Source organism: Pelecanus crispus, chromosome 6 (assembly GCF_030463565.1).
Source record: "Pelecanus crispus isolate bPelCri1 chromosome 6, bPelCri1.pri, whole genome shotgun sequence".
NCBI lineage: Eukaryota > Metazoa > Chordata > Aves > Pelecaniformes > Pelecanidae > Pelecanus > Pelecanus crispus.
The window spans coordinates 43,075,415-43,321,053 of record NC_134648.1 but is presented as its reverse complement, the minus strand read 5'-3'; the positions used below and the strand labels follow the sequence as shown (position 1 = coordinate 43,321,053).

The window sequence follows — 245,639 nt, the reverse complement described above, 5'->3', positions numbered from 1 at the left end:
AGGAGCAGCCCACACTCAGCCATTAAGCAAAATTAATTTTGTTTGAAATCAATGTTCGTCAAAAATAAGTTACCCTGATTGGTTTTTGGATTTAACTGGGACATAAATTTACTTGCAGGTTGTAATCTTTCCTAATTACTAATTTAACACACTGCATCGTTAAGTAAACAGATTGAATATCCTTGTAAGCCTTACAGTAGATTATTGTTGCTCTCAAAAAATTCAACTCAATAAAGGTAATATTGATAGCTTTAATCCTAATAACTTCTTGAGCTGGCCAAGATTTAACAAATGCTGTTAAACACAGCTGTGCAATGCTTCTTCACTGAGGACTCCGTAGTGCTTTACACAGTGGGACTACTATGCATATGTAAGTATTTGCAGGCTTGGTGCCTTGCTGCTTGACAGGGTCTCAACTTTTCAGGATGTATACTTGTGTTCATTTTGTATTAGGCTGGCCAGGCAATTGAAGCTTACGTATCTTGTCCAGGATAGGACAGCAATTTTAATACACTGTGCCTCGATTCAGACATTGCTCTATCTGGATGTATGTTTCCTGATCTTTAAGTGATCAGTTATCTGTACATGTAACTCACTTAAATTTATGTATCTCTGCAATGAGATGGACATATTTGAAGTCAGCTTGTCTTGTGTCAAATAAAGTGCAACAAACTCATAATAAGGAGTATTTAATTAACATTTTTATCAAGGAAAATATTTTAATATAGAAAAATAACTCAAAATTGCAATGGCTATAAAGTATTTTCTACATATAGTGTATTGACTTCTTAATACCAGTATTACCTAAAGCAAACACTATCAAACTGAGGATAGTATTTCCTTCTTGAATCTAATTACTTTAAAAAAAAAAAAAATATATTTACAGAACTGAGAAACACACCGTGACTCAGGAAAAGTGTGATGTACTGTATTTTATTATAAGTTTTGTATATAAATATAATTGTAAATTGTACAGAATTAACCATTTGACCAAAGTTCTAACAATTCATTTTTCTAATTTACATAAATAAAGCTAATTTTCTTCACGTAAGATTTGTCTTAGTCATTTTACCCAATAGCAGAGGAGCTCTAAGGACTTCCGTAACAGAAAGAAAATGTTTGCATGCCGCCAGAAGGAGACTAATAAATGTTTGGACTGGGTGCACCAAGGTCTGTGACTTGAACATTGCAGGTCTTCCTCTGTTCTGTATAGCACAATGGGTAAATGAGTAGGATCAGGGAGATGGACTTTATCTGTGCAAATACCTGTTCTGTGCCAAATGCTGAAATGTGTGAACTACAGGAAGATGGTTGAGATGCCTTCCATCTTTCCCCGGAGAACCAGAAGTTCTTTCTTTCTTCATTGCAGTCAAATCTGTAGTTGTTGGCTGTGTTGAAAGGGAGTTACATTAAATTTGCCAGTTAATCTCATTAGTAATTGTTTATGTCATTATTTTTCCCTTCAAAGTTTATTGGGTCCATGTCCCCCCCGCCTTTTCTTTTTCCTAAGGCTGCTTCTGGAAAATCATAGAGATTCTTACAGGGCTTCAAACTTTTAAATTAAACTCGTGTCATGCTTACTATCAAAGTTGCCAAAAATATTGCCGAGAAAGTCAGCTGCTACAATAAGTATATGTGGCTACTTGTTTCATTTTCTGTAATGAGAATGTAATAAGCACAGCATTAACCTTTTTTTCACTATCATTTTTTAATGTTGATAATACCATCTGATGAAATCCTACTTTGCTCAAAAACTTTTAAGAAGCATGTGCAAGTTGCAAGAGCACCAAGCAAAGCTGTTAAAAGCCAAAAATTAAAGTTTAGAAGAGCTTAGTCCTAGATTTCTTGGAGGATGTCATTGTAGTAGCTCACATCTGGGTCACTGAGAAGTGCCGTAATTATGTGATTTGATGTTTCTTGGTCAAATCTTGTAGCCACATATGGAAAAGTACCATTTTCAACATATCTGTGTATTCTAAATGCAGAAACAAACACTAGATTCCATAAAGAGAACCATTGCTAATTCTTAATGTCTACTGTAGATTAGGACATATGCGTGAGCTTAATTTATCCAGATAATTCATTTATCCACATAGTAAAAATACCTGTGCCCTGAGTTGTGTTTTACTATGTACACTTAAAACAACAAGTTGGATCATGTGAATAAATCTACTCATTTAAGATTTTATAAATGGATCTCACAGATACTGTTTTAGTTATAAAAAGAATTTGGCTTTTAGATATCAGCTATCTTTGATGCAGTCTTGTTTATTTACAAGGAACTTGCATAAACTTCATTTTTCCTGAAGAAACGAGTAAGACCACAGAGCAGTTTTGGGTTTAATACCACTCTTCTTTTTTTAAGGCATTGCTTGGCATTCAAGCCAAACAAAAAGAGCCAAACATATGTTTAGCCATAAACCAAAGACTCACTTCTGCTGCTACTGCTCCCTGTGTCCCATGCCTCCTTGCTCTTTGTTTTTCTTGCCATTTCTCCTTGAGCACCAGTAAATTTTCTTCCAGTAAATTGTCTTTGCAATGAAGCATGTGGCCTGCATGCATGTTTACTTTGTATGTTTCCACTGTTTATTTAAAAAGTTGAATGTTTTTGTGTGACAAAAAGTCCTGTCTATGCCTAACCTTAAGTGTGTGTGTATATATAGATATAGATATAGAAAAAAATATGGGTACATCACAGAATGTAATATTTAAGTGCCATGCAAAAATTATTTGCAGGCAAATTTCTGTTGACTGCAACAAAACAGAATTAGTCAAAGTCATGCAGAAGCATCACACAGTTGGGATGTGGTTGTTTTTAATCGGATACAAGCCTGTAGCACTCCAGGTGAATAAACAGCATTTCTAATAGTCTTGCTTAGGCTGAGACTGATCTGGTACATTCCAAGGTGCAGCAGCCACCTTCATGCTGAGAGATGCATCAATGCATGTATGACCGCAAAATAAGATTAACAAATGCACAAGGAAGCATAGCAGGGTTTTATTAATAAAAGTTGATTAATAATTGGAATTTCTGAAGCGATTTTTTTTTTTCCAGAACTGCCACAGCAGTACTAATGTGAGTCATTGCAATTGCAGGAGGGGCGGAGTGATCTAGGATAGTTTTCTGCTATATCAGAAGTAATGGTAATACTACTTAGCAGGGATCAGGCAGCTAATTCAATGGAATTTCAATACAGTTTGAAGTTGAATGAAGTTGGACCTATCTGTGACAATAACTGAGGGGTCACCGTGACATTCTCCTCAAAAGCTTCATCCCTGATCTCGCTGCTAGGTATAAACGTCTTTGTTCTCAGCCTCCTGAAATATAACTCTATTTTCATCAGTAAACAGCAAGTCAGAAGCTTTTTCCTACAAGAGCATATGGTTTCCTAGCCAACGGTGGTTTAAATCAGTCAAGGCATCTACTAATAAACTGCTCATGTTTTCTTCCAGCTGAAAAATTTGGCCAATGCTACTTCAAGCAAGGCAAGAAAGCAAGGGGAAAAACCCTTAGAAAATTAACGCTTTTCGTTCAGTTCTTGAATAAAAGAACATACAGCAAGGTAGATTATTCTACTTCTCTGCATTGTGGTGTCAAAAACCCCAGGAAGAGTCACTCCCTTGTGTCTTGAAAGTGGTGCTACTTGGGCAGCACTCCGCAGCCCTGATCCTGTGGGCATTCCTAGACGCTGCTTTTTAGACATGAGAAACCTGTGTGGCTTGATTGCACATTGACAAGTGAAGTTCCTCATAAAATGAAGACATAATGAAATAGTTGTTGTGTTGCAACCTCTGATCCTTAAAAACAGCCAATAAAATAAAAGTTAAACTGTACTTTCATGCAGCCAGGTGTTAAAAGAAGCACTCAGATTTGTCCATAGTGCTCTCAGCTGAGCAACATTGGAGCTACAGCTGTAGATGACATTCCACACAGGATTCCAATTCAATTACCTGAAGTATGTAACACACAGTTCATTTTTACATACACTGCTCAAGCTATTTAATGACAGTGGGCTATAGCTTCAACGATATCAAAGTTAAAAAGCGTATTTGGCCAGATATGACATGCTGCCCCTAACATATTTTAGATAATGGGTACTGAAACTGATTATGAAGAATAAAATAAAACATGCATTTGATACATTATGTTGTTTGTGCAAGGGAACACTAAAGATGCCAGTGCTACACCACCAACCTCTCCAAAATGTGTGGTTCTTATTTTGGTTTTGATGTACAGTTGTAGATTTTTCTCCCCCCCCTAAAATGTTCTCTGGATTCTCTGGAGAATAAATGGTTTATTACATATAACAATGAAAGGGGAAGTGACATCTAAATATAGCAAAAGTAGGGCTGAAGATTTTGTTTGAGAAAGAGGTCAAAGCAAAAGCAGGCTTCCAAAACCTCCTGAAGTCATCTGTGGTAGATTAGCCCACATTCCCTCACTCTGCAGCCAAGTACCCATTTTGCTCGATGGTCCAATTCCCACTTCCACCGTCCCCGTCACCTGAAGGGCAGAATCGGGTTCTAGAAGGTAGAATGTGGCATCAAATCCCCTTCCTCTCTGCTTGCGCTCCAGCTGCTTAATGGCGGCACTCGCAGGAGAAGACAAATCGGGATGATGGGCACCAGCCACAGCAGAGCCTGCTCTCAAGTGTGCACATTAGTATATGCGCCGATTCATCCGATTATGGCACAGAAAAATGTGTTGTTTATATATGTAAAGAAGTTTGCGGGTGAGGAGAGTCTGTTTCTAAAAGTTGCTGGTAAGAAGCTAAATTTAGTAATGGCAAAGATTAATAAAATCATATTCTAAGCTACTGCCTTATGAATTGCAATTGTCTAGCCTAAAATTGGATTTTTTTTAAACCAATGTTAATGTTGATGTATTAAAATTTATGTGAATTATCTCACTGCCAATGAAATGCAATATAGAATTGCTGAGATTCTATGTTGCTACTAGTGGGAATTTTCTTTATTATAACCATCTCTGGGGAAGATTTTGATTTGATTTGATTTGATTTGATTTTTGTAAGCTTTTTTTTTCTGCCTAGCGCCTCAGTTCTCAGTATCCTTTTCTGCAAGAAAAGGAGAAGGTTTTGCATGAGACACATTTTCAGTGGAAGTACAGGCCTCAGGGATTCTGGAAACAATTTTGATTTATACCTAAAAATAGAAATATTATGCAATTCGAAAATACAACCTATCATTATGAAGGCAAATGCTCTTAACCTCATCTTCTCTCATGTAAGGTTCGTAGCAAACACCAAGAAAAAATTGTCACAGATGTACACATGTTTTACAGGAAACAGATACAAGGATAACTGGTTCAAGCTGTTGCCACCAAATTTACCTGAAATTCAGTTAGGGGAATAAAAGAGTTTGCCTATAGGAAAAAATCAGGTTTTCTTTATGATACTTCATCAACTATTTTTATTAAATGAGCAAGGATGGGATGAAGAGGGGTAACAGAAGAGACAATGAAAGTAAATCTTTTTTCACAAGGATGGGATGAAGAGGGGTAACAGAAGAGACAATGGAAGTAAATCTTTTTTCACAAGGATGGGATGAAGAGGGGTAACAGAAGAGACAATGGAAGTAAATCTTTTTTCACCTCCAATCTAAGGCACGATGCAATCTAGTGTTTTGCTGCCAGGGAGTCAGGTGACGCAGTAATGTGGTCAGGGGGAGGGTGAGAGGGTAGATGGCCTTTTTTTAGTCCATACTCCTCCTAGTTCCCTTTTGAGGCCAACGAATCTGGGAATAATTTACTTTTGTAAAATGAAAATTCTCAAGCTGGTTAGAGAGAAGTGCTCAAGACCGAGCGGTCTTGAGTAGGAGCCACAACCCATGTGTCATTCTAGGCGCCCTCTGAACCATACAGTAAATATAGATACATACGGACCCTCAGGGCTTAAAGACTTGCAGCCTTCTATCCTGATTTTCCCACATAGGCTTGGAGACATGGCAAAAAGGCCATAGCCCTACCCTGTAGGACAGGGAGGACAGACAGACGGTGGGCATGGTATGACTTACCTTCTTTGTCAAGCTTGGAGTGACAAGCATGGCTGCAACACCTCTGCACGTGACAGCCCACCTTTGCGTAGCTATGTGATGATTTTTTTCCATTATACAAAATTTGCCAAAAGACTTCCAGGGGCTCTGATAGATCAGTGAGAGGAGACGTAGCAGCTCACAAAGTGCCTGCTGCCTGTGGAAGCCGGCTGTTCTAGGCTGCGGTACATCTTGGACGGACCAACTTTACAGCTGGTCAGGATTCGAAACTCTATTCTTCACTGCCTTGTTCTGGCCATTAACTGAAGGAATGGCTTTCAGTGCTGTAATTTTCTCCTTCAGGAGGTAATGAATATATTACCTGTCAGGGATTCTCTCCTGACTCTCTAGGTTTTGAAGCTGTGCCTAGACGACACAGGATGCCCCCTAAACAACTGAACCTTTTTTCTTTTTTTGTATCCCTGTATTTCTAGTAAGTGCAAGAACTGAGGCAGATAAGCATTTAAAATCCAGTTCCTGTTCATGCTAATGTCCCAGGACTATGTGCAACTCCCTGTTAGAGATATTTCCTGGTTGTCTTCCTTACCTTCAGGTAGCCAGCACCCAGCCATGACTTGCTGAGTGACTTCTGCTGGGTACAAGTGCTAGAGGGCAATATGCTCCAGACAGTGAACCAGGAGAGACTGGTGTGAAGACGGGGCAGGCCGGAGGGAAAAGCAGCAGGAAAGGAGCAAATACAAAGGCTACAGAGGAAGCAACAACATTTCTCGAGGGATTATTTTTCAAATCAAACAAATGCTGAAGGATTAGGACAGGACAGAGAGAAAGGAAGGGGGAAGCAGAACAAGAGGCATGTGCGTAGGTAATAAGAGAAGGAAGAGAAAATAATAATTAAATCAATTACCTGGTTGACTCATTGCTTCAAAACGGCCTGTGCGAGATATCACAGCTTAATCGTTGACTGGAATCCTATAAAATACTTTACAAATGAAACTACTCTGATTTGTAAAGTTCACACAGTTTTATGATACATTAGCTTTGCTTGTTCTGTTTTCTATTGCCCGTTTGTATCATCAAGAAAAAAAGAGACTGCCAACCATCCATGTAAATCGAAGCAAAACACTTTGTACTAGCAGCACATGATGAGACAAGTTGATGACATTACTATAAGGAGTAATGCAACGTTACTTGCATGCAATACTGGGAATCTATACCTGTTAACAAAATACGCAAAGCAGCCGCAACCGGATCATATTCTATACGGTCTCTAAGTAAACCATGAAAACAGTCACCGCAATGACAGAAGTGTCATCAGACAGCTCTGTTTGTTCCACACGAAAAAAGAAAATGATTAAATAGTATGCAAAGTAGGAAGACAAGTTTGAAATGATGTAACTCATCAACTGCAACGGCAGATGCGCGCTCTAGTTTTCCATCGCCTTTTCAGTATTGGTTACAACACCCGTGCATACACGCTTTGTATGTTTTCACTAAAAGATTCTGAAATTACGTATAAGGAGTTACTTGAATTGCAAAATTTTCACCGCTGTTCTTAGATTAGGATTTTGATCTGAACTGGTGGGTAGTCTTTGGAAACGAAGACCATTCCTTGGAGGGCGTTCAGAGGCCAGAAAGAATGCAGAGAGAGTCGGGAAGTGTTGGCCACTGTTTAATGGCGGATGAGTTTTTCTAGGGCAGGAAGATAGGACCAGAGTGCGCTTACTGGTTCTGGTTTTTGTGATCCCGGGGAACTGCCAGCTGCCTGTAATTGCTGACAACAGCTCATTTCCTTCAGGGCAGGGAAGTGAGGGTAAATACCTTCAGCCTTTAATTATAGCTTGTTCTTACTCCCCAGTTCTGAAGAAATGGAAGCTGCTGATAACACAGCTTGCACAAAGAAGGGAACTGATTTTCAACAGCACAAACAAATGTGCTCCTTGCTCTTTGGGGAGAGAGGGGAAATGGAAACAAATCATGGAGGTACCAGAGAAAACATTCTCTGAAGACTGAATATTGCTATTTGTCCCCTCCATCCCAGTCCCGAGAGGGTCTAATTATTTGCCAAGTGCCAGCCTGATTGACATTTATAGCCATATATTGAGGCCACATGGACTACTGTCATGCAAATAAGATACTTGCTGTGCAGATTATCTGGTTAAGAAGTCCTAATAGTTGCTCAGTAGTAAATGCTCTCTAGAAATCAAAGCCTCTGAATTCATTCACAGCTACACCAATGCCGATGAATTGACCTTGATAATAGAGTTGTTCCACTGCAAAATAATGATTATGAAGTGATTGAGCTTTTAAACTTTTCCCACTTATAAATCCAAGATTATCCCATTTCTTAGCTGAACTACAATTCAGTCACCATTGACTCCTATTCTGCTAACTAGATCACCAGAAACGGGGAATAAATTCTCAGTAATTAATGTTGTAACAAGGAGGACAGTATTCTGAAAACAAAATCATCACTAGAAACCTCCAAAAATTTAATAACAATTTGACAATATTACTTGTCAATTTGAGAAAATTGACTACTTATCACTATATGGTGAAGTGTTTACATAAGCTAAGTGTAGGGAAGCTTTTTTTCCTGGGTTGTTTCTGGTCTAAAATCACACTACTCCACTTCCTGTTCAAAATAGATTAGAATCAAAAAGACAAATGGGATACTCTTGTGAAAGGGTGGTAATGAGATTAACTTCATCTTTTTAGATTTTCTCAAGTATTTGTCATATCTGATCAGTCACTGATATCTTTGGTTTTCAAGCTGAAGTTTGTGGAACTGGTTTAAGTATTGAAACAGACAAAAATGTGCTATCCATTAATTTTTTTCACGTAGGTCCATCACTTACTGCTCTCTTTAGGCATCTTCTGGTCTGATCTGAGCTTTGCCATGAGGCTGAGCATAAGGTTATCCTACAAAGAGCCTTCTGATTGAGTGGCTCTGAAAGCTGAAAGCGACAGCCTAAGCAACACTTAAGCATGATTTAAATAATATCCAAATATTTTGGTAGCCAAAGCTTGATTTAAAATACTGGAATTTCAAGGTACTTTGCATGTAAACCTTAGTCTGGAGTGAAAATGGGAGAAAAAAGATTGGACAGACTGCAAAGGAAAATTTTGAACTTACTGCAAATTGGATTTAGACATGGCATCATTTCTGGGAAGAAAATAAAAGTAGTAGAGGGGGCTAATTTTCAGAAATGTTATATCATTGGTATTTAAGTGGTTTCGGTTTTTTTGGAGAAGCGTTTGCAATGGCCTATCAGGTAGACACAGCCTGCATTGCTACCTCCACCCCCAGGCCTGAAGGTACTGTATGCACCCACCCGGCCATCATCCGGCCGGGAGAGGAGGGGAAGCAGAAGCTTGGGGGTTTGGCGGCAGAGGAAACCTTGTACTTCGGTGTGCCTGTGAGATGGAGCAGCTACTGTGCTACTCCTGGCTGCCTCCCATCAGTTCCGCTGGATCTTAATAAAAGAAGTTTACATGCAGGATGTGTCTGTCATTTGAAGGATGATGTGGGAGAGGTTTGTTTGAAGGATGGAAAACCCAATGAACTATTTTCTCCATGTCAGTTATAATTCTGGAGAACTATTTAAGGCACCGGCGGAGACCAAAATGTGTTTCCTTAAAAATCTTTTAAACTCCTGTGAAAACTCTGCACCAAAAAGAGAGCTGGTGTTAGGGGTATGGGGTATGTGCAAAGAGAATGGGAAGCTCTTTCACGGGAGTGGTGGGGTAGGTGTTGCTACAGTCCCAGAAATGCTCCACAGCTGACATGAAAGGGCCTGAGGAAAAAAGGCATTTTATCAGACAGGATTGGTCTTAAGAGTGACTGTGCCAAATAGCTCTACTAACCGAAGTTGCCTGAAAGGAAACCCAGCAGCATTGCTGTGAAGTGATACTGAAAGTATCATTTTTATTTACATAATTTCCACTAATAAAATTAATTCAAGTATTTAATTTCACTTGCCAGTCTTATCTATAATGATGTCTAAGGCCATCAGACAAGATACTCCCCAATGCCCTTCTCTAATGTAACTACACATTTCAAGATCAGTAGTCCAAGATATATTAATTTTGCATGATTTTATAGTCTGCTATTTTGTGTTTTTATAAATCACAACTCGTACTGACAGGACCACTTTTAATATTAATTATTAGGTTTGCTTTTAGTCCTCATCTGTGATTTGTGCTTACTCTAACAGCGTAAAGCATCAAGCATCACTGAGCTAAGCCAGGAAGTGTCAGCATGCACCAGCCTGTGCCGGCTTCTGCCAGTTGCAAAAAGCTGCTTAAATTTGCTACAGAACGGGGGGTGGGGAATGAAACAAACCTGGAGTTAACACAGAGTCAGCACCACCTTATATAGAATTCAGCCATATTAACAACGTACTAACCTAGGGTGCCATTTTTTTTCTTTTTTTAAGATACATGTGTAATGTATCTCATGGTAGAATTGTAACGAGCTACCTTTTCATTAAAAGCAACGAATGCAGATGTGTGGTAACGGCGATGGTGTTTTCCAATTTTCTTGTTTTGGAATGTCCCTACAAACAGTCAGCTATGATTTACAGATTAGCGTTGATAACTACACAAACTCTCTTTATATTCCAAGTTCTGCTGCACAACTAAAGCAGCCATGCAGGGTGTCTAAAACCATGGTGTCAGAGCAAATCATCCTACAATAGGTACGGGTTAATCCTGGGAGAGAGTGACAAGTCAGACGTTTAGCTTATAGGACAGACAAAGTTGTGTATCACTTTACAGCTAAGAACATTTTGATGCTTGTGTCTTCTAACGGTTTTAGGACACATCAGGGTATCAGTCCCAGGATCCCGTTTCCTACCATAATTGTTAATCAAGGTAAAGAAGAAAAGCAGATGGGGCTACAATCTCGAAGTCTTTCATTATCTTTAATATTTAAAACAGGATACCTTGTTGCTACAGCATAGTTCTCGCTAAAGTATACATGAGGTGCCTGACCCTGAATATAGAAGTCTCATCCTTCTTGCCTAACACCACGGGAGGAAGTCTCTGACTTTCAAATGTGCTTTTGGGCTAATTTCTGCCCACAGTTACATGCACAAACATCTCCTGATTTCATCCTGAATTTCATACATCAGTGGGGTACAATACTGTGATGGACAACAATTTATCTCTAAATATCTGTCTTAAGCCTGCTTCCTGAGATTACCTGCTTGAGATAACTTGCAAGTATATTTGCATATGACTTCTGTGGCCAGTAATCGGTTGTTTTTCTCAAAACATTGCTTATTACTTTCCCATTGAATTACTATCAATGATAAATGTTGGGCAATCTTACTAGGCAGAGGTACCAGCCCTGCCTGTGAGACGGGAATGGATTCTGGCTTTGATTCATTATCTAAGTTTCCCAATAGGGAAAGAAGCTCTGAGTTGGTGTGATGCTGGGAAGGCCAGCTCCCTTCTAGCTGTGCTCTGTTTATTTCCAGCACCAGGAGAGAATCTTCCCGTCTGGGTGGATCTTCCTTGTCTCGGTGGGTCACCCCTGGGCCAGGAGATGCTGGCTAGCCTGCAGCCATGACCCATATGGAGTGCAGATGCTGAACAGCTTCTGGTTTCCTCTTGGCTTTCTTCGCACAAGGAAAAGAGTTAGCTCGATATCATTGGGAGACCACTAACATGTAGAAGTGGGGGTACAGGACTTAAACTACTAGGCAGCTTATCAGTATGGACTATGTTACTCTCTGATCTGCTTTGTAGCCTTTGTCTGAATTTTCTGTTTACTGTAAACTCGGGGGTGGAGATGTCTTCTATCACACATGTACAGCAAGGCCTGAATCTCAGTTGGGGCCTTTCAATATTTCAATATCAAAAATTCCTACCAATGACACTGATTCTCCGCTGTGAAATACTTGGGAATCACTAGCCTAAGATTCAGCAGCCTCAGGCTATTCCTTCTCTCATCAGGGTCAGAGCAGGGACTGGGGCATAGACTAATTATTGTAGTCAAGGACCTGTAATTACATACAAACACAATTGTACATGAAATGTTACTGCAAAAATGACATAGATAAATATTTCTACCAACAATAACTGCTAACATCATCAGTGCAGCACACCACTTACTACGAGAACACATTGTAAGGAGGTAACATTTCTCCACCACCATAACTGTTTGACGCTCCCTCAAAATTAGCTTGCAAGAGGCAATCTCAATGCTGCTTCTCACTGAAATACAAGCAGAAAGTCTACAAATGCACTGTCAGCTCTTCGTACTCTTTAAATCTGCAACTTGCTGCTCCTTAAATGAACAGATGAGATCTGCTCCACTCGACCTGTTGAACTCAATTCTACAGAAGGGAACTGTATTCTGGATTCAAGAGTCATCGTATGACCGGGCCTCTAGTGGATTAATCTTTCGTTGGATATAGACTAGAAACAAAATGTCTAATTCAAGCGCTTCAGTGTCTGGGTCTCACCTTAAAATGTCAAGCCAGCTAAGAATCTTGTCCAAAACTTTGTATTTCTGGAGACTCAGTTTAGCTAAACTCTTATAATAGGTGCTAGTACTTGAGCCAAATTGCCTGCTGGCCCAAACTGGTGAGGCCTTATTGACTTCAGCAGAATGGCATTTCTTTACAGAGATAATTTGGCCTGCTGATTTTAAGGCTGGCACTGTATGAAAAAACTGGGTAGAGTACATTCTTGCTTTGATGCAGGCTCAGACACACAATAATTAGTAATTTTAATAAGTTACCTGTGTCCACTGAGATCAATGTTTACACAGAAATTTATATAGACAGCAAAAACCCAACAAGCTAATGTTTTATAATATAAAAATATAACCCTGTAACACAGAACGGATAGTAAAAGCATGTACAATGCACTTGCATAACAAAATAATGCTGGTGTCTTACCATATGTAACTAAGAGTCAATGCAAACAGGCCACCGATATTAAAAGCTTAGCCACAGCAACTGGGGCTGGAATTAGATCGTAACTCCTTTACAGCTAGCCTCACTTTTTAAGGTATTGACACCAAGTACACAAGAACTGAAATACAAAATCCTGTGCAGTAGTTAGAATAATTTGTGACCTGTTCATGGAAATCCCATTTTACCAGCATAAGTCAATGAGTGTCCAAAAGGTAAAATGCAGGATACAACAAGAAAAATGGGTATGAATCATTTATCCTGTGCTACTCACTCACTCATCATGTGGATCTCCCAATTCCTATGGACTTAAAAGACAGGTGATGAAACTTTTCAAAAATAGGTCAATAACCATGCATTATATGACTTAAGAAGCAAGTATACTTATCATTTTCCTTACGTGTGTGTTAGTTAACTGAAAGCTCTTAAACAAATAATTTTATATTTATACCAATTTTCTCCCATGGCCGCTTATTTTCCTACAAACATGCAGCTCTGCTGCAAAGCTCTCTACTATTAGATCAAAAAGATTTTCTTTAACTGGCCTGCACCACAGTTTGAAATGTAGCGAGCGAGAGTAATGTTTTGAGCCTTCAGCACTGTATAGACACTTTTTTTCTTCTGCCAGAGGTGCTGTTTAATCCAATACAGCCTAGTATAAGTACATTTGAGACACACGAGTTTCTCATTCAAAATCTGCTTCTTCTAAGATATTTTCTAAATAGGAATGTAATAATTTGTTTTTAATATCCTGGGAAGGGTTGTGTTTCTCATCCTTTTCCTTACGTTCAACGTAACAGAATGAATTTCAGGGCTCTGAGCTTTGGGGGTTATTTTTGCTCAGTTTTAAAATATTTCTGTTAAGGAAGTTCAAAAAAAGTAGAGTAGCAAAAGGAAAACCAAAGTTAAGAAAATAGGAGGAATCCCCCCAGCATTATTTACTGTATTCTCTAGCAATGGGCAAAGAATGAAAATCAGCCCTGTCAAAATTAGAAGTCTTTTGTCTCTCTTTGCAAAATCATTTTCCCATTTTCAGCCAGTTCTATTTAATACAGTTTGTAGCCTGGGAATAAGTCCAAAGGTTACAGTGAAGGACAAATCCCAATACATGCACAATGTGATCTTAAATTTATTAATAAAAACCAATCAAGAGAAAATCAGGTACACAGTTTACTACCTGTAAAATATTCCTTAAGGAATGCATATTCTTTCCTTGCAGGAATATAGACTTGAGGATCTGCAGAAACCTGGTTTCATCTCACTCCTACAATTCTAAATAAGACATTTCATCACTTCTGACAAGGATTTAAGTTGTTTGAATAGCACCTTTCCTACCAACCAAAAAATCCAAGGTTTGCAGAGTGCACAGATTATCTTCCTGAGCGAACAAACCATTAGTGAAGTACAGTACTTCCCCATTTTCCCTAAGGGCCACCAGCAGGCCAAGAAAGTTTTCCTGTTTCATTAGTAAAAGATACAATTTTTTGTTGTCTGTCTCCAGTGTCCTAGGAGAGGGCTAACACTGAACTTTGCCATGCTCCATCATAATGATTTTTCCCGGTTTGAATGAAGGATGTAGCTCTTTCCGGTTAGCAACTAATCCAGAAATTTAGGTTTCAGGAGCTTGAGACTGTTTCTTCTTTTTGCATGTCAAGATATTCAACAGTGGTGAATAGGGCATAATTTCATTACAAGAATAGTAAAAGACATCAGTAAGCTTTTAAGTCTGTAAAAATTACACTCTTTCCAATAAAACTCTAAGTAGCTGGGGGTTTTTAGTCCCAGAATATAGAAGAATCATTTGGTGATTAAGACACTTTCTTCTTATTGTAAGTCTTCTCATCAGCACAGATCACTGAAATTCATTTATACTACTTCATTGACATTTTGGGAGCCACATCAGATGCTTGGTAGGATTACATGTGTTTTACTCCCATAACAAGGGAGCAAAACTAGGAGGAACAAATCCCAAATCTTGATTAATCTTCTGATTCAGAAATTTATAACCTAGTCTGTGCCATTAAACCCAGTAAGAAATACTGTGATCTGAGTCACTGATCTTTCCTTGCACTTGTCTTCGATTGAGATTTATTGCTGTTGCCTGCGTTACTGGTGGACGGGGTACAGCTAGCAGCCTGAAACGGATAACCATTGCCTAATTTCTGCCTCACTTTCCCTTTGGCAGTTGCAGGTGGAAGGGATATGAGTGAGGGCAGGCTGTGATGATGGCTTACGTTCTATTTTATGTCCAAATAAGGGATATAGCCGAAGGTAAATTGAGGTAAAAGGAGTTAAGTGATATAAAGTTTACCCACTTCTCACTCCCCAGCCTGGAACACCAAAAAAAAAAAAACCAAAAAAAAACAAAAAAACAAAACAGATAGGTGAGTTTACTTGGGAAAAAGCACTATAATGTATATGATTTTGAACAATAATTTCAGAAAGAAGAAATGGTAATTTTGGCATATTTGCAGTTTTCTGAAAGCCATGCTCTTCCGTACACCTGCATGTTCATTCACTCAGCTCTGAGGATAAGAACCTTGCAGGAAGTTGACGCTCTCCTGAGGAGGAGTCTTACAAGCAGAGCAATGACTCAGCCCTGTAGCTCCGTAAACACCAGCCACCAGCATGGCACTCACACATTTATCACGTCAACGTTAGTCATGCGCTTACCACATCAACACGTGTAATTGCAACACTTGGACTCCCAAAGAGGCAACCTCTCACACAGTGCCTGCTACAGCAGCTTGCCTAAGACCGCCCATCGCAAACATGCCGCGCTGTGCAGCTGGCGCAGAATTCTTCGGCGATTACTGGGGCTGCAAAAACTGGCACGTACTTTTGGAAAGTCAAGACGCTGACGCTGCGTTTGGGCTCCCCAGGCTTGTGCAACAGTAAAGTGGCTAAGAAGAGACCAGGATAACATAGGAGGATTTAAATAAAAAATCATTCTACCAACAGCATTTGCTTTATTAAAAAAACCAAGTTTGCTAGAAGAAAATCTTTTTGACAATACGCTTAAGAAATAAAAAAAGTTTAAATAGCCAAATGCTGTAAAACTAAACCTTTCCTGATACAGCAAGGAAGTTTCTGCAATATCTGACCTCCTTCCTTTGAAATGTATAGTCAACATTTATTAACTTTTTCTTTAAAAGTATAACATTCACCAAGAAAATGAAACGTATGCAATTATTCATATTTTGTTTCTGGAGGAGTAGGAACTCTCAGTGTTTTCTACTACATTACTGTGTGGGTGGTAGGGAAAAAAGTGTTAAAGCAAAAGGATAAATAATCCGTAAATATCCTAACTGTTTTATTTGGCTGGGCACAGCACTGGCCTTTAACATAAACTACTCAATTAAATTTGTGGAGGTGTTCAAGGTCCATTTGTGTCACCCTCTGATCTATTTACTCTAGAGGAGTGATATTTTTGGAAACATCAACTTGGCGTGTGTACAGAGGTGGGCAGTACAGCTAACAAAAACATCAGTTATACTAGGTTCTAGCTTCCGTATCCATTAAAAATATACAGAGGAATCTGAGACTTCTTGTTTTGTTTGAATTGCAGGTGTATTTCAGTTTGATTTTTGGCCCGAGTTTTGTATTTTCGGTAACAAAAGCCCAATCATTCCTATCTAAAGCTTACAATCCTTACTACCACGTTGTGACATCAACAGTACTTATGCCAGATTTTTCTTTCTGCTACCAGCTAAAACCATATAGAAAACACCAGCCTGAATACAACATAAAAACAGTAATAAATGTTATTTTTCTTTGAGCTGTAAGTGAAAAAACATTTTTTTTCCCCATCCTGAGAAGATTTTGTAAAATTCTAGCCAAACATGACTTTGTTTCAAACAGAATCAAATCCTTTTGAGAACACCTGCAATGCCTTCTTATCGAGTAGCTGTCTCAAGTTGGGTGTCCTTTATAACGTCTCAGAATCTCTCTGCATCTGCAACCCTCCAACCCCAACCCTTGCTACCCTCCATGGCATACTTCTCTGTGGTTCACATGTCCCTGACATAATACTATGCCAGTAATTGTACTGACGTTTTCTCTTTTAAAGCCAAATTTTAATTTTCAGGTAAATACACAGCAAAAATGCTGGTAATCGGTCGGTATCACACTGTACAAAGGTCAATCTACGTTGACCCTATGTGACCTAATTTCCAAAAGCATCCTCAGTCACTTACACGTGTGGCCTGCTCAAGTGTAGACACGAAGAGGAATTCTGTTTTATAGCATCATTTAAGACTTAATATAGTAACATGCCTCAGCAACTCACAGTTCTATAAATGCTAAGACATTTCTGACACCAGCATTACTATCTTGTTTTTTTATAAAGGAGGAAAGAGAGACATGCAGTGATTAAGGGATTAGGCCAAGGTCATACATGAAGTGTGTGTCAGCTGGTATTAGAATTTAGGTCATTATCTAACTGAGTGAATAATATGTACATTGCACAAGTACAGGGAACTGTAGTTGTTTTTGCAAGTTTCACATAATGCTCAGCATTATTTTCTGCAAAGCAACCATAACAGTCAAGAGCCGTTACTCGTCACTTCAGTACACGGCATTACTTGCCTTCCCCATCCGGCTGCACTAATCCACATCAAGTCCTTCCTCCTCAATACGCTTAGGCCTAGCACTAACCAAATGATAGCCACAGGCTGGAAATTTGGGGGTCTGAACAAAACTTTGTTCATATGAAAACTCAAATGAAAGCAAGTAATTCTGTAGAAATGACTGATGTAATTCTTCTGTCTTTCTTATCTGCTAACTGCACTCTTACTTGCTAGTTTTTTCCTCCTTCTTAAATATTAGAGAGCAGTCACTTTTGAAGAGGGAGTCTTAAGTCTGTATCAGTGCTGTACACACAGGGCGTCTGAAACAGTAGCTTGAGGGGTTTCGCTTGCTGTATTTCATTGATGTATTTCAATGGAGTACTCGCTGACAACTGCCAAAAATAATTTGAGTGCCCAGTCAGTACATGAAGAGGAAAAAGTATTAATCAGACCATGAAGATATATATTGTAATAAGTATATAATCAATAAAGCAGAGATTATCTAGTTAGCAGATCATTTCTTCTTTTTCAGATTCATTCTGGGGACAAGAAATCTTGTAATGAGGAACAAAAATCACCAACAAACACTTAAATATTACAAATGTATCACAACGAAAAAAAAATCCTGATTCATGACTAAGGCTGTAATACATTACTTGATATACTTCCTTTAATATATAAAAAAAATCATAGGATGTATCAAATTGGGCAATTAATGCAACAGGGCATGGAAGTATTTATGTTTATCCATTTAGAAATAAAGATGTACACCACTGAAAGCTATTTCCAGTATTTTTAATAAATAGTATTTTAAACCCACGATTTGTATTCTTTGCATGTACGATATTTAAACTTTTGATTTTGTTCCTAAACTGATCTGTATTTTGATAACCTCATCTTCTCCATGGAGAGCCATGTATCTGTCCAAAGATACCTGAAGCAGAAAGCACAGCCTATGTGCAAAGAGTTAAATGTTTGTTTGATTTCAAAGTTTTTGGTCTGTACAATTGAAAATTAGTATTCGGTTTTGGTCTTCAGAAGAAATTAATAATGTTGCTTTAATTGAAGCCTCTCTTCACAATAAAAAGCTAAGGAAACTGTTCTAGCATCACGCAACAGGAGTGAGGTCACTTAGCAGATGCAGTTCTCCTAAGTTTGGCCTAATTCTGCTGCTGCTTCTGCACCAGCGAAAGTGAAAGGAGATCGAGCTTCTAAATTTAAAGACTGCAGACTCAGTCTTCCTACTGCCTCATGTCCTTAACTTTAAGCGTATAAGAAGTCTTGCTGACCTCTGAAGGACAAGCATAGGCAAAGGCTACACATGTAAATCTCGGCAGGGCTGGAACGAGTGGCAGTTAAGAGAGACATAATGCCGTAAGACGGCAAGGCTAAGCTGCCTTAGAAATCAGAAATAGAGACAAAGGAACTACTGTTCTTGTATTCTGAAAAAAACCACAGCAATAAAGGTTAACACTTTCTAGAGGTCTTATTACAGCACCAAACAATAAAAATTTCTGCATTCAGCAAGTTTTAACCGAGCATGACTGCTACTGCCTTTTTGTTCGGTGTGTAGTTTTAGCCTCCTAATTACAGGAAATGTCGATGAGGTAGGTAAGAGTGACACTCAAATGTACAATAATCTTATTTACTGTACTTATATTAATAGGCTTAAATTCCTTAGAGAAACACATGTCATCTTACACAGAAGGAAACTATTTTGAAGATCCTTCGCTTTTAGTCCTTGATTTTAAATTCATAGAGGTTTGCTATAAAGTCCTTCTAGCCCTTCGTTTTAACTTTATACCGGTTTGCTTCCTTTGTTTTTTTGATCATATGCAAGGTAACCGCGTTCTGTGGCACGTGTGGCAGGGGGGCTACTCTACAGCAAAAGGCGTCTCAAGCTACACAGTACAGCTGCAGTATCTCAAATTCACCACAGGATAAGTGCAAGTTAAAACCTCTGCTCCGGGAGACCCATTACTGCAAGGTTCAAATTTGTTCAGCGTCGCCCCTTTTAATGAAGGTGCCGGCGGTAGAGCAAAGCGCTTTCAAGAGTGGGCCCTGCGAGGTGTAAGCCCCCGCTCGGTAAACAGAACGACTACTATATTGAAGTAAATAAGGAGACTAGGGCATGAAATAAAATAACCTGTTATGATTTAAAAAAAAAAAAATCCCCACGCAGCCAGGGAAAGGCCACCCAGGCCCGGGCCGAGCCGGCCGACGCTCTGGGCAAGCCGCGGCTCCTCAGCGCCGAGGGCGGCGGGCACGCCGGGGGCCAGGACCGCACGCCCAAGGCCGGCGCCGGCCCGGGGAGGCCCTTGCGGGGCCGGGGCGGGGGAGCCGGGGCCGGGCGGGGGAGCCGGGGCCGAGGCTCCCCTCAGGCAGAGGGAGCTGAGCTGCGGCCGGGCACCGCGCGGCCGCCGCGGCGCCGGGGTGGGCGGCCCCGGCCCCTCCAGAGGCGGGTGCGGAAGCGCGGCCCCCTCTCGCCCCGGGAGGCCGCCAGGCCCGCCGCGCCCGGCCCCGCTCGCCCCGGGAAGCCGCCGCAAGGCGCAGGCCGGGGGGCGGCGGCGGCGGCGGCTCGGCACGGGGAGCAGCGGGAGCGGCGGAGGCGCCCGGCCGGCAGCGATCGCCCGCTTGTGCGCGGCGGGCCCGGCCGCGGGGGCGGGGGGCGGCTGGGCCGCTCTCGCAGCGCCCCCAGCGGCCGCTCGGCCGGCGCCGGCTCCGGCTCCGGCTCCTCCCCCCGCGGCCACGGCGCGGCTCCCTTCCCCCTCCTCCCACCCAATCCCGTGCCGGGCGGAGCGCCATGGATGCCGCTGGCTGCCGCCTGCTGCGGGGCTCGGGCTGCCGCCGCCGCCTCCTCGCCTCTCCCCCCGTCTCCCCGCGGCGCTGAGGAGGGGTCGGCTCCGGCGAAGAGGCTCCGGGAGGCCGAGGTGAGCGGCGGAGGCGGGGAGGGTGCGGGGCGGCTTCTGCCGGCGCTGGGGAGACGGTGCCTTTCCTGAGCCGCCAGGCCGGGTCACCCTGCGAGGCCTGCGGCTCGCCAGCAACTCGAGCGTCGCTGCCCGGGCCTGGCGGGTCGGTGTCGGCAGGCCCGGGGGGAGCGGGCCGGGGCTCTGGACGGGGGCGGCGGGCGCCGGAAAACCCGTGCGTGGGGGCTGAGGGGCAGAGCGGGGCGGCGCTGCCGGGAGCCCCTCAGGCCGCCGGCCGCCTGTGCGCGGGGGCGGCGGGGAGCGGGGAGGCGGTGCGGGGGCCGCGCTTCGCCGGGAGGCCGGCGGTGGGGAGGGGGCCCCGATCCCCGCGCGCTGGCCCGGGGCCCGCCAGATGCGCCGGGGCGCGTAGGCCCGGCGGTGGGGGATGAGTTTGGCTGCGGCCTGGCCCCTTTTCTGGCGCGGCTCTCCCGGGAGCCCCGGCCTCTCGCCCTGCTCTGTTTTCTGCTCGGCGGTTCGCTTCCGTCTGCTTAGAGCTCGTCTGGGGTGGAAGAACAGCAGGTGCCTGTGCGGAACTTACCCCGCTTTCACTGTCTTCCTTAATTTTCTTGTTTCTTTTGCCTTCACCCTTGCTTTCCCCCCTCTCCCCCCCTGCTCCAGCTGAAGTTAGTAATTTAGTCGCGTTAAGGACGCGTACTATGCTTGCAATACGAGCCCACTTGTACTGGCTGAAAGTAGTTTTATTTAGTCTTGGAACAGGAAATACAGTCTGTAAACAGCTCGGAGGATCAGAGACATTGTTTAAAGCACAGAACGTGAATTTAGTAACAGTTGAATTACTTAGAGCAAGACTGCAGCAATAACAAAAATATATAAGTGGCAGGCAGTAATTGAGTGATCTGTAACGTTATGGTCCTAAACTATGAAAAAATAATATCTGTCGTACTTTTGTCACATCTTTTGAGTTCAGAGCTATTGTGAACCAGTACTGCTGGTTCAGTGTATGTTTCTCCATATAATACCAATTTCTGATTCCCTTTTGTAGATGTGCCCTTGGTGGAGTTATTTTTTAACTCATTTAGCAGCAAGTAAACAAGTAGGCAGACTTTGTCCAGATCGAGATTCTCCTCCCCCCCCCCCCACCCCCCAAATTTGTGGGGACGCTCCTCAGAGTTTCATATTTGTATATGAGTTTGGTAAACTAATTTTTTTTTATAAGCTATATTTAAAAAACAGTCAGTTTTTTTCTTGTATGTTTAATTTGGAGAGATTGTAACTTTTGTTTTAGTTTTTGTATGAAAATAGTCATGTTTGCTGTGTTCTTAGGCATGGGAGGTGAATTTGATTATTTGTTAGTAAAACACAAAGTAAAAAGCAAGTGCATAGGTCAAAGATATCTCTTAACATTTTAAAAGGACTTTTTTGGTCTTCAGCTTGCATGTACAACTATGGCATTGGGCCAACAAATAATGTTGTTTTCCTTATATGTACATGAATTATTTTAATTATTCACTGCATTTTTTTAAAAGCTGTGCGTTAGATATGTTTTTTCTAAAAAAAACCCCAAAACCCAAACGCCTAACTCTTGGAAATGGAAGCGATTCTTAAATTGTCTTTTTTATCCTTTGACTTAAAAAGCTTATTTTCCTTATGTTCGAATGCTATTTTAAAAGATGAAGGATTAATGAAACTTTTGCAAAGATTCTGTAAGTCTTTAGTTGTACATCTCAATTTTTTTTGTTTTGTGGGTTTGTATTTAAAATGTGACATTTGATGTCTATATTTGAATACTTTAGTGAGGAGGTAATCCATCCTTTGGGAAGTTGGACGCTTTATTACCAAGTGATATTAAAGGGGATAGGCAAGACTGCAATATTTGTCTTTATATTAGCTTTGAGAATACACAAAAGGGTTAACCACCGTTTTTCTACTTAAGCTTTAATTTTGAGTTGTCCTGTAAATAAGAGTAGGCTCTAAGTCTTGCTTGATTGTCAGCTGGAACTAGAGATTTATTTCCAATGAACAGAACAAATTCCTTACTGCTTACTCACATACAAAGTTTGAAAAAAAAAAATTTCCAGTCAAATATGTGGAAGTGTTCTTAATGTCAGCCCAAAAATATGCTAGACACTTTAGAGAGGAGCAAATCCAAAGAGTTTAAAGACAAGATTGTGATGATAATTTTTTTTTTTTTCCTTTTTCTTTCCAGGTGAACACTGCAAAAGCCTGGGGCTGGCTGAAGAGAGACATTAATTGTGTTCAAGTTAGTGTGGCTTGAACAACTAAAGGATATTTTTGGTACTTTTTAATTTAAGTGGAGGCGGCTTTTTTTTTTGGTGGTGTTTCTGGGTTGTTTTTTTTTTTTAAAACCATGGCAGATGTGGACCCAGACACGTTGCTGGAATGGCTGCAGATGGGGCAGGGAGATGAAAGGGATATGCAGCTAATAGCACTGGAACAGCTATGCATGCTACTTCTGATGTCAGACAACGTGGATCGCTGTTTTGAAACGTAAGTAGTTTTGGCTTTTGTTTATGGAATATTATTTTCCTCTCTCAGTAGCTGTATGTAACATTTAACATTCCTAGAAACTTTCAGCCTCAAAAATGTTTTTACAGACTGAACTTGAGCATAGATCAATGAAACGAAGAGTTTCTGTTAGTGTTGTGTGAAGTACTGTTGTGCAATTAAAAACGTAGTGTTGCGCGAGTGATCTGCAGTGCCTGTTCTGACACATGATCTGATTGTTTAATTTAAAGAAATGTATTCAGAGTTGCAATGTGGAAGCATTGGCTGGGGTTTTTTTTGTTTTGGTTTGGTTTTAATGGTAGAGAAAAGCTTTTCTTTGCATTAAAACTATAATGAACACTGGATATATTTGAGCATCCATACTCTTGCAACACTTTTCTCAAGAGAGATAGTAGCTTTTTCTGAGCTCTCTAAATCCAAACAAAAATCACAAATATCAACCACTGTTCACGGGTATTTTGCCATTTCTTTGAAGAAAGTTGCTGTTCAGGCCACCCTCCTTCTCAACTGCATTAGTACACTTCATATAGCACAGTTCCTGATCTCACTCCTTTTTGTATTTCTCACAGCACAAAATGGTGATGTCACCACTTCTGTTACTTAGTAGTGTTGCTGTGCCGTGTTGTGCTACTTCCTGTGAGGGCCTGTGACTAGTGTGGAAAGGAGGTAGCAAAAGTGTAGCAAAATCACAACTTTTAAATCTGACATTGCTTACATTTTTTTGGTGTGGTGTTTTGTTTTTTTTTTAATTTGTTTGTTTGTTTCCCCAGTTCGTATTTTGACACTTTCGTATCTCTCCTCTTTTCCATCTTTTTTTCATTACTCCTGCAGTCCTCTCTTTTCCATCTCAGAGTATGGCTAGTGTCCTTCTGATACATCCTGCTTCTTAGGAGTGTGAGTTTAGAAGTGTTTAAGAAGGTAGCTCTCTGTGACAGTGTTTAGTTTTGTAGCCTGGAAGAAAACAGTTTTTTACGTCTTAAAAGCTGTTTCTCTTTCACGACTGCTTTTGTCACAGGAAGTGTAAAATTCATACATCTCTAAAATTTGGATCTGTAGTAGTTACGTAACAGCACAGTTTCATACACTGCTTTAGAATTTGAAATTGCCTGATCTTGGCCTTGACGAGCTTACAGGTAAAATTTTGGCTTGAAGGAGACTTACTGTAGGGAGATGCATTCGACTTCGCCATCTGTCCCTTGTAGTACTGATACTGGTGGAGCACTATCAGTAAAGCTGATTTACTGACTTCTTAAATTTGATAGTTAAGAATGAATTTTTCTGACAAATCTAGGTGAACTTCCTGCTTCAGTATATTCAGTATAGGACAGAAGTAGAAGTTTGGGCATAAGCATTTGTAAGGATATCTTCTGGGTATTTGAGGATCAGAAAGGAAATGTCAGCTTTTAAAATATACACCAGTTGTGGGTTTTATGCATTTTATTTAGAACAGACTTGCATCTCAATATAAATGAACTAAATAGTCCAAGTGCTTTTTTTTCCCCCCTTAAAGTATAGATAATGAATGCGCTGTTATTGCAGTGTTGTGGTTTTAAAATTAGTTTTTATGTCTGAAGGAAGAAACATTTAAAATACCATTTGGCACTTTAATGGTTGTTTTGAGCCTTGGTATAATTTAATTTTACGGGTCTTCTAAGTGTTGATCTCTTTTGCTGTTGAAAGTTTCCCTCAAAGACAAACAGAAGAGAATAAGGTGTAAATTGGGAAAAAGTTATCAAGGTTCCCTGCATGTTCAAGTGATTTTACAATAAAAGTTAAAACTTCTACTTTAATTGGTACTGTGAATACACTGAAGATACGGTTCCATGGTATTTGGTGAGCTGACATAGTAGCTCAGTAGTAGCTCATTACCTTCAAAAGGGAGAGCTGCTACTTCTTGTTTATCACTCACCATTTTCATTCCTCCCAGCCATATTCTTGCTTCATGCCAGCGCCAGGGCGTACTGGACTCCTCTAATTCACTAAAAGAGCAAGCTGCTCTTTAAACCCACAGAAGATGGGTTGTCTTCTGCTGTTACAGTGAATTACAGCAGATCAGAGAGGTGTCTGATGAGCACTGGAGGTGGAACTGCGTAACTGGAAATATGGGAGAAGCAGAGAAAGGTATATGCTCTTCAGTGGAGAACTTCTCAGTGGATTGTCTCAGGTGTCTGTGGTATCACAGTCTGCATTTCAAGGTGACTTTATTTATTTTGAAATGCTCTGTAAGAAATAGATGATGCCTTGAAAAGTATTTTTAAAATTTTTCCAAGTAACAGTTCAAGTAGCCGAAACAGTTGTCTGCTGAGAAAGTGTAAATAAATAACCCTTGGTAATATTTTAAAGTTGCTTTTCAGCTATGTCTTTAAAGGAATTATTGCTTGTCTAAGTAGGAGATTTACTATGTGACAGATGGGTTGCCAAACACATTTTCCAGGAACTAATTTTGAAAATGGTTTCAGTGTATGCCCGATTTATAACGTGGACATATTTTTCTGTTGGTAAGAAAACCAACCTCTAGACTTTACAACATTTTTTCTTCTCTTAAGTAAGAATAGCATTCCCAAATTTTTGTATGCTGTGCAGATGTTATTTCAAGATTTTGGAATTGTTTATTGCTATGAATTACATTGACTAAGAAAACTTCAAGAAAATTTTTCATCTGTGGAATTCAACAGCTGGAAGATGGAAGGTGGACTCTTAAACCAGTCATTTTCTTGGAGAATGGAATGTGATGTTTTTCAGGGATCAATTAGAGTGACTTTAAGTATTAGTCCACTTCTACATAAGAAATTATTTGCTTTTATGACATAAGCCAAGAAAAAGCTTATCATTTTGGTGAAGTGCATCTGGTGACTAAAAGCTGCATATGGTAAGGACTGGCAAAGCTATGAAACAAAGACATGTGAAAAATACTGACATGAATGCTATGCATTTTCCCTAAAAGCACAACACTGTTTCCAGACTGATTTCTTAAGATGTTAAGGGCAATACACAGTCTCGCTTACCAAAGAAAGAACACAAACTTGGCGGGGGGGGGGGGGAGTATTGAAATGATGGATTGAAAATCTGGTACTACTTTAGTGTAGTGAAGTAATGGGGTTTCTTTGCAAACATATTCTCAAGGAAATGGTGGATTTTAAAGCTAACAATTTGCTTCTGTACAAGAGTAATAGGTATTGAAACTAGTGTTTCAGACCAAATCAGAAAGTGGGCACAAATGTATGGTGGTGTATTTCCTAGTGTTCTGGCAAACTTCTAGCAGTATCACAACAGATTGCAGGGTGTGCAGCCAATAACAGGTGGTGGTGCCAAATAATTGATGTTTCTTTACTTCTCCCCAGATTTACGTATTATATCTGATTAAATTATTTTTAGTGTTACTCATATGTTAGCATTACAAAAATCAGTGGCATATTCATCTTCTGGTGATCATGAGTCAGAGACACTGTTAGTCACTTAGCATGAAGAATGGCTAACATTTTACTAGCAGCAAAAGCCAGTAGTTTGAACTACAAAAACTTAATGAGTGAATAGAAGTGGTTCTGTTAAGTAGTTGAATTGGAGTAAAATAGCTAAACTTGTGATTATAAGTGTTAGTCCCGAACTGTAGTTAAACTGTGTGCTATTAAGTCAACTTTAACAGGAGTTGTAAGTATGCATTTTATATAAGCATAACTGCAGTGGTATATTTTAGTGTTCAATTTATTACAGGTAATTTCAAAGACAATGTAGAGGCTGTGAGTTACTATCTCACGTTATTAATATAGCCCTTTTCCACACAGGTGTTTCAGTTTATTTTTTTTGCCCTGATTGTTTCACTTTATTTTTGGTGGAATAAAATAAGAACTCTTCAGATCTGGGCTTTGTGTTGCTATTTTCTTTCTCTATCTGCCAGCGTAAAAGTATTTAGCAAGAAAGTTTTTATTTAATTATTTTCCTTAATTACAAAGAAAACTTGTTGAACAAGGCAGTAGTATAAACAAATAAAGTAAAACCTGAGTAAAATCTTTTCTGCACTGAACAGATTAAATAATCCTTGTTAATGCTCAGAAAGAGAAAGCCTATCTTCCCCTTTGGCTGCGCCCTAAGTCACCTCTGTATATTTAGCATTAACAGATTTGGTCAGCAAAGAATTATCAAGAGTTATCAGCTTATTTGACAAACAAACCAAAAAATTATACAAAGGATCAGAATTCAGGGTTCTAACGTGTAAAATAGAAATCCTTTCAGTTTATTTTTTAGATCAAATATGTTTATTTTAATTTACATTAAACCTTGTTCTTTCCTAAGTATGTATTCACTAGAGAAAAGGTATATTTCTGCCTTGTATTTGCCAACATGTAATAACAAGTGTAAGAAGAAATTCTAGTGAACCAAAGACTGTGTTGATGTGAGCTAGTGAGGCTGTGGTAGAATAATGTGGAATGGTTTAGCTTTACCTCCACCTGATTGCTTAAAACTACAGGCTCCTGTGTTTATCAGGATTGTATAACTCCAGTAAATCAAAATTAGATATAGAGAGAAGAAGAGTTTTTCTTGTAGAGATAGGGATAGAAGTCTGGAGTGGTGGTTTTCAGGCCTATTTTTAAAGTTTGGGCTGGCTTTAAAAGCATCTTTGTAATTCAGACAGTGGTAAAGTGCCCTTTAACGCATCTAACAATCATGATAAAACTAATAGACTGAGGGGGCAGCTCGATCTGTATCAAGGCGGTTTCATGTTGTGTGTCCTACAGATTTGCTCTTTTTTTTTTTTTTTTTCCCCTCAAAATAAAGTCAGGCTGTTACTACAGTTTTGTGCTGGAGTGCAGCCATGAGGTAAATTAGGATAAGTATTGCTGTCAACAGTAGACTACGGTTTTCATTATTTTAAACCAATGAAAGCATATGTTCTTAGTGAATTATTGGTTTGGACTAATGCGGACATCTCAATACGTGAAATGTTAGAAGCTTTACAATGGCAAGACTTGTGTGATGCCTACTAACTTCTTTTGCCTTTTAATGAAGACGGAGGGCGTGGCAGCAGTGAAATGCCAGCACTGGAGTCATTCACCGTGTGGACTCTAATGCAGTGGGATCTTCAGCATCCTATAGAGTGCTTTTCTGAGGTGGAAGTAGGGGGGTGTGCTGTATTTTTCAGGGAGCTGTCTTGTTACGGCATGAAGTTTAGAACTATTTCTGATTTTTAAGGCTGTCTTTTCTTGTTGGGTGGTTGGGTTTTTGCAATGGTAAGAGTTTTAACATGCTAATGTCTTTCTGGTTGCTCTTTGTAAAATGGGAATTACGGCCTCGTTGTCACAGGTATTATGGTGATTAATTAGCCTTGTCTAGTCATTTTGAGAATCTTAATGGTTGCAAATGCCGGAAGGGAAGATTAGGTCATCTAAATTGACATCCTCTCTCCTGTCATAGGCCCCTGTATTTTACCTGGTTATTACCGAATTGAGCATCTTGTTTGACACAAGCATAATGTGTAGTTAATGCTTCCAATAGGGCATCCTACCTAATTTTACCCCTGTTTCACTATTCAATCTGCTGCCTAGTTGCCTTTGTTGTTGAAATTTGCTTGCCCTTTTCTATTTGAATTGGCCGGACTTCTGCGTTCTGTGGTGGCAGTCAGTGCACCTTTTCTGATTGAATTAAAAGCCAGTACTGTTGTTACTATGAATGTAGTTGCACACAAGTATCTTGTCAGCCCTGATCTTCCTCCCCCTCTCTAATTCTTCAATTTCCAAGTTTTTAGGAAATATTTTCCAGTTTTGGCTTCAACCATGCTTTTTATAGTAGTACATTTAACTTAACTGTTACCAGTTATACATTGCAAATTTAGTTAGATGTTTCCAAAACATTGTACAGGACGTGCAGTTTTAGTTATTTATCTTCAGAGTTGCTTTCCAGGATATGATTGCTCGCTGCTTAGGCATGGCTTGATGTATTACCTAGACTAAGATCTGTAACTTGGCATTTGTGTATGTTGAAACACATTTTGTTTAAATGAGCCCGTGCCTCTGAGTAGTCCAAACAATTCTGCATAACTCATCACACTGTCTTTGCCACTATTTACTAGTCTGTCGTTTTTTCCATTAAAGTATCAGTAGTATCATCAAGTACCCTTTGTTTTGTTCAGGGCTTTGTGTGTGAGACAAAATTGAAGTGATTCTTGCAAGTACCACACAAAAGATGGGTGCAGAATTTTAAGGTAGTGAGTTAATGACCTTTCGAAAGATTCCATCTCCTACTAGATTGGATCAGACCAATAAAATAGGTGTTACAGGAATTTCAAATAGCAGGCTTCCTTTCTTGAGTGACTGTACTAGTCAAATTATTTTAAATAATTAGCCTCTTAAGAAGGGGCTATAGACAAGGCATAGACAGCATAGATGGTCTGTGTATTGGTAGTGGGGAAATGGAAGCTTTCTTGTTTAAGTTGGTTCTCTTTTTGAGCACCTGGAAATCCAGCAGAAGCCAGTGGGGAGATGTGCATATTTAGGTACATTTACAAAATCATACCTTTTGTTTTATTTTTTTTGTTTATATATAGCAAATATAGTGTGTGCTCGAACCATTATCTGTTTGCACAATTGAGGTTGCTACTAGTGGAAACCATAGGCAGAAATATCTGTAGTTTCACGTTCTTTAATTTATTCAGCTATTGTGGACCAAGTTTCTGCAAAGTATTTACAAAGTGCTGGGGACAGGAGAACAAACATATGTGGAATTACTATCCTGAGGCATGGCATATCTTTTATAAGATATTGAAAAATGCAGAAGGTAACCCAACACATCCTTTGTAAATTCAAGAGCAAAGTTAACGATAATTTATTTAGAAATTACCTATTCTGCAGAAGCTGGTGTTTCTTGTGCATTTTTTCTTCTGTTTCATTTTACAGAACTGATATTTATTGAATGTGTAGTTGAGTACTTAGGTGATGTGTTCCCTCCTAACAGCGAACTCTCAGAAGAAGGTTTGGCTGTCTGTCCTTTATTTTGCTAAAAGGAAATTTTAAAGTGTTTCTAAATATCAAATTTGAATTCTAAATTAATTTCTTTTAATTTCTAATAATGCAGAGTTTCTGCTGGAATAGATACAGGATGGCATTGTTAATTCTCTAGCTTTATTTTATTGGACTGAGCTGTGATTGCAGTTACGAGTAGAGGTTCAGAGTTGTACAAGTTTAATATTTTATAATTGTGGTAAAAGTTCTTAAATTAGCAATTAATTTTTAGTTCCTTCTTCCTCGTACCTTTAAAATATAGCATGGTATCTCTAAAGTCTTGTACATAAGTAGACATTTTCTGGCCCTTATTTGTTCTGCAACAGCATTGTAAGAAAATAGCGTACAATATGTTTTGGAAATGGGTCCAGAAGAATACATATAGGCAATGCGGGTGTGCATTGTGGACGATCTTGATTGCTCTGCTGCTGGTTTTGGTTCATATGTGGAAACAAAACGGTATTTCAGCAAAAGAAACAATGAGGGAAAGTCTGGGGTCCAAGACTTCCTCCCATAGAAAAAACTACAGAAAGGAAAAACAATCATCAATCAAAAATAAGTTGGAATTACTGTTGCTTTAAGAAAAATCAGTTGTGCAGGATGTATGTTCTTTGAAACTTTAGAGTTGCGTGACACATTGTTGTAAATATTTAACTGGTATATTTTTTCCTCAAAACCACTTCCTAATGAGGTTTAAATTCAGTATTTTAATTTTTAGTTATTTAAAATTATTATCTATTAAATAATTATTCAATAATGTAGGCACTTGTGATTCCTTATTTTCCCACTCTTAACTGGTCTCAGCAGATGGTGCGCATTACAGATCCAGCACAAGTGCTGGCAGGCAGCTGAGCTTGGTTTTCTGCCACAAGTCACATGTCTTGGACCAGGCACCTGAAGCCGAAGGCTTTGTCACATGGCAGGGGCTCCGCATCAACTGAATCCAGTGGTTACTCTGGAGTTGAGTAACACACCCTAATGCTAGCAGTAGTTGTGTTAACCATTTTGGGGATGAAGTGGGGTTGTGTTTTTCCCCTATTTTGGGTTTTGTTTAAACACAACAGTAGTCTTTAAACTACCATTATTGTTGCTGTTTTAGCTGAGGCTTTTAAGGGCATTTAAAATATGCAATGTAATTACAGAAATGAGTTTACAGTGCCTATTTTTACTTCCTTGGTATCTTTTTACACTGGCCAGCTGTAAAATCAGCTGAGTCACTTCATTCGAGTTTAAGGGCTTAGCACTAGTAGGAGGTTACTGCTGTAGCTATTTAAGAATTTTGCATCCCTATGGATACTGCTGCTCCTAAAGGGGGAATGGGGGTGGGGTGGGGAAGGAAAGATTCAGAAGTATGTCAGCATATGGAGTTATGCTGATTATAATGCTGTAAATGCTGTAGTAATATTATTATATTGATAAATTTTCCTAGCCTTTCTTGACATCTTATCAATATGATTGTGATGTTTAGAAAATGTTTTTAGATCAATTAAATTTTCTGCAGAGGAAGAATGTATATTAAAGAATTTGTGTATCATGGTCTTACAATCTAATAAACCCCTTTTAACACTGAAAGCATGAATTATTTTAATAGAAATTATACAGAATCAGCACTTTTTAAATGTGGTTTAGTTCTTTTCTTGATGGCAGTACAGGGAACAGAGAATGCTACCCTAATCTTAATGGATTAGAATATAAAGGGTAAATATTGATACTAAGTAGTACTTATTTCAGACTTTTTAAAAACTGTTATTTACAAACCTGCCTTCCAGTAAGATCTTTGAAGCATGGTGGGAGGAAGACTCACAAGATAATAAGTAGCAGAAGTGCTTATCCTGGGAGTATAGGAATGAAGTTGGGTGGACATCCAGAACTGAGAGACTTAATTATCAAGAGCTGTAGTGTTGGTTGCAGAGTAACCACATTAACTCACTGAAGTCGGTCTTTCACTAAAGAGTAACACAGAGTAACCTCATTAATTCACTTAAGTTGGTCCCTAATCACTCTTCTTGAGAGAACTTTTTTAAAGTACTTTAGGAATTGCCCAATGTGATGTTAATAATAGCTTTTTAGAAATGAAAATCTAAAAATATTTTCCTTTAATTTTCATATTCATTAGAAGAAGTGCCTAAATAGAAATCTGAACTTTGGAGCTACCTCTTAGCTCTGATTAGCCATTATTTTTTAATTTGAAAGAATAAAACCTATTTAAAAATAGGTACTTTTTCTGTACTAAGACAAACTCGCCACTGTCTTTTTGTTTGTTCCACTGCAAACAGGTCATTGTGAACAGAGTGATTTTCCCACCCACCACTTTGAGGATACAGCAACTTTTTTTTTTTTGTCATAATTTCTTTTTTCGGAGATATATTACTTGTTTTAGTTAGTATATGGTCTAGATAAAAGCAACATGGTGAAACTGGTTTTGATATTGGGATGTTTCAAGTTTAGAAATTATGCACTTCGCTTTTTTTCCCTTGGTGGGAATTGAGGCCTGCAGTGATGAAAGGTTTATTTTTGTTCTTTTCTCTTGGAAATCAAAAGCATCATCTGTCAGGAGGTGGAAGTGCACTAAAAGCTGAACATCAGTTGCTGTCCTGTCATATCAGTTCATTCAGTGCTGTAGTTCTGCCCTCAGCCTCCCGGCTGTCCTGGGAAGTTTTGGCAGCCTTGTTTTTCCCAAGTAGCTGGTTTTCGAAAGGTGAGTCCAAGGTGCAGCCACTGTGGTACAGACACTCCTGAAATGCTTTGCTTCACTGCCTGTCAAAGTACATTTTAGTTCTAAGCATAGTCTTAGTTGGAACAGCATCAGGGTCTATATTACTGATGGGATCTAGTCTTCTACAGCAACTATTTGGGACAGTTTTGGGCAGGCCAAAATGGATTAAAGGGACCTGAGGAAGTCTTGGAAGGGATTTACCTTGGACTTGAGGCATAATAGTGACACGTACACAACATGGCTTCTCTGACTCACTCTTTGGCTCCTACTAGTGCTGACTGTATTTGCTTACCTGGTGCTTCATTAAAAAGAGAAGCTGGTCTTCAGAAAGTGCTCTTCTCAGGACCTGGTTACTAGAATTGCTTCCAGGTGAGCAGTGGATTTTTCTTCCCTGTGCTGCCTTTGCTTACACTTTAGTAGCAAGGTGCCTTTACTCAGGGTTGGATTGGGTGAAAACTCAAGGACTACTTTGAAAGCCCATTTGCACAATTTTGAGGCGTAGAGACCATCCCACTGAGTAAGGGCAAGACTTACCCTTTTTCTTAGGGATCAAGTGCCAGCACACAGAAATCCACAGTGATGCTGTGTGACAGAAGCAGGCGCGTACTTTGGACACCTGCTATATGGCTGTGACAGCGTCGCATCCCATATCCCATCGTGTGCTGGTGTTCCCAGCTACCCCTTCCGGTCCTTTCTCTGGCACTCCTCACACATGCATGTTCTTGTGTCTGAGGTGCGTAGAGCAGATCCTCATAGTTTCAACCACGAGAGACCCATGTAATAGCTTACTGCGGATTTGGGGATTAGAGGGTGATCTTGATAAAGCTGACCTGTGTACCTCTGTAACACAGTTATTCATAGAAACGTTACCTCGGTGTAATGATTGAAGTTCTTCAAAATGACAGCTGTACAATTTTATGCTGTAGTTATTCTAGCCACCTGTTTGAGAAGACTATGGCTGGAGCATTGGGGATGTGTTGGTACGCCCTTCTCTGCTATTGCAGGCTCAATCATTGATCTAGACTGTGTGTGAATGACAGAACTGGTACTTTCTGTTTCCTCACTAGCAGGAACTTTAGAGACTGCTACGGCTCAAGTGGATTCAGCAGGCAAAAAGAATATGAACATATCTGTACGGCATGTGCGTGCTTATGAACATAGTCTGTGTGCATCTTTTAAGAGTTCCTGTGTAACTGACCGTTCTTCGCCTGCTGGAATGCTAGTTTGTGGTTTTCCCCATGAAATAAATACAGTGATGCTTTACTACAGGGTATTGAAGTTTGTCTGCGGTTTTTGCTTTGTATTGAGGGTGTTTCATAAGTGTGTTAATCCCTCTGTTTAAAACTCTAGCAGTCCATGTGGTTTACCTAGTTGTGCAGTAAATTTGCTCTCCCTTTATTTAGCTTCTGCTCTTGATTCTACCAAATCCTCCAATGCCTGGACCAGTATTTTTGCAGTGGATGTGTCTTTAATTATTACAGAACTGAGGTCAAAGTTCTTTTGTGACCTTCAGTAGGAGTAGCTCTTCACGTGTAGGTTGTACATCTTCCTCTTGTTCTGAATGTTATTGCTCCGAGTGAAGCAAAGTAGAGCGTCATTCTCACCTGGTCATTTTGCATGCATGTTCAGAGTGGCAATTTAGGTAGCAATTGTGGGCATAACAACAGCAGTTCAATTCATTCTTTTGATAGCTTTTGGAGAAGCTGGAATAAAAAACCAGCTTCCCTAGAACCTCTCTATTAAAATAGCAGAAAATGCTGGTGATGGGTTAACTGACAGTAAAGTGGTAGTAATGTGCTTTAAAAAGCTGTGAGGAAGTGGAATAAGGAAGCCCAATGTAATGACGCAATATGCTAAACAGTAAATTCCAGTTGTCAAAACTGCTGAGATACCCGGATAAGATGTAATAATGTGGGATGATTAGTTTGCATTCTCTTGTCTGTATCTGTCCTATTGTACAATTATACTTTAGGTTTTCTAGGATGGAGTCTGTTATTTTGCCCTGTCAGTGCAGGGAGATCCTCATCTGTGACAAGAGCCCTCAGATACTGTAGTATGACAAATACTAACTAACGACTTGTATGTTGCAGGCAGTAGATTAGGAGAAGGTGCTGAACGCTATTAGGAACTTTTCTGGATAGGAGAAGATGATGCAGTGAGAAGTTCAGAGGTAGTCATGAGTGAGGCTCTGTCTTGATCTACTGGTCTAATGATCACAAGACTGCAATAAGTTAAGGTGGGAAGAAGGCAGTATTTCAAACTTGCAGGATATGTGTGTGTGTATGCATTCCTGCCTGCTTGCTTATGTGATATTAATGAAGGCCAGTCAGTTATATTTGTCCACAAGAAGCTCCTGCTACTGGATTGTTTCACTTAGTTCAGCACGGAAATTTACCATCTTACTCATCAAATATTGGAATACTGTTTAAATTCTAGGAAATCATTTACATATACTAATAATGTTTTTTGTCTTGTCTCGAACTCTTAACACCCACAGAGTGAAAGACTATCTGAAGAGGCTTGGGCACGGCTTCTTGAAGATGTAGTTGAGAAATGCATACAAATATAACTAGATAATTGTGTTTTCATAGAATTAAAAAAGGTCTGTAGCTGACCAGAAAAGCTGTTGTATATGAGTAGTGAAGAACCTTGTATACTTGGCTAGTATAGTAAACTTTTTTTTTTTTACTGCTGGTAATATCATTACAAGTTCAAAATGTTAAAGAATTGTGCTGCTTAGAACAAAGTATAGCAGTGTATTGGCCTGAAATAGTGCTACAGAGCAGTGGACAAGACAGCATAGAGGTTCTATCTAGGCAAATTGGTGTATGGTGGACTGCGTTGGCCAAATGTGTCTTTTGTGTCTGAGAATACAACCAATGACTTTATTTTCAAAGTCAATGTCAGTGTTGCTATCGTCCTTTGGGGCTTGAAAAAACAGGTTGGATCTCTTGCCAGCTGTGACCTCTCTGAAAAAGTAGTAGCTGTATATAATAGATTGTTAAAGCAATGTTCATAAAACAATAATAAAAATACTTTTTGACAGTGTCACTGGTGGAGGCTCAGGGCTGATAGAAGCCAGGTCTGTTTTGCTTTCCTCAGAAAAACTTCAGACTTCTGCATGCATTTTATTGCCTGGTATGACTTCAGGGATAACAACTTAATTTGTATTACTGTACTGTGTAGAACTTGAACCAAATTGAGTTGAGAGACACGTGAGGGGGAAGAAGGTGACATGACTGTACGTATTGTGTGCTAATATATAAGAAGAAACTCTCATTTGCTGTTTTGGAGACTAAGACAAAAATTCTGGTTCGATTTCTGCCCCACCCCCGCCATTTTCTTGATAACAGTGTCTGAGAAAGATGAAGGTTGCACTTCTATTACTTCTAAATTTGTATGAGCTGTAATAATGATCAAGCTTTATATTGTCTTTGTATGCATCATTATATGACTGATGTTTCTTCATAAACCATCTTGGTTTCCACCTTTTTTTACTATGCATTTTTCTGTTACATATTGGTTATATGATTTGTTAGATTAGTTTATAGTTGGTCCAGAGCACTGAATTAGAAGGCTAGACTTTTTTCATTCTTCAGTAACCAGGCAACTGTTCAAAACTGTTAAATGAGTTCTGCACTGAAATATGATGAATTAACTTTTTAAAGGAAAAAATAAAGATAATATCCATCACAAATGTTTAGTTTGCAGTCAATTCATGTGTACTGGAGTGGATAGTGCATAAAATTTCATGTCACAAAGCCAGTGTGTTTTGTTCTGTTTTACTTTCAAGCCTGTGATTTCATGTGTGTTGATTCTTGATTTGCTGCAGGAAAAAGGAAGGGAAAAAGGACTGATTCTTTAGCACTTAAAGCTTCAGCATTGCCTTTTTTTTCCTCCCTCCTTTTTTCTCTTCAGTCTTCATTATTGTCCTTAATAAATCTTTATAAAATGTTTCTGCTGCCTCTTCTGCTTGGTGTAGTCTAGCTCTCAACTTCCTGTTCACTAGCAATATCCAACAAAACTAAAAAAACCTAACAAAACCCTGAACTGTTAAAAGAAACAAGCATCAAGTACATAGAGCTCAGAGGTTGAAATGGCTTGAAAGAATTTCCTGTGAAAGCTCTTGTTAAAATTAGATCAGTTGCTATTTTCAGAAAGGATAAATAATTTTTTCAGAACAAGTGATGTTCTTATTGCTGCTTTTATAGGAATTCAAGGTGCGTTTCCATAATCTACAAAATTAATTGAAGTCTGGGTAGCTTTTCATTGAGACCCAAGTAATTCCCACAGGTTAAGTGTATGACAAACCTACAGTTTCTTCCTGAAACCTTATGATGCAAATTGGTTTCCTTATTGGAGGACTAGAAATCATTCCTCTAAGTCAGAAACCAATGTCCTGACAGCAAGTGGAGGTGGTTGTTTGCATCCTAATTGAAAAAGTGTGGTCTCTGACTAATGTAGCTAGAGGTTCTGGCAAAAAGTCATTTTAAGAAAACCTAAACCATGAAGTTTTTGCCAGTGAGCTGTGTTCTTGTAAGAGCAGCATTGCTGATACAGTGCACTGGCATTTGTCTGCTGGCAAAGAATTCAATATAAATTATAGACTCTTAGTAACTTTGTATCTTTGCTGTATCAGCTGGGTAATTGGCTCTCATGGACAGGTGTTTTAAGGACAGGAACGGATTTCTTCCAAATTTTTAAATTTCCATTTTCAAAAAATACATCCAAGTTCCATTTGTTCTGTGTCTTTTTATAAAATGTTAAATCATAGAAAAAATGTAAATGCTAGATTTGCTAAGTATTGCCTTTAACTCCCTGCAAAAAATCCAGAGGTTTTTTTCTACTGCTGTCTTTGGAAATATAAGAAAAATGGTTTACTACTACTTGCTAGTATTACAGTGAAGACAGTGGAGCTCCTTACCTTCCACTGGGTTATACATGTGTGGTTTTGGTTTGTTTGGGGTTTTTTTTAAGATTTGTGTTTATTGGTAATTTTTTTTTCTTGCAATATAATGTTTAAAGAACACTGTTCATACAAATGTTTTAGTGTTCTGTCTGGTGTTGCATAAAACGCAGTGTAAAAGATCCAACACCAAAACACTGGAACAAGTAGCGCTTTGTGTGTTAAATTTTATGTACTGAAATGCTTCTAGTTTCGTTGTATGGTAGTCATCTAATAATGAGTACAAATTTCAGACTTGTTTTTTTCTTCAGTGGATAATGTCAAGTTACTGTGTAAATTCTTCTTAAGAAAGATGTGGAGTTAAATAACAAATTTCTTAAGAACAACAGACAGTATAGGCTGGATAGGCTAATATAAGTATTAAATACGTGATTTAGCTTTATCGAAGCTTCAGTTATTAATTTATGTTATTAAGGTTCATTGGGTAATGTATTTATTTGTCAGGCAGTATCACTTAATTACTTCATAGAGCATGGCCAGATCTTCAAGGAAGCTCTTAGCATTTTGCTGTCCCAGGATTTGGTGCCTTTATATGAGTCACTGTGCATACCAGATGGGATACTGAATGACCTCTGGGTTAGTCTTCAGAATGATTCATCAACGATTACTTCACCTGTCTTCCAGACCAAAAAGCATGCTATTATTTTTGTTCTTTCTCTTTTGGATTTAGAAAAGTTTTAGGCCTTCTTTTGCAGACCAAAACCCTAGTTTGAAAAAAAGTTGCAATATTTGCCTCCTGTACATTTAGTCTGATCTCCCATGTCTAGCGATGAGATATCCAGTTATTTCAACTACTGTCACAGCATATATCCCCTTCACTTAATTCCACGCCACCACTTTGGAAGTATTCTACCACTGCAATGAACAATCATAATGTTATTTATTACTAAGTATGCTATTGGAAGGTAAATTGTCTTAGAGTATAGCTCCATGTCTTAGACCTTTTGATCCAAATCAGTCTTAACCACAGCAGCTGTAATAGTGGAAAGCATTATTATGACCATCTATTTTGGTTTGTGTCCTATTATGTCAGAGGGATAGAAGAAGGACTGTTGTAGCTTGCTTACTTTGTTTTGAAGATGTGGGGATGTTCTTGACTGTCCTTGCATATGGAAATGAGGGTAACAATAAAGAGGAGAGCCAGAGGCTACTGAGGCATGGATATGAAGAGAAAATGCAATAGAAGCAAGCTAAATGAATTAAATATGTTCTCAGTGTGGTTAGGGAAAAAGAATGAGGCGGCGGGGGGGGGAAGCTGAAATAGGATAAAAAGACAAGTGAGAATATTTATAACGTACGGAAGAAGGATCACTCGGAGAATTTATTTGTGTAGCAAACCCAAAATCATTAGTCTTTATATCAAACATAATATTTCATGGTTAAGTAGCTCTTTATCATCAGGAACCTGGAAGCTCTTTTAAGAAAAAATGCATTCTGTTTGGTGATGTGAGCTTAATTCCTAAAATAATTTCCCAAGAGGATAAATCTTTCCCTGTATGATTGTAAAATTTCAATAATTTCTTTTTTTTTCTGCTGGGTTCCTCCCCTAATACAGCATCTTTTCAGATTACTGGTATGAACTTTGGGGTGTGTATGAGATGCCTGCATCCTAGCGTTCTACGTGAATGCTCTGAACCAACTGTAAACTAATCGAGCAAATCATGTCAGCATGAAGAGCCTTAATCTGTTAATGCGAAAGTGTGTGAAATTACTTAATGTAGAGAAACTTGCACAACTTAGTAATGTGGTGTTTTGGGGTTTTTTTCTGCAGATGCCCTCCTCGAACCTTTTTACCAGCACTGTGCAAAATTTTTCTCGATGAAAGTGCTCCAGACAATGTATTAGAAGTAACAGCTCGTGCCATAACATATTATCTGGATGTATCGGCTGAATGCACCCGTAGGATTGTGGGAGTGGATGGAGCTATCAAGGCACTTTGTAATCGTTTAGTAGGTGTTGAACTTAACAACAGAACGAGCAGAGATTTGGCTGAACAGTGTGTGAAGGTATGTGTACTGAAGAACCTTCTGTTTTTAAGAAGGAGCTGGAAAATTTGCTTTCTGAAGAAATACCTCATATTCTAATCTTATTTATTTTATTAAAATGTGAAGCAAAACCACAGAGTATGATAAAAGTGTACATGCCAGCGATGCAGCTTATCTTTATTGTCAGTCTGGTGCTCTTCAATGCTGAGATTCCTTTAAAAAAGAGAAGTATAGGAAAAGAAACAAAAAATATTAGAAGAAAATTTTCCTGTTTATCTTACATGGCTAGAATGCTAAGGGCTAATTTTTATGCTGAAAAGGTGTCGTGGTTTAGCCCCAGCCAGCAACTAAGCACCACGGCTGCTCGCTCACTCCCCCTACCCCAATGGGATGGGGGAGAGAATCGGAGGAGTAAGAGTGAGAAACACTCCTGGGTTGAGATAAGAACAGTTTAATAGTTGAAATAAAGTAAAATAGTAATGATAATAATAACAGTATAATAATGATAATATCCAGAGCAAGTGTTGCACAATGCAATTGCTCACCACCCGCCGACCGATACCCAGACAGTTCCTGAGCAGCGATCGCTGCTCCCCGGCCAATGCCCCCCAAGCTTATATACTGAGCATGACATCATATGGTATGGAATAGCCCTTTGGTCAGTTTGGATCAACTATTCTGGCTGTGCCCCCTCCCAGTTTCTTGTGCACCTGGCAGAGCATGGGAAGCTGAAAAGTCCTTGACTAGCATGAGCAGTACTCAGCAACAACTAAAAACATCAGCGTGTTATCAACATTCTTCTCCTCCTAAATCCAAAACACAGCACTATGCCTGCTACTAGGAAGAAAATTAACTCTATCCCAGCCGAAACCAGGACAAAAGGGAATGAAGAATTGCTCCAGATATAGATAAATTACCTGCTGTAAAAAAATTATTTGGTCTCTTCAGTAGCACTAGACACAGCTCCTCTGCACCCTTGTGAAGTTTTCAGAAAGATTCACAAGATCATTAAAATCTCTTGTTTAAAGCATAACTCATGGGCATGTGATAGCATATAGTATGGCTTCTTGATTACCATGGCATCAGACTTTATCCATGTATTTTCTATTTACTAGTTCTAGTCTATTTGGAAGTACATCACTGAAGTACTGGAGTAACAGTACTCTTGGAAGGTTTAGAGCTCTCTGTTTTGTGTTATCCAAAGACTTAATTCTCCCAGGAAAAGATACTGTTATCTAGCTGTCTCTCGTGAACACCTGTTATGGCCATGTTATTGGGGGATATTTTTGTATTTGCTCCTGTATTTTTGAAGAAAACTGTAACTACTAGAGTACTGTACTAAAGTACAGAAGGCTTTGGCCTCTTCTGGATGTTGAGGAAGAGAGGGGTTCTGTTTTGTTTTCTTAACCTGTTCTGTAGATGGATATAAATGAGTAACTTGACTTTTTGTCTACTTCATTCTAATTAAATTTCATTTTTTCATAGGTGTTAGAATTAATCTGTACCCGTGAGTCAGGAGCTGTGTTTGAAGCTGGAGGATTGAATTGTGTTCTGACATTCATTCGTGACAGTGGACACCTTGTTCATAAAGATACTTTGCATTCAGCTATGGCTGTAGTATCCAGACTCTGTGGCAAAATGGAGCCTCAGGATTCTTCATTAGAGATCTGTGTGGAATCACTGTCTAGTTTATTAAAACATGAAGACCATCAGGTACTGTAATAGTTGGCTCAATACGCTGTGAATTTAACTTCCATTATGTTTAATAAATGAATGGCTAGGTATTTTTGTATAGCCTCCACAACTATATGTTTACACAGTAGTTGTTATAGTTGGATATTATGATAGTTTCCTTTACAGTTCTGATGACAAGAGGATAAAAATACCACTTAGCATTTGACTCCAAGCACTGTCGTGTGAGTATGACCTTATTTAACTTCTGAAAACTTTATTGAAAAATATCCTGTAACTTTTTTTAGTGTATTTTGACATACTTTCTAAAGTAATTGTATGTCTGCACCTCAGTCACTATTAAATTGAGCATAAATAAGAGACAAAAATCATTTTGGTTTGTTTTTCTTTTGCCAAGCTAAGAGAACCAATAAAAACATCCACTTAAAATACTACCTTTGAAGCCAGCTTAAATGGTACTACTGTAGATGCAGCACCACTTCTTTACTGCAGTTTTATTAACTTGAGATGAAGTAGTCCTTGTAAAATCTAGAAAATGAATCCTAGAGGACTGATCTTCCTAACAGTAGAATCCTTTTGTGTATGTCATACTAATGCTCTGTCATAGCTATTTAGCCAAATTCTTGCTGTACCCTGGCCAGGCCTCTTGTCCATGCCGTTCTCGGTCCCCATTTCACCCCCACCTCTGTCCTCATGACTTTATTTACCCCTACCTCCCCAGTCTGGTTTATTAAGCACATCATATTTGGGAGACTAAATCTTTTTGCCTGCGAGTTAAGGTTTTTTTTTTTTTAATATATTTTTAGATCTTTTTGAAAGACCCATTTGGCAGGGGACTGTCACACTAGCCATTTCAGAACAAGCTACTATGTTTTTTAGACATTACGTAACTTTATTAATGCAATGATGATCTCAGGCAAGCTAATTCTGAAATTTAGACCATAAGTCTGTAGTATTTTAACTGTTTCCCAATTTATAATGTGTTTGAAAGAAAGCAGTTGCTGGGGCTGTTGGAGATCTGACTGAGAGGTCAAATTAACTTAATCTTTTAGCAGTTAAGCTTTAAGATAAGTGTGCTTAAGATTGGAGTAACCCAGATGATGATAAGTAAATCTGTACCAGTATCCTTGAGGAATGTGTTTCGTGTGAAACAAACCTCAGGATTTACAGTGAATGTTGATGTGTAGTATGGATTTGCCCAGTAACTTCCTTTGTAAAGTTTTGGTGTCGTTGTCCCTGCCCCCATTGTTTTACATTATTGGATTTGGTCACTTTTTATGTGGGCTGCCGGTTAGCAACATCGCTTGAGGGAAGAGTTCAGACCAGATGAATGTGGCTCCACGAACAGCTTAAGTTGGGTTGTTTTTTTTTTTTTTAACCTTTCTACTAAACTTGCAGTTTGTGAGAAGAAATGTAAATACCTTCCACAATACTCTTTTGCTTTGTAAACTGATGCCACTAATACAGTGTGTTAAATAAGCTTAACCTTTCTTGTGTGTTTCTGACAGAGCTGTTCTGGTAAAAATCCGTAAAGTATATGCAGATTGCATAAAGATTCGCAGAATTGTTTGTTCATCGTGCTGTCAAAGAACTGGAGCAAAATGCCAGAGGACATGAGTAGTGACTATTACAAGTTAAAGAAAAAAATCCCTTGCAAAAGAGTACTGATAAATCAGAATGCTTGGCATGCAAGGACCATGCCAGAAGTTTAACATGGAGTTAACAAGGAGAAACTTTGTTTTTCAAGTCCTTGCAAACTTAATGGAGATTGAAGATTTTAACTTTATGAAGTCTGGCTAATAATCTTGTTCTGTGTGTTGATGACTAACTGTATTTAAGCCCTTGGTATATGACAGCTGACAACAATTTTGAAAGTGGCCTGTGCTAGAAGTTGATGACATTTTAGGGAGTAAGAACTGTAGTAATTTAGAGTTTGGTAAAGAGTAGGTATTCTTGGTTTTTTGTTTTGTGTGGGGTTGTTTTACTGTTTCTTGACACCAGTCTGGTTTGCTACTGTACATGTCCGAAGGCAAATGTGCCAGAAGCAGCTTATCTTGATATGCCTATGCAAACCTCCTGATCTGAAAGATAGAGACACTTTTAGTGTCTCTAAAATGATGAGAGAGATGTTAAAAGCAAAGCCTCCCTTTCTTTTCAACACTGACATGAAAGGAAGTTGGATCCTTTCTGGGGCAGTTGGCTAGCAGTATTTTTTGCCGGGTTGTTAAAAGGATCATCAGTAAGCCTTGTTTCCACAGTGTCAACTGGGTTTTTTAGGTGGGTTTTTTTGGTTTTTTTTTTTTTTCCCCTTTAGTGACAAACCTAAATTTGGGAGTTTTTATTTTATTGTCACAAAAGTACTTGCGTGTCCCTGGGTCAGGTGCTCAGTGGACAATCTGGGTTATCTAAGGGTAGAATCGGCTTTGCCCTATTTTTAGGCTTGGTCCAATTGAAAAATTTCTTATGAGAAGTATGTAGACCTTTAAATACAACTTTTAACTATCAGACTTCACTGTCAGTTTAATACTTTGGGAGATCTGAGTTGGTGCCTCAGCTAATGGCTTGTTTGATAGCATTTCTTTTAATAGAAAGCACCACATTAATACAACATTGTAATATTAGCATAATATTTATTATAAATATCAAATTATAACATATTAGGATATCTTACATTCTATAACTACAGAAGACAAAACTGCAAAGAAATTTTTAAATTATCTTCATTGTCCTTTGAAGAAAAATTGAAATTCAGTAAATGTGTGAAAGTTAGGAAGTAAAACTTCATAGTGCATTTTCATGGTGGGTTTTTTTTTTTAAAAAGAAAAAAGGTTGCTTTAATGGTTTCTGACATCAGAACAACCAGAAGGTTAAGCACTCCATATTTCAATACCAAGCTGTGGGTTGGTTTTGGTGGGTTTTTTTGGTTTGTTTTTTTTTTTTTTTTTCCAGACTGTATTGTCAGAATGGACAATTGCTAGTGGGGACCATAAATAGTTGCGTTTCCTGTAAGAACAAAATCTATAACTAAAAACTGTTTTTAAAATGTGCTTCCAACATCTGTTAATTTGGGGATTTGATTAAGCATGTTTTTCTAGATTGGTTTGGGGTTTTGCTCATTTAGTTAGGCAGACGAACATTGTGAGCAATGCTGAACTTTAGACAAAGAAAAATAGTTTCCTTGATTTCTGTATATCATCAACAGAGAGAAAGCGGGGGAAAACCCCAGCAACAATACAGTTCTTTGGTGAGCAGTTCAGAGCACTGCTGGGTTCCGACTCCCAAGTTTCTGGCTTAAAAAGCCTGTCTCCTCTGTTCATTGACTTTGAAGGGAACCTGGGGAAATCAGCTTCTTCTTGTGTGCCCTGTATTCTTGTGAATATCCCCTTAGCATCGTCTCATCTTCAGTAACAGATTTTTCATCTTTTGTGTCGCACTTCTTTCTTAGGTTTCAGATGGAGCTCTGAGATGCTTTGCTTCATTAGCTGACAGATTCACACGGCGTGGAGTTGACCCAGCTCCATTAGCTAAGCATGGATTAACCGAGGAGTTGTTATCTCGCATGGCAGCTGCTGGTGGGACAGCATTAGGACCATCTTCAGCTTGCAAACCTGGACGGAGTAGCACTGGAGCACCATCTACAGCTGCAGATTCTAAATTGAGTAATCAGGTGTCAACTATTGTAAGCCTGTTGTCAACCCTGTGTAGAGGCTCTCCAGTAGTAACACATGTAAGAAATCCTTTTACGCTACACCTTTTTGTTCTCATAGGGTTTTTCCCTTCATGTACTTTAGTATATGCAAGATTTGTGTTGCTATTTTATATATAGATATATAGATTTATATTGTTTTTACATGTATATACATGCACACACAAAAATACACATCGTTATTTATAAAGAGGGGAAAAAAGGAAACATTTCATATGGAAATGAAACCCAGTTCTGATAGTATTTTCTAAAGCCCTGTATATTTTTTATTGTTCAGACTTTTAATTATTTCCAGGATCTCCTAAGATCTGAACTTCCAGATTCTATAGAAAGTGCGTTGCAGGGTGATGAGAGATGTGTACTGGATACCATGCGGTTAGTAGATCTTCTTTTGGTGCTACTGTTCGAAGGGAGAAAAGCCCTGCCAAAATCCAGTGCTGGATCTACAAGCAGAATCCCGGGATTGCGAAGACTGGATAGTTCTGGGGAACGTTCTCATCGGCAGCTGATAGATTGCATCCGCAGTAAGGACACTGATGCACTAATAGATGCTATTGACACAGGAGGTAAGCAAAAATACTCTGAAAAAGAGAATGAGATAAATAATGTATCTTTTTATAATCTGTGGTGTTATAACAAATACTTAGGTAGTACCTTAAAATTCTTTATGTACAAGTTCACTTATTTTGTTAAATACACAACAGGTCTTGTTAGTAATAATTCCTATGCTACTTTTTTTTTAAATTGCAGTTAAGGGCATAAATGCTTCCCTAGAATTATTGAGGATGCTTAATTTTTTTTTTAAGACCTACCATTTATTTGAAGAACACTGATGAAGTTTAATTTATAATTCTGGGAGCTGTAATTATTTTATTTAATTGTATCTTTCAGCTTTTGAAGTAAATTTTATGGATGATGTAGGACAAACTCTTTTAAACTGGGCCTCAGCTTTTGGAACTCAGGAAATGGTAAATTAGTTTTACACAATCTTAAAAACTTAGGTTATTTATGTAAAGAAAGAGATTAAAAAAATAGTTTCCTTTTTCTGGTTTAACAGGTAGAATTTCTCTGTGAAAGGGGTGCTGATGTTAACAGAGGTCAGAGGTCATCCTCGTTACATTATGCAGCGTGTTTTGGAAGACCTCAGGTAGCAAAGGTATGATTTAAACTGACACTGTTAGAAAGCCTTACATACTGACTTTTTGCCTTGTTCTGTACGTAATGTCTTCGATGCAATATGTTTAACATGTGCATTGTCAAATATTTACACATTCTTTACGGTGTCTATCAAAATACACATTTTTTGTTATGATAGGGCAGTAATAGGAATAAAAGTAGTTTTATATTTCCTCTACAGATATAAAAAGCACGTCATGTTCTAACTTTGCTTACAAGCATGGCAAAAGTGTAGGAAAGATGTTATGAAAAATATGTTTACCGCCTTGGAAGAAGGAATCTTAATAGTTTTTTTCATATTTAAAAATATTTGTTCTCAGACTCTCTTACGACATGGTGCGAACCCTGATTTGAGAGATGAAGATGGGAAAACTCCTTTAGACAAAGCTCGTGAAAGGGGGCACAGTGAAGTAGTAGCTATTCTTCAGTCTCCAGGTGAGTACAGTTTTTAGTTCCATACCCTTGCTAGTAGAAATGCTTATATATGTTAAGTAATTCAATTTTAGAAATTTACTCTATTGAGATTAATTTAAAACAGTTGTATTTTGTGACCAACCTTCCTTAACATGCAAAGTACATATAAAAACCTTAACGTTTTAGATGTTCTTAAGGGATGGGAATTACTGAAGAAACTGCTGACTGGGCACGAGCAGTGCCAGTGGTCCTGCTCTTCAGCTATGGAATGGGACTAGACTGGGATTTTGCTGTGGGTTCAGAGGCTGTCAGCCTTGATAGCTTCTCTAGCATCCTTTCTTTCTACATAGGAACTGCACTTCACCTGTTTGTGAGGCTTTGGTAGTGCTGGAGCCACAGGTGGTTGTGTTTGTATTTAGTTCACTTTAAGGACTTTGAGCTCCTATGAGCCATCTTTGGTGGTAGTTGTTATCACAGTTTTCTTCAAGTAGTCTTGCACAAGTAAATTTTTTTATATTTTTAGGAATGCATATTCCTGTTCAGGTACTTAGCTGTTAATAAAGAAAAAGCTTACATTTATTTGAAGGGGTTTTTTGTTTAGTTGGTTGGTTTTTACCATTGAATATTTTGGGGAAAAAATATTTTCTAGGGGACTGGATGTGTCCTGTTAACAAAGGAGATGAGAAGAAAAAGAAAGATGCAAACAAGGATGAGGAGGAATGTAATGAACCCAAAGGAGATCCGGAAATGGCACCCATATACTTGAAAAGATTATTGCCTGTGTTTGCACAAACATTTCAACAAACTATGTTGCCTTCAATAAGGTAATAGACATGATAGACAACTTCTCTGCGTGTTTTGAATTCCTTAATACACTCTGTTAAAAAAGCCAAGGTGGAATTCTTTTCAGTAAAAGTTATAGCAGCTAAAAGTTTAAGTAATGCAAGTGACACATAAAAATATTTCTGTTTGAATAGAAGTGGTGGTTTGAAAAGTGTTTCAAGTCTAACTTTTACTTGGTATTTTAAGTATCATTTTTTCCTTTCTAGTGAAGTGGTGTCTTGGAAAAAATATGGTTAGTTAGAAGCGGGAGGGAGAAGTGTACTCTTGATTATAGTAGCATGATGAAAGAATACTATGTTCATATAGTACCTTGTATAGACTGTGTATACTGTGTATTTGGTTACAGCTCTTTGTAGCCACTGTAATGAAAGTACTGATTTGGAAGAGGAAAACTAACAAAGTGGTATCAAGATACATTAATTGGAAAATCGGAAAGACTGGAAAAAGCTGTTTTAGAAGGTTTTAAAATGCTTCTTTAACAGCTTAAATGTTAATCAACTGGAGAAGATGGCTCTTACTGAGAGAATTAAAAGATTGTAATCTAATTTAATACATAAAAAGGAATAAGGGGTTGTGATAAATTGCTCTGACCGTAACCTCTCAGCCTTTTACACTAGAAAATATAACATTTGCTTAATCTCTTATTTGTGTTCCCAGTGTTTATAGGTACTTTGAGGGGTGAAAATACAAGATAAAAAGGGGCTCTAGTGGAGAGAGATTCTACATGAGCTGATGATAGGTTATTTTAAATGAGGAAATAAGAAACTATGTTAACAATCTGTGCATGATTAACTGTTGTTGCAGATTGTGGAAAGTTGGGTCTGTGTATTTTAAAGTTTTCTTTATGAATCAGGTAAATCACATTTTTAAAAGTCAGTCAAATAAAAAATTCTGCTTTAACCATACAGAAGTGATAGGCTTCCAAATTAATTATAATTCTTAATATGGAAAGCTGTATGATCTAATAGTAGTTTTAGACTTTAAAACTCTAGGGTTCTCACCAAAACAGGGGAAGTATGTGACAGAAACGGAAGGCTGGATACCTGGGAGAAAGGTGAATTGTGCAGAAGTGAATTGCCATCACTAAGAGTGAATAAAGACAGAATGTAAATAGGTTTACCTAGAGAAGGGCTGAGGAGAGAAAAATACGTTAGGCTTATAGCGCTGTAGAATCAAAAAAGATCAGTAGGTGAATTATTCTTAGAGATAATCTAGGACTTAATAAGCAATTTTGGTTCCAATAACTAGAACTGGAACTCATTTATAATTTTGTTGTTGTTTTGAAAGTGTGCATAAATGTAGTGCAAAACCAGTTTTATCTCGAACATTTCTGTTGCTTTGATTACTGCTTGCTTTATCTTTGTAAGAATCTTTTTCCCCCCCCCCCACTACGATCTTTTTTTAAAGGAAAGCAAGTCTTGCCCTCATTAGAAAAATGATACATTTTTGTTCTGAGGCGCTGCTGAAAGAGGTTTGTGACTCTGATGCTGGCCACAATCTGCCCACGGTACTGGTTGAGATAACGGCTACAGTTCTTGATCAAGAGGTAGGAAGAAAGAAAATGTTGTCCTTTTATGAAACCAGTGCAAAAAAGGGGGTTAGACTCATTGATTCCACCTACTTAATAATAACTAACCCTAAAGTGTTTATAGCATCCATCTGTGACCATGTGTGAAGTTCAGCATGTAAAGATATTTTTAAGTAAAGAGATCTCCTTTATTATTTCCTTTCCATCCCAATGTATTACAGGATGATGATGATGGCCATTTGCTAGCCTTGCAAATCATAAGGGATTTGGTGGATAAAGGTGGTGATCTTTTTCTAGACCAGCTGGCTAGGCTTGGTGTAATTAGTAAAGTGTCAACTTTGGCGGGGCCGTCATCTGATGATGAAAATGAAGAGGAGTCTAAACCTGAGAAAGTAAGTACGGAATTGATAGTTTTATTTGTTCTTGTAAAACCAACACTTCTAGTACGTTTTTCACTGTTATGAAAATGTCTGGGGAAGGTAGTTAGGTTATTAAATTAATGCTTATTGTATACCACTTGTTTTAATTGTTTCTGTTGTTTTTTTCTGTAGCTTCATTTTCTGTTAGCACATTATTATCTGCTGAGTTTTCCTATTCATATTTACTTGTGGTCAAGCTGATTGACACTTGTTTTTGTCTGGTGTTTTGAAAATGATTGCTAAACAAAATTAATCCTTTCTGAACAGAGTGCATCTCTTTCAATGTATGTGCATCAAATAATTGTAGAAGTTTTAAACATTGTTATGGAATATATTAAAAATATAAAAAAGAAAATTATTTTCTACATAATGAAAACCTTAAGTGCATATTGAAGTTATTTACCGATTTCCAACAGTCATATTACTGAGCACTCAGATGAACTGAATGGATAACAGACCACTTCTGTTATGCATTCAGTTAAGGTTTATAGTTAAGCCTGAAGTATATAGTTAAGCTTTTTTAGTGTGGGTTTTAGGTTGTTTGGGCGTTTTTTGGGGGTTGGGTGTGGGGTTTTTTGGGTTTGTTTTTTTTTTTTTTTTAAGTGTTAAGCTTTTTTTAGTGTTTAGATATTAAAGAGCCATCTGGACATAGTCCTGGGCAACTGGCTCTAGGTGGCCCTGCCTGAGCAGGAGTTTGGACTAGATGGCCTCCAGAGGTCCCTTCCAAACTCAACCATTTTGTGATTCTTTCCTCACAATACAAGTTTTGAACAGAGGTGGATGTCCCAGTCAGTAGGCTGTTGTTACTGTTGAGTAGGATAATACGTATCTGAAAGGAAACTTCTTAAAACTATCATTCTCTGTTAAAGAATACTTTTAAAGATACATTTTACAGACAAAAGTAGTATAGTTCCTATACTTTTGGTTTGAGTCATTCTTTTTCCCCTCAAGCCTTTGTAAAATGTCTGTGTTTTGTGTGTTGTTTTTTGTTGGTTTTGGGCTTTTGTAATGGGTTGGGTTTTTTTGTTTTTAATACAATTTTATTACAGGAAGATGAACCACAGGAGGATGCTAAAGAACTGCAACAGGGTAAACCATATCACTGGAGAGACTGGTCAATCATTAGGGGAAGGGACTGCCTGTATATTTGGAGTGATGCTGCAGCCCTGGAGCTATCCAATGGTAGTAATGGATGGTTCAGATTTATCTTGGATGGAAAACTGGCCACAATGTATTCCAGTGGCAGCCCTGAAGGAGGATCCGATAGTTCAGGTAGTGTCTTTACAATTCAAGTCCAAGTTAAATTTTGAGACTGTTACATCTGTTTATATAATTTGATTGGCGCTATTTTGTTTTGCAGGAATTGGCTTACTAAATAGTAAAGGATGTAAACAGGTGGAAGGTGGTCAGTTAATTGTGATGTTTTTTTATCAGATAGCATGTGACCATAACTTTACTTCCTTGGTGAATTGTGTTAAGTAAACATCTTGCCAGTAAAAGTGTATTAACTTTGTTTTGTTTTGATTCTTCTCCATGCATACTTAATTTTTTCACCCCAGTCATTAAAAGCACTTTGTAGTGGCCGTCCCAGGAAAACAGGTTGAAATGGCGATTTGTTGTTTGCTTCTAGCTAGCAGAATGAAATTGCATGTGTTTGGAAGACAAAGTAATGGAAAGTTTCTCATTGAGATTGGGAAACAAATTACAGTGTCTTAATTGTTTGTCGGAGAGAGGATAAGGGAACAGACCTTATGCACTGGCAATGCACAGGTGGCTTCAATTTTCTGTACAGAATACACAACTTGTTCTGGATGCAGAAACAACCCTCCTCTATTGTTTCATCTTTTTTGCAACACTTCATGCATTTATGAACCAGCAGACATAAAATGCTTTGCAATATTGTTATGTTTTCAACAAGCCATTGAGTGAAATAACAGAACATATTATGATTCAGGATAGAAAGGAAGTGCTAACAACTTTATCCATCAATTTTGGGGCATGAAGACAAAATGTGATATAGTGTGTTTCTAGATTATAACACAGCCGGAAACCACTTCTAGTTTGGTGGTGCTTGGTGTTGGGTTTGTTTTTTTGGGTTTGGGTTTGGGGTTTTTTTTTGGTCAGAAAATGTATCTTTGCATTCTTTTTAACAAGGCTAATACCTTAAAGGTAAAAAATTTGTGTGTTAAGATACTTGCTTATCATACCATACAAATTTAAAAAGATCCATGAGGTTAATTTCTTAAACGCTCATAGCCCCTGGATGCCAATTCTGCTTTCTTCCTTCCAAATGATGCGGGCATGGGGATGAGACTTTACTATTTCTGTACAAGATGAGTGGAATGGGGATGGCTCAGATGAATTTGGAGTGAAGAGAACTTAAAACCAAAGAAGTTAGATTGATGTGAAGAGACACATCTTCCTAAATTCTGTCTTTTTAAAAAGATGGAATAAATCCCAAGTTTTTGAACAAGACACCTAGCACGGATATTATGGAAGGGAAGGAGCTAGACTAGGATTAAATGAGGCTTCTTGCAACTTTTTGTCAAATAGACATCTACTAAGAGTGTTGACGTTGCAGTGTAATTTGCCTGAACTTTAACCATTAGCTCTAAGTGCGTGCAGCAGCCTCTTTTACTTAAGAGATAAGAAACTAGTATTTGTTAAGTTTAACTAAAATTACTACAGTACAGTATAGACTCAGAATAGTATCTTTAAGTCCTGAACTATACTATATGTTCTGCTGTCCTAAATCATTACTGATTAACCTCACAGTATACTGTTTAGTAACTTCACAACTGGCAAGAATATAGAGGGTTGAGTAATGGAATTTGTTAGCGTGTATTGCATGATGAAAGTTGGGGCGGGAGGGGGAATAGATATACTATGACAATTTTTGGAAGGTCTGTACTCACCCCTCTCCACATTAGCTTAATACTTGTTTTGTTTGAATTTTTCGAAAAAATAAAAGTTCAATGCAAAAATTGAAATTTAATGGTAATTCTGAAACTTTAAGCAAGTCTCAAAATTGTGTCTAAGGGAATCTGAAATTATTCCCAACCATGTATAATCATTGCACTTTCAGTGTGACGTGCTATATAATGAATTTGTGAAAATGTAATTGAGGATTTGGAGAGGTTTCATTAACAGAATTTTAATTTTGCATATGAAATTTCAAAATTATAAACCTTCTCTCTGGATGCTCTGAATTTTAAGCAATAAAGAATGTTATGCCTCGAGTGCATATTTATTTTTGCATAGCAATTATTTATTTTTGTATTATACAACAATGAAAATGGCAAATTTTAAAAAACCTAGAGCATAAAGGAGCAGCAAAAGGAAAACAGCAATTTTACAAGTGCATGGACTACAGAAGTTGCATTTATCAAATCAGTATGCTGAAAGATGAAGATATTTGATAACTTTGTTTACATTAATGAGGTTGTTGCATTTTTATTTTACAAGGAATTTTTATGAACTCATCAAATTTTCTGGAATTATACTAATTAACATTTCAAATGTAGTGTGCAGCCTTTTAATTACTACAATATCAAAATATAATTTAATTAAAACTGACATAGTTGTTTGGAATAATTTCAGGCTAGATTACCTAAATACCCTAAAAGTAGGATATGATCCTGGTTGAAATCTACATATAAACACTAGCTTTTAATCAAGTCTCATGTGGTGCCATTAGACTTTTTTTTTCATTTCATGTTTTTCTTGGAGATATAGAGGTCCTTAAAATTTTTGGAATTACTAAAAAAGGAACAGGAACATCTGCATTATAAATTGAATTAGCATGATGTCACTGTATTAAGTAATGTAATTGTGGCTTGCTTTCTTCCTCTGAGGCGAATGTAGAGGTTCTACAAAGGAGATGAGTAAAGCTTATAGAAATTTTTTTGGGGTGCCTTTGTGACACGTAATCTGAGCAAATAGCTGTTATTTAAGCTCAGATTTGCTTTTAGCACATGTTGATTATCAGACTCTGTAAAGTTTTGTGAATTTTTTTCTGGTTTTTATATGGCTTCAACATCTTTTCTCCACTTGCTTTGAGCTGTGAAGTTGCTGTTTTCCTGTTGGAGGATTAATTTAATTTCTTATGTCTAAAAGCTCACTTTTGAGAATAGTTCATGCTGGCCATAATGAGATAAACTTTTAGTCTTGCAAAAATAATTTATTGTGGATTTCTTTGATCTTCCTATTATAATTGTAAAGATGAATTAATACATCTCTCAGTAGCACCATTCAGAAAGAGTTGCATTGTCCACTTTGGTGTGATCATGGAATAAATCACTGTTGAAGTACAGCAATATGCTGGGAAGAAATTTAGAATACTTTAAGACCCTTAATTTCAAACTGAATTTTGCATTGAATGTACTCAGTTGTTTTGCTCTTGGAAAAAAAAAAAAAGTTGTTTGAGAGATATGATAGTGTGGAATCAGTTGTTGGAAGAAAAAAAAAAAATGTTTGTTTCTTTTTAAATAGAAAGTAGGAGTGAGTTCCTTGAGAAGTTGCAAAGAGCTCGAAGCCAAGTAAAGCCATCTACCACAAGCCAGCCAATTTTATCTGCACCAGGGCCAACTAAACTTACTGTGGGAAACTGGTCACTCACCTGTTTAAAAGAAGGAGAAATTGCTATTCACAATTCCGATGGTCAGCAAGCTACAATACTGAAAGAAGATCTGCCAGGCTTTGTGTTTGAATCTAACAGAGGAACAAAGCATTCGTTTACAGCCGAAACCTCTTTGGGTAAGTATGTAGGTATGTGTTATATGCAGGTAAGAGCAAGTGTATGAGGTAGTTTTTCTGTTCGTTGCTTTTCACACCTGTGAGAAACTGTGACTCTTCTAAAAATATGTTGCAGGGTCAGAATTTGTGACTGGCTGGACGGGCAAAAGAGGAAGAAAGCTGAAATCTAAACTGGAGAAGACAAAGCAAAAGGTTGGTGGGCATCTGTGAATTCTATACTTAGAACTTAATTGAGTTTGTTTTATTTTATAACATGTTTATGGAGCTGTAGTTTTCTCTTAGAGGATTAAAATCTTCTCTTGATTTCAACTAGACACAATTTTATGCTGAGTTGAAGGGGAAAACTTCATGCAGAACAAAGCACTTCTGCAGGTCCTTTTATTCAACAGTCTTAGTAAACTCTGTGCTCTTCTAGAGGAAAACAAATTTTCTTCTGAAAATGTAAGGAAATCCAATCTTCCTGACCTATATTTGTATAATTCTGTAGGTTTTTCTTCTTATGCAAAAAGAAAAGATGTTATGATCAACACTGCAGTTGTATCAGAGGCATATGTTACTTCTATTCGCTACCTTCAGTATTCAGATACTACAACGGATACGGGGCTCTGGAACTTGAGAGCCAGGCAAATGAGGATATAGGTGAAGGTTCATCCAGGGGGTTGCCTAGGGTGAGTCAGTCAGCCCCACACATTATGACTGCTTCTGTTAAGAAAAAAAGGAGAGTAATTGTCATAGGCGATTCCCTCCTGTGGGGAACAGAGGGCCCAATAGGCCATCCAGACCCATCCCACAGGGAAGTATGCTGCCTCCCTGGGGCCTGGGTTAGAGACATTACTAGGAAACTCCCTGGTCTGGTACGGCCCTCTGATTATTACCTGCTGTTGGTTATGCAGGTTGGCAGTGATGAGGTTGCAGAGAGAAGTCCTAAAGCGATCAAAAGGGACTTCAGGGCACTGGGACGACTGGTTGAAGGATCAGGAGCACAGGTAGTGTTTTCCTCAATCCCGTCAGTGGCAGGGAAGAATACTGAAAGGAATAGGAAAGCTCAGCTGATTAACATGGGGCTCAGAGGCTGGTGCCATCTGTAGAATTAACAACAAAAAGAGAGCCAAGGAGAATCTCCATCCTTTTTTGGATGTGGGGGGGAACATTGCCACCAAGGATGAGGAAAAGGCCGAGGTACTTAATGCCTTCTTTGCCTCAGTCTTTAACAGTCAGACCAGTTATCCCTGGGTTATCCAGCCCTCCGAGCTGGAAGACGGGGATGGAGAGCAGAATGAAGCCCCCATAATCCAAGAGGAAGCAGTAACTGGATGCTACCTGGACGCTCACAAGTCTATGGGGCTGGATAGGATCCACCTGAGAGTACTGAGGGAGCTGGCGGAGGAGCTTGCCAAGCCACTCTCCATGATCTATCATCAGTCCTAGTTAACAGGGGAGCGGAGGTCCCAGATGACTGGAGGCTTGCCAATGTGATGCCCATCTACAAGAAGGGCCAGAAGGAGGAACCAGGGAACTACAGGCCTGCCAGTCTGACCTCAGTACTGGGGAAGATTATGGAGCGGTTCCTATTGAGTGAACTCAACAGGCATGTGCAGGTCAGCCAGGGGATCGGGCCCAGCCAGCATGGGTTCATGAAAGGCAGGTCCTGCTTGACCAACCTGATCTCCTTCTATGACCTGGTGACCCGCCTAGTGAATGAGGGAAAGGCTGTGCATGTCATCTACCTGGACTTCAGTAAAGCCTTTGACACCGTCTTGCACAGCATTCTCCAAGGGAAGCTGGCGGCTCATGGCTTAGGCAGGTGTACTCTTTGCTGGGTAAAAAACTGGCTGGAGGCTGAACCCAGAGGCTGAAACCAGAGAGTTGCGGTGAATGGAGTTAAACCCAGTTGGCAACCAGTCACTTGTGGTGTTCCCCAGGTCTCTGTTTTGGGGCCAGCCTTGTTTAATAACTTTATCAACGATCTGGATGAGGGGATTGAGTGTGCCCTCAGTAAGTTTGCAGACAACACCAAATTGGGTGGGAGTGTTGATCTGCTCAAGGGTAAGAAGGCCCTGCAGAGGGCTCTGGACAAGCTGGATTGATAGGTTGAGTCCAATTGTATGAGGTTTAACAAGGCCAAGTTGCCAGGTCCTGCACTTCCATCACAACAACCCCATGCAACGCTACAGGCTTGGGGAAGAGCGGCTGGAAAGCTGCCTGGCCAAAAAGGACCTGGGGGTGTTGGTCGACAGCTGGCTGAACGTGAGCCAGCAGTGTGCCCAGGTGGCCAAGAAGGCCAACAGCATCCTGGCTTGTGTCAGAAATAGTGTGGCCAGCAGGAGCAGGGAAGCGATTGTCCCCCTGTACTCGGTGCTGGTGAGGCCACACCTGGAATACTGTGTCTGGTTTTGGGCCCCTCAATACAAGAAGGACGTTGAGTTGCTGGAGTGTGTTCAGAGAAGGGCAACAAAGCTGGTGAAGGGTCTGGAGCACAGGCCTTATGAGGAACAGCTGAGGGAACTGGGGTTGTTTAGCCTGGAGAAGAGGAGGCTGAGGGGAGACCTTATCACTCTCTACAACTACCTGAAAGGAGGTTGTAGTGAGGTGGGTGTTGGTCTCTTCTCCCATGTAGTTAGTGATAGGATGAGAGGAAACAGCCTCAAGCTGCGCCAGGGGAGGTTTAGATTGAATATTAGGAAAAATTTCTTTACTGAAAGAGTGGTCAAGCATTGGAACAGGCTGCCCAGAGAGGTGGTGGAGTCACCATCCCTGGAGGCGTTCAAAAAAAGTGTAGATTTGGCTCTTTGGGACCCAGTTTAGTGGGCATGGTGGTGTTGGGTTGATGATTGGACTGATGATCTTAGGGGTCCTTTCCAATCTTAATGATTCCTAGTTTTTACTTTCATTATAAATAATCTAGCCACCAAGCCAGGAAACGTGAAATCGCTACTCTACCCTTAATTGGTTTAGTGGTGGACTTGGTGATGTTAGGTTAACGGTTGGACTGGATGATATTAAAGGTCTTTTCCAACCTAAACGATTCTATGATTCTGTGATTCAGATACTAATTTTAGACTGGATATCGTGACATATAGGGGGATGGAAGTGAACAGTCTGTATTGTTAGAGTTGTGGTAGTGAAGCAAAATGTGTAAATGCCATCATTTTGGACTTCTCTAAAATTCTTCTTTCTCTTCTCAAACTGAGCGGGAAGAAAAGCGGAAGTAAGAAATCAAGTATTAAGCTTTTTACAAAACCACAAAATAACAGTACGTTCTATGGCCAGTTGATGCCAAGGGCTCAAGCTAATCTTCAGTCTTGACCTCTCTTGCAGTTTCTAACAGTGCAGGTGATATGTTCTGTATCAAAAATCTGCAGCATGTAAGGACACTTATATCTGAGGAAATGTGATACTTGAAAATTAAAATACTGTGTGAATGAGGACAGGTGGAATGATAAAAGGAAGGCAGGGCTCTTTCATACCTTAGATTGCACTGTGTAGCTCCGAAGCTTGTGAAACATATTGTTGTAGGACATGTGAGGATAATGAAAAGGAAAGATTTTGGGAGAAATTTCTTATAAGCAAAATATTGATTAATAGGAACTTATTTTATCAAATCTGTGTCTTGTGAGATCCATACTTTGTAGAAAAAGTAATTCTTAGTGTAAGGTCACATAAAGACTTTTTGTGTGAATTGGTGTAAGGAATGTGAATAGAGCATTCAGAAACCATATGAAACCCCCTTAATCTTACCTCTAAAAAGATTACCAGATCCATGATACAGTTCTAAAGAAACAGATCTGCAGATTGAGAGTCCTGTCTTTCCTCCTACCTTTGCACTGTAATTTAATAGATGATGGTAAGCTTAGTTTCTCTAAGTTTCAATAAGGTTCTGTGTATTTCCATTTACTTCTCCTGTACTTCTGTCCTTTCACAACATTTGCATTTCATGATGTATGATAGGTTTTGGTTCTTCCCTATTTGCTTATGTCTGTCATGGACTACTTTAAAAAAGATGAACAAGTTTCTAGTATCTTGGAGAATAATAATAGTCCCATTACAGTAAGGTATGACTTCTCTCAAAATCCATTTGTAGGTACGCACTATGGCAAGAGATTTATATGATGATCATTTTAAAGCTGTTGAAAGCATGCCTCGTGGAGTAGTTGTAACACTGAGGAACATAGCAACACAGTTAGAATCTGCATGGGAACTTCATACAAACAGACAGGTAAGTGTGCCTCTTAATTTATAATGTGTGATGTCAGTGGAAATAACATCATAATGTTCAGACTAGTCTGTCATGATGTAAAGGAAAGTCGCAATATGTCTGTCTGAAATGTGGGGTTTTTAATGTATGTAATTCCTAGTTTTGTACTTTTCTGGGACATTATTTTTCAAATGAAGCAAGTGGAAAAACAGTTACCTTGTTTCACCATAATTGTCTTTTTGTCTTCCAGTGTATTGAGGGAGAAAACACTTGGAGAGATTTAATGAAGACTGCTCTGGAAAACTTAATTGTACTATTGAAGGATGAGAACACTATTTCTCCATATGAAATGTGCAGTAGTGGCTTAGTTCAATCATTGCTTACAGTTTTAAATAATGTGAGTTCATAGAACATAAGTCTCTGAAGAAAAACCCTCTTAAAAAAAATGTAGGCATGTGCCTTAATTTAGAAAATCTATTATAAATGTGGCTTTTGCCCATCTTGATGAAAATCGGGCAGGGTTGCTCCAGTTAGTGGTCTACCTGTTGAATATAGGCTATCGCAATAGATGACTTTAGTTCGAATAAGCCATTAAAAATCTTTTAAATCACCACTGGTCACTTCTAATGGCTGATATTGTTTAGCTTTTCACATACAGATTTTAAATAGGGAATTCAGTGAGACTTAACAGATATTGTTGTCAGTATAAAGAATGAATATATCGCTTTGTATTACAAGTAACGTGTGCTTTTTTTTTATCCCCTCTTAGAATGTTGATTTAGATGTGAAACAAGACTGTAGTCAACTGGTAGAAAGAATAAACGTTTTCAAAACAGCATTCAGTGAAAATGAAGATGATGAAAGGTAAAAACAAGACCGAACCAAAAAAACCTTTGCATTTGTGAAGCAGTATGGTTTGTTTGAAATACTTTAAAGACAAAGGAACTGTTCTTTCCATTTTGATTTGTCTTTCTCTGGAATAGAAAACTGGTCTTCAAAGACAGCATCTTCTACTGAAGAAGCAATTGAAAATTTTACTGAATTACTTCTATCTGTAAGGGTCAATATCTGTTGACCAATACAACTTTTGTTCATCACTGTGCAGATTAATATTTTTCTTATTGTGCTGTAACCATGTGACTAGAACAGGTGATACCTGTAGAAAGAGCATGCTGAGATATTTGCCACAGCTGGGTACTATTCTCTGAGATTGTAGAATCATAGAATCGTTTAGGTTGGAAAAGACCTTTAATATCATCCAGTCCAACCGTTAACCTAACATCACCAAGTCCACCACTAAACCAATTAAGGGTAGAGTAGCGATTTCACGTTTCCTGGCTTGGTGGCTAGATTATTTATAATGAAAGTAAAAACTAGGAATCATTAAGATTGGAAAGGACCCCTAAGATCATCAGTCCAATCATCAACCCAACACCACCATGCCCACTAAACTGGGTCCCAAAGAGCCAAATCTACACTTTTTTTGAACGCCTCCAGGGATGGTGACTCCACCACCTCTCTGGGCAGCCTGTTCCAATGCTTGACCACTCTTTCAGTAAAGAAATTTTTCCTAATATTCAATCTAAACCTCCCCTGGCGCAGCTTGAGGCTGTTTCCTCTCATCCTATCACTAACTACATGGGAGAAGAGACCAACACCCACCTCACTACAACCTCCTTTCAGGTAGTTGTAGAGAGTGATAAGGTCTCCCCTCAGCCTCCTCTTCTCCAGGCTAAACAACCCCAGTTCCCTCAGCTGTTCCTCATAAGGCCTGTGCTCCAGACCCTTCACCAGCTTTGTTGCCCTTCTCTGAACACACTCCAGCAACTCAACGTCCTTCTTGTATTGAGGGGCCCAAAACCAGACACAGTATTCCAGGTGTGGCCTCACCAGCACCGAGTACAGGGGGACAATCGCTTCCCTGCTCCTGCTGGCCACACTATTTCTGACACAAGCCAGGATGCTGTTGGCCTTCTTGGCCACCTGGGCACACTGCTGGCTCATGTTCAGCCAGCTGTCGACCAACACCCCCAGGTCCTTTTTGGCCAGGCAGCTTTCCAGCCGCTCTTCCCCAAGCCTGTAGCGTTGCATGGGGTTGTTGTGATGGAAGTGCAGGACCTGGCAACTTGGCCTTGTTAAACCTCATACAATTGGACTCAACCTATCAATCCAGCTTGTCCAGAGCCCTCTGCAGGGCCTTCTTACCCTTGAGCAGATCAACACTCCCACCCAATTTGGTGTTGTCTGCAAACTTACTGAGGGCACACTCAATCCCCTCATCCAGATCGTTGATAAAGTTATTAAACAAGGCTGGCCCCAAAACAGAGACCTGGGGAACACTGCTTGTGATACTGCAGAATTTTTTTTTTTCTCTTTGTTGTGTGGTGACATAGTAACTGTTCACTTTTACAGTCGTCCAGCAGTTGCATTAATTCGGAAACTGATAGCAGTGTTAGAATCTATTGAACGTCTACCTCTCCACTTGTATGATACACCAGGATCTACGTATAATCTTCAGGTAAATGTACAGTGATAACTATATTATACTGAATGATACCCAACTGAATGTTGTATGTGAATTTCAGGAAAAGTTACACACGTTAAGTCTGTATGAAGCATATTCTTGTGAAGGTGGACAGAATTAGGTAAATAACAACGAACAACTTGGCATTTATTTCCTCTAACACTTAACCTAAATGTTTGGGTGTTGCTCCACTGTCACTTCTACACTGTGAAGTGAAAGAAATTTTGATTGAAGAGGTAATGTGTGTGTTCTTTGTTTCATCTTCAAGTATTGTTCTCTTTATATGGCAATATGCCCCCTAGTAAGTATTCCTACCACTTGAATGAGTATGTTGTTGAAGACAATTAGAAGACATGTTTATTTGTGATGACTAGGGATTGGCTCTAATGGTTATAAGGGTCCCTTCTAGGGCTGTGTGCTCATTTGGTAATAGAAGACACCTGTAGGATCAGCAGCTTCTTGTAAAGGAAAGCTGCAATTTGGCTAAAAATATTACTTATTTTTGTCCAGCTTGTGTGGAGTCTTTTTTTCTATTTGAAAGCACACTTCAGGATTTTGCAAGATGGCAGTGAAGTGTGAATATTGCTGTCTTGATGCTAAATAAAAGAATAGTTGCAGAAAGTTGCAAAACCACTGCTGCTATTGAATACTTTGAAAAATCATTTTCAGTTTTTACATTATTGTAGTTGCTAGTCTACAAGATTTGGAAATAAAAGCTATGAAGACGCATGAAAAGTGAAAAAATATTAGCTTGAATGTGCTATTGACTTATACATTAACAATGAAAGAACTGTTTGGTTAATTGAAAAAATGGAGTACTAGGGAATTACTTTTTAAAGTGTTAAATTAGAATATAGTTTGCTCCAGTTGTGCAACAAAAATACTTGATGCACCACTAAAACTGTTGTAGTGAAATATATTGCTTTTCTTAAAATTACAAAACCTAAACAAAAAAGCCCATATTAATATTTAGCTACTCTTTCAGATATTAACAAGGCGCTTGAGGTTTCGTTTGGAACGTGCCTCAGGGGAGACATCTTTAATAGATCGAACTGGTAGAATGCTAAAGATGGAGCCGTTGGCGACTGTTGAATCTCTAGAACAGTATCTCCTGAAAATGGTGAGCAGCATGCCATATACAGAGTTCACAAGGAATGGTTGCATTCTGCATCTCTGATACTTGATTTCTTCTCATTCATATGTAGGTAGCAAAGCAATGGTACGACTTTGATAGGGCTTCATTTGTTTTTGTGCGAAAACTACGTGAAGGCCAAACATTCGTGTTCAGGCATCAACATGATTTTGATGAAAATGGAATTATTTACTGGATTGGGACAAATGCAAAGTGAGTTTCTCAAAATCTAAATATTTTGAAGTTGGACACAATGAACTGTGATCCATGGGGCGGGGTGGGGAGAGAGAATTCATAATGAAATTAAATCTTGTATTTTTTTTAGGAGTGGGAAGTATCTTTGCTTTTACTGTTGATCAATAGAATTACATTTCTTTTTGCTGTACTTAAATAATAGAAAAATATGAATCTCTGAAGTTATGTTGAGAATTTTTATGCTTACCTAAGAAATGAAGGGGTGGGGAAGTTTGCGTCTTTGTTTTTGTTTGCTGTGGTTTTGTTTGGTGGGTGTTTGTGTGGGTCTTTTTTCTTTTTTCTTTTTTCTTCTTTTCTTAAACCACTGTACTAAAGTGATGTTTGGAACATCTCTAAAGTTATGTAATTATATAAAATTATATTAATAATTTTGGTTTGTAATAAATTCATCTGTAATATACAATTTACAGTAAATGTCAAATGTTACTGATAGCTGTTTTTTTAATGTAAGTAATAATTGAACAGTGCATTTCTCTTTTTAATATAGAACTGCATATGAGTGGGTAAATCCAGCAGCCTATGGGTTAGTAGTGGTTACATCCTCAGAAGGAAGAAATCTGCCTTATGGCCGTTTAGAAGACATCCTAAGCCGTGACAGTTCAGCCCTCAATTGTCATACTAACGATGATAAGAATGCTTGGTTTGCCATAGATCTTGGCCTTTGGGTTATACCATCAGCTTACACGTTACGTCATGCTCGAGGTTATGGACGATCTGCTCTCAGAAATTGGGTTTTCCAGGTGTCTAAGGATGGACAGAACTGGACGACTTTGTATACTCACGTTGATGACTGTAGTCTCAACGAACCAGGGTATGTCAGTGTGTTTTATCACTTTTTTATAAAACTGAGCTCATGTAAAAACATACTTGGCTGTAGGCTAATTTAGTGTGTACTGTAGGTTTAATAATGTAACTATATAAAGAAATGGTAGGTGATCTAAGTTATCAAGGATGGGCTAGAAAATAAGTGATGCATAAGTTCTCTGTATGGGTCACATAATGGCATTTGTGCTTTTTCATCACTGTAAATTTTGCATTTGATTTTTTTTTTTTTTGAGAAAATAGTAACACTAGCACTCATCCAGAGTTTGTCCCTAATGTTAATGGGTTTTATGTATCTTATATTCTTAGCAGTTTTCTGATTTTATCCATACATGATCAGCATTATGGTTTTGTTTGCTTTGGTACTAAGGTTTTTTGGGTTTGCTTTTTTTAATTTTTTTTTTTCTTTTTTTGGTCCCCCACCCATGCCCCCTTTCTAATAAATTTAAAGATCTACAGCAACATGGCCTTTAGATCCTCCAAAAGATGAGAAACAAGGTTGGAGACATGTTAGAATAAAACAGATGGGAAAGAATGCCAGTGGGCAAACACACTACCTCTCCCTGTCTGGATTTGAACTTTATGGCACTGTGAATGGAGTATGTGAAGATCAGCTGGGTAAGAAAAAGAACATGTACATCCTGTTCTTTTAAAATGCTAATAAACACCCAATACAAAAATCAGTGTGAAAAAGCAGGTTAACTTTTGCAGTGGAACTTGCTTAGAAACTTAAGCTCAAAATTATTGCCCATTCAATGCTTTTAAGTCTTTTCAATTTACATTTCTTGTAGGAAAAGCAGCTAAAGAAGCTGAAGCAAATCTGCGAAGGCAGCGACGTCTGGTCCGTTCTCAGGTGTTGAAATACATGGTTCCAGGAGCTCGTGTAATCAGAGGAATTGATTGGAAATGGAGAGATCAGGATGGAAGCCCACAGGGTGAAGGCACTGTTACGGGAGAATTGCATAACGGTGAGCATGAATTGCCTGAATTTGTAAATGTCTGTAGCATGATTAGTTCGTGTGGAATGGGTAGAATTAAAGTATTTCCTTTGTAGTGTCTTGAAGATGTTGATAAAACTTTAAATATTTTGGGGAGGAGGAACCGACATACTACAACTGTTGTGGTCCATATGTGAAATTCTGTTTTAATGCATGAAAAAAGTCGTGCTGTAAATGAAACTTTTGTAGAGCTTTGCTTAATTAAAATACCAAATTGTTATTTAGACATCTGTTACAAAGAAGAAAAAGTATATGAATGTGATTGATGCTAACTGATTAATTAAGTTTGGGCCTGCAAAATCTATAATTACCTTCTTCATTTCTTCTAGCTTAGCATTTGCAATATTTTTCTTGACTTTTGTTGTATCCTGTGCCTTTCCTACCTTGCTAGCTTCATTGGGATCAAGTTTGTTTTGTGTGGGTTTGTTTTTTTTTTTTAAATTAAAAGCATGAAAAGTAATTAACTTATGGAACAAAATAAAAACCTGCAACAGCCAGGGAAGTCAGTGCTCAGGAAGCTAAGATACTGAAGAGGCTCCAGAAGAGGTGATCTTGTCAGCTGAACATGCTTTCCACTTTTTTCCCCCTTCTCCCCCTATTTTGGGGTATATGAGACTTGCTTTGTTTCTGAAGTATCTTCAGCCACTCTTAGGCTCATTCGTAGACAGATTTTAAAATTTCATCTAGTTTGTTGAGTTGTCAGCTCTTGAACATGGAGAAATGTCCAAAGTAGAATGCCTTAAAATGTTTTGAAAATTTGAATCTTATTTAAGCCAGTCAATATAGCTTGTAGGGAATACTTCCGTCATCAGTATATTGTTCTTATCAGATGCAACAGTATCCATAGCTACATTCTCACTTTGAAGACTTTAGGTATTATTGGTGAGTAGTATTTTACTACATCAGTGTTTTCATTCCTATGTTCCAGTAGAACTTTCCCATTTAAGCATAGGTGAAATTGAGGTTCATTTATCAAATGGTGATGCCAAACAACGTGAGACGTGTATCAGTAGACTTATTCCTGCCGCAGTTGTCTTTCAAATAGCATTTTGAAAATAGCATCCCATTAACTTTTTGTCATTATTCACAAGTTTAGACAAAGCTTGAGTTGTTTTAGGGCTGTAATGATGGAGCAGTAAGACTCCAAGTATATAATATGTATTAAAAAATTATGCAGTTTTAAAACTATTTGTAATTAATATTTTAGGAAAAGGAACTATACAAAACAAGAACAGTTATTTAGTTATGCTTTTACAAAATATTGTAAAAAATATTGTTCAGATATTCATAAAGGGGAAAAATGATACTATTTACAGTATGGAACTTCTTTATTATTTGATAAGAAAGGCAAATAAACTGTAGAAAGGAAAAAAAAAAATCAGACTTGCTTCACAACTTTACCCTTCAAAGGTTTAGTGACATGAAGCTACTCAGATATAGGTCATGAAGATGGCATAAAATCATACAAGAATAACATCTAAAACTGCTCATGTGGGGATGAGATGTCTATTTATCATATCTGAAGACTTCATCCATTTTTAAATACTCTTCCTCCAGACTGGTATTTCTAAATAGAAAATTCCCTGGGATCTTCTGTTTTGGTCTAAAAGTGATGACTTTTGGATAGTTATAAGGTAAAAGTGCACCTGGCAGTACAAAAAAGAGTATTTTATTTCAGATTAGCTCTCTTCTATTTTATTCAAGAAAAATATGTGGTAACATCTGGACCTGACATCTTGTTTTGAATTTCTGTCTGAGGTTACAAAAGATGACTGAGCTTTAGAGATTTTATTTTTAAAGAAAATGTGTATCAATTAAAGTAGTGACACCAACTTTTGTTACAGTTAACATATGATAAGAAATACTAGAAGGAAATTTTTTAGGTGACTCTGAGATTGTGGTACATACTCAGACAAGCAAAAATAAATTGTTTTGCCCCTATTTCTGTCCTAGTTAAGCTAAATTTTGCATTATTGCAGATTTGTTACATTTAACTGTTAAAAAAATACTGGTACTCTGAATAACCATTTAATAAAGGAATTGAAGAGTAGCGTCTCTTCAGTGTTGTTTTGGTCCCAGTATAAAGTTTCATTCTATGAAATGTATTCTGTTTGCAACCCCGAAATCTTACTTGAAGTAAGATTGTGCTAAGACTTTTCCTATGAATAAGAAATGTTTGAGTCTGTGTAAATGATTGAACTAAAAAGCAGAGTATCATTAAATTATTTTTTTCACTTTATGGGGCAAGAATAAGAAATACCAAACTAATCAGTTTCATAAAATGTCTTCTGTTGGGTAAATATGCTTATCCACAAGCACCCAACAAAGACAGACATTATAGAATGCCCTTGTAAGAATTATAATTTCTTGACAGGTATTATGAAAGCTATGATGATACATTTTAATATACATTTCTGTTATTAGAGAATCTAGTAATAAAATTTTGAGAGATCCTAGTAGGTAGGTCAGGTTCCTTCCTGAAGGGAATTTTACTTTGGCTGGATTCTGGGACCCTGAAGACAGAGGCTGATCATGCTTGCTGCCTCGATGTTAACATTTTAAAATACCAAATCATTTAGATTTAAACACTTCCTTTTTAATTGGCATTAAGGGTTAGTTAGTGATTTTATTCAGACATGCAGCCCTTATGAGAAGCTGATCCCACTTTGTGGAGCTACTGTCTGACACGCTGCTGTCTGCTTTCTGCTGGATCTCACAAACTCCTGTCCCTTTCCAGGCTGGATTGATGTCACCTGGGATGCTGGTGGCTCTAACTCTTACCGTATGGGCGCAGAAGGAAAGTTTGACCTCAAGCTTGCACCAGGGTACGACCCTGATTCAGCGGCATCACCCAAACCTGTTTCATCCACTGTTTCAGGCACAACGCAGTCATGGAGCAGCTTGGTGAAAAACAACTGTCCAGACAAGACGACTGCTGCTGCAGGCTCCTCAAGTAGAAAAGGAAGCAGCAGTTCTGTGTGTAGCGTGGCCAGTAGCAGCGACATCAGCTTGGGTTCGACCAAAATGGAGCGGAGATCAGAAAGTGTAATGGAGCAAAATATAGTTTCAGGCACTGACGTCCATGAACCAATTGTTGTTCTGTCTTCCGCTGATAGTGTGCCTCAGGCTGAAGTAGGGTCATCTTCCAGTGCAAGCACCAGCACCTTAACAGCGGACATGGGAAACGAAAATGCAGAGAGGAAGTTAGGTCCTGATAACTCAATACGTACTCCTGGGGAGTCCAGTGCTATATCCATGGGAATTGTTAGCGTAAGCTCTCCTGATGTGAGTTCGGTCTCTGAACTGACTAATAAAGAAGCAGCTTCTCAACGACCTCTAAGCTCTTCAGCAAGTAACAGACTCTCAGTCAGTTCTTTGTTGGCTGCCGGGGCACCGATGAGCTCCAGTGCAAGTGTTCCTAACTTATCATCTCGAGAGACCTCCAGCCTGGAGTCCTTTGTACGAAGAGTGGCAAACATAGCACGTACCAATGCCACAAACAACATGAATTTAAGCCGAAGTAGCAGTGATAACAATACTAATACTTTGGGAAGAAATGTCATGAGTACTGCAAGTAAGTAAGCTATTTTTAGTTGAAGCTTTGTTGTTTCTTTAGCTTGCATTAGACTTAAAGAAGTTTGGATTCTGTTGGCCTAATAGAGAAATGAACTTAGAGCAGCCTTCACCTTGTGTGTACCTGTAGAACTCATGAAGAGCTCACAGAGTTCACGTTAGCTGGGAAGTGTTACATTGCCCTGTGGGGTCAGATTACACTGCGGTACCCATCAAATAGAAAATAATTTGAATTTGATATCTATTTCATGCTTAGGAAGAGAGAGAGAGTATGGTTTAGATCAGGAGGCTGGAAGACTAGCAATGGTAGCTAATGTGGGATACTCTTGCTTTCTGATCTCTGTAGATTTCGCATACTCACCTTGTATCTGCCTAGTTCTGTTATTTTTCCATTTTCCTCAGCAAAGGCAGTTTGTGTATATTGTGAAGTCTCTGACCTTAGGAACCAAAAACACAGTAGAAAGGAAAAAGTAAACTGCAGGATGATGCAATTTTAGTAGATTCCTGCATTCTGTCAGGCTGAATAGCTGAATGTACTCTAACACTCTATCGGTTTTCTAAAGATGGTATGGTCATTAACGCTTAGATTTGGCAAACTGTGCAGGCATATTAAGCGTAAGGAAGTTTGTAGCTAACAGTTATTTAAATGGCATTATGTACATGCTTTAACATTTGCATGTTCTCAGGTTGTATGTAGGATCAGGGTATTAGCCTGTAAGTTGTAAACCTGCTTGTTGTGAGCGAGCTCACTCTTCTGAATTTTCAGCATGGTCCTATCACAGTTGTTACTCAACCAGCCTTGTAGGTATCTTGTTCAGTGATGGTGATAATATTTTAACTGGAAAGCTGCATTTCATGAGGTAGGCAAGTTAGAAAAGTAAGATTACCCAAGCCAGAAAGAAGCACTCACTTTCTTCTTAAGCTTTCATGCTTGTCTAGGAGTTCTGTGCTTCCTTATTTAAAAATGTGGTGTTTGCTTTTAGCATTTCTAAATTCTTTTAACAGTGAGTGTTTTCTCTTTTGTTGGGGAGATTTTTTTATGTATTCTTACATTCATATTGTGATACCAGGGAGGAAATGTTTGCAGCCTGCATTAAAAATGTAAATAAGATACTCAAGGGAATATTTCCAGTAATTGATCCCCTTTTAGGCAGATAGTCAGTACCTCTGGTTCTGAAGTAATTTTGTGCTGGGGGGGAGAGAGCGAGCACCTTTGAAGAACATAGTAAGGTACTTCAACAGCATGTTTAGCAGATTTCATGAGTGTTTGATATCATACAGTGCTAAAGTTGGAAATAAGAATGTGGCAAATTAAAAATTTGATTTTAATATTATAATATCTTCATACTTCAAAATTATCCCTCATGTAGGAATTATTTTGTTTTATACATTTTTATGTGAGTAGAAACTGTAAATGGGAACTTGTGCCCCAAAAAGACATCAGAGACTAAATTTGAGCAATCTCACCAAAGTTGTATTAGAACATTGTAAAAAGCTGCTTTTTTTTTTTTTTTTCCCCCCCCTTTGGCCTGTCCAGGTTTAAAAACACTCAAAACCCCCCCAAAGAAATCAAGTGTGAAATTATGATTAGTGATATAAGTCTCTCTTGATTTGCTGTAGTGGTTGCATTTAAAAACATCAGTATTTGCCCAGGAGTTAAGTGGTGTCTAGGATAGCCAATTTCAATTTGTTCTTGAATTCAGAGCAAATGAAATGCTGATGCTTAATGGCTTTTTCTGTTTATTACAGCAGCAAAGAGTTTACTGTTATTAATTAGAAGTGAGTAGAAGATATGAGTACTGAACACCTTATTTTCAAGTTCTTAAACAGCAAAAGAAAAACCCTTTGGGTTGGAAAATTTCCATGTTTTCACAGAGATGAGCATAGGCTTATTAACAACCCTGAATTTAAATTTCACTCTCTCCCTCCCCACACATAGAGATAATTTCAAGCACTATACCTGCTTGGGTCACCTTTGCTGATTTTTTGTTTACTTTTTTATATTTTTATTTACAAACTGTTACTTATGTTCCTAAAGAAAAAAAAAAGAGTATCTGACAAACAACAAAACCAGAAAGTGTAACATTTATTTTTCTCAGAAAGCTACCAAATGCACTTAGGGGAATAATCTTTGTTGCATTGTATCCTTCTGCAAGGGCAGTAACCTTTGCAAACCTCGATAATCTAAAGTCTGAATTTCAGGCTGTTAGGATTTTTTTTTTTTTTAAGAAAGCAGTGCCTCAGTTTACATAAGCTGCAGTAATGAAAATGTTTACTTTAAAATTGCAAAACTTGCATTTGATAAATTTTAGAAAACGTAGATAGAAGAACATAAGGTTTAAATTTAATAGGTGACCCCTCAAATTTCCATGTGCAAACATGTGATTAACCTCCTGTGTTTGAAGATAAGCATGTGAGAAAATGTTTTGAAGATTGGGATGTAAATGTGTAGTTGCACATAGGTATAACTTATACGAAGTTAGGTATACCACCTGAAATTCTTTCTATTGAGTTTACAGTGAATTCAGTCTTCTTTCCGTTGTTAACAAAAATGCATTTGCTGTGTTTTATTTGAATGTGCAGTAAGGTAACTTCTTAGTTGTTGCTTGTTTATTCTGAAAATTATTTATATAAATCATCCAAGATAGTAAGGTATTCAGTCACATGTTTCGCAGTACTGTCAACTCAGGCTGGTTGCCCATCATGAACATATGTGCTAATAGTTATGTGAAAGGTAACGAGTCAGAGCTGCTTTAAGAACTTTAAAAAAAATGCACAAAAATCACAAGTTTCACATTTGTCTTGTTATGTTCTGTTCTCAGTTCATTTATATATAGTTAAACTGTTTTCCCTGTATAATTTTAATTATATTGCTGTTTAGAGGTTAAATTACATTTTAGGCTTAAAGACAGACATGGTATTGGAATAACAGATTTCAGAAATACTTTTCATAGTTGAAAATGAAATGAAGTCATTTCAGATTTACAGTGGTATTTGGGGATTTATTTAATAAAATTATTTGTTTTAAATGTATGCAAGGGAATGTGCTCAGAAGTGAGCCTCTGCATTGCAGGGTGCACTTTTGCACTGGGAAATCCTTCCCCTTTAGTCTGTTATTCTTTGTTGTAAAATAACACATTACATCTGATAAGTTTTCAACCCCAAATATATTTTTCAACACAGGGCTCATGCATGTAAATTGTACTCTTCAAGTCATTAAATCATTTATTTTATCTTACCATATCTTTATCTATAGCTTCTCCTCTTATGGGTGCCCAAAGTTTTCCTAATCTGACTACAACTGGTACCACATCAACAGTGACCATGTCTACATCCAGTGTTACTAGCAGCAGCAATGTAGCTACAGCAACTACAGTTTTATCTGTTGGTCAGTCGCTTAGTAATACTCTAACTACTAGCCTAACATCAACATCTAGTGAGAGCGATACAGGTCAGGAGGCAGAATATTCTTTATATGGTAAGTTTCATTTTTAAATGAACATAAGCAGACTTCCCATTAATGATTTTTCTTTTCCTCCCGTTGTTATGATTTTCTCATGTAGTAGTTTATTTACTGAAAAGTATTTGAAAGTTGAGCTGTTCATATGTTACTAGTTCTGTAAGGCAGTAAGTAAAATAATGTTGACATAGTAGTATTTCCTTATGTTTTCAGGCCTTTATTTTCAGCAGTTTCTATCACACATTATTATTATTTTTTATGGTATAGTTTATTTAGGCACTTAATCTCTTCCTTAATCAAATGAGTTTAGTATCTAATGTAGCTTGCATATGAACCTCTAATTAAAATCAAAATGTTATTTTTCATTGTGTTGTATAGGCATGCTCAGTGTGAGGTACGTTGTATTACTCAGTGATTGAAAAGCATCCACCATTAGGTACATGATACACTTAAAATAGTATATGAGTTCCAGGTATCTCAGTACCATAATAGTAACTGCAGAAAAATTGGAAAGAACACAGAAATGAAAATGCTGCAGAGAATGGAATTATATGATTGAGGGACAAAATCCATAGTTACGTGGGCACTATGCACTATAAACAGACATCAGGACAGAAGCTATTTGCAGGATATGAATATTGTGAAAGAAGATTGTAGTTAACTAGGTTGATAATATCTAGGAATTAAGTTGATGAAATGAAGTCAAGAAAAACCTGGGCTAGATATGGGAAAATACTTCCTAATGTAAAGTTTATTGGATTGTGAGATGTTCTTGAAAGGAAAGATACTTAATTTGTTTAAAACTTGATTGGATTAAGATTGTGTTCTATTTCGTATCTCCTATAGCCTATTGAAATTGCTTGAAAAATATCTGGTAATTTCAGTGGATATTGGAGTTGAGCTGCTTGGAGGCAGTCAATTAAGATATCTGCATGTGCCATCTCCCTTTATTCTTTTAACTTTTAAGTCTCATTTGATATTTTGTTTGGGTGACAGGTCTTAAAATGTATCATAAAGAATTGGGCAAATAGAGTTACCTTAAAGTTTCTGTTGGAGCATTGACAACAATTCAAAGGGTGTTTGGATAGTGTGCATAGTTTATATATGTATAGAAAAATGTAAAGTTCAAAGACTCATCCCAGTCCACTTTGGATTGCTATGAACTTCTTCTCTGGTTTTGGGGGGTTGGGTTTTAAATCTTAGTACTAAGTGGGTGAAATCGAACTTTATATCTGTCTTCAGCTTCTTGTTACAGAAATTAATTAGCGATTGAATCTTTAAAAATATCACTCTTAAATGTTTATTTTAAATGTCCTTTACATTGTAATTTGAGGTCTAAGCCACACATTCTTAGTGGAAATTACATCACTAACCTGTTTTTAAAATTACATATAGAATCAGAAAGTATACATTTGTATACCCTTTTTTTGTGATCTTTTGTAATTTAAAATAAGTGTAATTATAAAATGTTTGACATAAGCAAATAAGAAACTGACCATGCTTGCTGATCACTCTTAATTACACAGATGTTAAGTGCTGCTTTTGTTAGTTATGCTATTGACTAGACCCCTGGTCTTTTTGTCAGGTGTATGCTTTTATTACAGCTTTTAATCTTACTATGCCATAAGCAATGTTCTTGTTCTCTCTTGTTTAAGTGAGATTTGTTTTTTTCACTCTTCCCAATGCTGCTGTTCTTTAATTTTCAAAATTTTGCTTTAAAAATTGTTCTTTTTTTTTGTTCTGTATGTAAAATATACGTATGTATTATAGATTTTCTTGATAGCTGCCGAGCTAGTACTCTGTTGGCAGAGTTAGATGATGATGAGGATCTGCCTGAACCAGATGAAGAAGATGATGAAAATGAAGATGACAACCAAGAAGATCAAGAATATGAGGAAGTTATGGTACAGTATAGTTAGCATAGATGATATCTTAATTGACTAACAGATACATTAAAAATCCACAGGTTTTTTTTGTTTGTGGGGTTTTTCGGGGTTTTTTTGTTTGGGTTTTTTTGGGTTGGCTTTTGTTGGGGTTTTGTGGTTTGGTTTTTTTTTTTCCCCAATATGGGGTCCTAGCTATAATCTTTCCATTAATTAAAGCACATGTGTTTTGATTTAGGAATACTAGTTTGGATTGCCTGCCCATTAAGACTCTCAATTAAATGCCAAAGTTAAAATCATGTTATACTTTTCAGGGGCTGCAAACTGAATGGTACTTTACGAAGACAGTTCGTTGTCCCTTTTCCCCATTCTTGCATATATTTTGAGTATTAAGACAGCTGTTTTCTCATGCATTGAAATGGGTGTGATAAAATTGCAAGACCTCACTAGATAGGACAGCTAACAGGGCAGTCCCCTTTCTGTATGAATTTGATTCTACCACCTTCGACATTTATTCCAGAGAAAAGTGGTTTTGAATACCAGCACACCTTGAGGTCAGAATAAAGAACTTAAAAACAGCCTGGGAACAAGCTGACAGTAGAAATGATCAATCAGTAGTTCACTGGCTGATGAAATGGTGTAACTTTGTGGGTATGCTGCTCAATTTTGTAATGATGGAGTTCTGGGATATGTTTAATTGTAGGCGTGTGTGAAGGAAACTGTAATAATTTAAGTATGCCAGAGGAAATATATCTTTTAAAAAAAAAAAAAAAAAAAAAAAGACAAGACAAAACCCAGCAGGTTAGTCCACATGGATCTTTGCCTACATTATTGTGAGTTCTGGCTTTTCATTTGGTGGTTCTTTAGTGGTATGGTGAATGCTTGGTCATCCTCTGCCATTGAAGTGATCAGAATGGGTATTGCAAGGACTAAGAGGAAAAATATAAGACTTCACTAATGATAGTTTAAGATTTATTACATAAATGTAAATGTTGTTTTATGGAATTATAGAAACTTCCTCTTGTAATTAATATGCACAAGTCATTTGAACCAAAGTATTTAGCACTTTAACTTACTGTGATTGTGCTTTTAATAGAAACTCAAATGCATTGCTAAATATTTTGTTATTTCACCTTCTGCACAAAGATACAAAGTTCAGAATGGATAAGCCAATACTACTTAAATGGATCTATAATGCAAACAACCACCTTAGTTTGTAGATTGTTGATCACTTTTCAGAAATTATTAAATGGAGTTACTATTGTTGTTCATGGGAAGAAGCAGAAATAGCTCAATTAGCCTTTCCTTAAGATTACACAGCAAGAATCAGATCCGGAAAAGAAAATTTTCCTTTCTTGCATTCCAGTCCCGTTCCCTCTGATATACTATGTAATTCTTCTCAATGAGGAGTTGAACAGATTAAAAACTTGTTGTAGAAAAGTCATAAGCAATTAATACTTGCTAAGGCTTGTTGAAAATTACATTTTTTCCCACCATCATAGTTCCAGTATTTTGGTATTTGACTTAATCTCTGGATAAAACGTGTATACATTATATATCAATATATGTATACACTTTCAAAAAAAAAAACCAAACCCAACTTCTTGGTTTCAGAAAAGTTAATGTGTTTATTTTGACACCATTGATTTATTTGAATCTTTGATATTCCAAAGTTTGTGGAATACACAAAATATTGTCACCAAGTTTACTGGTCTACAATACTCTGTATTTCCCTATGTTCTGGTGCTTCATGGAAAGTTTCCTTCTTTCCAGAAATTGTAAATACACCTGCTGTAAGGTTAGCCCATTTATGTTGATTTCTGTATGTCTGTGGTTTTGGTAATTCTCTTGATTCCTGCTTGACCAGTTAAATGTGACTAATACTGTTACGTGCCAGCTTTGATATGTTTTGTGTCAATTTTCGTTTACATGACTGCTCTATTCCCTAACTAACTGTTAAATTTTTTGATCAAATGATTCTTTGTAGCAGAATCTAAAAAACAACTACTTTTTTTTTTTTTTAGGAAGAGGAGGAGTATGAAACCAAAGGAGGCCGTAGAAGAACATGGGATGATGATTATGTATTGAAACGGCAGTTTTCTGCTCTGGTTCCTGCTTTTGACCCAAGACCTGGTCGTACTAATGTTCAACAGACAACTGACCTGGAAATCCCTCCACCAGGTATGCTGACAAGGCAGTTGTGATACTTGATTTGGCTTTAGGATGGAGATTCACTGTTAAGGGCCCATTGGGCTATGGACATCCTATCACTGTTAACCAGTACCACATGATTTCATGGCTGTGTGGCTTTTCTGTGGTTTTGAATAAGAGGTTCATCTACCTCTGCAGGTTCAAGCATTATTGAGGGAAAAGTAAATCAAATGCTGTGTAAAATAAACATACTCATTAATTTAACTCGGATTAGTGATAAATCTCTTGCTATGTCTGGTTCCACCTGCAGGGAATCATCTGTATGTTGAGCTACCCAGAATAGCTTTGATTGGAGAGGGCTTGTTGAAACAGTCCAAAGCAGAGGCAAGGGGAAAGCTAATACAGTAATTGAGCAGTTTGTACAACCAGCAGCATAGCACCTGATCTCGCTCCTTAATTCATTCTTGTTTAGCAGTGTGGGTGTAGTCAATATTCATTACAGAAAGCAATATGTAGGCTTAGCTTATTTGGAAACGAGCCATTGATTTTGATGAACTGAAACGAGTTAATACAACAGGAAGATACTGTGTATGAAAAGAAGAATGCATGTGCTGTAATAATATTAAAGGGGATGTTATTAAGACATAAGGATCAATAGGGATTTCAAAAACTCCTTTAAGTTTTACTTGCATAGAGAAGTGCTGCAGTTACAGCCCTTAGATATAGTTCGTAGTTAAAACCCAGTATCATCTCTTTGGCATGTGTGGAGGAAGTCTTCACACTTCCTTATTGAGTCACTTTATTAATGTTTAAGCCAACTTGTCACACATTATCTGTTTTGTGTTAACATCTTCTCGAATGATTTTTCACATGCAGGTACACCTCATTCAGAACTCTTGGAAGAGGTTGAGTGCATGCCTTCGCCACGCTTAGCACTGACCTTGAAAGTTTCAGGTCTTGGAACAACTCGAGAAGTAGAACTGCCCTTAACAAACTTTCGATCTACCATCTTTTACTATGTACAGAAATTGTTACAGCTTTCCTGTAATGGCAATGTGAAATCCGACAAACTTAGACGTATTTGGGAGCCAACATACACGTAAGCTCACAAGTTTGTTATTCTGTGTAGAGAACACTGTGACTGATTAGGAAACGGGTGTGAAACAATGTTAGGTTTTTCTTCCTCCTCTGTAGGAAGCAATGCTAGAATTAGTTCTTCTTGCATTTACATCAGGATGTTCTTACTGGTTTTAAAGGTAGTGCTGTGACTACAAAACAAAATAAGTCCGAACTTCTAATGCTCAACTGTGACTTGTTAATAATATTTCACAAGTCAAGCAATTGACCAAGAGAGAAGAATTTGGTCTGCTTAGGGATCTGCTTGGAAGAATCCCATGGGGATACAGTCCTAGAGAGAAGAGAGGTCCAGGAGAGGTGATTGATTTTTCAAGGATCAGTTCCTCCAGGCTCAAGAACAATCCATCCCAATGCGTGGGAAGTCAGGCAGAGGCAGTAGGAGGCCTGCATGGATGAACAAGAAACTCCCAACAGAACTCAAAACGTAAAAAGGAAGCATGCAAGAGGTGGATGAAGGGTCAAGTGACCCAGGGGGAATATAGAGACATTGTCCCAGTGTGAAGGTATGGGGTTAGGAGAGTCAGAGCCCATCTGGAATTGAATCTGGTGGGGGATGTGAAGGGCAAAAAGTTAGAGCACACTTTAAGAAAGAGAACATACAAGTCCATGGGACCCAATGGGATGCTGCACCCACAAGAGCTGGCCACTCTTGATTATCTTCGAAATGTCACGGTGACTGGGAGACGTTTCTGAGGACTGGAGGAAAGCAAGTGTCACTTCTATCCCCCAGAAGGGCAAGAAAGATCTAGGGAACTACAGACTGGTCACACTCTCCTTCATCCCTGGAAAGGTGATGGAAATAGTCCTGGAAACCATTTTCAAACAAGGAAGGACAAGAAGGTGATTGGGAGTAGGTGGCATGGATTTATGAAGAGGAAATCATTCTTAACCAATCTGATAGCCTTCTGTGATAAGATGACTAGCTCAGTGCATGAGGAGAAAGCAGCATATGTTCTTTTCTTCGACTTTAGCAAGGCTTTCAACACTTTCCCCCTTGTTGACAAACTAATAAAGTATGGACGAGATAGTGTCTGAACACTGCCTGAACTGCCAGGCTCAGATGGTTGTGGACATTTGTATGAAGTCCAGCTGGAGGCCAGTCATTAGTGGTGTACCCCGAGGGTCGATACTGGGTCCAGTACTGTTTAACATGGACATTAACGAACTGTATGATGAATCAGAGCAGACCCTCAGCAAGCTTGCAACAAAACAAAACTGGGAAGAGTCATTGTTGCATGAGATGGTTGTGCTGCCATTGAGACACATCATCAGGCTGGAGAAATGGGGAGATGGGAACTCCATGAAGTTCCACAAAGGGAAATGCAAAGTCTAGCAGCTGGGGAGAAATAACTGCTGGTACAGGCTGGGGGCCAACCGGGTGGGAAGCAGCTTGGCGGAAAAGGCCCTGAGGGTCCTGGTGGACATGAAGTTGAATGCAAGCCAGCTATGCACCCTGGCAGCAAAGACAGTCAGCAGCATCCTGGGCTGCATTAGGAAGGTAGAGAGAGGTGATCTTCCCCCTCTGCGCAGCACTGGTGAGACACGTCTGGAGTGCTATATCCAGTTCAGGGCTCCGCAGTACAAGAGACACATGGACACTGGAGTGAATCTGGCGAAGGGCTGCTAGGATGATTGAAGGGCTTATCTGTCATATGAAGAGAGTCTGAGAGATCTGGGACTGTCTAGCCTGGAGAAAAAAAAGCTTGTGGGATCTTACCAATGTGTATGAGTACCTGACGGGAGAAAGTAAGGAAGACAGAGTGTAGACTCTTCTTTGTTGCGACAAGTGAAAGGGCAAGAAGAAAATGGCTCAAATTGAAATACAGGAAATTCTGTTTAAACATAATGTCTGAGCAGGGGTATTGGACTACGACTTCAGAGGTCCCTTCCAACCTCAACTATTCTCTTTACCCTAATTTGACCTTGCTTTATAGTAATGGACAGAAATTATAAGACTATAGATTGTGTGTATTTTCCATTTGCTACACCAATGTAACTTCTGTCATACTAGAAAACTAACCTATACGAAAGCAAGAACTGCTATAAGGTGGTTGCAGTTTTTTAACTTTGTATTTCAGATTTCAGCAGTGCTTGTGTTGCAACTATATTCTGAGTTGCCTTGTGTCAAAAATTGTGTGCTGTAACAAAACTGTTTCCTAGTTAGAAAGCATGAGAAATAGTTGTAAATGTGCATATCCCCTAAGTTAATACACAGCAAACTACCCTAGAACTTCAAAATTTCAAAGAGCTGGTGCATCTGTAGTGAAGAACCTAAAGTTGGTTTGGGAAATTTGCACAATGAAAGTTTGATTACTCAAACCTCACTTAAGGAAACAATATATTAAATACTTTGCAAGACAAATATCAACATCATGAAAATTAAATATGAGCTTAAGAACTTTGCTGCACCGGTGTATCCCAGATGTTCTGTGCAGCAAAGAACAGCTGCTATTGCTGGTTTACATCATGTTATCTAAATGTCACTGATGTCTAACAAGTAAATGTATAACTTCAGAATTTAGATGATGTGCTATAAGTATGAAATATTAACTCATTGTTTTGATATCTAGAATCATGTACAGAGAAATGAAGGATTCTGATAAAGAGAAAGAAAGTGGAAAAATGGTAAGTCTTACTTTTATGCCGTTGTGTATGTTTTTATGGCTGTTTAGACAAAAGCAAAACAAATCTTATTGCAGTTTTTGAAATGCTACATTAAAAACTAACAGTTTTCAATTACCTAAAGGTTATGAGAGAGTATATTTGTAAATGCATGCTCCTTCAAAAAAGACAGTATGTAATGCATGTGAAATCTTAAAGACTTGACAATCAGGAAAAACCAACATTTGGTGGTTCCTGTTGTAGGGTTGCTGGTCAGTAGAGCATGTGGAGCAGTACCTTGGCACTGATGAATTACCAAAGAATGACTTGATAACCTACCTGCAGAAGAATGCAGACTCAGCTTTCCTGCGCCACTGGAAATTAACCGGCACTAATAAAAGTATTAGGAAAAACAGAAATTGTTCCCAGCTCATAGCTGCATACAAGGTATATGTCTGCATCCAAACTTTTTTTATTATGAATGGCTGTGTGCTTTGTTTTGCAGCTTGAAAGATTCTTGTGGAGGAGGGATATGACATGGATAGGAAAGTTGAATGTTCACATGCCAATATCAAGTTTAGTTTTTGCCACTGTTTTTTTTTAATGTCTTCTGTTCAATGTAGTCATGTTAAAATGCATTTGAATCATTATTTGAGTCATCCACAACTTAACTAAGTGTTGAGGTTAAACACAGTGACCATTCTGATTTTTCAAATCATTAACTTGGAGTGTGCAGTCCTAAAGATAGTAGCACACACAGTTTTCATTCTTAACAAATTTTTTTTTTTTTTTAACAGGATTTTTGTGAACATGGATCAAAATCTGGATTAAGTCAAGGGGCCATTTCTACTCTTCAAAATTCTGATATCCTTAGTTTGGCAAAGGAACAACCTCAGGCCAAAGCTGGCAGTGGGCAGAACTCCTGTGGAGTAGAAGATGTTCTGCAGTTACTTCGCATTTTGTATATAGTTGCCAGTGACCCTTACACAGCACGAACTTCTCAAGAAGGTAAGTTAGTTATCTAGCAGACCTTGTTAAATGTTTTAATGAAAACAAAATAAAGGAAAAATTTTCTCTTGATATTTTCAGAAGGAGATGAGCATCCTCAGTTTAACTTTCCACCAGATGAATTCACAAGCAAAAAAATTACTACAAAGATTCTGCAACAGATTGAGGTATAACATTAATGTATTATACACAATGTATATATGTAATATTGTTTTTAAGACTATTATACTCTTCCTTACTTTGACTGTTTGAAATTATTAGCTTTTTTGCCATTTTGACTTTTGAATTGTTTCACATTATATTTACTTCCTTATATTTTGGATGAGTAAATTCTGTAAGAACAGCCTAGTCTGACTGAAAACATACCAAGAAAAAAGTTGTAATGGAATTGTATCTTTTGGTTATGAAGAATAATTTTTTTCTGCACCAAACATTGATGTTACCATGTAGTGTGTGTATGTCTGCCTGATGATATTGTAACAAAGGCAATTAATTGTGTTAGGGTTCACAAATGTTTTATTGTTTATACATTCCACATGAAGCTTTCAAAAATAGCACTTAGAAAACATATTCTTGGTACCAGGTTAGTAGTTGCGTTACAAGGAAAACTTTAAGATGTAGTTCTTCAGTAGAACTACATTTTCTTTAACAGATTTAAAGAAGATGAAGATTCTTGCCTTGCTTGGCTCTTGTGTGCTTTTTGAGTTTTTTTTATCATTATTATTATTATTACTATTATTATTATTACGGTTAAGTTGCCCTAATTATTAATTTTTAAAAATTGAGTTTTTCATGTTCTTTTGAAGGCTATTCAGGCACAGAATATCTTTGTAGTAATAATTTCTGCAGTCTTTTATAGAAGAGACTATAATAATATTTCAGGGGGGATTGTCTTTACTACCAGTAAGTTTCTTTTGTGTCCTCTGGTATTGAGGAGTTAGTATATAACCACTTTTGGGCAAAACTTGGAAGTAATTCTCTCCGGGTAATTGTATAATCGGATCTCCCCACAGTGCTTTGAGTAACACATATCCCAGAGATTTACTACAGCTTTTAGTGTGTTTGTGCCAAAGCACCTTGTGTCTACTCTTGACTCCTAGAAATTCTGTGAACTTGTCATTCATAGCATTTAAAAAAAAAAAAAAAAAAAAAGGCAGTTGCTGAGAAGGAAGAAACTTGCTCAAGCACAGGTGAAAACTCTGTACTTGGGTGTACCAGGTGTCTATGTACTTAATTACAAGCTTGTTAGGACAACCTGAGTCTAATATCAGAAACACTTTTCCCCCCCTCCTTGCATTAAACTACAGGAGCCTTTGGCACTAGCAAGTGGAGCTTTGCCAGACTGGTGTGAGCAGCTAACAAGCAAGTGTCCTTTCTTAATTCCATTTGAAACAAGGCAGTTGTACTTCACATGCACAGCATTTGGAGCATCAAGGTAAAAAAGAACCAATACAACTACCTTTTTTTTTTTTTTAAAAAAAAAGAAATATATGTAGGGGGGGGGGGGGGGGGGGGGGTATTGCTTATTCACAGAAGGACCTGATCCTAACAAGATAGATTTTGCTTGCCAAATGTAAAGCATTTTAGATAGCAGGAAAAAAAAGGAAGAAGATGGAAAACTTCAGAAAGACTTTTGGACACTTGAAACATTTCTTGTTCATTGTGTTAGAGGTTTTGTGATGACTAGCGTACCTTCTGTTTGATATTATTCAGGAAATTGCTTTGAAGAAATTTCAGTTTTCAGCTTGGCTAAAGACTTGCTTGTGTACCTCTAGCTAGGCTATATCAGGCAGTAATTCGACTGGGTTGCAGTTCATTGCATAAAGGAGTAAGAAACAAAATTAAAAAATTCTGAAAATAAATGTGAATTAAATGTTTTTTGAAAACGTACACTAAAGCACATATCTTTTATTTTTGTAGTTCCTACAGTGGTTTGGTGATTGTTTGCTTTGGTTCATTTATTTTTAATTCACTAAAGTCTTAACAAAACAGACAAAATCTAACAAATAGATGCTATTTTGGAAGTTAGTATTAGCTGCATAATGAAACTGTAACAAAAACCAGACATTAAAACATTTAAGCGTACCCTCTAAAGTGTTTCATTACCTAGGAATCCTTAATATTTTGATTGCAGCAGTGGTTACCTTGAGAGTATGTAGACAGTGTAAACCTTTTTGCTGGCTTACTTTTATGTAATGAGAAGGAAGAACTCGTTTTTATGGGTTTTCTTGGCTGGGTTTTTTGTTTGTTTTTCCAAAGAGGAAGAAAAGTATAGACAGTGAGTTGCAAAAATTACTGTTGTGTCTAATATGCAGTAGAAATGCCTCATGAATAATGTAAAGTGAGGCATTTAAAAAGAAAGAAAAAGGCAGAGAAGAAAAGGTATTGTCTTGCAAGACATCAGTTTAGATCTTCTTAACATGGAAAAATTGAACTTCTGTGGAAAAATGGTCCAGAAAACTGGACCATGTGTGTTTGGGTTTTTGTTTGTTTGTTTGTTTTTTGTTTTGGAAAAAGGTAATGTTTTAGAAAAACTGTGTTTTAAAGAGATCCTTCAGGAAATATTGCATGGTATTTACGTGATAAGTAAAGAGCTTTCTTAAGCTCTTAAAATATTGGAAATAGCTCTTAAAACTCATATACTGTATATGAACTCTGTGTGGACACACACATGGGCCTGTACACTCTGTTCTGTGTGTGTCTGTCATGACACTTGACCATACTTGCAAAACAACCAACAGATGGTAGCTTTGTAGATAGTTTATTGCTGCGTAGATGACAATACATACAAGAATTTTGAACTTTGACTTCATGTAAGTACTGCTATTAGAGGCGGCTGGTTTTCCTTCACTGATATGGGTCTATATGTGTATGATTGCACTTCAACTTTGGTTCTAGGTTTCTCTAACAAGTGTGTAAGTAAGTAAATCTTGCTGTGAAACTTGGTCAGTATCAATGGGGTGACATAAACTGCCTTGCAATATATCATGGAAGTTGTACTAAGTGTCTATAAACAGTTTTGAGCACCTGTGATTAAAAAGTACTACAGTAAATGCTACCCTCTGTTCATTCCACTGTAATATGAAAACCAGTAATTCGGATCAAGAATTATATGTTTTCATTGGTGCTATCTGTTACATCAGAAGTTATGGCTGGCCCTTCATAGTAATTAAAAATTACTTAGTTTGCTAAACTCATAAAGTACGAAGCAGCCCATCTCAGATATTTCTGAGAAATACTTTGGTATATAACTTCAAAAGAAAAAATAGAAGGAGGTAACTAGTGCTGAACAAGGTAACCTTTTCTTAGTGGCTACTTTCAATTTTTCGTGCTGGTAGACATTGAAGTTAAACATCTGGTGTGGTTTGGTTTTGTGTTTTTTTTATTTCCACCCCCCACCCCCCTCCAGAGCAATTGTATGGCTACAGAACAGACGTGAAGCCACTGTTGAGCGGACAAGGACCACAAGCACAGTGCGCCGTGATGAGCCAGGAGAATTCAGAGTTGGACGCCTCAAACATGAAAGAGTGAAAGTTCCACGAGGTGAATCCTTGATGGAATGGGCGGAAAATGTCATGCATATTCATGCAGACAGAAAATCTGTTCTAGAGGTAAAGCATATCTGCCTAGCAGAGCAAGGTTAGATAGCTATTTCTAATGTACTGGCCGGGATATTGAATATCCTGTTCACAGCCAACACTGAACATTTCACTAGGATTTTCTTTTATTGTTAACATTCCTTATGTTTTTCTAGGTTGAGTTTTTAGGGGAGGAAGGAACAGGCCTGGGTCCTACCTTGGAATTTTATGCATTGGTGGCAGCAGAATTTCAGAGGACAGATTTGGGTGCTTGGCTTTGTGATGACGACTTTCCAGATGATGAGTCTCGTCAGGTATATTTCAATTTGCATTTTAAACTGAGTACTTGTATAAAAGAAAAATGAACTAGATATCCAGGAAGAACACATGATCAGTGAGCAGCCACTCATCATGGTCAATAATGACCACTCTGCTCCACAGCTTGCTTGCTTACCTATTCTCTTTTTAACAGAGAAGTAGAGTAAGTTAAACAGCACAAATACATAATTAAATTCACCTTTAACAATGTCAACTTTTTTTCTGTGTGTCTTTTAAATCAGGTTGATATTGGTGGTGGACTGAAACCCCCTGGATACTATGTACAGAGATCATGTGGACTCTTCACAGCACCATTCCCGCAAGATAGTGATGACCTTGAAAGAATAACCAAACTCTTTCATTTCCTTGGAATTTTCTTGGCTAAATGCATTCAGGACAATAGACTTGTGGATTTACCCATTTCTAAGCCTTTTTTTAAACTCATGTGTATGGGGGACATCAAAAGTAACATGAGTAAGTTGATATATGAGTCACGGGGTGACAGAGACTTGCACTGTACTGAAAGTCAGTCGGAGGCTTCTACAGAAGAAGGGCATGATTCCTTGTCGGTAGGAAGTCTGGAAGAAGACTCCAAATCAGAATTTATTCTTGATCCACCAAAACCTAAACCTCCTGCCTGGTTTAATGGAATTTTAACATGGGAAGACTTTGAATTAGTAAATCCACATAGAGCTAGGTTTCTAAAAGAAATTAAGGACCTTGCAATTAAAAGGCGTCAAATTTTAAGCAACAAAAGTCTGTCAGAAGATGAGAAGAACACAAAACTACAGGAATTAATGCTGAAGAATCCATCAGGTTCGGGGCCTCCACTTAGCATAGAAGATTTGGGGTGAGTTTTCATATTTGTTTCTAAATATGCAAACAGTGTTGTGTTAGAGACAAATGTCAACACGTATAATTAAAAATGGAGATTTCTTCATTTTAAATAGTATCATTGCAAAGAGGAATCATTCGAGATGCAGCAAGATCCAGTTCGCCATCTGTAGCTATATTCTTGTTCCTTAGTTTGTGGCTTTTCTCTTCTCACTTGCTCCATTTTCTGATGTTTAAACTTAAATGTGGCTGCACTGCAATGCTGCATGACTCTCTAGGAACACCCAAATACTTGTAAAGACCTTTAGAAGAGTGAATCGGTAATTTCTTTGCTATTGATAACTATGAAATTTATCAGGTTTTTCGGAGAGCTTTTAAAGAGGACAGATTGAAATTTCAGATTGTATTAATACATGCTCTGCGGTATTTGAATCCATGTTAAAAAGAACATTTGCTAACTTTTAGCAAATGTTAAAGACACAAAAGTGCTCATACCTGTGTAAACTTGTGTCAGGATGTCATCTTTTGTAGTTTTAAATTATTTCCTTTGAAACAATAGTCATTTTTCTACCATTAATATTTATGGGTTATTTTTTAAAATCATGTTGTGCCACAAGGATTGCCTAGTTAGAGTTCAGCAATTGCTTATGGCCTTGCGGACTGTAGCATGGCTTGTTATAGCGAGAAAGCAAGTAGCACCATTGAAGGGCCTAAATGTATAGTATGTTAAGTGGCTCCATAACTGTTAGTGCTGGAAATTAATGTAAAGGATTTTTTGAGTTTGTGAACTGAATTGAACAGTTTGAGTAGTTTTGAAGCTGGTAACTTAAGGATATCAAACTCTATGAAATTTTCAAGGGTTATCAAATCCAAATAAACAGTGGGCGAGTACACGCATGTGCATACCATAGATTTGAAACGTGTTATCTGTGTAGTCCATTACTGATTGTAGTTCTGTACTGTGGTACCAATGTTCATGTATACACAAAATGGTCCACAAACAATGGTTTGAAATGTAGTGGAGATGCTTTCAGGTGTGTGGGGTGCAGTTTATAGATCTGGTGTGTTTGCAAAAATAGTAGCAGATTTGTTTTGCAATTAGTAACTGTCTTTGTATTTTGAAGTCTAAATTTTCAGTTTTGCCCTTCATCCAAAGTATATGGGTTTACAGCTGTGGATCTCAAGCCAGGTGGTGAAGATGAGGTAAGGAAACAACCTACCTTTACAGTTCAAACAGCAGTTAAATTTTTACTGTCTAAGCAGTAACTAATGCAAAATGAATTCTTACAGTATTTATTGTCCTTGCAGACTGTAACAATGGATAATGCAGAGGAATACGTAGATCTCATGTTTGACTTCTGCATGCATACTGGTATACAGAAACAGATGGAGGCATTCAGAGGTAATTTTAAATATGGTAGAATGTATATGCAGTTAGGTGGCCTAATTGATGTTCCGGGTGTGCTGGCTTAAAGTGGTGGCATAGAATGGCTTTAAAAACCAAACTTTTTAAATTACGAATAGATAAGATACTAATTTCATAACACCTTTGCATTAGTTATGTCATTTTTAATCTTGAAGAGGTTCTGTTTACCTTAATTAAGAAACTGTTGATTGATTCTAGTTTGATTAAAATAGAATTGAAATGCTGACATTATTTTATAAACATTCTCTTGACTTAAGTTTATAACTGTATCTTGTGTAAATTTAAAGATGGCTTCAATAGAGTCTTCCCAATGGAGAAGCTGAGTTCCTTCAGCCATGAAGAAGTTCAGATGATTCTTTGTGGAAATCAATCACCTTCTTGGGCAGCTGAGGATATCATCAATTATACTGAACCTAAACTGGGATACACACGAGATAGGTACTTACATTCCAAGTGATTTGAAAATAGTAGCTAAAAGGTACATTCTGGACAAAATGTCCAGAACCTTCATTAGATGAAGATGCCAAATTGGATGGGATTGGTGGTCACTGAAGAGCAAGTGATTGTCTAAAACTACGTGAAATAACCGTGTGTGTTACAACAGATAGGTTAGAGGGTACTTGGTGTTTTTGTGATGAGAGAGGATAAAAAAATATAAAATATTAAAATGTGAATAACTAGTGGAAATGTAATGGCAGCTAACTAATACAGGCTATTAGAAATAGCATGTTAGAATTTTTACTTTCATCTTTGGTGGTGGTTATAATTTCTGTTCAGTTCGGTATAGTTGTTTGTCCCTTATTTCTTGCTTCTTCAAGTGTAGTTAAAAAAGCAAATGTACTGTGCAGGGAACAGATCTACTGGCGATTGGCTATCAGGAGGTGGTCTCGATGTTTTGGGGTTTGTCGCGTTTGAGGGTTTTTTGCTGCTTGTCATGTTTGGTAGCAATAGTTAGCAAAGTAGCAAAGTTACTTCCAGAACTGTGTCAGTATAAGCATGCTGAAGGATCCTCATCAGTCCAAGGTGCTGTGTGGAGCAATTCTTCTATTGACCCTGCCCTGCGTGCAAAGATGCAGCTGAGATTACAGTGCCTGATACCCGAGGGCCTGTTTCAGCAGGCTGTGCTTTTCTTCATGCCCCCTCTTCCCACTCACTTTCTGGGCTGATATGGATGAAAGTAGTGGTACCTGGAGGATTCCTTGAAGATCTACTGTAATCTGTTACATTTTTCCCATTTTTTTTGCATGAGGGCCTTTAACAGGATAGAAATGAAATCATATCTAAATTGAAGTGGCTTTATACTGCAGAAGTGGTACAGAAAAAGTCTTAAGATTGTAGTCAGTTGGGTTCTTTTCATAGAATAGGTTTGAGCTCTGTCTACTTCTCTACCCATTCATACACAAGATACCCAAATAACATTCCAAGATAAGTATGGAGAAAAGTTCCTATTTGGCTACATTTTTCTGTGTAACACTGAGCAAGGAGATTAAGGAAGTATTTTTATGGGTTTTCTGATGTTTTATTCTTAACTCAATATTGAACAGGCACTACAATCTTAAAACAACTGCTTTGATGTGACTAGTGATGGTAATTGTACTGTCTCAAGTCAAGGGAAATTAAAAAACCACTCTCTTGTAATGTTATCATAACTAATTATTTTAATTTATTTTTAAGCCCTGGATTCCTTCGATTTGTGAGAGTCTTGTGTGGTATGTCTTCGGATGAAAGGAAGGCTTTTCTCCAGTTCACCACTGGTTGTTCAACACTCCCACCAGGAGGACTGGCAAACCTACATCCCCGGCTCACTGTTGTACGCAAGGTACGGCTTCTTCAGAATGGAATCGTTGCTATGTTAGGAAAGAACACTGGGTTTTGGGGGTTTGTTGTTGTTCCCCCCTTCCCCGACCCCGGTTTTTAATTTATGCCACTATGCTAAGCTTTCAGTACTAACCTCTGTTTCAGGTCTGTTCTCTGACTTCGTATTTGAATATAAAAGAATTAACATACATATAAAGTAAATATATTTGTAAGTTGGTCTGTAGCTTCCCTGATCCTGCTGTTCCTTGACAATTGGTGTTACATATGCAGAGGACCTTAGGACTTTTAATTTCCATATTGAGTGCTGTGAGCAACTGCAGTAAAAAATGTTCTTTCTTGTCCTCAGGTTGATGCTACAGATGCAAGTTACCCATCTGTGAATACCTGTGTGCATTATCTAAAGTTGCCTGAGTATTCTTCTGAGGAGATTATGAGAGAGCGTCTGCTAGCTGCTACAATGGAGAAAGGCTTCCATCTCAACTGAGCCGCTGACTGCAACGTGGGACAGGAGAAAGTGTTTTTTGATACTAGCGAAGCCTCTTGTGTTTGTGTGCAAAAAATATGATCTCCACGCTGTGCTCTGATGAGACTTGCCTTTTTTTTCACCTGTGAGGCTTTAGGAACATGTGGAATACGTTTGTTAGCTGCTAATGACAAAATAAATCCTTGTAACTACACAGCCAGCAAGAAATTGGCACAGAACACTGTGTGATGCTTCAAGGGCTTGCACAACTGGAAATTAAGGTGGTTCTGTTTGGCTGTTCCAAAGAACAGATCATCAGATTTTCAGTGTTCACTGACACAAATTTCTAACAGTGTATTTGTGTAAAGTTTGTCATTTAATACCTTGTACACTACAGTTGCCATCACTGATCCCTGTTTTGCTGGCTTTAAGCTCAGAAACTTGCTTCCTTAAAACTTAGAGTTAATGGGCATCTCCAGCTTTTTCTTTTTTAATGGTGCCTGCACTATTGGAGTATTTTAGTGGGTTTTTGCATATAAACATGCACAACCTTTTTTTTTTTTCCTTTTTTCTTTCAAGTGGGAATATATTTTGATTTCTTAAATGCCCTGCTATAAAGATCAAATCCTTAAGTGTGTTTGTGCGGCTCGGCAATAGAGCTATTAAAAAACACTGGTTCCTAGTGCAAGGCACACTTAAAGCAAGTTTTACTTTGGTTGTATTTTCTTTGTATATTATAAACATTTATTTAACTTGTTGCAGTTTGAAGTTTAAAAAAACCACCTGGTATGTAAGCTCAAAAGTAATCATTAAAATGTTTGCAACATATTAAACTGTCTCCTCTGAATACTTCATTAATACTTCTTATGTTACTAAATCTCTGTACGTGTTCTGAACAATCTGCCATACTTTTCAAGGTTTAAAAGAACTACATGGCAATAACTGATCTCTCAAACTCATCTCTGTGCCCAAATCTTTTCAAAATTACACCGTGCAACTTTTTAAGAACTCATCTGGCAGTGATAACGCTGCATGCGGCAGTTTTTGGTGCTCTTCAGTGGGCCCATGTGACCTGAGGTTACAGTTCTTCATTACATTGGAATAAAAACTGGGTCAGATGATGCAGCTGATTCAGCTTTCCTTGAGATGGAGTGCCTGTCTTGGTTTCAGCATGTGGTGAGGTATTTATTGGTAAAAAGTGGCTTACAGTAACATAAAGCGAGTTGCTAATATGTCTTTAAAGATATTATTAAGTGCTTGATACCAGAAAAGAAATTACTCTTTTAGTTGAATCTGCGTGCTAAGTTTTGTTCTGTGCCAGTTCTCTTTGGTAACAAATCTTTGCTTGGACCGCTGCTGAGGGAGGGCTTGCCAAAAGATTCTGCCTCTCGCATACAAATCGGGTTGGTGCCAGGTTTGTTTTCATGGCATTATTCATAGGACTTCAGAGGCATCTTCTTTGAAATTCTCCCTAATGCATAACTGAAGGGGAATCTCCACCCCCGCATGCCTGTGACTGTTGTGCTTCAACAAAACAGTTGCATAAACCTTGTGTACGAGTATCTGCTCCAGATCCAGCGTCAACTTGTTTTGCTGAATGCGTTACTATTTTAAAGCTACGTGGACTATTCTCCCACACAACACTTCACTCTCGGCTCCTTCGACCCTAGGTACAATTTAGATGTGACTGTTAGGTGCTTTCACACATAAAGCGCATGCAGATAGGCTCTTTCAATGTCAAATTATGCCTGGTGCTGGTGTGGAGGTGATGAAGAAGGAGCCAGATACCTTAATTCTAGAAAGGTAAGTGAAATTAAGCTTGGATCGCTGACTCTCACAGCGTACTACAGAGGTGTGAATCGGCATGTTGTATGCCTGTGAATACAAGTTAGCGTAGGTAGCTACATCCTCCTGCTCCAGAAGGAAGGTTTGATTCGGTACCTAGCTGGTACTGAGAAACTTGCCTATCTTCTGTTACTCCTCTTTTGTAAATGTTTTAATCATGATGCATGGATAGAATATACGAGGGGAAAAAAATACACTGCTGTGCCAAAATAGGCAAGATTGTGTAATTTATGAAGCCAACATGACAAAAGATGATCCAACTTTTTATTTTAATGATCTTTTATTAATGTTGTAATTTGTAAGTGCCAAATACTTCGTTACAACTTACACAGTATGCAGGGAATACTAAATATATCTGTACTTCTGTTATTTAAATTTCTTTTGTAACCATGACTTAACGCGGAAAAGGGAGTGAAACCAGCTTTTTGATGAAAGCTGAATCTAGTTTAAAAGTGGTCATAAAAGTTACAGAACTTTAATTTTGTATGAAAATAAACTCAAGTTGGTGCTTAAAGGAAGCACTGAAACTCAATTTGAATTTAGATTTCCATATTTTCTGTCTTCTCCTAGGTGTGGCACAATGCTATGTAATTCAAAGTGATACCCAGATGGCCATGTGTAGGTTTGCATGACTTTATCTCCGGTCAATTTTAAAAAATGACGACTGTTCTAGACAGATTTCTGCTGTGTCAGTAAAGCTGTGTCTGAAAGTGAAGGTTCCACTTCATGTTTAGTTGTATCTTTCCACTAGGTGTGTAGGGTATAGGAGAAACAGGAAGTATCTTGCAACTAATTTGAATATTGCATGAGTCGGTCTTACGACATCAGAAAACTGCTGTCGGGACGCTCTCGATGGTGTCACTGTCTTTCAGAAAATGCCGTAGTGAGTCTTGCATCTTCCTAGCTTTCTGCCACTTTGTCAAGCACAAACAGAGGGGCGAGAATGCGGTTCCTGTTTGTTTCCACGATGCAACCATTTAGCACCATTTCATCCAAAATGATGTGCACTCTGTCCAAATTGAACATGATCTAACATTTCAAGTTAAGTATATTTTGAACACCATGAAGACAATTCAGAGAAAATCTTAGGCACCTTAGTGTTTAATCAAAATTTACAAAAATAGGTATTTCTTAATTTATTCTAATTTCTTTGGCTGTTTATTTTAATAGAGCTATGGAAACAGTTCAACTAACACTTTTTTCTGACCACAGAGATGTCAAAAGCTTTTAGTAGAGAAGTTGAAGCCCCAGCAGTATCCCATCCTGGAAGATGACCACATAGTAGTAAAAGCAAGGTAAACTTCAACCTAGGTGCAGGTCGTTAATTTTACTGTCTGGCTCAGTACCACGTAGTGTTTGAATATAAAATGTTATCAAGGGACAACAACCGCGAATGTGAATGCAAATATTCTGCATTTCTTAGAAAAGTAACTGTCAGATTCTTAAAATTTGATTCTCAAATTTTCCTTACCCAAAGTTACTAACACTGTTTGATCTGCCTGAATATAGCTTAAGAGGAATATGCTGATATGTAAAGTTTACTGATCTAGCGATAGATCTCATAAAGAAGAGCAAAGGTAAGTAAATGGTTCATATTTTAAATACTTTAAATACTTTCCAAAAGATGTTTATAATCTCTAATGTTCACCTAATGGAAAATAATCTGAAAAAATATGAATTCGTACTGTTGTGATGTATGAAATTTGTCCATAACCATGTCTGTCTTTCCTTAACATTATCTAACAGCATCTGTCTCCAAAAAAATAATATGACAGACCTTACTCCGGTATTAAGCGGCAGGCATTCTTCTGCATATGTTAGTGTTTTGTGTATCCACCGAACAACTGCAAAGGGTTACTTGGTGAAAAAAGACTCTTAGGTTGCCATTTATCACTGGAACCTGAAATGGAAATAGGCATAGCAAAAAAGCCTGCTGGGTACATCTGTTACGCTGCACTGACATGCATATACACGTACGGAGGCGTGAATAACCCTTCATCTGCCTTGCTCTCCACCTGTTGCTGCTCTTTAAACAAGTTCTTCGCTGTGCTCAACAGCTCAGCTTTGCCTTAATTTTGCTCCTTCTAGTTCTTGCCTGTGTATTGAGGAGTACTGCAGTGGAGCTAGCAAGATACTTCACACTAACTTCTATATACATCTTTCAACACTTTTTTCCAACTTCGATATGAGTCTCTTGAGTGCCTTCTCTGCCCATTATGCTATTTTTGACGCTACGGTTTGAGCTCAGGAAGATGGTCTGGTTTTGCTCTAGTCCTTGCATTTATGTTAGTGGTCTTCTGTTCTAATCAGTGGAGTTGCAAGAGCCAGGTTTTTGGAGGCATCAACATTTTCCTCTGCTCAGCGTGATGAAGCTTAAGTCTCATTTTTTGAACATGACTCAGGCATTTAAGAGGACTACTCTGTCTCATGAGTTCTACTGGCTCTAACTACAGTGGTCTGCCCTACTGCTTCTGCCAAAGAGCAGGAACAGGGGGAGTACTGAACTGTGCAGGACAACAGCTGAGGAGCCACATAGTTGTATGTATTTGTTCCTCCTAGGTGGTAAATGCAAGTGGTGGGGAGACACCACCTTAAACCACCACAGCTGCAATGACACGAGCTCACAAAAGTGAACTGAGTTCAAGAAATGGATTTAAGTTAAGTAACACTGAACATCCCCGTGCCTAGTTTTTTCGTACCTGGCTTTGAGAAGGGAATTCGTTAATCTGAGTTAGGTGCCTTATTTTCCCTGCAATGACTGGTGAAAGCCAGACCCATCAAATAATTCACAGGTTCTAGAGAACCAGGGCTGAAGCCAGGACTTGGGAATGCAGGGAGGGATTTTTCTGTGGTCCTCTCTCTGACTCAGAAGCCCAAGTCACTACTTCAGGTAATGATGACTGGCTTGGTCTCTTAAAATGTCACAGTAGCGATGCTGCCTGCCTGAGCCTGCCCTCAGCCTGGGGAATTCCAAACCCACCTTTCTCCATGGGCAAGCTTAGCTGAGTTGGTAGCTGCACCTGCTGCCTTCTACTTAAGATTCTCCTGCTGTCTATAAAAGTTCTTGAGTATGATGGTCAAGCCTGGTGATGGGAGAAGCTTAAGTTTTTGTCCCTGTCTCGGTGATTGCTTCTGCTGCATACGTTAAAGCAAGAAGAGGGGCACAGAGCATCTCCTGTGTGTGACCACCCTTCTAAAAAGATGAAAAGTAGAAGCTTGAACTTGTTCAAGCTGAACTGTTGGGTGAACCTGTATGTTCAAGTTGATGAGCATTCAGCTAGCAGGCTGTCGCCTTCCTCTGCTGTTCCAAATTGCCGTGAGCACTCTGGGCTGAACTCGGTGCTACTGTGTATTTGTGCTGAAGGGTAAGCAATTGTACCGCTGCTCCAACAAATGCATTCTGCTTAACCAAGAGCACAGCATGCCTAGGTATGTGTACAGAATTCAGGCCCCGCAAATAACTTTACTACTAGTTACTGTTATGTGAGGAAGAGAAACTACAGCTGTCAACAGGATCTTGGGTATGTCCATGGTTCATCAGATAGCTTCTAATTTGCTGGTCTAAACTTAACCACCTAATTTAATTCTAAGTTGTATTTTAAATACCAGATGTCTTCCTGAGTCTGACCGTAGGCCTAAATTGCCTCTGAAAATCAGACTTGGGCCTTTCAATACTGAGGAGCGGTACTGTTCTTGAAACTTCAATGGTCTCAGTTTCTGTGGTTCCAGAGACAAAGGCAATTGTTCTACTTTGCTTGGCAGATGAAAGACTTGAGACAAATTTCTTCCTATGGTATACTTTTCAAGTAAATCAGTCTTTACACAAATAGTTTAATCTGAGAAGTTAGGATTTCTTTATTCCAGTAACGTGAGAATTTTTAGGAAGACAGCTCTTCTGCTGCTGCTTAGTTCATCTCTGGCACTGCTCTACACAGGGCAAGAGGATCCGTTAATGAAGTAAGATAACATTCCATTCAGGTTTCAGCAAGTGATAGCCAGCTCCTCCTGGTTTTTAATTTTTACACTCCACCACTGATTCACAGTGCCTCAGTTCCCACAGTGGAGCAAGAGCTCCCATCTCTCCAGGCCTTCCTCTTCGAGAGTCCCCAAGGATTTAAAACTCAAAAGACTGGAACAACCAGGGTCAGTGATGATGCAGCAACTTGCCACTCCTACCTTATTTTTCTGCATCACCTTGTTTTAAATGTTTTCTCAAACACTTTGCACTGCTCTTCCCCCTGCTGCATTTCCTGAAGAACTGATACCACATTGAAGGAAAACTGCACACATACCAATAAGTATCTTGCAGCTGCTCCACTCAAACCCAGTATGGTTAAAGGAGATGTCAATTCACCTCCAGGGCCATTCCAGGTTATTTCAAAATTGGCCTACTCCATTACAGAAAACTTAGTGGTGTGATTTCTGTCCATCTGTAACCTGTTAAGCTCTCAGTCATCATTCCAGAAACAGTGATTTCACCTGCAGTTTGACTAGGGATATTAATACCATTCTGGAAAGATCTGTCATCTTGACTTTTGGAGGGTCTCAAAGCATTCTTTACCGGCAACCTAACATCCAGGCTTCCTTTCTTTCGGTTCCCTTCCACCTCCCTTTACCATGCTGTTCTTGGCAAACAGCCAGATTGCACAGGGAGCAACCTTGGCTTCTTTCCCCTTCCTGTCAGTCTCGTGACTATCCTCTGCGGTCCCATCTCGTCATACGCGCACCGCTTAGCCATTCAGGGCTGAAGGCCCTGCCCAGTGAGGCGTATCTGTCTCTGATCCTCAGGCAAGGCTCATCCTCCCCACCTGTCACTTGTTTGGCAAGTGACCCCAAATTTCAGGGTTTAAAGCCCTGAAGTCATAGATCCACACCCAGCTGAAAAGCAGCACAGCACACCACGGAGCAACTGGCAACAGGAAGAAGCTATATTTGGTGTGTGCGCTGCCATGTGCGCCACCCAGAGCTGTCATTTAAGGCCCTGCTTCAAGCAAGAATCCTGGCTGCCCACAAAGGAGGATTAAGGGACTTTCACTAGATCCATGCAGAGGCTAACAGGCATTTTTAAACAACTAGGCAGAAGAAAACATGCATTAATCTGTGCACTTGTACAGATAAAAGTCTGTAATAATAAGTTTTCAGAGCACCCAGATAGGAAATACTCCTAAGTTGTCAGCCTAGGCAAAAGGCAAGCCCTTACCATCTTTGGTTTACGGATTTTAGTCAATGCTGTTGTGGCTGCGTACCTAGAGGCAGAGGTAAATGGCGGTAGAGGTAAATGGCACCTACTACAATTGGTATTTACATGTTACGCTGGCTTTTGGTAACTTTAAGAGCTGCCCTTACTAAAGACATTAATGGTACTTTCTACTCTCACAAACAGTTTTTATTATGGCACATACATACTAAGAGGAGGTAAATGTGACACAATCTTGTGTCTCCTTCCCCGAAACATTATCGAGGCAGATAGTTATGTCGGGGAGAGGGGGAGGAGGAGGGAAGGAAAAAGGCACATTTAGGACTTGTATGTGATAAATAACTTCTTCATACAGAGACATTTTTAAGATATCTCAGGATTTTCCAGGCAAGTAATTAAGGGTGTGTACAGGCTTACGAGATGATAAAGTGCAGCCAACACCTTGTGATCAGGTAACACACCCAGGAGCACGAACAAAAAGCTTTGCAGATTACAGCACAAGTACTAATGGGGCAGATGGTTTGCTACTGAATATACAGCATTGCAAGACTTTGATTTCCATCCTGGACATTTGTCTTCAACTAATGATTAGTTGGAGTTGCTTCTTTTTTTAATCTAGAGTCACATATTCTGACTTTATCTTTGCTAACATTTGCTTTAAGTAACTTCTGGTCTATCTAATGGTAGGCAAATCTTAGGCACTGAAACCCCATTTAGTGCTTTTTGACCACTTCTTCCTCAAAGGACTATGCTGATGTTAAGTAGGAGACAAATGGTGCCTTCAAGTTCTGTGCTATTCTAGGATATTCGCTCCTACATTGCGGTGAATGTCTGCCAAAGTTTGAAAGGTGGCTGATCTACCTGATGTGAGTACATGTCCCCCTACATCACAGACCTAGAGGGAAACTTTTCCCTTCATAAACAAAAATTTTAAGCTAATCCTTATAGGTTTCCATTTCATCCACCTACTTTGCAGTACAAATGGAAGTGTATCCTTATAAATTCTCAGAATAAATTCATCATTCAATTTTCTTACTACTTAAATGCACTGTTTGCTGAAAGTGTTATTCCATGGGGGACTGAAAAATACAGTTGATTCACATAAAGTATTCCCTGTATCAAAGTTTTTTATCTATCCTAGGAGCTGCAGCAGCTAGTTGCAATGGAATGTAATGTTTTTTTTGGATCAAGACAACATTCTTCAAATGCTTGGTCCTAGAGCACCCTGTCTTCCCCCTCCCTTCCCACACAGAAGTGTCTGTTTCTTCCCTAAGTTAATAATGTGTCTTCAAGTAAGCTTTGCTTCACCAGTTCAAGCAACAGAAACATCAACTTTTTGTAAATTTTGAAACTCCCATCCTTACCAGCACATAGTTCCCTACAAAGCTGCTGTGTGGTTAACACTCATGTTTTTATAGTCTCTTTGTCATCATCGCACCAAGAAAGTAGCTCCTACACCACGCGAGCTGGAGTTTTAGAGCTACATAAACTCCCACCCACTGATTTCATACACAGAAGTGAGGCTCATCTAGTGCTATCAACACGTTAGGGAGCAACCCCCTTAGCACAATGTCAGTACTTGTTCATTCTGCTGGCCCAACACCACTACTTATAGATACCTTAGAACATTTCAATTGCATGATGGTCTCAGCCTCTAGATTTAACTGGGGTTTGCTCTGTGCTTGAGTGAATAGCCTTCAATGATTATGACCTATTTTTCATGGTTTTTGATTTCATGTGATTTCCTACGGGGTTTTTTTTTCATGTTAGTAAACGCTACTTTCTATATAGAATAGCCACTATCGCTACTGAAATAAACTTCCTGTGGATCCGTACACAAAAATAATAGCGCAGAGACAGGAAATTGCGACAGTCTCCTGCCAGATGCTCCATATACAAAGATTCTGTAAATACTGCTTGGTGTTCACTGCTACAGACCTTCGGCCGTACTTCCTCCATCAGGTATTTTGCATCCAAGCTAGCTGTACTGAATGTAAGAGCGTAAGACTGTTTGGCAAAGGAAATGGTTTAACCCCAGGTGGGGATATTATCTTACACACTATGAAAGGCATATTGATGGATTATTGCTTGCACTACCTTAACATCTAAGACAGTTGTAGTCCAGATCCTATATAGTTTTTCTGGGCCTGCTATTCAAGCTGTTGTCAAAAATAAATACAATCCTCAACAGCCCACTTCATCATTACACCTCTGCTTTACATTTAATGTTGAGGGTATCTCACTTCATTTCAACTATTTTGCATATCCTCTCAACTTATGAAAAGCTCTTTTTCCTAAATGGGAGAATTATTTTGTACATATACAGAAGTGTTTTATTTTAAAATTGTTCCTGAAATGTGTAACATAAAAGTGCATTTCTGAATGGCAAAATTATGTACATCATGCAAATGTCATACATGTTGAGGAGAGACATACCAGGTGTGAGCTTTTCCAATATTATTTCCAGTACTATCAAATAAGGTATTAATACACAAATATTTATATTCACACCCTCATGCAGACAAGACCCATGTAGAAGATTAATTTCTACAGGAGTCATTTGGACACTGTATTGCACCCATTGCAAATGCTAGTGTGAGCATATAATGCAACTTCTGTAAACAATGCAGATTACCACCGTATACAGAAGCTTGCTGGATATGCAGGAGCCTTTCTCAGCTATTAAATGGGCTACCGGTGATAACTGTAAGGGTGTAACTACAGGCAATTCCTCTCGGTATGAAAACAATGACCAGAGGCAGGCAGAATTTAGAATTATCAGTACTCCAAACAATCTGAGATAAAAAAAAGAATCAGGTAATTGCAGACTCAAAGTACACCATATGGAAACATATGGGGCTATTTTTATGTATAATTACTGAATAGGTCAGGTTAGCCTCTAATTCAGCAAAGATCAGGCACAAGTACACATAGTTCTAATCCTTAACTATAATAACTGAATACAAAAAATGTAGTTAGACAATTGCTCAGAGACCTTAAGAGTCCCTTCATGCTGAAATTCATTATTGCTGCTTTATAATGTAAGTGAATTTAAGAGTGTTATACTGATACCACAGCATTTTGTGAATTTCAGGAAGGAAATACAGACAGGATATATACATATACATACACATATATTTAAGTTCAGTAAATGAGACAGAGTTCCAGCATGTAGCAAGCATTAAAATATTTACAAAAGTGAAATTAATTATTTCCTTTTGGTTTTTTTCAGTAAAGAAAGAAGCGAGAACAATTACAAGAAAAATTACAGATTTTTTCTATGTTCTTCATATGTACTACTTCTTAAATAAGGTAAATAAACCAAATTACTTCAAAGTATTTGATTCTGGGGTGGAACTGTGTTTCAGGTGTATAACTGAAGCCTCTTTGTACCAGTAGATCTGCATTTAACCACCAACAAACACAGGCATAAGGATTGCTGGAGCAGAGTGAGCAGGCAGTGGGATTGGAAGAACTGAGGAGGAAGACAACTGTTTGCACTACATTTTCCTGGTTTAATTTTCTTTTAACTCAGTATTGCATTTTATTAACTTGCTATTTGTGTTTAATTATTCAGGACTGTATTTTAGCATTTAGTATTTGTTTGTATTTGGTTTTACTCCATTTTTTAAATTATGTAATTATATATACATGAAAATACAACTCGGAGGGGGGAAGGCAGAGGGGGAGAAAAAGATAACCGTGGCAATGCCTGGTTTCCTAAATTTCCTCCTCCCAGGCCCATCTCTCTTTCCATTGTTATAGAAAGTAAAACTTACCTAGACTTTCATGAAGCAAGATCAAAGCGCAAACCTAATCTTACAATGATGCCACTGCTATTTGGCTCAAGACACAGCTGTAACATTCAGTTCTTATTATTGCCATCATTTCAATATCTATTTATTGTAAACATAAAGAAAAAAAGTAAAACCATGAAGTAATAATTAGTTAAGCCTGAAAGTTCCCCCATGAACACAACTTTTCATGTCTAGGTGTTAATGGTACTTAGTTCTCGCTAAGCAAGCTCTCCCTGTCTTACTTTAAATGGTACCAGGCTTATCTTAACCTCATGACCACCAGCCATGCTTTCAGAAAGGTGCCAAAATGGTCCTACTTACTGTAAGTGCAAAATTTGTGAAAGCTCTGCATTGTCTTCACTGTTTGACAGTCAGTCCTATGAAGACAGTATGAACTGGAACGTACACCAAAAGGAGATAAACAAATGTACTTTTGATACTGAAAAGGATACATCTAATTCACTCTGCAAGGAAAAGAGATAGACAACAATAGTTACAGTTTGATCTTTCATCTCATAATCATTAAACATTACACATCCCTTTAGAGGATAAAGAAAATCTTCAAAATAGAGATACAAAATTCTAGGGCGATTCAGATTTCTGTTCCGGACTGTACAGTTACATGCTCTTCCCTGCAACACCGCTTTGCCTTTTATGTGTTACCTTCCTCCGTAATAAAAGCTAATGTCCTGAAATTTCTACCTAGAAAAACCCACTGAGGTCACCCACAAGTAACAATTTGAATATACACAGTGCTGTCTGAATGAGTGGGTGGAAAACCAGCATCTCTGATCATGGCAACTCCAGCTCTATATTCTCTCTTCCTCCTTCTGCAAAAACAGGATGATAATGCCAAGTTTACAATTTATATGAAAACACAGTTAAAAGTGTTGCTGCAGATCACTTCAACAGCAAAATCTAGACACAGTCAGACCCGGACCCATGGCTGTGATAGCCGTGGCTGGATATATTAGGAGAGGGAAGGTAACCCCAGGCTTTGGACCCTTAGCACTTCTAACTATTGCTCCAGCCCCAGCAACACAATTCTTCACATAGTCATCATTTCCCTTCTAGTCTTGGCCTGGATTTACCCCAAGTAGTTTTATTCATTTAACCAAAATGTCTGAGTTAGAAGCCCTTGTGGTCTCTCTGCAGTCAACAGAAGAGATGGGCGTCTTTGACAGTTGACTCAGCACGCTTGAGGCATGACTCACTTTCTCAAGATACTCATCGGTCTCCACCGCCAGTAATGGGAGCTTAGGATGACCAAACTTCTAACTTAGACGCCACAGTTAAATGTCTAAATTTAGAAACAATTAATCACAGCATCAGCAGTTAAGACCTTGCACGGTTAGGGTGGAGCTTCCCCGGCCTCTGCTGAAAGAGGGAATCTATCTGCTACCGAGGGAATTTAGTTTGCTAACATGGTTTCCATTCACAGTCTAACCCTGAAGTTTTAGGCAGAGTTCCCACTGATAAAATTGCTACAGTCTAAAGATGCTCTAAACTGGACTAGTTCTAGGCTACAGGCCTCCAGTGAGTGACCCTGCCATTCTTCAATTAGAAATTTTTTATGCATCACAAAAAGTGTATTTTAAGAGCCTGATCAGTTTGCGTTTCCTCAGCATTAAAAAGTAGTTGAAAACATTGGAGTATGTATTCCGAACAGTATGCAGTTTTCCCTGGGTAGCCATTATAAAAGTGAAGGAGACTCAGAATTACATCTCACAAGCAATTTTGAAAGCTTTCCCCCTAATTCTGTTAACGTTCTGATATTTGAATTCAAGCTCTGTAAACTCCACTAGATAAAAATAGGTATGTGAGAATGTTTAAAGCTCACAAGCCTGAAAATAATAGATGACAAAATGTCCTTCTAGAGCAGGACAGTTGTTCTTTCCTTCCCCAGCGTGAGTTTTGTCTCCGTTGTCATCATCTTAATTTGGGATTCTGCTAAAATTCTGCAAATCCTAAACATTAATCCATAATAGTACAGACTTATACTTTCTTGCGCTGTGGTTTCTGCCAGAAACCCCAGCTAGAATTATAGCCCTCTTCTTCAGTGTTCTGCCATTTATCGTGTTATATGCTATTAAAAATAGAACCACAGAATGGCATGAGACTTCTTTAACCACCCCCTTTTTCGGTTCCCCTACTTTTAAACCTTAAATGCCATGGAAAATACAAAAAACTCTGGTATGATGAATTCAGCAAATTTCAACCAACTATCAGTGGTTGGGTTATATTCGTGGTCAAGGAATTATATATACTACATTTATATGTATAAGAACTACACCTATTTTTGCTCTGCCTCAAGTGAAAAAAATAAAAGTTGAGAAGTGGTTGGCAGCTATTAGCTCAATCAGATAAGTAAGATGTGACTGAATTTTATTGTGCATTCCTGCGCTGCCGGGATCAAATTCCATTCCTGGTTATCACTGCTTAGGTTGGGACTGCAATCAACAATTTTAAGAGACAAATTCTGAACTTAGTACAGTCAGAAAGGGATATACTTAGTACCAGCAGTTGCAACATGCTGGTACGATGTTAGCTGAGATAATAGCCTAGAACATTTGCCAGGCATCTGAATAGCGAAGGGGGCAGATGACTTTTTCAAACATGTCCTTGAATTCACAGAGGGAGCTCTGCCATGTCTCTCCTATACTAAATAGCGCATGTTCTAACCAGGATTATGCTGCTGCTTTTTCAAACTTTGTAAAAACAAACAAATCTCCCACCAAAAGGAGCAGTGTCATTTTAACTGGAGCCATGTCCGATGTTGAATCCTGAACAAAATGACTGTCTATATAATAGCTGTTTTATCAGATATCCACTGTTGCATGACAACAATATGGGGAGAACAAGTACAGACTGGTTTTTGAGGTTTCATTTGCTCCATCCTTCTGATCTTGTTCAGTGAGAGTGATGTCAGCTCCCTGCTTAATGCTTACACCATCTTTATCATGAATTAAGTGCACTTGGGGGATGTAATGCTAAGAACTGCAAAAAAGAACTGTAAAGAAAAACCTCTTTATTTCTTTAAAACATATAAAATGCCAGTGGCTAATTTAAGAGCAGATGACCCAAAAAACCCTCTGAGTACAAGCATATAAAACATGCTTTTCTAACAGAAATATTTCTGGTATTCCTTGTCTGATGATTTATAACCCACGTATACTTTTACTTCTCTGAAAAATCAACTAATACTGCTTGGTTTTTTGCTTTTTTTCTGCCTTTTTTTTTTTTTTTACAGTGGTAATATTCATGCTAAAGTATTTAGAATTCTAAATGAATATGAAAAAAAATTTTTCTCCTTTGATATATTCCCTGAAATGACATATTCACTAAAGCTTTGAAAAAGAAATATTTTGTAATAGATTCAATGTCTCACTCACCACTCTGCTGAAGTATTTGTCCAAAACTTCCACAAAATTATGAATTAGTTCATATACTGCCATCTCATTCTGAAATTAAATTAAAACCAAATGGGTATTAAATTGATAGCTAGAAGATGTAACAGTATTCTTTGTATTATTTCAGTTTGTGGTGTGTGAAAAGCAACTAGAAAATAGAGTAAGACCTACAATAAAGTGCCCAAGCTCATGCCACCGTAGGGAGAAGAGGTGTGGTTACTCACTGGAGGTACTGAGAGCGGGGGAGTGCTCAGGGGCAGAAGCTTCAGGCCAGCCACACAAGTAAGCGCTGCAGTACCCGCTGGATTTGTCTCGCCTGGGCTGCTGCCATCCCATTGCATCCTTTGTTCCACCACCATCCAGGTCAGCTAGCTAGATAAAGCTAACTAGGCTATGCCTACCCCTGCTGAAGTCACACCAGCCAGCTGCAGCAGAGGCAGGCTATGCTGCACCAGTAGAGATGGGCGATTTTTGTGTGGTCTAGCAAAGCCAAAAGGATTTGCCCCAAATTGCATGCCATTATAACCCTGACTTGAAGACACTGTGGCAGTCAGCAGCTACCTTCCACACCACCCAATTAAAGTCTCTAATAGTAAGCTTTGAATTAATTTCTGAGAACTGGGAAACAATGTAAACACTACAGCCTTGCAGGCTCAGCCTGAACAGATGAAGTAACAGTACTTGTCAATTTTCAGTCAGATATCTTTTTTTTAAAATACAATAAATTGGCATCTTTCTAGCTGATAATATGGGAATTTTTTCTTTCGCCAAGGAGGTTAAAAACAGCGAGCAGTTGGGAAGTCACCACAGATGAGACAGCTGATCTGGCTGTAATGCTAACATTTGTTGAGAAACCCCACCCTACATAAATTTGTTTAATCAAACATAAATTTAGGAAGTGGAATCAGTATAAGGCTCATGAAGACTGCCTCATGACAACAGTTCAGTCTACTGCTATAGAATGAAGTCAAACATACATTTTCTTTTATACCTCTTTTTATTTCACAGAAATAAAAAGAGGTATAATTTATTTCACAGAAATAAAAACATCTTTTTGCAATGACTCCTTGAAATTCTGTAATTGCTATTGCAAAATTCCATGCTGGAAAAAGACTTGAGTTCTTGCCCATGACTACTACAAGCTCTCTTATATCAAGAGTGTATATAATTTCTTACCTCTGTCTCGTTGATTCCAACGACTACAAAAAGGGCTGCATACTGTCGGTATACCAGCTTAAAGTCCTTATACTCAATGAAAGAGCACTAGGCAGAAGCAAAATAAGTCATAGTAGCCGCCATTTAAGCATAAGACTGTATTAACCACAGAGTGCTCAAAGAGCCTAACTAAGCTTTCATGTTTGTAAGGCCAACAAAGAACAATGGATTTCCCAAGATCCACCAAACAATTTTGACTTGAAACACATTTAGTAGGATAACTGTTTCACAAAACTTTTCATCTACTGGCAGAAAACATGCTACCATTTTTTAAATGGAAAAACTGGAACATACAGAACAGAAGAGACTTGTTCAGGGTTTTAAGGCAGCCAATACTTCCCCTAAGTTTTCATTTGGAAGCACTTCCAAAAGAGGCAACCTCAAGACAATTTTCATATTTAAAAAAGGATCCATATTTTTACATAAAAATTGAGATTTCCAGACCCAGGGGAAATCCCCATGTCTTTCACAATAAGACAGAAGCCAGCAGATGGTGCTGTTATACACTGCTTTACAAGTCGCCTCCTTTTTCTTAAGTATCATTTTGCTCAGTCCTTGAAATGGCAGCATACCATTGGCTCTTTTGGTGAAGTTTCTCTTTGGAGACACTCTTGCAAGCAGTATGGAAGAGGTTAATTTCTTTAGTCACTGTCAATTCTGTGAACTAAGGTACTTCATAGAAACTGCTATTTTTTCTGAGGTTTGCTAGAATGAAATGCGAGGTCCACTGTTCAAGGACACAACTAATGAAAAATAAAGCAGCTGACTTCAGAACACAAACCAAAACACTCCATTCACAGTCCAAGTCACAGATTTCTCCTCCAATGCAAGTCAATGTGCTCAAAAGTTTTGCGAAGTCTGGTACTTTTATCAAAGAACCAATGGCTCAGTTAAGTGAGCCATGAAAATCTCAACTTTCATCTAGGATATTTTCCAACTTCTGAGTTTTCTTTCTTGCAGAAAGCGTGAACACTTTGTTTGAATAAAAATGCCTAATACGGAGGCCTAGAAATTTGTGTTTCCAGCCTCCCCTGTGTTTTAGATAGTATTTTCATGATTTGGAATCCTTTCTCATAAGTTTTTTGTTTAAACTTGGAGCTGTCAGTACTATCCCCACTACCTTCTGGCAAAGCAGCAGTGATATCTCTCTATCGATCTCTACCAGACAAGCAATAACAAGAAAAAAAAAAATTCTTCCTGGACTTCTGAACTTCTTCAAACAAACACGAGGAATCTTCATGACAGCGACACACAAAACTCCAAAATCTCTGCAAGCCTCAGAAAAACATATTTATCCAATGCAGAATAACAGTTCAACTGATTGAACCCATAATCTAGAAACACAATCTTTTTCTTCATGGGTACAAATGAAATAATGACCTGCAATGGAAACTGATGTATTTTCAGAATTATCGACATGAAAGATGTGAGATGTTGATAAAAGAAAATGGCTAGGGGAAAAACTACAAAACTTACCTGATCCTTTGAACGGGAGAGACAGTTTTTGATTACTTCAGCTTCCAGCATTGTCCGTTTATTAATTTCTACATGCTCATAGTACCTAGAGAGCCTTGTTTGACCTTGTTTGTTTACCATAAGAAAAAATTTTATCATTTCTTTTTTTTTGATCTCAGCGGTAGATCTGAATATGGGGTGCAGGAATCAAGAAGCGTATTTCTGTGAGAGGGGAAAAAAACATAGTATACATAGGACTAATAAAACGGTTCCTAAAAGCTAGCCAGCCCAGATCTGCATATATTTAAGACTGAGTTTATTGCCAACACACAGAATATAGGGAAAAAATCTCTATTCTTTTGCATGCATCCCATGAGTAAAACTCCATTTTTTTCCCCCACACAAATAATCACTATCTAATAAATAATAGCTTTCACATTATCAGGCAATTTAATTTCTTTGTAGGATTTAGGGAATTGGAGGAGTAGACAATTACTTCTTCAAAACCATAAATCTACTCACCATTTTCTTCCCGCATGCTAACTGGTTTGAGAACATTATCAGAAATTTGCCCAATACCAAAAGATAAGATTAACACAGCTCATAAGAGCAAAATTGGCCCGAGTGCTTTTTTTTTTTTTCCCCCTGACTTGTATTTAACAATTTCATTCATACCAGCCTGACATCAGATTGAAGGGAGAGGGGACAAAGGGAAATGCACGGACCACAACACATGACCACTTCTTTAACACAGAATGAGAGCCTCCTAAATATTTGGATATCAGCAGTATCAGCACACATCTTGAGCTGGACCAGGAGCCACTGAAATCTGTTTTCTCCCATCTAAATTCCCACGCTGACGTGAAAGGTAGATTCTGCGCTTAATGAAAACTAAGCATGGGTCTGTGACAGCTAAGGAGAAACCTGTTCATGTTAATTACTCAAATCAGCTTAATCTCAATCTAAATAAATATTAATCCACACAACACCAGTGAAATATAGTTGTAGAATATAAATACGCCACATGCAATGTACAATGAAAAAGGCTATTAAGAAGAGCACAACATATATCAGAGTCTGCTTGCTAAACAACTGAAATCTCTCATGTTTTGAAAAGCATGCAAGAAAAGGTAAGCTGCAGATGTAATTTTTTGAAATAGAAGTTCTGGGTTATTTTCTTTAATGCCAGAAAACAGTCACTGTAATGTTTTCCATCTGACACTCTACTTGGATCACAGATTTATTGACCCAAATGCTCTTGAGGTTTATGCACTAGAAATACAGCATCTACCACAAAAACTATTTCTTTATTCCAGTTCTGAAGAGTTGCTCCTTGCCTGGTGCAAATATTCTCTCCTAAGGTCTCAGCTCCTATGAGAAAGTCCAAGCTGAAAAAAGGTATCAGGAATCCACAGAACAACACAGTGTAGCTCTTTGTGTAAAAACAGTATTATCTTAATGCAGAAAAACAAAAGGGGAAAAAATACAAAATGCAAAATAGGTCTCTGAGGCAGCAACCTCACAGACATTTAGACATATGCTGATTTTTTATAACAATGCAAGCTGCATAGGTGCTGCCTTGTATTATTAGCAACTTGAATAAACTGGCTATATACCATTCATGGGTGGTAACATCTAAATCTTTCATGACAGTGATACAAAAACCCCCAATATATTGTACTGACATTAATTATTGCTTACTTCTGATTCATACTGGTCACCTAATTATTTTCTGAAAGAAAAGCCACCTCTATTATCATCACTTGGATCTCAAGAAAGCAATCCTGTTTTCCTCAGTGTACTGTGGTTTACTCCATATACAAAGAAGTTTAGATTTCTCTACTAAATGTATCTTCACTAATTAGACCCAATAATGAGAATTCATTTCTTAACTAAGTGATACCTCCAGGGAATAGGAGTCCAGGACAAATCCTCAGGACAAGACAGTCTTGTTTGGAATCGTGACAGTCTTAGAGCTTTCTCACCTCCGCTCTGCACAGTGAAGCCTCTTCACATCTGGAACAGGAACGCACTTTTGTTGATTCCCTCCGACAGAAGAGTCATGGACGCTGGTCAGTGCTGCTGTGGTGGTGCACGTGGCTTGTCCACTGCGCCCCGGGCTTCTGAACTAGCACAAGTGGGTCTCTGAGAAAGAATGAACCAGGTAATTAAGGCAAAAAAGGGCCCAGATAGAAATATATGGTGGGATCTTCACTGTCGGATGGCAGCTTAGGCTGACATTTACGACCAAATGGGAGAGTACCATCTATACAATCTTTTCTGCATTTAATATGTGGCTCTTTTTTCCCCGTTCTATTTTGTATTGCTGCGTTAAGAGTTGCAATAAGAAGAGATGTCTTAATATTTTGAAGCATAAAGAAATGTAAAACGGTGAGATGACGTAGTCATTTTTGATACAAACCTTCCAAAAAGTAAGGATAAGAATGAATGACTCCTTCCAGCTCAGAATGAGGCACTCCAGCAAGGGCCAACCTCACGACTAAAAGAAACCTGAAGCTTTAAAGCTACTTAAAAGAGGGTTGTGGTCTGAAAGACGAACAACCTAAGAAATGCTGCCCATTGTTTTAATGAAAAAAATAGCAAGCTCAGACACAGGAGACCAACAGCTATGCACGTTGTTCCTACCAACTTGAAAACATGTCTGTCCAAGCTAAACAGATGATGACAGCAACACAGACAGCTTTTCTTTTACCTTCTTAGTTTTATGCTTCGTCCTTGTGTTTGGTACTGCTGAAGCATGAATTAATAGTCTTCTATTTTGAACAAGTTGTTTCCAAACTACTTTAATAATTTAGTCATAAATGGTACTGAGGAGCATACAGCCTGTCCTCAGAAATCAGCGCTGAAGTTGCACAAATCCATCCTAGAAGAGTAAAAACCTGAGGCTTAACACGTCTGCAGATATTCAAGCGGGACCTGAGAAAGGGAGGACAGTAAAACTACCCCAGGAGCACTGACAGAGCTGTTGTACTTCGAGTCACTGTTAAGCAATATATAACATAAAAAATATGTTTAGAATTGATACGTATGGATCCTGTTGCAGGATTGGCCCCTAATCCTAATTATTCCTTTATTAACCTAATCTTTCTACATGGTTAATCCCTTTCTGATGTTATGACTGTTGTATCTGCATGCACTCTTATGAATGGCCTGGATTGTTTTACATATGAAAGTACTTTAACCAGATTTTTTTTTTTTTAATCCTCACAAATGCTCTTATCCAGAATGGATATAAAAAGAATGAATCATGTTGCAAGGGAGGTAGAACCATAGTAATACTCAGCTGTGTTACCTGTAATTTATGAGTCAATCATCATTCACAGTATTAGAACAGATGATTAACATCTGTAGGAAAGAGGTCCACTAGTACCACTAGTCATTTTTGTATTTTCCCACCAGCCCTGAAGATAGCTTCCAAAATTTTAGCCAGAAATTTTGCTCTTAGAAATAATGGCACAAGCACACAGTTTTGTGCAGAAACACTGGAATAAAATTACATGTACAAATAGTAATTTTTAAAAAATTTACAGAAAGCATGCAAGCATAGCTGTGGAATCTGACTTTGAGAATAACACCAGTGTTAAAAATATCTTAAGTTTTTTTTTAATTTCCTTTAAAAATAATTCTGAAAAAAATCACTTGTAGAAATAAAACCATTTGCTCACACAATTTAGGCAAAAAAGGAAATTACTGAGTTTTGTTTCTAACAAACAAAGTGTATTTCTTCTCCTTTCATCTTGGCTTTCAGACACAGACAACATTAAAGTTAGTTTTGCATATTTAAGATGTAAATAAACCTGTGAAGTGTAATAAACAAACAAAAAGCATATCTGTGCATGTTGATGGGTGGAAAAACTCCCATTCCTTCATCAAGTTCTATGTATTTGAGAAGCTACCTTTTATGATCAATAATTGGTACTCTACTTATGAAGATAGCTCCATTTCTTCTGGTACAACTCTTACATGCTTTTCTGCGCATTCTCGCGCACACACCTGCGTGTATCCATGCACATACTCACAAATTACGATGCTTTTATGCATACAGAATGGAATGGTTCAAGGGAACTGGTGACAAGATGCAAGCCTTTCATATCTCTGCCATTATTTGATCATTTTAGTAATGAAAAGACATTACTATCTGAAGGCTGTTTGTCAGAAATGAATAGGCTATCTCATTCCAGGTCACTGGACAGCCATCTGCATCATAAATGTGCTTAGGCACAGAAGACTGGAAGGGACTATCCAAATCCTGAAGGACTGTCAAGTCCAGCTCTCCCCATCACAGTCAACCATGCATTAGAAATTTTGTCCAGATTAGCCTACAGTATATGCTTCATGCATACCCGATCTACAAAACACCTACAAAACTCTATGACAGAATGAAGACTCCCTAAAAACAAAAAACGCAGAAGGTACCACTTGGGGAAGATGTAAGAAGTCATGAAATTGCAAACTTTCCTTCAAAAGAAATTACCTTCCAGAGTGACCAAGTAGTGCGCTCCTTCACCTCCTTTACGAAATATTTCTTCTGTAAGGATAATTTGGCATGCACACAAGTGACATACAGTTTAACTACTGTGATTTAAATATGCGTTGTTACACTGTGTTAGATCTCAGCCTCATTAAAGTATCTCGCAGATAAGTATCTATGAGAGAAAACTGGTATCATGATTGGCTTATGTGACTCACACTGGTAGACTGATGGAGTATGTAGTCATTGATGACTTAAAATACAAGGGCTTTAACTCCTTCTAAACCAGCACATACGCAGAAGACTAAGGACCCAGCCTCATGAAGACAGATGCCTCTTGATTTTACTGCCCCCAAGCAGGCTCATCTTCTCCCTGCCTGTGCAGGTAACTCCAGCCTTGTATTTCAAGACAAACTGAAACCTGCCTGGTTTGCTTCAAAATGCTCAAACAGAAACCATGATGGTTCAGGAACTGCTTCCAGGACATGCCAGCTCTGTAGGCTGTGTAACCACATGAGACACCTCCAAGTTGTCCCTGCTTGTGAGTCACACCCCTAAACGCTGTCTTTTCAGATACTGGTTGAGACCTCTTAGAGAGGCAAAGCCTGCAATACCTGTTCTGCAGATAAAAAAGTCTTAAGTCTCCAGCGTGGCCAACCCAGCAGATTCTATATGCAGTAATATAAAACATATTTTAAACAATTTTAATTACTCCTCCAATAGATACAAGCAGTTGACATTAATTTATTTTGGCAAAGATTTCACCAATATTTATACATACTCTGACACACAAATTACAAAAAAAGAAACACAACCTAAGTTTGAGACTTCTTGCAGTACAGTTATCATTCACATTAGATTTGTGTCTCTCAAGCTAAAACCACTCCAGTCAACGTCCACAGATTTAGAAGCATTTTAGTTATTGTGCTATAACAAAGTTTTGCAACATTCTAAGGCTCTCAGCTAAAACGTACATAAGAGATGAGATCCAGTAAACAAGAAATGCATGACTACATTTTTACAGATCTGTTTCACCAAGAATTAAAAGTAGTTTTAGCTAGAACTGTAAAACAGTAATTTACTGCATTGTCTGACTCTATAAACAAGTTGCTTTTCTGGGTGCAGAGGTCTAGTCACACTTTATGTGTGTACTAAATGTAGAACAAAATGGGTTAAACTAGAATTAAAGCACTAATGAAAAGAAAAAAATGACTAAATGGTAGAGGCACAAGCAGGTGACAGCACGGGAACAAATATTTTTGAGGTATATATTAGGCTATTGAGCTTCCTGCCTATAAATTTATTGTACAGAAGTATGTAGCAAATGAAGACCGGTCGCATTATTGATACCCTTGCTCTTCCTATTTTTGTTCAGACCATGGATGAGGCTTTAATAAAAATCACATACAGTGTTATTAATATTTATCCATAATAGTAATTATTTTTGTATTCTAGATCTTATTACTGTACACATTATAATTAATCCAAAGATGAAACAACTATGTCTATATGGCTTTAAAATAAAATACTGTGTTCAACTTCAGGATCAGGGATTTTAAAAAAGCAACCTTATTAATCTAGGGAAGTCAGGGAGGAAGGAAAGAGTAAAAAAGTTTTCCTTTGCTGTTGAGTTGTCAGAGTGCTGGCTGAATATAGTAACGGAATTAAATTGCAGTAACTCCCATATACTCAGGAATGAGGAATGTCCTGTAAGACTGGAGCTAAACAAAAGGCTAAACTGGTTATGAGGTAAGTCTTAATTTTTAGTAATGATTTGATACTGTCAGTAGACAAAAAAATCAGCTGAGGTGGAAAGCAGTTGGATTTAGATTGGCTAATCTGTATGGAATCAGGAAGACTGTAGGATGAAATTTTACTAGGAAACGATTTAATGGAGAAGAAAGGAAGGACTGGGTATATCAACTGAAATATCAATACACACCTGAGGATAAACCAGTAAGGAAAGGAAACACATGTACTGAGACAAGGGGTATTTATTTTTTCAGTAATTAACAGAATTCCAGCTCTGTCAAGAATGAGCCCTGTTTAGGAAAACTATCCATTTTCTTACTGAATGCGTAGAGCACGCAAGTATTTTGAAGACAGGCAAAACCAAACTCCTACCTTACTTACAATGGGTGACCTACAGATCATTTCAAATACAATGTGATGATAATTTGTAAATACTGCATTTCACAGCAGTATTGTGCAACTGAGGTAATTTCACCGTATCCAAACTACAGCATCAAACACAGCATTGCTATCACAGATAAAACAGAGCCACACAAAGTAAACCAGTATTTTCTTGCAAAACCTTCCTCACGTGGAAGGCTTTTGAGTAGCAAACATCGTGCGGTTTCCCTTCTCATCAAGGAAGGAATTACATGACACACGTCCCTCACTGTTGAGATACCATGAAGGTGACCATTCATTTAAAAAAAGCTTAGCCAACTTCCAGAGACATACCCTAAATTTAAGAAATCAATTCTAAAAACCACCTCCTTGCGGGGCAAACTCAGCGCACCGTTAAACCGCGCTGAGTTTTAGCGACTTCAGCGTTTTAAACCCCGATCTGCTGTTTGCACGCCGGTTCAGGAAGCAGGCCCAGGCCCAGGCCCGGGCCCGGCCCGGCGGCATTCCCGCGGGCTCCTTCGAGGGCGTTTGACACCGCCGAGGCGCGGAGCTGCCGCAGCGCCGCCGAAGCCAACCCCCGCCGCCTCAGCGCAACGCCACCGCTTCCGCCTGCCACCTCAGAGCGGGCGGAAACCGCCCGGCCGCGCTCCCCCGCGGCGGGCGGGACCGGGACCGCCGGCCCCGACACCGACCCAGCTGGGGCCGGGCCGCGGGCGGGGCGGAGCCTCCCCCCCCTCACGGCGGCTGCGGACAGCGGGTTGCGCCGGGGCGGGCGGGGGCAGCGCCACAGAGAGGGCGGCAGACGGCGGCAGCCCCAGGGCTGGCCCCGGGGCGCTGTGCCGCCGCCGCCGCCGCCACCGCCGCCACCCCCCCAGCCCCGAGAGGGGGCTCCCGGCCGCGGCCCCGGCCCGCTCCCCGCCCCCGGGGCACGGCGCTCACCTCCCCTCCTGCGCATGCGCACTCCGCGCCTTGCCCATCCGGCAGCAGGAAGCCGGAGGGCGAGGGGAGCCATTCCCGGCATGCGCCGCGCCGCTCCCCCCTCCCCTGCCCTCCCCGCCCGGCCGCGGGTGGGTGGGCCGACGTGCGCGGCGGCTGTAATGGCGGCTGGCGGCGGCTCGGCGCTGCTCTGACACCCGGATACTGCTCGGCGCAGCCCCCCCCCCCCCCCCCCCTCCCCGCGCCCGGCCCGCCCCCCTCCTCCCCGCCCCAGCCAGCTCCGCTCACCCCCTCCCTGGCCCCTGCTCCAGGCCCCCGCCGCGGGACGAGGAGGAGGGCTCCCCGCAGACAATGGACGAGCACCCCGGAGCCGGAGGAGGCGGCGGGATGGCGGCCGCCCCGAGACCGCAGCAGCCACCGCTGCAGGCGGGTGGGGGCTGCGTGGGGGCCGGAGCCGGCGGCGGAGGAGGAGGAGGGCAACAGCAGCAGCCCCAGGGCCCCGCGGCCCCGGCTGGTCAGGAGGCGGCGGGCCCCGCCGAGCTGTCCCGGCCCCAGCACTACACCATCCCGGGGATCCTGCACTACATCCAGCACGAGTGGGCTCGCTTCGAGATGGAGAGGGCGCACTGGGAGGTGGAGCGGGCCGAGCTTCAGGTACGGGGGCCGAGGGCGGGCTCCGTGCGGAGCGGGGCGCGGGCTGGGACCGGCTCGGTGGGCTCCGGGGACCGGGCCGCGCTCGGGGTGCGGGAGCAGAGCCGCCCGGGCGAGCGGAGCCCGTTGGGCCCCTGAGGCCGAGCCGGTCGCTGTGGCCTGGGGACGGTACCTGGGCGAGGTCCGGCGGGCCAAGCGGCGGGGCCGGCGGAGGCTCAGCCCCTCACGGCCTGAGCTGGGCTCCTTTCCCTGGGGCAGCCATTTTGGTTTTTAGCATGGCGCCCGCCTGGGCTCCTGGCTCCGGAGGCAGCCCCTGCTCCGCAGGCCTCTCGCCCGTGCTGGCCTTGCGGGGCCCGGAGGGCGGCTGGGGAAGGGCGGGCGGGCGCTGCCGCGGCGCGGGGCTGCTGACCCTCCCCGCCCGGCCGCCGCAGGGCGAGCTGCGCCTTGACAGCTGCGATCGTCTCCCTCGGCACAATGACTCCGGGGCTCTCCGGGTCGGCGGCCGCCTCAGCCCTGGGTGCGGGTTATGGGGAGCAAGAGCCCCCGGGCCCGGGAGGGCTGGCGCCTCCCCGAAGCTCAGCGGGCCGTTGCTTTTGGGGGAGAAGAGGGAGTTGCGAGGAGGCAGGAGTGCCTGGCTCCCGAGCAGGGAGAGGACGAGGAGAGGGTGTTCAGGTAAATCTCAAGTAAAGGACTTGGCCAGACACTCCGGTCTGAGACAGGTCGAGCGCGTGCTCGCTTTGCTGCTCTCTCGTTTCTTTGGAGGTTTCTCTGAAGAATAGCGAGGATTTGATGGGTCTGCAGCATGGGCATTTTAAAATACATGAAAGTACAAACTTCATCCCGGGAACAAAAACCGAATAACTCTTCAGGGTAGAGAGCAAGTGTTGGAGTTCCAGTGTAGATCTCTTACCATTAATGTTTGCTTTTAGTAATAGAAAGGACACCTCTACTAATTACTTTTGCACATAAAAATAAAACCATGCATAGACTATTACAAGTTTATGTACAGATTACAAAATCCACTAAATGCGAGGTATCCACGTAGGAGTCATTATTCCTTTATAGGACAGAAATGTAGGCAATAACAGTTAACAAACTTTATTGCTTCTGAAGAATTTTTGGTGATTTTTGTATTGAGTGAATGTTTACTGTCTTGAAGTGGCATTCCACCAAATTGCACTGTAATTAGGGTTTTTAATAGCATGCTTCAACAGCAGCCAACGTTGGCGAGGTATTTACTTTCAGATTTCAGAAACAAGAACTATACCTGAGCCTGGGCAATTCTTTCAGGACTTCTCAGCTCTATAGTAAGCATGTAATCTGCACTATTTTTGTTGCAACGATAATTAAGAAAGAATTTTCAAAAAACACCAAGAGAAACAAATGAAGAAGTTTCACTATTTCTTCCACTTACTGCCTGTCTTATCATTTTAAGCCTTGTGGAACGGCTGTTTTTAAAATGAGTTTGGTGGACATTGGTGGGCATTTTTAGCGGAGAATAATTGACCAGTTCTCTTGTTTTCTCTAGTGGCTTAGTAATATAGCACTATGTTTATAAATAAGTTGCTTAGTGTCATTTATTAGCAAACAAAACTATCTTGACATTTATGTATAGGCTTGTTACTTTAAAATGAAGTACTGCATTCTATACTCTAACGTAAAGCTCAGTTTGGAGACTCTGAAAGCTCTATCTGACTGAAAAAGTGCTGCTCTGAACTCATGTGGCCTTTAGACACTGTGATGTGTTCTTGCCAAGTCTGTTGTAATTGCTCTTTGTCATCCATCGCCATAGTGTTTCAGTTGCTTATTTCTGAAGGTACCATAGTAGTTCTGACCCTGGCTATATATGTGTTGATTCACTCTACCTCATGCATGCAGCAGGTCATGGGACAGAGACAGCAGAGTCACTGCACAGTGTTTATGCATGAGGGTGGGGTTTTTTTATAACTTTGGAAGCCCAGGATAGAAGGTGGGGAGGGTATTACCTTTGGATTTTAAATGTCAGCCTGTACAGTGGTGAAGATCGATACAGCAATGTGTTGGGAATATTTTTGGAAGAGATGTGTTTGCCAGGCCTGTGGTTTTTTGTTGTTCTACAACTCCAGTTGTAAAGTCCTGGTATATTTTGTGACTAATAAAGCTTTAATAGTTTGGACCCCAAACAGCAGTTTAGTCCATTGAAACTGCCGAGAGTGTTACTCATCTGTGTGATGCTATGTACAAGTGTGAGCTTTTTGATGATTGAGGCCCCCTGGGTTGAAAGGCAAAAAAAAAAAAAATCCATAGCATGACTATAGATAACTAGTATGGAAGTATGAGAGTTGAATGGTTTAGATGCAACTGTCGTCATGCAGGTAATTTCTTCTTTCTTTCACCATGACAGTAAACTCTCTAAACATTGTTTCTTAGTGCTGGCAATTACAAGTTCTTTCAAAGTTAACTTGATAACTTTGCAAACGAAGCTTTATAAAAAGTATGTGGCAAACCAAATGACTTAGCAATATGTGCGATTTTATTTACCTGTTCTGAATTTATGACTTCTGTTCTTACAAAGAATAAGATACTTCCCTATCTGCAGTATGAAATTCGTGGGACTCCTGAGTGATTTCCCCACCCACCCCCTTTTTTTTTCCTGTATAGTTCAAGTGACTGGAAGACTTGCCCACCCCTAGTAAGACTGCACTTTGCATACAGGGGTGATGGTGCAGGGAGAGATGATCTGCAGTAACAATTTATTCTTTCTTGGATCTTGTAATGAGTTTCTTTTTCTATTGTTCTACCTGTCTGTGGGACACATTTTTATAATTAATTTAAAGTACATGTTACTTCATCGTCCTGGGGTTTATATCCACAGCCATAATGACTGACAAAGGCTCTCAATCCTTTGGATCTGAAGAAGTCCTGTAGTAGTAGACTTAAGTCTATGTTAACATCAGACTTTGAATCCTAAATGTTAATAATTTTACACTATCTTTTCCAGCTGTTCAGGTGCATGGCTGTTCAGTCTCTGCGCAAGTGAAGCAGCATAATTATTTGCCAAATTGGCATTTGCAAAATCGGTATCAAGTAGAGAAATGTCAAATATCAGGAGTGCAGTGCTTGAACCATAGTACTCTTTTTTTTCCTTTCACTTGTAATACTGGCTGTCGCAGTAATTTTTTTAGCATTTACTCGCTGCTGTGTTGAAAGGAAATAGTCTGGCCTTGCATAGTGTGTTGATGGCTTGAAGTAATAGGCTGGATCTGTTCTCTATTCTGTGAACTAAAAGAATGATTTTTCACTGTAACAGTGTTGTGTAATTGTAACTGTAACTTTGATCTGTCAATGTAATGACCTTGATGTTGGTAGCTGTTAATATTGAGACAAATTCAGTCTGTGTTTTTTAAGGCATTTATGCACTTTAGAGGAGTTAAGCAAGCCCATATTGTTCGACGTTATGAATTTGTTACAAATAATTGTTTCCTTTAGGAGCTAAGTGGCTCTGTAGTCTCATAAAAGAAAAAGAAATGTGAATGGGAAAACACTTTGGAGATGCACTACAGAAACTCTCAGAGAGGGAAGATAAAGTTGTGTCAAAAAGGAGTATCATAGGAAAACTTGCAACTTTGGGGGCGGGAAAATAGAGTTCCGCTTCCCTTTGGGGCTTACAGGCTGATAATGCTTGGCTGGAATGAAGGTCTCAGTTGTGCAGTTTCTTCATGTTTTCTGAACTAGATAAAAATGAGATTGAGTACTCTCTGGTACTTCAAAATCACATAAGAATATGTTGAGAGAGAATCCTGCTTCCAAATGTTTTAATGAATAGGAAGAATAATAAAGATACATAAATACTCAGAATCAAGTATATACAATTTCAGTATAAACAGTATGCATCCTTTTAAGTAACTCAAATGTACGTAAAGATTAATACGGTTGTTAATACATTTCCTATCATATAAAGTGACAGCTTTAGTGACATACAGCTGAAGTTCCTAGTTTATCTAATTTTACAAATGCACTTTTTCCCAACTATTCAGTGACATCATGGGAGCATTTTGTTATCTAACATTCTGTGTTCGTTACATAAGTGTTTTTAAAAAAAAAAAAAAACAAACACCCAGATTTCAGATTTTACTTGTATGCTTCTCTTGTTTGTGGTTTGGTTTCTTTTTTTCCCCCTTCTGCTAGGGGTGGAGAGCAGCTCATTGAAGGAATTTTACAAACTTTGGGAACCTCAAATATTCCAGAATTACATCCCAATAGGACAATCTTTTAAAGAAAAATAAAATAGTAAAGATGTGTATCTTCCTGGAAATCTTTCAGATTTGAGGTGATTATCTAAATTAGGTACTTTACCTGTAATTGTAAATACGTAAACATGTAAATGTGTTAATATCATGAAGTAGACGAGACGTGTTCAGAGTGTAGATACACTGATGTAGTGTTTCAGCATTTTTCAAAGCTTCAGCATTTACAAAGTGTAGCAAGAATCAATTGCTGAAATATTTGGCTATAAGTAGCTTGTTTTACTTCGTTGCAGGTTTGAAGGGAGGATAATGTTGGGACTGTTTCTCTCAAAGTTGGAGGAACAATTAATTCTGCTGGTGGCGTGGACTTCACCTTGCTTTCGGCAAACAATTTGTTTTGATGGTAGATTGGAAGTGAAAGCAGTTATGGGGGTTGTAGGATGGTCATTAGTTAAGGAAAGAATTAGTGTGTCAGTCAGCAGTTAGGAAGCGTGAAGTAAAATTAAGTATTAAAAAAAACCTGGCTTTTCAGGAATTAGTGGAATTTTGTGCAGGGGGCTATTGTAGATGCTAAAATGTTCTTGGGTCAAAAAGTGTTTGGATGAGTTCATGGAAGGAAAATCCCTGGGGGTGTCTAAATTCAAAGATACTGCCTCTGGCTCAGGATACTTTTGATTTACAGGTGTTTGGAGATTTGGAATGTTTCCTGAGGTTTTTTTTCTTCTGTTTTTATGCCAGTCCCATGGAGCTGTCTGTTTGTCTGTGGTTAGAAGTGGCATACTGAGGTTGATGGTCTGTTGGTCTGACCAGACATACCCATTTTTAGATTCTCATGACCAACGAGGTAGCTTTGAAATGCTTTGGTTTGATTGTTTGAAAATACACGTAGTGCTGTTTTGATATTGTTCTGCTTAAATAACAAACCCTGATTGATATCAGGGGCATTAATTGTGATAGAACATGCAAAGGTTACAGGCAGGAAGTACGGACGCTGCAGTTGTGAAATACACAGTGTATTTTAACCACTTACATTGTTTATCAATTGCATTCTAGATGGTTGAAGTTGGAAAACATGCATAATTGATAAACTGCTATTTCATTGGGTCTTACAGGTGTCTCTCAGTATTTATTATGAAACTAAGCTTAACTAACTACTAAAGTGGTCCTTAAAAAACCCAAGGATACTTAATGAACACTGACCAAAAATGGTTTTGGTAGGTTGTAAAATGTTGATCAGCATTCTTATTTGTGATACTTGTAAATGCCATGAGGTGTGCAGGTAATGTATGCATCTGAAATGGCTAACTTCTGTTTGTGCAAGTTGTTAAGGTGCTTGCTGTAGTAGGGGTGCAGAAGTACCTCTTTGTACAAATAAATAACGCTTATTCACGCAATAAAGTGAGTATTTAATACCTTCGGTTTATAATGATACTTTTTTCAGTATAAAATAACATACATAGAGAAGTTAAAACCCAGAAACTTCTGTTCGTTAATCATTTTTTCTAAGCTAATGGTGAAAAGAGCTACATATTTTGTAGAGTTAAGTTCCTTTTGTAGTTTAAAGCACTGAATTGAGAGTTCTATATATTTTGGGTAGAGGGCAATTAGACATAATCAAGGGTTTCCCTACTGTGGCTTTCCATAAGCTGTTTAGTCAACTGCATTAGAGGCAGATAGCCTCTGGTCGAACTTTAGGTGCCTATTTACTGAAGGTTGAAAGTCTGTTCTTCTGTGTGTGTATGGGTAAATCCTGCCTTCCTCATAGGCTTCCTGGCAAGACTTCCAAATTGAAAATGTGCAGAGCTGCTTCCTTTTTGTGGATGAATAACCTATACAGAGAAGACCTGATTGTAAATTAAAAGGTGGCTGCTATATAGCAGAGCTTATAAAAGATACGCACACAAATTTGAAGTAAGGAGATTTCTTGACATAGTTCAAGGTAAATAGAAATAAGGAGGCTTTCTCCTGTGAAAAGAAGGTACGTACATAGTATTTCTTTCACTATAAAATTGAGATACTGTTTGTGGCTCTAAAAATTAAAGTGTTCATTGTAAAAAACCTCAGTGTTTTCACTTTTCTGTTTATGCTCCATTCTTCCAATTTTATTTTTTAAACAGTTGATTTAGATCCTTGATATTTCTATATAATTTTCTTGCAGTATTCACCTCATAGAGGGAAAACACAATAAAAGAATGCAGGACATTGAATTATGTAAACATCTGTGTAGAAATTGAACAGGAAATACCTGGATAGTGATGCGGCTTATGTATGGGAAGATATTGATTAGTATAGTAGTTGTGTAATTTTTTCTGGAATATTGTTCCTAAGTAACTCCCTTCTATCAACGCTCGGGATAAAAGTGTTTTTACTGTGTAATAATTGCTCTTTCATAAATAATATTTGGAATAAAGTCACTCTTACTTAGAAGCAATGGACAGTACTGCTATTTCGTAACAGTTACTCTGGATAGATAAGTTACATACGCTTCTTGGTGAAGAATTGCTTTTTTAAAATTTTTTTTAACACTGGGCATGTATTTTATTTCTTAGTTTCATTGCCATCATGCCTGTGCATATTTAATGGCACTTTGGGAAATTTTTTGGGGGGGTGGGGGGCGTGAAGTATGTGGTGGTATAATAATTTCTTTCACACCGAAAGTAGGTTTTGAGATAGTGGTAGGTGTTCTTCATCCTTTTGTCGTTTAAGAAGTTGGGAGAAAGTGATAATGGTCTCTTACTTAGTTGATGAAGAGAGTGGCTAGGGGAGCTGGATCCTCCACTGATTTAACAAATCTTCAGGACAAATGTAAGACCTGCAAGAGCTTTGCTTGTGTATCTGGTTGTTATTTTTTGTCACTCAGACTGTTCTTGAATTATCCTAAGCAATGGCTCAGCAGGATATTGAGTTTAATGGTATCTTCTGCCTTCATCTGTGCAACTGCAACAGGTATTAAGAGCTAATTATGAAGCTGGCTGTTCTTCTATACTGGTCCTGAACCTACAGTGTGAATTCAAGTAGTCTGTAGTTTTTTCTGCCACTATAGGATTTTTATAAAAATGGCTGATTAGAGGTAACCTGCTGTTAGCAATTAAGGGTAAAAATACATTTTTCTGGGTTCAGGATAAATTCCACGTAATGTTACTGAGGGATGGAGTGCATTCTTAGCCTTTTTGAAGGTATTGTGCATGTTTATGTATATATTTGTGTTGACAAGTCCTGCATATGTTGGCTGTAACATTCTGAAAAACTGTGCTTCTCTGAATGCTGATTGAAATCATCCTGAAATAGGGAGTGAACTTCAGAAATTCAAGGTGTTCAGTTCTTTCTGATTTTTTTTTTTTTTTAATGTATTGTTTGCTGTAAAGTTTCTTCCATTTGCTCACCTTGGTTCCTCTTCACCCAAAATATGGTCAGTCCTTAACTGCTACCAAATTTGAGGTTGATGATCCCATGATACTCCTTCTAGAAGAAAAAAAGCCACACAAAAAAACCCCTTGGCTTTATACCAGTGACCACTATAAGAAGCTGGAGAATGCTTGATTCTAGTATTTAACTCAAAACTGTGGTTTGTTTCTATGTAAAATAGTTTTTATCTCAATACATTTTCCAGGTGAATACTACGATCTTTTGCTTGATACTAAGTGTACTGGACAGCTTCAGTACATTTGCTTGTATTTCGGGTATCGCAGTATATCAAACTAGAGAATAAGAAGTGGTAACAAGCCAGGAGAGTTTAACTCTTTAAGGTGATTCAAGAGCTGTGAAACTGAAATTGTTTGCTTTCTTTGAGGATAAGGTGCTTTAAATCCCAGACCCTGGGGTGCAGGAACAGAATCCTGGGATACACCTTGACACCCTGGGAAAGGAAGAGATCCTGCTTGGACAAACCGAACTCTCAGACGTATTCAAGGAGAACATGTAAACATGTTTACAAGTTTTATAAGACCTATTCTGTTTCATAGCTTTAGCAAGATCTGTACAGTTGAACTGGTGGAAGGCAGGACTACTGGCTGTGTTAACTGTCTGCTAAAGTGGTGTAAATTAGAGAGCACTGGCACTATTCTGTGCCAGGAGGCTAGATTAACATTTGGGAGGTGCAAAATACCCGTTCCTCTCAACTTTCTGTGATGCCTCCCTTAAAACACTTTACGTTGTACAGTTGTATTTTAACTGTCTTTTTTGTTTTTCATAAATTTTATTTCCATGAACTTGATCGTAGTTGATTTTGTTATTGTCAACATTGCTGTTGCCTTAACGATGCAAAGCTCTTTAAGCTCTGTAATACTGTATTCTTTTAAGTATATATAGATGGGTTCTTATATTCTAGTTCTAACACTTGCAGTAGTTTTCACTTTCTTCTGCCTGTTCCTTGGGAATGTGTGTTACTGACCTGCAGCTGATGAACATTGACATGAGTGTTCATCACTGGAACAGTGTAGGTCAGTTCAGGTCACTATGTTCACGGTCTGCTGTGGCTTATACTTCCCCCTTCTATATTCTGAAATAATAAATAGATGTTCCTGGTTTTGGAAAGGAAACTTACATTCTTTGAGGATGTTTGCCACACTGCGATTTTTCCTTCCCTTTCCACTCAATAGTGATTGTAAGAACCTGCTACGCTACAAAGTGTACAGTTTCACTCTGCTTTTTGTGCTCTTGTACTGTAACTCCTACTAATAATAAAGAGAATGAGCTTAATAGTCTTAGTTCTATTTAGTATTAAGTGTCTAATGAAGCTCTAACTGTGGCACTTCATTATTAGCTGTATAACTTAACAATGTAACTTCATCTTAATGGAATAATGCACCAGTATAGTGATGCTGACAGTAAAGATATTTTTAATCTTGTTAAATTAAAATGCAGTAGTTTGGTGTTACCATCAGTGTAGAATTAGTCTCATTGGTTGTAGTGCTGACTTCCTTGGAAAGAAGACTTTTTTACTAGCTTAGATGTATTCCAAAAAATGCCCCGTGAATCTTTTTAGATAGAAACGGGACGAGATGTATAACTTCTTTGGTTTTTAAAGTATGTTATTTGCAAGGTTCGTGCGTTTAGGAGGAATATAGAAAATACAGATGATAGTGGCAGAATGAGAAACTGCATCTGAGGATGAACCTGTGCTGAAATAAACATGCTGAGTTGCTTTCCTCCAGGACTACTGTGAGTTTCCTGCTAAAAGAAATTCATAAAACCCCTGAATGATCTGTGGCTTTATAAGTGAGAGCTATAAATACAGAAATAGGGAAGTGATTTCTGTCTTGTGATCTGTGCAGAACTGGCAAGGTCAACATTGCAATATTAATGTCCCATTCTTTAGTAGTAATTTTGAAAAGAATGCTGAAAATTTGATACAAAAACAATTTGAGGGCTGGAAATAACATCTTGAAGAGTGATCCATTTAGAATTCAGTCTTGTTGGCCAATCAAAAAGAAGTCTGAGGTGGCCTTATTAGGTGCCTCCCTGGATTTTAGATGTATTCAGATGCTTTTTAATTTAAAGTAGAGAATTGTTTAGTTTAAGGGGTGTGACACAGCAGACTGGAACTTCACCTTAAAAAAAGAAAATTATCCCAATGAGGGGGTGTAGATAGTGTGACAGATATATGTGTGAAGTTGGGTAATGTCTTTTTTTTTTGGTGTCGTTGTTTAGGGTTTGTTTGGGTGGGGGGTTTTTTTGTTTGTTTTTCTTTTTTGTGTGTGTGTTTTTTTGTTTTTCTTTGTAGAACAGCCAAAGAAATAATCAGGCAACAAGTGTAAAACATACTGAAATAATCTTGGTACAATGAAAAATTATGAATCCTTTCTACATGAAGACATGGAAAAAAGATAAATGGATTCAAAATAAGCCATCTGTTACTCTGTAGTCCAATCTACTGCTACTAAGTTTACGTTCTTTCCATGCTTTTTCTTAAGGCAGCATACTTAAATGAAGAACTGGACCCTTGGAATAAGCTACTGAGGGAACTAGGGGATTTCTTTCTGTTTTGTTGGGGGTTTTTTGTTTGTTTGTTTATTTTGCTTGTCTTTTAAATCTTAAACATTTGATTCAGTATGAAGGTAACTGAATGAAATATGGTCTATCTAAATGTCAGGCTGCTTTAATTGATCTTCTTGTCTTTTAAATCAATTTTATTTGCTTCATTGTTAGTTCAAAAACATGCTTTCCGAGGTTCCCCCACTCCAGTTATCCTGTTAGAGAAGCTAGAAGGCTGTTGTTTTCCTCCTGGAAGATAGAGACCATATAGATGTATTTTTAGTTGGCTGCACTGCTCTTCTGTAAAACTAAGTTTCCAGCACCTTGAGTTTGAGTGGCACATGAATCTCTTAAATGTATGATTGAAAATAAAAAGTGCTATATATTGCCTGCTTTGGATAGAAAAAGCATATTCTCCAAATTAAATTCCAGTAAAATCGGGGGGGTGGGGGTGGGTGTAAGTAGATACAGCCATGCAAATGCATAGTTTGTTTACTTTCAGTATCACTCCTTTGGCTTTGTGTTTTCTCAAACAATTATGGAGAAAACTGCAGTAGTAAGCAGGAATTTGACCATGAGAGTACTGTAGATTAATCTTGCATATTCACAGTATTGAATGGCTGTCTTAAATGAAGAGGAAGCCAGCGCTGTCTGTACTATAATAAGTGAAATATACTCAACATGGCTAGTTTCTGCTAAGAAAGGCAATGACCTTTGCATTTATTAACTAAAATAGAGACCTAATCAGGTTACCGATAGCTGGTATCAAAGTACAGTAATTTAGTAGTTTGTTGGTGGGTTGTTGAATATACCTGTCCAGGGCTAGAAGCTGTTCCTGAAAAATTAAAATCAGAAGAAAATGTACAAGAACCCTTGCAGGGTAAATTCTAAGACTCCCAATTGCAAAATAGTCCTGACCGTTCTTTAGGAAGTTCTCTTAAAATTGCTCTGGTTGCACTGCACTTCAGTCTGTGTTTTGCAATCAGCTTGTGCTGCAAGTTAGAACCATTACTGTTGTGTGTAAATTGCAGAGCTGTCTATAGCACACTTATATCTGTTTTTCAGTAACATACAGAGAAGATATAAGCATGTTCAACAGTTTATTTTGAATCTTCGATTATTGTGATATGGGTAAGTATATATGAGACTTTAGGTCTGGGCAGAAAAGTACTTCAGAGACTTCAAAGTCGAGTGAAAATTTTTTTAGGGATTATTTTAGCATTACTTTACATAAAACACTTCATGAATAAACTGACATCTGTGGTGATGCTAAATGTCTTCAAAATACTTGCTGTACTTGTGTCATAGCTGTGATGGTCAAGAGTATTTCTCAAGTGGTTAGAACACAATGTAATCTGTGGTTACAGTGTGTTTTGCTATTGCTTATTGAACCTGGTGATTGGACTCTGGTTTGTCCACAAGCTTGTCTCTTGTCTGTTTTCCTTAGTTTGTCCAAAGAGAAGATACTGCTCACCAGCTTTGCTTCCCTTAAACATTTTATACTGGAATAATGTACAAAATGTTCCAAAACAGAAAGTTTATGTAGGAAATACTGTATACAGTCTTGTTAATTGAAGGAGGGAGCACTTACAGTTAATAGCTGATATTTTTGGCAAGAGTTCAGCTTTTGACATTGGTGTTGCAATTGTGTTGTGGGTTTTTTCCAGCACAGACATTTGAAAAATACCGTGACTTAACTAATTTTAAAAATGCAACACTTCAATAATTTATTACCAAACGGTAGTCTAATAAAAATTTATTTTAATCTGTGAAAAAAATATTAATTTTTGGGTGCTGTATGTAGCAAAGAGTTTTATGCATTGAGTCTGCAAAAACACAGGATGTTTTATTCTATCCTCTATTTATTACCAATATTTTGTGAAAGATTGTGTGACTTTATAAAAACTATCGAGACACTAAAAGTACTAGGCCTGTGAAAGACATGTTAAGGAAACTGGTTTGTTTAGGTAGATGCTCTCAAGCTCTGCTGTGTTAAATGATAAAGAAATTTAGGAGGGGGTCTCCCCCCACCCCTTCCTCTTTGTATACTCCTCTTGCTTCATTTGGTTGGTAATGTGTGTGAGAGGCTTTCAGCAGCAATTCATTTTTGATGTTAACAAAAGCGAACTTTGATGTTTATGCTATTGTGAATATTGTGGCAGAGACCTGCTAGGTGGTTTGATAAAGAAACAATGACTGAAGATGAATGTAGGATGTATTTTGTGTTAAATTTTGGCATTGACCAAACTACGTATTGGCAGATTAAACTCGTAACTCAGGTTCTTGCAGTTTTCTGTAGTCCCGTTGAAAGTGACCATAAGTTGATCTGTAAAACTGTGTTAATACATCCTATATTAACTTTTTTCTGTAAAAGGCATATGAACGCTAATATTCTTATTTTATTTATTGGAAAAAACTGATGTGAAACAAATTGAAGTCCCATAGCAAGTCAGTTAAGAAAACAGATGTAAGATTCTTAGTTTTATGTGACTTGATCTTCAGGAAGTACATACTTTCTTGAGGAAGGATACTTAATGTTTTCAAACAGTCCTAACTGTAAAGAGAACTTAGTTTAATTTACATTTGTTTGCGGGGCTTTCTTAAAATATTAAAAACGTGACTGCCTCAGAGTCCTGGGAGGTATTGTTCAAACATGTTTCATAGATTATTCAACCTGCTAAAGGAATGCAGTTGAAGTATGCTATCCAGACTCTTCATAGAATAGTAAGTGTTTATGAGTAGTAATAAATACTTTTGCTGCTTATGTTTTACTTGGCTATTTAGTTGTCTTGAGTGATGGCATTAAATTTGATGTTTGAATGGAAAGATTGTAATTTTTCATTAGAATTGTATTGATATTGGTGAAGGTAGAATAACTTGGAGGTAAAAATGAGTGAGCTTTTTTGAGGTCAGAATGAGCATTTGTGTCTGGTTAGGTGATCTAGTACTTCCAAGCATTCCTGTTAACAGTCAGCTGATTAAAGAAATAATAATGGCTGTTTAATGGCTTTGAGCTAAAATTTGCTGGATCTTGGGTCTGCTTAGATTGCTGATGTTCTTGATGATTTGCATGTGAGGTGCAAAGGAAATGCAAATTTGCTAGTGGAGGAGTCTTTAATGATGCTAAAATAAAATGCCTGCAGAAATTGTCAGGTGTGTGGGGAGAAGGAGAGCTGGCATATTAGGGACAGTGGCTGATATTCTGACACTGGCATGGAGCATTTTAGTAGGTCTCTTACAGTATGTTGATGATAATGACCAGATTAACTTCACTTTTCCTGAAGTTAATCTAATCAGTCAGTCTTATAGAATAGAATCTTCTTCCAGGAAAATGATAGTTCTTTTAAAGCAGGAACTTAATTTTCTGAATTGCCTCTGGGACTGAAATTGAAAAGAAAAACTTATTATAAATTGAACTGTGCTCAGTATTTTGTAAGTTTTTAACTGAAACAAAATTTTAGAAGCCTGTTGCATAAAGAACGCTTAAGAATGGTCAATGAATTATAAACTTCTAAGGCACTTACATTTGTTATTAAAAAAAAAGTTTTATTTAGTTTCTGATTCTTAGACATGTATGTTTTAGTCTTTGAGGAGAATGCTCTTTGTAACAGAGTTTCAATCCATCGTTTTTAATGGCTTCTAACTTTTTTTGGACTTGTAGTCTCAACTGACTTTGTGGGATTGGTTTTTTTTTTTCCCTCCTGCTGCTGGCTTCTGTCTGCTGGGTAGAAGTCTATGGACAATTGGTTTACTTAGTTTCCAGAACATGAAATTTAGAGGGTGTTGTTAGTCTTTAAAAACACATCCATGAGTTGTAGAAGTTTTCTTACTCTACTGTTCCTAAATACCATATTGGATAGCACAAGAAGAAATGATTCCATGAAAAGCTTCTATTAAGGAAATTCTAGTGACAGAATAAAGGCAATCTTTTACTGAGTTTAAGTGATGGCTTAGAAGATTAACCCTAACATAGAAGAAGAAATTGAAGGCTGGATTTTCCATAAGTTGTTCAAGGAAGCTGATGAAACTTGACAGTACTTGGCCCTGTAGTGAAAAGCAGCCAACTTCTGAATCTGAATGACTGGGGGATGACTAGGGGTGATGTGGTGGTAGTGGAAAAGATAAAGGACAGATTCAGGGAAGGAGAGAGTTTTGCAAGCCTGGTCTTTGCCATACCCATTGCAGGACTGAAGGGGACTTACAGATGAGTAAATTCTCTTGTATCTGTCAAACCTGCCAGATTGCTCCTTAGAGCTAGCTGGGTTTCTTGTGTCTACCATTCTTGTGGGACGGTTGCTCAAGGATGTTGCTTTTCTGGTGGTTAGGAATTGCTTTTGAAAAGCGATCAGAAAGTGATCGGATGAGTCTTCGAGAAAACTATCAGTTGAGGAGCAAGAAATGATCATCAGCTCAAATGGAAAAGATCTGTAAAAAAAGGAAACCTTCAGGAAACATCTTAATACCATTGTTACTTTAAGTGCAGTGGTTACTGACCTGATACTTAACTGACTGTTCGTAAGGTTCCACAGAAAATTTTCTTCTTCATTGGTAAGTGTTGTTCAAATGTACAATAGTATTAACTAGTTGTTGAAATATTTTTTTTTTCCCCTGCATCTTTAACCTGGACTTATTTTATGAAGTAAAGGTTTTCTGTTAACATAAGCAGAGCTGGTGTTTCTATTTTTTTAAGTCTTCCAGTTATTTTTTATTCTACAGGATCTTTAAAAGTGGTATATCTTTGAAACATGTATGACCCTGATATGACCAGTGACACCTATCTCACCACACAGCTTACTAGAGAGAATCTTGCTTGATAAATTTGCAAAATAAAGATTGATTTTGTTTTAAAATTTATTTATTTAAAGTAGTCAACTGAGGACTGAAAGAAGATACCTTGCCAGTTTAAGGATTAATTGTAATAAATGTATAGACATAATCAGGTCTGTAAGGATACAAGAAAACTCTTCTAAATGCTTAATGCTTTTACATGTGTGATGGTTTAGATGTTCTGAATGAGATGAAGTTTCAGACTCTGTGTGTTGAAAACTGAAGGTGAAGACTTCTCCTCTTATGTTCAGTTTCCCTTTTGGAATGGGAACTAGAACATTAGTAGCTACACAGGTGTGTCCACTCTTAAATTACTGTTATGAGTCAAATCTTCCACCTCCCCAGTATTTTTTAGTTTTCCAAAACAGGGTGCACTGGATATGTGTATTCAAAATGCTTCAGTGTGTTGCATGTCTTTCAAAAGTACTGCAGGCCTTTCCTTTCTTCCTTCTAGAAGTCTGAATGGACTTTAGAAAAACAAAACACAAGCATTGCATTGCAGCTGGCATTGCTTTACATGTAGTTGAATTTTTTGGAAATACACTTCTAGAGTCTGAGAGTAAACAATGTTTACAAATTAAATGGAAAGATAGTATACTTGCTGAGTGTGTTCCTGTGTTGGTAAATCCATTAGAATTTGATTGTTTGAATTGTTACAGGAAAGTGTTAGGGTTTCAACAGCGTAAGAGAAGTCCTTTAATCAGTCTTACGTGCTTTGCCATTCAGGTTTTGTGCCTCTTTTTCCCTTTGATGTGTTTTGCTAGGTTTTTGAGATGTTGGATGAATATTTCAAATTCAGCATATCAGGGTTTATTAATAAAATAAGACTGTGAAACCCTATATATAGTTATTATAGAACCTTTAGGTTGCTTACGCAATTTTACCTGCCAGAATGCTGTAATAACTTTCCTCCTTTGTCCTCAATGGCTAAGAGAAATAGTATGATCAACGTGAAGATTGTCTTTGACAGACGTTTCTGTGCAGTTGAGTAATAAAATGCAGTTTTAATGTGAATGCTGCTATTATGGGTAGTGCTGTATGAAATGTAGAGCAATAATTCTTAAGTTTTAGGACCTTTCAAGCTTCTTTAAAAAGAAGGGGGAAAAAAAATCCTCATTTTCTTCCCAGAAAACATTTTTTCTTTAAATTTTTATTTATCAGCTTCTATGTGAAATGCAGTATTTTTAGTATTTAAAGTTATGTGGAAGTTCGCTAGTAAACTACTTTAAATCTTCTGTTACACTTTGATCAAGCAGTGTAATTGCATGCTAGGGATGTGGAGTATCACTGTAATCAGTGATTCCTACCATTCAAGGAAAACTTCAGTTTCTTATTTGAGATCTTGGAGTTTGTTGGGTAAAAGACTGCCTGGTTTGCACATGGTCAGATTTCCTATTTAAAAGATAAAAACTCCTTCCACCTACAGAATATAGTGCACATCTGTCTCAAATGCAATACACCATTAAAACAATATTAAGTTTACAAAGTCTAGAATATGTTAGAATTTTTATTTGCCCCCTTCTGTATGTGCATTCTGTAGTTATTTAACCCCAGACAATTCTTTTTAGTGGGATCCATACTATTCAAGTAGCTGTTCAGTAATTCTTTTTATCCTTGTATTCTATCTTGCCTAGTTTCAGGCATTATTTCATGCATCCTTGCACAAATACAAAGTATCTGTCACTCTAACTGCTTCTCAGAGCTCCCTGAATTCACTTTCATAATAAAACTGGGCAAGTTCTTGTGGTGGTACTCTTATTTACAGCTGAGGGCCAAGGTGTAGAGGGAGACCAGAGTTATCAAGAGTTACTGAGTTTTGTAGAAAGATAGTGGATCTCAGAGATCCATGAAAATACCATAAATATGAAAATGGACAGGCTGGTAGAAGAGGAGGAGCCTGCCCTGAAAAAGAAGCTACTGGTTGAGCTTGTTTGAAGAAGCTGAAGCATAGCCCTATCTGTGGGGAAAAATACTCTTTAACAGGATCTATACACAACTAAATTCAGCTGGATTTTTTTAAAGCCATGGGAGGCTATATTTTTCTTTACAAAACTAGTGTTTTTTATATATCCTCTAAAATAACATGTTTTATCTCCCCTAAGAAATGGTCTTGCTAATATACTTGTAAAAATACATTTTGATTGCATTTGTAATTCAGAAGAGTTAGGGCTTGTCTTGTATTTTACTTTCTTAGTGTCTCTGCTCTTGTTTTTGCAACTCTTGTACCCTAGACATGCAGGTTATGATATCATGGTCAGTTTAGGCTGATCTAATACCTTGTTGTCACTGAAAGGAGCTGTTACTTTGGTATCCTGTTTGCATCCCTTGTGCCAGCCTAAGTACTCCCATGGCTATACAGAGTAGGATCAGGAAACTGATGTAATTCAGAACTGAGTAAAAAGTAAATAGAATTATTTCCTCAGTAGACTTAATGTGTGGCAGCAGAAGCAGCTAAGTCAGCACAGTAGAGGGAAGAGAAATACGAGGAGGAGGAGGCGGATTGTTCCTCTTAGTATCGGGCTGGGGACTTACAAATTGGTTTAAGACAATGGAAAGAATTCTGTCGTAACTGGGAGGGAGGGAAGGAAGGTGAGTACCAAATTGTTCTGTGCCATTTTGTTTTCCAATTTTAGTGCTAGTCAGTCTTTAATCATCAGTATAGTTATAAATCGTATAGAATCTAGCTCTCCTGAGAATTGTTTCAAAGGAAAGGAATATCTAAGGATTGAGGAAGTTGTATTATGTAGAGAGCTTTTCTTAAGTGTTTGTCTTTGTGTGTGGAACCTAAGTTAGTACAACAACCCTGAGGGAGACTGATCTGTTTGCTTTATCTGTTTTTATCGAACCTGAGATTTACTGCTTTTCAAAAAAGTCTGTGTTGGGAAATTGTGTGTTAATTCTTAGGGCTCATAGTCATGCAATATGTCAAGTGATAGTTTTGACACCCCTCATTGCTCAGTTCAAGACTTAGGAAGAAAGTTGATTAATGTAATTTATACAGCAAATCTGCAGTGATCTTACTCTTGGTTTTGTATCAAGGGTCTTGATGACTAAGTGTTCCTAAAGTCTAAATTGATTTTTCCATATTTCTAAAGATCAAGCTCTTAACTTCTGCATAGATAACTTCTGTTAGGTTTTAGTCATGTGGTGGTTACAATGGAGGGGAAACAAAAAAAAAAGAAATCCCCAAAATCAATCAAATGTGTATAGAAGCAATTACAGAAAGTGATGCTAAAAGAAGTCTGCTAATATTGACAAAAATGTCAAGAACCCAACTACAAAGTGTGTTCTTGTGTGGCAACCTTTCTGTTCAACCTTTTGGACCCTGTGAAGATTGTTATAAACACCGTTGTATATAAAAGATCTCTTGAGGGCTTTTTTTGTAGGGTGGATTTTTGGGTTGTATTTGTTTTTATTTTTATAACATCATTTCTGTAGTGTATTGATTCTCAAGATCACTTAGCTCATTAACCTGTCTGGTTGAAAAGAATGCAATACCTAGTAAATATATGGAGCCTTGATTCTGCTTGGCCAAGTACTCCAGAAGTATTTCCAGAAGAAGGAAATAGTTTGGCTGAGAGCATTTAGGAGGCAGATGCCTCCCACTGTGTATGATCGTGGCTATATTATTTTCCTCTCCATTGTCAGCAAACTGAGGATGAAATTAAGGCCCAGCAATTGCAGCTGGCAACTAAGATTTGTCAAATAGTTATAGAAGGGTGCTGGCCAATGAAAGAAGACTTAATAGAAGGGGAGAAGACTATCACTTATAGAAGACCTGAGTTTTGAAAAGAGTTGAGAACTGCATTCAAGTCAAAGAGCATAAGGGCTTTCATAACCTTCTTTAGTTGATAATTACCAAAATATTTAGTTCTGGTTTTATTTTTGTAAAAAGAGCCCGAGTACATGCAGTAACTTCCAAATGTTTGAAGTATGGTGTTGTGCATATGTGCATGTCACATACCACTTCTTTAAAAAACCCTACTTTTATAACTATTTTATGTGTACTTTTGCATTTATGTGTAAGGACCCTGTTTACTTTTTGTTGTCTTATCCTTGACTAGTGAAAATTGGGATAACAAGTTGGGCTTGTGAAATTGTCTGGTCATTTGCTGCCTGAGATACTAGAGCAGTGCAAATTGTACATAATTGTAGTTTTCTCCAGAAGGCTGTTAACTTTCTATTGGATTAGAGTCAGTTTTATAGTATTTTTTAGAATCTTAAGTAGCATAATTGCAGTTAAGTGTAGTTACTGGGTTTGCTCAGCTCCCTCCATCCCCTTCCATTGGGAGCCCACTGTTTAAAATAGCTGATTCTGGATCTTGGTCCCTACATTTTATCTTGAAATATCTGTGCGATCATAACCAAGTCTGTAATTTTTCTTTTTTTTTTCTTCTCTATTACCATGCAGTGTTTGGTGCATTATTCTTTCTCACCAAGTGGCAGTGGTTAGCTGAGAGTACTTTTGTGACAGACTTCTAACTGAAATACTCATAACTGCCTTGTTCTCACTAGTATTTTAAATTTTAATTTATTAAATCATTAGTTTGCTAATGCAAGGTAGAACAACACATTGTAATTTGGTTTACCATTGAGCATAAGGCCGGAGGGGCTAAAATCAGGGCTGATCACTTAGTCTTGAGGAAGGAGCAATGCAAGAATGCTATCCTCCTGGTTAGACTGTGTCTGGCTCTAACCGTTGAGAGTAAGGAAAATGTACAACCGCCCCTTTTAAAAAAAAATCTTCAAGGATAGATTAGGTGCCAATTATAGCTCTGTTTTTTTTTTTTTTTCCAATTGCTCCTCCTTTAACAATGAAATTGTGTTGTTGATCTTAAGCTCTGTAGGGCAGTGTGGTCTCTACTCTCCTTATTCTATGGGTTCTTTTAATCCCTCTTCGAAGAAAATTTTTATATTGAATCTTGTCTTGAATTGGCTACCCAGTGACTTCAGTCAATTTAAAGTCATAATGAGGACAAATGAGTTTGTGGTTTCCTGTAATGATGGCTAATCCAGTAATACCATTAACTGTTTAATTTTTGTATTCACATCTGCAAATTCCCTTGTCTTCCTTAGGATTTTGGCTTGCAAAAGGCAAAATATAAGTCCTTTCATTTCGTAATAAAGAGACTGTTTTTTTCTCAACAGAGTTACTACCTTTACTTTTCAACTACTTTAAAGTTTACCACTAGACCTTTTGCACTAGTTGAGATAGTGTGTATGTTCTACTGAATTTACTGTTATCTACTAGGTTAGCAGGCAAGTAGGAAGCTTCCTTGATTCTTAGTAAGCTAGGTGGGTAGTATGATTGATACTTTAAAAAAAAAAAAACCAACACATGATTTTTCTCCATATAGAACAGCACACTAAAACCAATTCTCTCGTGATAGTCTAACCTTCAGCTGTCTTCAGTAGTAAGTAAAATGTGAATCCATAAAATACAGTTGTTTCCTGTATAATGGATTTGTAAATTCTGTATTTGAATTAATGTATCCCTTTCTTAATCTGTTTGATATACTGTCATTAAAAACTAAATTCCTTAAAAGTATGCTGTGTACCTATTTTAATATGGGTTTGGAAGAAACTGTATAACAATTGATGCTAACAATGCCATAAGGAAAAAAAATGTGTGCATATGTTAAAATGTTTCCTATGATTGCTGCTTGTGCCTTCTTTTAGAGTTACTATACTAACTTTAGTACCCTTATTTCAAGGCAAAACCCCCAACATTTATGGACAGAAAATAATACTTGGTCTCTAGCACAGAAATATTTTTGTTGTTAATGACTGACTGAAGTGATTAATGCAAAACAGTTTATTTTTTTTTTCCTTTTGAGACAGACTTCATTGTTTTGGGAACATAATGGAATAAAATCCATTATCTTTTGGTTTTTTGTGTTTTCAGGCTCGGATAGCGTTTTTACAAGGGGAAAGAAAGGGTCAAGAAAATTTGAAGAAAGATTTAGTGAGAAGAATAAAAATGTTAGAATATGCATTAAAACAAGAAAGGTAGGTATACAAATTGTTTGGCTTTTATCTGACTTGCAATACTTTACAGACTAAAAGTTGCATCACGTTATGTAAACTATCTTTACTAGATGATACTACGGTTACTTTATATAAACATTTTATGGTTGTCATCTTTACACTGTTTTCTGATAAACTTTAGTGTCTGCCATAATCAAAAGTTGCATAATTTTCAAATTGTTTGGACTTGTTTCTTAAATACAGAAAGCTCAAATTGGACAGTTCCCCTTTTCTGAGTTAGAGTAATGGTATACTAAGAATAAATGTTCCAAAAACATTTATACCTATTACTTACTATTCCTTTACCTGCTCTTCAGTGGTATTAAACTTGAAAGAATGAAAAATACTGTTCTCTTGATACCCTACAACTTTTTTGTATGTGTTGCATGATCAAAACTGTATTTTGTGGCAGAATAGAATCCTTTGAAAGTTAGTATTACATTTGGAAGTATTGTTTTTTCATGTGGTAGGTGCTAGAATTTTTGGTCTCAGTGCATTTTCTGTAGCATTAATTTAATGCTTTAAAAATTAAAATTCCATTCAGTCCATGCAGACTAATGTCCTTCAGACCTTCATGCTCTTCTGTTGCCTGGCTATTTCATTTGACCAAAATTAGTAGTGGATTTTGCAAAAACACTAGGAAAATAATCTCATCATGTGCCTATGCTTTCAGTAGTGGACTCAATTCTTATATTTAATTTTATTTTGTTCTTAAAAAGTAGGTGACTCCAACAGTGTTAAACATCTTGAGGATCAGGCAACAAAATAGGTAGCCTTTGTTTATTTTGATTTGAGGGGGAATGTTCCTGCCAGACTAAAGTTAAACTTGCTTTTTTGTAGCAAAGTGTAGTGAGGCTTCATCTGGACATTTTAAAATTTACTGTCCAAGAGTAAGTGTGTCTAAATATAGATTACATTATGAATTAGTACTCTGAGTGACTAGTACAGAAATAACTTTGATTAGTTGGTTTTGTATTAAAAACTAATGTTTTGGCAAGGATGGCTACATACTTCTGTGTGAAGTGTCCTGTATAAAGGTGCTTCAGAAAAACAGCATATGTTCATACACAAGGCTGTATCAGCACATCATGTGTTTTCTGGTGAAGTAATAGGCAGAAAAGATCTATTTCTTCATTCAGCCCTGTCCTCGAAATGGAAAGTAACTCAAGGTTTCCAACCAGTGTAAGACTAAAAATTATATTGTTATATCATACTGGTAATGTGCAAGTCACTCTGGATTCAAGGCAGATGAAAAGTATGCAAAGTGTTGGAGTGTGTGTACTCTTCTTTTAAAGAACATTGAACATATCAAAGAAATAATGTGCTGTTACGGCAGACCCAAGTGTCTTGGATATAAGTAACTTTCTGAGGTTGAAGGAAAACATTTTGGTTATTTTGGCAATAATAAACTGCATGCTGCACATAGAGACTTTCTGCAGATGTACACCATAAGGCTGTGAGGATTGCTTACTTACTGAGATAAATCCGAGGCAGTTAATTACAGCTGGAGTGGGAAGACATCATGTAACAGAATGCAGAATTTGAAGACGAATGGAACTGGTGAAACCTCATTTCTGCTTTCCCCTGAAATGCAGCTGCGTTTATAGCTTGACTTCCCATGAAATTCCAAAATTCATCTGATGGGCAAGAAACTGATAATGATACGTACCATGGAAGCAGAACAGCAGGAATATACAGTTTGCTTTATTTAGTTCTTGCGGCTAGTGGGTACAAGCCAACATTGCATACTTTTCAAGAGGAAAATCCTTGCTGAAGTCCCAGCCAGAATTGTCATGAAGATTGCTAAAAACAGGAACTGAAACTCTGGGGTTGATTGGTGAATATGTGGGAGGCAACGAGGAAGCTATCTGTTATTTTTTGCTGCGAATGCCCAGTAGTTTGAGGGGCTCTCATTGCAAAAGAATGACGGATTGAGTAAGGAAAGCAGGCAGGTACTGACTTGTCAGTAAATCATCCAAGAATGATAGTATGTTAGTTTCTTGGTTGTTGCACTGAATGAAGAGTTCAGGGTAATAAACATTATTTTTTGCCATTGTTCCTGTGAGTGAAGAATAACAACTAATGAAAAGAAACCAGCCCCAAAGCAAAATAAATTCTGAGATTTTCAGATCTGAAAACTTTTGACAGCAATTTTCAGTGTTGCACCCGATTGCCTCCCCCCCCCCCGCCCCCGCTTCTCCTGCTGTTGTTGCTCACTCCCTGATGCTGTCAAAAAGTTTCATGTAGTGAAATACCACATTATAGGGAGTCAGAAACAAACTCATTCAGACAATGATGACTGTTGCGATTTCTCAGAAAAAGAGTGTGAAACAGGACATCAGTGTGTAAGATTAAATAAAATTCAGTAGTAGTTACAAAATAGTTGGATATTTCTAGTATTTATCTCTAAGTATGTGTGCAACAGGTGTGATAATGTTTTAGAGAAGTAAAATGTTGTTTATTATTTTAATGTCCTTAAATATTTTGGTAGTTCTGTATGAATTTCTGTAATAAAATTAGGCCTTAAGTAGTTATATGTATGGGACTTTTTGTTTGTAGGTAGTGGATATTCCTTTATGGTGATTTGCAGACCCAGCCAGACTTCTTCTCTTGTGTACTCTGAGCCACTCTACTCCAAGCTTCATTAGCATAGTGCTTTGCTTAAATTAATAAGACTTGCTGAGATCGTAAAACCGTGGCTATATGTTGACCTCATGGGGGTTTGGACTGGAGCTGGCTTACATCCTTGCAACTGAGTGGTAGGGTTTAACAGTTAAATAGCAGCAAACAGTTAAATCAACTTAGGGCATTGTTTCTCCTCCTCTCACTTTTTCACTCATGGAAACCTGGCCTTAGAAGAATAGCAAGTCAGTACTCAAAGGATTCAAAAGATGCCTGTTGTAGAATTCATTAACTGTGTTGTGTGTGGGAGTAATGTCACTGACACATCAACAACACTATAGCTTGTTACTGATTTTCAAGATATGTAATAATTACCCTTGTTTGTGTCACAACATGGAGAGGAATACATGTGCAAATACATAGTTTATTGGAATTTAATAAGATTCATTTCTTACTGTAAAATAGAAGTTGAGCATCAGATGTGATGTGAAAGACATAACTGATCTCATTACATACAGCAGTATTTTGGCTTATTTGTAGTGGCTAGTATTGGTATGATTTTAGATCAGATACATCATTATCTTCTCTAATGAACAATTAAAGCAGAATTTTAATTAATGTTTTGAAACTGTAGCTCCAAAATGGAAAAACTGCTCCTAAATAGTATTTGCCACAGCTCTAAATTGAAGAAATTTAGGTTGCCTTTTCAATTACAGTGCTTTATTGGCTTCAATTATGAATTGAGCAAGAACATTTTATCAGCTTTATTTAACTTCACAATTTTGTAATTATTTTAATTTTGATTGTTGGTTTGTTTGGTTTTTTTTTTTACCCCCAAATGTACAGTACTTTATAGGGCACATAAATCTTAGTATGTACACTTCATCTGGAAGGCTTGGTGGAACACTGCCCTATTACAACGGGGAACAAAGCTTTGTCTCTCGGCTTAAAGAGAGCACCTAGGGTAGAGAGTCTTACTAGTGCATGGATGAAATACGAACATATTCACAAATAATTTAAAAAATTATGATTCTGCTTAATTGGCAGTCAGTCAGATTCAGGTCACACAAATACCTAGCCTTCAGGAGCCTTACAGTTTTTTAGTTACAATGTAGTTGCTACGAAAAGCGGGACTTTATCTTACATAAAGGGTCAATAGTGCCATCTACTGACAGTTTGTTAGTGAGACTGTTCCTAATTACAATTTTAGCAGAAACTTCCATACTTCAGAAGAAAATCTTCTATGCCATCAAATAGATCAGGCAGCATTTGAGATGAACTTTTACCTTCAATTTGGAAAAACTTGCACCAGTGGCTCAGCCATTTGAGAAGATTTGTTGGAAAACCTTGGTTTTGTCTAGCACAGATTCCATTATGTATCTTTTCTGGAGAAGTTTCATATTTGAGAGTAGTCTTTAAAATTGGTGGGACTAGATGTAGTTTAGTTACTCTGAAAACTTCGGTCAAATGTTTAATTTAGAATTACGAAGACAGCTGTATTTTATAGAGACTTCTTTAAAAGGTGGCTGCTAACTTTTTTACAGAGATCTTTCACCTTGGCTATACTGCAGAACATCTAGAGCTCTTTTCCCCTTAGATTTTGAGTATTTTTGCAGAGATCTATGAGACAAAAGTCAAATTGTGAAATGTCTAGGATAAAGTTAGAGAATTCCAAGATATAGGTGTAGGTAGTAGTTCATGTGATACTCCTACAGGTAAAGGGAGCTGAAGTCATTTTGTTGGGCAGCTTGGGTAGAGAATAAGATTTGGAAGGCTCATGCATACCTGCATGGAAATAGTATCATCAAGAGTGATTTTTTTAAAAAGCGGTGGAGAAGAAGTTAGGGGATCAGAGATCAGGAGGTGGGAAGGAGTGAGGCATGTTTGCATAGGTGGACTGAGCAGGAATTGAAAGTTAAGCCTCCAGCCAATAAGGAAGAGAAGATCAGTAAGAGAATGTATGTGATGAGGGAATGTAGCACTCTAACATTGGTCCTTCAGAGGGAAAGATCTCAAAGCAAAGACAGAGCAGGAGAGAAATTGAAGTGGAGATTGAAGGTGGCAAATAGGCAGTGATCCTAAATGTGAGGTTCATTCATCATTGTGCAGTTGGCTAGCTACGACAGTGCTACAATTAAAAAATAATCTCTGCTAAATAGTTGAATCTACTGATTTTTTTAAAGGTTTTCTTTAGTAGCTGACACACATGAAAAAAGCCCACGTTCTTGGAGAACATACTAAACTCTCATCTATAAGCTATTTGACAATTGTGAATAATTGTAAGAAGGTTATCTTAAAAGTGTGTTCTTAAGACTAGAAATAATTGTGTGATGCAATAATTATCACAACAGTCTTATTTGGATAAATTGTATTGTGTTAGTATGGTTGTTTTAAATGGGAATGGTAGAATGTTTTGAGTTGATAAAAGTATTGTATGCTGCTTTGTTAAACATTTGCATACTTTTTCAGGGCAAAATATCATAAATTAAAATATGGCACAGAATTGAACCAAGGTGACTTGAAAATGCCAACTTTTGAATCAGGTAACTTTTTTACAATAGCCTGTTTTAGTATAATTTGTTTATACACTGTTCTAGATTTGCTCTGGTCAATTTATTGCAGCTTTCATTCCCCCCCCTTGGTGTGTTATAGAGAAGATGTCTAGCAAAAGGCTTGGTATTGGGTAAACATTTTTTAATCTGAAAATCAAAATTAGTTGACTTTTTTTGAAAGAGCTCTGAATGTCAAAGAAAGCTTTATTTAAAGTTACACAATTCCTTATTTAGCTGCTGATTCTCATTATTGCTTATAATACCCCTCCTTGAAGGATTTAATTTTTTTTTGCCATTGTGCCATCCATCCAGAAGGAAAGCAAAGTGCAGAGTAAACATAAGACATACTGTTGGGTTTCGGTGCTTTTACAGGATGCTAGTTTTTAAAGAATAAGAAAAAAAAAAATTGTACTGCATTGGCCTGGAAAAGTTTTGTTGAGAGACTGTTTTTATCTTAAATCAAGGAAAAAACTCCTAAGAGAAGAATTAGGCTATCCTTATAGGTACTCTGGAGTTCATCTGATTTTGTAATGTAGATATAAAGTTGATCATAACAGTTTTGTTCTTCACAATATCGCAGATAGAGGAAAGCATTCTTTCGTGACACCATTGGACTATTTAATAAGCAGAATTGCACGCGGCTCCTCTGGAAATGCAGGTCTTTGGGAAGTCATACTGTTGGCCTGTATTTGTGTGATGTGCCTTAAAATTGTGGCCTACATATTGTTATTCACACACCCACCTCCCCCATCCACCCCCTTTGGGTTGGTTTGTTTGTTTTCTGCTTTAGAAGTGCCACATTTTGGGTACTTTATACCTGGTTGAAACTAGAGTTCATTATTCGTATTTCTTGCTTGATGGGATTTTTCATATGTGTTTAAAAGCAGTATAAGTTAGATATTAAAATCCTTAAACTATTAGTTTGTACCATGTTTTATAGTCTTTGCCATAGTAAAAGAGCAGTGGGTCTAGATTTTAATTGTTGATAGTAAACTGATGTGATAAACTTGAAATGTTTGCTTTCTCTAAATGCTGATATATGTCACTGCTTCTCTTATTTTAACTATATTTTCCATGTTGCTTTCTAAGCACCTCTGCTTTGTGAAAGAGATATAGCCTGTTTTCTTAGCAGTAACACTTAAGCTGACAAGGGCAAAGTTTTCTTTTGTGTACAAGTTAAATATTTTTCTAATTCCTTTTCTGCATTTAAGGGGTCAGGATTTTTTAACTGATTCTGTTCTGTTAAATTATTTGTTTTATGCTTCAGCAAAGAATTAGGAAAAAAATATTTTTAAATCAAAAAAATACTGCATAAGACTGCACCTAATTTAAAGCTTTTTTTTTTAAGATTTGCTTTTAGTTTCATTGGTGTCTTGTAAAAAGTAAATTGATCTCCTAAAAAACAAACAAAAAAACCCCAACCCAAACCAGAACAAAAATCCCACCCAACTATGACACTATATCTTTCAGAAGAAACCAAAGATACGGAGGTTCCCGCAGTACCTCAAAATAGCCAATTGACCTGGAAGCAAGGCAGACAGTTACTAAGACAGTAAGTAACACTGTTGAATATTGGTCTATTCAAACTTTTCCCTGAAGTATGAGGAGCTGTATATATGTTTACTTTATGAAATGGAGTAATTGAGGTGTGCAAATAGTGGTTCACTTTTCAGGACTTGGTAGTCTTGAGCTTTAAGCAGTACAGATTAAGTTTTTTTCTATATCAGATGGATAGCGATGAAGCTTATTTTCCATAAATGATGTAACAGTGGCATTATTTTTTAACAATCAATGCCAATTTCTTTCCTTTTCCCTCAAATATGCTTTCCCCTTTCTTCTCTTAATGCATCTAGGTATCTTCAGGAAGTAGGTTATACAGATACAATATTGGATGTACGCTCCCAGCGGGTAAGGTCTTTGCTTGGGCTCTCCAATTCGGAACCAAACGGTTCGGTAGAGACAAAGAACTTGGAACAAATCCTCAATGGGGGTGAATCTCCTTCATCAAAACAAAAGGGACAGGAAATCAAACGGTAAGTGAAGAGATAAGAAATGCATAAAGTATAAGTATGTTTTGCTTAGTCATTGATATGTACTGGTCAGTTCACATTGAACTTTCAATTCTAGAGTCTCTGAACACCTGTGAGTGTAGATGACTGAATGATTATGAACTTAACTGAAATTGATTATACGTAGGAACATATGTATCTATATTACATACATATATGTATACTACACTTATATACAGAAAAATATATAGTGTATTGAATGTGAATTTATGTCATATAACCACTTTGGAGTTGTTATTTTAAGGAAAGATTCTGTTGAGTGGTGCTTTTATAATAAGGAATTGGGCAGCTGTAGAAACTTCTTCATACAACTATTTCTGTTGTTTTGCTAGTTTTAAAGCTTTTAAGCTGTTTGGTGGCAATTGCATTTAATCTGATTAATTCTCTAAAATCTCTTCAGCAAGTAAAAAGGATTCTCTGTTAATGTGTTTATGTAGGAATTCTGGTGATGTTCTTGAAACATTTAACTTCTTGGAAAATGCAGATGATAGTGATGAAGAAGAGGAGAGTGACATGATAGAAGATATTGCAGAAGGAAAAGAAAAGCACCGGATAAATAAGAAACACAAAGTAAAAGACTTTTTTTAATTTTTTTTTTTAATTATAAATGTGTCATGTTAAAATGTTTGTTGTTGTACCTTCATTATCTGAATGGATTGTAAGGAGATGCATTATTGGTAAATTTGGTGGTTTAGTAATGTATTACCTTGAAAACTTAAACCCAAACAACCAACCTGTTTGCAAAAGTGAATTAGTTGCTGAAAGAGATGACTGATTTGGCCATCTCAGCTTCTTTGCATACTTTGAGTGACTTATGAGGCAAATTTAGCACAATACAATGTGCATCCTTTCTGAATTTTGGAGAAGGTAGGGACAGTTCCTTAGAAGAAACTGAATTAAGTAATGGGAAAAAAAATCAGTTCCGTGCCAAATATGTTTTTAGTTCTTCCTTTTATGCAGCTTTTTACTAAAAATGTTAAGAGCCTGGCAGAGACTTGTCTCCAGTAACCTTCTGTTTAAGGTTCAATTAAGTTTTGTTCTATTTTATTTTCCTCTTTAATTTTTCATTCTGTGAGCAGCTTTCTAGATAGGATAGACTACATTCCTGTTCCTTGTTAGTTCTTTCTCTTCTGTACTGGAAGAGTCTCCCTGCCACTGGGGTTTCTTCATGTAAAGAGGTTGATCTATGAACATTGTACTGACAGTTTTATTACTTCTTGCTCAGCAGAGTGTTCTGTAGCATGGCTCCTCTGGCTGCACTGAATTTTCTTAAATAGCTAGCAGCATTAGCTTGGCTTGACACAAGTCATAATCTCCCAACTTGACTTGTCAGGAAGGGTTTTCCACCATACCTTTGGGTATTAACTTGTATTTCTGGTAAATGTATTAATCAAGCAATTGGTTAAATCTTTTTTTGTTCTAAGGCAGTAGATAGTCTGATAAAAAGATTATCTAATAAGTAAATCAGAAGCACATATGAAGATAGTAGTGTCATTTTTTGACTCTTGACAAAGCTTGTTTTTTATAGAAAGCAGAAGGATAATTTATAGTTATTGCTGTAAAATTTGTCTCTTTCTGCAAAAGTGTAAGAATATTGTGCAAATCATAGCAACATAACATAAGCCCGTGTGGTAATTTTATTCACCTGCCGAATGAAAGAAAATTTTCACTGATGCTTTGGTAGGGGGATTGTTTGTTTTGTGTAAGGTGAAGGTGTGGTAGAACTAGTAAAACAAGACTTTTCTGAAAACATATTTTCCAAGCTTATGCTTAACACTGAAGTAGAACTGGAAGGCAAAAGGGAAGAAAGGCTTCTGGACCAGTGGAAAACACAGTTTGTTTGTAAAGCTTCTCTGCAGACCTGTTGATGTTGCAAGAAAAACAACAAGATTTTTCAATTGATATATTTTAAATAAAAAATGAAGACTAGGATGTATGGCATTGTTTTTGTTGCTAAAGCTAGTGTCAGTATTCTTTTCATTTCATAATGATCACTAGACTGTGTTGTGTGCTCTTTTTTTTTTATAAGCAGCTCTATATCTGACTGTATCTTAGTGTCTTTTTCTGCATTTCATGTTGAAAAAAGTTTTCCCCTGCAACCGAGTACTCAGTGAGAGTAATCTATACCAATTCTAACGTAAATATTTGAGTAGAAAACTGTTTGTGATTCAAATGCAGAAAAATGTTTATCTACTTCCAGATTGGTAATGAAGGTTTAGCTGCTGACCTTACAGATGACCCTGATACTGAAGAAGCTTTGAAAGAATTTGATTTTTTAGTGACAGCTGAAGATGGTGAGGGAGCTGGAGAAGCTCGAAGTTCAGGAGATGGAACAGAGTGGGGTAAGATGCTAACAAACACATTTAGAAGTAACGGAATACTTGTTCGTGATAGTACATAAGAGTTGCAATACCTTACTAAGGTGGTGTGGATGTGTGGATGATTGTGATGATCAAATGCTGATGCTTAGATGATAGCGTATTGGATGCTGGAACTTTCTCATAGATGTGCTGTTGTAGTTGGCACACATACAGTTATAGTTAACATTTGGTTTGGTTTTCATTCCAAAACTAAAAGAGGAGAATTTTTTTCTTTAATAAGAAAGACTAGGATTCTGAATGTTTTTATACGTGAATTAAATTTGCTTTCAAATCTAGATTTTTGTTTGTTTGTTTTCCTGTTTGTTTCTGATTAGCTTTAAACTTTTTGTGCTCAAGTTGAATGAATATCTTTGGTGTACTTGTAAAAATGGGCAATTAGTATATTTAGTTTTTCTGGCTGAAATTTTAGATGTTATTGCTAATGTGGCTTGCATTCGTGGAATCAAAAAAACCACTTTTGTACCAGCCCTACTTTTTATTTATTTATTTGAATTTTAGAGTAGATAATAAAATAAGTAGATTACTAATTTGATGTGAAACAAAATATGCTAAGTCAGAGCTGGAGCCTACATGTTTCAAAAGAAGAAATTGAAAGAGGGAGAGAATTTGGGTAGGAAAAAGAATAAAGAACTAAGTAATTCACATCTGCCTTGAATTGTCAGATTGACCATCTTAGTTTCTGAACTGTGGTACAAGCAGTTCTGTGGTTACATATTGTAAGTCTTTCATTGTAAGGCCAAAAAGTGCCACTTGATCATATTGTTTCACCATTTTATGTCATCGAGACAATTAATTTGTCATACTTGGATAAACACCTCAGTGAGCAAAAAAAATAGACACATCTACAGAAATCGAAATATAGACACATCTTCCAGGAAAATCATCCAGCCTTGATTTTGAAGGTAGCAAGGATTAGAATGCATTCCTTCCTTTATTTTTAAAACTCAAGTCTTATTTTTAGTTGAAAGATGAAGCTGGACAAACTGTTACCTTTAGTTTTGGTAATACGTATCTTATTTTCAGAAGCTTTTTAGCTGGTTGGTGTTGCTCCCCTTTGAAGGCGATGTTGTTTGATTAGTTCCTTGGTCATCTTTTTATTTAGCCAAACAGGCAAATCTCTCTGTATAAGATGTCTCATAGGCCCTGAAGCCAGGGTTTTGACTTTGTTTGCAACATCCCTTCAGATGTATAGTGATGCAGAAAGTTCTGGTTCTAGCATCAGTCTTAGCACTATTGATACCATAATTCATGCAGTCAAAGATTTATCCATTGTTTCACAGTGGACTGCTGAAACTTACTGAACTAGCTTGTCTGTTGAAATTCCAAATCATTGCTTTCCAAGATTGCTATCCAGTATGTTATATCTCAGGTTGTCTTCTTGGGTAGTTTCCCAGAATGGGGGGATTCTGACTTATTTGCAATGCTGACTTTACAAGTTAAATTTTTAAACGTTTGTTTTTGAGTGGTTCAGTTGCTGTCCCAAACTTAAAACTGAAATGCAATAAAATTTTAAAATCTATTTTAAGAATCAAATTTACCCACCACGCTTTTTAGAGAACAGTTTGAATGTCTTTCATTACAGTTTAAGTGAACCCATAGCAAAAGTGAGGCAGAGCATTTTGGGATTTTGTACACACTTGTGACCGCTTTTTTGTGACAACTGGTTTAACTACAGTAATTCCATTGTTATCAAAATGCTCATGTCTGAGGCAAGGAAGTGGAGAGGAGGAAATAAATGTAAATGTACTTTCATCTTTAAAAGTATGTGTTCTGAGTTTTGCCATATGAGAACAATATCTGTAAGTTTATTGTGTATTTTGTACTAACTTACTATTTAAATGAGTCAGAAGACATACTTCCAACTGTAGAAGCAATGCTTTTTTATAGTGTGTCACCAATTTTAGTACAGCTGTTCTTTCCTTAAATGGATGTTTAAGGATGCAATCTGAGGCCTTGTGGTTAAGTGTCACTTTTTTAAAGATCAGTGTGTAAATTTGAAATATTTAAAGTCAATGCTTCTTTATTACCTATGAAAAATAACATTTCAAATATTGTCCCACTTAAATGGCTTCTAAAATAAAATAATACATTGCCTAAACCAATTTATTTTAGCTTGTTACATTATTTTGAACTCTGTGAAACTGTTACTACTTGAAATCTCCAGGTCCATCCATTTATTTATTTGTTTTTGATGGGGAACTTAATTTAAATGAATACTTGCCATTACTTTCTAAACAATTGCATCAACCATCAACTTTAGTATTTCGGTGATAATTCATATTTTTCTTATCTTTGTAATGTAAATAGTTGCTCTGTTCTATTTTCTCAGCTTTTTTTTCTTCCCGTTTTAGTTTTCCTGTCATTGGCATCCTTCTATCACTTCTTACTCTTGCAAAGATTTAGGCTCTCTGGAAAAAATGAAAATGTTTACATGTGTATTTCTTTATAATGCTTTTATTTAGTATCTGGAAACCAAACTTTTGATGTTTAGGCTCTAAGCCTATTGCCTAGTCTTGCTTTATTATTACTTTCAATACTTAATCGTCAAGATATTATCTGCAGGTCTAACTTTAGATATGCTAAAGTATTTCATCAACAAATTTGATAGTTACATTTTTGCTATTGGAGACTTCTGTAAACCAGCCACTGAGTGTGGAAGCTTGGGTTGCTTTTTTTCCTTCCTATAATACTGTTTTTTATGGACACATTCTTTTTTTCTAAGTGCCTCATTTAATATACTTTGAGTCTTAAATTATTTTCAGACATTGTGATTTAAAGTGTCCTGTCACGCGACATGTTTTACTTAGGAGCAGCTTATCTTCAAAATAGTGAAAGATGAGCAAATTCAAACAGTGTTAAATAAAGTATGCAGCACATTCAAAAAAGAATGTACATTTTTAGATTAAAAATTTATAAATGCCTTGTGGTGGTACAGTATCATCAAGAACAAGATGCATACAGAACTTCTGTTTGCTTAAGCAAACAGGAATAAACACATATTTTTATATCTAATATTACATATTTACAGATATTACATCTTATGTAGTATTTTTATTCTGCTTATTATTTCAATGACTAACTATGTGTTCATCACTGAATTTCTCCTCTCCATGAAACACAAAAGTTCTGTTTGCAGATGGACCATGAGTCAGAGAATGATTGACTGTGCCCAGAATTCTGTGTGGCAGAGTGTGACTGGAATTCAGAGTCTCTTGGGTCATCCTTTAAATAAATTAAGAAGAAAAAACTAAAAAACCTTTAATAGAAAAAAAAATCCTTTCTCCACTAAATGGTATTGGCTAGTAGAAATCCTGGATCCTCTGCGCTGTCCTGATGTCAGTTTAGTGTGGGTTATAAACACTGCAGGCAATTTGAGGAAGTTCACTGCTAAGGGGGGATTACGGAGGTGTTCTGGTTACACATGGCTTTGTTCTAAGCTAAGTATATCTAGGCATACCCGAGAGAAACACTGCTGGGTTTTCCTAAAAATCTTCATTAAAATTCATTTCACAGCCTCTCTGGTTAATCAGAGTTAGTGTTTTATCTAGTTTTCTATTTATGACCTACATCTCAGCAGCTGGTAGCATTGTTTTTGAGTATTTATGATTGCAGGCTTACGTTTTCCTGTTTTCTGTTGACTGAATGAGCCCAGTTCCTTCAAATTCTTTGTCTTGATATCTAAATGCCCTGTTTGTGTTGCAGTCTACAGACATTTTCTAGTGCAGAACACAGACTGGCCATGTTACTTCAATTTTGTCGTCACCATCACTGAATTATGTGGACTACTCCTGGTTTAAGACACCACACCTTTTAAAACATACCTGAATGACAGTTTTGTTGTGGCTTTTGTTTTTTTACAACAGCATTAGATTTCTGTTACATATGTTCAGCTTCTGGTTCAGTTTAATTCCCGAATCCTTCTCTGCAACGCTGCAACCTAGCTGATTATCTTCCTTTTATTAATGGCGCTTTGGATATATTTTTTTTCTTTTAATTTTAATTTGTTCTTAACTGAATTTCCTTTCATTGGGTTTTAGGGATTTTTTTTTTTTTCCTGCTGTTTTTCCTAATTTACTTCCTCTTTTGGTTGGGCATATCCTCTGACTTACCTTTCTGTGCTTCCTGTGTTTCCTGACTAATCACTACTCTTCCCTGTCAGTGTTTTGACCCTGTGATCATAAAGATTGAGGTCTTTGTTTGCAGTTTGGTAGTTGTAGCTGCAGTTTGGTGTAGGATGTTATTGTTCCGTTCCCCTCTCCACAGTTCTTTGTGGACAGCTCAGGGGTCTTTACCATTATGCTTCCCGTTTTATGCCTTTGCCAGCCTTGCTGTTTCTATATTCCACCTCGTTGATCAAGATTGTTTCTCTTTGTCATTGATCGGCCCTATTTGAATGATGGTCTTTCAGCAGATGCATCATTATCCTAGGATATCTTCTCATTCTTTGTCATTTTTTGTCATGAAACATGTACTTGGAATAACTCCTACTTGTTTGCATCCTAAATGCATGTTTCTTCATCTCTGCTGTGTATGGCTCCTCTTGTGCACTTTTATGACTGCAATGGTTTTAACTTCAAAAATTGCTGTTTTATGAAAACACTGCTATTGTAGATATGATTGGAAGTTGGTAATTGAGGAACTTAGTTTTATTATTTTAAGTCTAAAGAATTTGTGAGCATAAGCTTAACTGCCTAGTTGTCTTTTAGCAAAAGTCCTTCTGCAAGCGTTAAATTTACCTTGTCTAAGAAACAAGTTTATCCTTTTACTAGTTCTGTGTTTCCAGAAATATTTGAGATGGATAGTTTAGAGAAGTGGAGACTTGACTTTTCCTGGAGCATAATTAACTGCAATATTTGTCAAACAGAAAAAGACATGTCTTCTGAAACTACTGTGATATGTTGTATTTCTGCTAATTGTAATTTAATTCCTGGAATGCAGTGGGATGTTAACTTACCTATGTGAATTACTTTTCATGTTTGTGTAAAAAGCTGTATTTATAGACTTGTTTCTCTGGTTATATGTAGGACCAAGGTTTCTTTCTTGTGCATGTAGAATGAGTGCGAGAGGATGCATGGTGGTTTTCATGAATAAACTGGCACTGACTTACTCAGCTTGCATTTTCATGAGTGATATAGCATGAATACTTTTATTTGCTTATTCAACACTGGCTGAATAATTTCTTAACACTGTCTTTCTAAAGATGCAGTAATCATTTCTGAACACCAATGAATTTTTGTGTATTTTGAAGTATCTAACATAAACAATCACTTATGAAGCTTAATTTGTTTGCTACTTAGTAACAAATTAACATACAATTTTCAAATGTGTAACTGATTATACAGTGCCTTGGAAAACTGTATGAAATGAGACATAGTACTTAAAACTGAGACTGCACCTTTAAAGTAAAGATTTATTAAGAACTTTTATTAATGCTCTTATACAGCTATGATAGTAAATCACCAACAGCTTGCATTGCCAATTGCTGATTTTTTTTCTTTTAATAATATGCTGCATGTAGACAAAGATGACCTGTCCCCAACTGCTGAGGTTTGGGATGTAGACCAGGGACTAATAAGTAAACTGAAGGAACAGTACAAGAAGGAACGAAAGGGGAAGAAAGGGGTAAAGAGTAAGTGCAGATTCTGAATCTTGTAATGCAACGCTTTTTTTGCCTATCTATATAGAAGACATTTTTTTCTCACAAGTTCTGTTTTTGTTTTTGTTTTTGTTTTTTCATTAAGCATCGTTTTCTGTAACGGGGGCAACCAACTTTAACTTTCTACCTGCTGAATGTGAATATGTGAAAACTTGTGACAGCCATTTCCTAGATGAGAAGTATTGAAAACACATAAAAATTTAAGGTTAAATAGATAAAGAGAGCTAAATGCTTTGAAATGTGAGTGTAAAAATAATAAACAACTGGAATTTGAGGACACTCCTACTCTGAGAAGTTTTCTGAAAAATTTAAACTTTATCTGCTCCTAAAAGTATAATACTGTAGTACTGTTGTGGGTGGGTTTTTTGTTGGGTTTTTTTTTGTTTCTTAACATGAGCTTGAATCAAGCTATAATTGCTGTTTATGGGCGTGTAATTATTTTTACAATCGAAAGCAATGAGAACAAAAAAATGCCTGTAATGTAAATATGAACTTTTTTGTAGCATTGCTTAGGATATTATCTTTATTTTATGGTGCCCTTCACATTTCTGTGCAGTTACCACATTTTGGTTGACACCTCTTTACTCTTTAAGAGTTTTCAGACCGGTTGACCTACTTGAAGTATGTAATTTAAACCAAACTTCAATATTGAAGTACCTGGTAAAAATACTTTTGTAACTTATGTCATCAGCTATACAAAGCTCTTAGTGGACAAAGTTTTATTAAATCAGTGTCACTCCAGACAAGCCCCCTTGATGGCAGTGTTTTTATTTTGGAAGTATATTATAACAGTTTTTATTTAGTAAAAAATTTTTTTTCCTCTATTTGAAAAATTCTGTATGTACTAACTAAATTCAGTGATACTAAAATAACACTTCATGAAGAATTCTGTAATTAAGATTTTAATTTACTTTGTAACATCTAACAAATTAAAATTCAGTCAGCGCATGTTGATTGTTTTTTCAGCAATTTTGCATGACTCGCACGTGCACACACAAATATAAAATCTTTGAAGTAAAGATTTTTACATAGTCTTTGGTTTGATTAGAACTTACAGTAGTAGTCTGGGTGCTAATGGGTATCCTCATTTAACACATAAATCAGCAGTTGACACCAAATTCACATGAAGTATTTTGTAGGGTTAGAAACTTCCTCTTAATACTAAAGTCGACTTTTATTTGAAATTTTCTTATTCAGCTTCACATTTTAGACTTTTAGAAGCACAGTGGCTGCAAAATAACAGCAAATGTTTTGAATTCCGGGGGGAAAAAAATCATTATTTAGGGGATTTTTATATTTCTCTCTCAAAAATTCTGCCTTTAAGTTATTACATGCAGGAAGTTCTTGAAACTGTACTTTTGTTTCAATTCTAATCTTTTTGCACCCACCACACCGGTTAGCTTCTACTTTCTGGCTTGTGCAAGGTAAGCAGCTGTAAAACAGGTACAAGTAGTGTTGTTCTAAGATTATAAAGTCTATGAAAAACTCTTCTCAGGCCTCCAAATTTGTTTTGGTGGCATTATTTTGGCTTGTCTAGAAAGGATTTCTCTTTCCTGCACTCGTTGCTTCCTTGGCTGTTAGGCAATCAAGAATTTCTGTCATCTTTTTGCTTTTCCACCTGTAAACCTTAAAATTTCCAGAAGAGGAGCATAATTCTCACCCATCAAAAATACCTACTTTGACAAAAACTGGCATTTTAATAGTCTACATTGCTGATTAAATTGGTTGTGACCATCATTTAAAATAAATAGTAATTATCTATCTGAAATGTCCAGTTGCAAAATTTAACTTTGCAACATTATTATCAAAACATTCCTTTCTGTCCGCTTTCCTACAGTTGCTGCAAATGGTATAACATTAAGTTTTGTACCACGAATGGTGTGACATGTTTGCCATCAGTTATTACTTGATGTATACTGTCTTTTGACTGTGTGTTCTGCTATCAAAACTTAAAGGAGTATTTTCTTCATCTAAAGCAATTTTGAAACCTGCTTATGTTCACATAAGAGAATATTTGGGAGACAACTGTGTGTCACAATGCTGTGAGGTCGCATAAGTCACTGTTTAGGCTGCCAGGTTTTAAGTTTAAATTCTCCTTTGGGAAACCCTGAGCTCATATAGATAGTTTCACAGGGTGGTTTGTGGGATTTCTGCACTTGTGTCATGTTTGTGATAGTAGTTTCTGATTAAAAATTGCCCTCTCAATCACTGAGCTAATTGAATGAGATAACTCCACACACAGTAAAAATAGCATTTGAGGTTGGACAGGTTTGTTTAAATTCTGTTTATTTGATTTGTAGATGTTTTTTCTCAGCTTTTTAACATTCTGAGACCGAAAATAGTGTCAAAGGCCTTCTTTATTCCTCCTTCTCATGTCTGATCATTCATGAACTTCATTCTGCATATTCATCTCTTACTTTGCTCCTCAGTGTGTTGTCAGACTTCTATCAGACTTTATTTCAAGCAGTATCAGGATTTATAAGCATGGCAGTATATATATCATCATAAAGATCAAATAAACGTGCACTGACTGTCACCTCTTGCAGTAGTTTCAGGACAGCATAATAGGGCAGATATTCACAGGTTCTTTTGTTGGATATGCATCTGGTAACTACCATAATCTGCATTTAGAGTGTTGTCTTCGTAACAGGGTCTTCATAGCCCTGGCCCAGGTATGGTAACTTTAATTCCAAATTTAGAGATAAATAAGTAAACAGAAGCAGATTTGATTCTATTTTGATACTTCTGTAGTCTGCATTCATATGTTTTCTTTTGGGTGGAACACCTTAATTTAGGTTATCTTCTGTCAGAACATACGTTTTCTATGTTTTCATAATGTAATACTTACTCTTTTCTCTTTTTTGGGGGCAGGGGAGTGTCTGTCATGATAGTCACCATGTTCTGTGGAAATACTACTTTCTTATGAAAGGATCTTTAAAAAAAACCCCATCCAACCAAAAAACACCCCACACTTTAATTGCCTTTATAATATCAGCTGTAAAATAACCTAAAACCTGTTTATTGAAGAGTTCTTATATTTAAAAAAAAAAACAAACCCAACCAACCAACCAAAAAAAAAAAAAAAAAACCCAAAAATCAAAACACCACAAATCAACCACAACCTATTCTGGACTTCCTTGTGATAAATAGGTAAGGAGTTAGGATTGATTTCTACAAAACCAGGCTTACCTTTTACAGTAATATGCTGAATTGAAGGCCAGTTTCTTGCCCAAGTTTGATAAGATCAGTTTATAGATACAGTCTGTCACATTTTCAGAACATAATACTGGAGATGATGCATATCACATTTCATACTGTCAGGTCAGAGTCATGTGTTCTTAGCAATTGGAAAAATAGTTTTCACATCTTAAATTGTATGTGTACATTACTGTTGAAATGAAGATCATTTTACTGATTTTCCTTAGTTTCCTTGAAACTTTTTATCATTTTTTACTTTCCTGCTCTTTTCGCTCAGTCTAATTGTTCTGTATTTATGAAACATTATCTGTCCCAATTACTTTGCCAGCCTTCATTTCGGGGAATACAGTGTAGTAGTTGATAGGCATGAAAACAGATTTGGATTTTACTGTCTTCATTAGCATCACCTGTTGATGTAGAAGGATCCCTGTGTTATATTCAGAACTGAGCTATTACATCTTGGAGCTAATAGAAGTCTGCTTATGGCTTCTCAGTCTACGGCTTCTCAGACTACAGCTTTTCAGCACTGACTTTTCAATTACCTTTTTCACTTTTCATCTCTGAAGGAGGATACACTGAAATGGGATTGCAGGTGTTTTGCTTTTGTCCATTACAGGTTCATGTTTACTGATTGGGTGGTTTTGAGGATAAAACACAGTCATCCAGTTTGTGCCTTGAACATAGCTGCTTATGCAGAGACAGCACATTCTTATCCCTTAAAAATCTCTCTAACATTTAAAATACCTCAAGAATTATATGAAGGTACACTGGCACTTATTTGAAAGCAGAAATCTGCACAGTCTTCTGTGGTGGTGGCACAGTCTTGAATATTGACATTTTTCAGCATGAAATACAGAGAAGTTGTTGGGAACAGTAACTGCTCTTTTGTAAATTTCAGAAAGAAGTTTTTCTCTGTACTGAGGGCTGTTCTGAGGTTATGCCTGAAAGACAAGAAGTGACTAAACATACTGAAAAACATTAAAAGACAAGGCTGGCAGTCCCCTAATCACTAAATGACTGACTGGTTCAAGGCAGCAGAGCAGGGGGACTACTTCTAGTTACTTCAGAGTGTACTCTGAGACAAACTTCTCATGTCCGTAAGTTTGGTGTGAAAGCACCTCCAAAAGATGCTTTCATTTTGGATGTGAATAAGAGTTCATAAGCCATATTTGGCATTTTCCATCCGTATGGAACAGTTCGTGCATATCGACATGGAGAAGACAACTGGGTTTTCGTCTGGAAAGTAAAGGGTATATTAGACAGTTTAGGGTACCAGTCATGACTTATATCATGTCATTTATTGATTGCTTTATAATATCTTCAAGAATGTATCTGCTGCTGGTCACTGTAGGTGGCTGGCTGATGGCCAACTGGAATAAAGAAAAAAGCAAGCTTTGTGGTCTGTGTGGTAGAGACCTGGCCATTTTAAGAATGACTTTTTTTATGTGAGATCTTATCTGCTGACTGCAATTAAGTATTGTACCTTTGAAATGAAATCCTATCAGTCTAGTGGCTATTAGAAAAAAAAACATTGGTGCAAAAGAAGCGTGTTCCTCATTTTTATTATTTTACACTCACTTCATTACACTTACTTCATTAGCTGAGATCACAGGTTTCTAGACTCACTTCTACATCAGAATGAAATGAAACTTAAGCGCTCAAGAAATCTGTTCTGTTGCATAAGAGAAACTTTTGGAAGCCATTTTTTATTCTCAACTTCTGGGTAGCAGCCTTCATTAATTCATTAATTGGAATTCATTAATTGGAATAGGAAGTGTTCTGTAGAAGAAAAAAAGAAAAAGGTTGGAACTACAAAAAAAAAATGTTCTGTATTACTTGGCAAAATGAAAATGTTTTGCAAGTATTAATGAGAATAGTTATATAGCATCCCGCTTGGGGTATGCGTGGTATACTTTTGCTATGATTCTACTTCGAGAAATGTTTTTCATTGTCATCCATCTCTCCAGAGAATTCTCCATTATCTTCAGAGAATTCAATTATTGATAGATATTTATTTTTGAGCACAACAATTTTTACCATTTTTTGTCAGTAAGATCTAAAAATTGAAACTATCAGATGTTACTTGAGTGTGGTTTAGTGTTTAACTGTTCAAATGAACAGTTCTGCTTTTGATAAGTTTCTGTAATTATAGTGGGTTTTTTTACTTTTTTGACAACGAAGGCTTTGTTTTGGTTTCAATTTCCTCTTAATAAGTGGTATATGTCACCTCAGAGTGTTAAGAAATTGTTTCCTAATGCTTACTTAACTAAAAAATGGACATATTTGAAAATCATTTAAGTTCTAATATGTCCTTTTAAAAATAATAAACACTTAGTTGTAGCGAGTTTAAAAGCATAGTTTTTGGGGGCAGGATGGTATGGTTTTTTATTTTAAATGTTCTACAATATAGCTGCCTGCAGTCCCAGGAAGGACTCTTTTATTGATTAAAAGCTGGTTATGTGTTGCGTAATTGTGGATAGTTTCTTTAAGGAGATTCTATCACTGAAATTTCACTTTATGATTGAAGCTTGACTTTTTGACATGCAAGCGATAAGGTGGAAGCAGGAATGAATTTATTAATTTTAAAAAAAAAAATTAAATTATAACATACTGTTCTTGTTTGCTAGTGTCTACATCGTGATTTTAATGCACATATAATTCAGTATGCTTAGTTTCCATAGGCATGCTTGTATAGTAAGGGTAATATACATCTGCAGTCTCATACAGTGGTGGAAGCATTCTTGCTCTTGTGTTTAATAAACACTTCATACAATTCAAATACCATTCGAAAGCAGGGAAAGTTAATTGTTCGTTGCACCCCCGTTATGAGTTGTCTGTACTTCTTCCCTCATTTTTAAGCTTATTTTTTATTTGCACTCTGTTTTTCAGTGTTAAATTGTTTAGTATAGTTGAAGTTGTGTAATAATATTAGCAAATGTTTAATTCATATGTATTTTGTTTAATAGTTAATGTTCTTTTAATATTTGGCTTGACTTCTCAGTAGGGCTGTAAGATGACTTTTTTTCTCTCCCACAGGAAATCGTAGAATAGATCTACAGAACACAAAGGAGTTTTACTCTTTGATTTAGTGAATTAAAACTGTTTGCATGTAGTTTTCAGATTTGATGTATTAAGTCCTTCCTTTGCTTTCCAAAAGATCAATTTTATTAATATACAAAGACAAAAGCAAAGCACTGTATTTATTTTAAGGAGGTCCCATCAGTAATTATTCTTGTTTAATTAGTTTAATGGATTTTTTAGACTTCAGTCAAGTCAAGCGGTAGCAATCAAATGAATCTTTGCTGCTGACGTTAATTTACAGGAGTCAACAGGACAAAACTTCACGACATGATAGCTGATCTGGGCGATGATGAGATACCCCACATCCCTTCAGGAATCATTAATCAATCTAGGTCACCCTCTTCTAGAATGACTGATCATGAAGGTGCAAGAGCAGAGGAAGGTACAAAAAATTCAGCTACTTATTATATTTCAGGAGATTTCTTTTAGAAAGCACACGCTGTAATTCACTGTCCCCCTCTATAAAGCTTAATGCAATTGCAGATTGCCACATTATTATTTTATTTGCAGTTCTTCCCAAATGGTTTTATGAGAATATGGCTTGAGTTTCTGTGGCTTATCATAACTCACCATTATTTCATAAGTATTTTTAAAGAACTTCATGTACAGCAGTGTGTTCTGAAACTATTCACTATTAAATCCCTGTTTGCAGACCCCCCTGTTAGCAAAACCTTTCACAAATAGGGTGTTACTGATTGAGCAGAAAAAAGGTGAGTATTAACATTTGATACACAGTTTGCATTTTAAAGTGAAATTTAAAACTGTTTTTTTAAGATATGAGACTAATTCATCTCTTTTCCTCAAGTTTAATGGTCTCTTTTTATAATTCTCTTGGTCTATATACACAAGTGTACAAAGGCACTATTTATTTCTTTACAAAGTTTTAGTTTCAATTTCAGGATTATTTTAGGCAATGGAAGTTAGTGGCAAACTATTATCTAAGTAGTCCAAAATTTTGTATTCAGCTTTAAGTTTTTTTTGTTTTAAAGGAATGATTTTCCTCTTACTAACTTCGAGATTAGAATACCGTTATGTAAATTCTGTCCTCTACTCAGAACGTATTCATTCAAAATAGTCAGCTGAATTCAGATTTGGCTCCTTTATGATGATCTTTGACCCGTAAGCCCTGGCATGGTATCAGCTATACCAGAAGTGGAAAGAGTTTGCGTTACTACTGATCCTAATAATCTGTTGGTTCTCCTGTTCTTCCTTCACCCCTGCCCTCACAAATGCCTGTCACCAGGCAAGCATAAAAATAGAAACTTTGCAGGGAGGTTTTTTGTTGTTCTCCCAAACTATTATTTTACGAAAGTGTTTGTCTTCCCACCTTCTCTTTTACTGCATTCCTTTTCATCTTTGTTTTTATTTACAACTTAAAGATGAACCAGTATGAAATTTACCTGTGGAGTGCAATTGAAAAACATACTGGTGAAGTTCCACTCGCTAAAACTTGTGGACTTATATTTAGGTTGTATTTAGGTTTAGTATTTACGTGCTTTAGGTTGCTTTTTAGCCTTGTTAAGGTATCAAGGGCATGTAACCCTACAGTTATGGTTTCCTCAGTCTGTCTTAGGCTATTTTTCTTAGGCCATACATGTTGTGCAAAGGAACACAGATGTTCATTGTTAAGGACAGGCCATGTAGCTGTTGTCTCTTTTAGACACTTTACATCTAAAATAATATAGGCCAAAACAATCTTTCTGAAGAAATAGATGCTAAATTTGATAGGAACTGACTTTTATTGCCTGGTTCCTGTAGCACAAACACTGTGCTACGCTTCAAATAAAGATTGTCCATGCTATTTTCAAATACACTGTGCCTTCAGGATTATATTTTCATGCTATTTAATGTGTTCATGTGTTTTCAGTTTATCAGTGTAGTTTGGGCTTTATTCATTAAGAGAAATAGTATGAATATTTCTACCATCATATCTTGTAATTGTGGTTTATGCCTAACTTTTAAACTTGAACAGAAGAGTGTAAATTTTGCTGCTTAATCAGAAATTCTAGCCTGAATACTACATGGCTTTTTAAGTTTTTGTCTGTACCGTATGGTGCAAAGCTGCAAGCAAACAAGCTTAGTGTTGTCTTTTGAATTCCTTCTAGGTCTGTCTTTTGTTAGCAAGGCCAAACACTTTGTTATCATAAAATGCAGATTTTACACAATTCTTTATTCAGCTTTGTGTTAAAAAGTTTTTTGCAGACAGCTTTAGGCTTTCTTGCTGGGACACACTAGCCTATGCTGATGAATGTTACCAAGCCATAATGTTATTGTGACTGTATGTAAGGTTTATGCTACACTCCGCAGTGTTACAGTTCTGACATAGTGGTTGATAGTTTTGTTTTCATATGGAGAACAAAGTGTTATTAAGCTCACTTTTTTCCTTTTTTTTCTTGAGGGGAGGAGGGGGTTCAGGGAGGAAAGTAAACTATGGTTCTAATTGGCTGGGAATATATCTTTTATACCTCCAAAGGTGTAGGTTTTGGTTTGTTGTTTTTCTTTTCACTGTCAAGTGCCTGCTTAAATATGATGAGAAAATTGTTATGCTGTAATTACACTGTATAGTTTTGACCATAAGAAATTGGGGTTTCCATTTCACCATATTGCATGACTTTCAGAAACAGAATCAACTGCAGCATGATTGTCCATCCAGTGTATTGTACAGATAATTATTATTTTCATGTTGTTTTTCTTTACCTAAAGACTGTGGGGGTGTCAGTCTATAGACCGACAAAAAAATAGCAGTAGCAACTAATTGCTCAGTCATTAACTGCTGCTTTTGGTCTACCACGTATTAACTTTCTGGGAAACAAGATTAAGATGTCCCTGTCATATAGTAGACAACAACAGCATATATGAACATGCATATTTGATTAGAGGTTAAACAGTTTCGGTCTGTACAAATACTACTGCTTGATTTTGACTTAAATTATGTATGATGTCAAGAACTTGAGGGTAAGAAGTGCTGGTTAGGACTGGCCAAGCAAATATTTAATCGTTGCATTTTTTTCACCTAGTTTCACCTACAAAGAAACCTCTACTATCACTTAAATTTTTGCTTGGTATTTATTGATTGCAAACTCGGTTAAACATATATATTATGCTGTGAGGATAATACTGTACTGTGTGTTTTAGAAAAATACTTGGATTTTTTTTTTTAAGATGAAAAGCATTCTATGAGTAATTTATTTAACTTTATCATTTCCATATATATTTATTGATGCAATGGTTTTGATATGCGAGTTGTGGGTCTTTATTTTTAGTAGCTATAACATCATGAATCTTTCATTTTATTACTTTTCTGCCCTTTCTTTTTATAAAAACAGCTTGCAACCATTTTTTAAACTTCTTTGAATGTCTTATTTTAAAATAATAAAATGTGCAAATAAAATGTAGTTATACTACATATTGGCAACTTTAGTGTTGAGAAATATGCTTCTAAATTTTGGATAGCATTAATTTTGAAGCTGTAAATAACAGAATATTCACCTCTGCAAATAAAGCTTGATAAATTTATAATATAGGCTCTTAATGTGGTAGCACGTGATTTTTAGTATAAAGCTCATGAAAGTTTATCTGTTAAGGACAGCTGACATAAATTTCACAAAGAATTAGTATGACAAGTTCAGGGGCTTATTTAAACCTTGTGGGTCTGTCCTAAAGATGAAATCAGAGTCACAGCGGAGTCACAGCATAGCAACAGGGGTGGAAAGTGTCCTCAAGTTAAAATGAGCGTGTTGCCTCCTTTCCCCGGTGATTGGCAGCTCTGCTCAATAATGGCTTGGCAGGTTTGACTTGTAAACGGGTACTTGTATTTGGGAGGCTGGGAACTTGTCAAAGTAGTAGAGGTGAGCCAGTTTTGGAAATTCCAAACAAAAGTATTGGAGTCTTTCTTTGGGAGACAAAAAGAAAAGGGAAAAAAACTGCACAAACCCAACCAACCAATGACAATGACAACAACAACAAACCCCACCCTAATGTGCACACACACACCCCCTGCTGTTTCTTTTGTAATCTTTTTCTTTTCCTAGTCGCCTTCTATCAGAAAACAACCAGGAAAAACTTGGTCTCTGAAGTAATTGAGGGGCTAATTGTTATTCATTTGAGGATTTCACAATTTAGGTTCACCCTGAGAATTTTTTGTGATGTTACTTTATTTCTTGCTTCATATAAACCATTGTTTGTATCTCCTTTTATACTCAGCTCAGACACTTTCACTAAGAAATCAATCCTTAGAAGTTCTGCTCTCATGTAATAAGCATGGATGACTGGATACCCCCTCACCCTCCCCAAAAAAGCCCCAAACCCAAAAACCAGTAATAAGGGAAATAGGTGGGAACATGGAAAATAATTAGGTGTTTTCTAGGAATATGGCTTTTTCTGAAATGAGTGGTTTGGAATAAACTCTCAAATTGAGAGTTTTAGTAAAATAGTAAAAGAAATTGAAAGCTTATTTATATAAGGGCATGGTAAGCTATTTTGGGCTGTCAATTTAATGTAGCATTCTGATGAGTCAGGACCTTTGTAGGGATTGTGAATGTTTTAAAAAGAGGCAATTGTGCATAGTTAGAACACTATTTGCTCTTTATGCAATTGTAGGAACAGCAGTCTTTATTCTTATATAGATTATATTCTTAGATTCTCACATGCAGTTGTGTTGCCTCTGCTAATATTACATTTTTTAATAGTAGAGTAGTTCTGAAGCATTAGAACTTGTTTTATTCTTGAGAAGTGATTTGTTGATCTAGCTAGTCTGGCTCGTCTTTGCATAACCATAGCAATGATGCCAGGCGTCTGTAACTTTACACCTAGTCTGAGTTACTTTTCTTCAGCTGGAGTGGAACATAACTAGGTTACCGTTCAGATAGGGGCGATGCAGAATAATAAAGATGCATGTTCAAAACTGGAATGTGTTGATATTAGTCCTCTTGTTTGGAACTATTTTTGTAAGACAAAAACCAGGATATGGATGGGTTTTGGATCTGGAAACTTCATTTTCTCTGAGTTTCAAGGTTTTTCTGAGAGGATTAGAACAAGGGGTGGCCTTAAAGTGAGACCATCTCTCTCTCGGCCAAATCAGTGAAATCCAAAAGTCAAGCAAGTTTAATTTTTAAAGATGGTGTGGTGGTTTGACCCTGGCTGGATGCCAAGTGCCTACCAAAGCTGCTCGATCACTCCCCTTCTCAACTGAACAGGGGAGAGAAAATAGAATGAAAAAGCTCATGGGTCAAGATGAGGACAGGGAGATCACTCAGCAATTGCCATCACAGGCAAAACAGACTCGTCTTGGGGAAAATCACTGTAATTTATTACCAGTCAAAACTGAGTAGGAGAGAGGAGTGAGAACATGTCTAGGGTAATGAGAAATAAAACCAAATCTTAACACACCTTCCACGCACCCCTCCCTTCTTTCCGGGCTTAACTTCACTACCGATTTTCTCGACCTCCTCCCCCCGAGCAGCACAGGGGGACAGGGAATGGGGGTTGCCATCAGTTCATCACACGTTGTCTCTGCTGCTCCTTCCTTCTCAGGGGAGGACTCCTCACACTCTTCCCCTGCTTCAGCATGGGGTCCCTCCATGAACTTCTCCAACATGGGTCCTTCCCATAGGGTGCAGTCCTTCAGGAGCAGACTGCTCCAGTGTGGGTCCCCCGCTGGGTCACAGCCCTGCCAGCAAACCTGCTCCAGCGTGGGCTCCTCTCTCTCCACGGGGCCACAGGTCCTGCCAGGAGCCCGCTCTAGCGTGGGCTTCCCATGGGGTCAGCGCCTCCTTCGGGCGCATCCACCTGCTCCAGCATGGGGTCCTCCCTGGGCTGCAGGTGGAGATCTGCTCCACCATGGGCCTCCATGGGCTGCACCACGGGCTGCAGGGGAATCTCTGCTCCGGTGCCTGGAGCACCTCCTCCCCCTCCTGCTTCACTGACCTTGGTGTCTGCAGGGCTGTTCCTCTCACATAGTCTCACTCTGCACTTGAGCTGCAGTTTGTGTCCCGGTGGTTTTGGGTGTGGTGGGGTTTTTTTCCCTCCTTCTTAAATACATTATCCCAGAGGTGCTGCTGCTGTCGCTGATGGGCTCGGCCTTGGCCAGTGGCGGGTCTGTCCTGGAGCCGGCTGGCATTGGCTCTATTGGATGTGGGGGAAGCTTCTAGCTTGTCACAGAAGCCACCCCTGTAGCCTCCCACTACCGAAACATCGCCATGCAAACCCAAGACAGATGTCAAATACAATTTAACATATTTTGCAGATGTTTGCACTTAGTTGAAGTTCACACATAGCTAAAGTTTAAGTACTCTACCTAACAAATGGCCCAATTTTTGCACAGAAGGAAATACTGATAAGTAAAAGGAGTTTCTAGAATATGCTAAAGTATTGCAAAGTTTAAGCCTTTATTCCTGTTCCTTACTGTTAAATTGGTATTTGTGGGTAGAAGGAGATACACAGAATTGTTGAAGAGTGTAAAGAGTATGGGTGACTGTGAAACTTTATTTTTCAGATGTGAATTGAGAATGAATGCTTATATATATTTTGTATTAATTCTAAATGATAATTAACACAAATGGTGAATTTTAATTTGGGGAAGGCACAGCTAGCTAAGATAAGTATCAGTTGAGTGTATTTTAAATTAGAATCCAAAATCATGCTGAGAAAGTAAGAGAGAGAATTCATGAATAATCCATGTTTTCATTTTTTTTAATCACCTGAAAAAAATCAAAGTAGAAGAGATGTTTTGCAGGAGGCCTTTAGCCTGGGAGATAAAAAATACTTACACATGCAAATAGAGATATTTGATTAGTATAAAGCGCAGAAACTTACTGCAAATGGATAGAAGGCAGATAGTATGGTGTAGTGAATTAAATACTTAGCTGAGAATTTGGAGAGCTGGGTTGTACATTTGATATTACAATGTAATTTAATGTCAGTCAAGTCGCTTGTCAGTTGTATTGGACACATATGTAAAGTAAGTTGAAATCAAATGACAAAGCATGATATAAGAATTGTTTATTTAATATATGTGTGTGTGTTTGCACAAGTATGCGTGTCATCATGCTGGTTTTTTTTAGTTGGGGCAGTATGTAGTACATACACATTCAGTTTTAAACTCTGCTTTGCTTTAAGTGATGAATAATGCAGGTTTTTCATCAGTTTGAATTATTACATTGAGACTTAAAGAAACTGTTTTGTTCTTTGTAGCTGAGCCAATAACGTTTCCACCTGGAGGAGGCAAGTCATTTATTATGGGTTCTGATGATGTGTTGTTAAGTGTACTGGGCCTTGGAGACCTTGCAGACTTGACAGTAACAAATGATGCAGACTATAGTTATGATGTAAGTGCAATTTTATTTTAAAATTCTTTATACAGTTTAATCAATAATAGTTGGGTTCCCTCTCCTCTACCCTGAACATTACAGATGCACAGAACAGAGGTTTCATTAGCAAAAAACTATTAAATGGGGGGAGGAGGGAGCACCGTGTGAATGGGCTAAGTAATTTGGGTAATCAAAATTAAGTGAGATGACTTTGTTTTCTACTTAAGTAATTTAATTCAGATTTTGTCACTGAGGGAATGTGTTATGACATAAAATACAGATTGATGTCTTAACATGAATTTGAAAAAAAATGGTAATTTTACACTGATATGGAGTATTGAGAAAACATGGCATAGAACACAAATATTGATATTAACTTATTTCTTCGTTCTCCCCTTTGTGTTTATGTAGTGTTAACAGCATAGATTATATATAGTAGTGTATTTCAGATGTAAGCTTTTAGGGTGTATTTTTATTATAATCCAGAGTGTTCTGACATTGCTTTGACCATATTTATTAAGCTACTACCAGTATTGTTACACAGATTTTTCATTGGCTAGTAACATTTGATGGCTGGTTAGGGAAGTGTTCAGGTAAGTCTTACGTATTGTATTTAAAGTGTCTTGTGGGTTGTGGTTTGTTTGGGGTTTTTTTTTTTTTAATTGTTGTTGGTAAGGTAGCTCACTGTTTCTGTAACTTTTCAAGTTAGATACCTGCTGTTTGTAATGGAAATCATTACTAGGGATTTTATTAAAATCTTAGAATCTGTAAAGTGAAGAAATAAATTGTTTATAGCTTTTTACAGGGTCTGAACGTATTTGTGTGCGACTACACACCTTTTTTAATCAGTTGTCCTTCAGTATTCATAACTGGTAGGACCATTAATTGCTGTAATGAAGTAAGAGCTAATACTTGATGATCTTAAAGGCATTTTCCAAGCTAAACGATTCTGTGATTCCATGATTACTCTGTTATTGCAGGGTGTTATGTTACGTAGTTCTACTTCCTGAGTAACAAATGAAAACCTTAATTATCCATTCTTCTATTACTGGATTATATAAAAATAAATGAAATAGCTTTTGTAAATATTTGGAGTACTTTCTAAATTTGTATAATATCTCTTTCTGTTCACAGTAAAGGTTAATCTTCAGGTTGTCTGTTTCATTTCAAATGACATTTCTGGGAAATCGGATAATTTAATACTAGAGTTCAGTTGCAGCTCTTTGCATTTTAACTTTCTCAGGATTTTGCCTTCTGTCTAGCTAAATCTCTTTGTTTAATCACATGTAGAATGTGTCTGACTTGAGGGTCATGTACAATTGTTTAGAAAATTATCGCTTTTTTTTTAAAGTTTCAATGAAATCTATGAATAAGTGGACTTCAAAGAAAAGTTTTTCAAAAGCTTCAATTGTAAATGCTTTAAGGCAGCTTAAATTTGAAACATCCAGAACTGCATGTTCCTAACTATTACTCCTAACTAGTAGTAAATTCCCCTGGGAATTATGAAGTAGAATAGTTTGGGGGGTTGTTTTATATAGTGCTGTATTTACTTGGTTAAATAACTTCTAAATGCTCCTGTCTGTATCTTCATCAAAGAATTAAGAAAAATTTGGTTTAATGCTAACTTGCATGAGGAAAAATGCTTATTTTAAAGCAGTTTAGAATCTCAAATCAAGCTTCTGAACTTGATTGTCAGTTGATTTTTTTCTTTAAGTGTAATTCTCATTTTATTAACAATGAATATGAGGCATCAAAAAACGAAGTGGTATACTTACAGTAGTGAGGCAGCTACAGTTGTGAGATTAGATCACAAATTGGTTTTGCAGTTGCATTGCCTTCCATGTCTGTCCTATTCCCAAGCTCAGAACTTTGGAGTATCAAAGCTTGGTGGATCACACTTGCCCTTCATTAAACTTATAAAGGTAATGTGACAACATTTGGCTCTTAAGGCACGTGTTTGTAACCACAGAATTTTCTGATTCTTTCTTCTTTTAAAAATCTAAAATATTTGTTAAGCACCCTTCTTTCCTCTTCTGCCCAACAAAATCCCAAGTCAGCCTGTATGCTGGACAATTAATGCATGGACTAATTTGTATGGTGACCCTTTGGGTTGGTCTGTAATATTGTATTTTGCATGGCTGCATCCTTGGTTGGCCATTTTTAATGTCATGAGAATGATTCTCAGTCACAATAAATAGCATAAGCTCCAGTATCTGTACAACTCCAGTAGTAGCAGGATACTCTCTATCTCTATTATAGATCATTATTATCTGTTGTTCTCCAATTAGCTCTCCATTGAGAACTACTATATACATAGAAAGAAGTTGTTCCTGGGCTGAAATGATAGCAGTCTGGAAGAACAGTGAGAAGAAGCATCGCTACTCTTGTACTTTTTCTTAGGCAGTTTTGGTTGGTTCTAGCTACTGTCAGAGGCCAATGCTGAGCTAGAAGTATCTTAGATCAAAATAATGTAATCATTAATATGTTCTAATGCCATAATGGCAAATATATGCCATACTTCTTTCTATGCTAAAAGAGATTGCAAGAATGTCTTTGATGTAAAAGAAGGAATTTGTGATGTCTACTTCAAGAACTCTAGTAGTGTAGGGAAGTTGGTCTATAGAGGATGGCCTGTGAGAGACTTCCAGAAGCAAGATTGGTTTTGAGGAAAATGTCATGCTTGGTTGCAACATGCAACTTTGCAATATATTATTCTCTTTCGTGAAGTACAACTTCTTCATAAAAAAATGTGTAGCCATTTTGCTTGTTCCAAGAAGGAGTATTTACAATGAGCCAAGACGAACTCGGGAACCATTACAATGAGTAATATAATTGACACCAACTGATGAAACTGTTTCAGGAGAATGTGGTACTTGTGACAAACCTGACAATACAGTTTTTATTGTGTAAAGAGCAATGCAGAATAGAACTTGGAGTTGCCTTTGCTCTGGGGAAGCTTAAAGCAGAGAATAGAGGTGATAAATATGCAAGTATGAAATACTGCCTAAGCTAGCAAGGAATTTGCAGCAGAAGGTGCTACCTCACAAATTTGTTGAAGGTTTGAAGGTATCAGTGATCCTGTAGATGAAGATGATCTTACTACTTCAGTGTAGCTGGATTTTCAAAATTTTCTCATTGAGGCCCTTTGTTAGAGGCTCTTTAATTACAGCTTGGTTTTGGAGGTGTGTGGGGAGAGGTTATCTCATGCTTTAATATCTGGCTGATACAGTAGACAAGATAGAAGTAAGTTTTTGCTTTCTTACTGGATCGTTCATCAAATAGGAATGAGAAGTGACTGACCGTAATTGTCATTTGGTTTCCCTGCTTCCTATCCAGTCCTCCTTTCCCAGTGCTCTTAGCATATCTGCTGTCTTTTAAAGCATATCTGAAAAATGCGTGGTGTCTTCTGACTTCTTTGTGTGTCAGGAAAAATAAATTTGAAGTATCAAATAACACAGATGGAAAGGATGTTTTTTGATATTTTTATTTATGAAGGGAATCTGTCCTGTCATGGATCTGAAGAGACTGAAATTCAGATGCTATTAGTTCCCCATCACAGTGTTCCTTCAGGTTAAAAACTGCTTGATAGTTCTTAATTTCTGAGGCTGTTTCTACTTAACTTTGGATCTGCAGTGCAGTAAGACCATGTCTTACCTTGTACCTATAATACAGTATTTGTAGGATATCTTAACCTCATGCCCCTATGAGCTTAGCTGAAGCCACCTCCTTTTCCAGTAAATCTCTAGATAAGCAGATAATGTTAAGCTAAGGTAATGTTTAAGTGAAACAGCTAAAAAAAAAAAAAAAACCCAAACCACTCAATATTCCCACTGCTTGCATTTTGCTCCCAGTAGGTCCATGGTCTTCAAATAGCTTGTGTGAGCCATTATAGTGCATGAACAAATAAAGCCACAACAGGGTTCCACTAGCTTTCATGTATCACTCCTTGACCAGTGTTGTATTTTGAAAAGGAGAGGATATGTGTCAGGATGGGGATTAAATTTAAAATCTTAAGAATTTCAACTATAGCTGAGAATTTTTCTGTATGTGAATGATTTAGCACACAAGTTGTCCACAAGACTAGTCATCTAAGCAGTAGATACTGTAATACGGTACAGTCATCTCAAGTCATGTCTCTTTTGATATTTATCGAAATATAAATCGAAATTTATATTTACCTCAGTGCATGTAGTTGTTTGTATCCTGAGGGAGTAATATTGTTACCAAATCAAATGCTCCCATTTGTATATTCTTGGATTCCATAGCTGCACAGGATGGTGGTGGTTTTCTGCTGTAGGACTGGCTGCAAAATGGAAAGTCCATGTTTATCAGAGCATCTAAATTTGGAAATCTCCAATCAGTCACAACATTATCAAGAAAAAAAAAACATTAAAACATTAAAAGACTCTGACTACAGTTACTAATTATTGCTTTCTGATTCCTGTGTTTGCAGTAGGTGAGCAGTTGATTGAGATAGAGAAATACATGTCTGCTTACTATGCTGTAAGGATTCTGTTGACTGCAGGGGCAAGGAAGAGCTTCCTTCCCTGGTATCTTTTTCTTCTTTTTTTTTGTTTTTATTCTTGCTCTCCTCTCTCGCTGCTGCCCCCCCCCCCGCCAGCCTCTTAGCTTGGGCGTAGTTTCTTTTAGTCTGGTTTGCCGGTGGTTTGCAAGACAGAATGAATAGGTTGCTTGTTTGTGTTCCCATACGGACAAACAAAATGAAGGCAAAAAGGGATCTTTATATTGAGCAAGTATTATAAAGTAGGCATTTCCAGTTGTGATTGCTACTCTAATCTGTTTAGCAATTTCTTGTGGTGTATGGTTTGTATGGGTTTTTTTATTTTGTTCTAAGTTTAAGGAGATTTTGTGGTAGTTTTTAGGATATGTAAAGTGTTTCGTGTCCCCTGACCTAGACAGAGTTTTTGTTTGGGAGTTGGTGGGTGGTTTTGCGAATAACAACTCTTGGTTTTGGTAGACCCTACTATTCTAAGCATCTACTCTGTGGCTGTTTGCTGACAGGGGACTAGGATCAAGGATGCAGCTGATCCCTCTTAGTCCTGTTTAGTAAAGTCCACCAAAGTTTAGGGAAAAAGGGAGAAGGAGCTAGTGAAGCTGTATGGTTCTGCAGTCTGTCTTCTCATGACTTTATTTATCTTTTGCCATTTACAGTAGAGCTTTGAGAGTCAATGGGGCGGTGTGTCCATGCCTTCTGTTTTGAGAGGCTTTTGAGATGTCACACTTTAGAACACTGATACACAGTGTCACATTTTCCTTTTCCATTATACATCTGGCCCATTTTGTATCTCGCATTTATCGTTTGTAGTCAGCAAATCCCATTTCCAAGTCCTTGACTGCTTTTCTGAGGTGTATATTTTTTTGGAAATACACTACTGGTTAGCTTTTTTTCTTAGAGGTTGCAAGGATCTCTTTTTAAAGATGTGTCAGTTCTCTTACTCTTGCAGTAAGGATGTCAAGATTCATTGGAAACATGGATGGGGGAAAAGAATTAAACAAAAAAAAAAAATTGGCTTATATATAATGAGAGTTCTAGGAAGGTGTACATGGTGTCTTCTAAAAGAACCAAGATGTTCAAGTCTGTCTTAAAAAATTAAGGCTTTAAAGCTATACTTAGGAAATGTATCTTGTTTCTCGTAACTTCTGTAAATTCTGTACCTTGCATTTTGGCAGATTCCTCTGAACTGCTGAGAACGAAATTACCATTGCAACAGCCATTTTAACAAAAAAGATTTAATGAACTCCTTTTTCCTTTTTTTGAAAAATAAAGACCACTGTAATCAGTCCTCATTTTTTTGAATGACTCTTCATCACAACTGTAATAGAAATCAGTGTGGTGTGGATGCATGTCACCCAAACAATCAAAGTCTTCTGTCTAATCTGGGACATAACAACATGTGCTGAAATTAACCATTGCTATTTCAAATGTTTGGCTTTAATTTGTCTAAGCTCAAGATCACCACAAGTGCATGAGGCAATGTGAGTTAGCCAGGTGGATGAATACATTACATAATGAGGATTAAAAATATTGAGGGACTCTGCTAGAAAAATACCAATTTTTTTTCTTCTTTTTTCCCTTCTCTTACGCATTTTAGATTGAGAGGTGAATAAATATGCAGTCTGGGCTGAAATCTATCAAGTTCAATGCAGAACTCCAGAATTCTACTCTGTTCCCTGCAAAAAAGATGATTCTTTTTATGAAGCTTGTATATAATATGCAGTGTAGTGCTAAATAACTTATATCTCAATAAAAATATTGCGGTATTCAATATACTCTGAAGTAGGAAGATTGGAAACAAAATGCTTTGTTATGAAATGTATTTGTTGGATGGTATTTATAAAAATCCAGGTTATTTGTCTGGTATAGAAAGTTTCTGTTGTTTGATCTGAATTTGGCATAGTTTGCACTTAGGCCAGAAGTCTACATTAATGTAAGGGAAGAGCAAATATCTGCACATCTGTAACTCAGAACAGTAAATTTTATTGTCTGAGCCTTTCTATTTATTTTTATTAGATAGAATCAAATTTTCTTTGAGTGAGTAGTGGTAATTCAATCCAGGATATAGATTTGATCCAAAAATACTTATTACAGTATATGGTACATTATGATCTGATTTTTATTTTCAGTCCTGACAGATATAAGGTACTAAGATTTTATTAGCTATGGGAGATTTTAATCTCTTAATGGTGTTGCTGGAAGTATCTTGGGATACTGAGAGATTCTGGCCTACAGTTGAGAAATGCTTTAACAATTACAGGGTGAATAGTGTGTAAGGCAGAGGATAAGATTAGTTTTCATTCATTCTTAGTTTGCTAATTAATTGAACATGTATTAGCTGAATCAAAAATAGTGTGTTTTTGTAAAATATGGGGAGATACATATTATACATATTTTTAAACCCAAGATAAAATTACTCCTTTCCTTTTCTTCTTTTAAGCTGCCAGCTAATAAAGATGCCTTCCGAAAGACATGGAACCCTAAGTATACGCTACGCAGTCATTTTGATGGAGTGCGGGCATTAGCTTTTCATCCTGTAGAGCCTGTGCTGGTTACAGCCTCTGAGGACCATACTCTAAAACTTTGGAATTTGCAGAAAACGGTTCCTGCCAAAAAGCAAGTATATGGGTTTTTATAAAACATCAAATGTGTTTTAAATGCCTTTGAAAGTGATTAACTGTTAAGTGTTTTCAGAGTTTTTCAGTGGAGATTTCATGTAGTGTAATAACTCTTCCTTTCTCTTTCAGGAGTGCCTCTTTAGATGTAGAACCCATCTACACATTTAGGGCCCACATGTAAGTGTTTGACATAATACATGCTTCATAAATATATTGTCGTTATCTTATGGATTCATAAGACACTTCAGTTTAAAAGACACAAATGTATTCTGTTTTTACATCATATAGACAAGGTCCATTATACTTTGTAAAAACAGGTAAATACTGAGTCCCTGTCATGAATTGCACAGTCCATGATAAAATGAGAAGAACAGGAAGTGGCAGATGTGGTTAGTTGCAATGGAAAGGAGAGATTGTAGAAGACGACAATGAAATCACCTGAGTGATGCCCATGTCTTGGATTGTGGATTGTATATATAATATGTGAAGAAGATAAATAAGGTAGAATTTATTAGTCTTACTTAGTATCTTCAGGTACAGGTCTGAGAATGTAAAAGTACAGATGCAATCATCAGTACCAAAAAAAGAACCCCACTGAATGTCAATTCAATGAGTGAACAATCGGGAGATCAAGCAAGTGACTAGGAGTGTGCTGAATTTTGTTTAGGGGCTTGAACAAGAATAAGAGATAAAATTTTATTGCCATGATAGGCCAAAGTAGTAGGTAGGGCATGGGTATTAATTCATACATATGCCTCTCAGGTCTGGGGGAACTTGAAAATCAGTGACATAATTGCTGTAATCAAAAAGTTGATTAATACCTGAGTAAAGTTCTGGTAGCTACAGTCAGTTCTCTTGCAATGTCCACCCAGGCTTCCTCCTTTCCAATCTCAAGCTTGCCTGCTTTGTGTGCAGATGGTGGTTCATTACACACCATAACAAATATTCTCATTTCTGATTGCAGTCCAGCCCAAGATCTTGGGAAAGCAGATTGCATAAACCAGTCTGAAACAAGAAAAGATCTTTGTTGTGGCAGAGAGTGACAGTGAGCTAACCTGAATTAAAGAAAGTTAGTAAAACTTGCAAGTTGAGCTGGGACTTGTAAAACTCCTAGTGATTTTTCAACTTGCATTTAATTGTTTTATTACTTGCCTGAGTTTCAGTTGCTAATTTTGAATTCTGCTTCCTTCCAATAAGAAGGCAAGACAAAAATGCACAGTCTGTAGCCAGTCACAGTAGTTTGAGTGTACCTTGCTTATATAACTAAAGATCCAGTCTCCAACCCAGTTAGCAGGTAAGCTTCACGAGAGCTCTTTGATAAGCATGGAAGTGGATAGCACTTTCTGTGCGGGCCTCAACAAGAAGGGGGGGGGGGAACCCAAACAACCCACCACTGAAGAAGAAAAGAGACATCACTAGTTTGTATGAGGAAATCCACACATACTATTGTCACCCTCCTCCCTCCCTTAAGCCACTTACTTGATAGAACATAATGTCTTATTTTTGCACTTTTTAGCGTAAGCGTAAAACACCCTTCCTAGGGCTGTGTGACTAATTTGTCATATTTAAATACCAGTGTTCTTTTGAGTGATAGAGGGTCACTGACCAATTGAATTCTCCTTCAGATCTCTTTCTCTGTCTAAATTTGGGCTATTATTTGGGCTTTTGTTACTGAATACCAAATGGTAAAGTTTGCTAAAGTTTGCGGAAGTTTTGGTACAGAACTGATCCCCACCCTGTGACTTCCAATGAGACTGGTAACAAAGTAATTTTACTGGTTTTCCCTCAGGCAGGCTTTGAGCAACATTCCCTTTCAGCCCAGCTTTGATCTTCACTTTGCCAAATACGTAGGTGGATTCAACCAATAGTCTTCCTCTTCGCCATCTTCAAATATGTAATTCTAGTTTGCTCATCTGCACTTAAACAACCAGCGAACTCCTTATATCCTGAGCATGGCCCGCCAAATGAGCCAGGCATCTAATTTTGGGGATATGGTTTTACAACACAGTTAAACCTGACTTAGAGGAGCAGGCCTGCTGCTTCCTTTGGGCTACAGCATGTGCTTGTTTGATATAGCAAACAGGTTGAAGTTAAACTGGTAAAAGTCTAACCTTGGCCAAAAAGTACTCTTTCTGGGATTGTTTTTCTGAACCACTTTACTGGGGCATAGGTTACTGTCAGTTCCTAAAATAGGATGAGAAAATAGTTGAGGGGGGCACAACCACCTCTTTCAGAACAGCTAGCTATTTAGCTATTAGGTTGCCATAGATGCATTGTAAAAACTCACTGTTTGTAGGTTTAGTTACTGTTGCTTCTGAGAAATAAGATTATGTTCTTTGAATTGCTTGAATTTGGATAGTTTTAATTAATTTGTTATGAATATTTTAATACAGGTTAGTATTACTTGTTGAGACTTAAAAAAGGTTTTAACAGAATTATTCCTTTGGAGTTTGAATTTTTTTTAACTGCTTCATCCAATCCAGTTTGGTTTTTTGGGGTTTGGGGTTTTTTTGGAAGTAGATAGCTAATTTTCACTTCTATCCTGTAGGCAGTGTCAACAAACTTCTTTTTCTCTGTCTCCCAATAGTGGACCTGTATTGTCATTGGCAATTAGTTCCAATGGAGAGCAGTGTTTCAGTGGTGGTATTGATGCAACCATCCAGTGGTGGAACATGCCTAGCCCTAATGTGGATCCATATGATACCTATGGTAAGTACCTTTTAAAAGATAAGCAACTCATGACCGTTGTCTTCAACATTAATTTTCTGCTTGATGCTAATCTGTTTTCTAGAGCTTTTGTGAAATGAACTGCCATTTATCAACTAAATTGTGTGTTTTCAACTTTGTGCATGTGGTAAACATTAATTATTTATTCCCACTTGTCTTGGTGACGTACTTTGTATAGAACTGTAATAGGAAGACTGGCAATTTCTGAGGTTTAAACCGTAAAGAAGAATTTAATCATAACTCTTATTTTTTAAGAAACATGCTTACTACTTTGAATCAAAATTCCAAATTTTTAAATTATTGTTTATTTCTTCTGATAGGAAGTTCTCAGAAAACTAAGATAAGTGTACTCAAATTCGATGTCCCATGTTTCTGATTTGCACCTCAGTTCCCATAACTGATGTCCCTAAAATTAAAGAGCAGATAACTGCTTGAAAAACTGTGCATCAGTCTCCTGCCGTTGATGGTGATCAGCATTTTGTGTTTAGTATAATTCCAAGGGTGCAGTTCCATGGTTGACTGAAGTTTGAATGGGACAGAGTCGAGATTTCTTCCTCTCTCCCTTGTGTCAATATAATGGGTGAGCTAATACCAACATGCTGCATAATCTGTGGCAGTGAGGTGCGGAATGATGGGAAGCAGTGCTATCTTGCACCGATTTAGGAAGACCACTACGCCCAGTCCCTTAAAACCAATATATAGCTCAAATTGTTCCTGTCTTCTAAAAATTTATTCAACATAGTCTGATTGCTAAAAATGGTCTGATTTGTTCATGCAGGTAGGATTGTTGGTATAATTTCATGGGCCTCAGACAGAACGGTCTCTATTCAACTGACAAAGTTATTTTTAAAAGAGAGAGCTCTAATAGGATCTTTTTCCTTCCTAAAGCTTGTTAGCAGGGCTTTGGGTTGCAAGACTGACTTGTTTTTAATTTCCTGCAAAACTAAATTTTAGTGATTTATCTGGCTTTATTCCTTTCCATTTATCTTCTTCTCTCACGTCTCTACTGAAAGCCTGGTAGAGAATAGCTTAAAACCCCCTCTATAAAAGACAACTATAACGTATCAGGGAGAAGAAAATAAGAATGTATTTACCTGTTCCACAACAGAAATAATCTTGTTTTAATTATTAGGGTGCTTGAGAGTTTTAGAGCATGCCCATGTGTCAGCAAAGTACACTGAGTAAAAAAACAGCATTAGGCATTGGTGTTTAAGTGGAAAGCTGATTTTGTTAGGTGTTTTTGCACCTTGTACAGAAGAAGGGCTGTGACCAAGCATCTTTAAGATGGTGAATTTGGAGGGAAGAAGCAAATGCCTCAGAGAGGAGGTGGTAACAAGTGTGTATCATTCTGGAAAAAGGGCCATAGTTGTTTGTGAGGTTTTTTTGGTTGGTGGGTTTGGTTTGGTGGGGTTTTTTGTTTGGGGTTGTTTTTTTTTTTTTTTTTTGGTGTGTGTTTGGGGTTTTTTGGTTTTTTTGTTTTGGTGGGTTTTTTTGAGAAAGTTGTCAGTGGTTGTGCAAAATGACCTGTATAATAATCTAGCTGTTGCTTAAACAGGAAGGGCTGGGGAGATACATGACAGTTTTATGTGGAATTTAATTTATATTGAGGTACAAGAAATAACCTATTTGATGTTTCTTCACTAAAAAGATTTCATTTCTGAACTTTTGGGTTTTTTTCCAGAGCCAAACGTTCTAGCTGGCACATTAATTGCTCACACAGATGCAGTCTGGGGTCTTGCTTACAGTGGTGTAAAGAATCACTTACTATCCTGTTCAGCAGATGGCACTATTAGATTATGGAACCCACAAGAAAAAATGCCCTGTATTTGCACTTACAATGGAGAGAAAGGTAAGTTTTAGCAGTTCTTCCAAAAATCTGTTATGAGGCAGATGATGATGTGTCCAGGCTCATTATCTCCATTTATCAAAACTAGGTAACAGGACTAAAGGGAAAAGATTTATTTTTTTAATAAAGCAGTCCTGGTGCTGTAGCATTATTCTAAAGAAGCGAGTCAATTTCTTCTTTAAAGTATGAGTATAAAACAGGCTAAATGTTTAAACTGTCAAGAATTTTAAAAGTGTTTCATTATTTCTAAGAACAATTTTTTTTTTCTATAGAGCATGGAATACCTACATCAGTTGACTTCATAGGTTGTGACCCTGCTCATATGGTGGCATCTTTTAACACTGGCAGCACAGTCATCTATGATTTAGAAACATCCCAGTCAGTGGTAATGCTTTCATCACAAATAGAATCTGGTAAGTAATGCTCTTCTGTATTAAATATCCATCTTGGATGAGGTACCTTTATCCAAGTTTTATTATGTGGTGAATTAAATGAAAAAGTTTTGCTCCTGTCCTGCGTCATGCAATTTGGAAGTTGGTTGGATGCTTAAAGATGCTTGGAACAGACATGATGGAAAAGATTGTGGATTAGCAGGATTTGAAAGTGGTTAGAGATAGTGAAAGCAACAGTTTTGTTCTCTAAGCTAAGGTTTCTCAAGATTCAGTTGTCCAAATTGCATATTAAAACACAGTTTTCATTATATAGCCTCAATATGGAGGATATTAAGATAAGTAAATAAGTGAATTAAGCAGAATATTAGTTCAGTATAGAATTCCGCATGGGTTGTGATTAAACACTCTCCTGTGGAACTTTTTAATACTAGAAATTCTGTTGCTACAAATAGGGTGCTACAAAGATGTAGCTTTTTAAGAATTGTATGTATCTGATGAAACTCTAGATAGAGGAGCCTTCTTTTCTTGAACCTGTGAAAGTGTTCCATAGGGAAAACCTCCAGTTTCTGGTCATTCCTTTCTTTGAAAAGACATCTAAAAGAATAATGCAAGGGGAGAATTTGCTTCTCTCATCCAAGTAGTCCAGTTTACTTAGCGATTTAGAGTATTAAGTAGCTTATATAAAGACTTAACACAGGTTACAAAACTGTGTAAAAGCTATATTCTAGGTAGCTTGTGCAAAAACTGGCATTGACAGTGAGAAAGAATATCACAAACCAGAGGAATACCTTTCCTAGTTTGAAGAGAGAATCTTAAATGGAATCAACAGAATTTAAGCACAGAAATGAAGGTACCAAGCCATAAAACACTGGCATATCAATGTAAGAAAATGTTTTTTAAAGAATGTTCTAAAAACTTCTGAAGAGTTTCTAAACCATTCCTTGTTTCTTTAAGTTGAAATAAGACATAAATATATCTGACAGAATCTAATAGGATAGGTTGACTTCAGTTATTCGGATTCTATCCCCCCTTCCCCCCCCCCCCCCCACCCCCCACCCTCGCCAATCTTTTTTGATGTGGGGGTGTAAGAGATGTGTGCTAAACATACATTGTAGATGTTGTAGATGCCACAGTTTGTTTCTACTTGGCTAGTGCTGCCCTGCAGTACTTGCTTGGTCTGTTTGCTAGCTCTCTCAAGAATCTTTCGTGTGTATAAACCACTTGTACAGCTTTAACCTTAGAGTACACTGGCTAGAGCATACCTGGCTTAGCCCCATCCTGTAAAGCAAGAAGCTATTATTAATTTCTTAGGAGATTCATTGATGCTCTGCCTAAAATGTTATTTATATAATATTAGTTAATATAGTAAGCTAAAATGTAATGCTAAAATATTTTCATTTTAACTTTAATCCTTTCTTTAAAGCAGGTGAATATTTTTTTTTTTAATTTTATTTTCAGGTGTACAATCAACTAATCATATTAACAAGGTAGTAAGTCATCCCACACTTCCTGTAACTATTACAGCACATGAAGATAGACACATCAAATTTTTTGACAACAAAACGGGTAAGGATAAAGAGAATCTAACTTGTATGTATGAATATGTTTAAAATAAACTTGGATGGACATAGGGAGAATCCGTATGTGGAAAACTTCCTAGTGATGCGGTTTTACACAAGAGAGCTTTTGGTATTTGTAAGATTAAACCTCTTCAGTACCTTTTCTATGAAGTAGTGATATCTGTTGCAGTTGTGACTCAAAACAGGCAGAGATAGTTGTGAGAGAGAAGAAGGTCCTATTAAGTTAGCGCTTTGCTAATTTATAGAATATGTTTGCCATTTTCTTCCTGTCGTCATAATTTCCATGGTTTTAACTCTGAGCATGTATCAGTTAGTTTTTCAACTCTCAGTAGTAAAGTACATTGCTTAGTACCTATTAGGTATTAGAAATAACCCTAAAGTCATTGTAGTAATGGGATCCTGTGTTATACTTAAGTTGCTGATTAAATTTATAAAACAGAAAATTTTTTAAGTTACTTTAAGTAAGCACATGTGCAAAAACCCCTGGTTTAAGTGTGTTTGGTTTGGGTGGGGTGGAGGGTGGTGTTCTTGGGTTTTTTGTTTTTAAAAGCAAAAAGCTAAGAGACTTTTTTTTTTTCCCTTTCTCACCTGCCATGAATGTGTGTGTTTGAATTGTGGTCATTAAATGTGTTGCAATGATTGTCCTGAAATGAAAATTTATTACTTTAAAGAAACAAAGATGTAGAATAAGGAGAAAAATCTTGCATGAACAAATAATTGGGTCAAAGACAGGAAACAATATAGAAGTAAATGGTCATTTTGTAAAATAAAAAATTACCAAGTCCTGGAGGGATCAGCAATAGTTCAACATAATATGAATAGTCTGGACAGGGGACAGTATGTTGACAGTTTACTGACATTCATTAATTCAGGGTGTTAAAGATGAAGGCTGACAAGGAAGAACTGAAGCTCTTAATAGACTTAAGAACAGGCAAATTAAATTCCATGTGGATAAATGTGAAACGGTGCACATAAGGAAAAATGAACTTCATAATATAATAATCACTGGGCTGACCATTTTTACTCAAGGTAAAACCTTGGACTTGGAAGAAGAGGTTGGATAAAAATGTCAGTTTGGCACTTAGCAGTCAGAACAGCAACATGAACAACAAAAAGAATCATTGTTAACACCTTCGTATGGATTCTTGGTGTATCCACATGCGTACTTTGTGTTACTCCAGTCTCCCTTACCGCAAAAGGGATATTTTGCCAAATTAAAACGTTTCCAAGGCTGGCTAAAAGATGATCAGAGACCTTCAGTAGCTTTTAGCTGCTTCAGGAAGAATCTTGGAAACTAAATAGGCTGATATTCTTCAGGAAGACGGACAACTGGGCAACGATGATATACCTTCTTCATGTTAGTCGTGGTCTTACAGGAATTTATTTGCTCTCTTTCCCAATATATGAACTAAGGTTCAGTTAATAACCCCCAACAGGTGACAGGTTCAGAACAGAAAGAGGTGGTTGTTCTTATAATGTGCAGTTAAACATTTTGGAACTCCTTCCGAAAAGCATCATGAGATGCTAAAAGATGTTATTAAGAGTCCAGGAGTGGAGGCCACTGAAAAGGAATGCATTAAGAGTCGTTGAATGCAGAGATAACACATCTGGTTTGTGACATAACTGAACAGTTAATTATTAGAAGCTGGAGAGTATTCTGGGCAAGTATCGCTTATAGTTACCTTGATTTTTATTATCTTCCCTGGTTTATCACCAATAGCCTCTCTCCTAGCAGCGACAGTGTTAGATGGACCCTTGGTATGACTCAGTAAGTCTCTCTGTAAAAAGCTTTGTCCTACTGGGGCAGGTATTAGGACATTTAAGGGACTAAAAATTCAGGTTCTCACTCAGTCATTTTAGGATTGGTCTTCATTGTCATTGCTACCAGTAAAGATACCAGATGGATAAAAAGAGTGCTTATAATGGGAATGCCTTTTTGAGAGTTGTGTGTCATTTACCCATATACTTATACAAGAGTCTGTAGTTGAAATGGAATAATTTTTAATACAATTGTATCATTCAGATATTACTGGAATCTAAAAAAACATGTTATTCTATATTGCATTTAATGGGAATGTTATTTTTAAAAGAAACAATACTTCACAGGAAATTGACTTTATTTTGCTTTTAGGTAAAATGATCCATTCTATGGTTGCTCACTTGGATGCTGTCACAAGTCTAGCTGTAGATCCTAATGGAATCTATTTAATGTCTGGAAGTAAGGGTTTTTTCATATTCTTTACGCTCTATACATTTTGCATTTGTGAGGCACTTAAGTGTCTGACAAATCTAACTTTGTCTTTTGTCTTTTTTCTTTTCTTTTTATTTTTTTTTTTTTCCTGAACAGGCCATGATTGTTCCATTAGGTTATGGAATTTGGACAGCAAAACATGTGTGCAAGAAATAACAGCTCATAGGAAAAAGCTGGATGAATCAATTTATGATGTAGCATTTCATCCGTCAAAAGCATATATTGCCAGTGCAGGAGCTGATGCCCTTGCCAAAGTATTTGTGTGACACAGCAGAACAAACCTGCATCATAACAGCAGGTCTGTTTGGACAAAAAAGAGGGAATGCGTCACTGCCATCAATGATACGGTTACCAATAAGACACTACATCTGATCTGCCTGGGTGAAGGCTCTTATGTGGGGCAGGTATAAGTTGGTGAAAAGTTACCACATCTTGAACAATGTCAGGCTTATTCATTTAACTGTAATTACTGTATTTGGGGGGTGGGGAGAAATACAAAAAAGAAAACCAGTATTTGTAGCCTTGACTGGATATGAACTGAGCGTATGTCTGTTCTTTAGGTGTCTTTAAGCAAACGTGGAGTCTGATCTTACAAAAGACTTTTATTTTGGACTCTGTGTGCTGCCTTAGGGTTAGGAATGTGGTGCTCTTGTGGGGGGAAGTGAGCTCCAAGAGTAGCTTTCTTTTCATCTCTTAGTAATCTTCTGTTTATCAGTTGAATGCCACAGATTCCCCTTTTAAACTTTTATTTTGCTTTAAAGAAAAGGAAATTTAACTTAAAATATTTTAGCATTAGTTGCACAAAATGTTTGGATAAAATTCTAGTTTTTATAAGTCTTTTTATATATTTAGCCTGTCACAACAGTGCTCAAGATTGTATTGATAATGTTTTTCTGCATTATAGAACCCTAAAACACAGAGATCTCACTGACCCGCTGCCGTGTAACCACACTCTTCCCTTCTTTTGCCTAATACAGCTCAGCTAAGTCCTTGCATTAAGGATGCTAATTCATCATCATCGCATAACTGTCTTCATAAATAAAGGACTGTAAAATGTGTTCAGATGAAACACAGAGGGGTTAACACCCCCGAATGAACTCTTTAAAAAAAAAAAAAAAAATTTAATCTTGGCATCCTATCACTATGTGATATTTTGTACATCTTACTGTATTTACGAGTTTATTTATCAAGGATTACCCATCTTGCTAATGGCCTATTGTTATTTATTTCACTTTTTGTTGGTCTTTATATCTTTTTATGTAGTGTGTTAAAGGGCCCTGTATATCTATTATGGCACTCTTTGAACAGTCTAAAATAGATGAGAAAACGGGACATTTGATAATTCTAAAGTTGCAAACGAAGAATTTCTTTTTCCTCTGGGTTAACTACCTGGAGTGGAGTTGATGCTAAAAAAAAAAAAAAATCTTGTTTCAGAACTTTTGGAGTGAAAAATATTTTTATTTGCGTTTCAAATAGAATACAAAAGTAGTCGATTCAAGATTCATAAATCTGCTGTGTTTTGACTAGTTATTCCCTGCTTTTACTTTATTTTCAGATGTGCTTCAGTTTATGGTGTAACTAAAGATTTTGTTTGTGTAATGCATGATTAATACAATAAAGTATTTTTTCTAGTCTTCCACAAAACTTTTCTGATCAGTTTGCGAGTTTTGATGAGTTTTGTAAGGTTTCTGTTTTACAAACTATGAATCAGCAAATTTTTAAGATTGTACCACATAGCAAAAGTACCGCTGTTGAAAAATAATGTATATAAAATGCATATAATAAATATTAAATGGTGTACCTGTATGTTACTGTTGGCTACATTATTTTGTGTTGCACAGTTTGAAAGTGTCATTCTACAAATTACTGAATTAGGACTAAATTTTAGCAAAATGACCATTTGTTTATTATGCTTATAAGCTGCTTTGCTTTTGGAAAATTGTAATAGTTGTCTGGATGTCAACCAACTGCTCAGTTTCAAGCAGCAGTACCCACATATAAGAACATGTTTCCACAATATTTTTATTAAAGATTTTTACAAGAACAAATTGAAGATTGCTAGTGTATTCTTCGAGCCTTTATAAGATAATTCCACTGGTTTTCACTCTGTCTGTGTATGAAGTGATTCTCAAACGATTTAGAGGCCAGAAAGATACTCTGTTTTTATTTCAAACTGCCACTGAATCATTGTGTTGAATTAAAAAAGAAGCTTAAAAAAAAAATTAAATGCTTAAAACTTGCCTGTATGTCAAATGTTACCTCTTAACCTTTGTCCCTTTCTTTACAAGTCCTCCAGTAAAGGTGATGCGCAAAAGGGCAATCTTTTTGCAAAAGGCTAAGCTGCAGGTCAATGTTTAGCTACTCTGTGATGAGTCACTTTCCTGAAAGTGTATCAGCAGAAACCAAATACTGCAATATGAATCTTAGGTTTGCATGTAAAAGTAGTATGTTTAGGTATAAATTACTTTAAGCTGGAACATGTTCCTATAAGTGGTTGTAACTGTATTGTTCCATGTAAGTTTCCAGTTTTGCAGTGAGAATGTATCTCATGCCATCTCATGTCAAACAGATTAGATTTTAAAAAAAAAAAAAAAAAGGAAAAAAAGGTGCTCATGGTAGGCAGAATACTGCAGTTATATTCTGAAAGTAATTTTGTTTTAGTAATAATGTTATGTTGTTTGAAATGTTACAGTAAATTATAATTGTATAGAAATTGGGGAATTTTGTCCTTTATCATGAAGATTGAGGTGAGGCCTTTCAGTAGCTGCTTGTCGGACACTAAGACTTTACTTTTGAAAGTAACATTCAGCTGATTTGCACTTTTTGTTCCTTCCAGTCTAAAGCATTCAACTAATCAACAGACAAGAGAGTATTTGAATTTTATTGGAAGTAATTTCATAATCGCCTTTTCTGAAGCCAAACATTGTTTCTGGCAGCTTTTCCAGACTGCTGCATTTTAATGCTTAAATGAAATGTGATTGTTTAATAAACATTGCCATGCATAACATTTACTTTTTTTTTTTAATTGTATTAAAATTGAAATGGTAAAACCAAAAATATTTGCTTATTTTCCTTAATTGAAATCTTAACGGTCATCTTAGTTCACTAATGCATAGTGGATCAAATGCTGTATTGAGGCTTCATTTATGGAATATTGACAATAATCTCTAATACAGTCTTAGTTTATTGTGGGGTATAACATGCTAAAAACCTTTGTTTGTTTTTTAGAACAGAAGAGCTGTAGCACTGGTTATGGGGAGAAATGATAGTGCTGAAATAAATGTTTTCATTTAGCAGAAACACCTCAACTTATGAAAGGACTGATTTACTTCTCTTTTGTAAGTAAGACCCAAAGGACTTGCGCTCAGAACCTGAATGGAAAGATATCTAAATGTGTTTAATAATACATTTAGCATTTAGGATGATTGATGTAACAGACTTACGCCCCATCTTGCTTTTTATTGTAGGAACTGTGTTAAGCAGATGAGTGGTGACTGTAGTCCAGCATCTTGTCTACATAAATATCAAATACATCTGAAAAAGGGTGTACCAAGCCCTGATCCAGAACCTTCCCTAATTTATAAATCCTAAGGGAGAATTTCTTTGCCAGGAGATAACTGATGGATTTTTCTAGTGGAAAAACTGTGGGCTTGAGGATACATTATAGAAGCTATATTTCTCCTATGTTAATTATTTATTTTAAAACCGATAGCACTCTCTGTCCTGGCATACTCTTATTATTATGTGCTTCTCTAGCACATCCCATCTCAAATCAGTGGAAAGCTTCTTGGTCACACAGTGCTGACTGCTCTTCCTTCTAGCTACCATATCACATAAAAGGTGTCTCAAACAAATGCATCCCAGTTGAGCAACTGGTATTTTTGCAGGGAGGCTAAACACACAGATAAGGTGGTCTACACAAATCCTGCTGGGAAAATGAGTGTAACTTTTTTTCCTCCCAGATAACATACATGGCAAGAAAATATGACTGACTTTACCTTTCAGTTGTGTTTGGTTTCACTACTCTGTGTGTGTGTATATATGGGGGGGGGGGGGGGGGGGGGTTAAGAATTTTTTAAAAAGAAAAAAATTAACAAAACCAGAAGGCTCCAGAATTGTTTTTAAATGCTACATCTGAGGTAAGCATGAATGAATGTTTAAGTTCCATATTTAATACTTGCTCTGTTGATACTTGGAGAATACACATCCTTGAGTCCTATGCAAACTAAATGGCTTATATAAATAGATTTTTAAAAATAAATAGTTCAAGCTAAAAATGTTATAAATAACACAAAAATATATTGCTTTGTTTTCTAATTTTAACATAGAACCAAATGTTGACTGACTTGATAATGGGAAACAACATGCTTTCTTTTTAGTCCTCCCTCTTACCTGGATGTCTTCATGGTCTCCCACAGCAGAAGTCATCTAGACTTTCTGAAAGTGCATGTATAGCAGCAAAATACTTACATTTTTGAGTATTTACAGAGTTTAAGGAAGTTAATTTAACTCTGGTGAGATCCCTAGTAATGAAAAGGAGGCAATGTGAGGTAGCTGAGGTCATAAGGCTCTTGTTTTCAAGAATCACTGGACCTCTGACTTCAGTGCTGTAAAAGTCTCTGCTGAAGACGGTAACCTGAAAGTTGCTGATGCGTACTTTAACAGTAGCTATGGTTTAATTTCTTTAGGTGCACATCAAACTGAACAGGTGGCAGTGAGGCCTGGGGGTTTTTTTTGTGATCTAGAACCTTATTAAGAGATGTTTAATTTTTTAATTGCTAATTCCTGTACATCTTGAATTTGGTATTGATAATATTTCCTCCTGGAAGGTCATGTCCAGTGTTCCAGCTGATTTGGTCTAGTTTTCCTGAAGCAAAATAACGGGGGAAGGCCAACTGTTGGCCAACCCTTAGCCATCCTAGTGCACTGGCAGTGTCTAGGAGCAGTGCTAGGGCATTTAATCTGGCAGTAGAAGAATTCGTGCTTTGATTGTATGTAGTGCTGTAACATAACATTGTCAGAGTAACACTAAATCTCTAGCATGCTCTCTTAACTGGAGGAGAGAGAACAACTGATTCCTACAAGCATATGGCTCCACTTCATGTTCTTCACTGGGACCCTAAGCTATTGATGGTTGTTAGCTATTAACCTCTAACAAATAGCAAGTAACAACTTTAACCATTTAATGTCATCATATGCAAACAACATAAACGGTTGTCTTCAGTTATGTGAAGTGTTCTATTACTTAAATCTTACCAGTGCTGTGAGACTTTTGATGCCTTCATTTTAAATTGATTCAAACTAATGGATTTACTACAGAATTTAAAACTTCTAAAGGATCAATGCTGTGAATTTTTTTATATATATATATATTTGTAAAACTGAGACTACAAGTAGGAATTTAATAGTGACCTTGTACTAGCTGTGTGGGTTAAAGGCTGCCTCTTTTAAAGGGAGTATTATAAGGAGCTGTATCTGTTTTAGTGACGTCCAAAAGCATTGACACTGCCCTATTCTTTACAAGTGGTGTTAATCCTTTGAAAAGTGATGGTCTTTCAAATAAAGATAACGCTAGCTTAATTATTATGTGGCTTGTAGAATTGTTCGTTTCTATCACAAAAGTTACAGGGTGAGATTTATAGTTAAGGTGAAACGCTCTATTCTACTTCAGAGAATACTGGACACCTTAGAATAAATATTTCACTTGGTGATCAAGGAGTATGTGCTTTTGGGATGTCTGACTTGGATGTACTGGAGACTCTTTAACCTGAAGGGAGAATACCACCATAAGAGAATGATTTGCAGCTCTCTCCTCAGGTTCCTTTCTGACAAAAGATACATAGGATCAGCTGTGTGACCAGGTTGTTTTTTTTTGTTTTTTTTTTTTATAAGCAGTCTTCAGTGTAACTTGAAGAGGGGTTTTTTATAAAGATTTTTAATTCTATTCAGTCTTAAGCATTCATTAGTGCTATCTGACTTGCTAACTTCTTTCTCCCATCTGCTTTTCTCAACTCTCAGCTTTTCTCGAAAGCTCCAGAGGCTCTGAGAAACCTGCAGGAGGAAAGAGTAGCTCGTATAAACGTTAGGTCGTGAATCCATGCGCGATCCACAGACGTACATGTCCGTTTGAACTCCTGAGGTGAGAGGATGCCCTTATAAGCTTGGTGCAGAGAGGCCTGTGGCCCACCTGCCGAGGGTGGGGCGGAGCTGATGGCACTCACCTGGCAGCGCTGCGGGGCGAGGGCAAGTGTGGCTGCCTCTGGCCTGGGGACAGCCTGGGGCTGCAGGAGTCCAGCAGCGAGCCCTGAGTAGGCAGGGCGGGAGGGATATTGCCCTCCCTGCCTGCAGCCATTTTGGTGTTGGCGGAGGGGGAGAGCGGCTCAGGTTGCCCGATGTTGGTCATGCACCCCTGAGGTGTTTCCTGAGGCTTCTCCCTTGCCTCCACCTGCAGCTGGCTGTGGCTGCTGGGAGCTGCTGCTTCTCTGGCTGCCGGCCTGGGGCAGCCCCGGTGAGCTGGAGGCTGGGCAGGGGCAGCGACCGCTTGCACTGGGCACTCCCCAGACCCAGCCCGAGAGCTGCCAGGTTTTTGCTCATGAACAGCGGCTGGCCAAGGGGACGTGTTTTTCCCCTCATGAAAGGAGGCCTGGCCAAGGGCGCCATACGCTATTGGTGACTTTCAGGTGGGTGGCCTGGTTGGCTTTTTAAAGCAGATTTTTTCCTATTGTTTCAGGTGTCTTTCCTCTCCGGTTGCTCTTTCGTATCTGGAAATGGGTGGAATTCTTCTTGTTGAGTTGTTTTTTTTTAATGAATATGTGGAGTTTTTTCTTTCCAAAGAAACACTTTCTCTGAGGAAAGAGCTTCTCATTAGATTAGGGGCATCTTGCATCTAAGCTGTGGTCAGACTTGTAATTCAGCGTAAATAAAGAGCTCCTGCTTCATGCAGAAGTAACATCTTCCCTCCCTGAAATCTCAGCAATGGCTGGGAGCAAAAAAAAACCCCAAACGCTTCAGCTCCCTTGGGAAAATAGCCTGTGTGCAGCGGGCAGGGAGGCGCTGGGGATGGCCCGGCGGCCCTCATGGCTGCCCCGGCGGCCCTCATGGCTGCCCCGGCGGCCCTCATGGCTGCCCCGGCGGCCCTCATGGCTGCCCCTTGCCCAGGCTGCAGCTCAGCTGCTGGGACGGGTCCTGCCTCTGGCACAGGCAGGTGTTCCTGCTACTTAGAAATACCATTGCATCTTAATGACAGCAAACCTTTTTAAAAGCTTTTCAATACCACTTCATTACTAGGGTAGTTGTTTGCAAAACAGGAGCTGGTTTTTAGCTTCCTGAATTAGTGCTTTGACTCTTTTTGATAACTGAGGTGACTGATTCTGCCAACTTAGGACGTGTAGTTTTCTGTTGAGATGGTTTAGCTAACAGTTGCCATACAGAAGAATTTCTGAGAGGCTGGAAATACTTTCTCCAATCCAAGTGATCTAATACCTGGCGGTTTCCATGGTGCATATGCATTACATTCTGTCAGAAACTTTTTTTTTTTGGCAGATATTTGGGCTTATAGAGGCAACTGATTGTGGTCACTTTCTCTTAATTGTGTGTGTTAGTCTAGTCTCTGTTTAGATTTGGCAAGTCAGACCTTTGGGGAGTAGAGTCCTTGTTGATGTATGCACTACCAGCATGCTGTGCCAGATGGTTGTTTTGTTTCTAAACTGGCTCCTAGTCCTCACCAGAATTCGTGGTTAAACAGGACAACGTTGTGTACCTCATTTCATTTAGAATATTCAGATGGGAGAAAGCTGTTGTTTTCCCGTCTTCCTTTTCTGAGTAAGTAGTATATTATTAAAATACCCAAGAGTAAGTGTCAGAGAATTCTGGAAAGTACATAATTGTGAATTTGGTTTTGGTTAAAACCGGCTATTTTAATGGTATAGATTGTTTGATTTGAAACTTAACAAAAATTTAAAGTAGTGCGAAGTTAGTCAGTCAGTCATTTTTTTCTATCTAATTCAAATTATTTTCCTAAACTTTGCCAGCCTTTGCTCAGTCTTTCGACTCGTTGTTGTCTCTAACTTGTATTCTTTGGCAGAGAATTGTTTATCATATTTGTAATCTAATCACATACACCAGGGCAGAAAAATAGTTCTTATCCCTTTGCTTACATTCTACCGTACTCTGATTGCTGTTAAGTAGTAAAGGCCGTATCTGACCTCAGCGGAGGTTGGAAAAGTTTAGTTAGCATTTGCTAGCAAAAACAGCTCTGCAGAATTCTCACGCCGGTGTCTTAGGAACTGGTCCAGTATGAAGTTCAGCTGTAGGTTCAGTTATACCCTGAGGCTGAGGGTATATTCAAACCGACAGTGCCTGGTTTCCAGGAGAGTGGCCCCAGCGTGAGGTTAGGCTTCTTGGCAGGCAGGAAGCAGTGCTACCTGTTCCTTTTGGCTGTAGGAAACAAACTGGCCAAAGCAGCGCTGTTTCCCTTCATTATCCTGGGATGGCTAGAGTTCAGCTGACCCTGCTGGCATTTGCAGACTGCTCCGGTGCTGGGATGTAAAGAAAAATAGCAAGCACACTGTATTCATTTGTATGTAGACACAGATGAATGTAAATAAATTTTAGAGTAATAAAACAATAAGTAGCCTTCAGGTAATGAAAGTGGCTTATGATCAAGGACACTTCACTAACCAAACCTGATTGTTTGAAAGGAAAAGAAATTTTGATCCTAATGAGATTAAATTTAAACTGGGCAGTGTGCTTCAAAGCAGAGATTAAGCCCTTGGATTTTATCATAGACTGCAAATTTTCGGGACCTATTCTCCCTTCAGCTGAAGCCGGTGGCAAAATTCCTGTTGAAGCCAAAGCGGGCAAAAGAATGTATGCTCCAGCTGATAGACATACATAACTGGAAAGTTAGTCATGCTTAAGTTATAAAGTGTTCAGTGGAAGGTTCCATATATTTGGTGTCTGTATTTAGATGACAGTTGATCACAAGCTATTCAAAGACATTCTGCTTCAGCTTCTCAAGAAAACCCTTTATGTTTACTGTCCCAGGACCAAAACAAAGCCAGTCAGTAAGATTTTTAGGATTGAATTTATTAGGCTGGGGATCTAAGCCTCTCATTTCCAGGAGGTTTGTTAAAGATACAAGTTCATCTTTGACAATGTGCTCAGGTCTTGCGTGCAACGGAGACATTCTCTGATTTTTGCGGCTTTGATGCTTTCTGGAGCTCACTTATCCTTCAGCCTAATGAAGGGAAGGAAAGTGCTGAGAAAACTAGAATCTCTGCATTCAAAAGCAGTGACTTTGGAGTTTTGTAGTGATATTGACAGTTGCCCAATTAGAAATATGGCTTTAAATCAAGGCATAAAAAGTTGTCACTGCTTTTCTTCTTCAGAACAGGGGACAAGAAAATACAGTATTTGTATTATATACTGCCATATTTGGTAGAAGAGAAGACCTACGTGACAACACTAATATGAATTGCAAATAGAAGTAATTAAGAACATTTATGGGAGGAACTACTGTTCTGGTGAAACTATTCTACTTATGTGCCAAACCCCTCCTGTTCTTCCTCCTCTTTTCCCGCCTCAAAATTACTTCAGAAGTTGTAGAGACATAGATATTGGCTTTTGATGCAAATGTTTTTTGGCTGATTGCTACATAGCTATTCTTTATTGGCATTGATGTTGAAAGGCAAAGTAAATAGTTTTAAAGTGATTATTTTCTCTTAAGAATATTAGGATGGTCTTACTTTTTGATTTTTCTCATTCCTTGCTGGTTCAATAGTAATAGTTTCACAAGCAGTGATAAAGGTCGACTTCTGAGACCTGTTCTTCTTGCACTCTGCTTGAGGATGTAATAGGAAAGATTTTTGCTACCAGGTTGCAGGTCTGGCAGCATAAAGACTTTTCTGCAGTTTACTGACCTTCAGTCCTGGACTGTATATCTGTTTTTCCTATATACCGCACTTGTCAGACAAGTGTACAGCTAGAAAGTGTCATACTATCAAAAGATGTATATCTAAGGTGATTCACGGTCAGGGAGGATCTAAATGCCTAAGATTTCTGTGAGGTGTAAAATCTGAGGTGCCTTGGAATTGGAGATCCTGGCCTGGGTATGGAGGCATTCTCTGCAGAGCCTGGGGCCATGCCAGCACCTTGGGATAAAAATTCTCCACGAATGACCTGCAAGTTCAGCAGGGAGCTGCTGTGTACAGACACAGTCTTTATACCTCCCTCCTGAAGTAGCATGCAGGAAATAACGAGCATGGAAATTTGTCTAACGTACTCTGTGCGTGTAATCCCCGACTCAGAATCTCATCCTGGAGATAAGTGTTTGTAATGTTTCCTTCAAGAACTGAGAGGGGCATACTGCCAATATAAGAGGAAGTTGTGCACTTCTTTCAGTTATAAAATAACCTAGGAGTAAAGAATTCACCCAGGGAATGTGAGAGACAGACTTGGTGTCTTCCTTGGTCTTCTGGCAGTGAATGATTCCAGTGCTCAGGCGTATGCCCTTACTAGAAGTTGTCATGGTACAAAAAGTAATTTCAATTTCTTTAGGACAGCAAATTAAATAGAATTTTGTAAATTTAGGTTGCTCTGGGAGCTCCACTGGGAGGATGAGTTTCGGACTGTGTTAACTACTATTTAATGTAAAATTCAGGAACAGCTCTGGGAGTTGCAGTAAGTACTTAAACTGCTAAGCTTAGTATCTTCTACTCTTTCTGACTGAAGGAATCTTAATTTTTTTTTTTATGTGCAGTGGTATGTAGTCAGCAGTGGGGGTTACAAATCCAAGGCCCCCTGAGCCTTGTGAGTACTTTTCAGGGAAATAGGGCATAGAGAATCACAGAATGGTTTGGGTTGGAAGGGGAGCTCTTAAAGATCTCATAGTCCAGCCCCCTTGCCATGGTTTTCATCATATAGGTTTTCATCAGTCTTACTAGAGAACAGATCTGGTCCCCTGCAGGCCGTATTCTTGGCTGAGAGTACTAGTACCTGCAGCAGTGTTCCCAAATGGAGTTTGCACAAGCTGTTGTAGCTGCAGCTCTGTTCAGGTTCTTTGTACTGCTTGGTCCAGCAGCATCAAACTGAACCCTTGCACTGTGGCTTTACCTACCTTCTTACCCAAACCAGAACTTCCAATCGTGTCTGCTACCCTCTACCATGCTGTTCTTCCTCCAAACTTTACCTTCTACTTACAGCACAGTCCACACCCTTTCCACCCTGGCTCAGTATCTCGCCAGCTCTCAATCCTTTTATCCGCATCCGACCAACGTTTTTTCCAGATCAAAACTGTGCTGAGAAATACTTGCTTCTACATAAACTTTGCATATTTAAAAAAGTATTTTCTGCACATGCCACTTCCTACCTCAGTGTAATCAGGCTGTACGAAGGGTGCAAGTAATGTGTCATCACCATTCCTGTGAAATGGAAATGTTGGGACATTTAGCTCTGCAGGTTCCAGTGTCCCAGAGATCCAGACCTGCTTTTTCCCTTGATGAATGAATGACATGAGTAAAGCTGCCTCCTCCTCCTTTGCAATAATAAAACCAAAGTGGGAGGGAAAAAGTGATTCTACTAGCCAGCATGTGATTTATATTCAGAAGATTCAACTAGCGTCATGCCTAAAACTTTGATATTGACTCATTCAAATTAAAATATTTGTAGAAATAGTACCCTTGCTATTTAGGATATTTTAGGATTTTTCTTTCGCAAATTGAGATTTAAGGTAATTCAGTTAGGAAGCATCACGTGCAACTTACTGAAGCTATACTACATGAGGTTCATCATAAAAAGAATTTTATATTACAGGATGTTAAAACAGAAAGCAGCAGTCCCAGTTTTCTTGCAATATATATTTCTATAAAAAGTTTATAAACTAAATGAATTAAACTTTTGCACAAAGTTGATATTGCATATGAATTTATACAGCAATAGCTGAATACTCTTATCTATAAACACATAACAAAATTAAGGATAACAATTAATAGAAAAATACAAGGCATCTTTGCCATTCATGTTTAGTGTAATAGATAGCCAGTCATAAGTTATTTAAAAATGCACTACAAAAGCCTGATGAATACAATCCCTTCTGTGCCACTCCATAACTACTATGAATTTTACAATCAGTAGCGGGGGGGGGGACCCTAGATTGATAGGGACAGTGCTGGTTTGTTTCCTACTAAATATTTCACTTGCAAAAAATTTTATTTTCTAAAGAATACTTTAAGTCTCTTATTCTCACCAGGAATCTGGAATAACTCAGTGAATATTGCATCATTTTAACCACCCACATGTAGGTATAAATATATCAACACATTACTAGATATGTAATCAATTAAAGCCTTTTCTCAAGAAAACTATTCTTTCATCTTCAGTGAACCTTACACATCTTTAAAGATGTTTTTACTAGCATTAGGAAGGTGTTATTCTGCGAGCTACTGACTCCCGCTACGTGTCTGCCTACTCTCTTCTAACCATGTAATCCGATAGAAATCAGTTAGCTTTCAAGGTTTGAGATGCTTTCGGATTTGAATTTGAATGCTTTCAATTCCCAGTGTGTGTCTAATTTAATCTGCCCAAGCTTTCTGTCTCTGTCTAGCCAATAACAACTTGGTAAAATCAAGACAGTACAAGGCAGTAGACAGGAAAAAAATCCAGTTATCAGATACATTAGGAATACCACTGACTTCAGTGGTGTAGGAAGCAGTAGTATCAGCTAATATGTTAGGATCCAGATCCTCAAAAAGAACTACTGTGCCTTAAATACCTTTCAAAAATCTGTGCCAAAAGAATCAAACAACACAGATCCACAGAAATCTGTGGGTAGAAGTTAAATGTCTTTTGATGTAAACTTTGCCAACCAGATGGCAGTATCATTCACAATAGCAAAACCTCAACTTGTAAAAATAGACTGTTTAGCTACAATCTGTTATACCTTTTCTTAAACTGCCTGGCAATAATGGATGTTGTGCAATTGAAGCACTGAAAGTACTTCACGCTATCAGCAGAACTCCTTGAAAAGATACAGAATCGTAAGCTACAGAAGGCTTATAGAAGATAGTACCGTGTATTTAAAATTATCAAGTGACAGCAAAAATGTCAGAGCTGTATTGTTTCCTCTGCTGATATCTGATAGCCTTAAGTGCACAATATGCGTAGTTTTAAACTTGGGCGTACTACGTATGTAATGAAAATAATAGCTGTTGGCCAAATTCTGCATTCCAGTATTGAGTACAACTTCTCACAAGAATCCTTGACTGACTACAGAAACGAAAAGTAACCCTTCTTCCCTTGCATTATGATAGTATATATAAGAATAAAACATCTGTACTTTAGAGGGACCATTTCAGTTTCAAAGTAGTAATATCCAATGGCAGATTTTTCCTTTATTGTTTAGAGTCCAAAAAATCTTTACAGATGCCTCTAATAATATCAGGAACCATCTGCTCCAATCCTGTGAACTCCCTAGTGAAGAAAGTATGAGATTCTTTCGGTTCAGAAGCCATGTCTTTCAGATCATCCAGAGGTGCCCAGGCAACACCGACAGAGAAGACTACTATCCCTACAATAAGAAAAAAAATAGTTAAGGCTATTTTGCCTATGGATACAAGAAAAACATCCATTTCTATATCCGTGAATTGGTCTTGATCGGAAAAGCATGTTTCAATACCTGCAGTCTGTCAAACATGATTAGATTTTGCCACTTAATATCAGGAATTAGAAGATTTGTCTCAGTAAAAATCATGAAGGAAATATGCAGTATCTTAAGAGTGTTTTAGTTGTTTTTGTAGTGACACATATGAATGTAGCAGTTATAATGTCAGTCTTGAAACACAAGTAACACTGTGTAAAATGCTTTTGAAAATAAATTTGGATCCTTTGTGTATGCTTAGTGCTTTCAAGCATCAGCAGCCCAAGAAGCTTTTTGAAAAAAACTGCTTATTTTCTTCCTCGGTGATGATGGAGAGCAGGAGTCATGCTGTATTGGATGGCATCACTGATTGGAGCTTCACTACTTGGCTCTTTATTTTAATCTACTGATTCATCTCCTGTTTAGGGAAATAAGACCGGTGTATGTTTTTCACTAAGCTTCCATGAGTGAGTCTACTCAATACCTGGCTCCATAGCACTGATTTTTTCTCCTCCTAATGGAAAACAGTTTCTTGGGGTTTACATTTTGCTGAATTTAAAACAGGTATGATACTTTATTCACTCACTGGGTCTGTATTTGCAAATCTTAAAATCTTAACATTTACAATACAGCAGAAATAGGATAAATCAACTTCCACTGCTTTTAAAGACACATCATTTACCTGCTTTTTGTGCAGCGGCAGCTGGTCCTCTAACATCATCATAAGACTGACCATCAGTCAAAACAATGAGGAAGTTTTTGTTAGGTCCATCTTTCATTGGCCCAAACACGTTTCTGGTTGTGAAAGAAATGGCATCACCGGTAGCAGTGCCACCGCTCATGTAGCGAATGTTCCGGATAGCTAAGAGGACCTTTTCTTTCGTGGTGTAATCTGTGAAGCTGAATTCGGTACGCTGATCGTATGTGAACTGCACAGCTGCAATCTTGGAACCAATATCAGAGATCTCAAAAGCCTTTGCAACGTTGCTGATGAATTCAAGCACAAGGCGGAAGTTGCTGTCGCCAATGCTGCTGGAACCATCTATCAAGAAACCAATGTTGACGGAGTTGTAGCATGTCTTGCTACACAACATCTGCTCATGTGAACACAATTTTTGGACAAGAGGTTTCACGTATTTGGTAGTACCAAACCAGGTGGGCATTTGGTAAGAGAAGAAGCCGTTGTTTCGACAGACAGCCTGTTTGAAAACAAAAAGTCAAGAAGTGAATACTGACACAGCAGCTGTAGGGATAATAATCGGACATCTATGCAATTTTCTTTCAAAGGCAGGTGAGAAGTGGAGCCTGATGGTGGGGGTTTGGGGTGAGTTTTTTGCTTGTTTGTAAAGAAATTGAGGACAAACATCTGCAGTTGAAGTTGGTGAAAGCTATAATATAGCCTATTTTATCCAATAAAAGGATTCAAGGCTGCACCTGGAATACTGTGTTCAGTTTTGGGCCCCTCAGTACAAGAAGGACATGGAGGTGCTGGAGCATGTTCAGAGAAGGGCAACAAAGCTGGTGAAGGGTCTGGAGCACAGGCCTTATGAGGAGTGGCTGAGGGAACTGGGATTGTTTAGTCTGGAGAAGAGGAGGCTGAGGGGAGACCTTATCGCTCTCTACAACTACCTGAAAGGAGGCTGTAGTGAGGGGGGTGTTGAGCTCATCTCCCATGTAGTTAGTGATAGGACAAGAGGAAATGGCCTCAAGTTGCATCAGGGAAGGTTTAGATTGGATATTAGGAAAAATGTCTTCATGGAAAGAGTAGTCAAGCATTGGAGCAGGCTGCCAGAGAGGTGGTGGAGTCCCCATCCCTGGAGGTGTTCAAAAAACAGGCAGACATGGCACTTTGGGACATGGTTTAGTAGGCATGGTGGTGTTGGGTTGATGGTTGGACTGATGATCTCAGAGGTCCTTTCCAACCTTAGTGATTCCTAGTTTTTTACTTTCATTAAAAAATAATCCAGCCACCAAGCCAGGAAACATGAGATTAATTATTACTCTACCCTTAATTGGTTTAGTGGTAGACTTGGTAATGTTAGGCTAATGGTTGGACTTGATGAGCTTGAAGGTCTTTTCCAACTTAAATGATTCTATGATTCTATGAATAATAAAGTCAACCCTGCCCCCTGGAAATTTCAAAGAATTTCACTTTATTTGTAAGAATTGTAACAACTGGAAATTATATTTTTTGAAAGTGAACTAAGTCATGGCTACTGAATATACAAAGGATTAAAAGTTCTGTATTTTTGCTTATCCACTGAAAATTAGGCTTCTGTGTTTTCCCTTTGAACTTGGTAAGCACTTTATTTTTTTTAATCTATGATGTCTCATAAACACAGACATACAGTTTGGTAGAAATATAGCTCCAGCTTATTCAAAGTAAAATTTCTTTTTCCCCTGGCTTCTATAGGATGCATGTAAAGTGCAACATAATTGAGAAAGGGATTAAATTTAAAATCAGCTCTCCAAGGTGGTAACTAATCTGACTAAGATCAAAATGCAGAAGGGGAGGGCAGGCCTCAGTCACCTAAGGTCATGTCTTTACGTGCCTATGAGTATATACAAGTTGGACCTGCCTGCAATAACACTGGGGTGGGCAGCAAGCTATCTTGTGCCTGGAAGCAGCAGAGCCGTAGTGCTTCATTCTGTTCATGTGCCAAGCTGTGAATTTTCTGCTGAAATTAAACATCTAAAATCTCCCTGTGAAAAATGAGAGGTTTTCTTACTGGAGAGTAAATAAAGACTTAGTGATTAGAAAGCTCATGTGAGAGAAGATCTGTGTTTGCATTCCTACTCTTAACTCATCCAGAGCAATATCCAAAACTCTTCATCCAAGATGAATGGCTTGCATGTGAACTTGTTAGGATGTGTTTTCAATCTTTCCTCTCCTCTTTGTAGTGAAAGTAAGTAAGTAATCCTCCACAGAGCAGGTACTGAACGATATGCCTTCCTGTCTGCCATTTCAGGATAGGAGATATCATATCTGTGTTTCATTGCCTTTGACACATTTAACCATACCTACGATAGAGGAATCTCCTACTCTGAGAATCTTCATGTAATTACAAAGTCCAGGAGCTACAGCTTGGCCAAGACTCTGAACTGGGAGGACAGTGATCGCACTTCGGTACCTTTGTGTAGCCCCCTCCAGCAGGAAAAAACCCAGAGTTTCTTTAGGCTTCCTAGTGATAGTCTTTCAAATCACTTATAAGCAGGGATAGCTTCACTGGTGTTTTTGAGAGAATATTTTGATTTTTTTAATATATATACTCATATACAAAAAAGAATTAGTTCATTAGGATTTTAGCATGAAGTAAATTCTCTGGAATCATACCCATGACTGAAAAACGTATAATGATATTCTCTCTTACTTTGTCAACAAACCCAATGTCTTGTACCATTCCCAGCTCCTCTGTTGTGGGTTTCGCTACAGATACAATGAATACATTGACTCCAAATTCTCTGGCCACTATGCCAGCTTCTTCTATATCATCTGAGGGCCAGCCATCTAGGAACACTACAATGATCTTGGGAATTCCTTTGCGTGCTCCATTTTCTAAAGAGAAGAATTTCTGAGCTGTGTGCTTCAAAGCTTTCCCTAGTTTTGAACAGAAAAAGAATATGAAGAAATAATGCAATTATATTTTGACACCAGTTTCCTATATGAAATTGTGCTGGATTTTAGTTATGATTACAGGTCTAACCCAGGGTAAAAGTGAAATAGTGTCTCAGAAAATTTGACAATAATGAAGCTTGAGCAACCTGTAAGTTAAACACCAAAACAAATCAAAAAAATCAAACCCAAACCACCCCCACAAAAAAAACCCCACAAGATAAAGCTGAGGAAGAAACCACTGACATTTTTTCACCCACAGGTCTAGTTTTGTACTAAGAAGTAGATATATTAGTGCCTGCCAAATAAATTGGAAGGAAGAAAGTTGACGAACTACTTAAATTTAGCTTGTGAAATGCACCGTATTTGGAATGCTCAGTTTCCTCATTTGGCAAACATTTCTTCACAACCATTTACTACTGATTTCAAGATTATTCTAACTCTTTAATTAGCAACTCAACAAGAATGAAATGCTAAGCCTTTTAGATATGAATTTGTCCCAAGATATCAGTCCGTTACTAGTGAAAAGTTGATTACCGTTTAAACACAGGAAGTGATATTTGCATTTCTACTCTAATTAAATGTGTAATAAGGAACCCTAAGTTGTGGAAATGAAAAGGAAGATGTGGCAATGGTCTAGTGGAAAACTGTTGAACCTGACTAAGATGAGCATGGCATTTAAACCACTTTCTTGCCTAACTGAATTATAAGAACTTCAGTGAATATATCTATATGCATAATTATATATATTCAAATAAATATGTATTCAGAAATGTGAATAAATAATTTATATTTGCATAGAGGTGAGAACTCACCTGTATTAGAATTGCCGCCTCTGAACCCTAGTTCCTTTATGGCAAACAAAACTTCTTTCGCAGCAGTGAAGTTTTTCAGATAGAATTCAATTTTTGGATGTTCACTGTGGAAATACAAAACAGAGTAATAAAGTATGCAGTTCACTTTTCATACCGCTGTGGCATTAGCAAGCTAAAATACACTTTGAATCATTTTGGTTTTGGTAATATGCACTCTTTTTTATATTTTTAATTCCTAAAATAGAAGTATGATCCTCACTTAACAATTCTCACAATCCTTAACAAGAGGAATTATTTAGCTGGGTGGGTAAATTAAGAACAGATTGATTCTTATGCTTATCAAGCAGCTGAAAATGTTAAGTTGAAGACATATACAGGAAAAAATTTAGAACATGCCAGATGTTAAACTAAATACATTTGTGTAATTGAAAATGGGCAGGTGTTCCACTATTTGTATGAGAAATACCATGTTTTTAAAAAATTCCTGAGACATGCAGACAGCTTGTTATTTAATTTGAGAAGTTTGAAGGTACGTTAGCTACTGACTCCATGTAAGAAATGAAAGATTTTAGCTACACTAAGTTTCCAGATTTCACTTTTGACTTATAGTAGGAAACAAATTTGTCATGCAAAGAGTAGAAAGAAAAACACCTGCAAGTCAAAGAGCTGTGCTATGAATAAATGGCCTGATCCTGCATCAGAATCACTAGAATGAACCCCTGTGCCAAGCAGAGTTGGTCTGCAGTGCTGAATCTCATGGCAATGTAACTGTTAAAATGGAACATTTTGAGATATAAAGTTTATTGCTTGTAAGATTAATTTCTAATTAAGAGTTGAATGTTCAAGGTGCTGAACTGATTACTCTGTTTCCCCAGGAATTGTTCCTCACGTTATAGTATTTAAACCCAGGACAGCAGGAGTGAGGCTCGTTTCCCCTAGATTTTGATGTCTACACTGGACAGACTGGATTTTCCAGGATGGAATTCAGCACATCCTAAAAAGAAGCATCCAAAGCAGTTCAGATAGTTTGTGCTGTGAATGTGGTCCTTCTTTCTAGTGACTATAAAAGTAAGCCAAGCTCATTAAATCAGATGCAGACACCTACTCTGCAGTTGTTTAAAGGCAGGGGAGAGGAACAGACTTTAATGATGAAAGATGCGATAGAGAAACCCCGTGTTAATCTAACAGATGTTTCATCTTCTTAGGATAAGAGAGTTAAAGGCTTCTTTGTGCTTCTTTTATTCCAGAAGCTATAGCCAAAGCGGTTAAGCCCTGGAAAACTGCTACTGCTGAGCACTAACAAACTGAGCTGCAGCTCCAAAAAACCTTTTACCAACACATTGGATGATGCAGCGGCTTTCAGACTGTTTTGCAGCCTGTGAACATACGCTGTGGTATGAATAGTCTTAAAATAAAAAGCGACCATTTACAATTTGAAAATATTAGCTGTAGTAACCTACAGGTTGGCAAGAGCAATTTTTTGTTTTGTACATGTACATAGCAATTTGTGACGATTCTCTCTCTACAATTTTTAACAAGCCGTGTCTCCTTTGCAAAGTGCTTTCTGCTGTTTTACTAAGATGATCTGCAAAACTGTCAGCAGCAGAGGGGCTGTGAAAAGTCTGGCTGCTCTCTCTATCCAAATATCAAGTATCACAGAGGCAGAGGGTGATCAGATTTTTCACACCTTCTCACATGGACATGTCAGTGTAGCACAGAGCAAACAGTACTAGAGCTAGAAAGAGTTTGCTTTCTCTTACTATTCATCTGCCATTATTGAGTGAATACTGTTCTGCAAAATAGAGAGTGATATATTAATTGATTTCTGTTATTAATCACTCGGTTATATTTTGTATAGATCTGTCCTTACCTGGCTTGTACAACTCCAACATGAGGCCCTTCTGTTCCAATTCCCAACATCACAGCTACTTTTCCAATAAAGTTTTTCTGCAAATTAAATCTACGTTGGCCAATGTTGTAACTTCCATCAATGAGAAATGCAATATCAGCTTTACAGTCTGTGAACATCCAAAATAATTAGACTTACATAACACCAAATAAACATTAGTATTTTGCTTTGCAAAAGGTAAATCTGTGGGTTCCTACCTTTGTTTCCAGCCTTTTTATCAAGTGGCTTCTTAGGTCTTTTACCTTCAGTGAAGGAAACAGAATGGATCATTTAAGAACAACAAGATGAACAGCCAAAAGCGAACCAGAGAAACCTCAGACTCCAAGAATTACATTGCAATCTATCTGCAGTAAGAACTGTCAATCAGTTTAATTATTAAACTTGCACTACTACTGCTTTGCTCCTTAGAGAATATTCTTTTTCAAATGAAACAGTTTCTCCTTCCTTTCTACACCTGCTTGGCTGATTACTGAAATGTAGAAAGCTGGGTGGGTTGCTGTAGCTCACCATCCCAAGTGCTACTATTTCTCAGTTAGCAATCCTGGCTGTACGGTGTGCAGTTTTAATGGTTTGGAAGCAAACTGTGACTTCAACTGTAAGGCACACAGTCTATTCATGAACAAGATCCAAGTCCGGTATTTATACACCACTAACCATCATGAAAGCTGATCTAGCCTTTTACTGGTAGCATTTTCTGTGGAGAAATTCACGTAACATCTAAATTTCTGCTATGTAAGTCCCGACAGCACTCAGCTGTTGAGTAGTTCTGTAAGAAGGAATGCATTGTCTGTATTCTCTGTCACTTAATAAGAATGAATATTACATGAGCTCATGAACTCTTTCATTCCTTTCTGTTACATTCATATTACTTTTCTAAAGTCATTGAAGTTTTTAATTTACATGAACACTACTGAAGTCAGAATCAATCTCCTCAATTACAAATGATTCCTCTTTTTGCTGATGAAAGATATACTGCAAAAACAGATCTTGTATATATTTTCTTCTTTAAAAATAAACAAATCCTGTGAAACACTGCATTTTAGTCAGGGATTCATGCACTGTAGCACATTGTCTCACTGGAGGCTTCCCTTCTTGCAGAGATTCGTACCTGTAGAAGGACGTGCTGTTGATACTGATCGCCCAACTGCTTCAAGCGCTGTGTTCTTGGTACCTGTTAAAATATTGGAAGAATAAATTTACTGTATATCCCTGTTTTTACATGAAATTACAAGTGCTTGAAGAGTGCTGTATTGCCAATAACCTTTCTTCATCGTCTGCCATCAGTTGCTCTTGGAGTAGGACAGAGGCCAAGACAGATCTTTGGTGCAATCCAGTATCGCACTCCTTGTTTTACAGGTAATACTTCTCCTTTGAGCTTCTGCATTTGAAACAATAGCAGCTGATGTGTAATTACAGCGTATCTAATTGATGAGGGTTTTGGAACTATAGCAGACGTTATTTCTAGCAGATACATTCAGGACTTGATCTGGAGAAGTGGATTTCACTTAACAGCCTCACCAAAAGCACCTGTAATTCCAAGTTCTTAGCTATTGATTTGCAATGGACACTATACAAGGATTACCAGTATCTTAGCAAGAGAGTAGGTGGAATTTTAGCTATGTAAACAATAAGAATGCTTTAGAGAGATTTGTTTCCCAAACTTTGGAAGAATACACCAGAAAATACATACTCTTCAATATTTTTGAAACCACAGCAACATGTATAACCAGTAGGCTTCTTTATACATTTTTATGAGGGTGGTTTAACCTCACCCAACTGGCAGGGTGTGGCAACTGGTTTGCAGTCAGGCACAGTATCTCAACTATGTGGATAAAAACTTCTGAAAAAACCACTATGTCACACTGTAGTTTAGTGACCACATCACATCTAAGTTGACATCATTCCTCTTTTTGGAGGGTCAGTGTTCTGTTTGCAGGGAATGCTGCACAAGCTCTTTGAAGGGCGTGACAATACTGCCTGCATAAAGGCAGGCAGGGGGAGAGCAGGGATAAAATTATATGGCTAGAAGTGGTAGGAGGACAGGACTGCAATAGCAGGATCAAAGCACCGACTTAGATCAGCTTAAACTGTTGTGGAAACGCACTGTCAACTGCCTCCTATCATGTCATTATATTGTAAATAACTGCAATCCATTTTTACGTATCAGCTTTTGCTACAGACTAGCTAGTCTAGCTGGAATAGTATTTTAAGGAAATCGTGGAAAAACGAAGATAAAATGAGTTAAAAGTTAAAGCTTTTGTTACTACGCTTCAGATAGCAATCACATTGTTTATGCATACGGGAGCATTGAAGCAGTTTCCTAGACTTCTGTTAGTATTTCAAATATAGTTTGCAAAATAGTAAGTGTGATCCACCTACGAGTCACTGAGAAAGACGAAGCCCATCTAGTGAGCGCCTGAGACTGGATCCCATTGGCATTTACAGCAGGGTAGTTTTCCTGTCCTGGGAGAGTCTGTACCCTTACAGCTCCTCCTGCACTGGTGATCACTCCCCTGAGATACAAGAAGAGTTGTTATATATCAGACATTTTAATCACAAGAAAATGCAATACAATTATACCATTGTTAGTACATTGGATACTAGCCTCCTGAAAAAAGATGCCATATAGGCAGGCGGTTTTGTTCAGGCTAAAACAAGCTATAAATTGGTGAAAAGACTTTTAAAAGAAACAGACTTAAAAAAAGTCAGGAAATTCTAAAATTCTGGCAGTGTTCAGATTGACACAGAAGAGTCATGTTTCAATGACGTTATCAATTCCTAAGGGAAAGAGCTCCCGCAAAATGTATTTGAGCTCATTACGCCTCATGAATATTTGTGACTGAAACAAAATTCAGCGTGCTTAACTACAAAATGACCAAAGCTAAGAAAACTGGGAAGGAAAATTGCTGTTTATAGTGGTAATGGATATCAATGATCTCTCGGGGTCCCTTCCAACCCAAAGCATTCTATGATTCTATATAGGGTATCTTGTTATGCAACTACAGACTGAAGTCAGAAATGATAGACATTATTGATAGCAGCCATCAGATTACTGATAATTATAAGAACAGAGCCTAAAGCATCTTATTCTTCTTATTCACCTGTAGTAAACATTAAACGTGAAATCTGAAATGAATGAAATAAATGCAAGTTAATAACTCAATCCATGTAAGATTCCGGATTGCTTTCAGTCTGGACTTGGAAATAGTGTATCAACAGTAGATGCAATTCAACTGTGTAATTTTCACTGACAGAGACATGGAGTAACTTACCGAATTGCAGCTTTAGAACTTAGAATACTTAGGTAATAGTTAACAAGTCACAGCTATCTTCATTAGTTTAAGCATACTGCAATGCATCCTGAGTATACAGTTATAATGAATTTAAAAAAAAAAAAAATCAGAACAAATACCAAGAAGCTTACTGATTAAAATATCTTATAAATTCATATTCAGTATTATAAGACTATTACAGTCCTTAATCCCTTACTAGAAGGGTCAGTTCAGAAACGCAGAAGCAACAAGAGAACTTGTAGCAAAACCTATGGAGGAAGTTTTCCAAAACTGAGAAGAGAGTTGAACCTAGACCCTAGACAAGTTTTTAGAGGTCACAGTCTAGTTCTTAGAGAAGGCCACTGTCATTTTTCCCTTATTGAGTTTCATTTCATGATTCAACAAACAGGTTTGGGGATTGCCTGCCAGATCTGTCCTGCCATCTGAGACAAATAAAGGAATAGCTAGTTTGAAAAGCTTGCTGATGCTTACGGGCTGAGCATCGTGTGAATACCCAGCAGGACAATAGATTTATGCATTTAGGAAACTTCAGGGTTAAAAGCAGCCCAGAGAGAACTTCACTGGTTTTGCAGGAAGAGAGGCTGCTGTGGTTGGCTGTGTTTGGATACCTCAAGTGACAAGAATGGGCAGCAGAACTGTTCAGATCTCTTTTTATGTGCTACTGAAAGAACAGTTATTATTTTTAGAGGCCAAAATTCAACATTGAGCTAACATTCAACTAAAAGGGAGTAAAAGCTTGATGCTTTGTAGTACTTAGGCAGGTACAGTACTGTGGGACACAACCAACCATTTCAAGACTATTTAAACACAGCAATGTGCTCCTTTGTGTTTATTTTTCTTATCTGTTTGGCTTCCTGCTTGAAAAGAGATCCCAGCCTAATCTGATTTAAAACATTATGCAAGTAGAATAATCAAGACCAGAGTTTAGAAAATCATGCATGTATTTCTGGTAATACGAGCTCTGGCTATCTGTGGCAAAGGCAGCTTCCACGTAAATCTCCTTGTGGACTATTGTTAAAATACATTCCTCATTTATGGATGTGATTTGCATTTCTAAATTGAACTGTGGTTATACATATTTAATTCTTGTAGCTTGGAAGATTACGATAGTAGTTTCAAAGTATACGGGTATTTTCTCATCCAGGAATACTGTATACAGTACGTAGACAGAGGAGCTTTACTAAAGTTACCCTGTATGAGTTTAAAAATCTGATTATAAAGTTGGCAAATACAAACAGCACTTCACAGTTCTTTAAAAAACAGTGAGAGAAAAATCAGACCAGAGCCTCTAATTGGTTGTTTTTAAAGGACAGGAAAATTCAGTAAGGCAAAATTATCTTTGGGAAAAATAACACATTAATGTATTTAGAATATTTCAGTCTAATTAGAACATAATTTTCTTCTCCAGTACCTGGTTCTCTTTGGCATTCAAGCCTTCACTAGTGTCTCAGTCTTAATAGAAAAGGAAATACGTGTCAGAATATTTCTGTGTTTAATTGGAACAGTTCCTAGTTTAAGTTTATACTTGTAAATTTAAGTGATGAAGCTGCTTTGGGCTTGCATCAGCGTACCTGATCTACGCCCCAGTTAGCTCCCAAGAAGAGCTTAGTATCTCTTTTTCCCTTTCCCTTGTTGTGGACTTGCAACTTTGAGCACTGGCTGAATTAAACTCAAATATTCATACTGAAAGCTTAGTCTAAGAATTATTCCTGGAAGCAATGATTTCAGCTTATTTTAGTCACTGTGTGACCACTTTTGCCTATATGGTTCCATTTTGTCTATTGGTCTTTTCGTTTTGATTTCCATGTAATCATTCTGGGGGAAAAAAAAGATCTAAATAGTCTCCATCAAATTTGGAAGCTTTCCACTGAAACCAGAGTAGATTTATTTGCTCCTTTGTTGCTCCTATTTATTGAAAACATTTGATTCTGCATTTTATCACAACTCAGAACTCTAGACTGCCTTCTAAACATACACTATTCCCATATAACAGCTCTGCTACTTTTAATGCAAGTGGGGGTCTGACATTAGATGTGAATATAACATGAACTATGTCTTTAAGAAAGTTATTTGTTCTGTAGGTAAATTAACAACTGTTTAAGCCATCTTTTACAATCTCATTAGTTTTACTTGCTATGTTTCTTCCAGCAAGTTTACTCAGAGCATGTGCTCATACATGCTGAAGTGGAATAAACAATGTTGTCAGTCTGCCTTTGTATTCTGAATCAGACCGGTAAATTCAATTCCTTTCCACAGTCATTTATGATTGACTTCAAAAGTGAGATTCATCCTGTGTAGATCTGCAGTGGTACTCAAACAGTGAAGAAGTGCCTGTGCATTTCCTCAGAATGATTTATGTCATTACAATCTGCTTTGATTTTCACCACTGTTCTCTGCTCCTGTGCGATTGACTTGCATGCCATGGCTGTTTTGATTAAACTGGAACTCTGCATATTTTCCAGGAACAGCTTTCACTTCCTTACTATGTTTCATGCCACTGCCAGGGCTGCTTGATGGCAACTTTATATAGAAGCTGTCAGTCCATTCTCTTGCCTAGCTTCACTGTTAATAACAAATCATAATTTATACCTAAATGGTATTTTTCACTCAAAAATGCACACAAATTAAACAGAAAAGCAGATACATGAGGAAGCAATCCAGTACCTCACTGCCACACTAGCTCATGGAAGAAAGTATACTGGCCAAGGGCAGCAGAAGATACGGGAAAGTCTTATGAAAGATAGGAATTTAATCTAAAACATACTTAAAAATCTGAATCAAGGTAAACAAGCAGATAGGATTGAAGCTTTTTAGGGCCCCATGCACCTCCTCAAAGTAAAGTGCAAGAACTGTTTACCTGCACTCTCAGAGAAAGAAATGCAGGGGTGGCTTGCCTTTGCTGAATTTTGAATGCATTTTTCAAGGAGCCTGCACATCAAAACTGATGCCTAGACCACAAAGAGACTCTTCCAGCTGTGGCAGGTGACCCTTATAGATGTAACTGCACTCAGTAATCTTACCAGTAGAAAGCTCAAATTCCTCCATCTTTTAACAGGAGATGGTAACACAAGATTTTTCAGCTGGTGAAAATCTTTTTCCTCTGGTTAAATTTTCCATTGTTTCTTAGAATTTGTAAGAGCAGTGACAGATCTGGCTGATGGAGAGAACACTTGCAGCATGCTTATAAGCTATTGACTTGTTTAAAAATGTTGGAGATGAAGCCAAGTAGCTATTCCCTTAAATGGGCTTAGTTCTAAGTGCAAGGTAAGGACCAGCTAAATAAAATTGTCTAAAGGAAACAAAACATTGTCAGTGACAAAGACTGTGTTTTCCCTTGTTGTATAACAGTGTTAAAGACTGAAGAGAAATAGATTTGAACATAGACTAAGTGTTCTATGCCAAGGAAAGGTCCCAAGCCCAAGGGCAGCAGTGCTGCAACTGGGCTGTTAGAAGTACATATTGAGCTGATTGAGTCTTGCAGTCCAGAAGCAAGATGTTTGCTCAGAAACTTACATGGTATGTTTATATGCTAATCATTGTGTTCATCATGTATTTCTACAGGTAGACTATCTGCTTTTTCAGCAGAACGGAGAGAGCAGAAAGATGAAGGCCTGCCATCCTACCCAAGAGCATAATTTTGACCTGAAAGTTCCTGTTGCTAACAAAGTGCTGGCTGTGATAGCAGCTGGCATTTCCTATAGGGTCCTTGGATGAAAACAGTTATCCTCAGGGACTTGAGACAAGACAGCTGAATTACCTGAATTCCCATCTTTCCTTCTTACTATCAGCAGCTGCATCAAACTCCTTCCACATCATCTGCCTTTCTCCATGGCTCCAAGGAGCATCCTCCCCTTCTCCAAACTGCAGTCTCCTACTGCTGCCTGACTGCCTTCAGTCACTGATACAGAGCTGCTCCGGGTCTCATGCCAGCATCCTCTGGCCCCCCAGGTTGTGCTCTTTCTGTCTCCTCTGCATCCCTATTGCTTTTGGCAGGAAAGAAGGCTCAGCAGCAGAAGCAGGCACTATACCAAAGTTTCCCAGGGAGCTACAGCTGCTCAGAAATCCCTCTGGCCAGACCACCTTTTTGTCAATATTCTGCTAGCAAACACTAGGGCAGCTCAGGGGCCATCATCTGTGTTTGTGGTCACTTTGTGGCCGGCTTGGTAATACCATGATATGCTTTTGTTAAACTTGAGTTCTGGGCCCCCAATGTTTAATTAGAAATGGTTCCACCCTGTGACTAGTTAGGAAGGTTAGGAAAAATTTTACATGCCTATTTAACATCTAAACACTACCACATTGGGCTAGGTCTCCATTTAGTGGAATTGGCACTAGAACAGAACTGAGAACCTAGTCCTTTGTTTGATCTTCTGATTATTAATCCAATTAATCACTCAGTGGTATATTTAACTCAGTTCTTCATGTCTACAGGGTGTCAGCCTGGTAGGAGGTTCCCCATTCTTCCCCCAACAAATAAATCTTTTATTCTTCTGCCCAGAAAAAGAACAAATTAAATAAATATTCTGTTTCCTGAGAGTAATTACACATAAAATAAGGAGAGAAAAAGGAGAGAAAAAGCCAAATACAACAAACTAAAACAGGCAGAAAGCTTATTCATCTGTAGTATACAGAATTATTCATAGCTGAATTCTGCTACATTCTTTACATACATTATATGGTATTTTGTGTTAATAATTGCCTCACAGTAATGGAACTACTCATAGGAATAAGCGTTATTTTGTTTATATAAAATTAAGGAATCAAGCCTCAATTTGGTCCCAGCACACAAACTGCAGTGTACGTGGAAGGGGGAGCTGACCCATGCTCACACAATCATTTTTCAGTTTAAAAAAAAAAACCCACAAAAAAAGACAAAAAAGGCAAAAAAAAAAAGCACCGCCCCTAAGACTGATGCTTCTTGAAATGGTGGATAGTTGTCTGACTGTGCTTTCTATAAGCTAACAGTCATTGTAGTGGCACAGGCGTGGTCCTCAACAGTGCTTAAGGTATAGAGCTATGTTGCACTCACCGTGCAACATAAGCAATATACCTAGCTTTAAACTAGACATAGTTGTTTCAGTTATTTGGAAGAAACTTACAAAATTCTCAAAACACATATCTAGTTACATCACAATAACAGCAAATTGCCATGATTACCTATTAGCAATATGTTCTTGGAGTTACTTTGACACCAATACGGAGTTTAGCCATTGCAACACAGGGTGAGAAGGAGCAAGTATTTTTGTATGTTTTTCTTGGATTTTGCAGCCTGCACTGAAATTAGCCGAGAACTGAACAGCTGTCACCTCTCCTCCACTCAGTCCTTTTTTTACCAGGACTAGTATTTAAGGCTACTAATAGTTGCAGCAAAACCAACAAAATGTTCTCATGTAGCAAATTCTGTTCTGAGTATGAAAGGCCAACAGGACTAATAGCCCTCAATTTAAAGGTAGTCTTCAAAAAACAGCAGTTCTCCTAAACAGAAGATTTTCACCTATATTCTGCTTTTTCAAAGTGCTTTACTGCAGTCTGTCATATTCAGAAGACTTGAACATTGTTAATTTACATACTGGAAGACACAGATTAGAATGCTGAGTGTATTTTAATCCCTTCATTGCTGTTAGAGCCCTCATTGTTCTCACAATGTCTGTGGAGACAGACTGTTAGATGCAGGTTTTACAAATGGGTGCACATTTCACAAGCAGTATAATTTATATTGATGCTTACTATGGAAAAGTATGGATTTTTCTCTACTCCTACGCTTCTGGGCTGGAGAACAATAATAAACATGGTTTATAAGGTACTGACTTCAGTGAAGAGCTAAGTGATGTATAAATGCCTGTGCTTTATTATTTAGGGGAAGACTATGCAGATTTCTTTTCAAGATTGGCATCTTCCATTTCTTGTACCTCCTCCTTTTGTAAAAGTATTCTGCAGCGGTGACGGAACTGAGCCCCACCAGCTTTCTTGTTGGGACTTCTCTAATAGTCACAGTTGCCACTGGCATGGGAGGTTCAAGACCCTAACCAGTTCAACTAGGCAACAAACTGTTGCAACTTTTCAAAACACTCAAGTCTTCAGTCCCTTTGGAAAAAGTCTTGATAGCAAGAGCTTTTTTTCCTCTTTAAGTAAAGACATCTTTGGCAACCAGTAAAGAAATGGAATGTTAAAGTAAATGGCTACATGATTAAATGCAAACATTGTCTTAGAAAAAAAGACAACAGGAAGAAATCTCAGTTTTCCTATACAACCGTTAAAACAAAAGAGACATTTGATCCAGACATTCCTTCACAAACTTTATGTATATACCTAAACTAGGTAAAGTGAAGAACTGAAGTTTAAGTTCTTTTCTTTTAAACACTCATGAAGACACTTAAAGCACACTGAATGGAGGCATTCATTCTTTTTACAGAGGGATCAAAAGGAAGCCTGTTCTAGCAATAAAACACACATGGAGTCATGTAATTATCTTTGAAACTAACTCTTAAGCTTTAAAAACAAATACACACAGACCCCCACAATACCTCCCAAGTTCTTTCTAGCTGCCCCTATAGTATCTTAGCTCTCAGTCTCCTTTACAGCATTTGAGAAATTCCAGACAAGAGTTTCTACTCAAAACCTTTTGAGTTTAAAAACTGTAAAAATAGCCTGAATTTTGGAAGTCTTGTTAGAAGTTATAGGATTTTAATTGATGCTTTAAATAAGTTTTTGGATAGTAACGATAGCCCCCTAAATACTATTTAAAATGCTTAGTATGTATTTTATGGCATTTAAAGTATCAAGCAATGAATATTAACTCAAAAAAACCCTTTATGTTCCTCCTTTATCTTCATTTATTTCTCTGTAAAATTTTATATGTTAACATAAATGTACCTAGAAACTAAATAAAACTAGTTTTAACAAGTTCAGTGATGCTTGAAAGGATTCTGGATAATTTATGTTGTAATCCAAAAATGCTAATGAAATCTCATTCATAGGAATAGGACACTAAAAAGAAGTCTCTAATATAGTATGATACCTCAATATAATGATTAGTGTCAAGAGTACCTCTTGACACCCAAGCAATTTAGATTATATGTGTGCTGAAATCTTAAATATATTCATAATATTTAATTATAGATTCTCAGAAATTAGGAAATATTTGGGCAGGATGATCTAGTCTGTACTTTTGCTTCAAGATAAGATCAATTATAGTTATCTAGTTAATTCTAGACAGATAGATGTCTATCTGTTTTTGGAAACTGCACTGTCTATTGCAGTTCCTATAATATCCCAGGCCATCTTGTCTCTCTCCTTGTTGTTAGACTTTTCTTCATGTCTAATCCAAGTTTCTGTTGCTGAAGTGTCAGGCCTATCTTAAGAGTTGTAACACCTTACAAAGTTTGGAATCTACCTTGTGGTAGGAAGCATATTGTGAAAGGTCTAAGCAAACAAGCATCATGTTGTACAGCCAGTTAATAGATGAAGCAAAAAAAAGAAATCCTCCTTTAATAACCAAAAGCTTTCTCAAAGTATTAAAATCAAAGTTGGAAACTCCCTGTAGACTGACAGTCAGGAATCACTCGGGCTTCCACAGGCATCTGAAATAGGTATCTCACTGTCTCCAGCTGGTTTTGTCCAACATTTCCTTATTAAAAATTGATCCAAGAGAGAATTTACCTTGCAAATAAGTAATTAAGTCTTTGTCCTTCCTCAAAAAAAAAAAAAAAACCCCAAAACAAAACAAAAAACTCCCAAAAAACCCAACCCCCCAAAAACCCAGATAACCTCAATAAGGTATCTGCTAGCCTGTTTCCTTCCCCAGTGGAATTACTATTGCTTTTCTAATGACATCTATTTATCATGGGTTATACAGGTATTTTTCTTAGCCCTTAGTTTTCTATTTGATACAGAAGTGAATTCAGCTAGATACTGGTCTAATTAAGAGATCATGAAGTAGACTAACACCCAGCAACTGTCAGAAGAGAAATGCTGTAACAAAAAACCGTAACACTGATTAAAAGTAATAGTCTATGGACCACATTCAGCCAAATCATGAGTAGGCCTGTTTGCACAGGAGTTTAAACTGATTTCAACAATGTCAAAAAAAAAAAAAAAAAAGTAATGTAAATGAAAGTCAGAAAGTGAATCTGCTTTTATTCTCCAATTAGTTACTATTTACACCATATCATTCCATGTCTACCAGTGACACATAAGTAATCTTACAGTGAAAGTCCATCTGCTGCTACACAATTTCAGAGAGGTTTTCATGAACATTTAAACACAACTCGGATAACTTGCAAGGCACCCAGCCATTTTTTCTTCCTTGTTCTCTCTTCTCCTAATGACATTCCTATTGAGTTAATATGACTCCTGAAGTCCAGAAAGATCTTTATTATGATGGCATCAAAAGGTTAAGATTTGAAAGCGTGACAAGACTATATACACTTACTTAACACATTGATTAGCAATCATCTGACTTACCAGTGTATGGCAGCTCCGCAGATACTGGAAAGAGAGGCATAAACTCCATCCCCAAAGACATAAAATTGCCATAAAGGACAGTTTGCTGGACAAAGGACATCATCTGTCTCCTTTCTAAGGTCAAGTCCTCTTGTAAAGCACGTGATAGCAGTGGAAGCTAAAGAAAAAAGAAGAACCTGTGACCTGAAAATCTTAAGGGTTTGTTGGTTTTGGGTTTTTCTGGTTGGTTTTTTGTTTGTTTGTTTTTAAAATCTCTCTACAGTTTCCAAGCTTAAAGCAATGTTTGAATTTGAAATTAGGTACAGTGTCTCATCTTATGCTCCAGTACATCTGCAAAGACATCTTTGGCACTTACAAATGTACCATTATGACAAGGAAGAACACATTTTTAAATTATTTATGGGGAAGAAGTGGCAGGAAAAAGTGGAAATGGTAAACAAAAAAAATATGAGCAAACAACCCTACTACAACATTAAAATAATATCCAAGAAATATTACAGGAGGAAAAGCAATTCACGTCTTAAGTCTTCTGCAGAGACAGAAGGGCAAGGGGAAGACCTTCAAGGACTGGTGGAACACAGGAGTGGGTGGCACTCTCCAAGGGAGAGATTAAATGACTCTGACATCCCCACAGTAATCTCCAGCCGTAAGACATCTACGAATCACTCCGAATCTTCTCTCCAGTGGCATTCGTGAAGCAGGCTGACAGTAGCATTTCCCTTAGCCTCTGCAATAAATCCTACTGAGGCCAGTGTAAAAAAAGGAATACCCATCTCCTTGCTCCAGTAATACAGTAACATCTAGAACATTCATATCAATTCAGTGCAATGAAGTTTACACCATTATCATCGTGCAAAGGACTGTCAGATTCACCCAGTGAGACAGACATTAGTTATTCAGCTGAGGCACATGCATTTTTTCACACAGAACTCTGCCTTTTAAGAAAAAAGTTGGTCCTCAGATTATCATAGAATCATTTAGGTTGGAAAAGACCTTTAAGATCATCCAGTCCAACCATTAACCTACACTACCAAGTCCACACTAAACCATTATCATCGTTAAGCTTTCACTGTGCTTGCCTGTGTGCAATGTAGGTATGCAGACACAGATGTATACCAGTACACAATTTTGCTTGGCAAATTGATGCTTTTTCTTTTGAAAACTTAGAGGTCATTATCTTGGATACTAATACCATCCTTCTACTACACAGGATAGCAGCACATTCAGCTGCTCTGATAGCACAGCAAATTAGGGCTTTGGCTTAGATTGACGTTAATTCAGCATCATAAGTACCATGATTGGATATTTATTCTGAATTTCCTAAGAGTACATCTTGCCCTTGATGAGGTGCAAGAACCTTTTCTATATGCACTTGGAGTATTATTTTTTCACAACAGTAAGATGGGAGCTGACAGAGCTTGGCCAATGTATCAGGGCACACACCACAGCATTATATCCCAAGGAGAACATGTTTTGGGGATCAGTGATCTGTCTCTCATCTGCTTCCCTGCCCACTCTATCCACTCTTACCCTAGGGTGTTTACTGACTCCAACATAAGCTGCTTGTATTTGCAATTATTTAGAGCATACGCCGCTCCTCATCAGCAGATGGGAAAGATCATACCTCCTGCCAATCTCACCAACTTTAGAACTGAAAAGCAGAACAGTGACAGCCAGAGGTGCACAGGGAAGCATGTCTGTTCCTTCTGGCTGCATCAGTCAAACACGTATCTTCATAGACCATGCATGTAATTTTACTCTTAAGTATACGTAAACCTCATTAATGCCGTACTGCAATTATGTTACACTACATAATCACATCTTCCTGAAAAATCTTGCTGCTATTTGTCAGCACAAAGACATGACTTAAATATGCTAAATATGTCTATATAGTCCAGAGTAAGAAAAAAGAAAGCAGTAAATACTTCTTCATTTTTTACCTCTCAAGATAATAAAAGCTGTCTACCTAGCAAGACACTGTGAAGTGATTTAATCTGATTCTCAAGTATCCTAAGAAATAAATAAGTTTTAGGACTTACAGTCATACCTGCTCACATCCTTTCCGTGTTTAGTTTATACATTTGCCTTAAAAGCAAAAGTCTGAAAAAACAAGGGGAATCGCCATGCTTGTACCTAGGAGTTCCGTATTTTCACTGTTAAAAGTGCTATATTATTGGTGTTATGCTAAAAGAAGTCAATTTGCTTTGCTCTTTGAGTCCCCTAATCCTTTCATGAAAGTTCTACAAGTGTGTTCGCTAATTACTGGGCATTAATCCAGTAATACCCACCAAATGACAACCAGCAAGACTGTCAGAATAGAACAGCAGCTGGAAGGCTGGATATCCTTGGAAGAATCACTGCTCTCATCTCACAGTACTGCTTGTGCCATACACCCTCCAATATTTTTCCAGCCTCTAAAAGTGCGAGACACCACAGGAAGTTTTAATACCTGCCATTTCTAAAGTATTGTACTTGACAGAATTCCTTAGCAGGCTGTGCATACAAAGATAATAATTAGATATGTCTAGTTAACAAACCCTTTATCACTTGGAGATCTGCATTTCCCTCACTACCAGGTACTTACTAATTACAGTCATATGTCAGACTAACAGTTTACATAGCACAGAAGATGGGGGGGTGGCAGATCTTGCTGTGTTTTCCCTGGCTATGAAAACACAGAAATCCATTGTAGTCCACCCATGGGATTTTTATGTACTGGCAGCCTAAAGCCTGTCACGATCCTCGTCTACACCATGAGAGGGGGACTTCCCAGGGAAGGGAGCAAGTTGCTGCTGTGTGAACTGAAGAGCTAACATACTGTAACTAGGGGCTTTAGCAGTTCGTACCTCAGTTGGATCAGCACAGACATAAAAAACACACACTTTAAAGTACACTATGCTGTTAATGAAAAAGCAACAATTTCATTTTGGATTTCTATGTAGGTAGCTACAGTTTTCTATAAGCTATAATTCTTTAACTGAGACTAACATTAGGAGTGTTAGGTGCAGTATCAAAATCAGAAGTACTGGGTACCAAAATGAAGGCTTACGGTCTCAACTCTGCAGTGGATTTTGTTCTTCCCTGTTAGTTAATGTATCATCAGCTATCCAACCCATAAAACTACAAGTAGTCCGTTGCAAACAGGAAAATGTATCAATCAGGTCTGAATACTAAATACAGAATAGTTCTTTGCCAGTTTACATACTAATCATTCTCCCAAATTTCATATGTGATATTAGTATTAAAGTTGAAGAAGTTGGTTGGTTTTGTTAGTCTATCCAAGATACTTCATCACAGCAGAAATCGCCAAAGAGCTATATATATAAAGTAACCGAGATAAATCCTGTATGTTTTAATCACTATAACTTAAGAATGCAAAAACAGTAGCAGTGGAAGTATTTCTCTGGATACTTAGGTGATCCAATACTTTAAATCCATGTACCTTTGGAAGAAGGAAAGATAAGCTTGTAACTTACAGGAAAGGACTCAGTCCAGACCCCTACCCATGCTGAACTCTGATGAAGACTAGAAACCTACGTTATGAGATATAAAATTAGGCCTTCAGAACTGTAATAAAATTATCATCATCCCATTCTGTCAAGACACACACTCTTTAAGCCTCACAGAAACATACTACATCAGGGTAACCATAAGAACAAGGTACAAAGAAAAGAAACTGTGTTTCTTCCTGATTTAAGCCATATTTAAAGGTAGGGATGAATGTCTTCCATCAGTGTTGACCTAAAAAAGAAAAAAAAAAAAAGCAAAGGCTCACTTCTCTCCTAAAACATCCAGCTGATAACCATGGTTTCAATCATTCCATCAGTTTCCATCTTTTTGGCGCCTCGTGCCATGTACTCTGATTTGCCCCAGATAGCTGTTTCTTATGCCTACCTATAAAAGTTCTCAATTTTTGACAGGAGTCACTAATTTAAAAGACTCTGGAAAAATAAAATCTATAGCCAAAATCTGAGCTTTTCTAATCTTGAGGTTTCTATGCATTGCTTCGGGAAAGCAAAGTTTGTTTATGTAAAGGAAAGAAAAAAAAATCCCTATGTACATTATTACAAAAGGAAAAAAAAAAATACAGATTCCTAAGAGTAAGATAGCTTTGTGAGTCATAAAATAGAGAACTACATCCCTATTATGGTTCTTATTCCTTTTAGAATAGTTTCTTTGCAAAACAGGAAGATCCGAAGTCCTTTTTTATCTTGAGGTTAAAAAGCCTGCTTTTTATACTTTATGCAAAGAATACTCCCACAACCCTTATCCTACCTAAAAAAAAAAAAAGACATACTGGTAGAACTACACCTGTTTATATTTTGGAGAACATGTTCACAGATTGCATATTAATTCATGTCATCTTAAGTATATATCCTGATACGGACAAGGGCAATGGGATTTTAAACAATCTGGTCAGGGGTATATCATTCATTTCAATCTGAGACTTGCCCTTTTCTGATCAACTTAAGGTCGCTTACCATCACATGCCAATGTTCACCCACCCATACAGTCTCATGTATGGTAACCAGAACTGCTGAACTCAGCAGCATTTGTATGCATGTCAGGAGGAGTATAAGGAAAGGCATAAGATCCTTTAAGATCTCCCCAAATAGTTATGAGCCTGAGTACAGAAGATTTTTGAGGAAACTAGCGTTCTTTCATTACTTTGAACAACAGAATTTAAGCACTTTATAAAAGTTTCTGCAAGCTTCTAGTTCAATAACCAAATGCTGCTGAATTAGGCTGAGAATAACAGTAAGAGACAATATCTTATGGTAACTGTTTACATTTTATATTACAAACACATCCTGGTACCAATATTCCATTTTGCCAATATTCCCTTAATGTTATTTTAGCTGATTCCAGATACCTTCAGATTACAGTGGCTGCTTCAGCCCTGGGAGGAAGCATTACAGAAAACTTTTTGCTTGGTTCCTGACAGACTGTCAGCACTTCATCTCTAGTGCACCTGTAAAACAAGAAGGAAAGGAACTGGGGTTGGAGTAGGTTTTCTATTGCTGTGCATTTTTTCCCTTTTTTAGCCATAGCACTCCTGTGACATATAGCTATTACCAGTTTAGCACAAAAGAACTTTCCAAATGCTTGACTGAACACAAAATGAGCAGAAAATCCTGCTTCCAAATGACTGTGAAATCCTGAACAACCATTCAGAAAAGCTTGAGGTCACTCACCTTCTGCAGGCCAGGCCTGCGTCTGGAAGCGCATCCTTCCGGAGGGTCCTGCCCTCCCCCGGTGAAAGTCTCCGCTGGAAGGGGCAGGCAAACCACTTGCATCCTTCTGGCACATTTTTTCTTCAACTGCTTCCTATGGCTCCCAGTTCCCGTGGATTGCCTCTGGCTCCCGGAGAGCCCGCGCTCCAGCAGCAGGGATGCAGTCCAATAGGGCATGGTGCAACAGGCAGCCCCTGCCCTGCTAGGCAGCTTAAGTCTGTTCTTTTGCTTCCCAGGTCAAAATAACGGCAGGGCAGGTTTAAAAGGTTTTTAAATCAATTCCATGGTCAAAAATATGTCGGAGCTCCTCAAATTGCCACGCACTGTGCGAGTGCCTTTTTAACACACACAGACACGCTCCCACTCACCCTTGCTATCAGCACTCCCCTTGACGGGGACACTTGCCACCACTGCTCTTCTTCAGCCTGCGCCAGGAGGGAGCTTCACCCCCCTTTGGAAGCGTTCCCAGACATCCTCCGGGCCCCTCCGCAGCCTCCCCCGGGGCCACCTCCCGAGGAGCCGGGCACAGCGGGGCCCGGCCGGCCCCGGCGCAGCCCTCCCCGACGGCGGCGGCCCCGCCGCTCGCACCGCTCCCCGGGGCGGCCCGGCCGGGACAGCGCCCGCGCCCCGCGGGGCTCCGGGCGGGGAGGGCGCCCGGCGCGGACGCCCGGCGCATCCCCGACCGCAACCGGGCGCTCCGGGGAAGCGGCGAGCCGGTACCCGCGGCCAGGCGCCGCCACCCCCCGGCGGGGAGGGACGGGCGGGCAGAGACGGTCCGAGGGGGGAAACCCCCCGCGGGGGAGCGGAGGGAGGAGAGCGGCCAACTCACCCGAGCCGTCGCTCCCGCGCACGGGGCTGGCGAGCAGGAAGGCGCCTGCGAACAGACAGGGAGCGGGTCGGGTCGGGGCGATGCTCCGCGCCCGCCCCGCCACCGGCGGCCCCGAGCCGCTGCCCGCGGTACCCACCGAGGAGAAGGGGGGCGAGCCACATGGCGGCCGGGCGCGCCCGCAGCCGGGGGAGCCGAGGGCAGAGGCGAGGAGCGGAGCGCAGCACCACGCAGCTGCCTGCCCGCCGGGCCGCCCCACCGCTGGCCGTCCCCAGCACCTCCGCGGAGCTGTGCCGCCGGCGGCAGCCGCCGCGCCCGCTTTAAACCGCTCCCGGAGCGCATGAGCACTGGGGCGGGCGAGGGCGGCCGGGGCGGGAGGGCCGGAGGGAGCGGCCGCGGGGCTGGGCGGCCCCGTCGCCGGGCAAGGCCCGGCAGGTGCTGCTGGCCCTCCCCCGCCGCGCCCCCCGCCCGCTCCCGCCACCTGGGCGCAGGCCGGGGCCTCCGGGAACGGCGCCCCACAGCCGCCTCAAGCAGTCGGTGAAGCAGCTGGGCCCCCGCCCGCTGCCCCTCGCCGCCCCGGCCCGCAGGGGCCCGCCCGCTCTGGGCAGGCAGCGGGGGCACACGGACCTTCCCGGGGCCGGCCAAGGCGCCTTTGCCGTTTGCCTTCCCAAACCTGCCCGCACGCTCCTCTACCTCCCGCCCACCTACGGCTGTCGAATGCCTGTTTCAGCTGTCTCTACTATTAGTACCGAGCACCTTGTTTCGGGTGCCTTTATTCCAGATGCCTTAAGAAATGCGAGTGTCGTCGCAGTTCCTTCGCCACCACGTCTGGCCCTCCGTCGAAAATGAACGGCGGGGCAAAGCTTTCAGGAGTTCTGTGCTCCTTCTGCGCTCGGCCCCTGCCCGGCAGCAGGCGGGAAGCGCCGCCGGACCCCCCCCGCCGGACCCCCGCCGCCCCCGGCCAGCCTGGCGGAGCCGCGGCCCCGCCGTCGCCTTAACTCGTCCCGCGGGGCGCTGCGAAAAGAGAGAACCGGGGAATTTCAGCCTAATTAAATCTTTCGAAGAGATGGGACTACCCTAACCAGCATTATTGTATCGTTTGCAGTCGGTCTGCAACGTTGGTGTAAATATTACAGGCACCTACCTTTCATTTAAGCAAAGCTTTGCTTAAACAACCAAAACCAACCCCCCCCCCAAAAAAAAAAAAAACAAAAAAACCCACAAAACCAAAAGCAAACCAAACCCATCAAACAAAAAACTCCACTTTAAAGCCCGCTTCGTTTCCGTCGATCAATGCATACATGCATATGAGGCGTGAAGTATTCCCTGGCGCCAGTGTGAAATGCTCAGATTACTTAGGAACGGGTGGGAAGAGGGGCCGGAGCGCGTTTATTTCAACGAATGCCTTAAAATCGTGTTCTTTGCTGGCTGCCGGCATCCGCAGTTTAACTTCTGCTGGGACGGCTGTTCCCAGAAATAAACTTTCAAATATAAATAAACTCTCAGAAGTCATAGGAACTGGCACGTTAACGGATTTGCCGGGGCAGAAAATGAAGCGCAGGCACTGAGGTCAGCGGCGGGAGCGAGCGGGCACGGCAGCGGCCGTCTTTTGGGAGGCAGCTGATCAATGCAACTCGCTTTCGGGCTTGTTGTTTTGTTTTGTTTTTATAGCTGGTGGCGTAAAAATGCGCGTTGTGAAACATCTCTTCCTACAACTGAAAATAAAGATGCCTGAGAACTCCGCGACCCGTGCAGAGATATGCCGCCCATAGCAAAATAGGAAGCAGGACCGGGTAAGTAATTCGTAATTTTTTTTTTTCGGCGTTTAATTCCAACAAAGCGCAGAAGCGGTGAGAACACGATCCCCCTCCCCCCCTCCCTAGCTTTGATCGTCCCAGAAACACATTGTCGTGCTTCCCACACAGGATAAAGGTGGCGATGCTTCCCTCCTGACATGCTCTTCTCCTACGGGAGCGTCTCAAATGCAGAATTATTCACGGCAGTTGGTGCAGGTGTCAGGAACTTCTTGCTGGCGTTTCCCTCCGCTTCTCCGGATCCCGAGGGCTTGTCAAGGAATTACTGATGGCCAGCAGGCTCCCTCCTCAACTAGGGGCTCACCCGAGGGGGCCGGTCATCTCTGGCCTTCGGTGATCACTTACAGAGCTGCTAATGGCCGCTAAACCCCCTCCCTGAGCTCGCCTCTCCCTGAGGCCTTCCCCGCAGATGCCGGGGGTGCGCCGTGCCTTTCAGGAACGGTTCGCACTTTCTGTTGCAGCCCTCGGCTCACGGTTTCCTCAGCGCTGCGGTACTTGAAAGGGGCTTGTGGGTTTTTTTATTATTATTATTTTTAACGAAAAGATTCTGGGAAGCCAAGCGGGGCGTTAGAGCAGGTGCCTGCCGTGCGGCTGGCAGCGCCGACGGCGGGCCTGGCCCCTTCGCGGCCGACGGACGGTGGTAAAGCGGTGCCCGCCCCGCTGCCTTCCCGGTGCCCGCCCCGCTGCCTTCCCGGTGCCCGGCCCTCGCTCGGGGAGGGCCGGGGCCGCGGGCTCCCCGCTGCCGGCCCTGAGGAGGCCGCCAGAACAGGGGAGGCCGAGCCCAGCCCTGGGGAGCGAGCGGGTGTGGGCCTGGCCTGGGCTTGTGGCGCATCTTGTCTGGTGGCGAGAGCAAACTACGCGCCAGAGAAACTGCGTTCACAGTTTAATGTTTAACACTTTAACGGGTTTAATGCGTTTCGTCGCAGCAAAAATGTCCCGGGAATGCCTTCCTCTGGAGGCTGAGGGAAAGGCGGGAGCAACAGGGAGAGGCATCCCATTTATTTCGGGAAATGCCTGAACCCAGGGACACCGGCTGTCCTTTCCACACAGCCCCACAGAAGCCTCTCTGCCCTTTGTGTGAAGAAAGGCTTTGTGCAAAGATCAAAAAGCACAGAAGAAGGTACTGATTAAACTTCCAGCCCTACATACCACTTGGTGAGTGCCCCGTGCCTTGCAGTTCACTCGCTGGGAAAATAGCTCACCCATCCTCTCTGCCATCCTCCTTTCCCTCCTCCTGACATTTCCTTTTCTGTGATTCCCTTCATCTTCCGGGCTTTTGTGTTTCTGCCTTGCCCCTGCGTGCCTTTCAGACCTACCATGCTTTTCTGTACACTTTCTTCCCAAACGCTACTCAATACATCCTCCAAACCGTTCTGCATTGACTTTTGCCCATCACCTTCAGTTTTATGTTGAGGAGATACTGAGCGGCGCTTGAATTTTTCGGTTTGCAACTATGCTGTCTTGGGAAAGTCATTAAGGTGTTGCCATGAATGCTGGTACGAGACAGGCAAACTGGTGCGAGGCTGGCGGAGCGCACGCGTGTGCCTGGCTCTGGGCAGCCTCCTGTGGCAAGGCTGTTTGTGCCTTCACAGAGACAGGCGATTTGAAGGGACCTTAGAGGGACAGGGCAAACGTTGCAGTGCCTGGGTGCACAGCCCTTTTTCTGACACCCTCGGGCTCGATTTGTTAATTCACGCCATCAGCCTTTACGAAACTTTCGTTTTTGTTTTGTTCCTGTACTATCAGCTTGTTTAGTAAATCAAACAGAAACGTACCCACTTAGGAAGAACACCTAGAATAAATAAAAACATTTAAGCCAGAAGGAAGCAAATGAATGTTGGAAGCAGTGCCTAAAGCAAAGGCTGTGTGACACCGGACTTCTTGATACTCTTGGAGCTGGGTGGCTATGGCCTCGCCACAGTGTGAGGCAGGTGAAATGCTTGTTTATGTATACGTACATACATGCACGCATACATACAGCGTTAAGCAGCGCCAGAGCGCAGGCTGGAGCTCTGGCGCTCTGCCACTGCTCCTGTCCCACTGTTGAAATGCTCCTCGGCAGCCCTTTGGACCCTGTCACCTGCCAGGCTCCCAGCCAGAGCTCAGCACAGGGGCTACTCCAGCCTGGGGACGATGTTGCCTCCTTCTTTTGGAGGCAGAGAGCGCTCACGCATGCGGACAGGCTCTGGACCGCAGCAGCTGGCCAAGGCCCACCGGGGCACCTCAGCAGGGGCTGCAGGGGCAGCAGGCACCTCACCTGGCATTGCACGGCCTGGAGTCCTCTCCAGGAAGGATTTCCTGCACAGGGCTTCTAACCATGGCCAGAAGCAGCGCTGAGCCGTCCTCCAACACACTAGCCTAGTAGCTTGAGCACTGAGGAAGACAAGCAGCTACACACAGGTCTCTCCTGTTAAGAGTTCAAGCACGACTGCTAGCAAACAGTTCCTTGTGGGCAGCAGACCCTCGTCTACCCACAGTTTATGTTTTAGATTAGCAATCTATTTTACACAGTAACTGAGGAGTTCTGTGAGGGGTGTCCAGATGTGAATCTGTCTCCTCTCCTGTCAGGGCTTTCCCCATGAAGGGGCAGAGGACCAGCCACCTCTCACCCATGATCAGTACTGAGCTCACCTCTGCCCCGTCCTGTTGTGTGCTCTCCAGAGTAACCTGAAGGCTGGCTCTTACAATGATCTCTGAAGACACTATCTTTCTTAAGATAAAATTTAAAGTATGTTTGCTACTGTGGATTCTATTACTCTATTCATTTAAATAATTATCTTACGTGTTTCACTGACATGAGGATAAAAATGAAGCCTGGGGACAAAATAATAATGATAATAGCAACAGATTAAATGTACTTCATATATCATTTTTAAAAACACATATAAAACTATAATAATTATTTCAGAAGTGGTTAATGATGCTGGATTCATTTTTGGATGCTTAGCTTGGGATGTCATGAAGACCCTGGTTAGCTGAGAGGTGTATTTTAATTAGCATTTTGAAAACGTTTTTCTGTGTGCAAACATCGAGGACTCTTAAATAATTAATAAAGACAAGGATGGGGCCCCACTTCTGTCTGCTGCCCATTTGCTCTTCTGTTTCACTTCGGACAGCAATGACATTGTGTGTGGGAGCAAACTGCCAGTCAGAACATCTTTTTTTTACCCTGAGAGCTGGGGATGCTGATCTTCGGGATGAAACCCGAGGCGTGCTTTCTGGAAACAGATGATGACTACCGACTATTTCAAACCCTGCTTCTGCAGCTAGCACTTCTAGTCTGAGGGCTCACCTGTCTGTTCAGTCAAGAGGCCAGAGGTACTGCTTCCTATCTCAGGGGCACGCGTTTCTTAGAGAAATATGTAGCTTTGGGTAAGCAAGGTGCATTTTTCTGCTTCATATAAACATTGTGTTAACCCTGAATGGGAAGCGCCTGGTCAGAGCCTGTCTGTAGTCATATGGCTGTTGTTGAACGTGTAGCTTCTGTTATTCCTGGCTCTGCAGTTGGTGAACATGCTGTTCCTTCCACTTCCTTTGATAATGGTCATCTGCACATTTTGAGGGTAATCCAGGGCACCACACACACACACGCCTCTGTAGCCATTCTTATAAAAATGAATTCTTTGTCTTTCCTTCATGCGCACTTACATTTGCACACGTTATTTGTAATGCTTCATAAATGGAAAAGACATTTTCTGATTAACTTTATAAAGTGAAGGTACAGTGAATTCAGTTTATCCACTTTAACCCCTTATATTTGGAGCAGAATGGGACAAACAATTATACCTGGGTTAGAATTTGAATTGGTGCCTTTTCTCTTGATTGCTGTGATACATGAAGAAAAAAGAAAAATGAGAAATGTTTGTAAAGATGCATGACATGCAAAGACCCTCTACGACATATATTTACTGTTATTCCAGAAAAGTACATGTTGCCAAATCTAACCAGCGTCTGGCCATTTTGACAAGCAGAAACGTGTCACTGATGCATTGCCCCAAATCAGAATCATGCAAAACCATTTGTAACTTCTGTATTTCAAGTATTTCACTGGGATTTTGAATATCATAAACTAATGAAAGTATAACCTAGCTATAGTTTATTCAGTGAAAGAAAAAAACATGGTTTTGGTGACTGTTATTTAATCATCTGTGAGGCTGGCTGAAGAGACCTGCTTATCAATTTCTAGAAAGAACAGTCATTAAAACACCTCTTATTGGAATCTTTTGTTTAGAATATTTTTAACAGAATTTTAATAACAGCTAAGCAAGCAGATTCATGATATCTATGTACCATTATATCTTTATTTAATACTGAGATTCTGATAACACTCTGATGTTTCAGAAATAATTGGGTTCCTGTTATGTTCAGTGCAATATGGACTTGCAGAAGAATAATAGTTGATCCAGGGAAGCTTATAGTCTCTAGAGATTAAGTGTCTCTTTTTGTAAATCAAGGACACTATTGTCTGTTACTTATAGTAATGAATTGTCATTTCAGGTTTCATGTCAGCATTTATCGTAGACATTTGTGTGTTTTTAAAAACATTTTATATGTATATATGGGTTTATATTTTGTTGATTTTAAAAATACCTAACCAATTATGTTGTGAATCACTAGTTTTGACATTTGGAATTTGATTTATATTCCAAAATTCATCTCCTTTGGGGTCTCACCCAGAACTCACAGCAGCTGGTAGACTTGGCCTTTGCCTTTGCTGTTGAATTGCTATTCATCTCCAGCAAAAGATGGGGCTGTATTTTTCTCCCTCTTTATTAGCCCTTTGTATTTTTCTTTTTTTACCTTCATTAGTTATTTGAATACATTTTCTTACTGTGGCAAAGACCTACCACAACACTGATTTACCATAACTCCAAGCTATGCACTGATAAAAACACAACCACTTCAATACCTGCATCTCAGATGCGGAAAGGATGGGCAAGGGGCAGAGCTGAAAGTAAATTGCTCACATTTTTCCTCCTCCAATGGCAAAGGCGAGTGCCAGCCTTCATTCTTCTTGCAGAGGGAAGGAGCTGCGGGCAGTTTGTGGCATCAGGGAATTATGCCTACGATGTCTGATTTTGCCTGGTGTCTAGTTTTGTGTGTGAAGACGTGCTTGGTAAGACTGCTTGACTCCACTTGAATCAGCCAAAAGCAAGACTGTTCCGTGTGCACATCCTTTGCAACAAAAAGGATCATTTAAAATTAGAATTATTCAGAAATCCATCCTCAGTTGGGTTTATCACTCAGCTCTGCTTGGGCAGACGACTGGAGGGCAGCCGTGGATAAGAGGGCAAATGCAAAGACGGCACCTGCACATGGATGTGTAAAATGATGGTTTCCTTGAAATGGTCTTAGTCTGGATAGCTGTGTATAGCCACAGACCGCTTCTGTTGGTGAAATATGTGGTTACCTTCGGTGGTGAAACATTGCTTTTCAGAGGAATGTTTAATACTAAGGGTAGATGTTTTCAAGGTCCTCTAAGGATGTACTGCAGGCTTTTCATATTTTGTGCTCTATGACCAATCTTTCTTGTGGCATAGTAACAGCATGTTGGTTTTGCCTTTTGTGAGGCTGCTCTTTGTCTGAGCCATTTCAGTGTACGCATTGGTATAAGGGGAGATGAGCCTGGTTTCTTTTGAAAGAACAAAAGTTTGAGAGGAGAAAGCAAACAGTATACTGGCCTCCAGCTCTACCCGTTCCAGTCAATTCAGAGAGATGATTTATTATAAGAAGAGTATTCAGCACAGTGTTGGAGTGAAGAATTAATTCCTTTAAAGCTTGTTTGAGTGAATGGTAGTTTTGAGCCACCAGAGATTTCTGGATTAGTTCCTTCTGTTTTTATTGATTTTATTTCCTTCTTTTAAGACTGTATTCTGTCTTGGTAAATGGGTCTTAAAAACTTATTCAGATCACGAAATCAAAAGAGAGGAAATATTTTCCCCTCCAAAAGAGCAGAGACTAAAGGATAGAAAAAACAATGCTTCTTTTATTTTAAAAAGTCATGCTGAATGACGAATACAGATTTTCACTTTCATGCAAACCTTTTTTTTTCCCTGTCAGCTATCAATAGTTTGAAAGAGAGATAAAATATTTTGAAATAAGAAGCAGTGCAGAAATTAGTGGCCGTACATTTTTTTCCCACGGAGAAGATTTTCAAAAACAGATGTTGCTGTAACCCTTTGCAATAGAAATTTAAGATACTTTATTCACATCTAGATGGCATATTTTTGTAGGACTACGATCTCTCTGAACTACTAAGTTCAGAAGTGTTTGGAAAAATATTAAAAGTAACATGGGTTATGATAGAATTGTTGGAACTCTTTAAGATGACAAAGTTTACCTTGATGTCTCCGAGACTCAAACCGTGTAAAGGATTTAAAGGCCTTAAACTCGTACGCTTTGTTCTCAGATTTTTGTTTTAATTCCTTCTGGTTTTACTGATATTTATTTCCCTTCTTTTGACACTGTTGTCTATGTTGGCTCTTAAAATCTTGCTCAGATCATGATATCAAAAGAGAGGAAGTATTTTCGTGTCTCTTCCAGCTTGGCAGGGGGACTGGTTAATTTTTAAAATGTGCAAGTGGCATGGGATTTAAAGTTCTTATTTCCTTACCTCAAGTATTATCAGCATTCGCTATCCCCGAATTGCACATTTATTTGTATATATCATGACTTTTGCTACCGTGATGTATATAATTTCTTTTTGTAGTAACAATTATGACACAAATTGATTATTGTTGTAAGAGTAAATAATAGATTTTTTATTCATATCTGAACCAAAAATTGAAGCATTTTATTTCAGTTTGATCCCAAATTAATTCTTTTTATTCTTTTTTTCACATCAAAGTTTAATTTAAAAAAAAAGGAATTTTCAGTTGAAAATGTGGCCAGTTTTATTTTTCAAGCATCAATAAAACCCCCTGCTTTTCTGAAATGAAACATCTGATTTTGACATATTCTGATATTACTGTTTGTTAAAGATAGAAAAGCTGAATCTTTTCACCAGTTTTAATCTTACTTTGTAGAACAACTGCCTGCAGTTCTGAATTCTGTTTTCTGAATAAGTCACTATTCATAAAAAAATAAAGTTCCTCAGCTGTTTTTGCAGTTTTATGCATTTGCTTATGTCTATGAAATAAGTTCAGTAACAAATGTTCACAAATATCAGTTGATATAGTAGGTGATTCCAATGCACAAAGTAAAGCAGGCATGCTGAGTTTTAAAACTCGGTGCGTGTGAAGCACTCAGTATCTGTCAAGATAGAAAAATTAAACCATTAAGGAAAATTTTGGTTTTCAAAACTATGGAGAAGTAATTAACAGGAACATAAAAATTATCAAAAGCTTTATTTGTGTCTTAAAGGTCTTGTGGCTATGAAGATAAAGGGAGAAAAAATGTATGATAGACAGGAAAATACAGATGAAATACGAAAGACATAGGGATAAATCAATAAATGGAAAGGGCCAGTCACTGAGGAAGCCTTGAAGTTGCCTGGTGGGCGCCCCTTTGCTTTTCCTTTCCAAGCAAGCTCAGTCCCTGTGCAGGGGGGTGGACATTTGCTGGGGTAGCTGTGCATCCCCCCGAGGGTTCCCCATCCCCAGACACCTGGCAGCCCTCCCTGCCAACGGGCAGCTCAGGCTGCTGGGGCTGGGGACTGGGACTTTCGGGAGTGTGCTTGACCTGTCAGGGAGGCTATCGCTACACCTATGTTGGAGAAACCACTTTGCTTCTCCCCTGGAAAGTGGGCCTGGAAAGAAGAAGTTTTGTTTGGCCATGTTTGAAAAGGTGAACAGAGAACATCGTCTTCTAGGCAAGTATTAGGAAAACAGCTCCCTGATACCCTGGTTACTTAACGAGGCCAGACCTGAAGCCAAGGGGACCTTTGAGTAAGGTTGGATCCTTACTTAGCAGGCAAATCAACGATCAGTACAAATAGGTTAATCTGTAGTTAACACATGTGGGACCCAAGTGTCCACAAAGCCAAGTACTTCTTGTTTTTCAGCTGCCAGTGGCAGGCGTGGCAGTCTCACATTTTTTTCCATAGATTTGGCTCTCCAAGATACCTGCTTTTATTAGCAGCAGTTGATCTCCCCGTAATGAGGTGACCACATTACAGCTTTGTCAAATTTCTTCCCAAGAAGGGTGGGTACTTCATGTTCAGATTTTCTGTTATGTCACACAATATCACACAAAGATGCCTCAGAAGTTGATTTATTGCAAGTGCTTCTTGCTGAGAAAGTTTATTTTTATTTTTTGCGAATATGTATCATTTTAACTTTCACAGGGAAAGATGACTACTTTCTCTTGACTTTTTAAAATTTGTACTGTAGCCATTTAATTAACATTACTTTGTTAAATTCAAATTAAGAATGTCTTCCAGGAAATGATGCTAAAGGAATGCTTAAATGTACTTTTTTAATGTTTCTGAGCCAAATGCCGACAATTTCTTAAAAGAACGTTAGTAGGAGGTCCATTCTTCAGTTTTATAAACATTTTTTCGCCTCACTAAGGCTCACAAGACCTGGGATAAGGCCAATGTAGACCAAAACCAAGTTGGCTGATACATGTGCAGAACTTAAGGCCAATATAAATGCATCTATGAAATGTATGTGTACGAAAAATCTAGGGAAAACAGTTTGAAGAAGACCACCAACAAATAGATCACACATGTTTATTACTTTCATGTGCCTGAGAGAGAATCATTGCAGAGATGTTTAGACAATTTTATTTCATTGTCATTTACTATATAGCAGGAGAGAAACGGGTGTTTTACTGCTATGTGCAATCTGAGAGATGTGAAAAATAAACTACTATGGCACATGGAGAGGAACGTATTAATTTTTTAAAGACGTTTTTGTAAGCGAAGCAGTTGTTAGAATGTGAGAAATATATGTCTAAATTTATGATGTTACTTCATAGTACATCTCTGAAGAAATGTTTAATCATTTAGCAAATGCTATAAACATTTGCAAAGCTAAACTGATTGAATATGTGTAAGCTACCACTATGAATGCTGTACTTCATCAGAAGATTTTAATAATGTATTAGGTGCTTGAAAGGTATCCCAAATACAAGAAAAAAACCACTTACATCTGGTAGGTAGAAAATGAAAGTGTTGTTAGTAAAGGACCTGGGGGCTGTAACCCATAGTCATGTTCATGTGAGTTGTTCTGAAGTCTGTGACAGTAAGCACTGTTCTGCCTTAGCAAGGGTTGCGGATTTGCACTGTTTATTAGTATTAATTCTGTACTCCAGCTTTCAAAGGGAAATGTCACACTAATGCCAGCATTTATTGGTATCCAGCAAAATTTAGAGACAATGAGTCCTTGCTCTTTCAAAATCAAACACTCTCTGAAGCAATTCTTTCCCCAGAAAGGGATTTGATCTCATTGTCGCATCTGGCATATGCAAAGCCACATCTAACTGTTTTTTTTCCTTGCTTCCAGGAGAAAAAAAGCCCAAATGCAAAAAACCCAACCAACCAACCTCCCCTCACAACCCCAGCTACAAAAAATACATTGTGCTGCAGCTGTCCCTCCCTTGCCGAGTTTCCCTGTTCTGTCCTTTGTTGTTGGAGATAATGCTTTCTTTTAATTTTGAAGACTTATTAGATACGTATTTTAAGGTCGTTTTTTTTTTTTTTTCATAATGACCAAATATTAGTTTCTTTAAAATTCTCTACTGAGTTGTAAGTTTTTAATTTGTAATCTTGCAATTCAACTGCCATAAGAAATTCAGAGTCCAAACCAGGATAATTTCATGGGGACATATGTAACAGTGAGTTAGGTAAGTCAATTTTCTCATTAGGAAACACAGTGATAAGACATAATTTTGTAGGTTTTTGAAGAAAATAGAATATATATAGTATATTTCATGGTATAAGTTTTGCCACATACTTCAAACACAATGGTGTACTGTACAAATACGAGATGACCCCCTAATGATGTCAAGCTATGTTAGATGTGATATACATGGATGCCATTGACTGGTAGAAACCATAATGATTGAAAAGGGAGTGTTGCTGTTATTCTCTGGGGAATATTCAGTCCCACCTTATTTTGGACTGCAAGCTTATCTGATAATTTAGAAATTAATCACCTTTGGCTTTGTCTGCAGTTAATACAGAAGGCAAAGGAGTAGTCTCATTCAGATGTGCTTCACTGAAAACAGAGGGAACCAAGGGAGCCGAGCTTTCCCTTAACGTGGGAACCCCTTGCTAATGTGGCTGATACCTGACAGAGGGAAGAAGGTAATTTAGGAGATGACAATCCTCTCTTCCGTTAGTAAGTGCCTTTACTGGTCTTGTGCCTGTGACCCCATTCGTTGTTTTCTGCCATGCCAGGGTGACCCAGGGATTCTGACTGGTCATGAATATCCTGTCTCCACAACCCGTGGGAAGCAAAGCATGGATTTCCATCATTTGTAAAGCTGAATTCCACACACCACTATGGATGTGAGTTACGGAAAAGGCAGTTGAACATGTGAGATGATTTTGCATTGAAAGCTGAAATCAGAGTGGTGGTATAGCATCAGCTAGATGACAGTTTTCATATGCTAGGGATAGCGCAGATGATGGTAAAGGAGCAGTCAAGAAAATTAGAGATGAAACTACAGGTCTTCAGGTGTTATATCTGTAACGGTGGATAGGAGGAAGTAGTCTGTGCATGTCAGTGTATATAGTATATACTTGCATTGGCTTTTTTATGGGGGTGTATGTACTTATATAAATATATATGTACACATATATAGACATGTATTTATAAAGTCATAGAATCATAGAATGCTTTGGGTTGGAAGGGACCTTTAGAAGTCATCTAGCCCAACCCCCCTGCAGTGAGCAGGGACAGCTTTTAACTAGATCAGGTTGCTCAGAGCCCCGTCCAACCTGACCTTGAATGTTGCCAGGGATGGGGCCTCTACCACCTCTCTGGGCAACCTGTTCCAGTGCTTGCCCACCCTCATTGTAAAAAAATTTCTTTCTTCTGTCTAGTCTAATCTTTCTTATGTCTAGTGTAAAGTCTGGAAACTACAAGGGTAAATATGATGGGTTAGCAGATGAGTTTCAGCATGTTAATTTTAAGGATAACAGAGCAAATAGCATGCAGTGAAATGTTAGCACTGAAAATTTTAGGGGCAAGAGAATTTTCCAAACTATTAGCATTGTAGATGAGGCCTATTGCTACAAACTTTTGCTGGAACAGCAGTTGGTTGCAGATGTAATTTTTTGTGCCTGATACTGCTGTGGCAACAAGATGTCACCTGGAGTTTGGAAAGAGAAGCAGCAAACTGTTGGCAACGAGGGTGAGACCAAGTGAGGAAAGTGCAGAGAAAGGAAGAGGCAGAGAACGAGGTGTTGAAAAAAGATGACAAGTGGGATACAGAACGAGAGAAAAGGCAGGGAAAAGAGAACTGGCTGTATAGGCTATATTTGTTGTTCTTTTGCCTACTTATAATTTGAAGCATTGATCTTATTCTGCTTTCCTCAAATGCTTTGAGGCTTTTGTCCAACCAGGAGTTACAAGAAAGAGTAGGCAGACATGGTGAATATTTATTGACTTAACTGGAGTATAATATTCTTAACAAGGCAAAAGCCCTTTAGTTACATGGCAAGGAATCAGGACTAAATAAAACCCAAAATCCTCTCTGGCTGCAATATCAAACCCAGATCAGTCTCAGTGAGGGTTGTGAAAGCATTAAAAATAATCTAAAAATAAAGATTAAAATAGCTAATATTGAGGTCCTGTTTAGGTACAGAAGCACCAATTGAACTGCTTGTTCTTAGAGCTTGTTTTTGCAGCCAGTCCTTCAAACAGGCAGCCGGGGCCAAATGACTATTAAAAAATGCATGGAAGAACTGAAAGAAAAGCCAGTCCAAGGATGTGGCCTTTTCCCTCACTGCTGCTCTCTGAGCTAGGAAACTTTGTCTTTATTAAAAAAATTCCTCATAGCAGCTAGTTCCCAGAAGCCTGGAGAAGAGAGTTGCTTCTGACAGAGAAGGATAGGACTGATCTACCAACAAATAAAAGAGAAAGCTTCTTAGGAAAAGGTGTCATCTTCCTCCTTCCAGTGCTTATTCAGTGTTTATTGTGCAAGTGCATAGTCACCTCTTCGGTCTCTGTGGATGGGAATGCACTGAACAAGTCTCAACTACAGCTCTACACTCCCATTTTTCAGAGCAGTGGCCCTCTTCATTCCTGATGGAAAGTGGCTTCTTTGTTTTGGTGTGCACATATTTTTACTTTTATCTGAAAGGTACTACTATAGTTCCTCTCTGTGACACCATCATTAAAGTGGTCTAGAAGGTACTGTGTTACTAGCGCTGGAAGTAAGTGCTTCTGCTGTGGATAGCTGCTATGCAGTTTATTAGCAGAGATTTCTCTTGTGAATCTCTAACACCCCGTGACTTGGCTTTGATGGAGTCCTTTAGAAGAGGCACTGAATTACACTGAGAGGATAAAGAAAGTGAGGAAAATAGATGTTTAATATTGCAAGAGATCTTCTCTGTGTGTATATTTAGCTACAGGGACACAGAAAGGAAAAGGAAAGTATTTTAGTGATTTTTCAGCATTTTGGAACTTCATTGTTCTCTCATGGGTATGACCGAAAGACTTGCATTCTCTCTGCTGTGTATATCATAAATGCAATTGTTAAACACAGATGTAGTATCACAATACTCTGCCTTTAGGGGCAAAGCCAGATTAAAGGGTCCTCTGTATTCCTCCCGCCCCACCATGCTGTTGGCAACTCGTTATCCTGCGCTACTACGCACCCCCACACGCACAATGGCTTGTGAGGCCACCCTGACACAATCTGAAGGGAGCCAGGTTAAAAATAACTCTCCAAAAGGGTTATTTGCAGCAATCCGGTTTACCTTCTGCTCCCACAAACAGTTGTTGTGGCATAGCTGGAGGGAGGAAGCTGCAGCGGAAGAGCAGGACCACGCAGCCGGAGGTGGGAAGGAGCAGTCCCAAACACAGGATGGACTCTGCTGCCATTAACACTTTTGCAGCTATGGGTTTGATCCTGTTCTTGCTGAGAACAATAGGCTTCTTTCCACTGGTGTTAACCAGGGGCACGAAGGAGGTGGTCTTCTCCTCACCTTGACTTGCTAAAACTGCAAAGGTTGGTTGTTGCCAGATTTTTTTCTTTGAGAATACTTTGCTGTACCTCTCCTAATTAATAGTTCTACAACTATCTTACATGAATGACCCTTTTCCATATTTGCATATTGGACTGTTTGTGTCAATTGCATATTCGCATGTAAAATTAGAAATCTGCAGTCAAAAATTAGCAACTGAGAATATTCTGCCATGTGTTCTATGTCAACAATTTTTTTCAGTTTCTGAATCACAGAATTGACCAAATAAAAAATTTATAAAATTATTTTTAAAATCATTTTTAATTTACAATTTTTATATTTTTTATTTTAAAAACAGAGTTTCTGGGCATGTTCCCTCAGTCATTTTTAAATTAACTGAATCTCTTTTTTTAAATATTTATTCTCTTGAGCTGGGACTCTTATATCTTGCATGTCACTTAAGTGTTACATGACAGAGTATTTTCATAATGTTAAAATTGGAAATATTTATGTGTAGTCCACTTGGCTGGGAATAGAAAGCTTGTGAAGTTATGTGAGAACAGGAAACATGAATTCACCCAGTTTGAGTGGGCCCTTACTAAGCAATGCCTGCCCTCCCACCTGACCAGCTGGACAGATTTAGAAACCACGGTAAAAATCAAAAGCTTTGGGCCCAAAGAAAAAGCAGCAGAGGGGCATGTATCTCATTTCATTATGAGCATTAAAAAATAGGTAGTCTCTTAATTTTTACCTGCTCAGTTATTTAGCATGAAAATACTGCTTGTATTAATCTTGTTCTAAATTAAGAACTGCCATGACTTCTAACTCTTCCCTGTCTCATAGTCTTGTGGTTACAAGGTCTGGTTACACCTTGCCTTCTGGACCTCAACTGTATTCATTCTCAAGCTTCAATTCATAAAACTCTCTGAAATCATTTTGATACCATCAAACCCCTTCATCTACTCTGCCCTTTATCTGCTGTTGTGGAGTTCACAGGTACATCCAGCACTTGGATGGAAGGAGATGAAATTTCCTCCTTGTGGTTGCATCAGCTGTCTCCTCCACATTGACCTGTTTCACATTTTTTGCATAGCAGCCTCTTCTCCGTGGAGAGGCAACTTCCCTTGTTTCCTCATATTGGCATCAGGTTGCTCATGTCTGCTCTGTCGGATCTGCAACAGCTGTATCCTCCTGATGATACGTATAGAGCAGTCAGAAACTGATCCTGGGGATTAACAAACAGCAGGTCTTGTGTTTAATAGCTGCCGACCTACACAGGGATGAATTTCCAACCCTCTGACCACCTGTCACTCCCATCAAGTGCCGTGGGAGTTAACAAACCTTACAGGATTTGGCCCCGAAATAATGGGAGCGATTTGTAAAATGGGTTGTCAGATGTGAAGTTCCCCATGCAAACTCTTACCAGTCTGCAAAGCTGCGCCCAGAACAGTTCAGATGCTGATAGAAAACTTGACCCTTATGCTGCAAAACTGACTGGGTATCAGCGTGGGTAGCAAAATATTTTCTACGGTGCTTCTATTGCTTTTCAGCAATGTTTGATCAGAAAATTATTTTAAAGCTCTAGTAAAAGGAAATTCAAACAAAAACCTGCTGGTAAAATTATTAAAGTTGCGGCTGATGTGTTTTATTGTACTTGGAGAAATGTTAACTGACATTCCAGTAAAAATGGGGTTCATTTTACTGTTTGGTCATTATTGGTACTAGGCTATTTACAGCTTCAGCAGTGGGAGAGTTTGCTACTTTTCTTAGTGCAGATGCTATTTCATGGAGGGAGCAGGGATATAGGAAGTTACATTTCCGTAGACTTTTAAGTATATATTAATAGAAGGATCATGTTTGGTTTTTTAAAAGGAGGATAATGGGCCAAAAGTGGAAAGTTAAGCATCTTACAAGTATTGTTGAAGAAAGAGATCTATGATGTTGCCATTTTGATGAGGTCGTTACAGTGCTGGTAATCTCTGCAAAAATAATCTGTTGACAGGCACTCACAAAAATGAATAGAAAGAAGCCAGCAATCAGTTATAAAATACTGCTTCTAAAAACAGATTTCTAACACTGATCTGTTCATTCAAAACAGCAGCAGAGGCTAAGCTCATCTGAGATCAATTCTGATATTGAGAATTACTTGGAAGAAACTTTGAATTTAGCTTTTAAAATTAAGAAAAGAAAACTTCACAAAAGGAGTGCTAGTGATCAGGAATGCTTTCTAGTTCTGAGGTGACCTACTGCAATGCTAGGAGATGATACTGAATATCAGTTTAAAATATTTTGGGTTTTTTATAACAAAAGACATTCCTGATTCCCAAGAGCATCTCAGAAGGAAGCTCTGCAGTAATGTAGGGGTGATTGAGCAGAGGTGTGGAGTTTCTGGTCACATAAGGCAAACTGACTTTAATGCAGCTCAGGTATGGTCATCGTCATGATTAATTATACTCTGAATTTCAACATCACACTTCACCTTACTTTGCTAAAACCTGTGGCCCATCTTCTTTAGTTGCATGTGCCTCTCTTGCTCCAGTTTTCTTCCTGGAAAGAAGTGACTAAGTGTAAAAATAGGTGACTATAAGTGTATCTAGATGCTTGCAGTCAAATCCAAACTACCTACTACGTGCAAGCTGACTTGCAGCCTGAAGCAAGCCAGCTGGATCAGTAAGCAGTGAAAATCCATCAGGGCAAAAGGGAGAAGGGGAACAGAACGGGTCTAGTTCAGATTCAAACTTCACAGTGTACACAGACATGGCTGTGTTTCTGTCCATAGAAACAATCTGAACACCTATGCGAACACGGGTCATTAAAAATATGGATATAGTCTGTATGTCTAGAAACCTAACTCTTTAATTTAAGAGAAAAAGGTTTAACTTCCTCAGCTTAAATGAAGATTTTCATACTTTGTTCTCAAAAGTAAAATCCAATGACACTTCTCTTCTTAGGCTTCATAAATAGAGACAGATTTATATGCAAATGTCCTCTTGTAACTAATCCTAGAGCCTTGTGTCTGCCAAACTGCCAGAACTTCGCCCAACAGCTACAAGGCTTGGCAGAGCAAGACATACATACACACACACACATATATATATAGGTTTACAGAATGTTCTGCCATCATGTTACTCTGTGGTCTGGAAAAAAGTGGTGCTTGAAAGTTTATGAAATGTTACTAAGAAACTTTTGAATTATAACGTACATATATTCTACCACAGAAGTTAGAAGTAATTCACAAAATGTTAGAGCATGATAGGTCAAGTTACACCTCTCATGCATTGGTGAGAGGTACAAAATAAAAGATGAAATAATTTACTTGCAAGAACACTGAAAATGCCTAGTTTCTGTGGTTTTCTGATCATCAGGACAAACTATGATTTCTGACAGGGCCAGATGGAGCTGCGGTCTGGACTGGCAGCCCAGATCCTCGTCAGCAGGATAGCTCATCAACTTCTATAGAAGCCTCTGGTCTTGTTGGCCTTGATCTCTTGCAAAGCTTGCATCAGTCCTCTCTGCTGAACCATGCAGCCTGCTCTTTGGAGCTTTGTTGGTTTGGAAAAAAGTCAGCTAACCTCTCTATACCTCAGCTTCCTCATATCTAAAAGAGGGATAATAATTCTCTGTTTGGTGAGGTTTCTGTTAAGACATCAGTGCTTGCACTTGTTGCTGCTGTTATTATTTGCGAGTTTGGGACCAGCATGATGGGAGTACTCTGAGAGACCAGACAGAACCTCAAAACTTCAAACATTTATTTATGCTCAGATAATAGGTAATTTTTCTGTTAATTGCTAAAACCAGACATTAATCAATTTATTAGTCAGTCCTTATGTATACCATGGTGCAAGTCTGATGCCACATAGCTAGCTCTGATGGCTTTGGTGGTTCTTCCCTCTGAGGCTGAGATGGCTAGGCTTTTCCCCAAGGGAAGCTTTAAGCTCCACAGTGTATCACTGAAGTTTGTATACACTTTTCCATGGGTCAAGATCTGTCTGGTCCAATGGATTGTTTTCTCCTTTCATGGATCAGCCTCTGTTCTGGCTTGTCAAGGGATGTGTTACCAGCTGGGTGCCACCATTTGGGTGCCACCCATTCCAACTTGTTCAGAGCAGTGCTACCTGCTGGCAGATTGTGTGCCAGTTCTCTGATTCCTTCTAATAGTTGTGGACTGGGTACTGTTAACTTTGTTTTAATAATTTTTATGCACCTATGCCAAACAAGCAGATATTACAAGATATATTTTGCTTCCTACTCTAAATCAATCAGTCTTGTAGTAAGTCCGGATACAAGACAAACAGAAATAAAGCACAAATAGACCTTCACGCTACATTGAGATCACCTGATAAAAACACTATGGAAATGTAAAATGTTAGTGTGGTAGCATAAGACTATAACATTACAAATAGGGATATAGAAAACTTCATTTAAAAATACAGTAGAAAATGAAAGGTCACTAGTGCTTGAAATGGGGTGGCATGCAGAGCGATGACACTTTTCTACCTTTTTGAGTACTAACATAAGTACTTCCTACTTTGTGGGGGCAAAAAAGGCTGCATCTGTACTGTGGAAGAGTTAATCTCTGCAGGTTTGATCTCTGACGTCTCCTGTTTGCATCTCAGGCAAATTGCAAACATGTGCACTATCCCATCACACGTTCTGTTTTCCTGCAGAAGGAACTGGAAGCGTGTCAGAATGGAGGAAGATAAAATCCACCGTAATCGATTCCCCTGGACAGGCAGTGAACCAGGACTGTGGAAACCCACTTGCCCTAACGCTAGGCTGTGCCCCCTACACTGCGCACCTAAGACCAGGACTAAGAAGTGAAACTGTGGAGCGTAACTGCCATAACTTACAGATACAGCCAGCAAGAACTGTATCATGGCAACAACTTACCTCACCTCTTTGCTTCTACTGAACTTGAATTCATTCCCCCCCTTTTTTTTTAAATTTTTTTCCCCTCAGCTCAAGCACCCCAGTATGCAGGCATAGTAGCTGATCCTTGCCCAGCAGAAGGGACTGCAGACTGCTTCATCTCAGGACACATGGCCTCAGCTGGTATAGATTAGCATAAATGAAGTTCTAGCTATTTACTTCAGCTGAGGATCCCATTTGTCTGCTAGTTTGTTCCATAACCCCTTCTGTAGTTTGGCTAATTAGTTTCTTTTTCTTTTCAGCTACGTGAAAATCTCTAGGCTCAAACAAAAATGTCTTTTTTTTCTGATAAATCTCTATTGAAATAATTGCTGTATCTAAGGGCATTCTGAAGATTTGGATGTAAACACTTCACAGTAAGTCAACATCTGTTTTACTTGTTTTATATAATATTATACTAAATCTGTTGACATTTAGTCATTCCAAATGGACCTTTTGTGCAAGCAGAAAGCATAAAACATGTAGCCACGTATGAGAACTTCTTATATGTATTTCAGTGAAATAATATACCTAGAATACATTAATATAAGCGATGCTTCGTTTGGTTAGTTGCTCCCCCCCCCCCCCCCCCCGTTGGGCCATGCAGTGAAAAGCTGTAGTATTCCTTCGTGCTATTTCTGTTTTAATCATGTAACATTCTTAGAATAATTGGAAGCTACTTTTGGTAGATATCGTAGAAAAAGCTTTTTTTTTTTTCAAAAGGTAAAGTTGCAACATCCATAAGCTTGGGTAAAAAAAATTATTCCAACTTGGGAAACTGATATTCATGACTGTGATAGATCTGTTTATCTGAGTTTTCAGGTCCTCTGGTGCTTAAAAATTTCCATAGCTAATCTGATTCCACCAAAATGCTTCAGTCCATAGAGGCTAGAAATCATAGGCTTAGAATAAACACATTTAAGTATTTTAGAAAAAGGGTTGAGAAGGGGTAATGTGGCAGAAGGCAGGATAATAAGGAGGACTAAAAGAAAAGAGCAGTAGAAAAAGTTATGAGATCAAAGCTTAGCACTGTTTCAGTCACTTGTTTTGCTAATTTCAGTTATCAAAGTGCTAATGCAGTTTTCTGTGAAATATTCTCTTATATAAAGCTTTGTTTCTAGTGATGATTTAGCACTTCAGCTAAGGAGTAGCTAGAACTATTGACTATCATCTTCTGCGTGAGGAAAAGGTCTTGGGCTGCGATACCTGGGAAGACAGGAATAAGTAACACTGTGGAGAAATGGGTGCGTGTAAATAAGGAGAGCCTGTAAATGGAGCTGTTTCATTTTTTGGAGAGAAGCTGGGGAAGGATCCAAGAAACATTCTTGGGTTATTCTGAAGATTAAAGGATTAAAAGGATTTTATTAGAACTGTACCAATTTTGGCAAATTCACCTAGCACACAGTCTTCAAGTCTTTTAATTATGTTTCCCAGGCTGGTAAAGTAAATGGAGAATTTCAACAGCATGTTTACAAGTGCGAGGGAGTTGCTAGTGAAAAATAAGCAGTAGTAAGTGTGTTGGGGAGTTCTCTTTTAATCAGCTGTATACTGTGGAAAGGATTGAGCCTTGATAAGGCAAAGGGAAAGGAGCACCCTGCATTTTCTATGTGGCCTAGGTGTGTCATCATGAAAGAGGCAACAATGCATGCTATACCTTCTGGTGTTTGAACAGGTCCATCGCTCTTCAGATCCTTGTAAAAGTCTTGCTATAAACCCATGAAAACCACATTTCTGAGTTCTTGGGGGTTGATTGCTCCACCAACTGGGCCGTACCCTGATGTACCTCTGATTATACCTACCTGAATGAGCTCTCTGCTGGGAGCTAGCCAGGTATCAGCAGAGCTGATATACCAGAGTTTGCTTAGATGGATTGGAGATAAGGAGGAGGGGGAGAGGCATGCAGGTGTAAGTCTTCACTGTAGAAAGATGAGATCTGCATCATGTGGCAAATACGTGATCCAGCTGTAACAAATCAGTTTTACCTGTGATCTACGAGCTGCTTTTCAATTAGTATCATCTTCAACTTCTTTGTCACCAGATTCCATGTCATCAGTCAAAATGCTATCGAGCCACACATTTCCAAAGGGCTTCTTATTTGAAAGTAATTATGGTGAAATAAAAACAAAACCATTACGAAGACCATTATTCTAATGGGATTAATTTTTTGTGCAATTCAACCAAAGGCATGTTTGTTTGATTTTTCATGAGGTTGGTCTGGGTTATGCTATGACATTCGTAGTTATACGTTGCATTTTACTGCAAATACACCCTTCAGTCAAACTATTTACTTAACATATTTAATAGAGGTAATTTTAGTCTTTAAGTAAAAAAGATAAGAACATAATATAAATCTAAGACCAGTGAGACTGAGGGAGAGGAAAAAATGAGAATTACAGTTTTCAGAGCTCCAGGAGCTAAATCCAAGCCAAAATCCTTTCAGATCTTTGGCTCTGAAACTGGTCTTCTGGAGAGATCTCTAGAGTACCGTGTCACCACATCTACTCTAGTTAATGTAGAGGTAGCCCTGAAGTCTGTTGGATTTTGGTACGTGTTCTGAAGAATGCTCCAGTTTCTGAGGTAAGTGCTTTGGGTTAGCTTGTACCCTTCTTGGAAAGTCTTTCAGGGCTGATGGAAGCACTCTGCAGTGCACAAGCGGTCCCACAACTCCTCATCTTAACAACAAAGCCTTGTTTAGCATTTGCTTTCCTGCCTCTTTTGTGTCTTGTGACCAGAGAAGTGTGGCTTAAGGGATCAAGCTTCACAGTTTTCCAGACTCTTCTTCGCATTTGCTGCATCCTGCTGTTGTTGCAGCTGGTTATTACGGTGTGAATTGCATGACGGAGCATCCCTCAGAGCTGCTGACACCCCGCAGAGCAAAGGGCTCTGAGTGATTGATGGCCTGGAGTGCAGGATCACTGGTCTCTCCTTAACCCTGGACACTGAAGGCAGATGTCCTTGCCCTGCATAAATCAGCTCAGCTCTGTCTTTTTTTCCAGAAAGCTTTCTTTGCAGGGTCTAAGTGCTGGTTGACACCAGCCATCTTCTGAGTAGCTGTCAGCCGTAGCAGTGGGAGAATAGGGAACCAATGTAGAGTGTGACAAAGGGCAAATCCTTTGCAGTGCCTGGAAGTACACGTTTTTGATGGTTTTGATGTTAAATCAGACAGGATAAAAATGACAAACTAGAGGAAAAAGGACAGCACTTTGCAGGGTGTGTTGAAGAACAGCAGCAACAGGGTTTATCTGGAAACAGAAGGGATGTGAAAACGCTAGATTTTACTGTGTACTAATACCAATATTGCCCCCTGACAACAGTGGGATTGTTGTCATGTAAATCCCCTTTTCTTCCAGTATCTCCCCCAATACATTCATTGACCTTGTAACTAGCTCATGAAAAAAATTTAGGTGGGATTGAAGAAAATCGGTTTGTGCAAATAAAGTTATTTTTAATATTCTGATTTTAATATCTCTCATAGTGGCAAGTAACTTCACTGACTGTGGCTGCAACATTCAGTGTGCATGTTATTAAAAACTTACTGTTATTGTTATGCTCACTAAGCTTTAATAGAAAACAGAGCATTTTTAGGATGTGGATAACTCCAAATTCATGAGCAGCCAGAAAAAAAATTGGACATTGAAAAAACATCATGTTTCAGGAAAAATATAGGTGGGCCTCCCTCCTTATTTCATTGCACTGTTTGTTTATTTGAGTTTTGTCTCATTTCTCAGTGACAATTTGTTTGAATTTTTAAATTACGTTGGTCCAAGATTATTATTGTTATTAAATTACTGATAAACTGTATCCTATTCAAACAAGTTGTGAAGAATGCTTCTCACCTGACAGTCTCAATAATAACTGGTCCTCCAGCAAGAGCTGAGCAAAATTCTTTCCTTTATTGTGATAAATACCTACTCAGTATTTTCAAATGAAATTTAGGAATGCTATTTAGTTTGCTCAACTTCTAGTAATAATATTATTCCCATTCTTAGTCCCCAAACCACTTTTGCTTTATTTTAAGCATGATTCAAGTTTAACACCCGTTTGTCAGGCGTTACGGAAGGGAACTTTCCTGATTAACTGAACAATTCATTTTGCTCCTTAGTGCCCAGCCCTATCCCTGTTGTTCTCCACATACATTTCTTCTCAGATGTTCTGCCCACTGAATTTTACCTTTCCTTTTTTTGTTAGCTCCGGGATTATTTGTTCTATACTTAGTCTGGGCTTAATCTTCCTTGCTACAGGGCTGGCCAAAAAGGTCAGAGGCTGTGTGCCTCTGGAAGAGGAGGACATGGATTTCCTCCCCCAGAAACCTGCAGTCCTTTTGTTTCTCCCCTTTTCCCAGCCTGAATTTCCTGTAAGCTCAAGCTTTTGTCAGATGAGAGAGAGAGAGTACCTGATTCTTATAATATTTCTACTTGCTTACCTGCTAGGAAATAAATCTTCTTTTCTCTCTCCTGTGGTTTGGGGTAGTTGGTATGAAAAATTTATGTAGAACAGTATTTTAGGCTTCTAAATAATTTTGCTTCTGTTTTTCTTCCACATTCACTTTGCAGGGACTGACCTTACCTCCATGTTTAAAACTGGCTTTTTACTTTTCGTATTCACTGATCTTACCATGACCAAAATAATTCATCTGATATATCTGTAATCTTTCACTAGGGTTCCTTTTTATTTTATTTTATTTTAGGAAAATTGAGACAAATTAGAAAAGGCATTTGGGAAATTTTTCTGCTTCAGAAAAATAAGATTAACTCACCACTTGAACACTTTCCGAACTCTCTTGGCTCATCGTATCTCCAAAATAGCTCGGTATAGGACTTCCAGATGAGTACATTGACTTAATCTGTTAGCTTTGGCAACTACTAGTAGTGTTGAGTAGACTCTCTTCTTGCTGATAATGGTTAAGCAGTTGTGGTTGAAATTACTTTGTTGTTAGAACAGTTTCCACATACGTAAAAGCCTCTGAAAGGCTCATAAACAAAGCCATGGGTAACAACAGTAATCTGACTCTCAGTTTTGTGGCACTACGTAGAAATTCTGCAGAAACGTCAAATAATTTTGTTTCAGTCTGGTTTTTAATTATTAGTTTTCAGTCTAGACTGTGAACCTTTTATCTTCCAATTTCGCATTTGTGAATATTAGCCTTACTTTAAATTTTTCGGATGTGCTGTAAGCTTTTGCGCACAAAGCAAACAAACAGGCAGGGCAATTGACGTCTTGGGTAAAGACGAATTTTGTGGCACCATCACAGCTGTGGAGTGCCAGGGGTGCAGCTTGCAAAGCCCAGAGGGCATTATTGACTGAGTGCAAGGAGCAGGATTACGTGACGGTCAGCAAGAAACGAAACAGTTTTTACTCCTAGAATTTTACCTTTGCCTGCTTTCTTACATTTAAGGTTTTAAAGTGTAACTTCAAAGTGAATCACTTGGCCTTTTCAATATTTAAGTGGTTTGAGGAGGAAAAAAAAATTTCAAGTATTCCCTTCTCCTGTCCCCCTTTATGGCTTTATTATGTTACTGATTTTCGGGCTTCAGAATGTGCAAAAATGCTTGCCCTCCTGGCACTTAACACTCTTCAAACTTAAGTGGTCTCAAACCAGTCGTGCTTTAATCTTAATGAAAATTTCCTTGAAACAAATTCTTCTGGTGTGGCGTAGACTAGTCCCTTCGTCTGGCAGCTGATGGGGTCTCTCTTTCAGTGGCTTTGCAAAGGGTAGGTGCAGAAAAATGCATCGTTACCTCTGCTTGCTTGAGAGAGAGATTTGAAGGCAGAGGGTGCATTTTAAGATTGCCATGTCTAATGGTTCCTATTTCACGTGACTGAATTGTTTGAAATACTAGTAGAGATTTAAATAAAAATATTCTTATACATGGAGGCTGATTTTGGAGGGTGAAGGAAGGATTTTCTACCTAAAATCTGTAGGACTTCTCAGGGGGAGACGCTTGCCATTAGGTTGGTAAAGAACAGTTCGGTGTCTTCCCCCGCCCTTCCCAGTTCTTGCTTTTCTATCAAGTTGGTTTAAATGGATTTTAATCCTCTGGCTTTTAACTATGTCCTGTAGAATTTTAGTGAATGCCAAGTGGAGATTTGTAAGTGAGAAAGAAAATCTGTGTGTGAAAAATGTCTGGGGAACGAGCAAAGAAAAGAAGTTAGAGCGGAAAAGAGAACTTGGTAGAGTCATTTGTCTGGAGAAAATTAGCAGGTTGGCAATGGATGATACCATTAGCATTAATAATGAAATAATTTTAGTGCGTCTCCTTAGTTTCCTAGAGGTAACATAATAAATGCTGAAATGATAAAAGCCACAGTTAGGATTAACAAGCATATGCAGTTTGCACTTTCAAGAAAATAGAAAGACATTAAATATTTACTTGCATTTAAATTGCTTATCTTTTCTGTCTGTGTAGTGGTGAACAATACCTCAAGGACCCACTGGCAGTGGCAGCCACCCTTTTAAATTTTGGGTTGGTTTCTCGCAGCTGTTGAAGCATTTGATTTTTAGAAGACTCATTATTTCTGCTCTTTTATTCAACTATGAGGAAACGAGAGAGGTGATTGCGATTTTGTTGTGTCAGTCTCCCACTACCTTGCCTCATGGGCGGAGATATATATTGTACTGTCCTTGGTGTTTGCAAACACAGAACTCTGAACTTGCAGTTGGCGTTGTGGTTTTACTTGGAGAAAATGTTTGTGTGTTTTATGTGTGTATATTAGGAATTTTCAAGAAGGGCTCAAGTTGGGCTGTTACCATTAAACTTGTGATTTAAAAAAAAAAAAAAATCAGGCAAGCTAGGACACAGGTGTCGTCTGCAAAGTGTCAAAGAGATCAAATGCTCAAATACAGTAATAGTGATGATGAAATTTTTGATTATGGCGTATGAAATATTGATAGGTTGGACTCATTTCTTGCCGCCAGTCAATAGTGGATAGAAATCTGCATTAGAACCAAGTTCTGGGCTGCAGAAATGTTTTGTCTCTGAAGCTGCTGGTATTGACCATGCTGGAGATGCCAGGCTGGATGTATTGCCTGGTCTCGCTAATATGACTGTTGCTGTATCCTATATTTTGCTGACTTCAGTTGCAGCAGAATTAAGAAAATAATGAGCACTTTTGAAAAATCTATCTGTTTTATGTAAAGCACATGTATGTTTTAGTAAAATCAAAGTAGTTTGCAAATGTCTAACTTTGACCTTAACTTACAAGCCTTTAGAGCACATGATACCTGGTGACAGTGAACACAAACACGCAACAGACCTGGTTGAAAACATTTGAAGTGCCCTATGTTACTATTAAACGTTTAAGGTTGTTAAAATTTTCTTAGTGAAATATTTGTAAAGATATCAATAGTTTGGGTGGGGTGTTTTGGCAGTGGTAGTGTCTGTGATTTCTTCGTTACTGATGGAAGTAACTAAACGGACCATCAAAGGTTTTAATAGCTGCAGCAATTTATGCATTTGTGTAGTTTCCGGCCAACTAAATGGCAGAACATGGTGGCTTCCTGCATGTCAGCTTATTGCAGTGCATGCATGGGTGCTTTGCCAAAGAGGCTGATGGCGGTGGAGTCTCCTCAGGAGCACAGGCACCGCAAGGGGATACGCAGCTGGGCAATATCCCATTTGTGTCAGGATTGCTTCACCCTTCAGACAGGAACTGTAGAAAACTACCTTTCTCCTGTGACTTGCATTGTGGTTGTAATTTGTGGGATTTTAAATAGATTTAGGTCAGCTGATTATTCTCAAATGTTTGGACTTTTTACTAGAAACCTGATGCATTCAAAGCCTCATGGTATTAATTCAGGACTTCAGATAAACTAAGCGTCTTCAGAGGCAGCTCTACAATTTCTGGATGGGTGTCTTTTCGTAAGGGCGCTGCTTGATCATGACACGGCTTTGTGTGTTCAGCCTCAGCACGAAAGTGCTGTTTTCCAGGTGTTTACTGTGGGCACAAATAATAGTATGACAGCAAATATTGCTTCATAAACACCTATCTGCATTTTAAATTATAGCATATGTATTTGACTATTTTACTGGTGCTGAAGAGAGATTTGAAATTACATTATTTTAATTCTGTCCTGTAAAAGCATTGATGGTGGAGCAGCATTAGGACAAGGTTTTGTGGAGCAAGGGTTTTTCAGGCAGCAATGGGCAAGACAAGCACTGGAAATAGTTCAGCTGTATTTATGTGAAAGGTGCTGGTCAAGCACAGAGGCTTGGCAGCAATACATTTATGGTGGGGTATGAATAAAATAATTTTGCACTTTGCTGCCCACAAACCTGCGTGAGCCGTGGGTACAAGGAGGACACTGACCGCCCACAGCCTGAGCGCTGTGGAGGTACCTGCAGACCGGCCACGTGGCCGCTCCCAGGCCTTTTGTCAGATAGGAAGAATTAATAAGATTGGAGAAATTCTTGAGTTTCTCGCTACTTAAATAGCGGTTCATTTATTCGGACTTCTGGAAACTACGTTCATGCTGAACAACTTTGCTTAATTTTTCATTGCCATTGCTTCAGCGAAGGCCCATTTCAAAACAAAAGTTGTTTAAAGGTCAGACGTAGTTTATAGCATCGTTATTCACCTCGTGCTGGTTCTTTGGGAAGTGCATTCCTACACCTGATTGTTGCAAAAATATTTTTGCAAAGTAAAAGCTCTTTTTCTACATACTAGAAATGTTAGTTTTGAATTCAAGTGAAATACATTATTTTACTAAGGCTGCAGAGCGGTGTATGAAAACCAGATAAGATTAGTACTG

At 38.4% G+C, this 245,639-nt stretch overlaps 4 protein-coding genes across 9 annotated transcripts; 2 read left to right on the top strand and 2 right to left on the bottom strand.

The window, feature by feature from the left end:
• The first annotated feature begins 20,366 nt into the window (after positions 1-20,366).
• HECTD1 (HECT domain E3 ubiquitin protein ligase 1) lies at positions 20,367-89,151 on the top strand. Of its 4 annotated transcripts, none has more exons than XM_075713123.1 (42): positions 20,367-20,433; positions 22,637-22,938; positions 39,402-39,636; positions 41,101-41,328; positions 44,753-45,034; positions 45,309-45,579; positions 45,905-45,981; positions 46,071-46,169; positions 46,510-46,624; positions 47,253-47,427; positions 48,854-48,992; positions 49,196-49,366; positions 50,443-50,665; positions 53,885-54,148; positions 54,264-54,340; positions 58,230-58,364; positions 58,594-58,740; positions 59,113-59,207; positions 60,756-60,861; positions 61,853-61,987; positions 62,073-62,212; positions 62,742-63,065; positions 63,528-63,694; positions 63,868-64,044; positions 66,953-67,648; positions 70,904-71,125; positions 72,878-73,011; positions 75,015-75,171; positions 76,018-76,240; positions 78,849-78,903; positions 79,144-79,326; positions 79,677-79,887; positions 79,969-80,054; positions 81,195-81,322; positions 83,297-83,498; positions 83,642-83,779; positions 84,026-84,633; positions 85,742-85,820; positions 85,926-86,019; positions 86,331-86,481; positions 87,718-87,862; positions 88,208-89,151. In XM_075713123.1, exons 2-42 carry the CDS (start codon positions 22,799-22,801, stop codon positions 88,343-88,345), a joined length of 7,572 nt encoding a protein of 2,523 aa, XP_075569238.1. In that variant the 5' UTR covers positions 20,367-20,433; positions 22,637-22,798; the 3' UTR covers positions 88,346-89,151. The 4 variants fall into 4 exon arrangements, with proteins under 4 accessions (XP_075569238.1, XP_075569237.1, XP_075569236.1 ...); XM_075713122.1 differs by having other exon boundaries at positions 66,812-67,648; XM_075713121.1 differs by having other exon boundaries at positions 45,291-45,579; positions 53,885-54,160; positions 66,812-67,648.
• A 1,340-nt stretch (positions 89,152-90,491) lies between these two features.
• Positions 90,492-113,667, bottom strand: AP4S1 (adaptor related protein complex 4 subunit sigma 1). Its single transcript, XM_075713375.1, has 7 exons — positions 113,628-113,667; positions 107,229-107,388; positions 105,265-105,465; positions 103,750-103,836; positions 102,556-102,624; positions 99,616-99,627; positions 90,492-91,198 (listed from the first exon to the last, which is right to left on the bottom strand). The coding sequence occupies exons 3-7, from the start codon at positions 105,400-105,402 to the stop codon at positions 91,070-91,072; spliced, it is 435 nt and encodes a 144-aa protein (XP_075569490.1). The 5' UTR covers positions 105,403-105,465; positions 107,229-107,388; positions 113,628-113,667; the 3' UTR covers positions 90,492-91,069.
• STRN3 (striatin 3) lies at positions 113,156-182,284 on the top strand. Of its 3 annotated transcripts, none has more exons than XM_075713372.1 (18): positions 113,156-113,458; positions 134,387-134,490; positions 139,600-139,673; positions 141,153-141,234; positions 141,536-141,715; positions 142,189-142,321; positions 143,952-144,093; positions 149,651-149,761; positions 156,309-156,449; positions 163,259-163,392; positions 170,331-170,506; positions 170,638-170,685; positions 173,096-173,217; positions 174,917-175,084; positions 175,354-175,494; positions 176,932-177,039; positions 179,185-179,271; positions 179,401-182,284. In XM_075713372.1, exons 1-18 carry the CDS (start codon positions 113,156-113,158, stop codon positions 179,568-179,570), a joined length of 2,424 nt encoding a protein of 807 aa, XP_075569487.1. In that variant the 3' UTR covers positions 179,571-182,284. The 3 variants fall into 3 exon arrangements, with proteins under 3 accessions (XP_075569487.1, XP_075569488.1, XP_075569489.1); XM_075713374.1 differs by having other exon boundaries at positions 113,380-113,458; positions 141,156-141,234; XM_075713373.1 differs by lacking the exons at positions 149,651-149,761; positions 156,309-156,449.
• Positions 182,285-192,692: 10,408 nt separating this feature from the next.
• On the bottom strand, positions 192,693-217,432 carry COCH (cochlin). The gene is given in 13 exon segments (XM_075712892.1): positions 192,693-192,868; positions 193,620-194,136; positions 196,309-196,535; positions 197,366-197,469; positions 199,236-199,383; positions 199,472-199,516; positions 200,383-200,445; positions 201,654-201,787; positions 211,031-211,187; positions 217,094-217,138; positions 217,230-217,274; positions 217,277-217,330; positions 217,333-217,432. Coding segments are annotated over 13 exon segments (1,815 nt in total).
• Between the last annotated feature and the right edge of the window lie 28,207 nt (positions 217,433-245,639).

What these genes read in the sequence shown, in the direction of transcription:
- AP4S1 (XM_075713375.1), bottom strand. Translation starts at nt 105,402, where the DNA reads ATGATAAAATTTTTTCTTATGGTAAACAAACAAGGTCAAACAAGGCTC. An exon ending in TCTCCCGTTCAAAGGATCAG is followed by an intron (nt 103,837 to 105,264) that starts GTAAGTTTTGTA and finishes GCTTCTGCCTAG; the next exon opens with TGCTCTTTCATTGAGTATAA. An exon ending in TTGGAATCAACGAGACAGAG is followed by an intron (nt 102,625 to 103,749) that starts GTAAGAAATTAT and finishes ATTTAATTTCAG; the next exon opens with AATGAGATGGCAGTATATGA.
- HECTD1 (XM_075713121.1), top strand. Translation starts at nt 22,799, where the DNA reads ATGGCAGATGTGGACCCAGACACGTTGCTGGAATGGCTGCAGATGGGG. An exon ending in ACTATGTTGCCTTCAATAAG is followed by an intron (nt 47,428 to 48,853) that starts GTAATAGACATG and finishes CTTTTTTTAAAG; the next exon opens with GAAAGCAAGTCTTGCCCTCA. An exon ending in AACAGTATCTCCTGAAAATG is followed by an intron (nt 61,988 to 62,072) that starts GTGAGCAGCATG and finishes ATTCATATGTAG; the next exon opens with GTAGCAAAGCAATGGTACGA.
- STRN3 (XM_075713372.1), top strand. Translation starts at nt 113,156, where the DNA reads ATGGACGAGCACCCCGGAGCCGGAGGAGGCGGCGGGATGGCGGCCGCC. An exon ending in TGGAGCGGGCCGAGCTTCAG is followed by an intron (nt 113,459 to 134,386) that starts GTACGGGGGCCG and finishes TTGTGTTTTCAG; the next exon opens with GCTCGGATAGCGTTTTTACA. An exon ending in AATCTATTTAATGTCTGGAA is followed by an intron (nt 179,272 to 179,400) that starts GTAAGGGTTTTT and finishes TTTCCTGAACAG; the next exon opens with GCCATGATTGTTCCATTAGG.